The sequence below is a fragment of the Caretta caretta genome, chromosome 1 (genome assembly GCF_965140235.1).
Source record: "Caretta caretta isolate rCarCar2 chromosome 1, rCarCar1.hap1, whole genome shotgun sequence".
Lineage (NCBI taxonomy): Eukaryota > Metazoa > Chordata > Testudines > Cheloniidae > Caretta > Caretta caretta.
In genome coordinates this window covers 239558280-239782977 of record NC_134206.1, presented here as the reverse complement: position 1 = coordinate 239782977, position 224698 = coordinate 239558280, and the positions used below count along the sequence as shown (strand labels likewise).

General features: G+C 43.2%; 3 protein-coding genes and 1 long non-coding RNA gene across 6 annotated transcripts; 3 read left to right on the top strand and 1 right to left on the bottom strand.

Moving 5' to 3' along the window:
* The first annotated feature begins 7700 nt into the window (after positions 1–7700).
* LOC142070663 (uncharacterized) lies at positions 7701–13811 on the top strand. Its single transcript, XR_012666611.1, has 3 exons — positions 7701–7745; positions 8695–8782; positions 12972–13811. It is a non-coding gene; the product is annotated as an uncharacterized LOC142070663 (long non-coding RNA).
* A 27551-nt stretch (positions 13812–41362) lies between these two features.
* Positions 41363–57735, top strand: STRAP (serine/threonine kinase receptor associated protein). Its single transcript, XM_048827782.2, has 10 exons — positions 41363–41999; positions 44422–44557; positions 50165–50246; positions 50494–50566; positions 51545–51641; positions 53255–53392; positions 54565–54701; positions 55576–55725; positions 56341–56406; positions 56659–57735. The coding sequence occupies exons 1-10, from the start codon at positions 41888–41890 to the stop codon at positions 56718–56720; spliced, it is 1053 nt and encodes a 350-aa protein (XP_048683739.1). The 5' UTR covers positions 41363–41887; the 3' UTR covers positions 56721–57735.
* A 3230-nt stretch (positions 57736–60965) lies between these two features.
* Positions 60966–154529, top strand: DERA (deoxyribose-phosphate aldolase). Of its 3 annotated transcripts, XM_048827760.2 has the most exons (10): positions 60966–61068; positions 77581–77678; positions 82109–82285; positions 99782–99929; positions 101932–102027; positions 103283–103417; positions 112900–113028; positions 147475–147587; positions 153306–153455; positions 154361–154529. In XM_048827760.2, exons 3-10 carry the CDS (start codon positions 82235–82237, stop codon positions 154415–154417), a joined length of 879 nt encoding a protein of 292 aa, XP_048683717.1. In that variant the 5' UTR covers positions 60966–61068; positions 77581–77678; positions 82109–82234; the 3' UTR covers positions 154418–154529. The 3 variants fall into 3 exon arrangements, with proteins under 3 accessions (XP_048683717.1, XP_048683707.1, XP_048683696.1); XM_048827750.2 differs by lacking the exons at positions 60966–61068; positions 82109–82285 and adding an exon at positions 61395–61561; XM_048827739.2 differs by lacking the exons at positions 60966–61068; positions 82109–82285 and adding an exon at positions 69464–69524.
* Positions 96535–97898, bottom strand: LOC142070660 (uncharacterized). The gene is made up of 2 exons (XM_075124551.1): positions 97481–97898; positions 96535–97093 (listed from the first exon to the last, which is right to left on the bottom strand). The coding sequence occupies exons 1-2, from the start codon at positions 97881–97883 to the stop codon at positions 96552–96554; spliced, it is 945 nt and encodes a 314-aa protein (XP_074980652.1). The 5' UTR covers positions 97884–97898; the 3' UTR covers positions 96535–96551.
* Positions 154530–224698: the final 70169 nt, after the last annotated feature.

Here is a 224698-nt window from a genome sequence, read left to right as displayed (position 1 = left end):
TGTAAGTTCACTGGTGGAGAGGTAAACATTAAGCCCCACATCTATTGTTTTTCCTATGTATCTCATCTATTCATTGGAAAAAAAGAGGAGAGAAGCACTGAAGGGGATATATAACTGGGGGGAAATGTTTTTTGTTCATTAGACAGAACCCTGGAGTCCTGCTAGTCATGTGCTCTCACCACTGGTAAGACTGTTTCTAATATAAAACTGATAAAAATGTAAAATACAAATGTGCCAATTTATTAGTCTGTTCCCCAAAACCCCTGCCGCTGCTCCTCGCCCTGCCCTGCCTCTTCCCACCCCCACTCCACCTGTTCCCCTGATGACTGCAGCAGGGGTCGGGTCTGCACTCACCAAGCGGTGGTGGGTGGAGTGACCCAGCCCCAACGGCGCCGCTGGTGAGTGCTGGGAGGTGGTTCCCCCTGCCCCCCAAGCCCTAACTCTGGGAGCCAGGGGAGCAGAGCAGAGAGGGCTGGGGCCAGGTCACTCTACTTCCCGCTGCTTCCCAGGGTCAGGCCTGCCCTGCACTCACCAGGCGCCAGGAAGTGGAGCGACTCGGCCTCAACCTACTCCACTCTGTCGGCTCATGCTGGGGGGCCGGTTTATTCCCTCCCCCCCAACCCTGCTCCTGCCCCCCTGCGAAAGCCTGGGGCCAGCCCCTCCCACCGCGGCGGCCTGGGGCCACAGACACACCCCCTACCGGGGGGGGAGGGGCGGGAAGGTCTGTGTAGGGCACCTAAATAGCTAGGGACGGCCCTGACCAAAACACACTGTTTTAGATAAAATATAAAACCAATTTATTAACTACAGAAAGGTTGATTTTAAGTGATTATAAGTGGTAGGTGAAAAGGGTCAGAGATAGTTTCCAAAGAAAATAAAAGGTAAACACACAGTCTAAATCTGAAACCTTATTAGACGAGGCAGTATTTGGATCAAGCAGTTTTCTAACCCCACTAGATGTTACAGTTCTTAATACACAAGCTTCCCCTTTAAGTCTGGCACCAGTCTCCTCAGTTTAAGTCTTTGTCTTCCCAGCATTCTTGTTTCTTCCAGGGTAGGTGGGGGAAAAGAAAGGCCAAAACCCATGATGCCATTGTCCCGTCTTTTATATCCTCAGTCCGTGTGCCTGGAAAACACACAGCTTTGCTAAGTCACAGAGTTGAGCAATCCCGCATTGTGTAATGCTTGTGCAGCCCTCTTCCCTTGTTTACAACTCCCTTGCTGATTAATGGTCACTTAACACTCCCCTGGAAGTGGATCACCACCTAGCAGTAGGGACTCTCAAACTTACAACATATTTCAGTAATTTCCATACAGCAAAATCTCATAACTTGGAGGTACAGCGTGCCACAGGATGCTTTTGCATAAATAAATGAATAAGTAAATTGAAAAGAAGAAGAGACAGAACTAACATAAGATTGCCCATTATCATCCTGCTCCTTGTATGTTATTTCCCCATCCTGTGTCTCTTTTTTCCTTTGTGTGTCTTTTTAGATTGTAAACTCTTCAAGGCAGGGACTGTGTCTTCATATCGCACCTACCACAAGGGCCCAATCCTGACAAGGGATTTAGTGCTCCATCAAGATTGAAATATACAGTAATAATAAGCATCAGTCCATGCTTTTTACACTGCCATGCAATATAACAAGCAATTGTTCTCACTAAACAATAAATTCTTCATAGGAAGGGTTGTCAGCCTGTGGAATTCACTGCTGCACAAGGGCAGACGCCCCCAGACTGTTGTTGGATTTAGAAAAGGAGGCTGAATAGCCTTGATCAGGCACTGACTGAGGCTGGTGCAGGTGTATGGAGACAAAGGGAAAAATTGAGACCGATGGAAAGAAACCCTTATGAAATGGAAGATTACTTAGTACATGAACAGAACAACCTGAGAATTAGGTGCAAGCTCACAATATTAACATTTCTGGAATATAAGAAAAAGAGGAATTGGATCTAATCCCTAGAAAAAAGAGTTATTGGAAATAAAAACACTGAGGAGTCTGGTGGCACTTTAAAGACTAACAGGTGCTACAGGACTCCTTGTTGTTTTTGTGGATACAGACTAATGATGGTTACCCCTCTGATTACTGGAAATAATCAATTAAATTCTTCAGAAGACTCTCTATTGAGGTACAAAAGAGCTTTCACATTCACAACCACAGAAGAATGATAGATGTCAGAAGTTTACCAAACGGTTATTGCCTGACTAAAGGATGTAAAATAAATGAATCTCATGCAGTTTGAAGACTCACACCCTGAAAACTAATTTTGGGTTTACAGGGTTTGAAAAACCAGCCTGGCTTTACGAACACGTTTGTCTTCCAGTTGAAATCCATGTGTTTTTTAAAGGGAGAGGAAGGGAATTCTATCTAAAGTGAAACTTAAATGATGTATTAGGAACAACCGAATTCCTCTCCTATTCTTCCTTCCCCATCCCCCAAAATAAAAGCAAGCAGCCACAAGTGGGAAGGTCAACAGGACTTAAGAGCATAAGTGCCTAAATCACTTTGGAAAATGGGACTTAAATTCCTAAATTACTTGGATGCTTTTGAAAGTTTTACCCTAAATTCCTATTCTGTATTTTAATGCATGAGCCCTTGCTACTTTGTTTTTTGGGATGACAGCAGTATGAATTCTTTTGCTGGTAGAAGAGGAAGCATTGTGGAAGATGGATACTGGAAACATCCATATTGTATGCAAACAAACTGACTTGCAGGGGTTAACAGTGATTTTATTATAACACTCTCTAGCACTTGTCAATGCTGCTGTATCTGGACAAGTGAAAAATAAAACCTAAAGATAGATAAATAATTTTCCAATCAATAGCCTAGCTGAGATATGAGTAATCAAAAATCATTTTATTATTTCTACAGCAACCAAGTGTACAGTGTGCTTTACAGCACAGCTGGAAAGCATGTGGTCTCTGCTAAAAATAGCCTGCAATCCAAGGCTCTGATTTGGTACATGGATTCATGGGAGACACCTGTGTCACACACTCAGGTAGTGTAGTTTGTGTCCTAGCCACAAGTCCCAGGCTTGCATTTCTCAGTTACTAGTTGCTCACTGTACAGGCAGTACTCTGCTTCAGCTACCACAGAAACCTGTTCAGACTTTGCTGGCCAGACCTTTACACAGAGCTGTTTACTTAGGGTCCTTCCACCAACACCTTCACAGGTGTTATCTCCCAGGACCCAAGAGAAGACAAGGTCTTCCTTCCTGGTGATCTCACTGACTCAAGGCTCAGCTAGCCCTGCTCCTCTTCCTTGTACTGCCTTCCTGTGCCTTTTCATCCATCCTCAGCAGAGGGGCTAATTCATTCTTTAGTCCACCCTGCCTGCTATCCTAATTAGCTAATTACATTTCATTTCCCAATCAGGCCTGTGGGGAGGGAGCTAATTCATGTCAGAGTCCTGAGAATGCAGGCTGCAGACAGCCCCCTAACCTGAAGCAAATACTCACCAGCAACCACACACCACACAACAAAAACACTAACCCAGGAACCTATCCTTGCAACAAAGCTCGTTGCCAACTGTGTCCACATATCTATTCAGGGGACACCATCATAGAGCCTAATCACATCAGCCACACTATCAGAGGCTTGTTCACCTGCACATCTACCAATGTGATATATGCCATCATGTGCCAGCAATGCCCCTCTGCCATGTACATTGGCCAAACTGGACAGACTCTACATAAAAGAATAAATGGACACAAATCAGACGTCAGGAGTGATAACATTAAAAAAACAGTTGGAGAACACTTCAATCTCTCTGGTCACTCGATTACAGACCTAAAAGTCACAATTCTTCAACATAAAAACTTCAAAAACAGACTCCAATGAGAGACTGCTGAATTCGAATTAATTTGCAAACTGGACACCATTACATTAGGCTTGACTAAAGACTGGGAGGGGATGTATCATTACACAAAGTAAAACTATTTCCCTAAGTTTATCTCCCCCCTTCCCCCCCCCCCACAGTGTTCCTCACATGTTCTTGTCAACTGCTAGAAATGGCCCACCTTGATTATCACTACAAAAGGTTGTTTGTTTGTTTTTCTCTCCTGCCAGTAATAGCTCACCTTACCTGATCACTCTTGTTACAGTGTCTATGGTAACACCCATAGTTTCATGTTCTCTCTGTATATAAAATCTCTCCACTGTATTTTCTACTGCATGCATCCAATGAAGTGGGCTGTAGCTCACAAAAGCTTATGCTCAAATAAATTTGTTAGTCTCTAAGGTGCCACAAGTCCTCCTTTTCTTTTTTCCCTGCACTCGTCACACTCACAATCCAATCTCTTTCTGAAGAATGGGGATGATAATATTTAAGCAAGGGGGGCAATGTGAGGCCTCATTCATTAACAATAATAAAGTGCTTTGAGGTCTTCAAACTGGGAGTGCTATAAGGGCTCAATCCAAAACCCATTTTGGCTAATGGGAATCTTTCCATTGAATTCTGACAGGCTGGGTCAGACTCCTGAAGAGACAGAATTGCCATTATACTTAGCATGGGTTCTGATATTGCAGGATGAATGACTCCATTGTAACAGATAACACAAAATACACAAAGTGCTAGCAAGTCAAAATGAATTATTCCTAAATGCAATTTTGCTTTGTATTCTTCCAAGGAGGTATTTTTGCCAGCCTCATCTAAGTTGTAGACTTTCAAGTTATCAGCATGAAGACTGCAACAATTAAAAGCAAACCAGGAACAACAGATTGAGCTTTCCAGCCTGCGAGAACAGGCAAATGGCAAAGAACTTTCTAAATTCTAAGTGGAACATAACATACATAACACCTGACAGCAACTCCAATCAATCAAATCACTATAGCACAGAAAGACAATACTTCCCCAGCACCAGGCCTGTACACTCACAGCAGTTCTCCTAGTTGATGAGGTGAATGCTGTAACAGTTTGGAAGGAATGCAAAAGCTTAGTGATAAATGCAAATGTCTCCTGTGTATTTCATTCACCTGATTCTCTCTTTGGAAGGATGATGGGGAAGAAGGGACTTGACAGCTTATTTCTCTAAGTGTGGAAAGACTTCATATTACCTAATCTCTTAAGCATTCTCCATTCAATTACAAGTGAGCCAACTATAGATTAGATCATTATAATAAACACACAAGGGGTTTTCCCTGCCCCTTACTCTGATAAGCAATTTTTAGAGTGGTAGCCGTGTTAATCTGTATCAGCAAGTGCCCAAGAAAACTGAGGACACTCAGAGCATGTCTACACTACACCACCGGGAGTTACAGCGCTGCTCAGAGAGCCCTAAGGGAAACCGCTGCTGTGTGTTCACACTGCCAGCTGCCTGCACAATGGCATGTTCACACTTGCAGCAACTGCAGTAGTATTCAGAGCAGTGCACTCTGGGGAGCTATCCCCCAGAGCATCTCTTCCTCTTCTGCTGATAAGAGTTGTGGGAAGACGGAGAGGGGGCGTGGGGCATCCTGGGTCCTGTCCCAATGCCCCATTTTACATTGCTTCGCATCCCAGCAATTCCTGTGCTTCCGTCTGCCATCTTTCAACGGTTTGTGTACTGTGCACCCTGCCTCTTTGGGCTGCAGGAATGGATCCTGCACTGTTGACCAGTATACTGCTCGCTCTGACCAACACTTCATGAGTGGCAGTGGAGTTATTCCTTAAACTACAAAGGCAAGAGCAGTTCGACATTGATCTCACCACATGTAGTAGCTACGACACAAGATCGCTTGTGGCATTCACGGACGTGCTCACCACAGTGGAACGCCACTTTTGGGCTCGGGAAACAAGCACTGAGTGGTGGGATCACAACCTGATGCACGTCTGAGATGATGAGCAGTGGCTGCAGAACTTTCGGAAAGGAGGAAAGCCACAGTCATGGGACTGTGTGATGAGCTCGTCCCAGCCCTGTGGCACCAGGACACGAGAATGAGAGCTGCCCTGCCATTGGAGAAGCGCCTGGCAATGGCACTGTGGAAGCTGGCTACTCCAGACTGCTACCAGTCAGTCGCTAACCAGTTCGGAGTGGGAAAGTTGCTTATTGGACTCGTGTTGATGCAAGTGTGCAGAGCCATTAATCTCAACCTGCTCCGAAAGTCCATGACTCTGGGCAACGTGCATGGCATTGTGGATGGCTTTGTACAAATGGGTTTCCCTAACTGCGGAGGTGTGATAGATGGCACTAACATTCCAATTCTGGCACCAGACCACCTAGCCACCGAGTACATTGATCACGAGGAGTATTTCTCAATGGTTCTCCATGCATTTGTGGATCATTGTGGGTGTTTCACAGACATTAACGCAGGCTGGTCCAGAAAGGTGCATAACGCACACATCTTTTGGAATACTGGCCTGTTCAGGAAGCTGCAAGCAGGGACTTTTTTCCTGGACCAGAAGATCACTGTAGGGGAAGTTGAAATGCCCATTGTGGTCCTGGGAGACCCTGCCTACCCCTTAATGCTGTGGCTTATGAAGCCATACATGGGGCAACTTGACAACAGCAAGGAGCGGTTCAACAATAGGCTGAGCAAGTGCAGAATGACTGTTGAGTGTGCTTTTGGCCATTTAAAGGCCCACTGGTGCTGCCTCTATGGGAAGTTGGACCTGGCCATGACAATATTCCTATGCTTATAGCTGCATGCTCCATAATATTTGTGAAAGGAAGGGGGAAGGCTTCACTCAGAGGCTCAGCGCCTGGAGGCTGAGTCTGAACAGCCAGAGACCAGAGCTATTAGAGGGGTGCAGCACAGGGCCATAAGGATTGGTGATGCCTTGAGGCAGCAATTTGAAGCTAAAAGCCACTAATATTTGCTGCTATGCTCAGGAGTACAGTGCTTGTAATGCTAGAAGGTGATTGTGATTGGTGCAGACGATGCACTGTGAAGGTTTAACATAATTGTCTGTTGCTTTGCAGTGCTCTGTTGGCTTTCAGTTAATAGAATAAAGATTGCTTTCAAACCTACACAATTCTTTTATTAATAAACAACAACCGTTGGAGAGAGTCAAACAAAAAAAACACATCAGCAGTGAGGGGGATGCGGGAAGGGAAGGTCCCAGGAGGAGGTGGGATCCCAGGATGGCTAAAGATTTATGTATGTCCAAGGATCATATCCAACCTTCTCCTTTGGGGTACAATGCAGCAGGTACTGTACTTCAGCAGGGGCAAACCACAGAGCAATGGGTGTTTAGTGCAGTGGGTAGTGGGAGTCCACAGTGCTGGATTGTGCGGAGGGAGGAGTGGAATGCTGCAGGTATAGACAGGAGCCAGGAGGTTGATAAGAGTGTGTTGGCGGTGTCGGGGGGGAGCATGGGAAAGAGTTTTGCAACAGCGGTTGCAAGGGAGCGTGGGTGCGGAGCTGCTCGGTTTGCAGAGCTATTATTGCCTGGAGCATGTCTCCTTGGCACTCCATAACCTTTAAAAGCCACTCCATGGCTTCATTCTGGCATGCCATATTTTCCTTTTGGTCCCTCTTCTCACTGTCCTGCCACTCCTTCAATTCCTGTTTCTCGGTGGTGGAGTGCATCATAATATCACACAGTCCTCCTTACTTCTTCTTGGCCACTTTCTAATTCTGCGCAGCCATTCAGCCACCGATAACAAAGAGGGAGGCTGGGCTCCCAAGGTCATCTCTGTGAAGCCAAAATGAAACATTTTACAGAAGCAGTATTGTTTGCTTTAAAACACAGCCAGTACTCACACCCTGTCACTAACTGGCTGACCCCAGGCAAGCACACATGAGCCACAAGACCCACAAAATTGTAAGTAGCTGCAGGGGCAGGGAAAATCACTCTTCCTGGACCCTGCTGTACACTCGGCACATAGCTCTTGGGGAGAGCCAGCATATCCCCCAAGACTCAATGGGGGATGTCACACTGTACACAGGTTGTGTTTAATTCCAATTTCAAACAGGAATAAACTCATTTGATTCACACTGTGACATGCCTTTTACACTTGGGTTTGCCCTGGTGCAACAAAAGTGGTTGCTGAATCCTGAATATAGACAAGGTCTATGGGCCTGATTCTCATATATACAAATGCCCCTTTGCACCATTCTAGCATAGAGGTGTGTGTATGTATTTATTTACATTTATGTAGTCCCACTTGAAGGCCCTCTCACACTGCCAGAGTGGTGTAAAAAAGAATCAGACCCTTAGGCTCTAAAGCTACATAGCTTGTGTTCTGTTACCATCACCCTCTTCTCTCCTATTTTATGTTGCACTCACTTGGTGCAAACCTTGTGTTACAATTGATTGTTTGGGGCAGGGACTTTGTCTTCCCATTAATTTGTACAATGTGTAGCCACTTTGGGCCCTGATACTGAGTGGGGCCTTTTGCCACTACCACGGTAATCACAGAAGCTATAGTAATGTGTACAAGAATTAGGAGGGAGTCTGGAAGAACTAAGTGGTACAACCCCTTTATAAACTAGAACTTTATTAATAATGAATTGTTACTGTTTGTATTTACTGTTAGCGTTATGAATAGGATAAACATTTATGTAGCCACCATCATGATAGTGTCTGGGTGTCTGGCACCACCAACAAGCAGCACCAGTGCAGATAAAATAAGGCCAGGGAGATGTTAGGAATGGGACATATGGAACATTGTGAATTCAAAGTTCTGAGCCACAGCTGATTCCCCAGTGTCTCACCCACACATACTAATGAGGCATAAAAGTCTGGTAATCTCAGTTTATTTTCCATACAGGTGTAAAGCAAAGGGTAAGTGAAGCTCTGGTGTAATTACTACCTACCAAGACAAAAATTACAGGCACCCAGTCATCTTTTGTCCAAAGGTAAGTAGACTATAACAGTTCCCCAACGATGGGGGGCAGTGTCCAAAATATGTCATGTGGCTCAAGGTACCAGAGCTTCCCTAACACCAACCCATGCCTTCTTTGTTATCCCCTTGCAGGTTGACAAACTGTTCATAGCAAAACACAGAGACATCAGTACAGTTATCACAGGATTTTGATGGAGATGATGGAGGCTGGTGAGGATGTGGGAAGAAAAGGCAGGGGCCCTTTTCCCCCCTTTGTTTCCATCACACTATCCCTTTCAAAATGAAAAACTAGAACACATTACAGAAAAGGAGAAGAGTTTTCTTCCAATGCCAGCCTTTTTGCTCTCCCATTGTCTTTTCCCTTCCATGCAATTTCATTCACCCAACCCACCAGTTCACCAGCACTTACCCTCATTCCCAAAGTCACTCATTTTCCCCATTCACAACTCCATTCACTCCCCTGATTCACCCATTCCCTGTGTTCAACCACACTCTCATCCATATTTCCTGACACCTAACCCTACCTATGTCCCTCGTCTCAAAACCTGCTACATCTCCAGGACTCCCTCAAACCTAACACCATGGCTCTGAGAACCCCAATTGCCACCTGACTACTCCCAGCACCTTAGAACCTCTCTTCATAGCCCCATATGCTGCCAGTCAGAACCACTCCTCAATTCCCTAGCTCTAAATCTCACTCTGACCCCAGCTCAAACACTTCCTGCCCTTGAAGCTCAGAAATAAACCTGAGCAGAAAATCCCCCTCCCTTTTCTACACACAGCATTGAAGTCTGCTGGCTCTGAAACCCCCTCACCCGAAATCCCCATTCAGTCTCACAAGTTTGGGCTGAAAATAAAGGATATCCACTGTAATGCAGGACAGTGGAAAGGTTTGGTCCTTTTCTTCCCTTTTTTGGAGAATCAAGGAAATAATGGCTGGACTAGAGACACGGACCTTGTTTTCTGAGCAGAAATAAAATACTTCTGCTGGAAACTGGAGCCAACTGTTGTTCAAAGTATTTCATTCAATCCTAATGAAAATCCATCCATTTTTCCCACCAACATGACACCTAGACTAGCATCAATCTCCTCTTTAATAATATATTTGTTTCTAATCAGAAAGACTTTCCCATATCAACACCTTCTCATAAAAGCCTCTTTCTTTGTGCAAGGAAGATTCAGTTTTCATTGTTGAACAAGACAAGTCATATGGGTCAAGGATTAGGGTAAAACTGCAAAGGGCTTGAGGTTATTAACTGTGGATCTAACATTACTGTGGAAATAAGTTGTTTACGTTCACCCATCATGATCTCTAAGGAGAGTGATTTAATGGCTTCTTCATCTCCATGTACATAAGGGTTGGAATTTAACAATGTTATGTTGACCTTATCTTTGCTCTGTTCATCGATTTCCTTCCTTAAGATATTTAAGGATACTAAGTTGGGGGAGTTTGCTTCAAACCTGTCTCTTCTCACAGGATTTAAATTCAGCTAATAAAAATATTAATTCTGTTAACATTCTGTAACACAAGATTATCTCACTCTTAGGCGGGGCCAGTTCTGACTATAACCCCAACCCCCAAAAGAAGGAACACATTCCTTATTGTGGCCCAGTTGATAGCAATAGACTTCTCATAAAGAATCACACTTCATTACCTAACATGATTTATTTTAAATTAAGTTTGACAGCTTCTTAAATTATAGGGACAAGGCCAAATAATTCACAATGCGGTTACCATTGTGTTGTTTAAATGATAGTATATAGTGTTTCACCTCTGCAAAGCTTGCATTTGTTTTTTGTTTTGTTTCAAATCAGTATGCTTTTCTAAAACCCACTTATACCTGGAAATACAGAAAGCTGCATGTGAGCTATGCTTGTTGTAGTTCAGAGTCTGTGTGTGTGTGTGTGTGTGTGTGTGTGTGTGTGTGTGTGTGTAGGGGGGTGGATGACAAAGATAGCTTTAAGACACTCTTACACTCCACCAGTCCTGGGGACAGCCAACTGCTGAAGTAGAGCACTCTGTTTATGTTAGCTGCTAATACCTCATTCCTCCAAGGGCTATTCTGGCAGCCAGTGATTTCCAGGGTATAGTGACATCCCAGCCATGCACACTTTACCCCAGCAACATCCCCTGCACTGGGGGAATCCTCCACTATGAGTTTGTAAGTTACAGGTTTTTCTTTGTTTGTTTGTTTGTTTGTAAGCAGAATTTGGCCTATAGAATCATTATTACTGGTAATAATGCATGAGCCAGAAACAACCATACATAGTTCTCAGAGCCAAGGTTCAGTTTGCATGGCTGGAAGTTAAGGGTGGAAAAACTTATTAAAAAGGTGGTGGTTGTTGTTTAAATCTGAGTAAGTGTGATCCAGAATCACTGAGGGAAAGTAAATATAGAACTCCACTATGCCATTTCTACGGAGTCACTTTTCAGAGTCGAGATGCACTAAGTATTCAGGGTGAGACTTTCGGGTGCACTTCCCATAGTACAGCACCCATAAGTGCAGCCCAGAGCAAAGGTGACACTTACAGAAGGATTACAACAAGGATTGCTCCAAGTTACAGCACACCTTTGGGCTGCCTACAGGCCGCTCTGTAACCCCGAGCTGCTCAGAATCGCCAAAGCAGCACACACTACAGACATACTTCTCTTGCCCTCCCCGCCCCCCGCACCTCCCCTCCCACCACAGGCCAGCAGTCAGCACCCCCTTATATTAGGGTTTGTGAGGGTCCCTAATGAGGCTGTCTAAACGGGCTCCACACAATGCCTGCACTGGGGAAGTTCTCCCTGGTCCCTTGCAGCACTTTTAGGGCTCTTCTTCACTAACATAGCCGTGTCCAGGGGCCAGAGTGGAAGAGAGAGTCCCTCCTCCAGATATGCAATGGGCATGCAGCTTCAGCAGCAGAGAGTGCTACCCAGGGTGCTAACACGGTAACCAAACTGGAAGAGAGAAACGATAGAGGTGTGTTGTGTACCTGTAGGAGCCTGTAGTGGGATCAGCCACTTCCTTGCACCCACTCCTGGCCAGGGATGCCTATGCAATGCCCCACTAACAATTTCTCCCTCAAAGGGATTCTTAAACAGACACCACACCGGCATTTATTGTCCATTCTCCACCTTGTCTCAAGGGCCCACATTTAGTCCTGTAAATGAAGCTCCAAAATAAAACAAAATCCCAAGACACAGTCCATCAATTTTACCTTCCTGTTGGATCATTCCCACTTGTAATCTCAGTAGGCAGGCCATTTGTCCAGTTTAGAACCAGACAGTCCTCTTCTGGGTGTTTTTGTCCGGTATCGGATGGGGTATGCTATTTTTAAGAGTGACTCGGCGACCTCCAGCATAACTTCAAACACACCATGCATGCAAAGCCACAGGGCAGCACACTCTTAAAGATGTTGCCTCCCCCACCACCATGTGGCATGACCTCACATGCAGCCTGCATATGAGATCACCCCAGCAGGGGCAGGGCAGCACATGCCTCAAAATGGCCTCCACCATACAGCATGCCCTCATATGCACTATGAATGACAGGTCACAACAGTGGGGGTGAGTCACAACCGCAGGGTCAGGGTCACTTCATTCCAGAATGTCCAGTATTCAGGAAATGCATAAGTGGCCACCCTAAGTCTCAAGAGAAAAGCCTACACCCCAGGTCTTTCTCCTGCAGCATCGTCATGCTCAGCAGTCTCCAATTCACCCTGTTGCCAGGCCTTTCCTATTTTGGCAGGCCATTCCCACACCTACCTGGCTGGAACCTCAGGTTCTGGCTCTAGCTTCCAAATCCCTTGGTCTCCACATCTTCTCCATAGAAGCCTCACTTACCTCTTGCAGTTTTCTGTGTTTTCCCCCTTCAGTGCAGCCATCTACTGTCCTTTATAAGGAATTGCCTGCTCCAACCCAAATGTGCCTTTGTAGTAATCAGGGTTGGATAGCCCAGCCAGGCCACTCTGTTACAGAGCCAGTGTTGTGCATTCACTAGCCAGTATATATTTTCCCATTTTAAAGAAACTCGTGACTTTGGGATGTTCAACCTGAGGGGTCCCAGTTTTCCGAAAGCGCTGAGTAACTGCTTTTAAAAATGGAGCCTTTTTAAGGTGTCTTAAGTGGGGCATCTAACACCACTAATTCATTTTGTATTCAACATTAGAGTTGTGCCCTGTGGTACAAAAAGCTACTATATTTATTTTTATTACTTCAGATCCCTAGAGTTCCAGCACAAGGGGAATTACAACTCGCGCCATTCTCCATCTTCTGCTGAGCTCTGGAAAAATGTGATCCTGGGAGGTTTAAAAACCTCACACTTCCCACCCACCTTCCTGGACAGGGTAATTCTGGGCTCCACATTGGTTCTTTCTTAACCTTGGCTTCAGCTTGCTCCACTACAGAATCCTGAATTGATTTGACACCTCCACCCACTGGACAGAACCTCACTCCTCCTCATAACAGTGCTTCACAGTGAGTCAAAATTTCTAGTAAATGGCCAGTCTCTAGGTGACAGCCACATGGATATTACAGAGTCCTAAGGGTTAAAGAAAGAAAAAATAAGTGTTAGACAAGACATGCATGTTTTGATATCAGAGAGGAACCTGTTTATTTTTAATACACCAGAGAAATTACTGAAGCACAAAATAGCCATGTGAAAATATGAACTTAGCTTTGCTGCCAAGGTCTGCTGAGCGAGCCTCCAATGCTTTGGAGACATTTTCATTTCTGCATCCAATTTTTGCAAGATTGAAAACAAAAATAAAACATGGTTATAGCAGATGAGACCACTTTTTCTTCATTTACAATAATTTTGCACATGTCCCTTTTGAATTTAAAGTACATGCATGTCTCCCACCAGTTTTATGAGGTGCAGACCACATTTTACAAGAGAACCTCCTGTTCACCCCCGTGAACTGGAATTCTGAACCATAAGGAAATGACCAAGAACTGTCCCCCAAATGAAATCAGGAATCCACTCTGGAGATACTGTATATCCTCCATATTTTCTCAGTATAATTCTTCCAAGTCTGGAAAGCATTTTAGGAAAAGGAAGATTCTGTCAAGCGAAAAAGAACCTGAGCTAGATACATTTACAACCCAAAGTAAAAGAAGTATCCCATACAATTATACTAGAGCAGCTCTCTTTTGGCTGGACAAAATCAAATCAATTTGCAAGCAAGTTGAAATTAAAAATAAATAAATAAATAAATAACCAAACTAATTTTTTGCACTTACATACTGCCTATAAGAACTTCAAAGCACTTTATAAATATAGATGAATTAAACCTCCATCACAACCCCAGGAAGGAGATAACCATTATTTGTCCCATTTTAGAGATGGGGAAAATGAAATACAGAGGGATTAAGTGAATTGCCTAATGTCACATAAGAGTCCCATTATAAATAATAAGGTAAAGAGCATATGCAAAATCATATCTGGATCTGGGTTTTGGATTCCAAACACCTCCAAAGATGAGTGTTTGATTTGAGTTCATATCTAATAATTATTAATTAGTAGGACCCTTTGCCAAGATATTGTGGATTTCAGTATATAGTTCACCAGCTTTTCTTTAACATTCTCCCTTCCAAATAGTGATAAGGGAGAAGATAATTTTAATCTCTTTAATTTAATCTCATAAAATACAACCCAAATCGACATAAGGTAATATGATGATTTATTTTTGGCTATTTGAGGCATTTGGGAATGTATCCTGAAGAGACAATATTGAAATAAATCATTTTATACATTGGTAAATATCTTCTTTTGGAGAAAATGTTGGTTAATCAAAAATTTAAAGGGAGCTATTTTGTGTGAAAGTCTGCACAAAAAACAAATGATGAAGAAGCGCTCTTGGTGGAGAAAACAGTTTCTAACATATCTTTTTCTATAGCATTATAGTCAGGACTGTTGTAGCCTGCAGCATGCTAAATCTAAAGTTTAGGTTGATAGTCTAAAATGATAGCTTAGAAAAAATGCAAGTTGCTACGTATATTGTTTCTTAAGTTAATTTTGCCTTGTTTTTTAAAATGTACTTTTGTGGAAATTTAGCTGAGGGCAATGGATGAGGGCAAGCGGGCAATGGATTCACTGGTATCTGATAGTGAGTTTCAGCTGCCCTGACCAGTTCTGTGTACCCCAATTCATTAATGTCATAAACTGTATCCGATATGTCTCATGTAAGGAATCATAGATAAACTAATTTTTTAATCATTAATGTTCTTGCATCGTGTATATACAAAATAACCCCCAGGGACCATACAAATATGAAGGAAATAAACACATTTTAGTTGTACATCTGCCAAGTCTGGGTAGTGGGTAAACAGGTTTCTCTCAAACAAAAGATACAGCAACACCTCCAGCAAAGTGTCGTCAGAGTCCATTAGTGATCACATGTCAAATGGCCATTCATTTGCATCACAGGGGGCAGGAAGAGATCTATTTGCATTTTAGCAAACACCAGCAGGGAATGAAATCAGCATGGAACTTCCTTTACTGTGAGACTCCAGGTCTCCTTTCTCACACTCTGAATGAACTTTATTTTGGGGTGTAATTTACAGAATAATCCATTTCAAAGGTTCACTGGACCATAAAAGGGAGGAGCAAAGACCCCCAAGTTATCTCTCACTTAGGAAGAAAAGGGGAATTAGCACCCTGTACTTCTTTGGAAGGACTTGACTAAAAGACAGTCAACTATGCCGGACAAAGAGTGATTAGTGAGAGAAACCATTTTAAACAAAGGCTGTTCCTTGATAGATTAAATTTTAGACATCTAGATGCATGTTTTTCACATTTATTGCTTGTAACCATTTTTTAAATTTATTTTACTGGCATCACTTAACCTATGTCCTGATGTTAATAAAGTTGTTTATTTTAATCTAAATCAATCTAGGGAGGTATTTGAATTGAAGTGATTGTTAACTCCAGTTAATGTGGCAAGCTGCTGGGTATTGACTCTTTAAAGTAGCAAACAAACCTTATCATTCACCTGAGTAGTCCAGTGTAGCGGGGCAGTCATCCCACTCCAGCACTGAAAGGGTTAAAAGCCAGCCCTTGGAGAGAACTGGGGCTGAGAGCCAATAAGAAGAGGCTGGGAGGCAGCCAATGAGGGCCAAGCCAGGCCCTGTAAAAGAGCTGCCGGGCCAGAAGGCAAAACAGTCTCTCTCTAGCTTTTGAGAGAGTCTCACTCCAGCTTTGGAGTGGAAAGGACCTAGCTGTCTGGGAGCACAGGGTACTGGAAGCAAAGCAGTGCTGGGGAAGGGCAAGAGAAGCTGGGGAGCTCCAGCCTGGCAACTCCCCAGGTTGAGGCCTTGTTAAAGGCCTAAGGAGGTACTGGGGCTGCAGAGGTGCATCCTAGGGATAGGCAGAGGCAGCTGATCCACCCCTCTTGCCAGTGTCGAGTGGCCATTACAGACTGCAGTGTGCCCCAGAGAAAGGGGGCTAGATGACAACTGGCAGTAGCCACTGAGGCAAGGTGGATGTAAAGGGTTGGGGGTTCCCCTGGGAGGGGAGACCCAGAGTGTGGGGGTACTGAGGTGAGCAGAACCCCATGGTAAAGGGCACTGGGGTCTGGGAGGGACATGGGGCCTGAGTCAGGAGAGACACCGTCCAGCAGGAGATGGTCTGAGGCTGGAAAGAGCTAATTCCCAGATGACAGGCAGGAGAGGCTGCAGCGGTGAGTGCTCAGTATGCTACATCCAGGAAAGGGCTGGACATAGCAAAGCACATGGTTTGGAGAAAATTCAGGACTTGGAGTCACTTGGTTGTAGTTATCAAGGCTGGTAGAGACCAAGGCTTGGGGTGTAACAAGCAGGCTGCTGGAATCAGAGTGCTGATCCAGAGCAGCTTAACACACAGACGCTCTCCATGCTTATCTGCTGGCTGTTGGTGTCCAAGCTGTGAGCCTCAGCAGAGCACGGAAGGCACCTAGGGTCACAGGATTACCAATGACACAACCCCTCACTGGTCTGGATTGAACCCCACAATATGACGGTAGGAGCTGACATTCTGAGAGATAGAAGTCATTAATGTATCCACAGACCAGGTACAGGATGGGTACAGCCAGTGTGAACTTCTCTACATTGCCTCAACCCTGAAGTGAAGAAGCTAGAGTTCATTTTCTGTGTCTGGGAGAAAAGTTCAGTTTCACAAGTCAGTAGTTGAGACTACCAACAAGTGTGGTAATGGTCTGTGTGTTGTGAACACCTCTCCACTAGTAACTAGAGTGAGACTACCAAAAGTCATCAGTCCACCTCAATTTTTGTTAGTTAACGTTTTATTCATTAATTTACAGTGGCACCTAGAGACCTGACTCAGAATCAGGGCCCCATTGTGGAGGTACTTGATATAAACCATTAGTCACAATGATTAGTACCATAGTCTGCAAGGAGGCAGATTGAATGAATAAGGATGATGGAAGCTGGCCTAAAGTCTCTGCCCTGAAGATCTTATGATCAGAATAGGCAATGAGTCCCATTTTACAGAGGGGGAACTGAAACACAGAGAGATTTTTGCCCAAAGTTACAAAGGAAGCCTGAAGCAACAATAGGAATTAAACCCAGCTTTTCTGTGTACCAGTCCAGTGCTTTAACTGCAAGACCATCCATCCTCTCTCAGCTGATGGTAAATGTAGGTTGTATAAGACTCTACAGTGCTTTCATAATTCCCTGAGCCACCCAGTCCCCTCAAGCTGGCAATTCAAATACTTCAAATGGGACCACAAAGATGTTACTCTTCCGGTATTTATGATTTATAGTGACAACAATCCCAAGACACTGAGTTCATGGGAAAGAAACAAATTTGTTTATTAAACAGATTATATGATGGCATGAACTTAAAATGGATTGTCTCTTTTTAAACTTTATAGATTGGCCCAGAAATTAGACGTCAATATGATTGCCAATCCCAGATATTCCAAAATCCTGAATCAAGCTCACAAAAATCCTGAGATTGGCTTAAAAATAATGACATTTTAAAAAAAAAGTTTAGGGTTTTTATTGGCCTTTTGGTTTTTGAGCTTTTAGGGTGCACTTGAATCACATTTTCATTTTTTTTCTCATCAACCATGAGATGACAATAATAATAATTAAAACAAATTTCTCATCTAATCACTTATCTCTGAAAACTGGAGCATTAAGTAAAACTTCAACTAGTGCAAGACCTGCAATAAAGTTGCAACAATTGGCAACACTGCCTTAGTACCTTAAATTTGGTTCAGATTCACATTCAAATGTGGGTAACAAAGTACCAACCCTCTAATTTCATTTGGGAAAAAATGTGTTCTTTCACCTTCTCTCCTAAACCTTTGTGTAGTTTTAACAAAGTAGCAGAGATCTTCTATTGGCCCACTGTAAGCCAGAGGGCTAATTTACCAGCTCATACACCGAAGAACACTCTCCAGCCACAGGATTTCAGGGCTGTGGTTTTATTTCTTCAAAACAGGGCTATTTCAGGGCTTTACTTCAGGGCTTTGGTTTTATTTCTTCAGAACAGAACTGGTTAGACGCAAGTTCAGCATCTCAAACACATCCTTTCCACTGACTCAAAGATCCCAGAGAAGATCATTAGACAGCTTAATGCCTTTAGCCAAAAATATTTCTTTTCAACTCTCATGCTGTCTTTTACAGAAGACCACAGCTGTTTTACTGAGTCGTGGATGGAACTGCCTTGCTGATGTAACTAGATGTAAACGGGTCAGCCAGCACCATGTTGTTGACTGTGTTGAATGCTGTACAGAGGCTACAGTATGAAATTATTTCAAAATTATTCTATTCGAATTTTTGGAAGCTATTTTATACATTTGGTCTTCTGTGTCCCCACTAAGGTATGTGAATTCGTTGGAGTGCGTCCACAGTACCAAGGCTAGCATTGAATGTCGGAGCAGTGCACTGTGGGTAACTATCCCACAGTTCCCGCAGTCCCCGCCACCCATTGGAATTCTGGGTTAAGCTCCCAGTTCATGATGGGGCAAAAACATTCTCGTGGGTGTTTCTGGGTGTGTGTTGTCAGTCGCTCCTCCCTTCGTGAAAGCTACGGCAGACAATCGTTTCATGCCTTTTTGGAGTGCCGACGCCATACTGCTTTCAGCAGACGGTACACCGCTGCTCTCCTGCTACTATGAATCCACCTCTCATTTCCTCTCATCTTCCCATGTAATCTCTACTATCTACTCTTTCTCTTCCTCATCGAACACTTCTGCTGCCAACTCTGCTCTGCCATTGTGAACCAAGCAGAACAGCTTCCGCCGCGAACTCTGCTCCCCCGCTATTGCTGCGCTTCCGAGCTTCTCCATGTTGTCTGTCCTGGGCTCCCACCACCGTGAAAGCTATAGAAAACAACCATTTACCGCCTTTTTTCGGCTACTGTGAACCAAACAGCACCTCTTCCGCTGCCACTCTGCTCTCCTATGTTTCGAACCCTTTTTTCAGGATTACCCATGCAGGCTCCATAGCCATGGAGCCTGATCAGATCTCCACTGCAGTTTTGACCATTGTAAATACCTCGCGCATTATCCAGCAGTATGTGCAGTACCTGCAAAACCGGGCAAGGAAGCGACGACAGCGCGATTACGATCGTGATGAGGACAAGGACACAGACGTTCCTAGAAGCACGGCATGTGGTGATTGGGAAATCATGGTGGTGTTGGGCCAGGTTCATGCTGTGGAACACCAATTCTGGGCCTGGCAAACAAGCACAGACTGGTGGGACCGCATAGTGTTGCAGGTATGGGATGATTCCCAGTGGCTGAGAAACTTTCGTATGCGTAGGGCCACTTTCATGGAACTTTGTGACTTGCTGTCCCCTGCCCTGAAGTGCAAAGACACCAAAATGAGAGCAGCCCTCACAGTTGAGACGCGAGCGGCCATAGCCCTGTGGAAGCTTGCAACGCCCGACAGCTACCAGTCAGTCGGGAATCAGTTTGGAGTGGGAAAATCTACTGTGGGGGCTGCTGTGCTGCAAGTAGCCAACAAAATCATTGACAGCTGCTATCAAGGGTAGTGACTGTGGGAAATGTGCAGACCATTGTGGATGGCTTTAATGTGCTGGGGTTCCCTAACTGTGGCGAGGCGATAGACGGAACGCATATCCCTATCTTGGCCCAGGAACACCAGGCCGGCCAGTACATAAACTGCAAGGGGTACTTTTCCATGGTGCTGCAAGCACTGGTGGATCACAAGTGGGATGGCTAGGAAAAGGTGCATGATGCTCACATCTTCAGGAATTCTGGTCTGTTTGAACAGCTGCAGGAAGGAACTTACTTCCCAGACCAGAAAATTACTGTTGGGGATGTTGAAATGCCTAGAGTTATCCTTAGGGACCCAGCCTACCCCATAATGCCATGGCTCATGAAGCCGTACACAGGCACCCTGGACAGTAGTAAGGAGCAGTTCAACTATAGGCTGAGCAAGTGCAGAATTGTGGTAGAATGTGCATTTGGACGTTTGAAAACTCGGTTAGATCTCAGCACAACCAGTATTCCAATTGTAATTGCTGCTTGTTGTGTGCTTCATAATATCTGTGAGAGTAAGGGGGAGATGTTTATGGCGGGGTGGGAGGCTGAGGCAACTCGCCTGGCGGCCAGTTTCGCACAGCCAGACAACAGGGCGATTAGAAGAGTGCAGCAGGGCGAGCTGCGCATCAGAGAAGCTTTGAAAGCCAGTTTCATGATTGGCCATGATACGGTGTGACAGTTGTGTTTGTTTCTCTTAAAGTTACTCGCCCCCTATATATATGAAAGGAAATAAAGTCACAATTGTTTAAAAACAGTTCTTTGTTATTTGTTGCACAAAACATTGAGAGAAATCAGAAGCTAGATGGGGGAGGAGGGGTATTGGGTTAGGGGGGTGGAGGAGGAGGAGGAGGGAAGGACAAGTCCAGAAACCAAATCAAACCAGACCGCCCTCCTCCTTTCTGCTGCTTGTGCAATCCTCTGGGGTTGACTGCGTGGGTTCCCGTAGCCTACCCCCCCCCCCCGTGTTCTTGGGCGTCTGGGTGAGGAGGCTATGGAACTTGGGGAGGAGGGAGGGCAGTTATACAGGGGCTGCAGCAGCAGTCTGTGGTCTTGTTGCCTTTCCTGCATTAGATCCACCATACAGCGGAGCATGTCAGTTTGCTCCCCCATGAGCTTGACCATAGCACCTGCCTGCTCTTATCGTGCGTGTCCCTCCTCTCTTCGTATTCATGTAACGCTTTACGCGACTCCACAATTGTTTGCCTCCACGCATTCAGCTGGGCCCTATCAGCGTGGGAGGACTGCATGAGCTCGGCAAACATGTCGTCCCGAGTTCATTTTTTCCACCTTCTAATCTGGACCAGCCTCTGGGATGGAGTAGATAGGGGCCGCATTGAAACATTGCACCTGCTGTGGGAGGAGAAAAAGGGAGGGTAGTATTTTAAAAGATACATTTTAGAGAACAAAGGAGACACTCTTTCTCAGTGAAACAGGCGATTCATAGTACACAGCACATGTTCTTTCTGTACAAGGTCACATTTTGCCTCTTACACTGAAGTGACTGCCACTTTGGTGTGAGTAAGCCATGACACGCTGCCGGGCAACAGAATTCAGCTTGCAGGCAGCCATGGTAAGCCCTAGGGGCACGTGGGGTTCTGCTTCTTCCGCATTCATTTCAATGCTTTCAAACTGCCAGGCCCCCTTTCCCATAGCAAGTAGTGCCTGATGGGTTTGCCATATAAAAGGACGGCCTGCGGGCTCTCTGGGATGATCGCTTCACACAACACCCTTCTGCTCCCCACACCGCGTGGCTCCAGTGAGGCTCTGAACAGAGATGAGCCCTTTAAACTAAATACGAACAGCCCAGCGCAGCTGGGTTTCTCCCCACTGCGCGGCTCCGATCAAGCTCTCACTCACCAGAAGTGACTTCTCCAGGGTCATGGTCTGGGAGCATGCTTTGGGTGTAGGGGCAGGCTATTGGCTCCAGCGTTAAGAATAGTTCCTGGCTAGGGGGGAAAACAGATTCCCCACTTGCTGTCTGTGCACTGTCCTCCTCCTCCTCCTCTTTGTCCTCCGAAAACTCATCCTCCTCGCTCCGTGCTACTCCCCCCTTGCAGGTGTCCACAGACAGTGGTGGGGTAGTGCAAAGACACCAAAATGGCGTCACCCCCCATAATTGCATACAGCTCACGGTAGAAGCGGCATGTATGGGGCTGTGACCCAGAACGCCCGTTCGCCTCCCTGGCTTTTTGGTACGCTTGCCTGAGCTCCTTGATTTTTGTACGACAGCATTCTGTGTCCCTGGAGTAGCCTCTTTCTGTCATGGCCCTGGAGACTTTAGCGTACGTATTTGCATTTCTTTTTTTTGGAATGTAGTTCTGCCATAACAGATTTGTCTCCCCAACATGCGATGAGATCCAGTACCTCCTGTTCGGACCATGCTGGAGCTCACCTGCGAATCCGGGACTGTGTGGTCACCTGTGATGGTGGACTGTGCTGATGGTCACCTGTGCTGATGGTGACCAAACAGGAAATTCAAAAGTTCCCTGGGCTTTTACTTCCTACCTGACTAGTGCATCAGAGTTCAGAGTGTTGTCCAGAGCGGTCACAAGGGAGCATTCTGGGATAGCTCCTGGAGGCCAATATCGTCAAATTGCGTCCACAGTACCTGTAACCCAGAACTGCAATCTCAATTTTTAGCACTACTCTACTTGCCAAGGTGGAGTACAGAAATCGGATTAAAGAGCCCTTTAAATAAAAAAACTGGTTTGGTCGTGTGGGCAGAATCAGTTTTATTTCGAAGTAACTTGACTAATTCTGAAATAACCGCATACGGCAGACCAGGCCTTTGTATGAGCATTCAGGTGTAGCTTTCATACATTACCATGAGAAAGTCAACTCTAGTGTCACTAGAATTATCTCTGGGTACATCCAGCTGGAAGCATGCTTCTCAGTGTGTGTAAACAGACCTGCACTAGCTATGCTCAAGCTAGTGCACTAAAAATAGTAGTGTAGCCAGGGGTACATACATAGGGGGCAGGCAGGTTGCACTCAGCGAGCCTAAGATGCCACGCACGCTATCCCTACCTACAATGCTATTTTTAGTGCACTAGCTTGAGCAGAGCTAGTGGGTGTCTGTCAACCCACGCTGGGAAGCACACTCCCAATTACAGTGTAGATGTTTCCCCAGACTGGCACCCAGGATGCTTGCAGATGTCACATGTTGTTGTACTTTTTCAATGATTTTGCTTAGGAATGGGAGGATGGACACAGTCTGATAGTTGGAGAGGCTTTCTGCATCAGTTGTTGTTATACTAAGAACTGGGATGACTGTTGCATTCTTCAGGGAAGCAGGAGAGTTTACTACTATGCAGGAGGTGTTGATCATTTCCATTAGAAACAAACATAGGTTTTTTGGTTGACTTTCACTAGCCAGCAGCTCACAGGTCCATTTTGAAGGTGGTGGCTCAAAATATTTCCAGGAGCTTCTACTTCATTGTATGCAATAGGCCAAATTTTGTCAGGGGCTATGGGGTGGTTAACACCAACTTGTTCATTAGAGTGTCCCCGCCATCATGAGTTTCTCTTGTATTGGGGTGATATTTTATGCAAAGCAGGATGAAAGTTCTTCCCAGCAATCAGTGCCTGGGGTAGATGCTTGGAGTGAGCAGCTCACGTGTAGAACTTTAAGAGAAAAACCCATTAATCCATTTAGAATGGAAGGTGAAACTGGGTAATTTCCAGAGTGTGTAGCTGACCTAATTTCCTAGAAAATGTAATAAACTAGATAGTTTCACCTCTTCTATCCCTTCCACCAGAGAGAACCCGAATTGGACATAAATTGGATGTACTCTGAGACCACGGAAATCCACAATACTGTTTTCATTTGTGTTATACTCATTGCTTTCATTATAGATTTAACTATCATATATCCTTTCCCGAGCATGCTGCTACACAGTTTTGCTTTTTAATTACAACGATAGCTAAATCTATAATGGAATCACACAAATGAAAACAGCAGTGTGGATTTCTGTGACCTCAGAGAACATCCAATTTATGTCCAGTTCTGGTGTGTATGTATATTTTCACAAGATGAGTCTCTCAGCTCGAGTACCAGAAAACACAGTCCTCTCTATTCCCTGCTAATTCCTGCAAAAAGTGTGTTTTATGCCATATATTGTATATGTAGTCGTGGATTTTTTAATCACACAGAATTCCAGATGTATTCAGGCAGCTAGTCATCACTTATATACATGAGCTGAGCTGATAAATTAATATATTGATCTTCCACTTTTCAATACACCATTTTTTCCATATTTCTAAGTGTTAAATCACAGGAGAACCCTAATGGAAATCGTGGAATAAGAATTAAAGGTCTAATCCTGCTTCTACTGAAGTCAATTACTTAAGTGGGAACAAACTTGGGCCCTTATTTTTTAGTGATTACTGATAATAATCAGAACATTTTTGTGTCATAGGGCTTAAATTCAAGATAAATGTTTTGTGCATAAATCAATGCTCATGGGACTATATTTTGAGTTGTTTTCTTTCTTTTCACATTAGGTAGTTGTTGAGAAATTCAGTATGTCATCAATTTTCCACTGTTCAGATTATTTTTAACTCATGGGTCCAGCAACCACTCCCAAGTACTGGGAACAGCTGCAGGCTGTCTGGGAAGTAGCCAACACATTGGAGTTTCCTTGGAAAAGATAAGACAGAGAATCCTCATTCAATTTTGAGTTAGATATTAGGAGGACGGGCTTCTCATCTGTCTTTTATTTTTGTAAATGAATTATAGATCTGGTGAGCCTGTTTGCTTGACAGCCATGAAGAGTAAAGACCTCTGTTTATACACAACAGGTACCAGTACTGCACATTCAGTGGAAGTTCAGTCTTTCTCTGCACTAGCCTGTCAATGGCTTCAGCCCTGTTCAATTGATTTTAGAGGCAAGGCAGTAGTTCCTTCCTTGGCCTCTCTGTTGAGACTGCCAACAAGGCAGCTAATTAGGATTCTGTTTTTTATTAAGTGGACACGTCTTCTTTAAGAACTAGACTGAAACCATCAACTCATTTAATAACAGGTTTCAGAGTAGCAGCCGTGTTAGTCTGTATTCGCAAAAAGAAAAGGAGGACTTGTGGCACCTTAGAGACTAGCCAATTTATTTGAGCATAAGTTTTTGTGAGCTACAGCTCACTTCATCGGATGCATTCAGTGGAAAATACAGTGGGGATATTTATATACATAGAGAACATGAAACAATGGGTGTTACCATACACACTGTAACCAGAGTGATCACTTAAGGTGAGCTATTATCAGCGCGGGCGGGGGGGAGGGACACCTTTTGTAGTGATAATCAAGGTGGGCCATTTCCAGCAGTTGACAAGAACGTCTGAGGAACAGTGGGGGGTGGGGGGGATAAACATGGGGAAATAGTTTTACTTTGTGTAATGACCCATCCACTCCCAGTCTCTATTCAAGCCTAAGTTAATTGTATCCAGTTTGCAAATTAATTCCAATTCATTTAATAACAGTCACCCAATGAGACATCAAGTATTAACAATGTTTGGTGACTAACAACTGGAGATGGATTTGTATCCCTTCATTCCCAATTCCCCTCTGTCACCATGTAACTTAGGCTCATGATAAATGATTAACTTAACAAAAATGGTTGTTGTAATTGACACAGATTGGGCATGGACTGTACACACTTCTAACTAGTCTCTGGAGAATGCTTTAAAAGCCTGGGTTTATAGATGTCTGGGTACTTTCATTATTTTTACCCCAGGATGCAAGATTCTTTAGCAGACAACTAAAAAGATAAGGGCCCAAATCCAAAAAGATATCTGGGTGCTTCCCTGCACTCCAGGTTTATGCACCAATCTCTGTGAGGAGGGTGGGGTTTACTACACATTCTTGTCATCAGCATTTCCTATTGGCTAGCTTAGGGGGCATCATGGCTAGCATTCTGGCTTTTGGGGATCACATTCTTTGGTGCCTGTCTCTCTCCATTCTTTGTACCGGAAGCCTAGGCACCTCACTCAGCTTTTTGGATTGCAGTGTTCTTCTTGTGATTTCCTAGGCGCCTAAATGTTAGGCGCAGTGATGCTTGGTGTTGCAATGCTTAAGTTCCTTTGTGGGTCCCATCCAAGATCCCTCCCACAAAAAAAGCTGACTATCAACCTCTCTTCCCTGACATTTGTTGCTTTCACTTGTGTTATGTCTAAAATTAGATAAAGGACAATGTTTCCAACAATTTGTAAGACTATGTTTTAGTCACGGGTATTTTTTGTAAAAGTCATGGTCAGGTCACGGGAAGTAAACAATAATTCACAGCCCGTGACCTGTCCATGACTTGTACTATATACCCCTGACTAAATATTGGGGGGGAGGGGGAAGGGGTGCCACAGGTGCTCATGGGGGGGCAGTCTGGGGGACCCTGCGGATGCTTCGGGGGAGCCATGCCAGGCCCCTCTTGGTGCTGGGGAGGTGGGGTAGGCAGTAGCACACGGCCCGGGGCCTCCCACTGGTGCTGGGTGGGGGGTTGGTGGGGCTGGCAGGCTCCCTGCCTGGCTCCTTGTGGCTCCCTGGAAGCGGTGACATGTCCCTTCCCTCAGCTCCTAGCTCTGTGCACTGCTCCGGCCCCAAAGTGCCAGCTCCGCAGCTCCCATTGGCCGGGAACCGCTGCCAATCAGAGCTGTAGGGATGGTGCCTGCAGGCAGAGGCAGCATGCAGAGCTAGGAGCTGAGGAAGGGACATGTAGCCACTTCTGGAGAGCCTCCCAAGGTAAGTGTGGCCCAGAGCCCTCACCCACTTCTGTACCCCACCCCGCAGCTCTGAGCCCCCTCCCACACCCAAATTCCTCCTGCTGCTGGGGGGGGGGATGGCCCAAGACTGTCCCAGCAGCGGCTGGTGTGCCTGGCCGAGAGGCTGCCCGAGCGGCTCAGGTGGACCCTGGACCAGCTGCACCGGCTGCTACAGAAGTCACGTGACTTCCGTGACCTCTGTGACAAATTCGCAGCCTTAACAATAAGATTTTGTGGCTACTCAGTTTAGGCATGTGCATGTCTTGATGGCTCAATTAAAAGTACTTGGTATCTCTTTTTTTAAATAATAAAACATTCACAAAATTAATTAAAATAACAAAAATAGTAGGTGATAATTAATCGACACTTCTTGGGAAGACATTGAATGGGCAATGTAGAAAAGGCACAGAAAGGCAGACACACAGGCCATTAATATTAAACACTTGGCACTTCTGGAGCACTTTCCATATGAAGAGTTCAACCACTTTATAAATATGATTGAATTGAGCCACACATCACCACACATACGGGGTGTTGTTACTGAATGTGACTTTCTCAAGTGGGCAAACTGAGCCACAGGGAGAAATTAAGGACCCAATTTTCAGAGGAGTTGAGCACCAACAACTATCATTGACTTCAGTAAGAGTTTTGGGTGCTCAGCATCATTGAAAAATTACTGGAAATGAGGAGCCTATATACTTTGAGGATCTGGGCCTAAGACACTTGTCACATGGTGAACCTATGGCAAAGCCAGGAATGAAACTTATATCCTATGCCTCCAGTCTTGTGCCTTAAGCACAAGGCCATTCTTCCACTAATCCATTAAACTTTCTGTAGCCATAAGGCTGAACATCTGCAAAACACTGGTTTTTGAAACTGACTTTCCTTGATTTACTCCATCACATGGTTAATAAAGACGTCCTCATTTCATACACACACACATGTATCCTGCTGCTTATTAATTACTCAGATCAGTTTTGCTGATTATAATTCCCCAATTCCCTTTTCTGTACTTCACACCCCATACATCTGCTCGAGCTTCAGTGGATGATTGGTATTCCATCCAGACATCCCAGTATTTATTCTAACTGACAAGGCTGCTATTATGTATGTTTCCTTCTTAGCTTTCCTGAAATAAGTAAATCAGTCACAATACATCATAATGTGTTGGTGTGAATGGAAATTTGTTTTATTATCCCCCTAAAGTCAGCAGCTGATTGCTATGGAAACAAAATGTGTGTGTGTTAAATACAGTACTGTAAATTTATATTAGTGAAAGGGCACCCAAGCCTTCTCAAAATTATTGAATCTAACTGAGAAATACTAGGATTTCTATCACTCCCCACCACTGTTCCTCATACTGGAAAACAAGCCTCTGTTGTCCTGCAGCTCTGTTGCTACAAAGAAATCATCTTGGTCCATGGCTCTCTGATGCTGCAAATCTTTGACGCCTGTGTTATCATTTTGTCCTGGGAGAAGCATAAAAGACCCTTGTGGAAAGAACATCAAGTTGATAGTGCTTGGGTTATCTTCATAATAGAAGCTGAAGTGAGTCTAGAAAACATGTTGAGCTCTGCCAAAATCAGCTGCTTTGGTTCACAGGAGTTTGTTTGAACGTTTTTTTTTATGGATTTTTATGGCACACATACACATTTGTTAAGAGTTTGGGCAGGGTGGAGGTTTGAACAAACCCAAAATCTCGAAGCAAAATTCATTTGAAAGTATAGTTTCGCCTAGTTTCCTGTTGACGATGAGCCCCTCAATTGGCTAGCTATGCCAGCATAACAGTGTGGACAGCTTACACTGACAGAAGGGGTTTTTCCATTGGTGTAGTAAAACTGCCTTCCCAAATGAAGTTAGCTACATTGATGGAAACATTCTTCCATCAACACAGCTGCATCTACATAGAGGATGCATAGCTATGGTGGTCAGGATCATTTTGTCACACCCTGGACTGACATAGCTATGTTGACCTAACTATTAAATATAAATCAAGCTTATGGATGGTAGTTTGGATCCAGGCTTTTGGTTGAGGTCATTATTTAGCCATGAGCCAGTCACAAAGTTCAGATCCAGAACTGAATGGCCTCAAATTTAGGGGGTGTTTGGAGATGGGATTTGGCCCCAACTCAAGTTGAAACGATGTAGGCATGCAAGTATATAATTGTTTCAGCACAAACAAACATTAATCCAAAGTCTCTCAAAAAGGATTTAGTTGATATTGTTTCTTTCTGATGCTTGAATGCTACTCACCATCAATTTTTGAAGGCAACCAATAGACTATATATAAATATGCTATTTGAAGGCAACCAATAGACTATATATAAAAGGTTTTTTTCTTTTGTTCATATGGCAGCTTTGAATTCAGGTATTGTAGCTGAATCTCCTCTCATGTTTGCATACCTTAATGCTATAAATGTTCCACTTCAAGGTGCCTTTCTCAAAGCAGAATAGGGTCAGAAGTGGGCATTCAAGAGAACAGAGAAAGTCTAACATGCAGTGAACGGAGGGCTCTCATGTGAAATCACAAAAGCAAAAATCGTTACCTGGAATCTTTTGCATTGCTCTTAACTGCTGTGGTAAAGAGTGGATGAGGAAGAGAATGAGAGGGTAAGTGAAGTTTGCAAGCCCCTTTATGAACCAATAGAGCGATATGATGCCAAGCAAATTAATTGCAGCTTTTAATAGGGGAGGTGAGGAAAGGACAAACAGAAAAGTAAAAGGAAGGTGGCAGGCCCTGCTTAGAAGCTACAGTGCATGTGGATGAAAGAAGGCAGGTGGATGAAGAAAACTTGTGAAGGGGACTGGCTGATTCAGGTGATTATGGGAAACAGAGCCTGTCAGCAATTCATATCCAGCCAAGATCAGCAATAACTGGAGACAAATGCATCACGGTATCACTTCCTTACCAATGTATTTCAACTCTGACCTGGAAATGAGAACTAGTTCAGTGTACAGACTCATTCAGTCCTCAGCCTCTTTACTGATACTACCAAGAAGGGAGTCAATTGTGATCATGTTGGTTTTTAAAAAAAGATATGACTGAACTGACTAATAGAAATTATCAATATGGTTACAATTCTTGGTTTTTTGAGTTGGCACAGATTTGATTCATGGTCTACAAATAAGAGGCTATGTAGCTGTTACCAATTCCACATGACATTTTCCCTGACTCTATGCCTCTACTAGACATGGAAACAGATGTTTGGAATGACCACCACTATGGAACAAGGTAAATTAGCATAACAATGGCACTCCTGTAGGTGACCTGTTACCAGATTCCAACTTTAGCTCACCTTACTTACTCACTTCACAGATGTGCTGATGACTAATTGTGTACAACACTTTTAAAATCTGAAGTGATAGATATGCACTAAGTATCAGTTATTATTTTATTATTACTCACACAAAGAGGCTCAAAGAGGCAAATAGACCTACTTGAGTGATTTGGTTTTATATCTGTAGTCATTCATAGACAATTACAAGGAAAAAGCAAAGAAAACAAGAAAGATTGTATGATCACACTGCTTGAATTCAAGCCTTAAATTTTTGTGATACAATCAAATCACATACAATATCATTCCTAGAGATTACACAGAAATGCAGCTGGCAAGAGTTCCCACTGCACAAGTAAAGTTCAAAGTCTATGGATCAGTCTCATGAATAAAGTTCAAGTCAAGCGTCATCATTCCATTCAATTCACTATCTTTTAACCTACCCTAGCGGTTATGTACTTTCCCTTATCTGGAACTGTTTTGCAAGTGCCTGGTCTCAGGGCATGCAGCTCTTCTCTTCATGGGCAAGCTTCACTTTTATGGGAATAGAATAGAAACCTGAGCAGCCCAACCACTGTGATGGGGTCCAGACCAGTGAGGGATTTTGTCACTGCCTGCCCTGTAACCCTGGGTGCCTCACAAGGTTTTGCTGTTGTAGCTTCCAAACTGGGATGCTCTCAACCACCCTACAAGCATGCAGCTCACACCATGAGTGTCTGTGTGCTTAGACAGCCCAGGTTCAGAAGTTCTGACCCCAGCAGCCTGTCTACAGCTACAATTTGGCTTCCATCAGCCTTGGTTACTACTTGCAGGGTAACCCCAATACATTCCCAGTCCCAGATATTCCCCAAATGTTGTGATCTGTAAAGTCTATGCCTCTCCTCAACAGTTCAGAGAAATAATAAGGTTTGTTTGTTCCTCTAAAGACACAAAACCTACCAGCTTGCCATAGTAACTGGAGTTAACATTCACTTTAATTCAAACATCAATTCTAAACTGTTGGTTTAGATTAGTAGTAAAACAAGATTATTACCAGAAGAAAATAGAATTTAAAGTGAGTTCAAGTATAAGAGATACAGTTAGAAATGGTTAGAAGTAAATACTTGTGAAAACATGCATCCTAAAGTCTAAAACTTAATGTAGCGCAATACAATCTTTGCCCAAGCAGGCTTCTCACCTGTATTCCGTTTCCAGTGACTTCAGTCCCCCCTGTTTGAAGGAACCATTGTTCTCAGATTGCAAGAGTTCTATTCCCTTGTGTCTGTCTAGTTATGGAGCCAAAGATGGCTTTTGTCTTTGCTTATGTCTTCCAAAGTTCAATGACTTTGTTTCAAGAAATAGTGTGACCTCATGCTGTTCTTCTATTCCTATGGCTTCTCATCTCCCTGTATGTAAATGGGGCTTCCATTGTTTTGATTCTACCATGCTTAATTTACATAGGAGACAGGTAAACAGCTGCCTTCTCTCCTGTCTGGGAGGGAACCTGTTTCTCCCTGTTTGGCCACAGACTTTAAAACATAGTATCATTAAATATCCATATTTCCTCATAAAGTGTTAATACATATATTTCACAATGACATTAATCACCAGGGTATTGTTAGCTTTCAGAATAGTCCTGATTCTGTGCACTTTTATAACACAGTAATATTGTATACAATCACTTTATTCAATTCCTTATTGCTTGAGGTCAAGCCCCATCCAGTTAATCTTTATAAATTAGTAAACCTTTGAAATGGATTCTTCTAAGGGTTACCCCTGTGAAAGTAGAATGAATTATATTGAAATTATAATTCATTAAAGAAATGCTACTTGAAAGGTTTGTTGAAATATAGTTGTCAGGAAGAGAAATATTAAGGAGTGTGAGACAATGGGTCCTCAAACTAATTAACTTAGAGCTCCTACTGAGCTAGGAGATTGGTAAACATTAGTATGCAAATAAGATATGTATGTATATTTGTCAGTTTCTGCTTTCTTTTGTCTCTTATGTTAAATTGGCTTTGGCTTAGCTGTATAAATGGGCTATACAGAGAGCCTCAGAGAGGGGCCTCACATCTTGGGCCTCAGAGAGGGGCTCACATCTGGGTGCATTAGCAAGGTGCTTTGCTAATAAACAGAGTGGTCTGACAAATTATGTGAGTCCTGAATCTGACTTTGACACCCCTCAAAGTAAAGTTTATTCAAGCTGTGAAGAAGGCAACATGGAGTCTGGTGGTGAAGGAAGCTCCATGCTCTTTCTTCATCCACATGTATTTGCTGTAATGCAAATTGTTCTGTTTCCTGCCATCTCCTCCCCCCTGTTGTGTTCATGGTGCTGTTTACTGCTCCTATGTAAATTGAAGTAAACACACATTCCTTTGTTTAGGACAGACCTATTTCACAGCTACCCCTGACATAGTTGGTTTACACACATTTCACTCATAATTCTAGCATATATCCGTAACTCTTAATACCCACCATGTACATACCAGTACATCATGCAAAAATATTAATGATCAGTGGATTATTAGTTCTCAAATGATACTTGAAAAGGCATATTTTGTAATTATTAGAATAGTGTGTAGGGTGTGAATACAGGGGTGCCTAATATCATACCCACCACTATGGGCTCATACACATACAATCAGTTGAACTTCATCAATGCATTCTATCAGGTTTGAGACTGGCAAAAACCCAAACCAAACCAAACCCCTCAAAATTTGTACACAATGAGCCAAACTCAGCCCTAGTCTAACTCTGTTGACATTCGTGGATTCACACCAGAGATGACTATTGCCTATTTTGCTTTTAAATTGAACACATTTTCAATTACAGAACAGAAGTAAAATTGAAAAATTACAGCTATTACCAGCAGGACAGTGGGGTGGGAGGAGGTATTGTTTCATATTCTCTGTATATATATAAAGTCTGCTGCAGTTTCCACGGTATGCATCTGATGAAGTGAGCTGTAGCTCACGAAAGCTCATGCTCAAATAAATTGGTTAGTCTCTAAGGTGCCACAAGTACTCCTTTTCTTTTTGCGAATACAGACTAACACGGCTGTTCCTCTGAAACCTGTCAGAACAGAAATAATAAATGTTCATTTAGAAGGCCGTTTATGTCCTAAGGGTTGAAATAATAGTATGAATTAGTTGTATGTACAATAGAGATTATATCACGAGTATTTCTTTGAATATCACAAGTATTCTAAGCCTGTATTACCTGTTTTCTGTATACACTCTATTTTTATAGAGGTCTCAAGTTCACCTAGGGTGACCAGACAGCAAATGTGAAAAATCGGGACAGGGGGTAGGGGGTAATAGGAGCCTATATGAGAAAAAGACAAAATTCCAGATCCTAGCACATACACAAGATGGGATGGGAGAATGTGAGACTGACAGGCACACCTACTCCCCAGGCCATGTGCCCCCACATCCTCCATCTGTGCCCACATCCCCTGAATCCCCCAACCCTTCTCCTACCACCTATTAACCACTTATCCCCCCAGCCTGAATCCCTCTCTCCCTACTCCTCAACATCCTAATCCCCCATTCCTGCTCTCTCACAGCCCATACATCCCTACCACTGCTCCCATACACACCTACATTCCCCCTCACTGCTCTAACCCCAATATTCCCAGCAGTGCACCAAAAATGTTATAAAAATCTAAAAACGTTATGAGCCGCTCATGTTAGGGGACTGGGTGTCAGGGACCCCTTGTCTTTAAGCACACTCAATTCCATTGTTCAGGAAAGATTACTACATTATTCTGTTTTTCAGCCTCCCACTAGTTAATCAGTGGTGGTGCTCTGCTATAATAATCCCCCAGCTGGAAAAAGTAGCAACATGGCCAGCAATCGCTCTCACTTGTCTGTGTAAAGTATGTAATTTATTATCCTTCAGAAAAGTTAGAATCCCTTGTAAATTAGCTGTACAAATTAGCAGCACATATTTCCCCAATAGTAAAAAAAGCAAAACAAAAAACAGAAGCAGTTAGAAGCAACATGCCTACAGATCATTCTCAGATTGCTACCAAGGGTAGGGTTTGAATTTACAGTGCATGAATGTAACTTAGTTCAATGACCACAGCATGTTCTCTTGGGACACCAAATTGCTATAGCAACGCACTGCCTGCAAACCCTCTTACCTAGTCTTGCTGCATATGAATATTTCAATCTTTTTTGCACGCGTGTTTAGCACATACCATTATAGAGAAGTAAACTCTTACGTTTTGACCTTTCTATTATATGTTCTGTTATCTGTTTTTCAATACTACTTCCTCAAAGGGCAGTGGGTGCCAGGCACCAGTTGAAATAAATGTCAAGCATCTGAAATCAGTTGGGGGACATTCAGAATGATAGTATTGATAGTATGATAGCAAATCTGCAGGTATCTGCTTTATATCTGTGGATATCCGGATCCATGGATGCGAATATCTGTGGACCATTTTTGTGGATAGCATGGATGTGGATAAAAATTTTGTATCTGTGCAGGGCTCTGATAAGAGCCAGGCAAGCAGCTGTGAGGAACCGTGGCACCACCCCTCCATCTGCCCTGGGGGCAGGGACACTGGGTGGGGCACCTGGGGGGCAAGGATACTGGGTCGGGAACTGCTCAGGCGCCCCTCCCAGGGCAGGTGAAGGGTCTGCCACGGCTTCCTGCAGCTGCCCACCTTGCTCTTACCGTGGCTGGGCTGTGGCTCCGAGAGCCGCCCCGCCCAGCTGGAGCCGGGTGGGGGAGAGCCACGCTGGCAACTGTGGGGAGTCTGGGTTCAGGCTCCCTGCCCCGGGCAGGTGGAAGAACAGCCCCCAGGTAGCTCCACAGGTTGCCCCCTCTCCCTGGCTAGTGTGGAGCCCAGCCAGGGAGCCATAGGGAGCTGTGGTGGACTCTCCACCTGCCTGCAGTGTGTGTGTGTGTGTGGGGGGGGGGGTGTCAGAGCAGCCGTGGCCGTGTCCCCACCCCCAGGCTCCCTATCTGGCTGAGGGCAGGTGGAGGGTCCATGACTCCATGCGGGCTCCCCAGAGCTGCCCGTGCAGCTCTCCCTGACCAGGCTCCGGCAGGGAAGGAGGTGCCTCGCAGCCCCACCCTGGCAGCGGTGTAGAGCCCTGAAAATCTGTGGAATTTTTGCAGATCGCAGATCAGATGCAGATACACATTTTTGTATCCGCGCAGGGCTCTAAGTATGAGCCACAGGTGTGTGCAAATCCTGTTATAAGAACCTATCGATTTTGTAAAATGCTGGGGGGGGGGGGGTTGGGAGAGGTCTATAGCCTAGGAACCCCTTTCTCAAATGACCCCAGATCTGGACCTGTAACACTATTCAGCATCCTCATGATGGTGTCAATGGGTCGGCTTTGGCTTCCTTGACCATGGGATGCTGTGTGTTCCATGAAGGAGGACAGGGAAGGCATGGGGTCCACCCAATTAAGAAATTACCTGGATTTTTGCACTTGCTTGAATTTTTTGGACCCCATCTCTCGCTTGCAGACTCCCCACTGGTCTCTTCAGTATGGCTGTGCACAGGGAAACTGTTGGTTGGTGGGGGGAGGCCTGCCAAGGTGGCAGACTATTGCAGTGACAGGCCACAGGGAAAGGGAAGCCTCATGAGCATTGGCCCCCTGCTGGCTCCTGGCCTTCAGCATGGCCCTGGGCCATAGAGCCTCATTCACTTCCTCTGTCCCCCTCTCCACCACTGGGCAAACCCTTCTCCCAATGCTCGCTCCCCCCATGAGTACCGGACACCTGCCTATCAGGCACCACTTCTCCTCCCAATTGACACCACAAGTGCTAAGCACCCCGCTTGCCCCGGCTCTCCCGTGAGTAGCTGGGCCCAGGGATGTGTCACTGCTCAGACATGAGCCACAGAGGAAAGAGCACTGTCTCCTTTACCCCCCAAGACAGCACCACCTCTTGCTGCCAGGCCAGGAACAATAAGTCACTTCAATCCTCCTGCACGCCCCAGGGACATGGAGTTGAGGAGCAAATGGCGTGGGGAGGAGACTACTGGCAGCCTGCCAGCTGCTGGCAGGTCTGTGTCTCAGTGACTGGCTCCTGGCTCCTGGCTCCCGGCCCCTGTGTCCTAACTAGGGATGTAAATATCCATTTAAAAAGTTAACCGTTTAAACAATTCAAACCCATTAAAGTTTAAATGATTGTCGTTTAAACAGTTAACCAAATAAAGGGAGAGGGGCTGGAGCCGCTGTGGCTGTGGTTGGTTGGCCAGCACAGGCCTGGGTTCGGCCGGCCAGCATGGCTGGCAGGGGGCAGTGGTCAGCAGCCTGAGGTCAGCACAGGGCTGGGGCTGCTCCGGCTGGCCCTGGGGCTAGGGGTTAATGGTTAGGGTCGGTTAACTGGTATGACCAATACCTTACCAGTTAACTGGTTAGTATTTTACATCCCTAGTCCTAACCTCTGTGACACGGAAGATGATGATATTGGGATGGGGGCTCTGTTCAAGTACTGTTTTTTGTCTATTCTCTCTGGTGTCCTTCAGGTGATAGTAACCCACTTTGGCTGCTAGAGGAGGAAGCCTTTTCTTTGTCACAGAAATACTGGAATACTTCAGTTTTGTGCAGCAAAGACATCATTTCATGCTAAATGGGTTGAAAACAAAAAACTGCATCTGACTATATTTCAGAACATAAGGAGAATTTTGACACTTAAAAAACAACCAGAAGACAGTGAGCTGTGGAATTCATACAGAAGCCCCTTATAACAACCATAACTGTGTAAGTCACCAACAGTAAACAGCTTTTGTTTTTAAAAGAAATTTATTTTTGTAATGGGTTTTCATAAACAAACTTTTACTTTTCTCTATTTGTTGTTTTTTTCTGTCCTATCCCTCATAAACTATGATATTCATAAGAAAAACTGAAGTTATTTTTTTGCACCAACTTTCACCCGTTTTTATTTATTGAAATAAACATTGATAAATTCCCAGGAAATTAAACCAAAACTCAGAAATGAAGGGCCTTACCCATAATATAATCTAATAGCAGTGGATATGGAAAGGGCTCCACCTAGTGACAAAAGGAGTAAAGTGCATGGTAAGTATTGAAAATTTCAGAGTAACAGCCGTGTTAGTCTGTATTTGCAAAAAGAAAAGGAGTACTTGTGGCACCTTAGAGACTAACCAATTTATTTGAGCATAAGCTTTCGTGAGCTACAGCTCACTTCATCGGATGCATACTGTGGAAAGTGTAGAAGATCTTTTTATACACACAAAGCATGAAAAAATACCTCCTCCCACCCCACTCTCCTGCTTGTAATAGCTTATCTAAAGTGATCACTCTCCTTACAATGTGTATGATAATCAAGTTGGGCCATAGATAAGCTATTACCAGCAGGAGAGTGGGGTGAGGGGAGGTATTTTTTCATGCTTTGTGTGTATAAAAAGATCTTCTACACTTTCCACAGTATGCATCCGATGAAGTGAGCTGTAGCTCACGAAAGCTTATGCTCAAATAAATTGGTTAGTCTCTAAGGTGCCACAAGTACTCCTTTTCTTTTATTGAAAATTGTACCTGAGACAACATATGAAAGGGACCTTCAGGGACTGAACACTTATATATTACACTGCCCTATGCCTAAATTGAGTCATTGTTTAATTTTTATCAAAACTTCAGGATTCCAATTTTTTTAAATTAAAAATAACATAACTTCCACCCTTCATTTTGATAACACTGATCACTTTTCAGCTATTTTTAAGAAAATTTAATCACTGACTGTATAAAGATACCATTTAATAAAGGAGGCAGATCTGAATTTTCAGTCTCCCACAAGAGCCCTACCATGTACTTTGTAAACTGTGATATGCATCCTGGTGGTCATATGGGTCCAGATACTACAAGATGATGAAAGTTTCCTGACATGAGTGGTTGGTGAAGGGCTGCCTGTATCAGTCAAAACAAGAAATTACTTTGATAATAACTGGAAAAATAATGAACAGTTAACTATGAATTATAAGGCTATGCTACCACTGAGTTTCTGATTTATTCAATCATCAGCATTTGAGATGAGAGCCCCTAATTTTTTTAATTATCCAGTTTTATCTGATATGCTATGCTTAGATTCACAGTCTGCATAAGTAACCTTACTTACCCTACTTTTTCTAATCTTCCCCATGCTGCCTCCATTTTTTCTGTGACTAGCTTAAGTTAGGCCAGGCAGTATTTTGATGGGAGTCCTTCAAGTCCCAGGGAAACCCAGGAAGTGGTTTTAGTCATTAAGGTGCCAATTCAGGAAATCAGTTATCACATGGTTAAATCCCATTTGTCTCAGTATTATTTAGGCATGTGCTCAAAGTACATGTTTTGAATGTTTTCCTGAAGATGTTAGAGGTGCTTTCCTGAATCAGAGCCTAAACAGATAGGACACTTCTCTTTACATCAGTACTAAATCAATGCTACATGAAAAGGCACTGTACTGCTGCGGCTGCCATAGATCAGGTGAGATATAAGGTCTGATCTACACCTAAAATTTAGGTCAAGCTAGCTATGTTGCTCAGGGAAGTGAAAAATTCAAGCACCCCTGAAATGCAGTTAAGCCAACCTAAGGCCCAGAGTAGATACTGTCAGGTCAAAGGAAAAATTCATCCATCAACCTAGCTATTGCCTGTTGAGAGGGTTGATTTACTATAGCAATGGAAAAATACCTTTCATTGCTGTAGTACTTGTAGTAGACATACCCTCAAACTGAGGGCCTGGCTAGCTGCGTGGGCATTAAAGATCTTGTGGTGATTTCTGTAAGAATTCTTTCAGTGTTAAATGTGGTGTCCCAACCTAGGATAATTTTATGTCTGCCTAAAATCCCCCTGTATTTTAATACAGTATTGCTCACTTGCTGTTCTAAGCAGCCAGCAGTGTAGCTACGCTGTTAAACAGCTGCTGCATTTCACCCTGATGGAGCTGGTTTCAGGGGTGTATAAAGTTCTTTTCATGTATGGTTTGTATATTACTATCTATTTCTCAGTCATATGAAACACTTTGAAATCTGCTTGGGTGAACGGTATTATATCAACATAAGCTGTACTACCACTGTAGAAGTTTCAGTGGCCATAAATATAAACAACTTCGTGGGATAGACAAAAGTCAGCCAGTTTTTGGAAGCTAGTTTTCCATATCTTAACTATTCTATCTAGGCCTCATTAAAGTAATCCTCGCAGTAATTTAGGAACCATGTAGCTTGAATCCATATATGTAGTTGTTTGTAACTATTTGGTTTATCTGAAGCCCTTGGTATAAGTGCTTGGAGAGCAGGCTCTTAGCAACAGCCATCATGTTCTTTAATATTTTCATGTTTCTGCAGCATATGGAAACCCCTGACTTACAGAATTAATGATAGGATCTATATAAAATTATGCACCATCAGCTGTGGGTTTTTTTTTTATGACCCTATTTTCTTTTTTTGAGACAAGCAGCTACAGGATTTTGTCTGGCCTGGTGAGATTTTAATATAGTCTGAATGTAATAGGCTTGACATCTCAATAGTTTTCATTTGCATTTAATCATGTTTGAGATATTTATGCCTTTCTCTGTCTTAACAGTTTTATATCTCCGCAACTAGAGATCATATTGCTGCTTTGTGCAGAGGGTAAAATGCATTCCAAGATTAAAGAAAATTAATCAAAGCTGTAGGACCATTAAAGCCGTACTTTCCTGAGCACAGCTTGTCTGTAACGTCATTGGTGCTTGAGCTTTAAGTGTTCCAAGTTTCTTTAAAGTTTCAGCTTTGCTGACCTTGGATTTTCCCCCTCAGTTCATATCAATCTTTTGTGACAGTTACAAAAGTGCTTTTAAAACTAAATTAAAACCTGGCTGTTAATTTAACTTATTTTGTCAAGTCTGGGAACTGTCTATCTTAACAAGTAATGATTAAGCTGCTAAAGAGGCCTGAGTGATGTGTAAGCATTTTTATACCTAAACAAAATAACTGAATATATTTAAATTAAATTGGGATAGTCAAAGTGTAGCCCACAGACCTTAGGCAGCCCACAACATGTAGAACATGGAAGCCTTAATTTTTAATACTGAATTTAAGCCCATGAAGAGCACAGGTGCCAGCACATTTCACTCATCAGAGCAAAAGATGTTTTGTCCTGTTTTAAATATAATCAGTTAGATATGACTTCCTCTTTCTAATTAGTTTCCATCTTAAGTCCCTCTCACATTCCCATGAATGTACATTTCAGGGGGGAAGTGCTGTTCTGAGATCCAACACAGTATATTAGCCTACCTTAATTTTTAAGGGGTGTGTGGGAGAGAGAAAAGGAGGGGGCAAATGATAGTGCTGGATAGGAGAAGGTTTAGAGTCCCATTAAGACAGAAAGCAAGCAATAAATATTCCCCAATTCCCAAAACTCTTCCCAAGAAAAGCACCAAACATATAGCCCTTCCTTTCAACACCTTTCCTGTACTCCCTGTGACAGGATTACAGAAAGTGTTTGGGATATTGGATTTTAAAAATCTTGTCACTTTATTTAATAAAATTGTATAAACGGAGTGTTATGCCAGTGAAATATCTCACTTCCCTCTCACTAGATCAGTGGTTCTCAACCTATTTACCTTAGTGGACTCCAGATCCAGCTCTCTATGTGCAACGGGGGACACAGCCACTCACTCTGTTACATGTTTCAGAGGAACAGCCGTGTTAGTCTGTATTCGCAAAAAGAAAAGGAGTACTTGTGGCACCTTAGAGACTAACCAATTTATTTGAGCATGAGCTTTCGTGAGCTACAGCTCACTTCATCAGAAGTGATGAAGAGCTGTAGCTCATGAAAGCTCATGCTCAAATAAATTGGTTAGTCTCTAAGGTGCCACAAGTACTCCTTTTCTTTCTGTTACATGTATGGCTCTGAGGACATCACATGGACTACTGCCATGTGCTGACTAGGACACAAGCAGCCCCTGGATTGAGAATCACTGCTCAGGAGCCTAACAATGGGATAGGAGGACACTGCAATCTTCCTCAGAGAGTCACAGTCAGACTCAAGACCCACTTAGGTGGGGGATTCATTTCCGCCCTGCCTCAGCTTTTATTGAGACATTTGCAATCTCAGTGAAAACAGTCCCGGGTGTAAGGTGCCACAAGTCCTCCTTTTCTTTTTGCCAACACAGACTAACACGGCTGCTACTCCGAAACCTATATTAAACTAGAGGCCTGGGTCAAAGAGCGAGGGGACAGAAGAGGCTGCGTCTACACTGCAGTTGGGAGCGAGCCTCCCCCTACCGGGGTAGCCGGACCCGCGCTCAGGGGGCGCGAGAGCGAGCGCGCTATACCAGGGGCGCCCTTGCCGCGCCTCCAGCCAGCTGAGCGCGGACCCCCCCCCCCCCCGCCCCAGCGCTGGATTTACAACCCCGCGCCCCCACACAGCTCAGCGAGCGCTGAACGCCCCCAGGCCGCGGGGTGGGGGGTGCCCAGGGCAGCAGGCCCAGCTCAATGCCGCGGGGCAACCCGCTCTGGACAAACCCGTTTGTCCTCTACTCCGTGTATTACGGTAACCCCGAGAAGCCTCCACCCCTGAACTCAGCGAAACGTCCCAGCGCCTCCGTGCGCCTGCGCCGGGAAGGGGCAACGACGGTTCAGAACCGCCAGGGAGCCGGCGGCGCGCGCAGAGGATGAATCTGCAGCTGCGGCCAGGGACCCCCCTCCCCCTGTGGGAGCGGGACAGAGGCCGGGATCCCCGCTCGTCGTCCCCGCCCCCAGCCGCGTGACCTCACAGCCCCGCCCCCGCGAGACAATGGCCCCTGACGCCTACGGCTCCTCGGACCCCGCCCCGCGGTTGGCAGGGAGGAACTGACGGAACTGACGGAACTGCCGCTTCACAAGAGCGAGGACGCGCGTAACTTCCGCACGGAGGCAAACAAACACTGAGCTCCATTCTCTCCCGCCGCCTCCTCTGTCAACGTAACTTCCGGCGGCCCCGACGGCCCCGGCTCGTCGTCACTTCCTGGGCTGCCGCTTCCGGTTCCTGCCCAGCCCAGCGCGGCCTAGCTCGTGTTCCCGTCCTGTGCTGTCCCGTGTGTGTGCGCTCGTCGCGCGCGCCTCCCTCTCCCCTTCCCCGCCTGTCGCCACGCGCGCCGCGTTTTTCTCCCGCCCTCCGCCTCCCCGGAGCCGCCACCATCGCCATGGCGATGAGACAGACCCCGCTGACGTGCTCCGGGCACACGCGGCCCGTGGTGGACTTGGCCTTCAGCGACATCACCCCCTACGGCTACTTTCTCATCAGCGCCTGCAAGGGTGAGCTCGGGGCGAGGGGGGGTCCTAGCGCTCTCCTGCCGTGGATGAGGTGGGGGCGGGGGGATCCCTCTCCTGGCGTGGCTCGGCAGCGCTCCGCTCCCAAACCTACCAGCGCTGGGAGAGTCGCGAGGAGGAGATGCCGGTTTTCTCTGCTCTACTCCCAGGTCGGTGCGCGGCCGCCCTCGCGGTGCCCGAGCCCCGAAGCTGGAGGATGAGACTCGTCTCCCCCTCGTGGCTCTAGTTGCGCTGTGGACACGGGCAGGCGGTTACCCAAACACACCTTACGTCCTAACCTTAGCGTGGGAGACGCAAGCCTGCTGATGCCTTGCCCTGTACCCAGGCTGAGTTCCCCACCTGGGGGATAGAGGCAGCCCCAGGGGTCGGTCTGGGGGGAAGGTAATGGGTGGGATTGTGTCACATTCCGCCCTCAATAAGCATGATCTCAGTCTGACATCTCAGATTGCACCGCTGTTCCTTATGTAGCTGTAACCCTTATTGCTTGCATGCTTTGGTCACCAGTGAAATACCTGACAGCGCTGATATTTGTGGAAACACCCTTAGGGTGTTAACAAACTGAAAAGAATAGTAAGTTCACACTTATTTCAGACTGTCTGCATGCTCGTTACTCCATTACCTAGCTGAGTTATGTTCAGCTCGCATCTGAACAGTTCTCATCATACTCTTAAAGGGGTAGAGAATTAAAAATTTTGCTAGTGCATTTTTTTAAATTCTGAAATTAGGCATCACCACCAGGTGAAAATGGCAGTTCTACAAGTTGCTGTGAGCCTAGCCCCCTTCAACCTCTGCACTTTCTAGGTCAGAGGTGGGCAAACTATGACCTGTGGGACTGTCCTGCCTGGCCCCGAGCTCTTGGCTGGGGAGGCTAGCCCCGGCCCCTCCCCTGCTGTCCCACCTACTTGCACCGCCACAGGCAGTGGCTTGCACCTGCCCACCTCCCAGGCTTTCCATTAAGCCTGTCCTGCTGCTCTGAGTGGCAAGGTAAGGGAGAAGGGGGTTGGATAAGGGGCAGGAGATCCCGGGGGGTGGACAGGATGTGGTTGAATGGGGTGGAGGAGGGCAGGCAGGAGACAGGGAGCAGGGGGGGTTGGATAGGAGGTGGGGCCCTGGGGTGGGGACGACGACAGGGAGCAGGGGGGTTGGATAGGGGGTGGGGTCCTGGGGTGGGGGGGATGACAGGGAGCGGGGGGGGGTTGGATAGGAGGTCGGGTCCTGGGGTGGGGGGGACAACAGGGAGCAGGTGGGGTTGGATAGGGGGTGGGGTCCGGGGGGGCAGTTAGGGATGGGGGTCTCAGGAGGGGGCCGTCGGGACAAGAAGTGGTGGTGGTGGGGTGGATGGGTTGGGGGAGCTTGTCAGGGGCAGGGTGTGGAGAGGGGTCGGGGCAGTCGGGACAGGGAGTGGGGGTGGGGTCCTGGGGGGACTGTTAGGAGTGGGGGGGTCCCAGGAGGGGGCGGTCAGGGGACAATGAGCAGGGGGGGTTGGATGGGTCAGGGGTTCTGAGGTGGGTGGGTAGGGGGTGGGGACCAGGCTGTTTGCGGAGGCATGGCCTTCTCTACCCAGCCCTCCATACCGTTTCGCAACCCCGATGTGGCCCTCGGGCGAAAACATTTGCCCACCCCTGTTCTAGGTGGTAGCTCATCATACAGTGAGATGTTTTTCAAATAAATTAACTGGCTCATAATTGCACTAGTATTATAGTACATTAGCAGCACTGAATTGACTTTTCTTCATGCTCATATGCCTTTCTAGCAGGGCTTTCTTCCAAACCTCAAGAAGATGCCACCCTCCCACCAAATACATACACACACATTTTATTCCTCTACATATCCCCTTCTTTGAAAGGCCCTCTTGGACCTTTTACTGAGTCTGGGTTGTATTTGTCTGTCTACAATGCCACTTCTTAATTCTGTTTTATTTTTACAACTGCTCTATGTATCTGAAAAGTAATCTATATATCAGACAATTTTAAAATGAAACTTTTTGTAAGCAGTGTTGGCATCAAAAGCAGGTGCTAATATGTTAAAACTAAAACTAGTACAGCACTGTTAACACGGTGACAAAAAATACTAATTAGTAAAAGAACCAGAACATAGAACAAACATATTATTTGTATTGCAGTAGTGTCTAAAGGCCGCAGCCAAAATTGTGGCACCATTTTGTTAGATACACATAGCAAGAGTTAGTCCCTATATGTACAGATACAAAATTAAAGATCCAACTCTAATTAAATTGATAACAAAATATATCGTTTCAAAGGTATGTCACATTCCATTGCCAAAGAGCTCTGGTGTTTTCTTTTTTGTTCCACAGTAGTGTAAATTGAACTGTTTCATTAGAACTATGATTACTGTTAAGTAAAATAAAACTGTTTTGCTTGAAAATTAATCTTTGTTTTTTGCCTAGATGGTAAACCTATGCTACGCCAAGGTGACACGGGGGACTGGATTGGAACATTTCTAGGTCATAAAGGTGCCGTCTGGGGTGCCACTCTGAATAGGGATGCCACTAAAGCAGCGACAGCAGCTGCAGATTTTACAGCGTAAGTACTGGTTAATACTGAAATTTCACTGTGTTGTGATTTCATCTTGTGATACTATATTTTTCTTAATTGTGGTGTTAAAGGAATTACTGTTTTATGTGTTTGCCCTTTAATAAACCATTAGTTACAGCTGGTTACCTTAAAAGTTTAGAAACTTAGGTTTTTGGTATTTTATGGAAGAACAGTAATGGCAGTTAATCGTCGTCATCAGCTGTCCCTTGATATGAGGATGATGTCTTCTGGAGGGGAAGGAGGAGGAGTCATTGATGAGACTTAAGATGGCTGAGGAGTCCAATCCATGCTCAACAGGTTTTTCCACATATATGACAGGTGGTTGCTTGGAGAGAGCACAGCTGCTGGCTGGGGTGCTGTACACGCTTTCCTTCCTCCTCTGCTGTTCCTCAGCCTCTTGAAGAGAATTGCCTTGCTCAGAACAGGCTGAGGCTTGATGTATAATGCAACACCATTGCGGTCTATTGCCAGCCATCTCTACCCAATTCATGGGCTCAATGACTGAAGATATGCTTTCAGGGTGTCATTGTGGCATTTCCTCTGTCTCGCTGCAAGTTCTGTTACCATGACTAAGTTGAGAAAAGAAGACTTGCTTCAGAAGACAAGTATCAGCCATCCGCACACAATGGCCAGCCCAGTGAAGTTGATTTTTCATAATCTTCGACTCAGCACTGGTGGTGTTAGCTGCAGAGAGAACGCTGGCATTTGGTACAATGATCTTCCCATCTGATATGGAGAATCTTCCTAACTCAGTGCTGGTGGTATCATTCCAAGTGGCTTTGGTATGTCATCCATGTCTCTCACACACAAACAAGAGTGGGGATGACTACTGCCTTGTAGACCAGGATCTTAGTTTTCATCTGCAGATCTCTGCCAATAAAGACACAATGAAGCAACTTTCCAAAGGATGCCATGGCACAACAGATCCTCTGTTCAAACTCCACATTGAGATTAGCTGTCTGGGAGAGGTGGCTACCAAGGTAAGGGAAATAGTCACCATGTTCCAGGAGTTCACCACCAATGACAATTTGTGGGAGAAGGGGGCAACTTGTGCTGGGGCAGGTTGGTGGAGCTACCTTAGTTTTCTTAATATGGAGGAAAAGTCACAGGTGCCCAAGAAAAAGTTTAGAGTGGATTACAAGTTAGCCTTGGTGTGCATGAGGATAGCATTGTCATCAGCATACTGAAGATCAGTAGTAATGGTCCTGCTGACCTTAGTTTTAGAATGAAGATGCCGCAAGTTGAAGAGCTGGCCGTCTATGCAATGCAATAATTCCAGTTCCAGAAAAAGGCAGTCATAAAGAAGAATAAAGATCATGGCAAGATAGATGAAAAAAGGGTTTGGGGCAGTAACAAAGCCCTTCTTAACACCAGTATAGATTATGAATGGGTCTGTCTCCAGCCCAATAGAGAGGACGGTGGCGGTCATACCATTATGAAGTAGCCTGAGAATGTGAATGAACTTCAATGGACAACTGAACCTAGATAGCACCTTCCATAATGCTCCAAGATTGATGGAATCAGAGGCCTTAGTTAGGTCAGTAAATGCCATAAACGATGGCTGGTGGCTTTCTCTACGCTTTTTTTGGAACTGTTGTGCTACAAAAATCATGTTGGTGGTGCCCTGAGACAGTCTGAAACTACATTGGGATTCCAAAAGGACGTCTTTGGTAAGAGGGAGGAAATGATTCAAAAGGATGCAAGCAAGGGTCTTCCCGGCAATGGAGAAGAGGTCAGTGCCTCGGTAATTCCTTCACATTTCTTAAAAATGGTCACAATAGTAGCATTCTTTAGGTGGGGTGGAATTTTCCTCATTAACTCAAATTCTAACACGAAGTAGATGAAGTTTTCACTTGAGTGCTATTCCATCAATTTTGAAGACTTTCACAGGGACGCTGTCTGGGCCTGGCACCTTGTTCTGTCTAGTCCGAGTAACGGCATGCCAGACTTCCTCAGAAGATGGGGAGGGGGTGTCTGCAAGCATTTCTGTTACTGAATACTGAGAAATGGACTTGATGGTGGCAGCTGAGACTTCAGATTTACAGTTCAATAGAGTTTCGAAATGCTCCTTCCAACATTGTCCTTAAGGAGGGTGGAGCTGTTCTGAGATTTGCTTGAAAAAAGTTGCTCATATCATGTTGATCAGCAAAACTCTGGATCTCCCTGGCATTTGCCTGTTTTCACTGATTCTTGATGTGTCGCAGCCTCCTTTGAACTGCAGTTTTAAGCCTATATTAAGTTTCTCATTTTTGCAGGTTCTTTTTGCCAAGTGCAAAATGGTGGTCTCTACACTTTTCTTCTGATAAATAAGTGCTAAGATTTCCTTGTTCTTATTAAACTAATTCTGATGGCGGTGAGTGGCATATGCAATCTGTTCAGCACGTTGTGAATAATGGTCTTGAACTCCTCCCAGTGTGTTTGGGTATCATTGATGTCAGGTAGGTTAGAGAGTTTCTCATGAGGCATTGCTGACGAGTCTTACAACTAGTGTGATTTTGATGCTAAATCTCTTCTGCATTCCTTTTGGTTGTTTTCAGCATTGTGGTGTAAGCCGCATGTTCATAATTGATCTGTCCAGCAGTCATCCATACCTCACGGCTCGTGTAATATAGACATCAGTATGATCACAGGACCTGATGATGACATAGTAAAAAAGATGCCAGTGCCTGAAATGTGGGTGTTTACAAGTGGTCTTATATTTGTGCCTCTGTCTAAAGATGGTATTTGTGATAAGCAAATCATGCTTCACATATTTGCTGAGGAGGAGAATGCCATTAGAGTAGATTTTCCCCACCCCCTTCTTTCCCAGTGGTGATTCTCCAGAGTTCGGAATGTCACCCAACTCTTGCATTGAAGTCATCCCTGAGGATGAGCTTGTCTTCCTTGGCTGTGTCAGTCAGGACTGCATCAAGAGCACAGTAAAACTTCTACTTGTTGACTTCATCAAGTGTGGGAGCATATGCACTGATGACCATGGCATACTAGTTGTTACTAAGCTTAAAATGAAGAGTCTTCAGACATTCGTTAATACTCATAGAGGTTTAAAAAAAAAAATGACTAGCAATCTTGTTTTTGGTGGTAAAACTAACCCCATGAATACGCACCTCTTCAGCTGAGTTTCCTTTCCAAAAAAAGGTATAGCCAACTCCATCTTCTTTCAGTTGGCCTTCATTGGCCAGACAGCTCTCATTTAGGGCAGTAATTTCAATGTCATATTTTGCAAATTCTCTAGCTGTTATGGCACTTCTTTCAGGACAGTCACTGTTCGGGGAATCCATGAGAGGGTGCAAACATTCCAAGGGCGAACTTCGTTACTTTGCATCATATGTTCTGACTGTAGGTAGAGTGATCCAGCCGGGGGAAGGGGTTGGGAGAGCCTATGTTTAGGGCACCTTTCCTAGTCCATTCCCCATTTGTGGTGAGCAGAAGGAATCCTGAAAAGGACTGCTCAGTAGTGGCCGCAGCTGTCTAATTGTGCTTCTGTCTCACAAGTCCAAGCGCAAGACGACCAACACACGGCTGCCGCTTGCATGCAGATTTGTGACTAGGAACTCCCAGAGATCACTGCTCGTCTCCACCACGACTCATCCATTTAGCGTTGTAGGACTTTGTTAGTGGGAGATGTTAACAACCTGGGCAGGGCAGAGGTGTGTGAAATCTTTTAACGTGGGTGAGCCAGTGCACAGGTGGCATAGAATCATAGAATCTAAGGGTTGGAAGGGACCCCAGAAGGTCATCTAGTCCAACCCCCTGCTTGAAGCAGGACCAATTCCCAGTTAAATCATCCCAGCCAGGGCTTTGTCAAGCCTGACCTTAAAAACCTCTAAGGAAGGAGATTCTACCACCTCCCTAGGTAACGCATTCCAGTGTTTCACCACCCTCTTAGTGAAAAAGTTTTTCCTAATATCCAATCTAAACCTCCCCCACTGCAGCTTGAGACCATTACTCCTCGTTCCGTCATCTGATACCATTGAGAACAGTCTAGAGCCATCCTCTTTGGAACCCCCTTTCAGGTAGTTGAAAGCAGCTATCAAATCCCCCCTCATTCTTCTCTTCTGCAGGCTAAACAATCCCAGCTCCCTCAGCCTCTCCTCATAACTCATGTGTTCCAGACCCCTAATCATTTTTGTTGCCCTTCGCTGGACTCTCTCCAATTTATCCACATCCTTCTTGAAGTGTGGGGCCCAAAACTGGACACAGTACTCCAGATGAGGCCTCACTAATGTCGAATAGAGGGGAACGATCACGTCCCTCGATCTGCTCGCTATGCCCCTACTTATACATCCCAAAATGCCATTGGCCTTCTTGGCAACAAGGGCACACTGCTGACTCATATCCAGCTTCTCGTCCACTGTCACCCCTAGGTCCTTTTCCGCAGAACTGCTGCCTAGCCATTCGGTCCCTAGTCTGTAGCTGTGCATTGGGTTCTTCCGTCCTAAGTGCAGGACCCTGCACTTATCCTTATTGAACCTCACAAAACTTTACAGGAAGGAGCCCTGGAGCCAGGGGCAGGGAAGTTCAAGACAACCAAAGGTCTCGGTCCTGCTGCAGCCCTCACCCACCTTCACAGCTGCAGAGAACTGACAGGTCCTTGAAATACAGCTGTTCTGCATGCTTTGTCTGGAACCTCCCCTCAGAACTGTTCGCCAAGGGTGGCCCTACCGGGAGTACACAACTTCGGATGACATAGTTCTGAGGGTCATTGGGACACACAAGCCTCTCCACCACAACAGGGTAACGATCCAAGGAGCGGAATGGCAGTTAATACTGTCAAGTTGGATAACCCCTATTTTATGGATGAACAGACTGATAAATAGCATAGTGGCCTACACAGACAATTCAGATATCCTTCATAATCCTTAGTTATGTTGCAATTATGTGGGATACCAGAGTTAATGATTTTGTTCCACCACTGCTAATTCCCTACTTTTTAACACTCCGTTTTTCCATTGCTCATGGGTCAGGTAGTAATCCATACAACTTTCCCACCAAGATTCTGTATAGAAGCACGTAACTCAAAGTACCTCCTGTTAAGTGAAATTGATGAATATTAGATACTATTGAGCCTCAGTCTTACAAAGGCTTAAGCACAAGCACTGTGAGCGATCACCTTGATGTCACTGGGGATACTCGCAGTGTGGAAAGTTAAGTATGTACGCAAGTCTTTGTGAAAATCTGAATTCCACACATGAGCTCTTAGTCTATGTAGATCTAAGTAGGAATACTGTACCAAGGTGCCTCTAAAGCTACAAGTGCTGTTAATCCTGAACTGTTCGAGAGAGAAGAGAGGTAGGAGCAATGGGCTGGTAGTACAAAAAAGAATTAAGGAAATGGCTTTTAGGGGGGAAAAAAAGTATTCTCACAAACTAATCATTTCCAGTTTTGGGTTTTAACTGTTTGAGAGACTCACCTTTATCCAGAATGGTGATCCCTATTGTGCAGTAATTATCAGAACATAGTAATTAAAAGGATCTGTTGTGTTAGAAATAATGCTAGTTATCAGGGAAATGTCCCTGTAACCGGAACAGCCAAATTAGCTTGTAATAAAGTCAGTAGTGGCTAATGAAACCACACTTGTACTTTCTTGTCTTTCAGCAAAGTATGGGATGCTGTTTCAGGGGATGAACTGATCACACTGGCCCATAAGCATATTGTCAAAAGTGTGGATTTTACTGAGGTATGAAAAATCTTTGTCTTATTTGTCAGGGAGTCAAACAATTGGATGTAACTGCTGCCCTTGTTTTCATGTGCTTTATGCTTTGTTAGGGAGATGTTCAGGTCAACTTTTCATTTCTAAGGGATGAATGTAAATGTAATAGGTCTTTTAGCGGGTTACTAGAAAAGTGCTATTGTAATATTCATTATAAAAGTAATATTTTAGTTTTAATAAAAGAGTGACTCGCCATGATTTCTAACTATTTCAGGACAGCAATTACCTGTTGACAGGTGGACAAGATAAATTGTTGCGTATTTATGACTTGAGCAAGCCAGAAGCAGGTTAGTTTGCTTTTCTTATCCTACTTACGCATTCATTTTGTAGAGTTGCACACAATTCAGTTGACTGTTCCTTTGAAAATATTCAAATCTGTTCTGTTTCATGAATTATACTTAGAGTTCTTAATGGTTGGTGTTGATAGGATTTGAGATATAAATTACTGTTGTACGATGTGCTGAAAATCACAAAAAGCATCTTTCAGGTTGCATTACATCTTATTTATTTTACTGTCAACACTAGCTTGATTTGAAGTTTTCTGTTTTTAAAGTGAGCTAAAGCATTTAAAAATGTGCAATAATTTAAACTGTTTGATATATCTCATCAGTATGAAGCATGGGTTCATGCACACAAGGTACTTGCCTCTGTGTGTTTGCTGGGCTCTGTGTGCTTGCATCTTGCATTTACCTGCAGGGACATGTAAACTTGTTTAACACCAGCTACTTTTGTAATGTTCACAGTATTTCTAGATTGGGGGCTTGTCTAAACAATAAAGTTGCACTGGTTTAATTTAAATGGATTTTTAAACAGGATTAGTTTGAACCTGTACAAAATCCTGTGTGGACTCTCATTTTGGTTTGAGTGGCTCATTTCAGTTTAGCTTATACCTATTCCTTATTTACTTGGTCTCAACTGAGACTCAACTGAAGTAAGAGAGTTTGCATTAATTTAACAAAGTAGGTTTAAATTCATACATGAAGTTAAATTGGTGCAACTTTTTCGTGTAGACAAGCACTAAGAAGCAGGTATCAATTTGGCCTGTGTCATTCACTTCTGGAATTACTTCAGGTAAAAAATTAAAATACAACTCAAGCAACTTGACAGCATTGTCATCCTGATGCCATTTACTGATTTATGGCAACTGGTGATTATTTATAGTGACTTATAAACCAGGTGAAATGGTTTGTTGTTTGATTTAAGTGGTAAGATTTTTTTAATCTCCCTGTTATTTCATCTTCTAAGATGTTTGCTTTAATCTTAAGAACCTCAGGTGGTCAGTGGACATACTTCAGGTATTAAAAAGGCTTTATGGAGCAGTGATGACAAACAGATCCTTTCAGCTGATGATAAAACTGTCCGGTAAGAAACACTAACTTAACTTTTTTTTTTTTTTTTAAAAAAAAGGACTCTCTCCATATAATTGTATTTGGGTACAGTTGGCTTTTGGGTTTATAATATCAAAAACATAGTTATATTTAGAACTCGGATTCATTTATTTCTGTAATTTAAGTATATACACTTCAATAGTCAGTGTCTGATTTGTGGTATGTGAGATTCCTAATTATTATATACCAGGTCAATATAAGACCACCCCATCTTTCTTAATGTAATTTCTAAGGGTATATATCTGAGATAAGAATTGTTAATCATGTGATCTTATCAAATATACTTTCTGTCACTAAACCCCAATATACCAGCTGATTGATTTCATATTGCTAAGTCACTGCCATCTGTTTTTTTCATGACAAAAACCCCAGAGAGGATGAATTCATAACTGGGATGAGTCCTGTCACTGAGGCATTGGGAGGGAACTCTTATTGCCTGTGAAGAGATAGTGGCAAACAAATGTAACATGTCCATCATAGTCAAGCTTGAAAAATGTACGAGGCATTCACTAGTCAGAGGCTGATATAAAAGATGGGGAAGAGTTCTGCTGTCTGGAGGCAGTGCTCTGGTGACAAGCTCAGTCCTCTTCCCCACTCTGCCACACTACTGAGAAAGGGGAGGGCGCTGGGATTCTACTCCAATCACTGCATCTTTGGCTCAAGTCTGACTGGTAGGTGTCTGATAAACTTGAAGTCCCCACAGCCCCTCTGACTGGAAGGAAGAGCATTCTTTTTGTTTTTTTTCCCCATAGCCTAGAACCTCCTGAGCAAGCGTGGAGGAATCTATACTATGTCTGCTGGTGTGACCAGGGTGTTATCTCCTCTCCCCATTCCCTAGACTTCTGTCTGATGTCATGTTGAGTGCAGATTAGTAGAGAGGTCTGTGGCATGGGGTGGGGTCAACTCTGCCATTCAGTCCCTTCTCCTCAGTCTCCATTTTAGCTCCATCAGCACCTGATGGGTTCACAGTTGTTCACAGGGCTTGAAATAATAGTAATTAAAACTGGAAATATCCTGATTAGTTTTCACTCTGCCAAAGCTTAGCTGAGGCCCTAGAGCTGACCGTTTGCAGTCATAGGAAGACAGAATTGCATATGGTGTTTTATATTTAGACTGTTAGTACAGCTACATTTTGCTGTAAGTGGAACCTGAGATACTGTATATGTATTAGCATTGGTCCCCCCTGCACCCTCACCAGAAAAAGCTTCCTGCTTACCAGTGGGGTTTTGACGTCTTGATCATAAGTGTTGTCACTAGGAAGCTGGATTGCTCAGGGCACTGGTGGTTGTGTACAGAGCTCATCATCCCTGGGTGACTGACTGAAACACCAGACCAGTTTAACAGTGTAAGTATCACTTAGTGTTGCTGTGGCAGAACCATTGCTGCATTCTGCTCCAGAGGTAGCTGTACTTTAAGAGCATGTTGTGGCCAGTGATTAAGACAAGCATACCATTAACAATCTAGAATGACTAGAACCAACTTTGGAGTTTTTGTTTAGGTAGCATTTGTAAACCAAAGCCTAGCATTGATGTGAATGAAAGTAATTTGGTTTACTCAAGTAATTTTAAGTGTCTCTTTTTTCAACAGCCTCTGGGACCGGAATACCATGACTGAAGTAAAAGCAATAAATGTTGCAATGTCTGTGAGCAGCATGGAGTATGTTCCTGAGGGGGAGATACTGGTGATAACCTATGGGAGGACTATTGCTTTTCATAGTGCAGAGACGTAAGTTTCAAACTTGAAATCTTCAGAAGTATAAAGAGGACTAGAGGGCATATGGGAGAGGTGACAGGTGACACTGAGCCAGTATGGTTGTGGGAAAAGGATCTTGATCTGCCACGCTAATGAAACCAACATTTTCCCTTCTATTCCTTTCTTCTGCCCTTGTTTTCCCCAAAATAAAGGAGCATAGACCCTCATCTTTAGTTTAACTTCAAAAAATCTAGCTGAAATAGTACTTGAAAATCATTAGCAGCTAACAGTTGTTTGCAGGTCTCTATCCAGTTCTTATTGCACAAAGGACGTATCACTAAACCACCTCAGTTTGTAGTGATTAGCATCTTTGTTCGGAATGGTGGAGAGGCAAAGGTCTGACTGAGGTTGGGGACTGAACTACTCAATCAGCCCTAGAATCATACTTACTAGCACACACATCTAAACTAATAGACATATAAATTTGCCATAGCTATACATGGGTATAGTACTTATATTATATGTTCTTGTTGAGAATTAGTATTTGTATTGGCGTCTCTATATAATACTTCAATCAGGATCAGGGCCCAGTTGTGGACAAACTCCCTGCAGAGCTTACAGTTTAAAAAGCCTTTTTGTTAAAGGACAACTTTCCAACAAATTACTCATTAGCTCACTGTTAAGACTCTCTTGTACTAGTGAATAGGTAACAAGGTACCTGAGTCCAAGAGTTTACAGTATAAAATTAGACACAACAATTTGAAGACAAGGAAAAAGAAGAGATTAAGGAAAGAACAAGGGCAGACAAGAATATGACGACTGTTTGGCTATGCCTGTATCATCAGGCAGCAAATATTTTTCCACGTCTAATTTATACAATAAATCTAATTTTGGTTTAATATGTCCACTACAGCCTCAGATTTTTACTTTTAAGTACAACACAAGAAGCACATGCAAGAGAATTGTTACAATGCATAAAATAAGCGAGGCATTGGTCACAAAATATTAAGGTGTAATAGCTTGTCTTTAGCTTAGTGAAATGTAAATTTACCATTTTAAGATTTATACTGGAAACAGCATTTTTAAGAAAGCTGTGATTTGTAGGAACAGCATCACATTTTCCTAGAATGACAGGCTTAAAGTGCTGTTTTTAAAGTGTGTTTTTTTAAAAAACATATATAGTATTAACAAAACTTTTTCCCTAGTCTGGAGCAGATTAAATCGTTTGACGCTCCTGCTACAGTCAACTCTGCATCCCTTCACCCTGAGAAAGAATTTCTTGTTGCAGGTGGTGAAGACTTTAAACTTTATAAATATGACTATAATACAGGAGAAGAGCTAGGTAAGTTTTCCAGTTTTCAGGTGGTAAAGATTATAATTATATTTCACAGTATCTTGTGATAACTTGTACTCAGATTAAATTTGAAAGTTTATTTATCATGCTTATGATTTCAGAACACATTTGTTACATATTTAAAGGCATGCTGTTAACTTTAACTTGTCTAAAAAATATAGCCTGCAGCCTCCTGCACCAACAAACCTAACACAACACTTTCAGAGCAGCTTGGATTAAGCAGGCATCCACTCCAATAGAAATCCCTGAGACACATTCAGTGTTGATGTATTGTAAATGGTAGTGTAAATTGCATATGGGGTGTAAAGTAGTATGGCATTCACTGGTTGCACAAAAAATAAGTAACTTAAACATTTCATTTGTTTGTATGGACAATGCACATATTTGTTTCTCCCCATTCTTTGTCTGTTTTTTTTCCAGCCAAATGAATTTAGCAAAATTCTTGTTTTAGAAGCACACAAGAGAATCTTACCAATTCAAGTCCCATAGTAGTTTAGAATAATGGATATAGTCAGGAGGATGGATGTAAGAGCCTGATGTGCACTTGTGATACCAGTGTCATCTTTGTTGGCATGCTTGCTTTATACAAGAAGGGGAAATGGTTATTTCCCTGGAACAGGCTAGCAATTGGTTATTAACTTGTCAGTTTTTAATAGGCACCAAATTTCAGGTTCACCGGGTAGCTTGTACTCCTTGGTCTGAGAAGATACACGTGCAACCTTTTGAGAAACTGCTGTATTTAAAAAAACAAAACAAAAACTTCCCTCTTCCTTCCCCTCCCCTCTTCACCAGTAATTTATTAGTTCTATTTATTTGTTGGCTAACGTGAAATTTAACACTGTGCCGAAACTATTTCTTATAGAATCTTACAAAGGACACTTTGGTCCCATTCACTGTGTGAGATTTAGCCCTGATGGAGAGTTGTATGCTAGTGGCTCTGAGGATGGAACGTTAAGACTGTGGCAGACGACAGTAGGGAAAACATATGGTCTTTGGAAATGTGTAGTTCCGGGTAAGAATTTTGTGTGTGTGTTTGGTAAAACTCAGTTGCATCGTAACTTGTCAAAATCTTATACAACTAGTTGCCGGTTAAAACTCAGACTGCCAGAGTAACTTCTTTCCTTTAACAATCTCTATATTAGATCCATTCAGTTTAATTACATAAATACTCGCTGTTTCTTTTTGCAGCTACAAAATTAACCTTTTAACACTTTCTCAGGGAATATTCTAAGCAAAATAGTCTCATGTAGAGTTTTTCCTTTTGTGTTATAGAAACGTAAAATAAGACTCAAACAACACATGTGAAACACTGTATTTTTTTCAGTAATTTAAGCAAGGGCAAGACAGTAGAAACAAGTGTGCAAGTAGAGAAGCAAAGAGAGGTATTATAAAATTGAGGGCATTTTAAAAATAAATTTGATTAAAACCAACAATAAAATGCCTAGCCACATGCAGAACACCTCTCCAGTAATGGGAACTGTTTGCCAACCCTCCCGCCCCCGTCACCACTAGACAAAGTTTTAAAAGAAACTATTTTTTGTCACTTAAAAATAACAATGGGGATTTTCTGTCGGGGTCTGAGGTGAATAGGGTTTAGAATTAGAAGAAATGTTTTTGTTTTTCACAGAAGAGGAAGGTGGAGAGCTGGCAAAAGCAAGGGTCAGCCTTCCAGGAACTGCAGAAGAGGAGCTAGGTAATGTATTGATAACTATATACTTCAGATACACCTAACAGTGTCAGAACTAATCCAAAGGGTTTAATCTGCATAAAATATAGACCAGCGAGTAGAACTGTGTGTAATCTTGCAAACTGTTTTAAAGGGATATGGTGAAACATTTGTGAAAAGTTTAATTTAAAGATGGATTCAGGTCCTGCTATGGTGGTGGTTTTTTATTTTCTGTATCTAAGGTGAAGTTTGAAAATAATTTTGCTATTTTAACCACAGAAGACCTTACTTCTGAAAATTCAGATTCCATCTACAGCTCAACTCCTGAAGTTAAGGCTTGACCATCACAGCTCTTATGCAACAAATGGACATAGAGACTAAATCAAGCAAACGGTGATCAACAGCAGCCTTCCAGAGTACGCTCTCTACATAAGGCAAAGATGGGCAGTAATTGATGAGAATGCGTTGGAACTGGCTAGGTGGTATCCATAAGAGAACTGAGTATCGAAAAAGACAAGTAGCAGAGTTTTGCTATATTTTAGTGCACCTGCCTACTGTCTTTTTAAATGAAGTGTGCAAGCCAAGATCCAGTCTCTCCAATTTCAATTAAACTTATTGTAGTGTGTTTTCTTTATTGTGGAGAAAAAATGTAATGGCTTTTACCAGTGTTTTTTCTGAAAGTTGGAAGATGTGGCTTTAGTTGTAAAGACGGGATTATGTGCTCAAGTATTTGGTTCGGTTTTTCTGTTTCATTGTACACCGCTTCTGAACATCTAACCATTTTCAGTTGTGTAAATAAAATGCCTTGACAATAGACTCATATTTTATTGTTAACATTGGGTTCATGGAATAGAAAAGCAATTGTTATTGCTCAGTTCTTACTAGTATTCATTTTTTAGTATTCTGCAAAGAGGAAAAGGAACAAGAGCATTTTTTCATATTAAAGTCTCTGGAATAGTGGGTGACAGGTACCCTGCTTCACAAGTCTTGTATCTTTTATTCTTTAAACTTCGTTAAAATCGCTAAAAGATCAATTTTTGAAACACCTGAAGTATATACAGCAAAAATATTTTGGTTGTACATCAGAATTGTTTCAGAAGCTGACCATATTCCTCTACAGTGGATTTGTACAGAACATGCTTTTAGTCATCCAAGCTGGCTTACAAAATAGGTTTCTCTTTTCCTTCAGTATAAACCATATTTTTCTTCATTAAAGCCATGTTATTGCCATACTTAAATTTGTAATGTCACTTAATATTGTATAACTTTTCATTTGTGTAGTGCATGTTGCAGCAGCCTGATAGCCATAACTTTCTTCCTTTCTGAGAGGTAATAAAGGCATCATTTATCAAATAATGTGGCTTCAGGAGAAATAGCTTTTGACAAAATACTATCTTCTTGCTGTTATAGTCTGCCAAATAAATTCTAAGTGAACCAAAATGTGAATTTCATGGCATGGGAATGAGGATTTTAAAATGTTTTCTGTACTTCTGGTATTCAGACCTTGCAGTCCTTAAAATACCAGAATGGCTCTTTCCAAAGAAATATTGATATTGTAGCTTTATCATACTTGTTAAAATTTAAAGGAAATTTAAAAAGCGAACTCTGTGAGTGCAGTTAAGAGTTCAAGTGGATTTATAAACTTTAAAATAAGTCAAACATAGTATGACTCCTTGTTTTGTCTTTCCATATTTTAAAGTAGTAGTAACTGTCAAATATAATTTATAGTAAAACTATCTGACCCTACTTTAACATAGGCGTTACAAAAGTAAGTAATACTTCATTCCAGTGGAGGGCTGGAAATAGACAATGCCAAGATCTTAAATGAGTAGTCCAAAATTAGACTCCTAAATCCATATTTAAGCATCTGCCTAATTTTCAGAACAGTTGAGCATCCGGTAGTTCATTGGAAGCTACTTAAGTGTTCACCTTTTTTCAAAAATCAGGCAACGGCCTGGTGGCTTCCTCTAGCTTTAGTTGGAGCTATTGTGTTCTCAACATTTCTGAAAAAATCAGATACATGTCTTAGTTGGAATTTAGCTTTTCAAACTATCACATCTTGAAGTTGGTGTTGAAAAGTACAGAGTTGCTTTTTAATCCAGTTTTTAAATTGGTCTTTTCCTAATAGTATTTTAAGCTATCTGAAGTCTATATGCTGTATCAAAATCTTGTAGCCCTGACCCCTGCTCTCTTGCAGTGGCCTACTGAAGTAAGATTTTGCAGTGTCTGGTGCTGGAATGAAGGATAGGGGCCAAAACAGCTGACTTAAATAAAAAGGTTGTGGATGTAGGACCCCATTCTTACAAACTTTGAAAAATGTGGGCATAGGGAAGTTAAATAAGATTTAACAAATTTTAACTGTGACATTCCCCTCTGGTGTTACCTGGACCAGTGATTTGCTAGGTCACTCCAATCCTTGACTCTAGGAGCCAGCCTACTCTGCTGTGAGAACCCCCACTCCTGGGCTGTTCATGCACAGCCTCTGGCATGTAAGCTGCTCCTTGGATTGTGCAACCGAATGACACTAGCCAATATCTCCAGTCCTAGACACAACCCTAGGAACCTTCATCTTGCAGTATCCAGTTATGCCTGCTGGATGCTGCAAGCTTATGTGAGTTCATCAATTTAACAAAGAAATTGATATGTACCAAGCTTGTTATCCCAAGAGAGGTCTGTGACGCACTTTAAACCAAACACACTGCTTTAGGTAGAATAAACAGACTTAAAAGCTATCTTTCATAGTTAATAAGTGATTGTAAGTCAAATGAAATAAAAGCAAAATGCATTCTAAGCTGCTCTTAACATTTTCAATGCCCGTACAAACTTCGATGCTTCTCACCACGGGCAGGCTAGCTGGCTCCCCTTTGATCAGTGCTTCAGTCACTTAGTGTGGTGGCTGTAGATGTAGGTGGAAGAGAGAGAGAGCCTGGCAAACTTACCTTCCTTTTATCATGTTCTTTCTTCCCTCTTGGCATTGCCCCCCCCCCCCCCCCAGGTCAGGTGAGCATTACCTCATCAAAGTCCCAAACTGGCCAAAGAAAGGGGGGGGGTGACTCACTAGAGTCTAACACATCCTTGTGTTGCTGCTTAGGCCAGCGTCCTTTGTTCCTGTGAGGCGGGGCTGGGTTTGTCCCATATCTGCTCTGATGAGGAGTGAACTACCTCTCTGCTCTTGGAGAGTTTTTGCTTTGGCTTATTTTAAGCCATGAGGATACACAGTCATTTTACAAGGCTGAATATGGGGGTTCAAGGTGTTCCCCTGAGGTACAGAACATCACATACACAAACTGGAAATAGATTATATCAGGAAGGGAAACACAATTAGCTATGATTTATTATGAGGAAGAGAAAGTATCATGTTGCTGAAGCTAGATTTTTTTTTGCAGGCTCTTTATACTGAAGACTAGAGTCTGGAGAATTCCAGGAGCTGGGATAGCTGTGAGTGATGGCTTATTTCAGGCTGTAAATAAAAAACACCTTTCATCAGCCGTGAAAAGAAAGGCCACACATAGGGCCAGCTTCAGGCATCAGCGAAGGAAGCAGGTGCGGCCAACAGAAAGGGGTGCCATTCTGTCCATGATTGGGACGGCACATCCACATCTTTGGCGGCAATTCGGCAGCGGGCCCCTCTCTCCCTCTTCGGTGGCAGGTCCTGCTTTTTTTTCTTCGTCTTTGCTACGGGGGGGAGGGGGCAAAAAAGCTGGAGCCGGCCCTGGCCACACTACTATTTTTATGTGAAAAAATTTCATGTTATAGCTCTAGTGCAGTGGTTTCCAAACTGGGGTTTGTGAACCCTTGAGGGTTCACAAAATGTTACAGGGGGTTCTCAGGGAAAAAAATCCCTGATGGTGGACAGAGTTGTCCCTAGGGTCCCCGTGCAGCACAGGGCCAGCAGCCCAGAGCCCCTGGACTTCCGAGAGCTAAGCAGATCAAAGCAAGCATATCTGTCGCACTGAGATTTAAACTTCGACTCATTTTAAGAAATGGCAAGGGAGGTGGATATATTCTGCAGTTTTTAAAATTAAATAGGCAGCTAATATTGTTTTTAAAATTATTATGAAGAACAAGTTTAAGCTTTGTTGTAACATGCGTTGTTTGCCGGGACTGCTCAAGACCTGAATGCTTGTATAGGAGGAACTCTCTGAGTTGGCTTCTTAAATACCTTCATGCTGTTTCACATCTGTTACTCCTTGATGAAACATAGGAGCCTTGTCTTCTAACAGGCTTATTCAAAGTGATACAAGCTACAAAAGTGAGATCTTGGAAGAGTGTTGCCGTTTTCATCATGTAATAAAAATACTATAATGATAAATAATAATAAATAGTGTGTAATAAGCATGTCATAAAAACATATTTTATATTTCCAAGATCACTGCTTTTGTAATTTATACTCAGGTAAAGGAGAAAATCCCTGGAAATAGTCATTTTTAGGAGGGGGTTCGCGTGCCTTGACATTTTAGTGAAAGGGGTTCACAGGTTAAAGTTTGGGAACCACTGCTCTAGTGGTTTAACTAAAACTACCCACGCCCTATACAATGCCTTTCCCCAAAAGAAGCATAAGATGGTGTTGCCTTTACCAGAGCACTTATGCTATTTAAACAGGCACCAGCATTCCCTACCAGCAGACAGCAATTCACGGTTTCACCCGCTGAGGGAGCCGGTCAGCATCCCCCGGATGGAGAGTGCAAGGTATGAGTGCATAATCATGCCGGGGCAGTGGCTTGTGTCCCCTGAGGCATGTACAGCAATGGATGCTTGTGCATGTGGGGAAGATACCGTGGGTGTCTCTAGTGGCGACAGCAACGCATGAGTGCGTAATGGACATGGGGAAGGGGCTAACGGGGGCTGTCCCTGCCTGCAGACAGCAATGGAAGGGTGGATTATTACTGGGGGGCGCGAGTTCCCCAGACTCTCCTTCCGAGCAGAAAGGGTCTGATCTGAGCTTGGTGGGAAGGCGCAGCTGGCCCCTCCCAGCCTGGGTGGGGGAAGGAATGACCAGCCTGGCCCTGGAGCCCTGTTTCCTGCCCGCCGTGTGAGGGGAGGAAGCGCAGGGCGCAGCAGGGGCGTACCCAGGAAGTCCCGCGCTCAAGCCTGCTGCTTTGGCCCGCGGGCAGCGAGGGGTCGGAGCGGGGCCCGCTGCTGCTGCTGCTGATGTCGGCTAGAAACCCGGGCACAGAGCTGGGTAAGGGACAGCAGCTGATCTGCCCCACTGAGTAGCCTGCACGTGCAGTGGAGGGCGGGGTGGGGGCCTGCAGCAGACACACGGGAGACATTGCCCGGCGTTCAGGTGCCAAGGGGACAGCCCGCCCCCCCAGTGGAGGTGAAACTGTCAGCAGCGCTTACTGGGGCGCTAGGGATCGTACCCACCTCAAACCCTGCCTGAGCCCAGAGCAAGCAGCAGAGGCGAGCTATATGGGCTCCTGGCTCCAGCAATATTGAGGGCTCGTGGGCCCGGCTCCACCAATGTTCAGGGCCAGGTCTCCCCCGCTGGTCCCACCTGCTCCCCCCCCCCCTTGCTGCCCCTTGCACGCGCCTCCCCGGGGGTCCTGGGGCAGAGCCTCCCTGTGTCTCCCCTGCAGCTCCATGCTGCCTCCCTGCATCAACTGCTGCTGCAGGGTCCTAGCGCCCCCCATTCACTAGAGCCAGGGCAGGCTGCCCTTACCTTGCCCTTCCCCCTCAGACCCTTTCATTTTCCGGCGGGACCCTCCACCAGAACAGCTGCCCCCCCTGCCTGCAGTCACTGCTCCTGCCCTATGCTGGGCAAGGGGCAGCCCCCTCCCCCCAGTGAGGCTACAGTGAGAGGCAGCAGCAGGGGACAAGGTGCACATGTGATGGCAAAACACCCCCCCCCCCCCAAGGCACCCACCACAGGGGAGGCAAGGGAGATTCCTGGACCTGAGAGGGGCCTTAGGAGCACATGCAGTGACAGTGGTGGGGGTGAGTGTGCTGCCAGGGGGGGGAGGGGGGCCCCTATCCCAGAGCTCGCTGTTGCTGGTGGGGAGAGGGCTGGGAGGAGTCCTCCTCTCTGGCTCCAGTCCTGGGGCAGCCTGCCTGCACCCAAAACTCATCCCCAGCCCTGCCCCACCCCACCCCAGAGCCCATACCCCCAGCCAGAGCCCTCATCCCCCCAAACCCCAACCCTCTGCTCTAGCCCTGAGCCTCTCCAACACCTCAAACCCCTCATCTCCAGCCCCAGCCAGAGCCCTTATCTTCCCCACACCCTAAGCCTCTGCCTGAGCCCCCTTCCACACCCCAAACCCCTCATCCCCAGCCACACCCATCCCCAGCCTCACCCACAGCTCTCACCTCTGCACCCCATCCCATCCCCAAACTCCCTCCCAGAGCCTCTACCCCAATCCCCTGCCCCAGCCCAGGGCCTGCACCCCAGACCTCTTCCCCCACCCAAACTCCCTCCCAAAGCCTTGGGCAGGTGGGGGGTTGAGTTTGGGGGGGGAGGCAGAGTTTGGGCAGGGGCAGATTCTGGGCACCACCAAAATTTCTACAAACCTGCCACCCCCGCCGACAAGAGCCGGTGTGCCATACTGGGGCAGACCAGTTTCCTCAGGTGGCAATTTAAAGGTCTTGGGACTCCCAGCAGTGGCTGGAGCCCCGGGCCCTTTAAATCGCTGCTGGAGCCCTGGGGTAGTGGCAGTGGGGCTCGGGTGGTGATTTAAAGGACCCAAGGCTCCTGCTGCCGCTACCGCCCCAGGCCCTGTAAATCGCTGCTGTAGCCCGGCTGCTGCTACCCCAGGGCTCCGGGGATGATTTAAAGGGCCTGGGGCGGTAGAGGCAGTGGGAGCTCCAGGTCCTTTAAATAGCCACCAGAGCCTGCCGGAGTCCTGGGGTAGTGGCAGTGGGACTCTGGCGGCTATTTAAAGGGTCCGGGGCTCCTGCTGCCTCTACCACTTGGGCCTTTTAAATAGCCGCTGGAGCCCCACCACCGCTACCCCAGGGCTGTGGCAGCAGGGCTCCGGGGACAATTTAAAGGGCCCTGGAGGGTAGCAGCAGCCGGAGCCCCGGGCCCTGCTGCTTGGCCCCTGGGGCTCTGGCGGCTATTTAAAGGGCCTGGGGCTCCACTGCGGCAGCTAGAGCCCCGGGCCCTTTAAATCGCCCCCTTTAAATTGCCCCCGAGCCCCAGGGCTCCCAGCCACCTCTGCAACTAGGAGCTCAGGGGGTGATTTAAAGGGTCCGGGGCTCCCAGCTGCTGCTACCACAGCCCTAGCACCGGGTCTTTAAATCCCAATTTAAAGGGCCCCAGAATTTAAAGGCCCTGCCTCTTCTGGTAGAGGCCACGCTTCTTCCAGTTGAGGCCCGGTCCGATCCTCAGGACTCCAGAGTACCGGCAAGTCCTTTAAGTTACTTTCATCCCTGCCTGAACCTTCAGGGAAGGGATGTGTGTGCAGAAGTAATAAAGGGACTCCAAGTTTTGTTGTTGCTGGTAGACCTATGCCTCATGGGCTGCAGCTGCAGAGAGGTTAGTGGGCCAGCTGTGACCCAACAACATGACATGTGGATCCCTCCAGAATAATTAGTATCAAGGTGGGAACATGCCAATTTCCACAAAACTTTCATCAGGAAGGGCAGAGAAAGAGAGGCTCTCTCTAGCTGGGTGGTTAGGGTACTGGCCTGGGGTATATCTTACACACTCCCAATTTCAATTCCCTGAAACCGTTTGAAAGTTTTTCTTTTTGCTCCAAAGCTCCAAAGTTGTCGAGCTATGGAATTGTCATCTTGGGGTCGGCTCTATCTGTTTGAACTATGACTTGCTAACAGTTTATATGATGAATTCTCCTGCTGGTGAATTCTGAGAAGAGATCACAGTTTTAAAGGAATTTTTGTATTATGAAAATTGTTGAGTAGCTTTTATGAGCATATTTCAACCTTCAAGGTTTTGATGATTAAATATTTGGAGTTTGCTCTTTGGACTTAGTGATTAGTCTGTGCCACGTAGTATTTTTCTTTTTTCGCAAGGGTTGACCTTACTTTTATGAACTGCTTTCTTCTGAAACAGATTATTTTCTTGATTAAACAAATATGGGGTCTGGGCCCAAAATTCGCTGTCCATAAACATTTGTGAGAACAACAGTGCAAGGGTGTAACTGCTCACAACTAGAGATTAGTAAAGCAGTATGAAGGGGCTGATTCCAAACCTGGTTTATAATCCAGGGATGTGTTTATAAATCAGATTTTCACACTATTTCAGTAGTGACAACCACAAAATTTCAAATATCCTGAGTCAAGGCCCCCAACATCATGAGATTGGCTTAAAAAATCATAAGCCATAAAAATTTCGGTTATTCTTATTTTCCTTGTTCTTTAGCCTTTATGCTAATCAAGGGTCACATTGTCAAGCTTTTCTGCATAACCATGAGGGCTAGAAATATATTTTGTTGTTGTTAAAGGAATGCTGAGATTCACTTGTAATCACCTGTCTCCAGAACCCGAAGCTCTAAGTAATACCTCAATAGGGCAAGATTTATAAAAACATTTCAGGAGTTGTCACCACTGCTATTCCAAACAGCTTTAGGTACACGCCACGAGTTCCACAAAAACATGGCAGGACTCCCTGCCCTGATTGTTTTGTGACTCTAGGGTTCTGACCGAATCAATGTTTTCTCTGTTCCTTGCACCATCCTTACTGGGTAGTGAGAGAATGGGATGTTTTTCTACTCATTGCATTCTCATTGAATCAAGGGATTCACCTTGCTCTGTACATTCCTTTTTCTTTCCTGGAGTAAAAGCAATTATTTCCCTCCATCCCCCCCGCCGGAGGGACTGATTTTGAGTTTCCCCACAAGATTACTGGGTTTTTTCGGGGGTTTTTTTTGCCCTCCATTACATTATCTTTAACGAACAGGACATCTTTTATTTCCATCTCTTTGAAATGTTGCATGTCCTACAAGTACGCTGCTGAGTTACCTTGATATAGTACAGCGGCTCTCAACCTTTCCAGACTACTATACCCCTTTCAGGAGTCTGATTTGGCTTGTATACCCCCAAGTTGCACCTCACTTAAAAACTACTTGCTTAAAATCAGACATAAAAATACAAAAGTGTCACAGCACACTATTACTGAAAAATTGCTTACTGTCTCCTTTTTACCACATAATTATAAATCAGTTGGAATATAAATATTGTACTTATGTTTCAGTGTATAGTATATAGAGCAGTATAAACAAGTCATTGTCTGTATGAAATTTTAGTTTGTACTGAATTTGCTAGTGCATTTTATGTAGCCTGTTGCAAAACTAGGCAAATATCTAGATGAGTGGATGTACCCCCGGGAAGATCTCTGTGTACTCAGAGGGGTACACACGTGTACCCCTAGTTGAGAACCACTGATCTAATGTATGATCTGTGGTAACTTGAAGTTACAGGAGAATTACTCTTAAGTATCCCTATCTGAAAGACATCTTTTTGCTGGAATATGTATGATAATGTTCAGTGTTTGACTCATACCATCGTACTGGAGGGTATGTGCAAACCTTGTATTCATGCAGATTGCATGTGTTTTTTTTAAACACTTACTTTAATGTACACATCTTATATAGTGATCACCTATGTGGTTCACTGTGAAGTGTTTATGTAGAATCCTATAATATTATCAGGCAAAGCAGGTTGTATCCCTCTCAGTAAATTGTCCTCAAATAGATCCACATGTCTAAGTGAATATAATGGAGGTAGTATTGTGTGGTGGATAGGTTATGGGACTAACTCAGGGGCACCAGGTTTTTATTTCTGGCTGAGTTCATGACTTGCTGCATAACCTTGGTCAAGACGTTCTATACATTGGTCTCTAGCTTCTACAACAAAACTCAAAAATAATGATTTGTAAAGTACTTTGAAATCTACAGCAGAAAAGTACTATATACATTTATTATTACCACTCATTCTCTGTAATTCACATTCAAGTGTGTTCAAAACATTTCTATAGCAAGTATTCCCTTCTGAAATTAATTGTTTTCCCTCTCCCAAACAGCTCTCCTCCTGGACTTATTTTGAGTGCAAGATTATAGTATGGAAAGCACTGTGGGATCCATCAGGATCAAAGGTGCCATTTAAAATGTAAAATAATGTTAGAGGTATTCCTGCCTGCATATTGGAAGAATGTTTTAAATCCATTTCTTAAAGAATAGTAATATTTCCGGACTGTTTTTTTTAGGTAGGTAAAACCTTCCTTGTGCAGCGACAGATACTGTGTCCCAAATGTTAAGGTGTTTGGGAACCAAATCTGAGACACCTAGGGTCAGATTTTCTGAGCACCTGCAGCTCCCATTAACTTCTGTTGGACTTATGGGTGCTCAGCATTTCTAAAAAAAAACATGCCCAAGGTTTTCCAAATTGGGCACAAATAAAATATATTTTTTTAAAAATCAAATGCTCTTTTTGAAAACTTTGGAGTGCTGCTGTTTTAAATATTTTTGGATTGCTTAGGTCCTATATGTATTAATTCTTTAGATGTACAATAAACTTCAAGCAGAAAGAGTCATTTAAAATAAAGACAGGTTTCAGAGTAACAGCCGTGTTAGTCTGTATTCGCAAAAAGAAAAGGAGTACTTGTGGCACCTTAGAGACTAACCAATTTATTTGAGCATAAGCTTTCGTGAGCTACAGCTCACTTCATATGCATCCGATGAAGTGAGCTGTAGCTCACGAAAGCTTATGCTCAAATAAATTGGTTAGTCTCTAAGGTGCCACAAGTCCTCCTTTTCTTTTTATTTAAAATAAAGGGCATTGTTTGGACAGAGCATGCAAACAAGCATCTGAGGACACCAGTGGATTCTCAAGAGGCAGTGATTTAACTGTCAATGGCATATTTATGCTGGGGAATGCAGAGAGAGATTTGGGTCGGATGACCTGAAAGTTTTTCATATCAAAGTCAAAGCATAAAAAAAAGACACTTTGAACGTTCACATTTCTGCCAGTTTCATGGCTTTGCTCTGATGGCAGCTGCCCGTGTTACAAACCTTTTCTCCTAGACCCATGCAAAATGGGAGGGCTCAGCAGGTATTCTAAGGGCTTAGCTAGTTTGTGCTAATGTCCTTTCAATGGCAGTGCAAAGCAGTTTCCTAATGCCTACCCGGCAATGCTTACTGCACACAATTTGGATGGTGATTCAAGTTTTCTACTAGACACAAATCAGATGTCAAGAATTATAACATTCATAAACCAGTTGGAGAACACTTCAGTCTCTCTGGTCATGCGATTACAGACATGAAAGTTGCGATATTACAACAGAAAAACTTCAAATCCAGACTCCAGCAAGAGACTGCTGAATTGGAATTCATTTGCAAATTGGATACACTTAACTTAGGCTTGAATAGAGACTGGGAGTGGCTAAGTCATTATGCAAGGTAACCTATTTCCCCTTGTTTTTTCCTACCCCCCCCCCAACGTTCTTTTTAAATCCTGGATTTGTGCTGGAAATGGCCCACCTTGATTATCATACACATTATAAGGAGAGTGATCACTTTACATAAGCTATTATCAGCAGGAGAGTGGGGTGGGGGGAGAAAAAACCTTTTGTTGTGATAATCACCCATTTTTTCATGGTTTGTGTGTATAAAGACGTCTTCTGTATTTTCCACAGTATGCATCCGATGAAGTGCGCTGTAGCTCACGAAAGCATATGCTCAAATAAATTGGTCTAAGGTGCCACAAGTACTCCTTTTCTTTTTGCAAATACAGACTAACACGGCTGTTACTCTGGAACTAGTAGACACCTAGTGGTCAAATATATTTACAAATAATTTTAAAAGATTATTCCATCTGATTTCTTCTTTTCTCTTCTCTTCTGTGCTAAAACGTGCCACTTGTACATCTAAAATGTCTTATAAAATGCCAGGAGTATAGCACTCCTATCTTTTCCATAAATGAAAGTGACACTGTTGTCCTCAACTCATGCCATATTATATAATCACCCTTTGTTTATTGCAATTTTCCATTCCTATTTTCTGTAAAGTATAAAAAAAATCATTAATTCCATCTTCTCGCTCCCTCCCCCACTGTCCCATAATATTAGAAGAAGGTAGTTACTTGATTAAAACAAAGGGCAGGTGCAGTTAGAACAGATAAAAGGAAATGCCACTTCATACAGAATACAGTCAGCCTGTGAAATTTGCTTGCCACAAGAGAGTCACGTACTGAAGGCAGATTTTGAAAAGGGCTAGAAAATTTTACAGTCTACACCATTTGTAGCTATACATGCTGAGATTGGGGAATAAATCTCCTGTATTTATATATAAACTGGTTGTCACAGGCATCAGGGAAGAAGGAATCTGTCCTCTCCCACACTGCTTCCAAAGATGCCCTGACCAGGTGCTTAGTCTGCATGTTTTACCACTTTCCTCTGAAGCACCAGGTATAGACTACTCCTGGAAACAGGATAGTGGATTTGATAGACCATTGGTCTGATTTGGTGTGGCACGGGCTACGACTGTATCAGATGAATAAAATAGACTTTTTCTGGAAAGCATTCTCCCTAGAGGAGTTACTTTTGTAATGCATGCCTTTAGCATTCCCCTCTTGCCTCATTTGGTTTCACTGTGGGTTTAGCAAACTGATATACAGACTTTCTACCAGGAAGTTTATCATAATCCTCTCGGAGAGATTTTCATACGAGGTAGCCACATCAGAGAAAGAAGGGACACCCTGTAACACACGTTACAGACAGAAAATAAAAAAGACGCTTAAAACCAGAGATGCAGCTAGTCTGTGTAGAGCCTGACTTGCGTCTAGAAATAAACCTTCCCTCGTGAGCATAAGTATGTGGGAGCTAGGGCTCAACACCTTTTAAAAATATGCCACTTATTTAGGTGCCGTACTTTTAGGCCACGTTTTCAAACTTAGGTGCCTAATGATTAGCCCCAGGCAGATGTGGGGGTGAGAGATCCTGCAGCAAATCAGTGGGAAAGTTATGACTAGAACCCAGGAAACCTGGCTACCAATCCTGTACTCTCATCATTATTACATCATTATCTGCCTTTGCAAAACAGTGTCCTCAGAATTACAATGATTAAAGTGCATTCTTGGATGTTAAACAAACAAACAAAACCCTGCCCATTTTCCTCAGCCCAGAAATCTGAGAGTAGAACGATGGATGGATGGATTTTTCCACCGGGAATATAATCTAGTTTATTTGAAAGGTATGTATTTTTATAGTTGGCATTTCTGAGCCATTTACATGTGAAATCTAGCCTGTTGGAAAGTGGCATTTATATAATGCAGCGTGGCATCCTTGTTCAAGAGAGCATAAACCTGGTTTTAATATTATTATTAATACCTAGCTTTGATATAGTGATTTTCATTAGTGGATGTGAAAGTGCTTTACAAAGGATGTAAATATCATTATATTGGCTTAATTATTAAACTGAAATTTTTTTGTGATTGGCCATTTGATTTAAATATTAAATATTAATGTTTTCTTGTGATTATTAAACTAATGTTACAGCAGAGTAGAAACTGGCTTACAGTTTCTCATTCAGGACTTATTTGTTTTTCTTTGAAGCATTAAACATTAACCATTCCTAAAGACTGGATGTTATACTTTAAGATGGGCTGGGAGCACTGCCTATGAAGGTTGCCTGAGGGGGCTGAACTGTGTGAGGTGGGAGCTGCTGAACTGATGGGGGAGGTTGCCGGGAGCGGGGCTGAACTGTGGGTGTTGAGGTCCGATGGAGTAGGGAGGCTAAACTGAAAGGAAGCAGGACTGGCCTTACCATGAGGCGAACTGAGGCGGCCGCCTCAAGTGCCAGACTGTGCGGGGGTGCCACTAGGACCCAGAGTGTATAAAATTCTGTCTGCTGCTGGTGCATATGGATTCTCCGTGCTCTAGATGCACAGAGATGATGGAATGCAGTGCTGGAGGAAGGAGGGCACAAGAGACATAACAGGCAGGCAGGAGAAAAGGTGAGAGGGAATAGCAGAAAGCAGCAGGAGCTGCAGGGAGAGAGAGGAGGAGGAGGAGCCTCTTCTGTACCTCTCTAGCACCCCCAGGAGCCTGGACTGATTCACACCAGCTTCTCAGGGAGCTTCCTGTTTCCTGCTGCTTCCCTGAACCCACTTGAGGAGAACAGGCAGTCAACTGAAGCAGTAGGAGCTAGTTAGGCCCTTAAGAGGCTGATATCTTCCCTCACTCAGGCCCTGCTACCAGCCTGCTTATTTGTCCCCTTCAACGGAGTGTTGAGAGCCACTATAGCTGGTACAGAACAGCAGTCATGAGAGAAAGAAGAAAACACCCTTCTGGGGCAGCATTCAGAAAAAGAAAGAAAAGCTTCCTTTTCTTTCTATCTAAGCAGGAAGGAGCTCTCCTGAGATACAAATGTTTACGGTGAGCCTTCCCAGTGAGGATGTGAGTAGTGAGGAGATGCCTGATCTTCCAGTTAGTCAGAGTGCCCGTGACCTGGCAGCTACTGCAGCGTCCATATCTCCATCTCAAATGGATGTAACTATGCACATTCCTGAAGAAAAGTGTAGATCAGAGAAGAGTGTGGTGGAGGCGCAAGAAACAGCTGCTGCTGAGTTTAGTTCCTTAAGTCTAGATGATCCAGGACTGTGGACCCATTTGAGCAGGAGCTTCCTTGTACTGCATGGGCCACAGCAAGTGAAAAACTTCATGTTCCCTAAAGACAATGAAAATAGAAGTTTCCATCCAACACATTACTGGCATGAAATCCCCAATGGTGACAAAGTGGCTAGGCCATGGCTTATGTACTCAGAACCCCAGAATGCTGCATACTGTTTTTGTTGCAAACTCTTCCAGTCTAATGCTCCAGCTACATTGGGTTCTACAGGAACAAAGGACTGGAAAAATCTGGTTAGAAATCTGTCATGCCATGAGAAGGCAGCAAATCACCAGAGAGCATTCCATAGGTGGAAAGAGCTTGAGATGAGAGTAAGTTTAAAGGCCACCATAGAGGATCAGCATCAAGAGAAGATTACATCAGAGTCTCTTTACTGGCAAAAAGTTCTGAAAAGGCTCATTGCCATTGTGAGAATGCTTGCTACCCAAAACATAGCACTGTGTGGCACTTCAGATCAGCTGTATGTGCCAAACAATGGAAACTTCCTTAAAATTGTGGAGCTGATGGCTAAGTTTGATGCTGTACTGCAGAAGCATCTAAGAATAGTCACCACCCAAGAAATGTACACCCACCAGTACCTTAGAAAAACAATTCAAAATGAGATCTTACAGTTACTGGCAACAAAAGTCAAACAGAAGATTGTGGCAGATCTGAAGTCAGCAAGATATTACTCTCTTATTCTGGACTGCACACCTGACAGCCATACGGAACAAATGACTTTAATGGTGCATTTTTAACAGCAACAGAATCACCAAGTTCAATGAATGAGAACTGCATGGGACAAAAAACGTTTGAGAGTTTAACTCTCGGATCCGTGTCTGTACTCCTCTGATCTTTCCTCTCATGTTGGCACCATTATCGTAGCCCTGACCTCTCATGTCAGCTATTGCAATTCCTGTATCTTCCAGCTTTTTAAGAAGCACATTTGTCATACCAGCTCTTGTAGTATCGTCAATGTCAATAAATTCTAGAAAATGCTCTCTGACAGTCACCATTGCAGGGACATTTTCACTAGGTTCTGTTGCTGTTCAAAGTAACGCTGGTGTCAGAAATTTGAACAACCACTGCACAGCACATAGGCCCCCAGAGTTACAATGCATGTAGTGACAGAACCCCTTACGGTTTAGGTGATACCCAAAATATCACATATGATCATAGTTTCTAACTCAAAAAATCAAACCTCAAATGGTAACCAATTTAACACATTCCGTTATGAGATTTGATCCTTGAGCTGTTACTTACATTTGTAGTTCTATTGAACTCATTAGGCCTATGTAAATGAGTGTGGGAGGCTGGATTTGGACTATGCTTAGTTGAATTTCTCACTTTACCACTAAAATATGCAAACACTATCTTTTAAAAAAATATTTTAATTTTTAAGCATTCAATTTAGCTGTTCAAAGGGATTAAATAAAAGTCCAACTTCTGGTCAGGAGCAAATCTGTATTTAAAAAAAGAGTGGGTTATGTAGCTTGGGTATTTATAAAGTTATGTATTGAAGCAGATTTTTAATTTATTTGTTACTGATGGAATAGCTTAGTATTATTGGATTTGTGTTGCCAATTCAAAAGGGAATGGTTTTCCTGTTAAAGTTTTAACTACGGTTTTGAAGGTTTTCAGATGTCTTCAGAGGAAAAAGTAAACTTTAAGAGAGTGATTACAGAATATTGGCTAATTAGCTGTAATGTAGCTGCTTTAATTGCTTTTATCCCTGAAGCCACATGACTATGCAGATGACTAGCAGATGACTTATTTGAAAAAAAAAAAAAGAGTGTTCACACTGCAAGGTTAATGAGCCTAATTAAATATAGTTTTCCCTAGCCAGACTCGCTCAATCATAAAGTGGGGGGGAAAATCCAAGGCAAACAGTTCTGTTTTAAAATAATGGTTATGTTCTGAATTTTAATAGACAAAAGTTAGGATTGACACTTATTTTTTTTCTGACTAAAGACATTTATGTTTAAAGGTCTGGTAAGATCCCACATGGCAAACTTTGAAAATCTATTTAGAGATGATTATGCTGATACATATTTATTTGTTTTTTCTTCTCCAACCCCTTCTTAATTAATAGAGATGTGTGCTTGAAGAAAGGATCTGTGCTGCATTGGAGTCTCCATCTGCTCCTGCTTATTACCATAACCTTTGTCCTTCCACACCACATCCCTTACAATTTTTTGTTACCCTCTCATGTCTAATATTAGATTGTAAATTCTTCTTGGCAGGGATTTTGGTCCAGATTTTTAAAAGTATTTAGGCATCGCTTCGCTCAGGATTGTAATCTGTAAAAATCTAGGCTCTTGTTTTATTTGTTCTGGTAAGCACCCAGCATGCTTTTTTGGTGCTGTAGTAATAATGATAATGAGCAGATGACTTTTTAAAGGGGTATTGAATGGGAAAGCTGAAAACATGAGTTAACAGAAGACTCCCTTAATGGGATTGTTGGTTTTCCCCAGTTGTCCAGCCATCTCTTGAATGGCACAGACTCAGTTGTGTCTTTTGTTTAAACCAAATATATCTGTTAACATGCTCGTTACTTCCTCAAATATATGTCTGTGATTCTCCCTCCCAGAGAAAGTTACCCAGAGTTCCTCAGTAGCTTTGACCCATGGGTTAACTATGACCATATGAACTGCCATAACCAGAATAGATCATCTAGTACAGTATCATGTCCCTAAGAATGCCCAGTATCAGATGCATCGGAGGAAGTTGCTAAAGACTCCAAAGTGGATAATAATGGAATAACTTGCCCGTGGGGGAAGTTTCTTCTTACCCCCTGAGGGTTTGTCTACACAGCAAAAAGCTGTGTGCAGGCCAGCTGACACACATGCTTGAATCCAGTTAGTGTAGATAACAATAGTAGTGAAGACCATGCAGTGCGGGTAACATAAGCCTTGCATGGTCCCTGGGTATGTACTCGGCTCATTAGCCCACTCTGAGGTCATTGCAGCGCTGTCTTCACTGCTATTGTGTCACTTAGGTAGGCTAACCTGTGGACAGCTTTGGCTGTGTAGACTCATGCTCAGTCAGATTTAGGTTTATGGCATAAGATAGCACAAAAGGAAAGAATTATTGATTTGTAACAAATTGGATTTAACATTCAAATTCTTCCTCTTCTGCATGCTTTGCATATTCTATACAAGCAGTTGTGTTACGACAGAGGTTTTAGCTCCATGAAGAAGTGATACAAAGTTAATTTTCTGACAGATCAACTCAGTTGTCTTTCGTAGCCTTGAACACAGTGAGTGAGTCTGGAAAGAATCAAGATATCATGAACAAAGGGGACTCTTCACTGTTTGCCGTCCAGCGCCAGAGTAACTGTGGACAGTAGGTCTTATTAGAGAAGAGGTGAAACATTTCAGACAAAGTACTGAGCTTCTAAAAGACTTGATCAAGTCTTCCAAAGGGATTGAAAGGTCGTGCTGCCCCCAGTACGTAGTAAAGTTATCAGGAGTCTTGATAAATTGCAGCAAGGTCTAATGATTCTGCCTGTACACTAGGCACGTAGGAGGAGAATCACAACTCTGACACAGATCCATGTTTTAATTCCTATCAGTAGACTAAGTCAAACGTTGTATATAATGGTTTCTGGGAAGCCAGGAACACCGATCACTTCAGGGTCTCAACATCAGATTAGCTCCAGAGGATGCAGAGGTCTTTGTAAGGGATAGTCTACGCTAAAATTGCTACAGCTGCACCGATGTAGCTGAGCCCTTGAAGCGCTGCTAGTGCAGAGAGCTCTCCTGTCCATAGGCACTGAGTTTTTCTTTTCCCTGGTGGGTGCTCCACCCCTACTTTGCCCCAAGGGCCCCCCGCCCCTTCCGTTGCCTTCCCCAAGGCCTTGCTCTCACTCTGCCTCTTCCTGCCCCCTCCCTGTGGCCCCTATGTGCTCACTGCTCTCTGCCCTCCTCCAGCTGCCAATCAGCTAATTGGGGGCGCTGCCAAGCAGCTGATTGGGGGTGCAGCCAAACAGCTGTGGCTGGTGAGTGCAGCATACCCACTATTTTTTTTTTTCCCCCATGGGTGCTCCAGTCGGTGGGAGAGCTTCTCCTGTTGACATAGCGCTGTCCACACCGGCACTTAGGTAAGTGTAACATATATTGCTCAGGAGGGTGGCTTTTCCACACCCCTGAGAGACTTAAAGTTATACCGAAGTAAGTGCTAGTGTGTACAAGCCCTAAGGGATCAGCTACCTTATAGTTAAACTGTTTATATGTGCATTTTCAAAGGTCTTCTGGTTGCATTTCATTTGTCAAAAATTCTTAAAGGGATGAAAATTCCACCACCAACCCCAGGTTATAGGAACATATAGCTATAGCCCTTTCCAATATTTTCAGAGATGTGGGGCGAGACCAGAGTGCTGTTCCTTTGAAACAGAATGTGCAGGTTTTTGACTTAGCCCATGCAGAATCATTGAGGTTCTTCTGTTATAAAATGTGTTTGCAATTACATAAATTCCTTCCACTCTGATTTTAAAGCATAAGTGGATGTGTATGGTGAATGCTGCTATAATCTTGATGGAAACTTTACAAATTTGTAAATGATCATTTGTTCTCTAGAATTACATCTAACACACTTGGTTCATTTTGATTTCTCTGCTTGCAGCCAGTATTTTCTCTCTGTCTTTGTTGCTTGTTTAATTATCTGTAAATAAATACATGGTAGTAAGAAAATGTTGGCATGGTGGGATGTTAAAATTTTGCATGTTGTTAGCTCTGTACAGATGTCTCTAGTTACTCTGCTGATAAACGCAGTTAAAACACTACATGGGCAGTTTCTAGATTGATGGAAGAATTCTTTCACTGACCTAGTGCTGTCTATACTGGGGATTAGGTTTCCTTAGCTACATCACTCAGGAGTATGGATTTTTCACACCCCTGAGCAACATAACTGAGTCAACCTAACTTTTTAGCATAGACCAGGCCTTAGTTTTTTGCGTTTATTCTGCGTTCCCACCACATCTGTCCTTAACTTTCCAGTCACACTTGTTTCCTCCTTAAGCTTCCAGCAAGTCCCAGGTCATATCTAAATTAGGAAAACAGGTTGTGCTTAAAAATGCATTGTCTCATATATTTGAACTAACATGATTTTAAACACAAACATCGATAAGGTTTAACAACTTTAAAAATGGGTTAGCTAGTCATAGTCAACCCTAGAGTCCCATGAGGAAAAAGACTTGGGCCAAGGTTTCTAAAGGTGCTTTGTGATTTTTGGTTGCCTCAGCTGTTAGGTGTCCAACCTAAGACTCTTCAAAGGGACCTGATTTTTCAGAAAGTGCAGAGTACCCACCTGCTGAAAAATTAAGCCCCTTCAAGGTACCTCTATTTGGGCTTTAAAAAATGGAGGCAGTCGGAATCACTAGTCACTTTTGGAAATGTTACCCTTGAATCGTTGCACTGTCCATAGGTAAGTTATCTTCAGGCACAGGGTTTAATTCCCTGGTCAAGAGATATTTAGGAAGAACTAGTTGCAGTTTAGCTGACCATAGATTTATAGATTATTTTTCTTTGCTTATATCTGTCTGCCTTTAGTTTCATCATTGACTCATTACTTGATCAAGAGGATATGTACACAAGTGAACATTAATTCAAACATTTGCATTGTCATGCCCTTGGAAGTTTAAAAGTTGAAGATGTAGAAGGCTCAATCCTGGAATGTGCTGAGTGCCCTCAGCTCTCATTTGCTAGTTAGCCTGTTTTCAAAAGTGGATGTTCATTGTGGGTGCCTCCAATTTTTGGTGCTCAGCTTGGAACAGTTTAGGCCTGACTATCAGAGGTGGGGAGAAGCCACAGCTCCTGTTGACTTCACTTGCAGTTTGTGGATGCACAACATCCAACTCAGTACCCACTTTTGAATGTTCTGCCTTCAATTTCCTTAAGGGCTGAGAGTGCTTAGCACCTCTTAGGGAGTATGTAGCATCTTACAGGTTTTGAGAGAGTCAGTTTGTGTGTGTGTGTGTGTGTGTGTGTGTGTTAAAAAATGGATGATTTAGAAACTGATAAATACAGGGCCTGATCTGTAGGCTCCTAGTTTAAATTCGCCTAGGACAATAGTGACCCAAACTCCTTACCATCACAGGCGTTGTGTGGTAGCTTTGGTGAAAGGTGATGGCATGAGTATAGAACCCAGGAGACAAGTGTCCACATCACAATTGGTTATAACTGGCAGCCTGAGCAGAGAGCAGCCAAAGATTGAACGGGCATGCTCTTGCCCCTCAAGGGACAAGTGAGGGGTTAGTGAAGCACACTGGTGGGCAGTGTGAGGAAGCTGAACCGCCATTTCTGTGCTGTACTTCTTATAGGCATAGAAGATTTCAGAGTCCAGGACTAGCAATCTGCCATCCTTCAACACCATTAAATTAACTCAGAAGTTTTAAAGGGAAACAAAAAGTCAGTATATACATCTGATTCACAGACCCTTCACTTGAATAAGTGTTGACAAGGTGTCACGTTAAAGGGGTTTTTAATATTTTGGATTGGTGAAAGGCCTTTAAGCCCTTAAAGGGACACATGAGTCCAAAGCTGCCTTCAAAGGACTTGAATTATAAGGAGGACCTCTCCTTTTTAAATACCACTAAAATATATTAAAAATACACTAAAACTAATGGGAGTTTTCTTCGTAGACCTTGGCTCGATCTCAAGAGTGCAAGTGAATCAACCTGCAGTTATAAGGCATGCAGAACAAATTCAGTCACGAAGAACTGTGAAAAAGGATTGGCAAGTAAGTGCTCTTTTTAAGCATTCTGTTCCTGTATATTTAAAGCAGTCATTTTCGCTCTCTAGACTGTAGTATTGAATTTCATTCAAGATGCATGTAAACCTAAAAGATTGTGGTTGTCCATGTCTTATTTTAATAATTTGTATTTGATGATGAGTTGGAATAAGATAATGCATTTATCCAAAAAAGTTAAAAACCTGATAACTCATGAGTGGCCAAACTACAAATGAATTGCAGGCATCTTTATTCATGAGTGGATTAAATTGTATATTACTATCCTAGCATATTTATTCTGTTTCCCAGACACATCTCTCTACAAAGTCTTATTTTTTAATTTTAAAGCTGTATGATATAATTGTGGTCCCTGTCAAGTTTGACCTACCTAACTGGTTTTTTTTCCTTAACTATCCCGAATGGGTGATTTTTGCTTAACTAGTTACGTACAATTCAAAATACTCAATTTACTGTGGGACTCATGGTAAAGAAATTAGTACATCATGCATGTTAAGGGGGCTGATTCTGCAACCCTTGTGCATGTTGAGCAGTATTTTGCCAGGAGTCCCACTGGCTTCAGAGGGGCTACTTGTTACATTACATTATAATTGGCATTTCTGAGCTTATGGCTGGTGGCAGCCCTCTTGACAAAACTTGTGATGCTAGAGGCCAAATTCAGCCCTGGTGTAAGTGAGCACAGTTCCCATGGATCACAGTGAAAGTTCTCTGTTTACATCAGGATGCATTTGGTGTTATCAATGTGAAAACCCAGTGGAAGAATCTGTAAGACCGCTTTCTACCCTGGTATAAGAACTGTTTAACAATCATAACGTTAATAGTTCAAAAACACACTTTTAAACCATCATTTTTTCTCCAGTCTGTTACAGCAAGTTTAAGGCAGGTTGGAAGCGTCCCCCCAGCATTAGGCTGAGAAACACCAGTAGTGATTAAAAAAAAATCTTGGAGTGCTTCTTAACCTAGAGAACATTTAGATGCTTGGAGCCTGATTCTCTACTCCCTTTCATTTGTACCTGTGTGAAGTGGGTATAAAACAAGAGCCAGCAAACAGAGCTGTAAACAGGGGGAGTTTGAGTGGGAGGTCTGTTGCAGGAGAAGGGAGGATTGGGCAAGCCCCTGTACCTTAAAGGCAGTGAGTGAGTTTTGTGTGTGTTGTGTGTTTTTTTCTGTTTTGTGGGGTGGGGTTGGTTTTTGTTTTGTTCTGTTCAGTTTGCAGAGGCTGGTAGGAGGCAGTGTGCTGTGTGGGAAGCAGAACCCTGATTAGGGGGCGGGGCTTTCCTGATTAGGAGTCCTATAAAGGCAGGCAAGCAGTCAGCCAGCAGCACAGGAGCCAGCAAACTGGGTTTGTTGGGTTTTTGTTTTGGGGTTTTGTTTTTGTTTTTTCTTTTTCACTGAAAGGTGCTTAGGAGGGTAGGGTATGACAGCTACAGAGGCAGCAGTGGTAGTGATCCAAGGAATGGAAGAGACAAATGAGGATGACCAGATATGGAAACTGTGGCATGTACATTTTCCTGAGCAGGTACCTGAAAAGAGCTTGCTTTTTATGAAGTGCCGCCTGACAGAGCTGGTGGAAGAGAAGATATGAGGCTTGGAAATGCAGGTGAAAACTATGGTTGAGTTTTGAAGGGTTCCAAGCAGGTGATGGACGGAAGGCAAGAGCAGGTTGAAGGGAAAAGCCAAGACTCACAGATGCAAGCTGGACTGAAGAACTTGGAGTGGAGACTGCTGGGTGAGGAAAGTGGCCAATGGAAGCGTGTGACTATGAGAATCAGGCAGAGGAAAGGACTGGCTAGTTAAGGGGAAATAGAGCTCAGGACCGGTTTGCTGAGTTGAAAAAGGAAGAAGGGGCTGTAACTGAAGGAGGGAGGACAAGGAAGACGAGAACAGCGGCTAGTCATAAGAAGAGGGGAAGAGCCAGTGGAGATACCCAGAGTTCAGAGCCCCAGGAGGATACAGGAAGACTCACAGAAGATTGCAAGGGAGAATAAAAGACAAGAGGACTTGAAATCAGAAAGAACAGGAGGAAGTCTGGAGAATCACACCATCACCAAGAAAAAGCAAGTCTATGTGATTGGTGACTCCTTGCTAAGACGAACAGACAGGTCTGTCACCAGAGCTGATCCGGAGAACAGAAGGGTGTGTGCTGTCTGCCAGGAGCTAAGATATGGGATGTGAGCCTGATCCTGAAGAGGATCCTAATGGGAGCAGGAAAGAATCTACTGATTGACTTTATGTGGGAACAAATGAGACAGCTAGATTCTCGCTGGAACTCATCAAGGAAAACTATGCCAGGCTGGGGAAGACACTTAAGGAAACGGAGGCTCAGGTGATCTTCAGTGGAATTCTGCCTGTCCCTAGAGGAGGAAAATGAAAGCAAGACAAGATTATGATGCTCAACAGATGGCTCAGTGGTGCTATTAGGAATGCTTTGGGATGTCTGACCACTGGGAGGCATTCATGGACAGAGGACGGTTCTCATGGAATGGACTCCACTTGAGTAGGGAGGGAAATAGACATCTGGGATGGAGGCTGGAACCATTGATAGAAAGAGCATTAAACTAGGAACTTTGGGGAGATGCTCATGTAATCTCCACACCTGATTCTAATATTGAGCAGGAGGAAAATCAGGTAAGAAAAGATACAGCAATGAGAAAGTAACGGCAGTGGGTAGGAAAATGAACATTAAGAGGAGAGAGAGTGCTGATACCAAAGAAGCTAACAGTCAGGTAGGCAATACTGGCAGCAGAATGACTGTACTCAGTCAGGTGAGGAAGCAGAAACAACTAAGATGTTTCTACAGCAATGCAAGGAGCCTGGGTAACACAACGAAGGAACTAGAGCTACTGGTGCAGAAAGTGAAACCAGATATTATGGGAATAACAGAAACATGGTGGAGTAGTAGTCATGATTGTAGTACAGGTATTGACGGGTATGTGGTGTTCAGAAAAGACAGAAATAAAGGTAAAGGTGGTAGAGTAGCATTGTATGTAATGATGAGGTAGACTGGAAAGAAGTTAGAAGTAACGGAATGGATAAGACAGACTCTGTTTGGGCTAAAATCACTTTGGGGAAGAAAGCTACTAGTGGGTCTCCTGGGATAGCGCTTGATCAACAGATGGGGTGTGCTACAGACCACCAGGATCCGATTTGGATATGGAGAGAGACCTCTAATGTTTTTAATGAAATAAGTATTACTGGGAATTGAGTGATTATGGGAGACTTTAAGTTCCCAGATATAGATTGGAGGACAAGTGCTACTAAGAATAGTAGAGTCCAGATTTTCCTGGATGTGATAGCTGGCAGATTTCTTTACCAAACAGTTGCTGATCACCAAGAGGTGAAGCCATTTTAGATTTGGTTCTGGTGAGTAGTGAGGACCTCCTAGAAGAGCTGGTGTTAGGGAGTATGAGCTAATTCAGTTTAAACTAAATGGAAGGATAAACAAAAAATAAATAGATCTGCAACTAGGGTCCTTGATTTCAAAAGGACAAACTTAAAAACATTAAGGGAATTAGTTAGGGAAGTGGTCTGGACTGAAGAACTCAAGGATCTAAATGCAGAGGAGGCTTGGAATTACTTTAGGTCAAAGTTGCAGAAATGATCTGAAGCCTGAATCCCAAGCAAGGGGAAAAACCTTGTAGGGAAGTGTTTGAGACCAAGCTGGATGAGCAAGCATCTCAAACAGGTGATTAAGAGAAAGCAGAAAGTCTACAAGGAATGGAAGATGGGGTGGATCAGCAACAAACTAACCTCAGAGACAAACTGTCTAAGCAGATTTCAGAGTAGCAGCCGTGTTAGTCTGTATTCGCAAAAAGAAAAGGATGCATCCGATGAAGTGAGCTGTAGCTCACGAAAGCTTATGCTCAAATAAATTGGTTAGTCGCTAAGGTGCCACAAGTACTCCTTTTCTTTTGTCTAAGCAGAAAGCATAGTATAAAAATACTTGTAAACGTTCATTTGTAATGAAAATTATGGTGCTTATGATAAACTGTGTGATCAAAAACAAGGTTTATCATTAGCACCATAACTAGTCACTAGGTTTTCCTTTATCTTAGTATTTCCCTTGGCATATGCCTTTAATTCAATCATATCTTGAGGGCTGTGGTATTTGAGTGTTCGGTGAGGTAAGGATGTAGGGGAATCTTGTATACTAGCAGACCTTCTGTGGAGCTGTCTCCCAACATCATGGTTGTGCACATGTAAAAAGCCTATTTACCTTTTTGGGATTAATTTGTGGCCCTCACCTTCAGGACCCAGCCCTTCTCCACTTCCTGTAGGGTTGTAATCTGAGCCTTCTTGTGTAAACAACTCTGCTGCTGACCAGGAATGTCTGTTTCTAGCAGCATCCTCTCAGCAGCTTTCTTTGGGTAAGTGGCAAAGCTCCCTTCCCCCTCCCAGCCTGTTAATTTGCATGTTCACAGATACTGCTGGCTGCTTCGTTTTGAATCTACTTTGAATCTTCAGAGACTGGCCTCTCTCTGAGAATTTCCACCTGCATGTCCGAATCAGTGTCCTGATGACTTTCAACTATTAAATTGTGCTTCCACATGGAATCAGATGTGCCTGAGCTCACTAGGACATATTCAAAGGGTCTAGAGGTGAGAGTCTGTCTACCACCACCCTTTGTGTTCCCGACGACTGTTCGTCTGCCTGGCTGCTCTGCTCTGAAAAGTCAGTTACCCACCCTACCCTCTGGATCTGAGACACAAGCCGGATGGACAGGTGCTGCATCAGCCTCCCTGTCCTGGGCATTTTCCATTAAAGAGTCAGCATAGGAATACCCATGTGCCAACAACTGTACTACTCCAGAATGCTGGTTGGGCAAAGCCAACTGGTTACAGGGCGTTTTTATAGGCCCCAAAAATTCTTTTTCCATTTTCCCCTTCTGAAACCTTCGCTAAGCCACCTTTCCTGGTGCTCTGTAGAGTTAAGTCAGTGGAGCTGTGCTCAGCTGAAAAACTCTGGCAGTTAGTAATGGGGACAGTCTTTTCAGTGGGTACACTGCTACTCTCAACAGACAATGATTCTTGAGCTAATTGGAGCAATTCTCTCCTGCACAGCTATCCATTCATTCACAAGTTCACTAGGAAGCCTCTCTTTCCCTGAAGGAGCCTTCCTAAACAAAAATCCATTTTTCATAAAAAATCTTCTCCTTCCTTCTTCAGCTGGGGCACTACTCTGAGCAGCAACAAATTCTTCCTGTGTTTAATTTAAGTCCAGAATCACCTCAGAATCATATCAGACAAGTTCTCAACTGTCATAAACTGGGAGACACTCTTTGCCTGCTCACAGTTTTCCTCACTGACACCAGCTGCATCAAAGCCATACCTTCCCTGTGACCTGGTTATGATATTAGCTTGATTAAATATAGTTACGATGTTGTTAACAATCAAGATATCAGCAGGTAGCAAATCGCGAATACCAACCACAATATCACCTTTAAAAATTTCCCCCTCCAGGTGGATTTTGGCCAAAAGTACTTTCACAGAGAACTCAGAGAGCCAAAATATTTACACTTTTATTTGGCAACAAATGTCCTGCTCTGACAAGACTTCTCTTAACTAAAGTAATGTCAGATGCTTAACCGTGCCGTCCTACACATCTAACGTTATTAACTTTTGCGCTGTTAATAAAATTATTTGCCACCATCCAAAGACTCTGCATTAATATAATTCGTGGGGTCATTCCCTTCCTTTTCCATCTCCTTTCAGACTAAGAGACAGCATTTGCACGCCAGGTGGCAGTGTTAGTGCTTACATGGTTAGCCTCTGTATGTAACATCATTGTTCTGTATGTAACATCATTAGCACTCAAGGCGGGTTTCGTGGGTGCAGACTGTTGGGTGTTTTTAAGGTTTGGGCAATTGGGTTTTATATGGCATGGGTCCCACAGTGATTACAGATCACCTGTTTCCTGTTAGAGAGAGATTTTATGTTTTGGACTTTTATGAGGTTATTTAACAAAATTGGGGTTAGGTTTATTCTCAAACCTTTCAGCCCTTTTAAATTGGGGTGCAGAGGGATTACTTTTCCCCTGGGGCTTACACTCACGAGTCCTATTTTCTATGTATTTGTCATCGATTTCTGCTGCTTTTTAAAACTGAGTCAGCCTATCACAAACTGTAGCCTTAACATCTTCTGGTGTCAGCCTAAACAACTGCTCTAGAGTAATTAAATTCAACAGTTTACCAAAGTCATCATATGCTCCCGCTCCCATGACCCACTTCTTAACATAACCAAGCAGTTTGTGTGTGCATTCCACATAAGTAACATTATCAGACATCTTAAGATTACTAAATTTCAACCTATAGGACTCAGGAGTAATTTTAACCTTTGCAATATAGTTGCTTTAATCTTTTTATAATTCAAAGCTTCCTCCAGCCCATTTCATTAGACACTTGCCTCGCTTTGCCAGTCAATTTGGTCAAGAGAATTGGCATCCAGTTTTCTTCTGGAATTTTATGAACACCACAGAATGTAGATAAAAATTCAAGATACTTAGATTCTTTATAAATTTGGCAGGTTTTATCCCAGTCTCTGTTGAGAGGAGAAGTATCCACAGGCTGTTCTCTTTGCCTGTTCAGGACTTGGCATTGCAGTGTGTGAGCCTCTACCTTTTTTTGATGTGCTTCTCTCTCGGCTTGTATCTCTTCCATGTGCATTTTATGAGCCTCCTTTTCAGTTTCAACCTCTGCTAGGTGTCTCTGGTATGCCCTTTCCTCTGCATCCTCAGCCTCCTTCTCCTTCATTTGAAGTGCTGCCATTTTTTCCTTCATGCTCAAACTGTTGCTTGTTTGCCAGGGTCTGCATCTGGATTGCCTCTGCTGCTACTTTTTGGTCTCATTCCATGAGCAAATCTTTCCTCCCCTGACCAGAGATGTCCCCTGTAAGACCTATTCTTCTATCTTTACATACCTTTTTAAGTTCATAACCTCATAGGATTGTGACTCCCCCCAACCCTTAATTCTTCGTGCCACCAGTGATGGTGCTGGAACTTCTAGCATTGTTTTGTTCTCAGTTCTTGAGACCTTTGAAAACCTGTAATATAGTTGTATATAGTTAGTAGTTCTTAGTTGCCCCAGTCCCCAGGCTTTAAGCCCTGTGATTGATGCAAACGGCCTATGCCCGTCAGTGATCCACATACCAGCAGCCTAAGATGCTTGGGCGAAGGGCACATAAGTGACAAGTGCAGTACCTGCAAGTTCTTCAAACCTAGGATGAAGAAGGAGCGCGATATCCATCTGAAAGCAGTCCTGATGGAGTTGGCACTCACTCTGGCACCGGAGTAGCGGTCCAACTCCGCACCAAGCATCGCGGCCTCCGTGTGCAGTGCTCCACTGGCGCCATCCATGAGCCAGCACCAGTCCCCCTCCACAGCTCCGGTCAAGAAGCCAAAAAAGACTGTGCGGGGAAGATCTCCTACCTCCTGGAAGGGAAAGGAGAGGGCGGGGGGCGAGCCATGACCCATGCCAGGCTGCTCAATGCCCCCATTGGGAACTTGGGCCCCAGCCTAGGTCGAGCAGTGCAGCCCATCCCATACTTTGCCTGGGACCCCAGATAGCATTGCGGGCCCAGACCAGCTTCAGGTGCTGTCGACGCCTGAAGCCCTTCAAGCGGCTCAGGAGATCCTGACCCTCTCGGTGCCACCCACACTGGCTCCAGTGGTATCCTGGTCTCAAGGAAAGCCCGCGTTGGGACCTATACGTCTGTCCCTGCCTCAGCAGCACCATTTCCCATCAAGAGGGATGTCCTGCCGTCGCTCGCCCGCCTGAAGCTGTCATGCCTTAGGACTAGAGAGACAGGCTCAGCTGAGCCCTCTTCGGTCCTTGCACCAGGGTTAGCGATCAAGGGACTCAAGGCACACCTTGCTGGTGGATTGGTGCAGACCTTCTGTGGCATGTGCCACCTGGCAGAAACTCTGGGACCAGACCCGACAGTTTCCAAGGGTCCGGTACCGATCAGACACCAGAGACCGCCGATCGCCAGGCCGTCATTGCCCATCTCCAAGAAGGAGATTGCACTACTCAGGGCGATCTTCCCAGCAACCAGCCCGTAGTAGCTTCCAGTCCCGTTTGACGTCCCGGTACTGGTCGAGTAGCGTGAGGCGTGGATCGCCGGTATCTGGCGCAGATCCACTGAACGCCATTGGTCCCTGAGAGCCCAACCAAGACAATCTTGCTCGGACTGGTCAGCTTTGCATGTAGTGACCGGCACTGGTTGGACAAGAGCCACCGCTCAGCCCGATCCTCATCGCCCAGTACCAACCGTTCCGCTGGTAGCTCCGGCTCAGAGCAAGGTTCCCTGACTGCGGGACAAGCCCGGGTACCAGTGGTGCCGACGACATTATCAGCACCAAAACCTGTCCCATGGCCCCAAGTGCAGTGGCTGGCACCATGGTACCCATGGAACCCCTGGGAGTTCACCCAACCTTCTCAGGCTGCCTGATTGGTGCTGGAGCCTCAGTATCCTGTCCCACTCCGGTGCTCGAGGCTTCAGGCGGTAAGACCCTGCAGGTGCAGGAGGACCCAGTGGAGCAAGCTGCTGGACCACCAATGGATGTGGAGGTGGCACTGGTATCGTCATTGCCAAACAAGGCTATCACGGGGCCCCCTCATCCAGTTCCTCAGGATGACACCAAGGTGCACCAGGAACTTTTGAAGAGGGTCGCTTCTAAACTGGGGCATCAGGCAGAAGAATTGGAAGAGCCTTTGGACTCTGTTTGACGTCCTCTGGTCCTTGGCCTTACCCCTTCATGAAGGGGTCTCCAAGATCACTAATACCCTGTGGCAGACCTCGTCTTCCCTGGTGCCTATCTCTAAAAGAGCTGAGAGGTACTTCGTGCCAACCAAAGGGCGTGAGTACTTATACTCCCACCCAGCCCCCAGTGCCCTTGTGATTGAGGCAGTTAACCATAAGGAGAGGCAGGGACAACCCAGGGCCACCGCCAAAAATAAAGACTTGAGGAGGCTGGATCTTTTCAGATGTAAAGTTTATTCGTCTTCCAACCTTCAGCTGAGGGTAGCCAACCACCCTCCTTGGCCGATATGACTTCAGTATGTGGCAAGCCAAGTTTGAAGGGTGGCTCCCCGATGCTTTCAAGGAGGATTTCCGAACCATCCTTGATGAGGGCACGACTGCGGCCAAGGCAGCCCTCCAGGAGGCATCAGATGGCTTCAGCTATTTCCATGTGGTGAGTCACATAACCAGGTGTTCCTCTCTGGGTTGTCCACCAGGGCCCAGCAGTCATTGCAGGACCTGCCCTTCAACGGCAGGGCCCTATTTGCAGAGCAAACAGACAGCAAGTTGCATGGCCTCAAGGTCCCCCGCACCACCCTGAAAACCCTGGGTCTCTACGTCCCAGCCCTGGCATATAAGCGGTTCAAACTACAGCAGCCTCAGGGCCAGGGGAGCCAGCTTCGGCAGGACCAGCCCTATAAACGAGCCAAAGGTTACAAGCACCGCCTGAGCCACCCGCCTCCACCCTCTGCCCAGTGGGGCTCAACCCGTAATAAGCAGGGGGCCAAACAGTTGTTTTGAGGGTGTGCCCAAGGGCGACCTACCAGACTCTTTCCCGGATCCATCTTTCCCTGTGTTATCTGACTACCTTTCCCCTTTCCTCCAGGCTTGGACCACTATAACTTCGGACCACTGGGTCCTCAGCACAGTGGAATGCGGTTATACCCTCCAGTTCCTTTCTATTACCCCTTCCCACCCGCCTTCCCCGTCCCTTTTCAGGGACCCCTCTCATGAGGGTCTCTTTGTGCAGGAGGTAAAGAGGTTACTACAGCTAAGTGTGGTGGAAAAAGTTCCTCTACAGTACAGGAACATGGGGGTTTATTCCCGGTACTTTTTAATCCCAAAGGCCAAGAGCGGTCTACAGCCCGTCCTGGACCTGAGAGACCTCAACAAGTACCTACAGAAGCTAAAGTTCCAAATGGTGTCTATGGCCTCTATCATCCCCTCCCTTGATCCGGGAGACTGGTATGCCGCCCTCGCCTCGAAGGATGCATACTTCCACATAGTGATCTTTCAAGGACACAGATGCTTCCTCCGGTTTACGGTGGGGCCCCACCACTACCAGTTTTCGATTCTCCCATTTGGCCTGGCGACAGCGCCGAGGGTGTTTACCAACTGCATGTTGGTGGCAGTGACTTACCTCAGGTGCTGGGGTATCCAAAGTTACCCGTACCTCGAGACCTGGAGCCACCTTTGACAAGCCAGTCGTCAAGTCTGAAGGGACATCGTGGTGCTTCAAGCCACTTGCTGCTCTCTGGGCCTACTGGTGAACGACAAAAAGTCGACGTTAGTGCCAGTGCGGAGGATAGAGTTCATCGGCACGGTCCTCGACTTCACCTGCGCCAGAGCATTTCTGCCACAGGCAAGGTTCCAAATGATGGCGAACTTCATCATGGAAGTCTCCGCATTCCCTCTGACTACAGCCAGGGGTTGTCTGTGCCTGCTGGGCCAGATGGCAGCTTGCACTTATGTGGTCCGCCGTGCCAGGCTCCAGATGCGGCCCCTGCAACAATGGCTGGTGACAGTCTATTCACAGACCCAAAACCCCCTAGAGAAGATGGTTACCATTCTCCAGGCGATAGTCACCTCGCTGAGATGGTGGACTGACTGCGGGACAGTCCTAGAAGGGGTTCCGAAACAACCCTCCTCACTCCATCGAGTTGGTGTTGGACGCCTTGGACCTCAGCTAGGGGGAACATCTCGGCAACCCCCAGACACAGGGGATGTGGTCCCTGGAGGAGGCGCGATTACATATAAATGTCAAAGAGCTACGAGCAGTTCCGCTGGCGTGCGGAGTCTTCCTGCCCCACCTGTCGGGCAAGGTGGCACGAGTCCTGACTGACAACACAGCCTCGATGTTCTACATCAACAGGCAAGGGGCAGCGCGCTCCTCAACTCTCTGTCAGGAAGCGCTCTGTCTGTGGGACTTCTGCATCAGCCACGAAATCCACCTGGAAGCTTGTCACCTTCCCAGAGTCAGAAATACACTGGCAGACCAGCTCACCAGGGACTTCTCCTCTCATCTTGAGTGGTCGCTCCATAAAGAGGTAGCCTGTATGATCTTCCAAAGGTGGTGAATTCCCCAAGTGGACCTGTTCACTACCAGACAGAACAGGAAATGCCACCAGTTTTGTTCTCAACAGGGTCTAAGCAAGGAATCCCTCTCCAATGCCTTCCTCCTGTCATGGTCAGGGAGCCTGATGTACACGTCCCATCTGATTCCACTCATCAGCTGGGCCCTGGCAAAGATCAAGAGAAACCAGGCACAGATTAGCAGTATCCCTAGGGGACCATGATAAGGGGAAAACATCTTGCACCAGTGTACATGCCAAGCACACACACCTAATATGGAATGGACATGAGCAATACATCTCAAAGAACACCAATTACAGAAAAATTAACTGTCTTATTGGAGTCCTCAGTCCCTTGTTAAAAGTTCCCTTTGTTAGAAATCACAGTCCAGAAATGGGGAGCAGAAAAATGGCCAGTGGATGATCTGACAGTCTCCATTTATATTCTCAGCCTATGTGCATGGAAAGTTACTGTCTGAAACATGGACTCAGGGATCACATGTTTTAAGAGCCCTGCTGAGTCACTGGGCCTCCATTGTCCATAGGCTCTTTGAAGCATCTTTGGGAGGGGCCCACTGGAAGAGTTGGTTCTCCTTAATGGCCCATCAACATATGGCTGGCTGGTCTTAATATAAATCTGTCTTGTGGGTGTTACCCAGAAACACAACATGTTTGAGCTACAAATATATTCATAACTTCCTATACAATGATGATACACGGATTGCACCAAAACAGCGTTGTTCAACAGATCACAACTTTTCCAATGATATCTTACACGACATACTTCGTATAAGATTTATTACAACTGTGCAACACTGGCGATAGATCAGTGGTGATACTTTAGCGTAAACATGGTCATCTTTCTTTTTATACAGCATCACACTAGGTATGGCCCAACATCTAAACAACTACTTTGTCACTGATTTTAGTAAGGCTAATGAATATCTTAGGGATAGTGGTAGGTTGGCTAATGGGAGTGAGGATCTGGAAGTAGAAATTACCACAACTGAGGTGGAAGTCAAACTCAAACAGTTTAATAGAACTAAATCGGGGGCCCCAGATAATCTTCATCCAAGAATATTAAAGGAACTGGCACATGAAATTGCAAGCCCAATAACAAGGATTTTTAATGAATCTGTAAACTCGGGGGTTGACTCAGTTAACTGGAGAATTGCTATTTTTAATGGGGAAAAAAATGATCTAGGAAACTACAGGCCTGTTAGTTTGACCTCAATTGTATGCCAGGTCTTGGAACACATTTTGAAAGAGGAAGTAGTTAAGGACTTAGAGTTAAGTGGTAATTGGGATAAAATACAACATGGTTTTACACAAGTTAGATCATGCCAGACCAACCTGATCTCCTTTGAGAAGATAACTGATTTTTTCAGACAAAGGAAATGCAGTAGATCCAGTTTACCTGGATTTCAGTAAGGCATTTGATACAGTTCCATATGGGAAATTAGTTAAATTGGAGAAGATGGGGATGAATATGAAAATCGAAAGATGGATAAGGAACTTGTTAAAGGGGAGACTGCAACAGGTCATATTGAACTGTGATCAGTCAGGCTGGAGGGAGGTTATTAGTGGAGTTCCTCAGATATCAGTATTGGGACCAATCTTATTTAACATTTTTACTAATGATCTTGGCACAAAAAGGGGGAGTGCGCTAATAAAATTTGCAGAGGACACAAAGTTGGGAGGTACTGCCAATCTGGAGGAGGACTGGAATATCATATAAGAAGATCTGGATGACTTTGAAAACTGGAGTAACAGATGTGATGGGTTCCCTCCAGGGTGCCACCTGGAAGTGGGATACCACTTCGCCCTCTGACTCACCAGCCTGGGCTCCCTCTTACACTGTGCTGCTGTGACAAGCTGCAGACCGCTCCTGGTCCTACACTTCCACCAGCATTCACACAGGCAGGGACACACCCAGCTGCAGTTACATGCAGGCTCTCTGTCCAGCCACTGCATGAATCAACAATAGAGATACTACAGCCAAGATAACCTCCAGCTCCGCAGGCACACATCCCCGCACTGGAGTATAAACCCAAAATTATGCCATCTTGCAGTGCACAGGGAACTGTACAGTGTAAGGTCATAGAGTTTGCCTCTCCCTCAATGTAGAGAGGAAATGCAACAGCTCCTGCCCCTTGAGCTAAGATTCCCAAGCACTTCACACCAAACTTACTGGTTTAGATTAAAACAAACTTATTTTATGTTAACTACAAAAAGATAGATTTTAATTAATTATAAGGGATGGCAAACAGATCAAAGCAGATTACCTAGCAAATAAACAAAACCGCAAACTAAGCTTAACATACTAGACCAATTAGATGTGAATTAGCAGTTTCTAACCCTGGCTGATGATACAAGCAAGCTTGCAGATTCTTAAGGGACAAGCTGCATTTGTTTTGCAGCTTGGGATCCCTACCTCCGTTCCAAGTCCTTTTCCTTAGGAGCTTCTCTTAGATGTTCAGTTGTGTGGGAGTGAAGAACAACAAATGATGTCACTCACTGACTTATATAGCTTTAGCATATGGCGGGAACCCTTTGTACCAAACTCTCAGTTTGTGGAAAAACACTGGTATCCAAGATGGAGTTCTGTGTCATGTGGCCTGGTCACATGCCCTTGCATACCTTGCTGAGTCATAGCAGCCATTACTTACAAGCTGTCTGGAGCATTCTCAGGAAGGCTCACCAAGTGGGGGATAAGCATCCCCTAAGGCCTGTTGTTTTTCCTAATGCCCATTACCTTGACTAGGCCCTTCACAGTCGGCTATCTAGACTTGGAAGCATTTTGCCTAGTGGGGGTCACCTAGATGTGACTACATGTGAAATTCAGATACATAGTGTGACAAAGCTCTGTCCTTGCCTCCGTGGGTCCCACGTTTCTTGGCAGATTTCGCTAGCCTCAAAGGCTCACTGTGACCCTCCACATAACTCTTCTCTCTCTAGAGACAAGGGTCACAGTCTACTGAGCCATTTTCATCATAAGCCAGCGGGGGAGGTGAGGAGAAGTTATCCTTCCTTGCACAGTCTCTGTTGTCTCCCAGTCTCAGTGATTAATCGGGGTCAAAGGTGGGGGGGAAGCCCAGGCCCACCCTCTACTCCAGGCTCCAGTCCAGTCCAGGGACCCTAATAGTATCAACTATGGTAGCTGACCTTTTAGAAACATGACATGTACAATTCCCTGGGCTACTACCCCCACAGCAGCCCTCACTTCCTCAAGCTCCACTTCACCCTTACCTCAGGGCCTCCTTCCTTGTGCCTGATATGGTGTGTATTACTCAGTCTCTCCAACAGCACAACTTCCTCCCACAGCTCCTGACATGCACACTCACCTGACTGACTGAGAGGCTTTTAACTAGTTTCAGCCAGCCCCTGATTGGCTTCAGGTGTCCCAATCAACCTAGCATTCTCCCTGCCTTCCGGAAAGTTCTTAATTGGCCCCAGGTGTCTTAATTGACCTGGAGCAGCTGCCATTTCACTTATCCTGGTACCAGGGATTTGTTTAGCCTGGAGCTAATATATCTATCTCCCACTACTTTTCTATAGCCATCTGGCCTTGCCCCGTCACAATAGTTAATATTCATAACTTCAGATACAAAAATGATACATACATACATACAAATAAGATAATCATTCAGAAAATCATAACTTTTCCAGTCACACCTTACATGACCCATCTTGTCCAAGATGCATCATAATTATACAACTGTGAAGAATATGGGGTACAATGTCACAATAGAAATGGGATGAAATTTTAATAGAACAACTTGCCAGGTCATGCACTTAAGGATTGAGTAACAAGAATTTTTGCTATGAAATGGGGTCACGTCAGTTGGAAGAGACCGAGGAGGAGAAAGATCTGGGTGTATTGGTTGACCACAGGATGACTATGAGCCGCCAATGTGATGCAGCTGTGAAAAAAAAAGCTAATGCAGACTTAGGATGCATCAGGAGAAATATTTCCAGTAGAGATAGAGAACTGTTAGTACCATTATACAAAGCATTAGTGAGACCTCATCTGAATACTCTTTGCAATTCCAGTCTCCCGTCTTTCAGAAAGATGAATTCAGACTGCAACAGGTGCAGAGAAGGGTTACTAGGATGATCCGAGAATGGAAAACCTACCTTATGAGAGGAGGCTTAAAGAGCGTGGCTTATTTAGCCTAACCAAAAGAAGGCTGAGGGGAAATATGATTGCTCTCTATAAACACATGAGAGGGATAAATACCAGGGAGGGAGAGGAGTTATTTAATTAAGCACCAAAGTTGTCAGAAGAATAAATGGATATAAGCTGGCCATCAGCAAGTTTAGGCTTGAAATTAGAGTAAGGTTTCTAACTATCAGAGGAGTGAAGTTCTGGAACAGCCTTCCAAGGGGAGCAGTGGAGACAAAAAAATACCCAGCTGGGTTCAAGACTGAGCTTGATAAATTTATGGAGGGGATGGTACGAGGAGACTGCCTACAATAGCATGTAGCTGATCTGCAACTATCTCCGACGGCTGGTGATGGGACACTAGATGGGGAGGATTTTGAGTTACTACAGAGAATTCTTTCCTAGGTGTCTGGCTGGTGCGTCTTGACCACATGCTCAGGATCTAACTGTTCGCCATATTTGGGGTCAGAAAGGAATTTTCCCCCAGGTCAGATTGGCAGAGACCATGGGATTTTTTGTTGTCTTCTGCAGCATGAGGCATGGGTCACTTGCATGTTTGAACTAGTGTAAATGGTGAATTCTCTGTAACATGAACTCTTTAAATCATGATTTGAGGACTTCAGTAACTCAGCCAGAGGTTACGGATCTATTACGGGAGTGAGATTCTGTGGCCTGCAATGTGCAGGTGCTCAGACTAGATGATCATGATGGTCCCTTCTGGCCTTAAAGTCTATGAGGACCATTCTGATTTGCTGTAAATTACCACATATTCACATAAGGTGCAACAGAGTGAAGAATCCACCCCTTGGATTGCATAGATATAATCACTTAGGGTATGTCTACACTACGGAATAAGGTCGAATTTATAGAAGTCGGTTTTTTAGAAATCGGTTTTATAAATTCGAGTGTGTGTGTCCCCACAGAAAATGCTCTAAGTGCATTAAGTGCATTAACTCGGCGGAGCGCTTCCACAGTACCGAGGCAAGCGTCGACTTCCGGAGCGTTGCACTGTGGGTAGCTATCCCACAGTTCCCGCAGTCTCCGCTGCCCATTGGAATTCTGGGTTGAGATCCCAATGCCTGATGGGGCTAAAACATTGTCGCGGGTGGTTCTGGGTACATATCGTCAGCCCCCCGTTCCCTCCCTCCCCCCGTGAAAGCAAGGGCAGTCAATCGTTTCGCGCCTTTTTTCCTGAGTTACCTGTGCAGACGCCATACCACGGCAAGCATGGAGCCCGCTCAGGTAACCGTCACCCTATGTCTCCTGGGTGCTGGCAGACGCGGTACGGCTTTGCTGCACAGTAGCAGCAACCCCTTGCCTTGTGGCAGCAGACGGTGCAATACGATTGGTAGTCGTCCTCATCGTGTCCGAGGTGCTCCTGGCCACGTCGGCTGGGAGCGCCTGGGCAGACATGGGCGCAGGGACTAAATTTGGAGTGACTTGACCAGGTCATTCTCTTTAGTCCTGCAGTCAGTCCTATTGAACCGTCTTATGGTGAGCGGGCAGGCGATACGGACTGCTAGCAGTCGTACTGTACCATCTTCTGCCAGGCAGGCAAGAGATGGGGATGGCTAGCAGTCGTACTGTACCATCTTCTGCCGAGCAGCCATGAGATGTGGATGGCATGCAGTCCTTCTGCACCATCTGCTGCCAGCCAAAGATGTAAAAGATAGATGGAGTGGGTCAAAACAAGAAATAGACCAGATTTGTTTTGTACTCATTTGCCTCCTCCCCTGTCTAGGGGACTCATTCCTCTAGGTCACACTGCAGTCACTCACAGAGAAGGTGCAGCGAGGTAAATCTAGCCATGTATCAATCAGAGGCCAGGCTAACCTCCTTGTTCCAATAACAACGATAACTTAGGTGCACCATTTCTTATTGGAACCCTCCGTGCAGTCCTGCCTGAAATACTCCTTGATGTACAGGCACCCCCTTTGTTGATTTTAGCTCCCTGAAGCCAACCCTGTAAGCCGTGTCGTCAGTCGCCCCTCCCTCCGTCAGAGCAACGGCAGACAATCGTTCCGCGCCTTTTTTCTGTGCGGACGCCATACCACGGCAAGCATGGAGCCCGCTCAGCTCACTTTGGCAATTAGGAGCACATTAACCACCACACGCATTATTCAGCAGTATATGCAGCACCAGAACATGGCAACGCGATACCGGGCGAGGAGGCGACGTCAGCGCGGTCCCGTGAGTGATCAGGACATGGACACAGATTTCTCTGAAAGCATGGGCCCTGACAATGCATGCATCATGGTGCTAATGGGGCAGGTTCATGCTGTGGAACGCCGATTCTGGGCTCGGGAAACAAGCACAGACTGGTGGGACCGCATAGTGTTGCAGGTCTGGGACGATTCCCAGTGGCTACGAAACTTTCGCATGCGTAAGGGCACTTTCATGGAACTTTGTGACTTGCTTTCCCCTGCCCTGAAGCGCATGAATACCAAGATGAGAGCAGCCCTCACAGTTGAGAAGCGAGTGGCGATAGCCCTGTGGAAGCTTGCAACGCCAGACAGCTACCGGTCAGTTGGGAATCAATTTGGAGTGGGCAAATCTACTGTGGGGGCTGCTGTGATGCAAGTAGCCCACGCAATCAAAGATCTGCTGATATCAAGGGTAGTGACCCTGGGAAATGTGCAGGTCATAGTGGATGGCTTTGCTGCAATGGGATTCCCTAACTGTGGTGGGGCTATAGATGGAACCCATATCCCTATCTTGGCACCGGAGCACCAAGCCGCCGAGTACATAAACCGCAAGGGGTACTTTTCGATAGTGCTGCAAGCTCTGGTGGATCACAAGGGACGTTTCACCAACATCAACGTGGGATGGCCGGGAAAGGTGCATGATGCTCGCATCTTCAGGAACTCTGGTCTGTTTCAAAAGCTGCAGGAAGGGACTTTATTCCCAGACCAGAAAATAACTGTTGGGGATGTTGAAATGCCTATATGTATCCTTGGGGACCCAGCCTACCCCTTAATGCCATGGCTCATGAAGCCATACACAGGCAGCCTGGACAGTGGTCAGGAGCTGTTCAACTACAGGCTGAGCAAGTGCAGAATGGTGGTAGAATGTGCATTTGGACGTTTAAAGGCGCGCTGGCGCAGTTTACTGACTCGCTTAGACCTCAGCGAAACCAATATTCCCACTGTTATTACTGCTTGCTGTGTGCTCCACAATATCTGTGAGAGTAAGGGGGAGACGTTTATGGCGGGGTGGGAGGTTGAGGCAAATCGCCTGGCTGCTGGTTACGCGCAGCCAGACACCAGGGCGGTTAGAAGAGCACAGGAGGGCGCGGGACGCATCAGAGAAGCTTTGAAAAACAGTTTCATGACTGGCCAGGCTACGGTGTGAAAGTTCTGTTTGTTTCTCCTTGATGAACCCCCCCACCCCTTGGTTCACTCTACTTCCCTGTAAGCTAACCACCCTCCCCTCCTCCCTTTAATCATTGCTTGCAGAGCCAATAAAGTCATTGCTGCTTCACAGTCATGCATTCGTTATTCATTCATCACACAAATAGGGGGATGACTACCAAGGTATCCCAGGAGGGGTGGTGGAGGAGGGAAGGAAAATGCCACACAGCACTTTAAGCACAGCACTTTAAAAGTTTACAACTTTAAAATTTATTGAATGACAGCCTTCTTTTTTTTGGGCAATCCTCTGTGGTGGAGTGGCTGGTTGGCCGGAGGCCCCCCCACCGCGTTCTTGGGCGTCTGGGTGTGGAGGCTATGGAACTTGGGGAGGAGGGCGGTTGGTTACAGAGGGGCTGCAGTGGCAGTCTGTGCTCCAGCTGCCTTTGCTGCAGCTCAACCATACACTGAAGCATACTGGTTTGGTCCTGCAGCAGCCTCAGCATTGAATCCTGCCTCCTCTCATCACGCTGCCGCCACCTTTGAGCTTCAGCCCTGTCTTCAGCCCGCCACTTACTCTCTTCAGCCCGCCACTTACTCTCTTCAGCCCTCCACCTCTCCTCCCGGTCATTTTGTGCTTTCCTGCACTCTGACATTATTTGCCTCCACGCATTCGTCTGTGCTCTGTCAGTGTGGGAGGACAGCATGAGCTCGGAGAACATTTCATCACGAGTGCGTTTTTTTTTCTTTCTAAGCTTCACTAGCCTCTGGGAAGGAGAAAATCCTGTGATCATTGAAACACATGCAGCTGGTGGAGAAAAAAAAAGGGACAGCGGTATTTAAAAAGACACATTTTATAAAACAGTCGCTACACTCTTTCAGGGTAAACCTTGCTGTTAACATTACATACATAGCACATGTGCTTTCGTTACAAGGTCGCATTTTGCCTCCTCCCACCGCGTGAACGGATTTTGGTTGAATGCCAGCAAACATACACTGCAATGCTTTGTTCTACAGTGATTCCCCAGTACGTGTTGCTGGCCTGGAGTGGTAAAGTGTCCTACCATGAAGGACGAAATAAGGCTGCCCTCCCCAGAAACCTTTTGCAAAGGCAGAACCGCAAATGCCAGGGCAAAGTAATCCTTTCACATGCTTGCTTTTAAACCATGTATAGCATTTTAAAAGGTACACTCACCAGAGGTCCCTTCTCCGCCTGCTGAGTCCAGGAGGCAGCCTTGGGTGGGTTCGGGGGGTACTGGCTCCAGGTCTAGGGTGAGAAACAGTTCCTGGCTGTCGGGAAAACCGGTTTCTCCGCTTGCTTGCTGTGAGCTATCTACAACCTCCTCATCATCATCTTCTTCGTCCCCAAAACCTACTTCTGTATTGCCTCCATCTCCATTGAAGGAGTCAAACAACACGGCTGGGGTAGTGGTGGCTGAACCCCCTAAAATGGCATGCAGCTCATCATAGAAGCGGCATGTTTGGGGCTCTGACCCGGAGCGGCTGTTCGCCTCTCTGGTTTTCTGGTAGGCTTGCCTCAGCTCCTTCAGTTTCACGCGGCACTGCTTCGGGTCCCTGTTATGGCCTCTGTCCTTCATGCCCTGGGAGATTTTCAGAAAGGTTTTGGCATTTCGAAAACTGGAACGGAGTTCTGATAGCACGGATTCCTCTCCCCAAACAGCGATCAGATCCCGTACCTCCCGTTCAGTCCATGCTGGAGCTCTTTTGCGATTCTGGGACTCCATCATGGTCACCTCTGCTGATGAGCTCTGCATGGTCACCTGCAGCTTGCCACGCTGGCCAAACAGGAAATGAGATTCAAAAGTTCGCGGTTCTTTTCCTGTCTACCTGGCCAGTGCATCTGAGTTGAGAGCGCTGTCCAGAGCGGTCAGAATGGAGCACTCTGGGATAGCTCCTGGAGGCCAATACCATCGAATTGTGTCCACAGTACCCCAAATTCGAGCCGGCAACGTCGATTTAAGCGCTAATCCACTTGTCAGGGGTGGAGTAAGGAAATCGATTTTAAGAGCCCTTTAAGTCGAAATAAAGGGCTTCATTGTGTGGACGGGTGCAGGTTTAAATCGATTTAACGCTGCTAAATTCGACCTAAAGTCCTAGTGTAGACCAGGGCTTTGGGTGGTGATTTACTCTGGTATTGATGTCCCCATTAATGTGGCTGCAGGGCAGATGCATTGTTGCCCCCCAGTACCCTTCAGCTCTTTATTTGTGTAGTGACACTACTGTTGAACTAAATAATTCAGTTTTTCTTTAAAGAACACCAAGGGGTTGTTTTCATCTACCCAAGTACAGATGTAGCAGAAAATCCATGTGCTGTTTAACAGAGATGGGCCTGAATGTGATCCTTAGCTCTTAACACCTTGAACTTTGGGAAAGTTTGGATGTGCATAATATTCCACATCCAAACTTTGTTGCTCAAGTCCATATCCAAGTGTGTGTGTGTGTATATATATATAAGCCAGAATCCTATTTTAAAACAAATAAGGTTCACACCATTTCTTGGAAGCAGTTTACTACATCTGTCTTCACAACTTCACAACTCATTTCCTAAGGGATGAGACTAGAATCCCTTTCTTAGCAGCTGGTTAGTTATTCTCTTCTTTTTGGACAACAGTTTTTGTTTTAATTTAAACCAGTTATAAAAAAACCTCATTGATGTAAAAAGCTAACTTTCTGAAGTAAAAAAACAACCCCAATTACAGTTAAAAATAACAGTTTTTAAAGTTATGTAGCATCTTTTGTCCAAGGATACTGAAATGCTTTAGCAATGTTAGTCAATTTCTCAACTTTTTTTGCAGGAAGATATGTAAATATTATTGCTCCCATTTTAGAGACAGGAAAACCGAGACACCTAGAGTTTAGGACCCAAATATTAAAACATGTGCAAGACACCTAGGGGGAAATCCTTGTTCCATTGAAGTAACTGGCAAAATGTCCATTAACTTCAGTGGGACCAGGATTTCACCCTGATGCATATGCACAGATTAGGGTTGTAATATGTAATGGTGGCATGCATATTCCTGACTTGTGTGCATTCAGGTGACTTGCACTTATAATTCATGTGCCCGCTGAAGAATGTGTATGCTTTCTATGCAGACTAGCTCTGCATGAGGCAGACTTAGCATGTTATGGGCACGTAGACAACTCTGTTGGATAGAGGTTGTTGCATCCTTACTCCAGGGGGTTGCCCAGATAAAGCGTCATTGGTTTAGGATCCTGGTGTATAATAATCTGCTAGGATTCCTGCTCATTATTCAGTCTTTGATCCAGTGCCATAAATTGGAACTTGGTCCTTTGATTGTACAGTAGCTGATTTTTAGACATTGGGTAAAATTTTCAAAAGCACCATTGATTGTCAATGAAACTTGGGTACCTAAGTGACTCACTTTTGAGATGGGCTTAGTCTCCTAAATCACCTGGGCCACATTAAAAAATTTAATCCATTTTTTTTTGTATATTACTTTTTTCCCTAATAAAGGCTGCTTGGCTACTGAGAGCTGTCACCTGCATAGATCTCACCACTCTTTCAGGCGATGACACCCCTTCAAACATTCACAGGCTTTGTTACAAAGCCAAGCATCCAATCAGAGAGGATCTTTTGAGAGCCATGAACATGCATGATAAAGGTATGATGGTTTTGGTTACATTACTTGCAAGCTTTGGTTTTATAAAACTGGTTATGGACAGAACATTAACTCAACAACATCTTCTTTTTCGATTTCTACTGCCTGAACATTACTGATGTTAGAGCTAGTATTGCACAGCCAAACAGCCCTGGCAGACTGAACTGCCTAGACAGTCTCATTCAAAGAAATGGTAATATAAGGTCTGATTGCAAAATCTTTATCCCTAGTTATGATGTAAGATGTGTGGGGGGGAAAACCTCACCTTGATTTACAGATCCCAGATTGAGATTGTAATATGGGCAGTTATAGAATATACTACAGTATTTGACATGGAAACCATAAAGAAATACAAAAAACCCACATCTCTCTTTTAATAACTGGATGGTAAGGTGGCACTAAATTTATTTGCATTAAAATGCACATGATATCCCCAATAAACGTTTGGGCTTTTTTTTTAGTGTTTGTAAATATTTTGGGTCATAACCCTGGTTGAGGTTATTTTGTGTAGCTCCAGGATCTGGCTCTTTGCCTTTGTGCAGACAATTAGATACAGACACGTGCTGTGTGTTGAAATATTTGGCTTTTTTATCTCGCCTCAGAATTGTCTCTGCCACCCAGTTATGTCAGTAACTAAGCAAGGGATCAAAATAGCAGTTAGTTCTATCTACTACTGGGGACTTCACTAGGGGTCAGGAGTTGACCATAAGGGTGTGTCCACTACAGCTGGAAGACATGATTCCCAGTGTGGGCAGACAGATTTGCTCTAGCTCGAGTAGAGCTAGTGCACTAAAAATAGTAGTGTGGACATTACTGCACGGGCAGCAGCTCAGGCAAGCTGCCCAAGTCCAAGTCCACCTGACCCCTGGGGTCCAAGCTTAGGCAGCTAGCTGAGCCACCACCCTTGCAGCAATTTCCATGCTACTATTTTTAGCACGGTAGCTAGAGCAGAGCTAGCACAAGTCTATCTACCCACACTGGGAATCACACCTCCCTGCTGTGGCATAGGCATTCCCAAAGTATTTTGCAGAACTGGGCCCTCAATACAAGTCTAAATGTTACACCCAATGCCGACAGGAATGGAATTGTCAAGGCGTTAATGTGGCCACACAGAGTTAGTATTAAATGATAGCCATAAAATGGCATCTTTTCATACAATAGTCAGCATTGCACAACGTAACTTCTCAGAAGTATTAATATCACTGATGTGTCAGATACAGGAGGCTGTTTTAAAATGCCACATGATTTTGGTGCTTTGTTTGAGCCCCATTCAAACAAAAATCAAATCCATCAATACTGTATAAACATTTGGAGCCTGATTGACGAATCGCAATGGTAAGTTTTTACACAGGCATAACCCCATTGTTTTCAACAGAGGTGTGTGGTGTAAGACTAGAACAACATAGTGATGAATCAGGCCTTGGATTCTTAGCCATACTCATGAAATAGGAAAGACCCAATCCTTTTTTAAACTCTGATTTATGAATTCTTTCTGATCCTTGATACATTTTAAAAAACTATTAAATATCGGGCCAAGTTGCTTAGAATGTGAGAATAAAATTTGAAATAGAAACACAGCAAAACTGTGCTAACACAAAGGGTATTCCATGCTAATCAAACTGTGCTATAGGCCTCTAGGTACAATACTCTGATAACATTGTTTCTGACATCATAAATCCCTGAGCAAACTGGTCTGAAACTGGCGTTTAAAGAACTCCAGCCTTAAACTGTGTCTGCAATTGAGCTACTACTGATGCAGCCTCAGTGTTCTCAGGGCAGGGCTAATGGACATGGTGGTAGCTCTGCCAGTGGCCACCTGAGCCCCGCTGTCAGTAAAGCTCTCATGGTTGCTACAGCTATTGGAGAGCAGCCGGTGGTTGTGCAAGAGTACGGGATTTAAAAAAAAAAAAAAATCTAGTGCACACAAGGCCATAGTGTGGACTAGAAGACAATGCACATTACATGGAAATATACAGGTGAAACAGTGGATTGTAACTTTTTGCAGGTATTACTACAGCAGCTGTCTGTGTGTATCCAGCTAGGGTAGCTGATGCTGTTAAAGCACTCAAGGCTGCTGGTTGTAACATACCAGTAGCTTCAGGTAAGTTTCTCTTCTTTACAAATATTATTTAAAAGATTCTTTTCCCAGTGGGCTTGTGCCCTTTTTGCTTTTATAAGATGGGTAAAGAATACTTGAAAGGGTGGTTGTTTTTTGTTGGTTGGTTGGTTTTTTTGCTGGAGGGTGGGGTGGGGAGGATCCTCCTCCTTTTTCACTAAAATGTATCTGGAATATCAAGTTTTTAGTTGTCAAGTCTAAGTTTTGCTGGAGGAGGATCTCCTGTGAGGGTCTTGGAGGTGTGTATGTTGATCTCATACCTGAACTGAAGGGATAGGAATAATGAATCTTTACACAGACATTTTTTCTCCCAAGTGGAATTAGTCATTAAAGCTGAATAGATGTTAACATCAACAAATGAAAACCATTCCTTGCTTAATAGCTCAACTTTTAGGTTGCATGCAGGTGGATCCCTCCACCCATTGAAGTCAGCAAGGCTCTGTGCAGATGCAAGGGTCCATCCCTGTAAAAATACCTTTGTCTCGATTCTTTGTGATGTCATCATTTCACTAGTTCTTCGGGCACCACAGAAGGGAGACAATGTGGAATTTTGGATTGAAAAAAACACCACAGAAACATGTTTGTGTTTGCAAGGGGGAAAGAGAACTTTTCCAGATTCTCTTTATACATCAGAAGGGTGCGGTGGAGGGGTGGGAGTGAAACAAGGCTAATTTTTTTCCTTTCTAAGTTACCTTTATATTGTTTAAGTACAAAAATTCAAATGACTGCTGAATAGGGTATGATTGCATTCAACTTTACCTATATTGTGACTATTACTTACCCATATTAGTTGCATGTATTTTCAAATACCTTTTATAAGAATTTTGGAGAACTGAAGCACGTATACATCAAAGATCATTTCACACATTAGGCAAAATTCAGAGCTTGTGTATACAGGCAGAACTTTGTTGAAGGCAATGGACTTATATGTATTAGCCAGGCTGAACTGGAAATAGTTGTAAGGAAAGTGGGAGAAATCCATTTGCAGGAGACATTTAAAACTGAGCAAAGCACTGATTAAGGATCTCAAGGGAAGAACAAATGTTCTTGTAAATGAGGTGGGGGATGAATTAGGTGCTTTCCAAGTCTTTGAGTCTTTACTGGAGCTGTAGAGTAACTTCCTTTCAGGGAAAAAAGAAAAAAAAACCTTGACTTTTTATACCCTCAATCTGCCTTAATAATTATATTTATATAAAAGTCTTTGCTTACTTCACAACTTTATTTTTCCCATTCTTCATAGTGGCAACTGGGTTTCCAGCTGCACAAACTCCACTGAAAACCAAATTAGAAGAGATTAGGATAGCAGTGGAAGATGGTGCCAGAGAGATCGACATTGTAATTAACAGAACCCTTGTGCTGACTGGCCAGTGGGAAGGTAAGTACTTACTAAAGCTAAGGAGCCAAGTTTTATCCTCTGCTCATGTCGGTGATAGCAGAATTTGACTTTTGGTTGCCCACTTTGGGCCAAGATTTTCAGAAATGACTAGTGATTTGGGTGTCTCTGTTTTTTGGGTGCTGAACTTCAAATACCCTGAAAGAGCCTGATTTTCAGATGGTGAGCGTGCTTACCACTTTCTGAAAATTCAGACTACTTTAAGAGGTGTCATGTTAGACAGCAAGAATCACTTGTTCACTTTGGAAAATCCTGACTTTTAGATTTAGTCTTTGAAAGGGTTTATATAAAGAGATATTTGAAAAATAATTTCCCAACTTCTGCATAGTTCAAATGAAACAGCAGAAAAGTGAATGCTGATGGTCTAATTACTCTGGGCTAATTACCCACAAACAGAATGGTTAAAAAATATCCAAACGGGTTGTCAGTGTAGATGATATGTCGTTAAAATGTGTGTTTTGGTTCTTGACAAAAATGGATGTGTCTTGTAATTGCTTTTCTCCGAAGTTCAAGGTACAAATTTACAGTTCATATTATTACTGGTGTTCATTCTCTCTCTCTCTCATTAGTACGTGTAATAATACTGGAGATGGTTTTACTCTAATTGGTTCTCCCTTAATGTACCATGAATGGTTTACCTTAAGTGCTGACAATGGTCCTATAACTATTCTCCATGTAAAGGTAAACAAGCACTAGTAGCCTTCACTGAGAACACTTCAGAAAGGAACATATGATAACGGAGTTTAGTTAAGGAAATGTAATCATCATGGTGACATACCATATTTTCTGATCTCTGTCTTCCTTCAATTAACAAGTAGAATTGGACTAAAATGTCATCAATTGCAACATGCCAATATTTGTATCTTTCAGTGTTATCCTAGTGCTAACTTATTCATGTATCTTGATCTTCTTCACAATATTCTTCACTTACACCAGTTTGTAGTCAAATATATGCAGTAACCCAGGTCGCTGGCATCAGCTTGTCTATCTTTCAAAATGGCTATTTTGATTTCAGATGCAGTAAATATGTTGGTGATCTCAGTCCAGATCAGTGTGGACTGACATCTATATCACAAAAGCCATCATAGTTCAACTTTTGTTGGCAAATCTTACTTAGATTGTTAGCTCTTTGGGGCACAGACAGTCCTTTTGTTCTGTGTTTGTAGACTGCCTAGGACAATGGATTCCTGGTCCATGATTGGGGCTTTCAGATGCTACCACAATACAAATGATAAACACAACAGGACTGAAATTGCCATAGTAACTAGATGATCCTCTTTTCCTCCACTAGAGGTCATACCTCCAGTAAAAGATTAAAGGATATTAACTGGGAAGTAAGCAGAAAGCTCAAACAGCTTCTGTCCACAATATATTTGTTCTAAGGACCTAAGTGGAGATATAAATAATCATTATCGTTCAAATGCCATCTTAAAGCTAATTTGTTGTGTTGATTTTTGTGTTGCAAAAATTAGTCTAATTCAGTGACATGGGAGATACTTATGCCATGTCCATGCTGGTCTTGAAAAGAGTTTGTTACAATTTGAACAGTGGTAAGTGAAACCATTTTAGAAGCCAGTTTAGGCCTTTTCTGCACTGTAGAAATGTATCACATTAGAAAATGCACTAGCACCATTTTAACTTAGTTAAACACGACTTATCTTCTAGAATAGACTAGTACCATTGTGTGGGTTTTTAAAAATATATTAGTTGTTTGTGGTTAATCATATGTCCCCCTCCCAAGATCAGCTAACACATTTTTTCAAACACAAAAGCGCACGTTTACAGTAGGCTCCAAATTGTGTTTAGCATCATGCTAGTTAAAATGTGTGTTAACACATTTTCTAAAACAAAGTATTTTATGAGCGTAGACATATCCTTTGAGTGACCACACTACAAAGATTAGATGTGCTAGACTTCTAGTTGGAACAGTGTGCTCACTGCATGGTTCAGAAACTGCTTAGTGTAGACACAAACTAAGCTATATGAAGTAGTAATATAGACAGCGGTGGAGGCACACAGTCTTCTAGCCCTTTTTATAGGGTGTATACAAATGGAACTATTCATAAATAATCTTCTCATAAACATATTTAACATTTTAATGGGTCACATTATGCAGAATATCAATAGCATTAATTCGCTCTTTTTTTTTTTTTTTACTATCTAACTAAATTCTGAATAATAGTTTTTTTTGTGTAGGATCCTAATATGGATCCAAATAATTAGATAAGGCAACTAATATAGTTCTACTATTAAACATTCTTGAGAGCTGCAAAAATCAAAATGTTTAAAATTTAAAAAAAGCAGCTAATTAGTTATCAGCTATGACCAAATTAATTTTTAAAAATGCAGATTGTGTCCTTCTGTGGAGAAACCCACTGAATGGGATCAGTGGGGGGGATATTCAAAAAGTTCGCTCACGGTGTTTCCGATAGAAAGTTCTGTTATCAAGGCAGGGTTTGTCCTGTCCACCTAAGGAGCAAAGAAAGGGTTCAGCTCAGATTTCCCCATCCTCTAAATGCTACTGGAGGCCAGAGCCATCTGTACAACAGGCCCCTTTGTCTCCACACTTGCTCTGAGTTTATTTGCTTTCCTCAACTCCATTCAGCCACAGCCAGAGGCTCCCTGACCCACCAACAATCCTCCTAAGGGAGTTCCACATTGCAGAGGGAGCTATACAAACTCAGACTGTATTAAGATCATCCGGATGCCAAAGAGAAAAAAAAAAGGCACAGTGCCTTCCACCTCTCCCACACAGGGATCTCTAAGCCTATGAAAAGCTGGACAGAGAGCATTGCCAACCCTGACTATGGAAAATCATGAGATTTAAAACAAAACAACCTCCTCCCCCACAAATAAAAAATTTAGGTTCTTTTGATTTGCCTTCTTGCTTTAGAGTTTTTAGGATTCACTTGGATCACAAACGTTTTTCCACAACCATGAAAGCTATAAACTTTGTAAGTGAAAACTAAAGTTCTTGTATAATCGTTTGTCTCTGGGAGCTGGGGCTTTAAGGAAAAATCAAATATTGCAAGACTTGAGATAAAATTGAGAGAAATTGCAATATTCCCCCACCCCCTTTATTTGTAGGGGCAAGGAGAGAACCACATATGAAATGGGTGCCTCTATGTGACTATCTCCACATTATTGCTTGAGCAGAGTTTGCACCCCTACAGCGGACTTGAAGTGGCCACTGCTGCTCAGTGGTGGCCATGTTATAAACAAATGCAATATTTGTATTTGTTTCTTCTTTAGTGTTCAGACAGACATCTGACAATTACACTGTTCCCATACAGTTCAGATATTCCATCCATCCCGATCACTTTCTCATGCCTGTACTTTTGTGCACAGTCAGAGTTACAAAGCATATGATCACTGCATAGCCAGGAATGGGAGCGAGGACTAGTCTTGAGCACAGATCCAGCTAACCCAGCTGATTCAAGAGAGCCCTATCCACAAGAGAGCACCAGTCTGGCCTAGAGTAGCGACAGTTGGTGCCTGAAAAAGTTGTCAAGAACTGTTCTGCTTAATGTGCAGAACAGTGCTTGATAGCTGTTTCTGAACATGCCTGCAGTTACCATGCTTCAGAGGTCAAAGCATGGGCAGGCTCTAGACACAGACTACTTAGAACAAGGGTCACTGAGTTACCCCATGCAATCAACAGAAAATAGAACTTAAAGTATATTGTACATGATTATGAAAAGGGATGTCATAGAAGAAATAATAGAGGGACAGATCCTGAACACCTGACACTCAGTCACAAGTTACTGGGCATGGCGCAGAAATTACTGCCTGAAATTGTGACCTGTGTTATGCAGGAGGTCAGACTAGGTGATCGCTATGGTCCCTCCTGGCCCTAAAATGAATGAACTCCTATTGAAGTTAAATGGAAGTTGCAGGTCTCAGGATTTGCCATATAAAACAGGATGAACTGGCACCACTGCAACTGTGGTGTGGATGTTTTAACTTGAACTGTATCAGCTTTTTCTGCATGGGGTTACAGACAGTTACGTATAAACGGAAGTAACTGGGAAGGAGCACTCAGATGTGACAGGGTGGGTGGAGTAGATTAAAAATAAATCAGATTTTGACTTTTCTTCATTTCATTCACTTCTTTTATCCACAGCAAGTGTTGTGGCAAGCTTGAAGAAAGCAGTTTTTTTTTTTTTAATAAATAGTTTTGATTTATTTCCACAAGGGGGTCACTGAGTTTATCACTGATAGATTTCTGAGAATTTATGTAGGAATGTACATCCTTGTGTACTGTAGCCTCTCATATTTGTCATGAAAAGAGAACTATCCAAGGAACAAAATTTACTCACCAACCTTTACAACATTGAGGATGATGTTAATGGGGGGTGGGGGGACCCCTGATATTTAAGTCGCCCATCAAGGAAAGCAACTCCAGTGGATGAGGGGAAATTTTGTTGCAAGGCTGATGTTCAGTATATAGGATTAACATTCTACAGACATATATATGATTTATAATATAGCCTAAACTCTGGCTATATCTAATGTCTAGAAACGATAAATCTTTTTGCATTCTACAGTTTATTTGAGGAAGGCAGAGAAAGGGCTAAGGAAGTCTTTCCAAGCAGGACCCATGTGTTATATAAAATTGAAAAGTGGTGGTGAGGGCAGTAAATACATCTTTGTTCCAGTGACTTCATAAACCACAACTGCTTTGCTCATATGCTTTATAATAATGACAGAACCTTTGCATATACTTGTAGCCCCAGTGTATTTTTATGGTTGTTTTCTCATGCTGTGATTCTTCAAAACTTCAGATGTTATTGACAAAAATGTGTGGTTTATACTGTATTTTATTTTGCAAACTAGATCTTTCTGTATGTATTTTTTCAGCTTTCCCCCCCTAGACACTGGGATAATTGGAGTCACCTTGATAGATGAAAACTGCATTTTCTAAGAGTTTTTTGTGACTTTGTTTAAAAAGTTGCTGGGCAATGTTATATTAAGTATTTTAGTGAACATACAATTGTACTGAGAGTTATTTTAAAGCTATTCTTACATATTGTTGAATATATTTATTGCACTTGAAATATAATTGTCTAAATCTGCTTTTTAACAATTTTTTAACATGTTTTCTAATGGTGCACGTTAAAACATTGTTAAAGAGCAGATTTAGTACAGTAGTACTTTTCAGAAAGTATTGTGTTCTTAACTATCTGATTTTTCCACTGGCATATCATGAATGAAAGGCAAGTGACATTTTTGTTTGGGAGAGCAATAGGCTGCAGAAATGGCCTATACTGTTGTATAGTGTTCCATGTCCATGCGTCAAAAATTATGGGCTTGATCCATGGCCCATTGAAGTTAATGGGAATTTCTCTATTGACATCAGAAGGTGTGTGGGATTGGGCACTATGGTCCCAAACCTGCTGAGATGCCACGATCATGCTGCTCAATCTCCACCAATCCCTTCTAGGTAGTTATGAGCATCATTTGCTCTATTATAATTGAAGCATCAATGTCTTTCTGTAGACCGAACCCTATAGAGGTACTGTATACCAAATCCCTCCCCAGTATCGGTTCCAGCAAGGCTTCCCCCTTGGATGCCACTAAGGAATTGAAGGATCTGTCACCTTTTCAGAAGGCCACTTCAAATTTGCCTCCATCTCCATTGGCCCACTGGACTTTGGTAACTGGAAGCTGCATTGTTAACGGGGCTATTGACAGACCTGTATTTGGAGAGTGACATCCACAAAATGACTTCACTATGTGCTCAGTTTCCAAAACTTGCTTGGATTTGGTGGAGCACCCTGTTTCCGATTCTCATTTTAAGAGGTTGGATGAGGGATGGAAACAGAGGGGAGAGAACTATGAGGAGAGAAAGGAAAGGAAGATTAAAAAAACTAACAAACCAACGAAAGAGCAAGTGAAGGTCAAACCAGAAAAGGAGAGATTCCTTAAAACAGGGTTGGGCAACTTTAAGATAATAGAGGGCCACAAATCCACTAAAATTCTTTGGCAGGCCATAGAGAATTTTAAGATTGAGTTGGGTCACTGAGGGGTTCAGTCTTTTAACAAAGCTGTTGTTGCCTCATGCCACTCTGCATCCAGATCAGCACAGACTGTACCTCAGTCAGCTCCTCAGCTGGTGTAAACTGACACAGTTCTGTTGACTTTAGTGCTACCAATTAACAGTGAATGGGGCTATGCTGCTTTACACATCAGCTGAGGATCTGGCCCAGATCTAAAGGCTAAAAGACAGGCTATGATTCTCTTTCTCCCCTTTGATTGTTTATACTTTGAGTCTTTGCTGCGTTGAAAGTGACAACTTTTAATAGAGATATTGCTCTGTGTATCAAGATGTTACTATTAACAATCTTCCCTGGATTGACGAGGGCTGGTTGGTTGTTTTTGTTTTTTGTTTTTTTGTTTTTTGTTTAAACAGCAGCCAGAAGTTGGCGCTCTCATAGCCTTTCCAATGACTGTGGAGTAGTGTAATGGTCTAAGTTTCACGTCTGAAACAAGAAGGCTGTTTCTACACTAGACATTTTTGACAAAAAAGAACTTTTCCACCATTACTACTAACTGGTTCAGTGCCACCAGTTGTAGCAAAAGGAGCACTAGTGTAGACACGGTATGAGGCAGTAACTGGCATTTTAACCACTTTGTCACTTATCCCCCTTCAGGAAATCCGAACAACATAGTGGTTAAAATACCAGTGGCTGCTAGCATCCTGTGTGCACTTTCCCAGTGATGGGACTGGTGGAGCTGAACTATAGACAGACATTTTTGGTAGCAAACCCTACCACGTACAAAGCCCAGACTCCAGGAAACCATGGGTTTAGGTCTGGGTATGAGCTACACAACCCTGTTTCTTTAAGAAGCATGTAACTTGAGTATCACAAAGCTTGTGCAAGTCATTTGGATGCAACTGTAAAATGATCTCCTGTCTGCTCTGTGTAAATATTGAAGCCTTTTTTATAGGGTTCGGGGTTTGTCCCAACATCTGTGATCAAAACTTCCTTTCTCTTTACTATATAGCAATATGACTTGTGCCAGTTGGGTACCTTCCTCTCCTCTCCTCTCCGCGCCCCCCCCCCCCCCCCCCCCCCGTGCTGTAAAGCTGCAAAGTGTGTTGGGATATTTTAGGATCAAAGGCACCACATAAAAACGAGATACTATCTGTAACAATTGTTCTCTGAATATATGGTAATTATTACAGACAAGTTCTTGTATCCCCACCGCTAGAGTTAGGAAAAAAAAGTACGTATGCATTTTCTCCATTACCTTGAAGAACGTGGCAGAAAAGATATTCATAGCTGAGGAGCTTCAGTTATTCCTCTTCATTGGGTGCCACACATGCCATTGGCTATTGAGGCCGTTAACTCATTCCAGCACTAATTTCATAGAGAAACACATATCAAAAGTGTGGGGATAATACTATAACTACAGCACTACCTTCAGAGAACAAGATAATTTTCTTTTATGGCATCCACCCTAAATTTACATTCTGTTAATTTGTTTTGAAATTTTTGGCAGCATGTCTTAGAACTAGAGAAAACTTGAATCTTTTCTTATTGCTACTGAAACTAGTAGAACATGAAAGCTGCTTTCCTTGGTTTTCTAAAGGCTTCATGAAATAGTCACACCACAAAAAGAGACTGTATTATGATCTAACATGAGCATCAGCCAGTCATATTCCTCTCAAATCCTCTACTCAAGCAAATAACACAGGTTCTTTGTGTTTCCTTTCTGAGTGTTGATTTGATCTAGGAGGCTTCTGGAGTATCGTCAATTATCAATAATACATGTTCGACTGTATGGTAGCACTGATTAATTCACACTTTGGGTACCTAGTGAGATGTGAGATAAGCCAGGTGTCTATAAAGGGACTCACTAAGTGCATTAGCCAGTTGTCTGCGAATATGCATAATATGTCGCAGCGGAACACTGCAGTACTATCAAACATAGCGGCTACATCCTGACATCAGTGGAATGCATCAGCACAGCAGGTGGAGTGGAGGACCAGCAGTGAAGCAGTTTGATAAGTCCACCGAATGGTTTGGAGACTCTCTTGGGGGTGGAGAGAGCATTGATAGTTTATCACTAAACATGCCTTTGCTCTGCAGTGTCCACAATTATCATGGTCATTGCACAGCAAAGATGTATTTAAATATATTTTAACTTTATTTTATCATTATTAATATACATTGATTTCCATATATGTATTAACAAATCTTACTCATAATCTGAATTTGTTACCTTTAAAGGACCCAGTTTGGTCGGTCATCCTTTTGTCTGTATCTTTATTTTGTTAAAATTCCAAAAATGGGAACACTATATTATAGAATCTACTTGATTCTGATATAAAGCTGTCTGTCATTGTTTCCTCTGAAGGGGCTTTCCATACTTGATTTCACCAGGTCGCTAATGTTGGGGTATCTGCCCTTTTTCAAAACGTCTGCAGTTATATTTTACTAGAAAAGCATGACTGTGTATTAATATTCATGTTTAGATTTATCTAGCGGCTATTTCCCATTCTTTGTTGTTTTAGAATACTTCAGTCTCCACCAAAATATGGTGGATTTCTCAGTGCTCCCACACTCAACCCTCATTATCTGATCAGGTCAAAGGGGTTTAATCATTTTTAAAAAAAAATATCAATTAGAAATCCCTTAATGTTTTCAAATTTATTCTTACTGAAATAGGAATCTGTCAAGTTACGAGGAGTGTGCACTGGGGTGTGTGGCATTCCTGTGGCTATGACAATCTTTTCACATTCAAAAGGAGAGTTTTTGGTTTGTTTGTTTAATAGCTACAGGTTCACACAAGAGCTCCTTCCTGAATTCTAACCAGTTCATCTTATCAACTATGGATAAGGGTAAGGGCCAAATTCTGCCCTTGGATGCACGTATGCAACTCCAGTGAGAACTGTATCTCATCTAAGGGCAGAATTAGAAATGTGGGGGTAGAAGAGAAGTGGAAGACGAGACAGAGTGGGACAGGCTGAAAAAAAAAAAAAAAAACATTCCAGAAAGTAGAAGACATTCCAGAAAGTTGATGGCAAGGCCAAGAGCATCAGAAGGCTGGAGTGAGAAGGAGAAAAATGACATGATGAATATACAGGAAAGCTATTAACAAGCATACAGGAAAGACTTTAGAAAGTATTGATAGTGTTTTATTGGTATATTTAGGGCTAATCAGTGAAATTTTTAAGTCTTTGTCCTGTTTATACTGCTGACTTGTTCTCATATGCCAAACATATTTGAATATATTCTTGGTTTTGAATGAAATGAAGTTAACAGCTATTAAAATGAATTTGAAACTGTATAGCAGTGCTAACTGTCTACACAGCCATGTGATTCAATGAACCTTTAACACTTTGCTTTATAACTAGTTCTTAGACCTGTCTGCATTCACCCCGAAGTGGAAATTAACACCATACTTGAGAATGTTTCTTGACCAGCTTTTATAGTTTTAAAATGACTTTCCTGTAGGCCTCTATGAAGAGATCCATCAGTTTCGTCAGGCCTGTGGAGATGCTCATATGAAAACAATCTTGGGAACAGGAGAGCTGGGATCACTTACCAATGTCTACAAAGCCAGCATGGTAGCGATGATGGCAGGTAAATATATGCATTTTTAACCATTTTGTAGGTAATGCAGCCACAGAAATCTTTAGTTTTAAATTAGGGGCTTGACAATTGGATGTTAAATACTCAGAATAGGCAAAACTGTGATCCAACAACCCTGCCAGTAACTATTAATATTGCAGGTAATAAGATATGTCACTTTTTTTGTATAAAACTATGATATTTACTGGAGCTGGTCATAAAATGGGAAGAATAATTTTCAAAAGTTTAGTAATTTTTTTCCTATATTTTTATTTATTTGTATGTATAGCAGCTCCTAGAGGCCCTCACTGAGATTGGGCCTCATTCTACTACTAACAGTACAAACCCATAGTAAGAGACACTTCTTCCTCTGAAGAACTTATAATAAAGTAGTAAGTTTCATCTAAATTCAGAATGTCAACAAAGCTTTTCATCAAAATTTCAGAATTCAAAACATTTGGACCAGTTGAAATGGACGAAAAATCTGATTTGTAAACATTATTAATTTGCTAAATAGTATATATGGGAGAACTGTTTACGTTTACCTCGGGCTATATTGTGCAACCCTTACTCATACCAATGACCACTTACACGAGTAAGTCCAATATAATAATTCTACCACCTTATATATTCTTAAATAGCACTTATCATTAGATCTCAAAGTACTTTGCAAAGGCGGTCCGGATTAGTGTCTCCAGTTTCCAGATGGGGAAACTGAGGCAAAGAGGTAAGTTTCCCTCTCACAAGTTTACCCAGTAGGTCAGTGAAAGAGATGGAAATAGAACCAGAGACTCTTGAATCCCAGTCCTGTGTTCTATCCAATAGGCCACATTGCTCTGATATCATTGGGACTGCTCCTGTAAGCTCATGTTGATGAACCCTGTCTATCCCTATATACGTGCAAATTTAGAAATGAGTATTGAGGCTGAAATTAACCCTTGAGCCCCTGAATTCTGGTGTTCTCAGGGTTTAAGTGGTGTATATGCCTTGGGCTGGGCCTCTGCACAGGTATGAATATCACCCAATATTAGGGCTTGTCTACTCAGGATGTTAGTGCGTGGCAAGCCATTGTGCGAATCTATAGTGCACCAGCTTGCCATGCAGTAACGTCCTGTGTGGGTACTGCTACGGTGAACTACAAGTTCCATAGTGCACTCTGACAATGGAACTTTTAGCGTAATGTAGCAGTGTGCATATGGGATGTTACTATGTGGCAAGCTGTATATTCACACCCTGGCTTGTTGTGCGCTAACATCTTGACTGGACCAAGTCCTTGTAAGAATGTATAATAGAAATTTGCAGTGAAAAAGTACTGCTTAGTACTAGAATACAGTCAGATCAATGAAAACTGAAAACCTATCCAGTAAGTGCTTAATGGATTTTATTCATTTGATCATTCTTTTAGAGATATACACTGATAGTAAAGAATTGCTTTGATTTGTTTTATAAATAAGACTATTCTACTGTGGCTATTATAGGAATTACAGATAACATTCATTAGTACTTCTGTGCAGATAGCCTCAAAATGACAAGGCCCTCTGCATTTTCAGGGAGCAAATGGTGTCAGCTAAAGCATCCCATCCTCAGTGCATCTGAACAGGGATGCATACAATTTTGTGGGGAGGGAGGGCGGATCCTTGTCCAAGCAATTCCAAAACGCACAAAGATAAATATCCAATGTGGATTCTGTCACCTTAATATTTTAAATTCAGTGAAAACTGCCTAGAAAGATTGCTTTGGGCAACCCCCATTGCCATCTTCCTCCATTGTCGTGTAGAGAATAACAGCTCCATGAAATGGTTAACTTCCGAAATAACATATGTTGATACTCTACATGTAAAAATCTCAAACTTGTAAGATTAGCACACATTAACTAGGTATTTTAGTGGTAAAATGGTTAGTCAGGTTATAATTGGGACAGAGAAGCAGCAGTGTTCTCTATCTGCAGCTAAGAGACACTCCAAAATTGCAAAATCTTTCCTCCTTGTTGAAAACATCAAAGAAAATTACTTTTAATCTGATCCTTAGGACTTAGCTAAAAGCTGCAAAGTAAGTGGGAGACAAACACCTCAGCATAAACAGGAAGTGATTTTTTTTTTGTAAGTGATTTAGGGCTTCCTCCTACTGTTTGTTTTTTGCACTGGTATAGCTGCGACCGTGCAACCTGCTTAGGTGCATGACAACAGTTCAAGCACTGTTTTGTACCAGTGCTATGTATCTACATTAGCCAGGTGCAAATTTCTTTAGTCTACACAAGCTTTTAGGGACATAAGGTGGTTTCATAATTAAGACTCAGAACTAGCAGTTAGCTGACAAGGGTTCTATTCTCAAAATCCCTTCTTTAAACCCGCTTATTTCACAGTGCTCATTAAGAAGAGACTTTAATAATTGAATTAGATGGAGGGAAGTTTAAATTAGAATCACCTAAGTTATCCTCACCTTTGGAGTGTCCTGTTTTGTTTGTGCCCATCTTTATTATGGTAAGCTCTCTGAGATAGAGAATATCTTTATTTTTGTGTAGGAGAAATCGCCAAGCACATTATTGACATTGAACGAATACTACTCTAATAATTTTCTGGCTCTGCCACAGCTTTCTTCTGTGACCTTGTACAAGTTAACCTCTCTCTCTGTGCCTCAGTTTCTCCCTCTGTAATATAGAGATGATACTTTTCTACCTAAAGAGTGTTGAGAGGGTCAATTCATTAGTGTTTCTGAGATGTTCAGATAGTACAGTGATGAGGACTATGCCTGTAAATATGGTTTTTATCCATACATCAAAATCATCGTGACAAGTGATGAGCCTTATAACAATTACATTATCGTTTAATTTGATCTGCTGATCGTTTTGACCTCTTTTGTAATACATAATAGTTGAAAACTAGCAAATTATTTTGGTTTATTCTATACATTATCCCTCCTCTCCCCCCCCCCCTTTTTTTTTTTTACTGGTGTAGTGTTCTTGCAGTACAGCAGGTGGCTGTATTGTTAATGATTTTCTTTGCATCGTGATTCATTTTGTAAGTGCTTATCCTTGTGAATATGTATGGTAGCTTCTTTATTTTGATCTCTTGCTTTCTGTTTGGGGGCGAGTGTGGGAATCTGAACTGAGCGCTGTACCCAAGTGGTCTGGGTCAAATTTGGAAACACGGGAGCCTGACTTTCACATAGACAGAGAACCCAAAACTCCGGTGGAAGTCAGTGAGTGCTGCAGGTGCTCAGCATCTCTGAAAAATAAGGTGCTGTTGCCCAGACCTTCACAGGTGTTTAGACGCCTGTCTCCCATGGAAATCAATAGCCATTAAGCATCTAAATACCTTGGAGAATCTGAGCCTGTGCACCTAAAGTTAGGTTCCTAAATCTCTATTTTCAGGCACCTAACTTCTTTGCAACCAATATGATTATTTCTTTTTTAAAAGGTGTGCCTAATTTTCAGCTCCTAAATCTTTATTTCAGATCCTGAATACGTGGTCTGATTTTCATATGTGCTGATCATCAAGCAGACCTACAGAGCTAGGTAGTTGCCTGAAGGATGAATTTGACACTACATCTTGGACCGTGCTAGAAACTATAATTGTACATGCATGGATGCCAAAAAAAAAAAAAAGGTTACCATTGCATGATCCTGTAAAAATTGGGCTTGACCAGCATACTTCTTGCTATCATGTCTAACAGAGATGAGGACTTTTTTTTTTTAAAGTAAACATTTGTACTGTTGTGATCTGATTATTTTGTGGTTAAATATCTGTTACTGCCTGAAGCTGACAGTATCACACCAAGCCAAAATTGTGAACTTGGGCTCAGGTTTTCAAAACTGAGTGCCTCGTTAGGCTCCTAAGTCAAGATTTAGGCACACTAAGAAGTCACCTGATTTGCAGAACAGCTGCAGATCCAGCCGTTCCCACTGATTTCCGTGTGCTTAATTCTTGTGACCATAATAAGTTTTTCACCACAGACTAATCAGATAATTTAAAAAGTAATACAGCTGTGGGCTTTGCTTTTGTTTTTTTAAATCTTCACCCTCATTAAATGACTCATGGAAATTGAGCTACAATTATACTAGCAAGAAGCATGTTGTCAATGCTGTTAACTTTAAAAAAGTTACACTGATGCTGAATCTGGTTCCTAGATTGGGAAGGGCCCAAAGAGTGTAAAGAATAAGGACACCAGAAATTCAAATGGACAGATATGGCTTTCTGTGATTTAACTATTAGTACAGTAACTCCTCACTTCACGTTGTAGTTATGTTCCTGGAAAATGCAACTTAAAGTGAAACAATGTTAAACTAATTCAATTTTCCCATAAGATTTAATGTAAATGCGGAGGGTTAGGTTCCAAGGAAAGTTTTCTGGGGCAGATAAAAGGCATTATATACTGTACAGTACTGTACTGTGGTTGGGAAGTGCCCCGGCTTACCCCACACAGGCACAGCCCGTTGCAGGCAAGGATGCTAAGAAGCACCTTCACAGCAGCAGTGGCAGCTTATCTGGAGAAGAATAGGCGCAGACTTTGCCGGGGGATGCTCCAGGCCCGCCTCTTCCCATCCCCGCTCCACTCCGGGCTCACCTCTTCCCACTCCAACTCCTCTCCGGAGCATGCCACATCCTCGCTCCTTCTCCCCCCCTCCCAAAAAGTCCTAAGCGCTGCCAAACAGCTGTTTGGCAGTGGGGGAAGCACTGGGAGGGAGGGGGAGGAGGCAGAGAAGAGGAACTTGTACAATGCTCCCTTGTAAAGTCGCTGCTCTTCCACAAAATCTTACAAGCAGTGGACAGAGCAGGCAGCCAAATGACGTTATAAGGGAGCATTGTACAACTTTAAACTAGCATGTTCCCTAATGGTACTTTGGACCTCCTGTGGTCCCTTCCAACCCGGATAGTCTATGAGTCTATGATAATGGAGCAGCGATGTAACTTTGAAACAACGTTAAGCGGGAGGACGTTAAGTGGGGAGTTACTGTATTAGTAGTAGTATTTGAATAGTGCCTACCAGCCCCAGTCATGGACCAGAACTGCATTGTGCTAGGTACTTTACAAACAGAACAAAAGACCATCCCTGCCCCAAAGTGGTTGCAATCTAAGTAATCCAGTTGCCAAGGCACGTAGGGAGTTGTCTGGGACAAGTTGGTGGGATCTTAGCCAGAAGTTTCTGTAGAATAAGCTTTAATCTAAAATAAATTTCTCACCCTTGTCTGGTGCAGGAACCCTTCTGAACACATGCTGATTCAGTGCTGCCATCTTGAATTTGCAGACAGCTAATCTGAAACAGACAGGCCCCTGAGATCCAAATCTGAGACGAGCAAACAGCCTGAGCCGTCAGTTTGTGCACTGACAACTTCCTCCAGGGCCGGAGGGGGAGGAATCGTTCTGCCTTTGGCAATCACTAGCAGCAGAGAAGTTCTGTTGCCCTTACAGCTCATGGCTGGAGAAGCCTCTGTACCACTTGCTCTGCATAGCCACTCCAAGTGCTGCTACATGCCATTTGCCTACTAGAACTTGTTCTGCTACAGGAGTCCAGCCATAGCCATTGGGGAGTGGGTGGGACTGGTGAAATTGCCTCCTTCCAGCTCAATGGGGTGCTAACTATGCAACTCCTGTCTGTGTCTTAATATCACTCCTGAAAAATGCTATGTCGAATGTATAGGATCTTTGATCTTCTGTCATCTGTCGCTCCAAACCTTGTGTGCACCTTGAACACTGGTGGCAAGTAAGAGAAGTCTTCTGGCTGACTCCCTGGATAATTTGTCAAGGGTTTATTTTGTCTAAGCATTTCTGTACAGATACTGCCTGATTTTCAGAGGTGTTGTACACTCATGGCAGTTTGACTTTAGTAGGAGCTGTGGGTGCCCAGCACCTCCAAAAACCAGGAAATAATGGGTTACGTTAGATTTTACGTTGCCAGTGATATCTAAAAATAACTGGAGAAACAACTGGCTGCTGCAGTGCTAATATTAATTCAGTAAGTCTTGCAAATTTCAAAAGGCCTATAGGCACTACAGCAATCCCAAATTAATCCCAGAATTGAATCAAAAGTACTTTTTCTGGGTCATCATTTTAAATCCAGGTCAGCAAACTAACCCTCTTCCCCACAGTAACAAACTCTTTGCCCCGTAAACAGGAATTTTAAGCTTTGCCTTGCTGTGGAGCAGGCCAGGGATGTACTTTGGTAAATATTCAGAGGGTGAGAGTTCCTGTGACAGAGAAGGCCCTATCGCCTTTCTGTCCTCTCAAGATTATAACGAAGGATGGTCAACATCCCAGTTGATCTTAATTGCAGTGGTGAGGTACCCTATGTCCCCAGCTAGACAGGTCCTATGTTATTTCACATCCCAATTCTGTTTCCTTACGGCAGAGGACAAACATCCATCTTCGGCCTAGGATTCCTACCTGTTCTTTAGACTTTGCTAGGCAACATGTCATCTTTAGTTAGCAAGCGCTCTTCACCTAATCCAGTACCCTTGAAATCAATGGAAAGACTCCCATTGGCCTAACGGTTTTAGGATTAGGTCTACAGAAGGTTGGGGAGCGAGTGCTTGGAGCTCATCTGCCCAACAAACCCAAAAAAGAAGTTAGTAGATCAGCCCATGTGACTTGATTGCATGCAGTCATGTTGTTGAATTATATTAGTATTTAGAGAACATGAGGCACATGTCAACACTAGTCACAGGTTTTTTGTTAAAGGAGGTGCTCCTTCGTATTCAATTTCTTAACATCACCATTTCATTATCCTCAACCCACCCACATTCTGAATGTTCAGCATTGCACTGTGCATTGTAGCCACATTATTCAAGCATTTCATTGTCCTCTGAAACATAAGGTGTTGACAGCAGCCAGAAGCAGGATACTAGACTACATGTACCATTCATCTGATCTGGCAAAATGTGTGCCTAAATGAAGGCTGTGATTTTCAAAGGAGTGGAAAATATGTGCTTAAATTCCATTGAAATTCAATGGGAGTTGGACACCTGCCTCCTTTAAGCTCTTTTGGAAAACCCAGATGAAGTCTTTGAGATTTGACTGACAGTATTAATTCTTCTGGAATATTTAACATTGTACATCTCTCTTTATTTAACCCTGTGCTAAACAGCTACAAAGATCTTGATATCCCTTAAAGGATAATCAGTTAGCTGAGAGGTGCAATTCTTGCAGTGTTAGGGAAAAGAAAGTGGCACCTGGGAGTGAGTGCACATCAGTGGCTGAGGAAGTATATTATTTTCAAGGAAGCAGACTGCATTTCAATATGAATCAGGAATCTTGCATCACTGGCTGTTTATCTGCCGCACTGTTGGATCTTGAGCTCTTTGAAGTCTTAGGTTATGTGTATGGTGCCTGGCCCATGCCAGTTGGTTCAGGCTCAGGCTAAGGGGCTGTGTCATTGTGGTGTAGCTGTTCAGACTGGGGCTATATATAGCCTAAGCTCTGGGACCTACCCACCTTGCAGGATCCTAACGCCTGGGCTCCAGCCTGAGCTCAAACTTCTACACCATAATTAAACAGCCCCTAAGTGCGAGCCCAAGTCAGCTAACAGAGGCCAGCCACAGGGTTTTAATGGCAGTGTAGACATACTCTTAGGCCTTGTCTACACTGGCACTTTACAGCTCTACAACTTTCTCTCTCAGGGGAGTGAAAAAACACCGCCCTGAGCGCTGTAAAGTGGCAGTGTAGACAGTGCACCAGCGGTGGGAGCTACTCCCCTCATGGGGGTGGTTTTGTTACAGCGACTACACAAGCCACATTAAAGCTTTAACGTTGCAAGTGAAGACAGGCCCTTAGAGGTGGGCTAAGGAAGATCAGCTTAAGGGACACTGATTACACCTGTAATTCTATCAGCTGGTTGCCAAACACTGAGGAGATTGAACCAATCAGTGGAGTTCCTTCGCTGGCGGCTGCACTCGCTGTGCAAGTCGTGCCCATTCCTAGAGCAGATACTCAATCCATTTAACCTATTGGTAGTACCAAGACTAGAGGGGCCAAATACGAGCACATTTTCTCCACACCAGTAGATGCTGTGCTAAGTTTTTCTCCACTTGGAAATCGTTTTTATATGTATCGTTGCTTCTGTCTTAGCCTGTATACACTGCTTTGCTTATGACAAGAAGGTCTGTGTGTTTTTGACAAAGACATCAAAAAATTGGCAAGCCAGCTGTACAAGGAATGGGGAAGGCAGCAGTAGCTTTAGAAAACACGAGGAAAACCTTTTCTGTATGAATTAAGTAAGGGCACATGCCATGCTGAAAGCTTGTTTGGTTTCGGAAAATGGGTTTTAGCCGTATTGTCCAATTTTCGAAAATATCCCATTAGTACCCAAAGACTTGTATGGAGCGAGAAAGGGATGCAGGTGGGGGATTAAAATGGGGGGACTGATAGATAAATGTACCCATTTTAGGAACTAATTTTGTGTGTGTGTGTGTGTGTGTGTGTCATTTTTCCCCCACATGAAAGCTGGTCTAATATCACTCAGACCTTCCTCTGTCTCACCCCGGGATGTGTGGGGGAAGAGACTATGAGGATGTTATAGATGTTTGGGTTTATTAGAATATTAGAGGTGTTTACACAAGTATGCAACTACCCCCAGAAAGGTCATGAAGGTGTAACCCATACTCTTTAACAAAGATGCTCTTTGAAATGACTGAATATGCATAAGGAAGTTAAATGATTGCATATCAAAGCATAATGGATTTAGTCAAATACATTTGGAAATACAATCCTAGAATAATTGAGTTTAAAAAGAGGATGAGGCAAATGTCTGAACAAGCTAACACCTGTGATCTCTCTGTATTGCAACAACTGCAAAAAATATAAAGGAGGGAGGAAAACTACTGTGTGAAAGTGCTACACTGGCAGGCCAGACAAAAGAAAAAAGGCAGATGAAATTTGCAAACAGAAAACATTCCCTGACCAAGACTCTATTTCAGTCTGCTCAAAACAGGAAAAGAAAAAAAATTCCCAGTTTCCTAGGCACCCTTCCGAAGTATCTGCCACAGCTCATTACAAAAAACAATTAAATTTTTACAACCAAACCGAAATTGAAGCAAATGGTTTCTCTTACCCACAACTTTGAGGAAAGCCAACTAGCCCAGTCTGGCTCCTTGGCCAGCATGGCACTGTTTATATACCCCTCCCAATTTCCCAGCAGGCCTTGCCAGAACCTAGGACTGTTAGGAAAGACATTTCCCAGGAAACTTGCTGTTCTGGATCTCAGACAGTGATTGGCTTTCTTACAATAAGCCAGCCTTGTCCTTGACGACTGAGGGAAGCGGGGAGTTCTAGCCTGCCGTGTGCATGGATCCCCAGCCTAGGGCCCTGAAGCCGCAGGCAATAGGTGGGGCTTCTTCACAAACCCTAGATGAGTGCCTCTCCCAAAATGGTACTGTTTTCTGTGCAAGTACATGGTAGCACTGGCCTGATCCTTAAAGTGCCAGTACATTACCTTGCACAGGCACCCACTGTTGGATGAAGAGGGGATGTGCCAGGCTAATAGCTTAAAAGAAGAGAAAGGACAATCCAAGGTGTTTAGGGAATGGGCACTAGAAAACAGAGTCTTGGCTCACTTTCTCTGCCACAAGGTTTCCTCTGTTCCTAATGCTGGTGCAGCTCTGCTTCTGCTATGAATATTGGGAACATGGTCAGAAAGGAGCTGTCAGTTACTGGCATTTTAAGCACCATGTCCTGTTCTATGAAGGGCAGTAAACATACTGGTAGCTGTCTGGGTGCTGGGAACATATTCCTGCTGTGACATGTGGACTGTCCTGCCCCAAAGGAGAAAAATTCTTCCAAGCAAATGTTTTATGAGAAATGAACAAGGGAGGCGAGCAAGCTAGCAAAATCTGAGTGAAAAACTAGGCATACTGTCTGCACTGTAGGAAACAAGACTGCTGAATAAATAAGACGTAGCACTTATGATAACTATGTACATCTTCAAAGCACGCAACACACATTAGCAGAGAAACCTTTACTACACCCCACTGAGGTGTAAAAGGATTCTCTTTTTGATTTTTTACATAAGAAGAACGCAACTGGCCCAGCAAGTCAGGAACTGGGATTAGAACTCAGGAGTTCTTGTGCTCAGTCCAGAAGTTGAGATGTCACTCAGAGTTCAAAGCATATTGTGTTTAAGGAGAACTGTGATTTGTAACTAAAACTGCAGAGATCTAGTTCATTATGAAACTGAAAGCAAGAAGCAAACCAAAGCAGGAGAAGGTTTAGCAAGAGTTGAAGGTGTAACAATGTTGAGCCCTATTCTTCACTTTTTATTACAGAGTTGCAATATCATTGAGTTCACTAATTTACTTCTGCTTTACACAATGGGAAGGGCAGCTTATGTCCTTACCATAACTCCTGAATAAGGGGCAGTGCATAATTGCTCCAAGAGCACACAGGTCCAGACTGTTAGCCTGAGGCACAATCTGGTGCCTAGTTCCTTTCATCCTTCCAGAAGGAAGTAATCTGTGTGAGTCCCATAGCAGGCATGAATTGCTTCCCCTCCACAGTGGTTCTGATGCACTGGCTGGCAGTGTTGGGACAGGGGACAAATGGAGTTAATGTTTGACCCAGTCCCTGCTCCTTCCGGCACACTGTTGTTGAAGAGAGCGTAGCAGTCTCTCAGGCTGCTCCGTCACTCATGCTGTGACACATGATACTGATAGTCCATGCAAGGGAGCAAGGAAACACTTTACACCTCCTTCCTTCCCTGCATAGGCCATTTGCCTCATCCTCTTTTTAAACTCAATTATTCTAGGATTGTATTTCTAAATGTATTTGACTAAATCCATTATGCTTTGATATGCAATCATTTCATTTCCTTATGCATATTTACACTTTACACCTCCTTCCTTCCCTGCATGTGTACAGCAGGTCACAATCTGGTCCTTCATGAGAGGAGAATCAGGCCCATAATCAACAGAAAGAAAGCACATTATCTTTGTATAACTCTCTCCATTCTGCACAGCAGATGTCTTGCATCCTGCATAGTCTGCATGTGTACTGCACATTCAGAACTTCAGCTGACATCATCAGAAGTTCAGTGTAAAGAATGAGAACAGATTCTGTGCACTGAAGATCTGCTCTATGGAAGAGTGCATCACAGTGCAGGACAAAGAGGAGGATTTTGAATAAACGCTTAGATTAGATTATGGAATAAAAATGTTTTTGGATGACAAGGTAGAGCAGGAAATGTTTGTGCAGAAATAAGACTGACTCTCTCCCTCTGAAAAGGGCTGGTATAGCAATAAAAGGGACTTCAGTTATTCTGATTCTGAGTGAAAAAGCAGTAATAGAAAAATGAAGGAAGATGCATGTTCAATAAGGCAGTACAGGACTGCTCCCTGAAATGGTGTAATTGCCAACAAGCTTAGAGTTATTCTACAACTAATCATTGGAAATAATGTGGGCATGATAGATAAGTTTGAAGTTGAAAAGCTCTAAAGATCCAATCACATCATCCTCAGATTTGAATTGCTGATGACAGCCCATAAAAAGGGTGGTGACACAAAAAATATTGGACGTGGGTAAAGCAGACCTTGAAGGAATGCAAAATGAGATTTTAAAAATCTGGCTGGAATTCAATAATTTATGTATGGGGAATCAAAAGTGAAGGAGTGGAAAGTAGTTAAGAAACAGTAGGGGATCTTATAAAAATTCTTCCAGTATTGTCAAAAGAGGAACAGAAGAGAGTGTGGTTAATTAGAGAGCTAAAGTCATACCAGAAACAAACAGAGGCATTGGAAAAAAATAGAAAGCACCTGCAAGGGAGAGTCTGAGTGTTACAGAAATAAAGTGAGAAGACTAGAATTTCATTAGTTTACACTTCAATAAGCTGCAAACCCAAATACTTTACAGCACCACACTTCTATTGCATATATTAGGTCTTCTACTTACCAAAAAGTGTACTAGCTGGCTTCTATAGCAGTATTGCAAGGAAGATCAGGGTGTGTACTGGGGCACATCCTACTTCTCAAATGATGACACTTGCTGGTTCATAATGTTTGCATATGTAGAAAGTGGAAATTAGAAAACAAAACTGACAAGAAATTGCAAGCAGTCATAATTAGCAGTGAGGCTTATCTGTCTATGTGCATTTACATTTTGTTCATATACAAACACGCTGGTTCAAATGCCCCGCTCCCCTAAATCAAAGCAACCATACCAACTTAAACCAGATAATCTGGCCTACTATTTATGAATTATTACAGTTTGATTTGGTAAAGGCCATGATATGCAAGGTTCTTTCCAGCCCTACAAGCAAGAGTGTGCTTTCCCCAAGGAGCTCTCAGTGGAGAGATGGACAGACAGACAAATGGGTGTCAGGGAGGGAGGAACAACTAAAGGAGGTAGTATACTCTGAGACAGTGCAGAAGACTGGGGATTCGGACTCCTGACTGCCAGCCTGCCATTGACGTTAGACAAATCACTCAACCCCCTTGGGCTTCTGCTTAGCCATCTGTAATATGGATGTAATACCTTTTACCAGACCTTTTGTCAAAGTAATGAATGAATTAATGTTTATAAAGTTTGTAGAACATGAAAAGTACCAAATGGGGAGGGGGAGAGAATTTTCTCAATGACAAAAATATTACTCCTCTTAAAGGCACACGATCAACTGGGCATTTTGCCTGAGTAAGGACTGAAGGCCAAATGCTCCTCAGAGAAGATCTGTTTGTGGAGCAGAGACGCATTTCTCTCCACATAGTCTTCTGTCGTAAAAGGCAGTTCTTTGAGTGCTTCCTCATATCCATTCCATATTAGGTGTGTGTGCTCACCGCATGCACTGTTGGCAGAAGTTTTTCCCTTAGCAGTGTCTGTAGGGGACCGGCTCTGGCACCCTCTGGAGTGGCGCCTGCATGGCATGGTGTAAGGGGCGCTGCTGGCTCCCCGCATCCTCAGTTCCTTCTTGCCGCCAATGATGGTGCTGGAACTTCTGCTGCTTCGGCTAGCTTTTGCTTAGTTCAATGTGTCTCATGAATATTTCTTTGTAAAATAGTTGTATATGGTTTAGTATTTACCCTTAGTATTAGTTCTAGTTAGTTGGTCCTGGACGGGACTCAGCCTAAGGACTGATCCTCAGGCTTTAAACGATGCCCCGATACCCAGGCTTTAAACAATGCGATTTTTGTAAGTGGCCCATGCCCATCAGTGACCTGCATGTTAGCTGTTTAAGTCGCATCTGTAAGTCATTCAAACTGAGAACAAAAAAGCAGAGAGACATCCGTTTCAGGGCACTCCTGATGGAGTCAGCACTGTCCCCAGCACCGGAGCAGCCCAAGGGTAAACCCACCGTGGGACCGTTCTCAGTGTCCCCGACTCAGCAGCGCCGCTCCCCATTGCAGAGGACATCCCGCCAGCCCTCGCCTGCATGGAGCTATCATGTGTTGGGCTTTGGGAGGCAGGCTCAGAGAAGCCCTCTTCGGGGTCCAGACCCTGCAGGATTTGAGGCAGGATTTGAGGCGCGTCTCGCCGGTAACCTGGCACAGACCTGCGGAAGCATGCGCTCCCCGGCTTGAGCATCGAGACTGACCCATCAGGTTTACGACCCATCGGCACCGGTCCTGCAACCGATCGGTGGAATGGGGTTACCAGTCACCCGCCCAACAGCACCCGTTGCTGAGACGCGAATCCCCTCGATCGGGTAGATTCTAAGTCGCATCTGTAAGTCATTCAAACTGAGAACAAAAAAGCAGAGAGACATCCGTTTCAGGGCACTCCTGATGGAGTCAGCACTGTCCCCAGCACCGGAGCAGCCCAAGGGTAAACCCACCGTGGGACCGTTCTCAGTGTCCCCGACTCAGCAGCGCCGCTCCCCATTGCAGAGGACATCCCGCCAGCCCTCGCCTGCATGGAGCTATCATGTGTTGGGCTTTGGGAGGCAGGCTCAGAGAAGCCCTCTTCGGGGTCCAGACCCTGCAGGATTTGAGGCAGGATTTGAGGCGCGTCTCGCCGGTAACCTGGCACAGACCTGCGGAAGCATGCGCTCCCCGGCTTGAGCATCGAGACTGACCCATCAGGTTTACGACCCATCGGCACCGGTCCTGCAACCGATCGGTGGAATGGGGTTACCAGTCACCCGCCCAACAGCACCCGTTGCTGAGACGCGAATCCCCTCGATCGGGTAGATTCTATCAATGGCCAGCCCGCTCTAGGTCCTGGTACAGGTCAAACAGCATGAGGCATAGATCACCAGTCTAGCAATGCAGATCCATCAAAGATCTCCGGGGTCCCACGAGAGGAACTCGTCCTGATCGGACAAGTCGGCATTGAGGCAGAGGTCACTCTGCAACATCTGTTCTGCTTATGACTCCAGTGCTGATCAGGAGTCCCTGGTAGCAAGACAGGCCCCAGAACCAGAGGTATCATTGACGTCATTGGCACTGCAACCGACCCCAGGGCCTCCGGCCAATGGCCAGCAGTGTGGTACCCATGGAATCCATGGGGGTTCACCCAGCCTTCCCAGGCTGCCCGATCAGTGGGGCGGCCTCAGATAGGCCATCAGCCGCAGCATCCCGCCCTCCTCTGGAGGTGGAGGCCCCAAAGGGAAAGACCCCCCCGCCCAGGCACATGAGGACCTAGGGGGAGCAGCCAGATGGACTACCAGGGGATGTGGTGGATCCCTCGGTGCTGGCTTCATCCTCATCATCACTGGATCAAGCAATTACAGGTCCCCCTCACCCAGTTCCACAATATGACGCCAAGGCTCATCAGGAGCTTTTGAAGAGGGTCGCCTCCAACATGGGACTTTAGGCAGGAGCTAGAGGAGCCATCGGACTCCTGGTTCAATGTCCTTTGGTCCACAGCACCCGCTGGAGTGGCTTAACACCCTACATGAGGGGGTATCGAAAATAACTAATGCCCTATGGCAAACCCCCTCCTCCCTGCCACCCATCTCAAAAAGGGCTGAGTGCAAATATTTTGTGACAGGTAAAGGCCTTGAGTATCTCTATACTCACCCAGCCCCAAACTCTCTCATAGTTGAGGCCATTAACCAGAGGGAGAAGCAGGGTCAATACATGGTTACACCCAAGAATAAAGACTCGAAGAAACTGGATCTGTTTGGGCAAAAGATTTATTAGTCTTCCAGCCTTCAGTTGAGAGTGCCAACCACCAAACCCTCCTTGGCTGCTATGACCTCAGTATGTGGCAAGCCATGTCCAAGTTTGAGGTCTCGCTGCCCGAAGGGTCCAAGAAGGAATTCTGGGCAATCCTCGAAGAGGGCACGGCTGCAGCAAGAGCAGCCCTCCAGGCAGCCTCAGACACAGCAGACTCCGTGGCTCGCACCATGGCCTCGGCCATCTCCATGTGAAGGGCGTCCCGGCTGCTCCTCTCGGGTCTGTCAACAGAGGCTCAGAAATCGATGCATGATCTCCCCTTCAATGGCCAGGCCCTGTTTGAAGAACAGATGGACGGTAAACTGCATGGCCTTAAGGACTCTCCCACTACCCTGAAAACTCTGGGGCTGTACATTCCAGGTCCAGCCCGTAAGCAGTTCAAACTGCAGCAATCTCAAGGCCAAGGGAGTCAAACCCACCAGGAGCCCACCCCATAAGAAGAATAGGGGCTAAAAGCGCCGCCTGAGTCACCCAGCTCCTCCCTCTGTCCAGTCAGGCTCGACCCAGAATAAGCAGAGGGGTAAGCGAGCATTTTGAGGGTGCACTTGAGGGCAACCTAACAGGCTTTACCCCAGATACTGCTGTTCTCCAACTGCCTTTCTTTTTTTCTCCCCCCATGGACAGCTATAACTTCAGACCGCTGGGTCCTCAATACTGTGGCAGAGGTTAATACTCTATAGTTTACTTTCCCCCATTCCGATCTCTCTTTCCCATCCCTCTTCAGGGACCCTTCTCACGAGAGTCTCCTCGCGCAGGAGGTAAAGAGTTGCTACAGTTGGGTGCGGTGGAAGAAGTTCCTCTTTAGTACAGGAACAAGGGGTTCTGTTTCTGGTACTACTTAATCCCAAAGGCCAAGGGCGGTCTGTGGCCCATCCTGGACCTGAGGAACCTCAACAAGTATATAAAAAAGCTTCCTCCAGTTTACAGTGGGGCCCCACCACTACCCGTTTGCAGTCCTCCCGTTCGACCTGGTGACAGCACCCAGAGTCCTTACCAAGTGCATGTTGGTGGTGGCTACTTACCTCAGGTGTCAGGGTATCCAGATCTACCCATACCTTGACGACTGGCTAGTCAAGAGCAACTCCAGGTCTCAGGTCCAAGAGAATGCCAGGGTGCTGCAAGCCACATGCTGCTCCCTGAGCCTATTGGTGAATGACAAAAAGTCTACGTTAGTTCTGGTGTAAAGGATAGAGTTCATCAGAGCGGTGCTCGACTCGACCAGAGTGTTCCAGCCACTAGAAATGTTCCAGATGTTGATGGACCTCGTCGCGGAGGTCTTTGCGTTCCCCCGACTATAGGCAGGCTTTGCCTGCACTTGCTGGGTCACATGGCAGTTTGCACATACATTGTCTGCCATGCCAGGCTCCGGATGCGGCCCCTGCAGCAATGGATGGTGATGGTCTATTCCCTGTCCACAGATCACCTGGACAAGGTCGTTATCATTCCCTCAATGGTACTCGCCTCACTGCGATAGTGGACCGATCTTATGACCGTCCTAGAGGGGGTTCCATTCGACACTCCCCATCACTCCATCGGGTTGATGTCAAACGCCTCGGACTTCGGCTGGGGCTTGCCCCTCGGCGGCCTCCAGACCCAGGGTATGTGGTCCAGCAGGAGATGACATTATACATAAATGTCAAAACGCTCCGAGCAGTCTGCTTGGCATGCGGAGTTTTCCTACCTCACCTGTTGGGCAAGGTGATGAGAGTTCTGACAGACAACACATCCTCGATGTTCTACATCAACAGGCAAGGGCGGAGCACGTTCATTGACTCTCTGCCAAGAGGGACTCCATCTTTGGGACTTCTGCATCAGCTACAAAATCCATCTGGAGGCTTGTCACCTCCCTGGTGTCAAGAACACGCTAGTGGATCACCTCAGCAGGGCCTTCTCCTCTCACCACAAGTGGTCGCTCCACCCAGAGGTAGCCTGTATGATCTTCCAGAGGTAGGGAACTCTCCAAGTGGACCTGTTTGCCACCAGGCTAAACAGGAAACGCCACCAGTTTTGTTCTTGGCAATGCCTGAGCAAGGGCTCCCTCTCCAATGCCTTCCTTCTGTCATGGTCAGGGAACCTGATGTACGCATTCACTCTGATTCTTTTCATGAGCGGGGTCCTTGCAAGAGAGACACGGCTTAGGTTATCATGATCACCCCAGCGTGGCCTTGCCAGCACTGGTTCAGCACATTCATGAACCTGACAGTGGCCCCTCCCTGGCCCCTGCCCAACCAACCAGACCTGCGGTTACAGGACCATGGTCAGCTCCTGCACTCCAACCTCATGTCCCTCCACCTCTTGGCGTGGATGCTGCATGGCTAAACTCAGAGGAGCAGACCTTCTCAGATGAGGTCCAACAGGTCCTCCTGAGAAGCAGGAAGCCCTCAACCAGACTGACTTACCTGGCCAAGTGAACAAGGTTTCCACGCTGGGTGTCCGAGCGTGGCATCTCTCCCTCGCACTCTTCCGTACAGTCTATCTTAGACTTCCAGCTTCATCTGATGAACCAGGGCCTGGCGCACTCTTCTATTAGGGTGCATCTCTTGGCCATCTCCACTTTTCACCCACCGAACCAGGACCAGATGGTGTTCTCCCATGACATAATGGTCAGATTCTTGAGAGGCCTCGAGAGACTCTTCCCGCAGTTATGGACCCCGTCCCGCAGTGGAATCTTAACTTGGTCCTCTCTAGGCTCACCAGCCTGCCCTTTGAGTTGCTGGGTTCCTGCATTCCCACCTGTCATGGAAGGTCACATTCCTGGTGGCGGTGACATCAGCGAGACAAGTCTCTAAAATTAAAGACTTGACCTCAGTACATCCGTACATGGTCTATTAAAAAGATAAGGTTCAGCTGCGGCCCCACCCTGCCTTCCTGCCAAAGGTGGTCTCCACCCTTCCATATGAACCAGGACATCTTCCTCCCAGTGTTCTGTCCCAAACCACACAAGACCAGTGAGGAGAGGCGTCTTCACTCCCTGGACGTCCAGAGGGCCTTGGCTTTTTACTTAGAATGAACCAAGTCTTTCCAAAAATTGACTCAACTCTTTATTGCTACAGCCAATAGGATGAAGGGTCACCTGATGTCCTTGCAGAGGATTTCCAATTGGAACACCTTGTGCATAAGGACCTGTTACGACCTGGCAGGTGTTCCGCTGCCACTGATTGTGAGAACCCACTCGTAGACGTCTTCGGTGGCCTTCCTGACACACATCCCTATCCAGGATATCTGTAGAGCCTCAATGTGGTAGTCTGTCCACGCGTTTACCGCTCATTATGCCTTCACTCAGCAGGCCAGGGACAACGCTGGGTTCGGCAGAGTGGTGTTGCAATCTACACGTCCGTGAACTCCTACCCACTGTGATGGGTTAGATCACAGAAACCCCCTTGGGAACTGCCAACTGATGTGCCAAGACTACTTCTGCCCCTGCTTTCTCTGCCAGTTTGGGACTCCAGCACCCTGTCTTGTTGAGCCAGACATGCAGGTCTGCTCCAACATAGACCCAAGGTCTGAACCACGTGCCCCAAACCTGCAAACTTAGCTGAAAGCAACTTAAGAAATATTCCTGCCTTTAACACTCAGATACCCAACTCCCAATGGGGTCCAAACCCCAGATAAATCCGTTTTACCCTGTATGAAGCTTATACAGGGTAAACTCATAAATTGTTCGCCCTCTATAACACTGATAGAGAGATATGCACAGCTGTTTGCCCCTCCAGATATTAGTACATACTCTGGGTTAATTAATAAGTAAAAAATGATTTTATTAAATACAGAAAGTAGGATTTAAGTGGTTCCAGGTAGTAACAGACAGAACAAAGTGAATTACCAAGTCAAATAAAATAGAACATGCAAATCTGTGTCTAATACAGTAAGAACTCTGAATACAGATAAAAACCTCACCCTTAGAGGAATTCCAGTAAAATTCCAGGAATTTTACAGACTAGACTCCTTCTAGGCTGGGTCCAGCAATCACGCACAACCCCTGTAGTTACTGTCCTTTGTTCCAGTTTCTTTCAGGTATCCTTGGGGGTGGAGAGGCTATTTCCTTAGCCAGCTGAAGACCAAATGGAGGGGTCTCCCAGGGGTTTAAATAGACTTTCTCCTGTGGGTGGACACCCAGCCCCCCATCCCCCTGTGTAGAATCCAGCTGCAAAATGGAGTTTTGGAGTCACATGGGCAAGTCACATGTCCATGTATGACTGAGTTTCTTACAAGCCAAGACACATTCCTGAGAAAGCTCAGATGTGGATTGGCGTCTTCAAGATCCATTGTCCGTTAAGTGCTTCTTGATTGGGCATTTAACTTGCACATTCCTTTCTCAAGAAGCTGGCCAAATGCTTACAAAGGCTACTTAAAAATCAAGCCAGTACACACCCAATATTCATAACTTCAAACACAAATATGATACATGCATACAAATAGGATTAATAGATTCAGTAGATCATAACCTTTACAGAGATATGTTACATGGCATATGTAGCATAAAACATATTCTAGTTATGTCACATATACATTCATAAGCATATTTCCATAAAGCCTTATGGGGGGCACTGTCACACCCATCTCCAGAGGTACTGCTTTGGAATGGACATGAAGAAGAAAAGACCGTTACCTTTTCCGTAACTGGTGTTCTTCGAGATGTGTTGCTCATGTCCATTCCACAACCCACCCTCCTTCCCCACTGTCGGAGTTTCTGGCAAGAAGGAACTGAGGGTGGGGGGAACCGGTGGCACCCCTTGTGCTGCACCATGTGGGCGCCATTCCAGAGGGCACCAGAGCTGGTCCCCTTCGGATACTGCTAAGGGAGAAACTTCTGGCACTGGTGCATGTGGTAAGCACATACACCTAATGAGGAGCTCAGTGTAAGGAGGAATGCAGCATTCTAGCTGAGGATGCCTAGCAGCGGTACCACGTTTCTTCCTTGTGGCCATTCCCCCAGTGCTCCCTCTGCCTTGAGCAACATGGAGTCAGAGCAGAGAGACCTGCATGCAGGATGAAGTAGCAGCACTTCCCTGACAGCACAGGACACCCCAGGGTTTGGTGCAATCTCCATTCTGTTGAAGTGATACTGTCTAGTATAGGTATGGATGAGTGGCCAAAACCCATTGAAGGCAATAGTAGCATTTCCAGTGATTTCACTAGGCTTGGATCTGACCCAGAGGGAGACCTTTTATAAGTCTTCAGTAGTCGAGTCCTAAAGCATGAGCAGTCAATGAGATCACTTTATTTATATCTTGCCTATCATTCTCTAATTTGCTAAATGTAGCTTAGAGACTTGTCTTTGTGATAATGAAACCACCACAGTTACACAATAAAACTGTGCTTTGTTTTACAGTAGCCAAAGGGTTGACAGCCTTTGTAAATTTCCATCAGTGTAATGACCCTCCCATATGGCTTATCAGCAAGGTTTGAACCCAGGACCTTTAGCCCAGATTGCTGCCACCTGAGGAAAAAGCAAATGGCTCACTGAATCACCCACTGGAGCAGAATGCATAAGATACACTGAACAGTGGGTTACACGGAGTAGCGTTATGATAAAGTGCATTGCTACTGTTGTGAAGGGTAAACATTCTATTTATATTTTAGTGCTAATACTTGCATAGCATTTTTCATTTGATGATCTTAAAGCTCTTTGCAGCAAACATTAAGTAAATGATATATTTTCAATTTATAACCACCAATGCATAGAGGTGAGAATGCACCCCTATTGTGTTAATTGTCCTCATGAATGAAAGCTTGCTTCCCTATTAAATAATTTGTTAGAGTTTGTGCTAAAACTTCTGAAGTTTCATACCGCATCAAACTCAGAAATTATTGCAGAGTGGATAGTTCTAGTCAGACATGCCAACAAAATAATATGGCTTCATAGCATAAAACTTAGCATCTGTGAAGACTCTCTATTGAGGGTAATGGGTTGCAATAATTTTAAAACATGTAGATATTATGAAAATCAATATAGGTACAGGGTACAGTATCTTTCTATATTATTTCAGGTTGTTTTTTATTACTTGAGCAGCAGTTGTTAAATTTAACAAACAAGCGATAAATGGAAATAAATATTTAACTTACTGTATCTAGAAATTATAGAAATACAAAATTGACTTATGAAATATTAAAGTAATTTTAAGAGATTGCTGGGAGGAACAATAGCTGGAAAACTCACCACCATTAAAATAAATTTAATATAGTTTTGGAAATAAAAGAGGCATGACTTTGGGGTTGTTTTTTTTTGTTGTTTTTCTTTAAATAGGCTCGGCTTAGAGATCATGTTTATCTGATTTTAGATTTTCTTGAAGGTGTGTATCTAAGGTAGCAGAATATGAAATTGACTTAAAAGAAAAACATGTTGAATGAGAAAATTGATTAGGAATTTGTTGTCTAGAAAAACAAATTCTGTCTTCGGTAGAAAAGCATGAAACATTGTCTGCATTCATTCAAATAAAACTGGTTTGTGATAAATAGCAGAAGAAACCTCAGTGATTTATAAAACATACAAATACAAAACAGAAAGTATACAAAAGGATAAACAAATGATAAAATAAGATGAAAAAAGGGATAGAAAGCTACTGCAAGTGAAAATATTCCAGTATAAAGAACCAAGTTAGTCATAAGGAGATTTTGTTATTCAATAAGGGTTTGATCTAAAACCTGTTGAATGACTCCCATTGACTTTCATGGACCCTTTCATCAGACCCTAAGGATATGTCTACACTGCAATTAAATATCCAGGGCTGGCCCATCAGCTGATTAGGGCTCGCAGGGCTTGGACTGTGGGGCTGTTTAATAGCAGGGTAGACATTTGGGCTCGGGCACCCTCTCCCTCATCGGCTCCCAGAGTCCAGACTCCAGCCTGAGCCCAAACGTCTATGCTGCATTTAAATAACACTGGAGCCCAAGTCCTGTGAGCCCAACCCACTGACAGGGGCCAGACATGGGTGTTTAATTGCAGTGTAGACAAACCTCATGAGATTTGAATTGCACAGCTCGATTGTGAGCCATGTCCAGAAATATGTGCTGAATGCCCTCACTAACCAGGGCCCTGATCCAGCAAACACCTATGCACATGCTGCGCTTTAAACATGGGAGTAGTCCCAGTGAACTCAATGAGACTATTCAAATGCATACATTTAAGAATGTGTGTAAACAGATGGGTGCTGGATTTCTCACCAGGATGTTATATTTGGACCCAGCAGAGAAGGAGATAGATGTAGACACAGAGGGAGCTGATAGAAACATGGCTATTTTCAGTGGTAGCTTCTATTGTTCCTGCAGCAAAACTGAAATTAACACCAAAGTGAGGCTTTGCATTGGTAAGGGGAGAGTGCTCAAACATTAAAAGGGACAGGTCATTGCACAGGACACTACCTCTGGTCCCCATTAAGGGGTGTGGGGGGAGAGCTTTTATACGGACCTCTAGCTAGCAAGAGTCCTTTTCTGTGTGGCCAGTGCCTGATCAGTGTTGTTAAAATTGAAAAGGTAAAGAAGGTTACTGACATGCTTTGCAAACAGTTTTATGAGCTTGTTAAGCATTGAAGAAACTGCTAACATTTTGAAATGGAAAAAGAAAATGTGTGTGAGACACACCAAAGAAGAGAGTAATAAGTTCTTCTTTGAGTGCTTGCTCATGTTCATTCCATGCTAGGTGTGTGCATGTCGCGTGAAACAGTTGCTGGAGATTTTTTCCTTAGTGGTATCTGTAGGACCGGCTCTAGTGCTCCCTAGAGCTGCGCGCAGATGCCTTGGTATAAGGGGTGCCATCAGCTCCATACCCTCTCAGTTCCTTCTTGCCGCCAGTGACGGTTGCTTGGAACAATCCCTCTTGCTCTTCCAAGGCTTCTTTCCCACTGGTTTGGACTTCGCAGTACATTGTATAATGTTTGTAGCAGTCACGGACAGGATGAGAAGGCTGCTGGTGTCATCCCAAAGACTTTCTTCCTGGATAGCCACCTGTGTCCAGGCTTGCTACAAGCAGGTGAAGGTTCTGCCTCCAGCCATCATGATGGCTCATTCCACGAGAGCTCAGGCTTTGCCAGCAGAGTTCCTCATGCAGATACCAACCCAGGACATCTGCAGGGCCACAATATGGTCGTCAGTTCATACCTTCATGTCCCACTATATGCCATCACTCAGCAGGCCTGTGAAAATGCCAATTTTGGAAGAGAGGTGTTGCAGTCAGCATGTCTGTGAACTCTGAGCCCACCTCCAGGGGTACTGCTTGTGAGTCACTAACACGGAATGGACATGAGCAAGCACTCAAAGAAGAAAAACGGTTACTAACCTTCGTAACTGTTGTTCTTCGAGATGTGTTGCTCATGACCATTCCACGGACCCACCCTCCTGCCTCTCTGTCAGAGTTATCGGCAAGAAGGAACTGAGAGGGTGCTGAGCCAGCAGGACCCCTTATGCTGGCACATACATAAACAGCTCCAGAGGGCGCTGGAGCCAGTCCTTCGGCTACCACTAAGGGAAAAATCTCCGGCAACTGGGCACCTAGTCTGGAATGGACGTGAGCAACACATGTCAAAGAACAACAGGTACGAAAGGTTAGTAACTGTTTTGTGGGGTTATTTTGTGTGAACCGTTCAGCCAAAACGTTAGAGAAACAGAGACAAAAGAGGGTGACTTAAAGGCGAGCACCTGCTCTGTATGGTTTTAAGAGGTGCCCTGGTCTTGAGAGTTGCTTCCAAAGCAGGCAAATAGGATGCAATAAGCTTTGAGATCTACATAGGAAAACGCTCTGGATAGGCACAAAGTATTACTACTTTGTGTCAATATTCTATCACAACACGTAGTTATTCAGAAAGCACTGGAGAGCTGAGGCTAAATGTCTAATTCCTGGAGTTGTGGAACATGGATGCAAGGAGGGATTGAGATTATTTGACTGGGACTGGTGTGATGCAAAGGGGAGCTGAGAACAGAGTCATTTCAAACTGGAAAAAGTAACTAGCAGGGCACTAGAGGCGTTAGTGATGTATTTTCCATTCTTTATTGTTTATGGATGTGATTTTGATATGGCATATAGGTTTTCTGTGTTTTCATTTGCTAAATTGGGTTGGACAACATATAAAGAGCAGAGTAGTCAGTGAAATGTAGAAAGACTTAGATCAGTGGGATCCTACAAAGCTTGTAGATGCCTTTCTGCAGAGCGCTAGCTGCTACCACACTGATTTTATGTTAACTTTCTAGTGAATAATTTAAAAAGACCTGTTTATTTTTTAATAAAAAGGAAAGATATAAATTGTCTGAGTGTTCATAATGTTACTTACAGATGCTATTGAGCAGATGTTGGGCCTTCTTAATGGCATTTTAGATCAAAATAAGTTATAGGAAAAAACAACAAACTTCCTTTTACTACCATTCTTTTCAGTCTACTCCTCTGCCAAAATTTACAAGAAATTTCTTTTTTTAAACCACCTTATAAATATTTACCTTTCATGTGCCACTTTTTTCAGCATTTGCATTTTAGTGATTATGAATTATTTTAATAAAGTTGTTAAATAAGTTTCATTTATTTATTTTTTAGGGCCAAATCCAGTTCCCATTGAAATCATTGGGATTTCCTCCCTGGATTTCATTGGTAGCCGACTGCTTGCCCTTTAGTTACTGCAAATGAATCGGATAGTTATATTTAAACACTGTTATAAACACACACCTGGTGCAGTTGACAGTATGCAATTTCAACTTGCATGTTTTAACTCTGCATGGTATGATCTTAGCAGGTTGATTAAATATTGCCTCCCATCACTAGCTGCCATTCTGTTTCATGTAGGTATTTTAGTTGCAGTAAATTAAAAATATAGCCAGCCTAATGGATGCAAACGTATTAATATTTTGCACTTAGAGCCTTATTCAAGCCCCTGTTAGCTACCTAATTTAGATAGGAGATACTGAGCACACATAGCCCCTATTGACTTCAGTAGGCACTGCAAGTGCTCAGCGCCTCTGAAAATCAGACTGCTTACTTGGGCGCATACATGTATATTTAAGGGCTTAACTTCAAGTACTTACATTTGAAAATTTTAGCCAAAGTGGTTTGTTTAAGATGACATAGCAAGTCAGTGGCTGATCTAGGAATGAAACCCAGGAATCCTGATCTTTAGTTCTAACCAGTGAAGAAAGTTAACTTAATTAAAAGCAACTGTTATTCAAACATGTACAGATCATGTTTATACTCCTCTTTTATTGTTCATTTTTGTATAACTATTCATATGTTAGGTTATACATGAAGAAGACATAAAACATAGTAGTGGGTTTTTTGATCCTATTTCAACACTAGATAACATAGATCACTAAAGACAATAATAAATATGAAATCTAAGGAATAAAAAATTGTTCTTGTGTCTGGTACAATACATCAGCTTAAATATTAGCAGATGGCGACAGAGGTAAAGAATACACTCAGCTGAAAGGATCAGAGCCTGATTTTTCAAGCCTCTATTTCTCCGGGCTACTGTGTTGACTGGCTGTGTTTTTTATATAGTGTCTGCTAATATACACACTACACAGAGCATATATAGTACTGTATAGATACAGACGTTAGTGCTAATTTTTGCAGCATCAATGTGTACCTTGGAATCTCATGAGTATCCTACAGTCAAAATAGCCACATCAGGAAGCCGATCATGCTCTTCTGCACAAGGTCTCCTGTGTTGTTATAACTGCAGAAGATCTACCTACTGACAAGTCTGTATGTTGGGGAAGCTTGGAGTGGAGACCAATATTTTACTTGGTCACTTTTCCTGTGTATGCAAATTTGGAAGAGGTGACCTGAAAGTGGTCCATATTGTCAAAGGCTGGACTTTAATTTTTTTTTTTTCCCACACAAGACTGCCATCTTTAGTTGACATTTTTTTTTAAATAAGACATTACACATACAGGCTCTTTGAAGGTTGACATTTAATAACTCCTCACCAAATACCTGGCAGGATTTATACATCGAACACAAAGAAGGTTTCATGTTCAGTTCCTCCTATCTGCTGTATTTCAATGGGAGGAATTAAATGCCAAAACTCAAAATGATTTTATAAATATATATATATTTTAAAAAGTAAGATCTACATTTAAAAATAAAAATGTAGGTTTATAAAGTAGGGTAATATGCAAATATGCAAAGCAAGTGTGAATATTTATTCTTTTTAGAAAGTCTTTTACAAAAAAAAAAAGGCTGTTTAATCAGACTACTAATTTTGTAACGGGAGGTGTTGGTTTGGAAGCCAGAAGATGGTTTGTAGCCTATTACCAGATCAGGAATGGACACTACTGACTAGTGGACCCAGAGACTCAAACATTCAGCATAGTGTTTAGTCATTCCCTGGATTATAGCCACTTCTGACAGATACTTGCAAGAGTATGGGGTTTTTTGTTGTTTTGGTTTTTTTTAGCAGTGTGGTTAAATTCAGTGAGACTACAAATATTACCAAACTGGGTGCTGATAAAGCATCCATGTGAAATACAAATACACAATTTGACAGTAGCTAAGGCCATATGTAGCTGACTTTTAAAATGCATAGAGATCCAAATCACTCCTGTAGGGAAGTTAATTTATGGAGAATTTTATTCATTGAGTTGCCAATCCCACAAACCTTACTAACGGGAGTAGTGCCTACTCAGTCATAAGGAAGAGTTGCAGATCGGGCCCCAGCATTCCAGGGTAAATTTATGTCTGCTAACATGCAGCAAGAGGGGGCATACATTCATTTAAAAAAAATTGACCCAAATGTTTTCCTCATCTCCATTGCCAGACCTTTAAGATTTGTAAAGGAGCTCCCTTCTATGCTCCATCATCCCTTTTATAATCCCCCATCTAAGAATCCTGTCATAAGGCCGAGAAGATATCTTAGCTTCAAACTGGGGATGGCTGTGGCCAGAGTTACATGGTGTTGGAAGTCCAGCTGCAGTGGATGACAGCTAGGGCCCAGGAGAAAGGCAGCCAAATTAGTTGGGCTTTATGATTGGCACCATAACCTTCATGATGCTACCTCCATATTCTCCTTCGCTGAGCAGAAGCTGACTACAGGAGAGACTCTAACCATCGCACATGGAAATTCCCTTCCCCTCACCCTCACTCCTCCCCCAAATCAATTCTTTCTCTTTCTCTCTGAATTAGAGAGCAGGGACAGCATCTTAAAGTACTTTTATAATAAAATATTGAAAAAATATTCAAGATGACATTGAAGTATCATGATTTTAGTTATGTTATATATGGCTTTTAAAAGTTATGTTTAAAATTCATAGCACTTTCTAATCCTGAAGTAGACTAATTTTCTAGCTTGCTTTGTTCAGTACAATGTATTTCTAAATCCATTTTAAGCAGCTATTTCTTCAATTTGAGTAATTTTCTCACAAGTTAATAGACAATGCTCAAGCATACCTGACTTTTAGTGTTAGCAAGTTTGGAACATATATATTATCGGCATTAGAAAGCACAAAATTAAACCCAGTTGCTCAAATCATATGTAGCATATTATGCTATATACTGCTATTCTTCTAAACTATTTGTACATAGCTATTACTTTCTCCCAAATCATAGTGTTACTTGTGGCAGAGCATATGTTGCTATAGTTACAAATTTTAGCGCTTAAAACGGGTGTAATGGAGGTTGTGCTGGACAATATCTTGTGCTACTAAACAATATTGATCTAAAACTTGGACAGTCAGTAAATAGTTAATAATATTTAGAGTAGATATTATTATACATATTGTACAATAGTTTTATTGTCTAGGATATTTAGTTTAGATTACCCTACTATGAGCTAGTGAGGGACACAGTGCAATTCAGTTCAAGTAAAGGTAGATTTTCAAACCAGTGCACCTAATTATATGTTTAAAATGGGAAATCGCGTGTACTCAAATACTTAGAATTGGACACACCATGGTATTTTCAAACGTGATGAAAATTGGAACATACCTCCATGTCTCCATTATTTATGCTGCCCTGCTCAAAAACAGAGCAGAGTATGAATAGTAATCACACAATTATTAGGTAAAGAAACATAGTATAAGCAAGCTTCCATTCTTGTTGGATAAGCTGAGGGAGTGTTTTCCAGTGGTTGCAGTAGGAGTGAGTGTGTGTATTTAGACTCATGGGTTCTCTTCCTGCTCTCTACCTCTGTCTTACTATGTGGCCTTACACAAGTCACTTTACTCCTCTCAGTTTTTCCATCTGCAAAATGGGGATAATACCATACAGGGGTGTTCTGAATTTTTCTATAGATAAAGTGCTCTGAAATCCTTGAATGAAATACATTATGTACATTGTTTTACATTAGAAAAATAAAACCTCAGCTAGGAAAAAATGAAATTTTCATTATATATGACATTATTTATAAAATATGTATTTTACCTGCAACTATGCCTGGTGAAGTTTGGATTGGAAGAACCCCTCCCAAAAATATTCAAGAGATGATAACACGCACGGAAAACTGGCGAATAAGAAAAGCTGATGTAGCTCTTCCTTTTGGATTGCCAAGAAGAACATGTATAAAATGAACATGCAAGAAACACAATACTAATGAAGTGGTCCTATCCTATGGAGAACTGCAGTAGACACTATAGTAGTGCAATAGCTAACCATGAGTGATTCTAATGCCATAATTCTCACAGACATCATCTACGGGTGCAGCATCCTGCTCTGACCTGGGGTTATTGTCTTGAGAGACTTGTCATGAGGAAGGATTTCATGATTTGTGTAAGGCCCACAAGTGTCCCTAAGGGCATCATTTTGCCTGCAGAATCTTAGTTACTGGTAATGATAAGCAAGAAGGGAAGAACCCATTTTGACTCTTGAAGCCCAAGTGGAGATGGCAGGACTAGCAATTAGAAAGGTCAGCCTTTTATTTATTATCAGAGCAAATATGATATGGACTTACCGAGAGACAGGGAGGGTGGAGCCCTCTGATGTACTTTTTACAGCCACTTTTCAGAGCAGAAATGTACTATACAGTATTTGAAAATGTAAATGACTTTACTGTAAACTGATAGAGCAAGATTTTCAAAAATAGTAGCTTAGAAGTAGGCACACAAATACTTAACTAGTCTGATTTTCTAATAGATGAGCACCTAGCAGCTCCCACAGTCAAGCCACTTATTTAGATGCTTAAGTATGGACTTAGGAGCTTAACTTTAGGCACATTTTTAAACAATCTTGGCCATAAAACATGTATCCATTGTTGATAATATATATCAATCCACTCCTACTACTTCATCATGTGGCACGATCAGTGTGTGCCTGTGTTAAGTCAGCTTGTGACCTAGAGATCTTGTAAGGACATACATTTACCCCATATTGCCACTGGGGTACAACAATAAAGAAATCTTCACGAGTGCTTTACTAGTAGTTATAGAGAATTGCAGTAAAATTGCTATTATTTTAAACTGCCTGCCACATCTTTGTTCTTTATTAAGACTAAGACAACTACAAGCAGTATGCAGTTATCAGGAGATAATCATGCCCCCAAGGCATCTGAGGTGCTTTGCAACCCAAAGGTTGTGATTACGCCGTGATTGCTACACTGCTTATTATTTCTTATTGCGTAATTATAGAAACATAATATTGTTCCTGACTACTGTAATCTAAACAACATTCAACAGTGTTAAGCAGCTGCTTAATTACATTTACATGATATGAGGGATCTTTGCCATGTGAAATGAATTGGGAAAGTACGAAAGGATCGTCCAGTGGTTAGGCCTAGTACCTGGGAGTCTTGGTGTTCAATTCCCTGCTCTGCCATAGATTGGCCTTGGGCAAGTGAGTTAGACTCTCTGTTCAGTTCCCATCTCTACAATGGGGATAATAGCACTGCCCGACCTCAGGGGAGTATTGTGAGGATAAATACATTAAAGCTTGTGATGCTCTCAGTTACTACAGTAATGGGGCCATACAAGTACCTAAGATAGACAGTGTAGATGTAGAGCTCATCCTTATGCCTGGATGCTGCTAAACCATCCTTACTAGGTATTGCATTTATTTCTGGCTCACAAAGCTTTTCTTTTGAAAAGTACACTTTTTTGCTTTTGAAACTGTACTAAATAGCAGTATCTCCACTCACTGCTGGTGGCACCTCCTGCTGGTCATTTTAGAGATTTGCTTGAGCCAAGTATTGTGCCTTCCTCTGGTGGTGTCTTTCTCACCGTCCTCTCCTCCTGTGACCCCTCTCGCTCCAGAAACGGCAGCCTCCTTTTCATGACTCAGCCCTCTGGCTCAGTACTATCTCTGTATTTCCCCCTTCAGGGGTCCCAAAGTCTTCCTTCAGTCTTTCTTTGTCTGTTGACAGCTTCCTGGCTTTATGGACCCTGTCTGTTCCTGCCCAGCTGTGCCTGTTTTCAATTTCCTGCTCCTTGGCTCCCCTTCCAGATGCAGCCTGTGGAGTTAGTTGTCCTGCCTGGCCTTCTTAACCCCTTCCAGTCTTGTGTGGGGTAGACATTCCATCACACTCCCGTTACACCACCAAAATAAATAATTAAATCCTTCAGAACGAGATACTTAGAAGGCTCTCTCTCTCTCTTGTAACCACAGTGTTGCAAATTATTCTGCTCTAATAACAGATGTTTGAACCCTTTTGTCAAGGTTTTTTTTTTTAAAGATATAGGTTCCTAAGTCCACACTGAGGCACCTAAATATGTGGCCTGATCTAGCAGCTCCCAGTGTAGCTAATGGGATTTTCAAAAGTGCAGGTAATCAGTGTTTTGTAAGTTAGAACACATAGTTAGCACCATAGTCCCTGGTTCTGTATAATTAGGGCCCTACCAAATTCCCGGTCATGAAAAATGGGTCACAGACCATGAAATCTGGTCTTTTGTGTACTTTACCCTATACTATACAGATTTCATGGGAGAGACCAGCGTTTCTCAAATTGGGGGTCCTGACCCAAATAGGGTTGCAGGGGGTGGGGTGGGGGGTTTGCAAGGTTAATGTAGGTATTGCCACCCTTACTTCTGTGCTGCCTTCAGAGCTTGGTGGCCAGAGAGCAGTGGCTGTTGGCCAGGCACCCAGCTCTGAAGGCAGCGCCCCGCCAGCAGCAAAGCAGAAGTAAGGGTGGCAACACCATACCAGGCCATCCTTACTTCTGTGCTGCTGCTGGCAGTGGCCCTGCCTTCAGAGCTGGGCTCTTGGCCACCCAGCTCCGAAGGCAGCGCTGCCGTCAGCAGCAGCTCAGAAGTAAGAGTGACGATACTGTGACCCCTCCACAATAACCTTGCGATCTCCCCACGGCCCCCTTTTGGATCAGGACCCCTGCAGTTACAATGCCATGAAATTTCAGATTTAAATAGCTGAAATCATGACATTTACAATTTTTAAAATCCTATGACTGTGAAATTGACCAAAATGGACCATGAATTTGGTATGGCCCTATGTATAATATAGCATGCAGGCATACTACTGAGCATGCACAAAACTCCACAGAAGTCAATGGCTGGGATTTTCAAAGCTAGCTAAGGATTTTGGGCACCCAAATCCCATTAAAATGCAATGGGAATTGGGTGTCTAACTCCCTTCAAGCTCCATAGAAATACCTAAACAAAATGGTTCTGCATTGGCACAGCCTTCCACCTGTGCTCTGCATGTTCTGGAATCAGGGCCTATAGAGGGACCTAAGGCCCAGATCCTCAAAGATATTTAGGTGCCAAACGACTTAGGCACCTACATATGTTTGAGGATCTGGACCTAGAAGCCTAATTTTAGGCACCCTTTTTTGAAGATCTTAGCCTTAGTATTTCATTGAGTCACTTTCTAATTCACAAGCTATTTAGAAATGTATTTGAAAACTTGCCTTTGTGTATGTGCATTCATAAAAGGGTGGCTGGATGATGGTTATAGGTTCAAAATTATCTGAATCACCAGATAAAACTCTTGCTGAACTTTTGTCAATAGCTTGTTTTTTGTTTTGTTTTGTTTTGGTGTTTGAATAATGTCACCAGAAACTCCAATTACAAGGTTGGCATGAATTCCACTTAATGCCATGCTCCTTAAAGCAGTGGTCGATTTTTAAATCCCTTTTTTTCATAAGTGAAATATAAAATGTTAGTAATGCCTTACACTGTAGTGCTTTCTGATAGCATACATCTTCTGGGTTCCGCAAGATTCTTTATGGAATCCTGCTAGAAGCTCTTGTATCATAAATAGAATTTGTTCATGAAAAAACAATGTATTGTTTTCGTTGTTAGGAGATGATGCTAAATTGGCTGTATGTTTGTCTAATAATCACATCCAAAAGCTGATTATTCTGATAATAGCCTTAAGATATTATTTAAAAATAAATAAATAAATGCATTACTTTTGTACTAATAATAGTTTTTAATCTCTTCTTGTTTCTATGAAGTCAATGAAATTTTCAAAATTGAATAATAATTTGATCCGTTAATCTTTTGAAGCTAGTAATTTTATTTTCCCCTATTTGCAGTCTCTGAGGCTCGCAAATGAATAGAGCTTCATTACTGGCGTCTGCATTTAATAACCATTATCCATTATCTTGTAATTAAGACTCCCTGTAACGAATCTTGAGGACAATGCAAAAATACATAGTACATTTCTTTAATGAACTGGAAAATGTTCATCTTGTTCTATTTAGTAATGAGTTGCTGAATAGTCGTTAAATCCACTGGAGAATGGAGCTAGATGGATTTTGAAGACGGTCTTGAGTTTGTGGTTAATCTATTAGAATTAAAATTTCATCTTCTATTTTTATCAACAGCTGATTAGAAGTCATTCTGTTTGACCAAATTGATTAGAAGACCATATACAAGGGCAGCTGTTGTTTAATGAAAGTTTTTAATGAAACTGTACCATAGAGACTTGTAATTATAAGACTTATAAAAGCTTTGATTTACCTTGTAATGGGCGGGGGGGGGGGGGGAGTATTGTATTGAAGGACTTAAATTCTGCACTTAAAAGAAAAACTGAAAAAACTAAAATTTGATAATGTTAAAGTTTGATTTCTATTTAAAAAAAAAGATGTGACCATCAAGTGTATACAGTGGGCTCAATCCTGCTCCCTTTTAAATCAGAAGGAAAAACTCTGACTTCAGTGGGAGTGGCCCCAAAGTATATAAGGTGGGTGACCTTAATTCTTTGTTTGCAGTGTTGTTGTAGTGATGTTGTTTCCAGGATACTAGAGAGACAAGAGGGATTAGCTAAAAATCTTTTATTGGACCAACTTCTGTTGTTGGAAAAAACAAACAGAAGTTGGTCCAATAAAAGAGATGACTGAACTTTGCGAAAAATTAAGGTGGATAAAGTAAATTGTTATTTGCCCTTTACTTTAAATTGCATCCCCATGGTGTTAAGAAGAGTTTCTATGTTGCCCCATCTGATCAAAATGTGATCTTCATCAGATTACACAGTTTACACAGCAATTGGTCTGTTCAGTACTTGAATGGGAAACTTACAAGGAAACCCATGGTGTTGTGGGATGTGGTGTTAATGATTCAAGAGATGGCCTCCTTTGCTTTGCTCTCCTAGTGAAACTGCTCCAGATTACTGCTAGAAGGCATTGTGCTGTTGGAGATGCCACCGTTCGGATGAGAGATAAACCAGACCCTGAGCTAAATTTGATGTTGAGGTGTAAGCAGATGTAATTTGATTTAAATGGGAGCTGCAGTCTTACCCTATGGTTGAATTGGTCTCCCGGACTACTTTTGCTAGTTAAAGAGCCTGCAGTTCCCAGGGCTCCAGCCTGCTGCACTGAAGTCAGTGGGAGTGATGTCATTGAACTGTATGGGAGCAGCATCAGACACCTGGCTGTACCTACACTCTTCCCCCCTCAAAAAAAAAAAAAAAAGTAATATTTTGCAAACTGAGTACTGTGTTGCAGAATTCACTTAAGACAACACTGAAATGCAGCTGGGTACAACCAACACTTCACAAGAGCTCAGGCAACAAAGTGAAGAATAACATTGTATTCAAATGAAAATGCAGAGTGAAATAAGCCAGGGACCAAGGCTAACTGTCCGCTTCTTTGGAATGTTTTCTTAATGCCTACATACGTTACTGACCATGCATTTAAATGTTGTATATCATAACATTAGCTGATTGACACATGAGCAAAGACAGATTTTGTTCTGATGGCTAGAGACAGGAACTAGGAGTAGAAATGCCTAGGTTCTGTCCCCTGGTGGTTGTTCTGAGTTGCTCTAAAACTTTGAACAGGACTCTTAACCTTACTGTGGTTGAGGTTCCCTAGCTGTACAATAGGGATAATGCCTACCTTACAGGGATGATGTACGGCTTAATAATGATTGTAAAACATAATGAGATCCTTGGATGAGAAGATATATATATATATATATATATATATATATATATATATATATATATATATTCAAAGAATTACTGTTTTTATAAAACTACCATGGAGTGTTCTGGTTTTTTTAAGGTGCTGATTTCATTAAGACCTCTACAGGAAAAGAAGCAGTTAATGCCACCCTTCCAGTAGGCATAGTCATGGTGCGAGCCGTTAGAGATTTCTACTGGAAAACTGGCAACAAGGTAATTCTTACTATCGGAATCTTTTGTGTAAATAAAAACTGTGTCATTGAGAAGTTGAGGTAAAACCTGAATATTTTCAAAATACAGAACATATGATTGATTGATTAACATATATCTTAGCTTTCATATAGGACAAGGTGCAACTCAACTTTCCTTATAGCTGCCTCTTTCTACTTCCTTATAAAAATGTTCCTCTTTAGCTGAAACTTCCCATGTTAAGTCTCAGTTAAGAGGAATTTTTCCCCCTGGGAAAATTTGTGCAGCATCCATTCAGTCCCCATTGCATATGTATAGTGTTTTGGTGTACTAGTTAGGCTGTATAAATGTGAATTTTAATAAACAATGGGAGAGATCCTCAGCTGATGGAAATTGGCCTAGATCCATTGAAGTTTATGGAACAGCACAGATTTACATCAGTTGAGAATTGACCCAACACATACAATACTTGTCAGAAGCTACAACATTTTACTTACTTGATTATTTTATATTCTCACCCCAAGTACAAATTCTACTGCTTTCTTCTTGGCCATGTAGGGTTTCCCACCAGCCGTGAAAGGCAGAGTGTAAGTTCTGCAGCAGAACTGGTATGAGTGGGGAACAGGCTGCTGAGAGCTCACACAGGATGTTTACTACTGCTGTCCTTCCGTATCACTGTGGAGCAGAGACTTGGGGCAGATCCAATTTTCCATTCATCTGTTCCTGTACTTGCAACAGTAATGGAAGAGGAAGGTGGCCAAAGGAAGCTCTAAGCCACCTTTCCTTTTCCTGTGTTCTGGGGCAGTTGGGGGCCTGTGCAAACCCCAAGTTAAGTTGAAACAACCTCAGAACTGCTCTTACGTGTGCTTCGTCTCCTCCCATGGTCCCCGGAAAGCAGAAAATAGCTATAGTACAGTACTCCCATTACATCCCCTCTCCATCGCTGGCTCACCCCTCCCTCTGCCCTTATGTCAGCTGGGAAGGCCCCTGGCACAGGCAGTAGTCTCAAGAGACCATTTCCACTCCCTTTAAGGTCCATTTAGGCTGCCAGAATAGCCTACGTGGGCATTAGTGTAACAGAAAATCTGGTCCAATTATCCACAGCTCTGGCCTTGGCTAGACTAGGATTTTAAAGATGTGGTGTTAGAACATGGTATATTCTAACAACACACCTTTTATCCTAGTCTAGATGAAGCCTATGTGACTCCATTGACTATTTCCCCGCACGTGTGTGTGTGTATGTAACGGCTATGGGGGCTTCTGCAGCCATGTGGCTAGAGTAACATCTTCTCTGTAACCTTCTCTGTGATGGAGGGGATTCCTCCCACCTTCAGCCCCTGTGGCTGTCCTCAGTACAGATCCCAGTTCCATGAGCTGTGTGCCAGAAGTCAGGATTTGCCCTTTCACACTGCATTACTATAAGATTTTTACATTTAATTAATATAATCATTTAATTTACCTTTCATTTTAACATAATTCATTCTCAGTTTAAAATGTGCTATTAAGAGACAGTGTGTGTGTGTGAGAGAGAGAGAGAGAGAGAATTAGATGTAAACCGACTTTACATCCTTCTATTAACTGAAGACAATTTTATCAGTGACAAGAGATTTCTAAATGGTTTCTTTAACAAACTAATTCTGCTGCTGTACAGAAGCTTTCTAGCAAGGCGTGAGCTGGCAAAAACAGGTTAATACAGAAATTAAACTTTTTCAAGGAAAGGAACAGGTTGCAGAGTAACATTTATTGAATGATAAGCTGTGGTAGTGATATGAAAAGTGTGCAATACAATGGGAAATAATCTTTTCCTGTCATTATTTGAAGGACACACACAAATTAGTTTTTCTGTTGGGAAACCCCCAATCCATAAAAACATATTACTTTTAATAATATAAGGTGAAAAGAAAATTCTCAAGGAGATGAACTTATTAAACAAAATAATGAAATGCTGTGAAACAGCAGGGAAAAGGCAGCTAGACTTTATGCAGCTCTTGAATTAAATATCTTTTTGCATTTTTATGGCAGTCAGATGTGCTCTTTGGAAAGCTGGGAAATGGAGGCGAGAATAGGCCAGTCTTTGCCAGCTTTTTGCAAAAATAAAAACTTTTTTAGAATATTAATGCTGAACAGGAAAAACTGTGCAAGTGTTATTTTTAATTATTCTCTCCCACTCCCCCCCCCCTTTTTTTTTTTAAAAACCTGAAGTTTACTTGTTTTAGCCACAGATTATCTCAAAGGGCTTTGACACTGGTAGGAAGAATCTAATGAGATTTTCATTAGTTTTTCCCTTTGTGAAGGAAAAACAGACACCATATACACTTTGCTTTAATTCTTTGCATTGCAGATGTTTTTCCAGTTGCTGTGGTTTGAATTATTTTTGGAAAACTAGAGCTATTACACTCACTCTTTCTTTCTGTCTCTCTCTGCATTTCAGATTCAGCAGCTTTTCCTGTTTTTATCTTTTAGAAATTGTGTTATTAGAATGCTTCAGTGTGAGAGAAACATACTTCTTCTACAAGTTTGTTTTGTTAAATTACTATAATCTTTACCAAATACGTAGCTCAATGATTTTTTTTTTTTTAAATTCCAGTACATTTTCTTACTGATCTCACTGTATCCTATAGAAAATGGGATTCATGCTTTCCAGGATATAACTTCTCCAAATACTTAGCAGAACGATAATCCTCTCAGGGGGTGAGGGTGTAAGGAGAAAGCAGATTAAGAGGAAAAAAAGGAACAGGAAGATCTCAGGGCTCTCTGAGGAGAATCTTCCTGGGGTGGAGCGAATTGTGAAAGCACCACTATAGAATCATAGAATATCAGGGTTGGAAGGGACCTCAGGAGGTCATCTAGGCCAACCCCCTGGTCAAAGCAGGACCAATCCCAAACTAAATCATCCCAGCCAGGGCTTTGTCAAGCCTGACCTTAAAAACTTCAAAGGAAGGAGATTCCACCACCTCCCTAGGTAACGCATTCCAGTGCTTCACCACCCTCCTAGTGAAAAAGTTTTTCCTAATATCCAATCTAAACCTCCCCCACTGCAACTTGAGACCATTACTCCTCATTCTGTCATCTGCTACCACTGAGAACAGTCTAGATCCATCCTCTTTGGAACCCCCTTTCAGGTAGTTGAAAGCAGCTATCAAATCCCCCCTCATTCTTCTCTTCCGCAGACTAAACAATCCCAGTTCCCTCAGCCTCTCCTCATAAGTCATGTGTTCCAGTCCCCTGATCATTTTTGTTGCCCTCCACTGGACGTTTTCCAATTTTTTCACATCCTTCTTGTAGTGTGGGGCCCAAAACTGGACACAGTACTCCAGATGAGGCCTCACCAATGTCGAATAGAGGGGAACAATCACATCCCTCGATCTGCTGGCAATGACCTACTTATACATCCCAAAATGCCATTGGCCTTCTTGGCAACAAGGGCACACTGTTGACTCACATCCAGCTTCTCATCCACTATAACCCCTAGGTCCTTTTCTGCAGAGCTGCTGCCTAGCCATTCGGTCCCTAGTCTGTAGCAGTGCATGGGATTCTTCCATCCTAAGTGCAGGACTCTGCACTTGTCCTTGTTGAACCTTGTCAGATTTCTTTTGGCCCAATCCTCTAATTTGTCTAGGTCCCTCTGTATCCTATCCCTACCCTCCAGCGTATCTACCTCTCCTCCCCGTTTAGTGTCATCTGCAAACTTGCTGAGGGTGCAATGCATGCCATCCTCCAGATCATTAATGAAGATATTGAACAAAACTGGCCCCAGGACCAACCCTTGGGGCACTCCACTTGACACCAGCTGCCAACTAGACATGGAGCCATTGATCACTACACGTTGAGCCCGACAATCTAGCCAGCTTTCTATCCACCTTATAGTCCATTCATCCAGCCCATACTTCTTTAACTTGCTGGCAAAAATACTGTGGGAGACTGTGTCAAAAGCTTTGCTAAAGTCAAGGAACAACACGTCCACTGCTTTCCCCTCATCCAGAGCCAGTTATCTCATCATAGAAGGCAATTAGATTAGTCAGGCATGACTTGCCCTTGGTGAATCCATGGTGACTGTTCCTGATCACTTTCCTTTCCTCTAACGCTTCAGAATTGATTCCTTGAGGACCTGCTCCATGATTTTTCCGGGGACTGAGGTGAGGCTGACTGGCCTGTAGTTCCCTGGATCCTCCTTCTTCCCTTTTTTAAAGATGGGCATTACATTAGCCTTTTTCCAGTCGTCCGGGACCTCCCCTGATCGCCATGAGTTTTCAAAGATAATGGCCAATGGCTCTGCAATCACATCCGCCAACTCCTTTAGCACTCTCGGATGCAACGCATCCGGGCCCATGGACTTGTGCTCGTCCAGCTTTTCTAAATAGTCCCGAACCGCTTCTTTCTCCACAGAGGGCTGGTCACCTCCTTCCCATGCTGTGCTGCCCAGTGCAGTAGTCTGGGAGCTGACCTTGTTCGTGAAAACAGAGGCAAAAAAAGCATTGAGTACATTAGCTTTTTCCACATCCTCTGTCACTAGGTTGCCTCCCTCATTCAGTAAGGGGCCCACACTTTCCTTGACTTTCTTCTTGTTGCTAACATACCTGAAGAAACCCTTCTTGTTACTCTTATATACTATATACTACACTGCAGACTATCCAGATTGTTCCTGCATTACATCAAATACCAGCAAGCCTGCTTCTGATTCTCTTTGCTTTTCAAGCTTCAAGGCACATGTGTAGACCACTGCTGAAGGCAAGATAATAGACTTGATGGATAAATGGTCCATTCTGGTGTAGGAACTCCTAGGCTCTTAAGGACTGTGATGTGGACGGATTCTGCAATTCTAAAAGTGTATGGATATGCAGCCGACATAAGACCCAGAATGCGTTCTCTTAACACAGTATGCATTGTTTAAATTCAGATCTACATTGTTTCATATATTGCAGACCTCACATTTCAGTTCTGATAAAAAAACACATTCTGTGGATGTTCTCTGGAATGACAGTATTTGCCAAATTAACAAACAAAACTTCATATGTCTAGCAGGGATGGACCCAACTTGGTTCATCACTGTAGAAATATTTATTATATCTAGGCAATTAACTGTATATTAATTTTAGTGTACTAAATATAGCTTAAAAGTACAGACTGGTAGCGTATAATTATCATGCATACGCTTTCAGTAAAATATAGAAGCCTCTCAGTTGTTGACAGATAACTAACTCCCATTGCAAACAGAACTCTTCACTTCCACATCTTTGAGGAGATGTTTGTGTGTGTGTTTATTATTAGACATTTAGAACTAGACGGTGACTATGTGCCTATGCAAAGGAATAAGAATCATCCTTTATACCCCTACGTCAGCTACCCAGAACTTGGGAACAGGCCTGTAAGAGTCAGAGACATTACATACCGTCTCTCTCTTTCCTCAGAGCATGTGAGTGGGGGGTGGGTGGACTGGGAACGGACAGTCTTGCCTCTACCCCACTATCTCATTGGGGGTCCGGAAGCAGGGAGGGAATTGTACCTTTCATAGGGGTGTCTGAGGCACAAAGCCCTCCAGGACTACTCCTGAGTCGGTGCCCCGCTTACACACTATTGCTTGCTCAAGGCTTTGCCTAAAGTTAGAACCTAACCCGTAACAGAGTTTTGGCTGCACACTGGGGACATTTCCCAGCTGTAGATATGCAGATTTTCATTTCTCCTAAAATGAAGACAAATCACTGAAAATAAATAGCATTTTTTATGTATTACATTTTTCTTAAGGTTGGATTTAAACCTGCTGGAGGCATTCGTAGTGCAAAGGATGCTCTTACCTGGCTCATATTGATGAAGGAGGAGTTAGGAGATGAGTGGCTGAAACCAGACCTCTTTCGCCTAGGTGCCAGTACGTTGCTGGCCGATATCGAGAGACAGGTTAGTTCTGTGATAGCAGGGGACTGGATTTGAGGTCCCAGGAGGTTCCTTCCAATCTTGGTTGAGAGAAAACATTTTTCTGGAAAAAGTTTGCTTATTGCTTTCATGAAATATGTATTCTACACCATTTCAAGGATAATGGAGCACACTTCTAATTACTTAAGAACTACAATTTTGCTTCCCTGCTGGATGTCTTTAAATCTAGCTTGTTGCTACAGGGAGTCATTAGGGGGCTTCCATGATCCAATCAGTCTGCATTGCCTCCCTAGGCAGCTACGTGGGCCAGGCTCACAGTGCTGAGCAGAGGGAATCTGCTCTGCTGGCTTTCCACCACTCAGAGTCACTCCACTGCTGCTGAGCTCCAAAGCCTGCAGCTATGCCATGTTTGTTTCTCACCCTGCAGGAAGTGAGAATGTGTTAGCAAAGGAGGGATGTGGCCAGATATTGGTACCTGCCTGCTATGCCTAGGAACTGCTTGCCTGCCATGCCAATGATGTAAGATTCAGCCCTCTGCAGTAGAAGCAGCATACAGAAGGAGATTTTGCCTCTTGCTACTGAACAGCCATAGGGGAGAGAGCTGTGTTACACCCATTCTAGAGTATTCATCTGCTCCTAGTGCCCCATAGAGTTTACACTCTCTAAAGCTACCAGGAGCATATGATAGGTGGGGAAGAGGGATATAAATAAAAAGTACATTTTATATTCAACATGGGTCTGATCTGAAGCCCATTATAGTCAATAGAACTCTTCCTATATATACACACACACACACACACTCTCTCTCTCATTTTAAAATATATTTACACCCAACTGCCCCTCAACATGTCATGAATTTGTTGGCTAATGATACCTTTTTAATTTTTAGTTGTGTATGATACCATTAGAAATTCTCCTTTTCCTTGCAGATTTACCATCATGTGACTGGCAGATATGCAGCTTACCATGACCTGCCAATGGCTTAGTCCCATGAGTAATTCAGGATGACTTTTATAAAGAGAATTTTAAGAAAAAAATGTCCTAAAGTCTTTTTTGTAACCTAGTCCAAAAGTGCATATAAAAGGATAAAAGAACCAATTCTCTGGCTTCATATTTTTGTTGTATTTAAAAATATGTTCAAGTCTAGTCAGTGGTGCTTGAGCCAAAATGGGGGGATTTGGAGAGGTGGAAAGTAAATCTGAAATAGTCAAGATTTGCAGTGTTAATAACATAAAGTCTTCCTCAGATCAGCTTGAAAAGCATATCAGTGGCAACGATAACATGATAATACTATAATAAAGTTTTAAGTTGCCTGGTAAAACTTTCCAGGAGCCGAATGTGAAGTATCTGTGGAATGCTACAGATTTCTAATTACTTTCAAGAGCTACAGATTTTGCAGTTTTTTTCCATGTCAGTTAGTGTGCAGCTTTTGCCATAGACACATTGCTCTATTAATTGTTACTTTAATTACATTTCAGACACTGTAATCGGAGACAATGAAAGTTGGCTATTTTTTTTTTTAATAAAATGTCTTTGTAGCTAAAGCCAAATTTTTCAAACTTGAGTCGTTATAGTTAGGCATCTACATCCCTGATTTCCAAAACAGCTGAGCATCCACGGTTGCTACTGATGTTAATGAGATCAGAACCACTGAAAATCAGGGAATCTGTATCTTGATGCTTAAATATACATTCAGGTGCCTATCTTCAGACACTCAAGTTTGAAAATTTCAGCCTAACTTGCTTGGCAAAAACCAAATTTTTAAACATGTTAATGCAGAACTTTTCATTTTAATGTGCAGGTTCAGCGTGTCAGTTTCTGAATGTTGCTGCTGTACAAGAACTTACAGGCTGAGTTTCCAACTCTGTCTAAAAAAACTTACTTTTGACATTTTAAAAACCTATATGTAAAAAGATAAGTTATTTGAGAGATATCCTACACAGGTCTGCTCTCTGTCTTTTACACATTGGATAAAGTAGTGTTTACACTTACAGCACTGTAGCAATAGTACCCAACTCATTACCCATCTGCCCATCAGTGAGTTGAACGCACTATGTCATCACTGTATTCTACCTGGTAACTAGAAAGATGGTAAATCTTGATTATCTCATTACTGTAACCAGTCCCATTGACTTCAATGGGACTAGTCATGTGATTAAGGTGGGAGGGATTTAGCCACATATCAAACTGCCAGGTAAATTCATTATAGTTTCAAGGAGATTCTTGTAATGCAAAAATCAAGATTTGGTTTATTTAGTCTTGAAGTTCTACCAGAGTTCCAGTGCTTTAAAGTAGCGTAGTATACTATTAGACAAATGGATAAACCGAACAGTAGAAAAAATGGAGTACAGCATTTGCAGAGAATGTAATCCTATATGCAATGCTTGGTATTAGAAAATATGTTTTCAGCTGATTTCCTAGCATGCAGTAGAGTCAGAGGGCCTCGGACCTTTTCTGGTTTACTCCTGCAGCACACAAGAATCAGCCTCTTAGACTGAGCTGTGTAGCCATGTTTGCATATATTCTTTTTCAAAATGAAGGTGGTGCTTTTTATCACAGAGCTTCTCTCTGACTTTGTGGCAAGTCTCTATGAAGGAAAATTCCAGTTCTTGGTTAGAATAACTTTGTGGCAAAATTCTGCTCCTGTGACTGAGCGCCCATGCCATGGAGGGAGGCAAAGGTATGACCCAATGCAGCCACTTCACATGGAATAGGTGGCAGGCCAGTATCACTTGCTATTGTTGAGGGCTTGTCTACATTACCTGCTGGATCGACGGGCAGCGGGGGTGAATTTATCGCGTCTAGTCTAGACGCAATAAATCGACCCCCGAGTGCTCTCCCATCGACTCCGGTACTCCACCAGCGCGAGAGGTGCAGGCGGAGTCAACGGGGGAGCATCCGCCGTCAACTTACTGCAATGAAGACACCGCGGTAAGTAGATCTAAATACGTCGACTTCAGCTACGCTATTCACGTAGCTGCGTAACTTAGATCGATCCCCGCCCTAGTGTAGACCAGGCCTAAGTCACCGTCATAGAAGAGCAACCTTAACATGTGTGCAGCATATTTTTGTATTTTTATACCAAACCAAATGGATGTGGATCATTTCAGAGGAGGAAAAATGTAGCTAAAACCTTCCAATCCCAATCTTTTGGCCCAAAGCTATTTTTTTAATTGCTGAATTTCAGACTTTTTGTAAGAATTTATGTACAACATAGGGACTAATAGCATTCTGAGATCCATAGATGAAGAGTGCTGTATAGATACTGATATGGTTAAAGGACCAGTTGCTGCCACCTTAACTACTCAACATGAGTACCTTGCTTTGCAAATAATCTCATTGATTTCAGTGGGGCTACTCCTATAATTATGTACTACTTAATCTGAGTAAATGTGGCAGAATATCCCGCATAGCATAGTTAGGTGCCAAGCAAAATTGTACACATTTCTGCCAGTGCACTCCCAATTCTTGACACGCAACACCTGCTGTTCCAGGTTTGTTTTGTTTTGTTCTTTTCTTCTTGAGACTCCCATTATACAGCCAGTGAGGTAAACCTAGATTTAAACACAGCCTTTTGCAACTCCTCTGAGCCACACACTGCTCCTCATGTCTTTTCTTCAAGGTGTTAAAAAAAAAAATGACCCAACTAAAATATTGTGCAACTCCTGGACAATCAATGCTTTGAAAAAGCTGAACTTCTAGAAAGCATCATCTGCTTGTATTTTAAATGCTTCTGTCTTGGAATTTGGGATACACTGAGAAAGGAGGAAAAAATAATAAAAATGAAAGTGATTACATTAAAACTGTTTTGTGCTTTGTTTTTTAATAATAAACAGTCTGCTCAGTGTTATGTGACTGGCCCTAGGTTTGTACTGCCTCCTCCAGCCTATGACCATTTCCCATTTTCTGACAACTGCTTGAAGGATATTAAGGTCATATTGTAAAATAAATCCCTGAGGAAGATGAGCCCCTGCCTAGGTTATTGTGATGGTATCAGCTGCTGCCCAAGAAACAAGGACAGACTGAGTGCCTGAAGTCAGTTACTAACTGGAGATAGGCCTGAATGGAAAGTTTGGCACCATATCGGAAGAACTCCAAACTTTGGGAAAGTTCAGGTCCAAGGTTATGTTCTGCCCATTAGAGACACAGCAGCCAACTGTGCGGTTCAGCTTTAAATACAAAGTTCCACAGAGTTCATGGGATATTATAATGCAAAGTTTGTTTCAGATCATGCTGTAGTTCTAATGTGTAAAACCATTATTTTTAAATGAGGACATTTTCAGTGCCCCATTATTGATTTGGGATCTTCGTGTACTTTTTAAAAAAGCATTTCAGGTTCTTTATTAAGAAAAAAATTCTTGCAATAGAGAATCAAGTGAAAGACTGTACAAACCAAGTTCTGAACATTTCTAAGATGCTGCATGTGCCTACATGCATGGCAAAAAAAATGGAGATTGTTATAAAATATAACATTGAAAACGAAGAAGGAATTTCAATAGGGATTATATCCCAGCTGTAAATTTCAGATTGTGTAAATTGTATTTTGATAGCTGCAATGCCCTTATAGCAGAAGTCCACCACCCATCCCCAAAACAACCAACCCTGTACTTTGTAAAACATAACATCAGGACAACCTGGTCTACTTTTAATTTTGTTTTGCTCAGTTAGAACTTTGGCTTCTTGCCTCCCCAAAGAAAATCCCCAAGTTTTATCCAAGACCTGATGATCCTTTGCTGAAATAACCACAGGTAACCTCTAGATGATATATCAAATGTGTATGAGGGTAGCAGGACGGGGGAGGGAGGGAATAATTTTCAATTAGATACAATTTACCCAGGAGGGAAAGACAGAAGAAGCTCCAGTTGGTCAATTCTTAATAGGGCAGATGAGGATGAGACTATTCTTGGTACAGAGATATCATATATAAAATGCTAACTGACCATTTGAATTGAAATCCTAGCTAGTCTAAACTGTGTTACGAGTGATAAAGAAACAAAGAGTGACAAAGAGTTGGAGAGAGCACAGCTTTCAAGCTGTGGCAAGAATGTGATGGGTAGCCTAGAAATACCTTAGATCAGGCAATCAAGAACTTTTACATAGTAGAGACCACATCTTAATGGACAGATTGTTCAGACACCTCCCATCCCATTGGGAACCTCAGCAATGGCTTATATGGAAAATAAACATTTTCAAATAATTTATTCCAGTTTGAGCTTCTTTTATTGACATTTAGCAGCTGAAACAAGGAGAGCCAGTCCTCGTCAGGTTATTCCAGTGTCTAGTGATTTTAACTGCCTCAATTTTGGGTGCCTAACTTGAGATAGCCTAGGGGTGCCAATTCTTAGAAATTGCTGAACAGTCATCCTCTGAAAGTCAGGCCTCTTCAAGGTGTCTCAAGTATGGCACCCAAAATCACTAGTCACTTTTCAGAATGTTGACTTGTCTGCTCAAAGGAACATTGTAGAATTACTGCCTTAGATGGACTAAAAAGCAAAGCATTTCACTACCAAATAGAAATACTAGAAAACCAAACTCATGCAAACACAGTTATGAGGGTTTATTAGAATTGGTTTTGGAATTGACATGCCAGTCAACTTCTCTGTTCTAAATTTTTCAAAAGTAATATTGGCAAATAGTATAATTTGGATTCCCTCCTTACCAACCATGACAAACAAGCACCTAAGTCCCAGCGGCTCTATAGATCATGCCAAAAGTGATGGAGTACAGAGGGTATCCCAGCTTTATCACATGTTCATGCTAAACAATGGCTGACTAATAACAGCTTATGCAACTAGCACGTGTATTAGAGGAAAATTAAAGAAAGGGGATGTCTGCTATTAGCCATGATGGGCAGGGATGGTGTCCCTAGCCTCTGTTTGCCAGAAGCTGGGAATGGGCGACGGGATGGATCACTTGATGATTATCTGTTCTGTTCATTCCCTCTGGGGCACCTGGCATTGGACACTGTTAGAAGACAGGACACTGGCTAGATGGACCTTTGGTCTGACACAGTACGGCCATTCTTATCTCCCAGATCATCTTTCATTTGACCTTACAGAGATATTATCATGAAATCAAACTGATTTCTCATCATCTCCCATCAGTTCCATTGACTCGGACTCAGCATGCATTCATCACATTGTTTATGGACGGATCATCTGATAGTCAACTATTTTATTTATTTGGAGATCGCAGCTACTGCATTCTCTGGCCTGCATTACAGTTTTTCCTTTATCTCTATTCAAAGCAAAATGACTATTCAGCAGATCAGAATATTGCTCCATTGTGTACACTGTGCTGCCCTTGGCATTGGTAGCTATACCAGATGCTTCAAAAGAAATCATTTGTACTGCTCTATTTTCAGGATTTAGGTGCACGAAAGCCCAATTCTCTTTCCTTATTTAAGGATCATGGAAAAGGGAGTTTGCAGGCACAGTAAGCAATGTTTAATGTAGTTGTAAAAATTGGAGGCACAAGGCATGATGTTTTTTCTGCAAGACCAATAGAAATACAACCTCTCCATTTCGCCAGTGGTGTGAAATTTGTTTGCAGAGTTTTACAATCCACAGTGGGTTTGCGTCATGTGTTTGAGCTTGAACAGCTCTCACATGCTGATAAGGGTACCTTGGTTTAAAAAAAAAAAAAAAAAAAAGGGAGGGCAAGAGCTCCCCTTCACCAGTCAGTGTGGAGAGGAACGACGTATAATAAATATGAAATCGAGCAGGACCTACCCTCATGAAGTGCCAGCTGCTCCTACACCCAATGATGTCTGAGGTTGACTCTCATTTCAGGGAGGATGTAGCCAGATTGCAGGGGTGGAAGAGCCACAAAGTAGTTAGTTTGCATTGGATGTTCTTCTAGAAGAAATACAGATTTCTCTTTGAAAATTAATGCTGCTTCTGGCAGAAGCAACATTAGACCCACCAGTTTTTCTTCTCAGGAGTGGTAGAAGCCCACAGCTGACGACCAGGTAGCCAACAGTAGCATAATCACAAAGTAGGTTGTGTTCTACCACAGGAAAGGGAGTCTATAGCACTGCATGGATGGACTGACACTCCACATGGATACCTGGAGATCTGTGATGTTGGGACTTGGATTCCTTGCATACTCTCAAGAGCAGTACTTTTAACTGGCTACATTCCTTCTCCCTCCATAGGGCTACTGACCTGCTACTTGTGAGGTAAGAATACAGCTGGCCTGATCCAGTGTAGGACTTGCCAGATTGGATCAAACATGTGGTCTTTCTAGTCCAGTAAGTTGTTTCTGGCAGCAATCATCACCAGATGCTTCAGTGGAAGGTGCTAAAACCTTATGCTGAAGTTACCTGCCGATAGAGGACGTTTCTGCCTTACCACCATGAGTTAGTTGTTGACTTATGACTAGAAGCATGAGGATTTACATTTTTTAAATAATATTTTTAAATCATACGTAATGTAACTGTGGAAGGTCTCTTCAGCTCCAGAAGAAAATTCATCCAGCAGCACTGTAGTGGGGCACTGGCTGGATACTAACAGCATCACCAACTAAAATCAGCATTACCACTTTCTGTGGCTGAGTCTTGGTCTTCCTGTCTAACCCAAAGCACTCTTTCATGCTCAGACTTATTTCAGGATTTGAATCCAATCAAGGCACAGCATAGCAATCCAGCCTCTGAGCAAGTAGCACTTAGTTGTCTGGTTAGCGGAAACCTAATCCAATTCCAAAAATATTGGTGAAATCACCTCATCTGATCACAATTTCAACCAGGCACCTGGCTGGATGATGATAGGAAAGGGAATAAAGAAAGGTGGGCAGTAAGGTAAAGAAGACCACCACCACCAATTGCTCATAGAAATAAAACCTTTTGTGATCTCTTTGGAACAGAAGGTAAATAATAAAACAAAAGGAAGGGAGAAATTTAAATAAATGCAGTGTGCGTGCATGTTAAAATAGGTGTCAGATTAAAAATAACTAAAAAAGAAATTCTACTGTAGGGAAAAATAGCTACGTTTTCTCCAACATTTCATAGTCCACCTTTATTAGGCAGCGGATAAGAGAGCTATGTAGGAAAAAGAGAACTTGTGTTGTTTCCCTCTGAACTTGAAGAGAAGCGTAATGTGAGCACAAGGGGGACAGTTCTGTGGAATGCTGTTTAAGAATAATTCTCAGAGTGAATTCCAGGACCTGCAGGATGTTAAACAGATGCACTGCGAGAGTGCCACAGTTGAGGAATTGAAGCTTTAAAGCCCAGTACACTATATCCAGGAGGTTTTCTCCCTGCACCCTTTAATCCTGAATTACAGGTTTTGATGAGTTCTCTAACGTTTAAAACAAAATCCTGCAAAGGGGTAGGATCACACTGAATCTAGGACCGAGCTGTGACATTTAAAGCTAAAGACCTACACCTTAAAGAGACTCTGGGAACCACTGAAATTCCCAGAGCATTAGTGTGTGCTCTACATCTGTCCCACTTAGATGGCACACTTTCAGGGGATGAAACAGATGCAATTTTTTTTGCCTGATATCCCCCTTCAATCCTGGACAATTTATTACACCGGTCCAGCACAGAGATGACAAAAGCACAAATCACTGTGACTAGGGCTTCATCCTAAAGGAAAGAGCATAATCTCCTGACTAGGTAAAAATGACAGAAGCTGTCTGCCTAGTGTTGTAACGTGTTCAGAAGACCTGATAAATCCAGCAGCACCCAGGTACTGCATACTTTCTTCTCCAGTGTGGGTACAGATCCTCCCCCCACTCTCCACGAGAGGGGATGTGGACTCACTTCTGCAAACTTCTCTGGGCATTTTATTTTTTATTCCAGCAACACATTTAGGAGAGGATGGAGTATCTCGAGACCGTTTTCTTTCCACACAAGATGGAATTTGCTTCAGACAGTGGGATAGCTGGGAGAAAACAGTGATGGTGATGGAAGTGAAAGGAAAACAGAGTTGGTGTCATTGGCAGAGTGAGGGCAGCTGGGACCATATTGTCACAAAAGTCACCCCTTGTGTTCTCACATATATCATTGAATAGTGACAGGCTTGAGACCTACAGGAAGGAGAAGCAGTTGCCCATCATGACCCTTTGGTATTTGCCAGAGAAGAATGATCGGAATTAGCTTAATGCAACTCCATCTATCCATGCAAGGTCTCATGGGTGAGTCAACAGCATCTTAGGCACAGAAGTGTCAAAGGTCACTGTGAGATCAAGTCTCACCTCTATCCGTAATTATCAGAAGGTTGTCTCTCCACGACACCAGGAAGAAACACTGATGTGGACTGCCCCCCTGCAGAACTCACTTCCCATCAATACAAATGGAGCTTCCATTGTGATGCTAACATCTCCAGTATGGCTTGTCTGCATTCTTCCCATTAATCTGTCCGCACCAGAACTACATGGTTTTCAATAGTAAAAAACTCTAGACTTCCTGCTCAACAAATAAAGACCCCTTTCCCTTGAGCTAAAGAAAAAAAATCTCTGTTCACTGTTAATAGGACATGTGCTCTTTGGGTCAGCCCCTAAAGGGCAACATCATCATCATTTGTTAACAAACAACATGTGTAGACAGCAGAGGTCCATAGCTCCAAATGTTGGCCACGATGCATGGCTTTATTCTTGATGTCTAAAAGCTCCACAGGGTTATTACTGATCTGGTCCAACTAGGTTAGCTGTGAATGACCACATAGCCACCTCCAGTCAGTGGCCAGGCAATGTCTCTTCCTGATCTCAAGTCAGATTGTCAGAGCTCGATGTGCAGGGACTTTATCTCCAATGTGGCTGTATGACCAAGATGTGACAGTTGACTTCAATCTTCTCCAGGCTAGTCCTCAATAATACATCCCTATTACTGATAAAATCAAACCATATTACGCCCAGTAGTCACTGCTGGCAATGCATATCAATGCCTCCAGCCACCTGCTGTCTTGTTTAAGCAACTTCCATGTTTCAGATCCATATAAGAGGACTGGAAGTATGCAGGTTTGATAAATCTGTACTTTTGTATATAATTTCACCTTCTTTTGGCTCCAGATACTATGCAGGCCTTTCACGGATGGAACTGCTAAACTGATTCTCCTTTGGATGTCTCATGGGCTGTGCCCATTTAATGACAATTTACTGCTCAGAAAGATGAATTCATCCAATACTTCCAGAGTTTGTCCAGCGGCACAGATGTCTTGTATCACAACTTTTATGCTGACACTCTGGATTTTGTTTTTCCCCCAAGAAATCTTAGCCCAAAGGCAACTACCACATGCTGAAGTTCTCTAGTGCATATTTATTAGGGCTCTCAATTAATCGCAGGTAACTCATGTGATTAGCTCAAAAAATTATTGTGATAAAAAAATGAATTGCGAATAATCACAGTTTTCATCGCACTGTTAAACAATAGAATGTTGATTGAAATTTATTAAATATTTTTGGATGTTTTTCTACATTTTCAAATCTATTGATTTCAACTACAACACAGAATACAAAGTGTACACTGCTCACTTTATATTATTTTTATTACAAATATTTGCACTGTAAAAATGATATAGTATTTTTCAATTCACATCATACAAGTACTGTAGTGCAATCTCTTTATCATGAAAGTGCAGCTTACAAATGTAGCTTTTTTTTGGTTACATAACTGTACTCAAAAACAAAACAATGCAAAACTTTAGCGCCTAGAAGTCCACTCAATCCTATTTCTTGTTCAGCCAATAGCTAAAACAAACAAATTTGTTTACATTTACGTGAACTAATTCTGCCCACTTCTTATTTATAATGTTCCTAGAAAGTGAGAACAGGCATTCACATGGGCCTTTTGTAGCCAGCGTTGGAAGGTATTTACTTGCCATATATGCTAAACATTTGTATGTCGCTTCATGCTTCAGCCACTATTCCACAGAACATGCTTCCATGCTGATGAAACTCGTTAAAAAATTAATGTGTTAATTAAATTTGTGACTGAACTCCCTGGGGGGAGAACTGCATGTCTCTGGCTCTATTTTACCCCCATTCTACCATATATTTCATGTTACAGCAGTCTCAGATGATGACTCAGCACATGTTCATTTTAAGAACACTTTCACAGCAGATTTGACAAAACGCAAAGAAGGTACCACTGTGAGATTTCTAAAGCTACCTACAGCACTCGACCCAAGGTTTAAGAATCAGAAGTGCCTTCCAAAATCTGAGAGGGACGAGGTGTGGAGCATGTTTTCAGAAGTCTTAAAAGAGCAACACTCTGATGCGGAAACTACAGAACCTGAACCACCAAAAAAGAAAATCAACCTTCTGCTGGTGGCATCTGACACAAATGATGAAAATGAACATGAGTTGGTCTACACTGCTTTGGATCATTATCGAGCAGAACCCATCATCAGCATGGACGCATGCCTTCTGGAATGGTGGTTGAAGCATGAAGGGACATGTGACTCTTTAGCGCATCTGGCATGTAAATATCTTGCAATGCCGGCTGCAACAGTGCCATGTGAATCCTTGTTCTCACTTTCAGGTGACATTGTGAACAAGAAGCAGGCAGCATTATCTCCTGCAAATGTAAACAAACTTGTTTGTCTGAGCGATTGGCTGAACAAGAAGTAGGACTGAGTGGACGTGTAGGATCTAAAGTTTTACATTGTTTCATTTTTGAATGTAGTTATTTTTTGTACATAATTCTACATTTGTAAGTTCAACTTTCATGATAAAGAAATTTCACTACAGTACTTGTATTAGGTGAATTGAAAAATACTATTTCTTTTATTTTTACAGTGCAAATATTTGTAAAAAAATAAAGTGAGCACTGTACGCTTTGTATTCTGCGTTATAACTGAAATCAATATATTTGAAAATGTAGAAAACATCCAAAAATATTTAACTAGATCGTATTCTATTATTGTTTAACAGTATGATTAATCACGATTAATTTTTTAAATCGCGATTAGTTTTTTAATCGCTTGACAGCCCTAAACTTTATTTAAGGTTGTTTGCATCCTGGCCAAAGAGGACTACATGGATGATGTCATCAGGTCAGTAAAAGAAGCTGAACTGACAACTGTAGTATTATTTGTGGACATCTGTTTAAGGAGCCTGTTATAAAGGGAAGGGTAACCACCTTTTTGTATACAGTGCTATAAAATCCCTCCTGGCCAGAGGCAACATCCTGTTACCTGTAAAGGGTTAAGAAGCTCAGCTAACCTGGCTGCCACCTGACCCAAAGGACCAATAAGGGAACAATATACTTTCAAATCTTGTGGAGGGCGGAAGGCTTTTGTTTGTGCTCTTTATTTACGTGTTTGTTCTCTCTTGGGACTGAGAGAGGCCAGACAGAAATCCATCTTCTCCAACCCATCCTAATCCAAGTCTCCAATATTGCAACCAGTATAGGTAAGCCAGGCAAGACAAATTAGCTTATCTTTTGTTTTATGTGAATTTTCCCTGTGTTAAGAGGGAGGTTTATTCCTGTTTTCTGTAACTTTAAGGTTTTGCCCAGAGGGGGATCCTCTGTGTTTTGAATCTGAATACCTGTAAAGTATTTTCCATCCTGATTTTACAGAGATGATTCTTTCACCTTTTCTTTAATTAAAATTCTTCTTTTAAGAACCTGATTGTTTTTTCATTGTTCTTAAGATCCAAGGGTTTGGGTCTGTGATCACCTGTACAAATTGGTGAGGATTATTATCAAGCCTTCTCCAGGAAAGGGGGTGTAGGGCTTGGGGAGATATTTTGGGGAAAGACATCTCCAAGTGGTCTCTTTCCCTGTTCTTTGTTTAACATACTTGGTGGTGGCAGCATACTGTTCAAGGACAAGGCAAAGTTTGTACCCTGGGAAAGTTTTTAACCTAAGCTGGTAAAAATAAGTTTAGGGGATCTTTCATGCAGGTCCCCACATCTGTACCCTAAAGTTCAAAGTGGGAAAGAAACCTTAACAGAGCCAATCCACTCTGTAGAAGAACAGGGCTGGGGCTAGGATACATCCCTCATTCACCCCAGATCTCATGTAATCTTATCAGGCCTATGGGTCCTCCATCACACTGGTACCCGAGTCATTGTGTAGATTTTGAGTTAACTTCAGGAGGACGTTGAAAATTCCAGTGCCTCATAGGGTCTTCCACAGGGCAGTTCTGTTGACATAATCAAATCCTGCCCTTAGATCTATATAAGCTGTTATCAAAAGGATCTCCGATAAAAGATGAAGAGTAAGAAGTAGAGTTTCCGTTGAAGATCACCCAGCATTGAAGTCCCGAGTAACAGCATTTCACAAGGAGAGTCTGGAGTTGGACATTTGTAAAAACTTTTCTGGGAGCAGAAAGCAGAGTTATTGGCCTGTAGCTACTGCAAGTGTGGAACTGTCCCCTTATAAAGCAGATACCTTTATACGTCTGCTTTATAACTCTGCTGGTTCCTTTCCAGAAGTCCAAGCCTGGACAAAAAGATGGCATAATGCTACACTTATGGGTCGTGTGGTGCATCTGAGAAGTTTGGGTGTTATGCCCTTAGGTACAGCATGCACACTTGCTTATTTGTTGAGCAGTGACTTAATTTAATTTTCTTGAAGAAGTCTGACATTTTCTCCACGAAAGGGCAGTGGTCTAGATATTGTTAACAGTACCTACTCCTGAGGGCATTCTGCACCAAAAAAAAAAAATAAAAATTCTGCACATATTTTAAAATTCTGCAATTTTTATTTGTCAAATAAACGTGGAGGCTCCAGCATGGCATTGGTGAGCACAGGCCACTGGCTGCACAGAGGTGGGAGATCACTGTGTAGCTCCTCCCAAGACACAGACTCAGCAGTGAGGCTGCACCCAACCCTGACACAGTGCAAGGACTGGGCCTGCCCCAGAAACACCCCAGGGCCCTGCACCTCTGTGCCAGGTGCATCAGGTGTAGGTAAGGAGGCTCAGCAAGGCAGGATCCAAGTGTGGAGGGGCTTAGTGTGGAGGGATCCAGGTGTGGGTTGAGAGGGTTTGTGTGGGTCAGTCTGGGTGTGGGTGGCTCAGTGGGGGGATCTGGGGGCAGGGGGAGATCTGGATGTACAGGGGCTTGTTGGAGAGTTCTGGGTGCTATGGTAATGGGACTCTGCAGGAGGGTCCAGGTGAAGGTGGTTGGGGCTCAGTAGGGGGCAGTCTGGGTGTGGGGGGATAGAGATCAGAAGGGTGGCCTGGGTGTGTGTGTAGGAATCAATGAGGGGGGTCCAGATGCTGAGGGAGTGAAACTCAGTGGGTTGGGGATCCAGGCACAGCTAGTTGGGGCTTGGTAGGGGGGATCTGGATGTGGGTGGCTTGTTGGGGTGGTCCAGGTGCAGGGGGTGTGGGATTCATTGTGGGGGGGTGGGTTCTCAGTGGGGGGGGGGTGAGGCTTGGTGCGAGGGTTTGGTTATGAGGGGGTTTGGATGCACAGGTGTTGGGTGGATAGGGGAGTAGCTCCCTGTACATTGATTCCCCCTCTCCCCCGCCTCTGAGGAGTGATGGGTGCAGGAAGCGTGGGGGGGGGGGGAGATTGCAGAGCTTCATACACCCAGGGGAGAAATTTGGGGGTGGGTTTAACATGGCCCTGGATGCTGTGCAGGAGACAAGGAAGTCCCACCCACCTCAGATCAGCTGGGGATAGCAGCTGAACCTGGCACAGGGTAGGAGCCACCAGCCTGGTTTTCCCCAGTCCTGACCCCTGCTCCACAGTGATTTACCTCTCTGCCAGTTGCCCTGGGCACCCAAAACATACTGCTGGGGAAGGTGGCATGACCACTCTCGTGGATTCCCTTTGCTTCCCCATCAGAAAGTCATTTTTCTGTGGGGAAGCAAAGAAATCTGTGGGGGGCATAAATCCTGCACATGCGCAGTGGCAAAGACATCCCCCAGGAGTAATACCCTGGCACTCACTCAGGAGTTTCACACTGTTGACATGTGTCATAAATATAAAGGGAAGGGTAACCACCTTTCTGTATACAATGCTATAAAATCCCTCCTGACCAGAGGCAAAACACTTTCACCTGTAAAGGGTTAAGAAGCTAAAGTAACCTAGCTGGCACCTGACCCAAAATGACCAATGAGAGGACAAGATTCTTTCAAATCTGGAGGGAGGGGGAACAAAGGGTTGGTCTGTCTGTGTGATGCTTTTGCCAGGAACAGATCAGGAATGCAGCCTTACAACTCCTGTTAAGTTAGTAAGTAATCTAGCTAGAAATGTGTTAGATTTCCTTTTTTTAATGGCTGGTAAAATAAGCTGTGCTGGATGGAATGTATATTCCTGTTTTTGTGTCTTTTTGTAAGTTAAGGTTTTGCTTAGAAGGAGTCTCTCTGTTTTAAATCCGATTACCCTGTAAGGTATTTACCATCCTGATTTTACAGAGGTGATTCTTTTACCTTTTCTTTAATTAAAATTCTTCTTTTAAGAACCTGATTGATTTTTCATTGTTCTTAAGATCCAAGGGTTTGGGTCTGTGTTCACCTGTACAAATTGGTGAGGATTCTTATCAAGCCTTCCCCAGGAAAGGGGGTGGAGGGCTTGGGAGGATATTTTGGGGGAAGACATCTCCAAGTGGTCTCTTTTCCTGTTCTTTGTTTAAAATATTCGGTGGTGGCAGCATACGGTTCAAGGACAAGGACAAGTTTGTACCTTGGGGAAGTTTTTAACTTAAGCTGGTAAGAATCAGCTTAGGGGGTCTTTCATGCAGGTCCCCACATCTGTACCCTAGAGTTCAGAGTGGGGAAGGAACCTTGACAACATGCAACAGGTATAACTTACTTTTGGCCACATTCCCCACTCTGTTACTCCAGTTTTAAGCCAATGTAGCCCATTGAAGTCAAATTAGTGCAGCAGCATAAAACAGCGCAATACAGTGAAGAATCAAGCACTTTGGCCCAGATCCTCAAAAGTATTTAGGTGCCTAACTTCTATTGATTTAATGTTAAACACTGGAATAGAACGAGGAGTAGAAGATTAAACTAACAAAGGTTAAATTTAGGATGAATATAAAAAACCTTTTTGAAAGTAAGATGTTAGGCTGCTCAATAGTCTCCCAGAGGAAATAGCAAAAGTCCCATCACTTGGGACTAGATTGAATAAAACAGTAGACAGACATGTACTGTAAGGGCACAATTTTGCACTGGGAGTAGGATAGAAGAGACCATTAGATCATCCAATCCCTCTTTAACTTCTAGGATTCTATACAGTTTTCCCCAAAAGCCAGCAGAAATAAGGAAGTTGTCAGAAGAGATGATATATGTTCATACACATTTCTGGAGCTGAGAACTATGAAAAGAAATCAAATAGTTCTCTTCCATGAACTAAAATTGAAAGCAAACTCTATTCCAAAAGGAGACTGGCTTGCAGAGGAGCATATAAAAATCTTATAAAGCTCTGCAATGCTCTATAAATAATTTTCAGGCAAGAAGCTTTCTGTTTCAATGACACAATGTTACAAAGGAAGAATGGTGAATATTAGTTAGGGAAGAGTGGAACAAGCCAGTTTAACCATCCATACTGGTGGCAACTTTATTTAGTACAAGAATAGCAAAAAATCCCCTTCCCCCACACACAATTATTGGTCATTTCTTAAAAACGTAGGTTATTGCTGCCGAGATTTAGATTAATGCACATGGGAATCTGGTTTCTTGCCAACAGTGCCCATGTGATGCAAAAAGCATTGAATAAACATTTTAACAAGTCAGTGTGTGATAAATCCTACAAATGAAAGAAATTAAAAAGCCAGGAGCAATTCTGAAAATGATTTATGATTGGAGGTGCACTTAGCAGTGCTTTTATTGTCCCAAGAGCATCTCCTCTCATTTTCTAAAGGTGACAGAAAAACTCTACTTTGCTTAGAGTTTCTTGTCATGCCCTAAGACTACATGAGACTAGGCAAGAGCAGCAGAAATGTGCCAATTGATTTGTTTATATGTGCACTTTAGGAGCACTCTTAAGGTTCTAAGAGTTTCTTTTGCACAGCCTGAGGGTGAGGGAACCACAAATCATTTCTGACATCTTAAGTATGTGCAAAGAGACTATTTTTAAAAAAACAAACAAACATAGCATAACTATGTTCCTTAGTGCACACATAAACATTTTATAATGTGTATTTAGAATAATTCTTTAAAAATACCCTTAAGCCTGGTTCTTAAGCATAAGGTACTCGTATCAAAATAGCAGTCCTACAACAGTCAGATATCTGCTCTGCACACATAAAACACAACAGTCTGACTGCATATCTTCATTGTTAGTATAAATATTTCTCATATTTTTTAAAAAAACAAAACAGAATGTGATGAAAGGTGACAGACTGACAGCTCTGGAAACTGAAGTCCTCTGTCTATCCACAGAAAACCAAAGGCAGTGGCAGTTCAAGTCAATATGCCTCATCATGGATCGGGACAGACTGGGTGAGATTTTCAGTCTGCTCTGGCTCCTTTATGCCACATGTCCCAGCTATGGGGCTAACCGCTTCTCTGGCTGGTTTCTGGTCTGGTCTGCGAGTGCACCCCCTGAGGTGCCCTTTCTCTCTTCTGGGATGGAATCACACAATTCTACGGCTCCTAGACTAGGCCCTCAGCAGGTCCAACTGAGTTTGGCACCCTCAGTTCTTCCCTTTGAAAGTCTGTTACCAGTGGTGAATAGAATGATACTCCACCACCAAGGTTGCCAGTTAGTGGCTATTATGATAATGATTTTCATGCCCCCCCCAATCAGTTTCTCATTTTGTAAAAGGGGGATATTACTTTCCTCCTCTGTAAAGTGTTTTGCGGTCGCTGGAGGTTGTATTAAATAATATTTTCAAAGAGGCCAGATGCAAAAGACTTTGCTTTAAGCTTTACAGATATATTTAAAAATAATATAAGGGAAATCTCTTTAGGGGTGTTTTATAATGCAACGAAGGCAATACAAGTCCTTTACCTAACTGTTCAGGGAACATCTGAAGTGGGTGGCCAAACAAGATTTTCGATGAATGGGGTTGTGCCCCCTGCTTTCGGCTAGATAACCCTGCTTTGGTCAACCTGAGGCTTAACTACAGGGTGAGGGGTGAATGGCATTTTAACGGTATTTCAGTCAGCGGACCGGCTCCTCCGCCCATTGAGGTGTACGGCAAAACTGCTGCTGGCTCCAGGTCAAAACCAGTTTTCACAGGAGCTAGTCATCACTGTCTCAGTTTGGAGGGGGAGAAACTTTGCCTCATGGCTCCTTTTTCCTCTCCCTGTTACTCACCCCATCCGCACAATCATGAAAAAGGGAGGCCACCAGGTGCACTTATTAATACATAATAGAAATGCCAAGTGTGATTGGCTGTGACTGTTCCAGTACTTTATGTAATGCAGATTTAGAGATTTCATTGTAAAGTCATTTTTAAACTCTGAACTAATGGGTAATTTGGCAACAGCTTCTAAGTATGAAATCATTATTAATTTCTTTAGTACTGTAATAACATTGATTTAGATGAACTCTTATAACATAGAAATTGTATAGTATTTAGCAGTAATTAACGTCCCCTAATTAGGAAGTGTTGCCAAGTAGTTTTCTCTGCTGGCTCTGTTGTAGTTAAGTGCAGCTGGATGAAAATTAACCACAAAGGGAACAGCTTGTGTTTTATGTGAAGTTTGCCTTTGATTGATTAAAAAAAATATTCCTTGGTACTATATTTTATTATCAAAAAGGGTACACTGAAATACCAAAGTTACAGAGAGGAAATAGTCCACATGCCATAAACCATATATAGATAAACCCAATGAGCTAGATACACACTTGGAAAATTCACAAATTTACCTTGCAGCAATGCCACTGCTTACCACACTGAAATAATCTGATTTTAAATGTGGCCATCATTATCATCAAAGTCTGTAGGAATTACAGTGGAAATTAATATTACTTAATGTCCACTTAGAGGGAAACATCATCCATTGCTAACTGGAGAGGCATTTATTGGTATGAAAACCCTGATACTTTTTGAATTTCAAATTATAAATTAAGTGCTCCTGTCAGTTTATTGTGGAACTTTGTAGCATATGGTACTTCTGCTGGTGGGTGTTATTTCAAAGTTTGCAAATCACACTAGGAGAGTGTCCCTCTGGTGAGCTCTTGCAACGCTTAGCAACTGTGAATCAAAAGTGACAGTACAGAGGAAGAAAGACTAAAAAAAATTCTGTCTCTGAGTTGGTAGTACAAAGTGCATGATAAGTTAATACATTTGTACAGGGGATAAAAAAAAGAGGCCAACCCACTAAAGTTAAGGACATCCAGTTCCTTCATTCTTGCAGAATAAGCCACACTCCTAAATTGTTAAAATACAAATATGGTTCCTTTCTCCCACTCTCTTTGACTTCATGGGATGACAAGAGAATTCAAACAACTGGCAGATAAAATGAAGAGCAGCTAAGAATCATTTTAAAGCTCTGGTAAGGTTGCTTCCAGAAATAATGAAATTTGCTGAGATAAAGTCTTGTAAATGTATATGCTTTATTACTCAAAATAGAATTTAAAATTAAATAAGTTACAGAAAGCAAAATAAAGATGGTGACATGATAGTGCTTTAGTGAATGAATTTAGCATATAGTGTTACATTTATCGAGAAGTAGTATATCAAATCACAATGAATGAGGATTTTATCTGATGCTAGTAGCTGGATTTCTATTTTAGAGGTATCATCATGAAACTATGGATCTTCAATACAAGCCTCATCAATTTGCCACTCAAGCTTTCTAAGAACGAAAAGTGATGGGACTGTCAGTGGCAGTTCAACCAAAAGTAATTCTAAAATAAGCAATTTGAAAATTCAAGCAGTTACAATGACCAAGAGTTATAAACTTGGCCCTTAATTACCAGCTTGCCAATTTAACTCAAAATTGCCTTTCCAGATAATGATAATGCACAGAGAAATCTTTCTCTTTTACACCCACCCATAGAATTAATTAAATCAAGCTTTTTTCTTTTGTCTGAGAAGATGCCAACTTCACGTGACATCACATATTAGCTGAAAAATCTCTAGGCTGTCTGTCTTGCTGTAGGTATGCATGCTTTCTTCTCAGCTGTATTTTCACTGTATGGAAGCACAGTTTGTTAATAGAAGTGATACTGTGCTGAACTAATGTAGTGAGTTTTTCAGTCCTCAGCACTCAACCACATAGTAACTCAAAATCAGTTCCAGGCATCTACGGTGAGACCTGTTAGTGAAATACAAGGACACAATATGGGTCAGGAAGAACCCTGAGGGTTTCCATTGCCCACCCCTGGCACTTTCTTCAGCTGCTGTGGTTGCGTCTCCTATGGAGACAGAGAGAGACCACTGGACTCATGTCTTGAGTGTGTCCCTCTGCATCTGGCGTAAGAGGCAAGTGGGACTGGAAAAGACCTAACTTTCCCTATAATGTGAATGAATATTCATATGCAATACCTGTGTTTAAACATATATCTAGCAATCTAATATTTCTAACTGTGAATTATATAGAATTGTGTTGCAATTTTTCATGCCTATCAGTTGCAGAATTTTGGGTTTTGTTTAACAAAATAGACTAAAGAAATAGAACTATCTCCATATTCAGAATCCATACACCAATTATCCCTAGTTCATATAACACATAATAATATCCCTTCCAGCAGAGCAATGTCAATAATCCATAATTGTGGCTACAAAATAGCCACATTTCACACACCTATTGCAACCTCAGCACTAGTCATTATGGGACCGATTCTGCCATTCCTTCTCATGAATAAGTAGCACCTCAATGAGACTCAATGGAGCTATTTGTAGGGCAAGGTGCTAGACAATGTAAGGGTAACAGAATCTGGCCCTCTGAGAAAAATGTATCATAGACACAGCGCCCTAGCACTTACTAACTAAAAATTGAATACGTAACAGCAGGCATCCAAATTCACACTGGTTCAAATAGCTCTCATGTTGTCAAAACTGGCTCACCCTGTCAATGTGCTGTGTCCCCTAAGGGGTAGTTATGCCCGACACAGCACTGCAACCAAGATCTGCATTTTCATGCATAGAAAGGGAAAAGAGCCTTTTCTTACTGCCTTGGTAAGTTTGAAATTGCTTTGTCTTTACTCCTTGCTTCCAGTGGGGATAAGGAAGGGTTTTGGCTTTAATTGACCATGCATCTTACCACCTCAGGACTTGCACTGTATGCTCTCCACCTCCCCATGTTTATGATGGCTGGAATAAGGGTCACAACCCTTTTGTTGCCTCTTGCACTTTTCCTTACCGATTTGGATGTAACTTGCTCGCTTTCTTTTTAATGCACATGATGGAATGGCAGGGACCTTAGGCACTTAAAAATAAACAACCCTCGATAAATCCCCTTACGGGCCCATTTTAATTCTGCTTATGGTCTTGATGTGCATTTTCTTATCCTGCTCTCCCCCCTGGAAGCAGTTTATTTCTGTCTGTCAGCACTGCCAAAGTGACAAAATCCCCTTTCCCACCCATCAGGTAATTGCTCTGTTGCTGCCCTTCCCACACATGCCTTTAGAAAGAAAGCTCTTGCTTTATTTGTACTGCTGAAATGAATAAAATCTCCTCCCTCCTGCCCTCACTCTATGTGGCTTTCAAGTAGTCATATTGTCCTTAGTTATTTCTGTTCTAGTGGAGCTCCCCGTCTGAGGGTTGAGTATATTTGATATAAATAGATTAAGGTCCTGAGCCTACATTCCTTACACACTCCAATCTCCCATTGGATTCAGTGGGAGTTTTGGGAGTACCAGGAATGAAGCTGTCAAGGTTCCTCCCCCACTCTGAACTCTAGGGTACAGATGTGGGGACCTGCATGAAAAACCTCCTAAGCTTATCTTTACCAGCTTAGGTCAAAACTTCCCCAAGGTACAAAATATTCCACCCGTCGTCCTTGGACTGGCCGCTACCACCACCAAATTAATACTGGTTACTGGGGAAGAGCTGTTTGGACGCGTCTTTCCCCCCAAAATACTTCCCAAAACCTTGCACCCCACTTCCTGGACAAGGTTTGGTAAAAAGCCTCACCAATTTGCCTAGGTGACTACAGACCCAGACCCTTGGATCTTAAGAACAATGAACAATCCTCCCAACACTTGCACCCCCCCTTTCCTGGGAAATGTTGGATAAAAAGCCTCACCAATTTGCATAGGTGACCACAGACCCAAACCCTTGGATCTGAGAACAATGAAAAAGCATTCAGTTTCTTACAAGAAGACTTTTAATAAAAATAGAAGTAAATAGAAATAAAGAAATCCCCCCTGTAAAATCAGGATGGTAGATATCTTACAGGGTAATTAGATTAAAAAAACATAGAGAACCCCTCTAGGCAAAACCTTAAGTTACAAAAAAGATACACAGACAGAAATAGTTATTCTATTCAGCACAATTCTTTTCTCAGCCATTTAAAGAAATCATAATCTAACACATACCTAGCTAGATTACTTACTAAAAGTTCTAAGACTCCATTCCTGGTCTATCCCCGACAAAGACAGACTATAGACAGACACACAGACCCTTTGTTTCTCTCCCTCCTCCCGGCTTTTGAAAGTATCTTGTCTCCTCATTGGTCATTTTGGTCAGGTGCCAGCGAGGTTACCTTTAGCTTCTTAACCCTTTACAGGTGAGAGGAGCTTTCCCCTGGCCAGGAGGGATTTCAAAGGGGTTTACCCTTCCCTTTATATTTATGACAGAAGCATCAGGCCTTATGGAGGTAGATAAATTGGAGGGAATTCAGAGAAGTGCAATAATGATTAAGCCAGAAGAACTGGCTGCTGGAAAGAATGTATGAATACTTAGACTGTAAGCTCTTCAGGGAAGCACCTAGCACAATGGGGTCCTCCTTCAGGACTGGGGCTCCTAGGCGCTATCACAGAACAAACAATAAATGATAATAATACACAATTATTTCTCCATATGTTGTGATCTTGAACATTTCCTTCTAAATTCTTTCTGCTAAGAAACAAATTATACAAATTAGTGGGATACACTTTCCTTAAAACAAACAAACAAACTGGATTTATTTCTTCCAGTTAAAGAATCACTTCAAAGACATGTGTCCACACCTCTTTCCAGATGCAAAGTGTGATTGCAAGAACATGGAAGAGATCCATCTCTCAGCAATGAAATGGACAGAAAGCATTTGGTTCACCTTCCAGTGTACATTGAATCTCCTGTTAAAGTTTCAGGATTCCATTGCAACATGGACATATGAGCATAGGAAGAACAATTTCCCAGATACTACCTAAGGCACATCATAACTTCATTGTTTTGTAAATTATATATGTGCAATTTCTTATTCCTTTCTGAAGCTTTTAATAGATGACATGGCCTCAGATATTCCAGCACAGGCTAAATGCAGAATGCTTGCATTAGGAGCCACTAATTTAGCACAGTGAACAATGACATAAACCTCCCCATGACTGTCTTCAGTTGGTTGCTAGCAAGTGTACAGGAGTAATTCCCTAACACATGTACACACTAGTTGGCTACACACCCTTTGAGGCCAGGAGCAATACCAGACTCATGATCTGGCCAAAACATTAAGAGCCAAAGGTAATGCGTTGAATGCTCACATATAGAAACCAACAAATGTACTGGGACACCGCAAGTAACAACTCCAGTGCACTAGGTGGGACTTCAAACTTCCTCAACATCCTCCCACCCTGCCTGAAATATAACAACTTAATATCAAAACAAGACTACAATTTCACACTAAGATCAAAATACAGCAGTATCTGTTGGTGTGATTGCTATCTACACTGATCATTGCAGTATCCCTGCTGCTTCCTGAGCATGTACACTGGGAAAAATGAGTGGCTTCCAGCATCTTCTGCCATAGTTATTGCCCCCTCATAGGGCAAACCATAAATTGCTCCCAAATATAGCTAGCTTGGATAACAGGTGGCTAAGGGGAAATGTGATCACCTTTAACAAGTATTCAAAGGGTGTCATTACTAGAGCTGGCCCCACAGTATGCCAACATTTTTATGGCTGACTTAGAACAACGGTTCCTCAGCTCTCATCCCCTAATGCCGCTACTCTACTTGTGCTACATTGATAACATCTTCATCATCTGGACCCATGGAAAAGAAGCCCTTGAGGAATTCCACCATGATTTCAACAATTTCCATCCCACCATCAACCTCAGTCTGGACCAGTCCACACAAGAGATCCACTTCCTGGACACTACGGTGCTAATAAGTGATGGTCACATAAACACCACCCTATACCGGAAACCTACTGACCACTATACTTACCTGCATGCCTCCAGCTTTCATCCAGATCACACTACATGATCCACTGTCTACAGCCAAGCTCTATGATACAACTGCATTTGCTCCAACCCCTCAGACAGAGACAAACACCTACAAGATCTCTATCAAGCGTTCTTACAACTACTATACCCACCTGCTGAAATGAAGAAACAGATTGACAGAGCCAGAAGAGTACTCAGAAGTTACCTACTACAGGACAGACCCAACAAAGAAAATAACAGAACGCCACTAGCCATCACCTTTAGCCCCCAACTAAAACCTCTCCAGCGCATCATCACGGATCTGCAACCTATCCTGAAAGACGACCCATCACTCTCACAGATCTTGGGAGACAGGCCAGTCCTTGCTTACAGACAGCCCCCCAACCTGAAGCAAATACTCACCAGCAACCACACACCACACAACAAAAACACTAACCCAGGAACCTATCCTTGCAACAAAGCCCGTTGCCAACTATGTCCACATATCTATTCAGGGGACACCATCATAGGGCCTAATCACATCAGCCACACTATCAGAGGCTCATTCACCTGCACATCTACCAATGTGATCTATGCCATCATGTGCCAGCAATGCCTCTCTGCCATATACATTGGCCAGACCGGACAGTCTCTACGTAAAAGAATAAATAGACACAAATCAGATGTCAAGAATTATAACATTCAAAAACCAGTCGGAAAACACTTCAATCTCTCTGGTCACTCGATTGCAGATCTAAAAGTGGCAATTCTTCAACAAAAAAACTTCAAAAACAGACTCCAATGAGAGACTGCTGAATTGGAATTAATTTGCAAACTGGACATCATTACATTAGGCTTGAATAAAGACTGGGAGTGGATGTGTCATTACACGAAGTAAAACTGTTTTTCCATGTTTATTCCCCCCCAACTGTTCCTCACACTTTCTTGTCAACTGCTGGAAATGGCTCACCTTGATTATCACTACAAAAGGTTTTTTTTCTCTCCTGCTGGTAATAGCTCACTTTACCTGATCACTCTTGTTACAGTGTGTATGGTAACACCCATTGTTTCATGTTCTCTGTGTATATAAAATCTCCCCACTGTATTTTCCACTGCATGCATCTGATGAAGTGAGCTGTAGCTCATGAAAGCTTATGCTCAAATAAATTTGTTAGTCTCTAAGGTGCCACAAGTACTCCTTTTCTTTTTGCAGATACAGACTAACACGGCTGCTACTCTGAAATCTGTCATTACTAGAGCTGGTCAGGAAATGGGGTTGTTTCCCCAGTGGAACATTTCAATGAAATCAATTTTTGTTTTTTCATTTTCATTGTAATTTTCAGCAGAAAATTTTGACTTTTTTCATTACAGAAAGTGAACATTTTAAATTTTCAGCCAAAATTTTCCAACCTTCAGTTGTCTGATTAAAAACCTAAAACTTGAGAAAAAGCAGATGCTTTGGATGAAAACATTTGTTTGTCCAATACAGTTTTCTATTAAAAAAAAGTCTCAGTAGAAAAATTTTGACCAGGCTTAGTGATCACCCAAGAAGGAAGAGGAATCATTTTGGATGGTGTATCTTCCCCTTCCCCCCAAGTGTGTTAGGTGACACACACATTTTAAAAGACACACGTAGGCAGGTAAAGTTGTATTTTAAACACATTAGCTGATCATCTTAAGGGAAATGCTGGGGTACTTTTTCTCCTAGTCTAGACATTCTCTGAGCGAGGCTAACAGGGGTATAATCAGAAGCAATGTGATGACGTTAAGAAAAGATACAAAAAAAGAGGGGCACACAAATGGCTGAAGAAAAAATCATTAAAGTTTCTCACACAATATTCATGGGAAATGTTTTTCATTATTTGCTTGGGTATAGTATTTCCCCAGCATTCCATTTGAGGCACAAAAATAGTCAGTGACTGCCAAGGTTTCCAAGACTAGCCAGGATTTGTATATGTGACCAGCAATTTTGGGTGTTGCAGATTTTTGGGTCCAACTTAAGTCACTGTAAAAAGTTCCTCACTAACACAGTGGGTGCACTCAAAATCATTAGTAATTTTTTCAGATCTTGGTCCATATCAGTGGCTAGGCTGGTTTGAAAACAAGGCTCCTCCAGACTCCTTTGTCTGCACTCTGATTATTAGCGGATAAATATGTATAGTAGTGTATGGTGCAGTTCAACAGTTCAAAGTACAGACTGGGAAGCAGGTGGGAAAGAACTTACACAATGTATTTTAGCAACAGCATAATAAGCAAGGTTCTTAAGTAGCCATCTCTGAACGTCTGTGCTTTCCTTTGTGCTACTGCTTCTCTCTTGGGACCTCACCTCCCATTAGTCCACACCTCCTTCACGCATCCATCCACTCTATGCTTTACAGGCTGCTGGGCAGTTTTTAAGTTATACCTTTGATTAAGAAATTGAATTAAAACTAAGAGTTAACTTTTAAGTAGCCCAGCTTTCTCTATGAAGAAATCACTATATCAGAATCACAGTCCTTCCTTTTCTTGGCTAACCTAAGTGATTTTGTGACTTGAGAGACCTTTGTCACTCCTCCCCTCGTCATCTTCTGCCTATTTTGTTTGGTCAATCAACATATTGCTCAACACAGGTTCTTGTGTTGATTGGACGTGTGTGTGTGTGTGTGTGTGTGTGTGTGTGATCCTCTAGTGCTGATCTTTATATCCTGGCAATTGGCTAAGTATTTCTAAACTTTGTTTCTTTGCTTTTTCATACATGAGAGGATTTTAACTCTTATTGAACGGTTACCAAGTTTTCATAACTGTGTCTCAATTCAGAATTTTACGCTCAGCTCTAGTATTTTCCAATTTAAACAAAAACACTTCCTCGTAACCTTAACCAGAAGGCATAATACACGTGTGTCAGGTACACATATTAGAACTGTACCTTGCTGGTAATATTTACACTTTGTTCCTGAAAACAGAATTTAGCACTGCATACTGAGCGGACAGCTCAGTGCTCAAGTGGTAGAACTTTGAAAGAGGGGTGGGTGAGTGAAGACTTTTAATAGAGTGGGGACCCTGGGTATGCTTCTAAAGGTATTTTTTTATCTGCCATTTAGTACAACCTGACTATTTTAAAGTAGAAAAAAAGGGCTCATCATAAGTTTTTTGTTTTTGTTTTTTGTGTGGCTCAGGGGTGACAACTGTAGTAGGGATGATTTAGCACTTTCCAGATAAACTGAATTCTATCAGGAGGGAAATTGCCCCAGCTCTGCCTTTAGTTTGGTGAAGGAATTTTAGTCATGGAGCCTGAGGAATCCACTCTGGCACTTCAACGATACAGGCCCTGATCCAAAGACCATTGAGTCGGTAGAAAGAATCCCACTAACTTCAGTGGACTCTAAAATCATTCTTCTTAGCAGGCTCCAATTTCCCAACACAAAACCCATGCTGGCTTGTCCTTATCATATTTATAACTCTGAAGTCATTTTCTCAACTATTTTCCTTAATTGTAAAAGTCAGGCTTGTGACAAAAGTCACATTGTAGCACTCAGGATCAATACTCAAGATTCAAAAACGTAGCATCTTTAAAAAAATATTAGAATGAGATTAGCCACCTTCCAAAACTCCAGGATAGTACCTATGGTTCATTATGTACTTTATTAAGAAACCATGTTGCTTATAATTTACAGCCCTGGAGTGCAGCCAGAGGGGTAGCTCAGTGGTTTGAGCATTGGCCTGCTAAACCCAGGGTTGTGAGTTCAATCCTTGAGGGGGCCATTTAGGGATCTGGGCCAAAAATTGGGGATTGGTCCTGCTTTGAGCAGGGGGTTGGACTAGATGACCTCCTGAGGTCTCTTCCAACCCTGATATTCTATGAAAAAACAAGAACAGCATGGGCAACAACAGTACAATGGGTGAGAAGGAAGTTTAATCTCCATGGCTAAATTTTCCAAGAATAGGTGACTAAAGTTACACCCCAAAATCCATGTTTAGATGCTTAAATAAATTGCCTGATTTTCAGAAGTGCTGATCACACCGCAACTCCCATTGACTCAGCAATTTTGAAAATCAGGCAACTTATTCAGGTGCCTAAATATGACCTTAAGACAAAGATTTTCAGTGGCATAAATGGCAGTTAGGTGCATTGCAGCCATTTTGCCTTGAAAAATCTCCCCCAGGACTCTAGTTTAAGGCACTCACTTTTAAATATTCTGGCTCATGTCTATTCAGTCCTTGCTTGCCTGTTAATACTGCCAACAAAGGTGTTAATTAATACCAATGATTTTTGTGATGTGAGCCAAAGACTACTTGAAAGTAGACTGAGACCAGTAAATAGTCTTCAGATGATAACTATAAATAACTGTTGGCTTGGGATAATTTTGATGCATCAACCTACAGTAGAGATGAAAGCCTCTGCATCCTAGTACCCTTCCCTGAAACTAACGAATATGTTACTTATTATTGTTAATAGGTGCTTTGTGGTTTAGCTCCTTCTGGTCATTTGGATTGTGGTACCTGATCCTGGTAATCTACATTAATTTAACTTCTCAAGATGTAAAATTATATCTTTTTGATAGCTACATTTGACAATGGCTAGCTCTCAGTACTAATAGTAACACCAACGTAGATAATTCCCCATTTTCCTTCTGTACACCAATAAAAGAAATCATCTAATGGTTCTACAATCTTCTTATCTTTGATTGCTCAATAGTAGACTCACTGAGTCTCCTGTGGGCTTCATATTTCTGATGTACTTAAGACATTTCTAATTACATGTTTTGATATTATGGCTATTAAATTCTTCTAATTTCTTCTTTGCCCTCAAACTTCCATTTCAATTCTCCAATACATCTTCTTAATCTGAAGCCCTGCTCAGCACCATGACCAAACCAAAGATTAAATTAAATGTAGGGGAAACCATTTTAGAAAAGCAATAAATATTACAATAAACATAATGAATATATTAAAGTGCAATTCTGCTCTGAAAAGTGACCTTTGAAGCAGCATTGTAGGGTTTCACATTTATTGTATCAACAATCTCCAGATCAAGTGTGCTCAGTTTACAAGCACAGAGATAGGGGATTTTTCCCCAGTCCTGTAAACTCAGCCTAGGATCTGAGAGTTAAGGTGGACTCTTTCTTTCATGGACACTATCATGAGGAATAAGAGTTCTTCAGGCCAAACATGGCCCACAGCAACAGCTGTGCAACCCAACTTCCTGTATCGGGTTTGCACAAATGGAATGGATTAGAATTTGGTAAACAAGTCTGGTGATGATGCAGAAGGAGGAATGGAATGAAGCTCACTCTTTTACTTGTGTTGGCTCTGTAGTACTAACTGGAGTAAAAAGAGAAATAATTATTTTTTATCATTAAACTCAGCAGTCCCTAATGCACATAGGGAGCAAATCTGTTTAGTAAGAATGTCACGTTTAGAATCTAACTACAATTAAGTCTTGATCTAACTACCAAAGTCTATGGACCATATTCTGCTCTCATGTGCACTAAGTTTACACCACTGTAATGCCACTGACTTTGAAATTCTCCTCATTTACAGAAGAAAATCATACCCAATATTTCTTAGTTGACTGAAGGCACTTAACTGTTAGCTTTGTGACTCAGAATCAGAGATGGGGCCAAATAAAACCCCAAGATATAAACACCTACAAGCTTCATATCTGTATCTGGAGCTCATTCTAACTCTCCTTATGCTGACCCAAACCAAAAGCCAGTATCTTAGCGCTGCTGAATTTTGGATCTAGATCCAGATCCATAGCTGGACTTCAAGGTTCTGGTCCATTTTTACCCACAACACAACTTTCAGTGTCTGCAATTTTACCAGTGTATTATTACTAACTGAAACAGGGTATGATTTGTTTTACCGAACAAGATTATTAATTATTATTTGCATTGCTATAGTGCCTAGGAGCCCCAGTCATGGAGCAGAACCCCATTGTATTAGGTGCTGTATAAACACAGAACAAAAGACATTCCTTACCCCAAATACTGCAACAGCCTTGACAAATGCAATCTTGCCCCATTTATGTCCATTCAGAATATTGCTTCAATCATCAATTTCCTAGCCCATCATTTTGTGCCCCTTCACTGACTTCCTATTCTCTAACTCATCAGAACACACTTGTCTTCCCAGTACTGAATGGTTGACGCCCACCTTTAATCAGTTCATGATGCCAGCCTCCATTGCCCACTTGTCAAAAAAAGCACTTTCATATTTTGTCCCATGCTTGGGAAGAACACCTGATAAACATCCAGAAACCAACACTCTACTCTTGTTTATATTAGTGCAAGTCAGAAGTCACTCCTGAGATGATAAAGGAATTATTTCTGCCTCACACGAATGAAAATACCAGCAGACCCTGACTCTGTGTGGTCGTGTAACAGTTCAGTACTCACGCTTACCAGTGTCTTCAATGGGAATATACAGGGTAAAATTTGGCCCATAATATGTAATATTAAAATAGGAGAAAAGAGATGTAATGTGGCCTCATTCATGCAATATTTCAAGCAAGTCAGGAAATTGTGGTTAGAATTGAAATACAGAAGCATTTTGGGTTGGTAACCAAGGCAACACTTCTTACTTCAGGACAGACTTTTCTGTTGATAATCTATTGTAATGCCAGTAATTGCAGCTGACAAGGCTCTGTTTGTTGTGAGAGATAATTAGCACTTGAAATAAAGTAACAGATTTAAATAAATTGGGGAGAACTGAACAGTATGACCTGTCTCTTAGAGACAAACAAGAGCTTTGGGAGACTACTGACTGTGATGTTAGTGGTGGCCTCCAGAGTGAGTGAACAGCATTGTTGACTATTAGACTACACACTTCACTGGGAATTACAGGAGCTTTCATGATGAAAACATTTTTTTCTCTCTCACACACCCAGATTCCATTTACATTTTTCTTATTGTTTTTACACAAAACTGATATTTACTCATGTAACTTCATTCATCCCAGCTATATTTGATTTGGTTAAAAGAAAACATTTTTTTAAAGAATAATTGCTGTTATTACACCCTGAATCCTAGCCTTTGTTGCACACAGGTAACGACAGAGTGTCAGTCTTACACCACAAGCCAAATATCTCCCTCGGGCACAATGGTACACTAGAATGAAAGCCAGAAGATGAGCAAGGTGTTTAAGGTACAGTGACAATCTGGTTTCATGGTTTGGGATGTTAACCCAACACCTCAGTTGATTTTTGTCTTTGTATTACTTGGTGGCTTATCTGTTTGTTTTATATTGTGATATATAGGTGGTTGCATTCAATGGATGACAAGAATACTGTCTTACAGGAATACTGTACCTCTTATCCCAAAAGAAAGGAAAGTGCTTTAAATGTCATGGAATAACCGCTGAAATGCAGACGCTCCTGGAGTGGAATAACACAGCTGTTTAACGGCACACTGCCAAACTATCTAGGTACTTACATGACCCCCCAGTAGTGTCTGAGCACCTCAGAATCTTTCATGTATTTATCCTCACAACACTTGGGTGGGGTAAGAAAGTGCTATTATTCCCATTTTACAGATGGGCAACCAAGGCACAGAGAGGCTCAAATAAAAAGTTGGTGATAGAGCAAGGAATTGTACCCACACCTCCTATGTCCTAGGCTAGTGGCTTAACCACTAGACCATTCTTCCACCACTGAAATACAGGCACTTCTGTTGTGGATGACACAGCTGCTTAAATCGCATTGTCACACTGCAAAAGAGTTTAGGGCAAGAAGGGATACTATATCCACAGTGTCAATGAAGGGTGTTGTCCTCCAAATGTATTCAAATGACATTTCTTAAAAAAAAAGAATTTGACCTCAACTCATGGAGAGTGGCATGGGATCTTTAATTACTACAGATAGTTAGGAACCTATTTTATATTTCTTCTGAAAGACAGCAATTTTGTTATACCTTAAATAATACCAACATTGTTCAAACGGTGAATATTCTTACAACCATCCAGTCATGTCAGAACCATGCACCTATTATGGCTTCTTGTTTAACAGCAACATTTGACAACAATCCTTACAGTGCCCTTTTGAGGTCTAGGGCCAGATCTACACTGAGTTACACCTGCTTCCACATGTGATTTCAGCGGTTATGGGTAATAGAAAATTGGCCTAAACAACTTGCTAAGGTTAGAGACAACATGGGTGTCTCAGCCAGGACTGGAACTCAGGATTTCCCAAATTGCAGGTCTGTGCTTAGCCCCTATCATTTGCTTTCTCACACTCTTGGTCTTTTACGTGAGTATTCTGAGCTTTGTCAAAGATCCTCTGTTAAAACCACAGACTCAGAACATAAAACCCTTCTCCTTTTCTTTTTTAGTAACCAGGATATTAGCTCCACTAATCAAGGTTTTAGTTGTTTAAATGTTTTGAAACTTTTTTTAAAAAAACTGTTATATCTCTATATTATTTAAAAACAGCAACAATGACAACTGGTGTGTAGTGAGTTCCCCTGGAATTAAAAATTGCCTACAATTTATAGCATATGCAAGATCTTACTGCAAATCCCATCCCAGCCCCTGTTCTAACTAGCTCATAAAAACGGCCTGTTTATTTTCTAAAATGATCTGCATAAAAGGATTAAGCTTATTTATTGTAAAAATTAACATCTTTCTGAAACAGTAATGACTATATCATCGAGGAATGTTCTCTCCTCAAATGCCTCCCTCGGCAGTGCTGTGCAAGAAGACCTGCATTTACAGCCTCCCAGAATAGAGTTATTGCTCATAAGACTCCACTTTTGTACGCCTACAGCTAAATCATGGTACCTAGCAGATGGTGTATGTGTGTTTCCCAATGCAATGTCTTGTATGCGTGTAGTTGTCATAATTAAATAATAGCTCCCCACACCATCTCATGTAACAACAGAACCAAAGCCATATTTCTCAGAGGAGGGAAGCAGCCAAAGCCTTCTTGTGTGCCAGTTTCCTGTGGCACACTTAAACCACACACAAGAGGAAGTGCCTAGGAATAAAACACATGCATTTTTGTGTGCTTAGTTTTAAAAATAATCTGCATTAAACAAACATTAGAATCTACAGGCCTAATTCATCCATGCTGTAACTCATCTGACTCCTGAAGAGTTACACCAGAGATGAATTTGGCCTTATATGGTTAGGGTTTTCAATATTTTTCCAGGGTCATTTTGACAGAAGAAATATAGACACCTGTGGGAGATGTTCATGGGGGATAATAATTCATGCCTGTCAACTTCCTAGGCCAGAGAAAAACAGCTGCTTGTTGAAGTCCTTGATAGAGAAGGCAGAATGAGAGATGTAGTGATCAATGGCTCCATGTCTAGTTGGCAGCTGGTGTCAAGTGGAGTGCCCCAGGGGTCGGTCCTGGGGCCAGTTTTGTTCAATATCTTCATAAATGATCTGGAGGATGGTGTGGATTGCACTCTCAGCAAATTTGCGGATGATACTAAACTGGGAGGAGTGGTAGATACGCTGGAGGGCAGGGATAGGATACAGAGAAACCTAGACAAATTGGAGGATTGGGCCAAAAGAAATCTGATGAGGTTCAATAGGGATAAGTGCAGGGTCCTGCACTTAGGACGGAAGAACCCAATGCACAGCTACAGACTAGGGACCGAATGGCTAGGCAGCAGTTCTGCGGAAAAAGACCTGGGGTGACAGTGGACGAGAAGCTGGATATGAGTCAGCAGTGTGCCCTTGTTGCCAAGAAGGCCAATGGCATTTTGGGATGTATAAGTAGGGGCATAGCGAGCAGATCGAGGGACGTGATCGTCCCTCTCTATTCGACATTGGTGAGGCCTCATCTGGAGTACTGTGTCCAGTTTTGGGCCCCACACTACAAGAAGGATGTGGATAAATTGGAGAGAGTCCAGCGAAGGGCAACAAAAATGATTAGGGGTCTGGAACACATGATTTATGAGGAGAGGCTGAGGGAACTGGGATTGTTTAGTCTGCAGAAGAGAAGAATGATGTGGGATTTGATAGCTGCTTTCAACTACCTGAGAGGTGGTTCCAGAGAGAATGGTTCTAGACTATTCTCAGTGGTAGAAGAGGACAGAACAAGGAGTAATGGTCTCAAGTTGCAGTGGGGGAGGTTTAGGTTGGATATTAGGAAAAACTTTTTCACTAGGAGGGTGGTGAAACACTGGAATGCGTTACCTAGGGAGGTGGTAGAATCTCCTTCCTTAGAAGTTTTTAAAGTCAGGCTTGACAAAGCCCTGGCTGGGATGATTTAATTGGGGATTGGTCCTGCTTTGAGCAGGGGGTTGGACTAGATGACCTCCTGAGGTCCCTTCCAACCCTGATATTCTATGATTCTATGTCTGTGGAGGCTTGTTCCTTCCTTGGCAAAAGGAGGGAATTATGGTGTCGATTATGCCTAGCAGGGAGTATTTCTGGCTAAACTGAAGACAAAGTATAACTTCAATCAAGTGATGTAACAGTTTAAAGCAGTACATTTATAGGGTTTACTTGTCAACTACCAGAGGCGCCAACTTTCTGAGTTCCTGGGTGGTCCTCAACCCTGACTCCATCCCTGCCCCCACTCCACCTCTTCCCGTAAGCTCCCCCACTGCCCTGCCTCTCCCCCCCCCGCCACGCCTCCTGCACACTGCTGAACAGCTGATTGTGGTGGGCAGAAGGTGCTGGGAGGGAGCAGGAGGAGGTGATTGGTGGGGCCCGCCAGTGGGCCAGTGGGCTGGGGGGAAGGGGAAGGAGCTGATCCTCATGGCTGCTGAGCACCCACTAGTTTTTTTCCATGGGTGCTCTGGGGCTGGAGCACCCATGAGGTTGGTACCCATGAACTACCCCCTGCTTTAGAATACTTTGGTATTTTTTGTTTTGAAAGCCATAACTGCCTAGAATACATAAAAGACTGATTAGCTTCTTATTTTATACTAAAAATTGGACACTGATGGGAAATAAAACCCCCATGTCCAAACAGACTTGTAGTCATGGGATAAGAGGGAAGGTCCTCTAATGGATCAAAACTGGTTAAAAGACAGGAAACAAAGGCTAGGAATAAATGGTCAGTTTTCAGAATGGACAGAGGTTAATAGTGGTGTCCCCTAGGGATCTACTGGGACAAGTACTGTTCAACATATTCATAAATGATCTGGAAAAGGGGGTGAACAGTGAGGTGGCAAACGATACAAAATTACTCAAGATAGTTAAGTCCCAAGCAGACAGTGAAGTGTTACAAAGGAATCTCACAAAAAGTGGGTGACTGGCAGAGGTGAAAGTAAGCCAGTACGCCCCGGTATGGCGTACCAGCAAGAGCTGGTGCACCGTACTTGGGCAGCCCAGCTTCTCCAGGGGGCAATGTAAAGGGCCTGGGGCTCCCACCAGTGGCTGGAGCCCCAGGCCCTTTAAATTGCCTCCAGAGCCCCACTGCTGGAGCCTGGGGTAGCAGCTGCGGGGCTCTGGCAGCTATTTAAAGGGCTCCGGGCTCCCCTGTTCCTACCGCCCTGCCCTTTAAATAGCTGCTGGAGCCCCGCTGCCACTACTCCAGGACTCTGGGGACTGTTTCAAGGACTGGGGCAGTAGAAGCAGGGGAGCCGCAGGCCCTTTAAATAGCCCCCAGAACCCTGGGGTAGCGGGGGCTCCAGGGGCTATTTAAAGGGCTGGGGCTCCAGCTGCCTCTGCTGTCCCCATAACTTTAAATAGCTGCTGGAGCCCCGCCGCTTCCCCAAGGCTCCAGAGGCTAATTAAAGGACCAGGGCAGTAGAAGCAGGGGAGCCCCGGGCCCTTTAAATAGCTCCCAGAGCCCCAGACTGCTGCTGCTACTACCCCAGTGGAGGAGGGGAGAGGAAGAGGAGGAGGAGGAGAAAGGTGGGGCACTTACCTTACAGGGTGGGCTGGGGCTGGCTCTGACCCCCACAGTCCTGCCCCTTCCGCCCTAGGCCCTGCCCCTTCCGTGGGCCAGAGCTGGCCCCAGCGTACCGGTAAATCACTCGACTTACTTTCACCTCTGGTGACTGGACAACAAAATGGCAGATGAAATTCAGTGTTGATAAATGCACAGTAATGCACACTGGGAAACATAATTCCAACTATATGTACAGAATGATGGGATCTAAATTAGCTGTTACTGCTCAAGAAGGAGATCTTGGAGTCATTATGGATAGTTCTCTGAAAACATCCACTCAGTGTGCATCAGCAGGCTCAAAAGCGAACAGAATGTTAGGAACCATTAGTAATGGGAATGATAAAACAGTAAATATCATAATGCCACTATGTAAATCCATGGTATGCCCATACCTTGCATACTGAGTGCAGTTCCGGTCGCCCCATCTCAAAAAAAGATATTAGAATTGGAAAAGGTACAGAGAAGGCCAACAAAAATGATGAAGGGCATGGAACAGCTTTCATATGAGGAGACATTAAAAAGACTAGTACTTTTCTGCTTAGAAAAGAGATGACTAAGGGGTGAAATGATAGAGTTCTATAAAATCATGACTGGTGTGTAGAAAGTGAATAAGGAAATGTTATTCACTCCTTCACATTACACAAGAACCAGGGGTCACTCAATAAAATTAATGGGCAGCAGGTGTAGACTCAGACTTTAAGGTCAGAAGAGACCATTGTGATCATCTAGTCTGACCTCCTGCACATTGCAGACCACAGAAGCTCACCCACCCACCCCTGTAATAGACCCATAACTTGGCTGAGTTACTGAAGTCCTGAAATCATGGTTTAAAGACAAAGTTACAGATAATTCACCATTTATACTAGTTTAAATCTGCAAGTGACCTGTGCCCCATGCTGCAGAGGAAGGTGAGTCCCCCTCCCTCCTCCCAGCATCTCTGCCAATCTCATCCAGGGGAAAATTCCTTCCCGACCCCAAATATGGAGATCAGTTATACCGTGAGCACGTGGGCAAGACCCACCAGGCAGATACCTGGGAAAGAATTCTCTGTAGTAGTTCAAAGCCTTCCATTAGTGTCCCATCTTAGGCGGTTGAAAATTTTTGCTGCTGGCAGTTGCCGATGGGCCACATTCTTCTGTAGCCAGTCCCATCATCTCACCCCCTCCCTAATTTTATCAAGCTCACTCTTGAAGCCAGTTAGGTTTTTTACCCCCACTGCTCCCCTTGGAAGTCTGTTCCAGAACTTCACTCCTCTGACGGTTAGAAACCTTCATCTAATTTTGAGCTTAAACTTGTTGATGGCCAGTTTATATCCATTTGTTCTTGTGTCCACATTGCTGCTTAACTTAAATAACTCCTCTCTCTCCCTGGTATTTATCCCTCTGATGTATTTATAGAGAGCAATCATATCTCCCCATAGCCTTCTTTTGGTTAAGCTAAACATGCTAAGCTTGTTGAGTCTCCTCTTATAAGGTACGTTTTCCATTCCTCAGATCACCCTAATAGCCCATCTCTGCATCTGTTCTTTTGTTTAAAATAAACAAAAGGAAGTACTTCTTTACACAATGCATAGTCAACCTGTGGAATTTGTTGCCAGAGGATGTTGTGAAGGCCAAAACTATAACTGGATTAAAAAAAATTAGATAAATTCATGGAGGATAGGTCCATCAATTGCTATTAGCCAAGATGGTCAGGGATGGAATCCCATGCTCTGGGTATCCCTAAACCTATGTCTGCCAGAAGGTGGGAGTGGACAACAGGGTATGGGTCACTCAATTGCCTGTTCTGTTTATTCCCTCTGAAGCACCTAGCATAGGCCACTGTCAAAAAAAGGATATGGGGCTAGATGGACCATTGGTCTGACCAAGTATGGCCATTTTTATGTTCTAAGTTTGGCATTAGGGGTCAAAATAGGATGAAGCAGAGGGAGTGGAGTGTTGTTCCCCTCTCCTGTGCTAAAGGCAGAAGGAAGCTCCCTCTCCTCTCCCTGTCACAGTCAAGCAGTGCCTTTCCCTTCCCTGGAATGGCTCCCTCTCCCTTCCCTGGAATGGCCAAGTGGTGCCTCTCCTCCAGCTATCCCTTCTCAGCCTAGCCTAGCCTAGGTAGGCAGAGAAAGAATAAGGTGGTGGTGGTGGTGGGGGGAGGGGTAGGAGCAGTGCTGAAGAACTCTGTGATGCTCCAAAGCGTATCTCTTTCTCCAACAGAAGCTGGTCTAATACAAAATATTACCTCACCCATCCAGTCCAGTTAAACTCGGTAGCCCAGATCTGTAGTGGTTATTGATTTCCAGTTAATGCTGATTTAAAGAGCTGGGGATTGTGGGGTTCTACTCCCAGAATCAGGCACAACAGAATCAAGGTTATTAACATCAATATCTGGTTGAGTACCCAGGTGTGCAAAATGCAGATACTCACACTGGGGGCAAAGCAAAGCTTTAACAACTTTTATTAACACAATTAGTAAAGAGAAAAAAGCTCCAAACTACATAAAAAGAGCAAAAAATATATATATATGCAGAGTTAAGATGATGTTTTGTACCATTCCTTGCATATGTACTCATATACTCACATCCTTCCTTGTGGATCTGGTAGTAAGAGACAAAAAACCTACTCTGTCCCTGGAATCCAAAAAAGTCCTATGGTCCAAATCCAGACAGACAACAATAGCAACACACACAGTGGTTTGGCCTATTACAGGACCTAGGGTCTGTCATGATTATTGATTCAAATGCCCAGCCTCCTTTGTCCACATCTACCTCCCTCACCCTAATAATGTTGGGATATTCTTATCTGATAGGTCAGTGTATTAATAATTTCAACTAATTATCATAAACATCAATTCATTGCCAAGTCAAGTTTGCGGTTAAGCATTTGCCAACATTTTATCCTAAAGTATCCAAGCCTAGTAGCAGATCAGTGTTCTTGCAGTTAGCTGGTATTGTTATGCACAAACTCCCCCTTAAGCACACTATTCCTACTTCCCGAAAATTCAGGGTAACTACTGGGCCATTTTTCTATGTCAAATGTCATTGTAGGCCTTGAAGTCTTATGCTAACTTATGCCATATGCGAACTGCTTAAACTAATGTCTCACGGGATATGGCCTGTAGGCTCCTTGCATTACTCCTAAGTAAAATAAAATGCTAAAGCCAGCTCTATGGGCTACAGGACTAACCAGCACTTCCCCTCACTTCCCCACTCTTTCTAGGCTGTGGCAGAGGTGTTCCACATCCTTTTTCAATTGCCTTTAACCAAACTGCTGCTTTGGGGGTATGAACATTCAAACTAGGATCCATGTGTGAATTTTGCAAACGGTGCCATCTTTCTAATGAGCTAAGCACTCTCTATTCTCCAGATTCAAACACCCATTAATTTTGGAGTGTTAGAAATTCAGTTCTGGATGTGCCTTCCGATTTTCAAGCTTGGTGCTCTCTACTGAAAATCTGGCCAAGCCTCTTCCAGCAATGGCTTAGCAGGATAACCAACTTGCTAATTTTTTAGTTGTTTTGCCCCCTGAGGTTTATGTTACAATAAATATTCATGACACATTCCCCATCACATTGTTAACTTCTGGAGAAAACACTGTAATCTGTTTAAGAAGAACATGAATCAGGCTGATAAAAATAATTGGCTGGGTTTTTCTTTTAAATTTTTTTAATATATATCTATATCTATATAGATACATATTTTAAATAAATCTGTCAAAGGTTCCTATGGTAATGAGGAGCTTTGTTGTCACGACAACTGCTTATTCCTTTTCCTTTGAAGAAGCCTTTAATTTGATAAGCAAAACATCAGGAATAATTAAAACAAATGGTAAGTGAAAAAAAAACATCTGCTATGAAAAATCCCCACCAGAAAGCTTAACAATCTCACTTGTTAATTGACAAACTTCAGATGGGATGTAGACATGTCAACTAGCACAGACATACTCACCAGCTGCCAGGGGCTTGGATAATCACACATCAGGAATCCCAACTCTTTGTATGGAGCAAATATGTCTTATTCACACGATTATTTCTCATTATTTCTGATGCTTTCCCCTGTATATTATGCACATATGCTGCTGCAGCAGCTCAAAAGAGGGATTCTTTCCAGATGCAATTCTTTCTCTCCCCCAACTAAAAGAACCTTCACAATATTCAGAGTAACAGCCGTGTTAGTCTGTATTCGCAAAAAGAAAAGGAGTACTTGTGGCACCTTAGAGACTAACCAATTTATTTGAGCATGAGCTTTCGTGAGCTACAGCTCACTTCATCGGATGCATACCGTGGAAACTGCAGCAGACTTTATATACACACAGAGAATATGAAACAATACCTCCTCCCACCCCACTGTCCTGCTGGTAATAGCTTATCTAAAGTGATCATCAAGTTGGGCCATCTGATGAAGTGAGCTATAGCTCACGAAAGCTCATGCTCAAATAAATTGGTTAGTCTCTAAGGTGCCACAAGTACTCCTTTTCTCTTCACAATATTGCCTCTGGGCATGTGGTAAGTGGAGGTACTGTCCCCTTTTGACTCTAGTCGTGCCCAGGAGAAGGGAAGAGGCTTGACAAGTGGGGTGAGGGTTTTCTTTGGAAAGTTAAGGCAGACTATGGTGTTGAACGCTCTTCTGTGCTGGTTTCAGAGTAACAGCCGTGTTAGTCTGTATTCGCAAAAAGAAAAGGAGTACTTGTGGCACCTTAGAGACTAACCAATTTATTTGAGCATGAGCTTTCGTGAGCTACAGCTCACTTCATCGGATGCATACTGTGGAAACTGCAGCAGACTTTATATACACACAGAGAATATGAAACAATACCTCCTCCCACCCCACTGTCCTGCTGGTAATAGCTTATCTAAAGTGATCATCAAGTTGGGCCATTTCCAGCACAAATCCAGGTTTTCTCACCCTCCACCCCCCCACACACAAACTCACTCTCCTGCTGGTAATAGCCCATCCAAAGTGACAACTCTCTACACAATGTGCATGATAATCAAGGTGGGGTGCGGGGGTGAGAAAACCTGGATTTGTGCTGGAAATGGCCCACCTTGATTATCATGCACATTGTGTAGAGAGTTGTCACTTTGGATGGGCTATTACCATCAGGAGAGTGAGTTTGTGTGTGGGGGGGTGGAGGGTGAGAAAACCTGGATTTGTGCTGGAAATGGCCCAACTTGATGATCACTTTAGATAAGCTATTACCAGCAGGACAGTGGGGTGGGAGGAGGTATTGTTTCATATTCTCTGTGTGTATATAAAGTCTGCTGCAGTTTCCACGGTATGCATCCGATGAAGTGAGCTGTAGCTCACGAAAGCTTATGCTCAGATAAATTGGTTAGTCTCTAAGGTGCCACAAGTACTCCTTTTCTTCTGTGCTGGGGAACAACCCCTAGAAGATTGATTTGGGAAGTACTGGAAGCCATCCTGGTTTTAATGGAGCTGTGCTGCCAAGCCGCTGGAGAAAATCACAGGGGACACCAGAACTGGTGCAGAGGCACACAGGCTCTGTGTGCATGGCCTTGTACCCCCATGGATGAATCCTGGCCCACTTCTGCTGTCTGGGATTGGGGCAGGCATGAAGGGACATAAAATGAGCCACAATGACTGAAAGATTTGGAGACATCTTTGCAAAGAAGTTTCCCCCTTGTTGCTTCCCTATCCTGTGGGTTTTCCCAGGGGATGGCACAGTCTGGCACTCAGTTTTTACTTCATCATTTCTCAGGAAAGATTCCTGTTTGACTCAATAGGACTTTTTGTTCAGTAAAGAACTTCAGTATTTGACCTCATAATAATAATAATAAAAGAACTGATGGAAATGCATATTATCGACCATAATGCTGAAACACTTTGGTCTTGACAATAAACTAGGAAGACATAAACCATTCAGAATTTGGAAGCTAAAATTCTTGCTCTGTTGCTGACCTCAGTGGAAGCAGGAAGTACTGAAAATCTTGCAATAGAGCCTGTTGTACTATCTTCCATGGCACTCTGAGGTCTACTTTTGTAGTACAGACCATTTCCACAGCACACTCTGTGCCACCCTCTCCAAAAGGATCTGCTATTCTTAAGCAGCACATTTTCTAATGGTTGTATTTCCATAATGTCTATCTTTGATACCTATATTTTGCATGCAGTCTCTTCTGGATGCCTTGGTGCTCTTCACTCATCCATCCAGGATATTCCTATTAGAAGTGAGGTTTTCAGCCCCTTCTCCTACAGAGAGAAGTTGTTCCTTGCATCTTACCCATTTCCTCATGAAGAGACTGCATCAGATTTCTGGAAAGATTGCCTTGCTTAGAAGATGGGAGGGCTGGGCAATCAAAATAGAGAGAGGCAAGGTGGCTTTTGGGGCAGTAGCTTTCCAGCTGCACTAACAAATACTTGAGCAAACAGAAAAAAAAACAAACAACCCTGCCTTTGATTTTCACTGCTTCCTATCTTCATTACAGTCTTAAATTAATGATAAATCAGAATTACCAGTATGGACATTAGGCGGTGCTATGACAGTGGTTTCTGAGAAGTCTAGTAGGAAAATTCTGGGTAGAAGAGTGCAGTAAAGAAGATTGTAAATGGTTGCTTGGAAATAAAGGATTACTCTAATAGAGTTAATCTATTGCTATCCATTTCTATTCGGCTAACTTATATGATTGGACACTATGAGTTGTCATTGATGATGTCTGCTGCTGCCTTTTGCCATCCAGTCATTTCCCCCATTGCTCAAGAGGCTAGCCCCAGCAGCTCCACCTAAAAATGCAAAGAAAGGTGCTCAAGAAGTATCTTCTTGTGAATGATGCCGTTGTAAAGGAGATAGAGGTATAAGGACTGCAAGTATTAACTGGCCTAAACATGGAGATAGATCAACCACATACCATGTTTATAACACCTGTCACTGAATGCAATGCTAAAGTCAGCTGCCGGTTGGGAAGGATTACATTAGTTCACTGTAAATACTGATACTTGGTACTGACCGCTATATGTTGGTCTAATAGGTCTATATAGCTATATATCATATTGTTAGTATGTATGAAGCATATGATATCTATATCAGAGGTTTCCAAACTTGGTTCACAGCTTGTTCAGGATAAGCCCCTGGCGGGTCACGAGACGGTTTGTTTACCTGAGCGTCTGCTTGCAGCTCCCAGTGGCCACGGTTCACCGTTCCCAGCCAATGGGAGCTGCGGGAAGTGGTGGCCCGGCATTTAAAAAAAGCTTTGCCATTTCAAAAAAAATGGAAACTTGTCCGGGGGCTAAATACATTAATGGTCTGCCCTAGTCAAAGATGAGGAGGTGCCTTCACAGACCTGTACCTGGAATGCTAGTATTCAAAACAAAAATAAAAGAAGGTACAGAACAATTAGTTAAGAAACTGGTATGAACTGGTGGGTTGGATTTTGGTGGGTAAAGCGTTTTGTAACTTGTAAAATTATCTTATAAATACTACTAGCTGAAATGTGTAACTTTGAAGCACACCTTCTGTGGAAGGTCAATGTAACAATGCTGCACAAGATGGCTGCCCAGAGACTGGTATTGTATTGTACCTTTTCCCCTGTACTTTACGATTATTGACTTTTAACAATAAACCTGACTGATGTTGTTTATTCGGTCTCAAGTATATTTTGTAATGAACCAAAGTGTAGCCAAGCAATGGACTATACTGACCCATCCGCAATGGGTGTTTTTTTTTCTTTTTAAAATTCCCCAACCCAAACACCAGTGCTTGTAAAAGGGACTAGATAGGCCTGGACACTGAAATCCCCTATTCGGCCAGGTGTAGTACAGCACACAGGCGATAGCTTCTCTCACGCTGCTGAGGGAACTACCTAGATGAAACTACTTCTAGGGAGTGAGTGTAATTAAGTCTCCATTGCCTGCTTTCCTGTGAGACTAGTCTCAAGATGCCAGTTCATGGTAACTATGGTGGTGGGAGTGGTGAACTGTGTGGAATTGCCCTCTGGGAACTCAGTTGGGACCACCAGCTCATTTCACATAGGACACTGAACAGCCACCTGCTGGCAACAACTTTCAGATCACTAACAGACCCTATTTTAGAGGTGAAAGGCTCCATTTCCCATGATTAATATCCCCTGGGCCATCCAATCCTGCAGGAAAAAACATTTTTGATACTTATAGATGTGGGACATATCATGGTAGTCCTCCTGTAACTGCATTAAAGACACATTATTCTCCAAAGGTTAACATAGTTGCTGAACATCATAGGACTCTGACAGCATGTTAAGAGACCAGATGAAGCCATACATAGGCATGCTGCAGCTCTTTGTGCTCCTGCAGGTGTGAGTGAATATGGCGACAAGAGAGATGAATAATGCTTAGAGACCAATTAGTGGGAAAGTCTTCCTTTGTATAAGCTACATTTGATGCCCCAACTGAAGTGTTTCTCTTCACCTTGTAAGTGTTACACAAGACAGACCCTGAGCAAAATTCTGCCCTCAATTACATAGCACAAATCAGAGGACTTCACAGGGGTTGCACGGGTACAAAATTGGACATAATTTGCCCTCCATATGTAAGAAGAGACTGACCCGTGGAAAGCGTTACCTGTGGTCCAGTTTTAATCTGAGGAGTCTAAAGGACAAAGTCTGCACTGCATAACTGTGCTTGGGGGTAATAATTTGGCCTCTTCCCCCAACTAAATCAACTTACTCATGATCACTATGGCTAACAAAGTAAAAGGACTTGAGGCTTGCTCAATTGATGCTTCCCACTTCAGAGAGAGTTACAAGAGAATTAGATACAGTTTATAATACATTTGTAAATCTTAGTAAGAAAAAGCAAAGCAGAGTGATTAACAGTATACTGTAGGTAGTGGTGCATGTATATAGCAAATATAGACACAGTAAAATACATATATTTAATATTATAAGCACCCAGCTGAATAGTACACAGGTCTGCTCTCAGACAAAAGAAAGTCACATCAGTACAGGTAGTGCTTGTGACAAATTTCTGTTGCGTCTTGGGGCTCCTTGGTGCATATGTTACTATTTATAGCCTCATCCATTGCCTACCATTTATCACTTACCATGGCCAAGACAAAACAAAAAACAAAAAAAACCAATCAGACCCCACCATTGGACAGGCAGGAGCCAATATTCAGAAGTGGGAGTTGGAGTGTGTAGACAGAAATTAGGCTCACTCCCTCCCCCTCTGCCAATCTGCAATTAATGTGGCGGACAATGGATACAACTACATTTGCTAGGGTGACTCCATATGAGCTCCCTGTGCTACTGTGGTATAAAACTATATTAAATTTGTAAGCTATCAGTTTAAATGCTATGGGGTCTTTCCAGGTCCTGCCTGAAGGCTAGAGGGCTCTATAGAGAAGTGTGCAGTCTGCATCTAGCTTCAGTCAGTTCTGCAGGTGCGTTGAGTTATGCCTCTCTGCCTCAGGGAGCAGCCTGCTTTATTTCTCTCTGTTTTTGAGTTCTTGTGGGTTAGCTAGGATGACCAGACAGCAAGCGTGAAAAAATTGGGACACAGGGCGGAGGGTAATAGGCACCTATATAAGACAAAGCCCCACATATTGGGACTGTCCCTATAAAATCGAGACATCTGGTCACCCTAGTATTAGCTTTCTGAATTCTAAGCAATGAAGTAGTGTTATGTTGCAACCTTCCAGTGAGAGTATTTCATGTTTTGAATTAACTTCTCTGTGTGTCTGCTGTGAAACATAACAGCTATCGCCCTCCTCTAACCCACTCTCTACATGTAGTGATGCCTCATTGACCTGGAAATGGAAGCAGGATGGCTAAGCTGTGACAAGCTGAGAAGCTGTATCAGTGCTAATTGGGCAAATGAGCAGGAAAAAGTTTCCAATCTTCTTGGGGGCAATGGCCCTTAAATAGCCTTAGCAGAGCTAACAGTCATTTGCTGATGAGTAGCCTTACAACAACGGAAATAACTAAATATACAAATAGAGTTACAGTAAAGCAGCTACTCTGACATAAGCAACTAAAGATGTGGACACAGAATTTTCCTTAAGTAGGACGTTCCCAACAGTGGTTGTTTATTGCCACCCTGCTTGGCCATGCAGTGGGAGAGGTACTTCGCGCAGCTGTGCAAGGATCTTAGATGATAGCAACCTATGTGCTCTGGAAATTTAATTACCAAATTTAAATACCAAATGCTTCGCAACCTAAATGAGTGGCCTCAAATGGGCATGTTGTTGGAGCTCACCTTACAACATGCTATCCCTGCTTGTTGAATGAAGAAAGTGCAGAGATTTGTGTTGCTTGGCTTTTGTCTGCACAGCAACATTTGTGTATCTTGGCACAAATCTAAAAGGTAGATTTAATATTTACATATTTCTAGCTTGACAAAACATTTAAGGAGTGATAAAATTATACACCTTCAAATATCAGAGGGAGTAAATATCAAGGAGGTGGAATATTCTCACAAGAGAACCAAAGAAAGGTCCATGTGATTTTCTCTCTGCCAGCCACTGGCTCAAATGTGGCCAGCCTGGTAGTGACCAATTATCCTCTAATGGTCATCTGGAGGCTTATATGAAATGCATTAATGATCTGATCCGCTTCCTAGTGCACTGGCTTCTATATAATAAATGCTGTCAACGAGAACCTCATTTGTAATGGCAGTCTCAGATCAGAGCCCAAGGACTGCATGGCTACAAAGACTGAACTGCTTTCTGAACTACACTCAGGAGGTGAGGGCCAGGGGCTGGCCTGTTGGTGAAATAACAGAGAGGGGAGCTTTCACTGTTGTGGTCTGTCCTGTTCCTGGATTAGGGGATTTCTGACCCCAGGTCTGCCAAGCCAACATGTTTTACCAGCACTATGTCTATGAAAAAGGCATGCAGAGATGAAGAGAGATGCTAGAAATCCCAAATACAGCAAAGATGCCTTGGTAAGAGCTGAGATTCCAGTGCATATCAGGAAACTGTTCTGCAGAGTTTCCTGTTAAAGCAAAGAAGGGCCAACCAATGCACAGAGAAGGAAAATGGACCCTAACAGACCCTTGCCAGTCTGATTGCTACACCAGACAATGCAGATAATGCTCCTGATCTGCACTTCTCTTACTCAACCCAATACTAGGGCACAGGGAATGAATGACACTCAGACCTGTGAGCTTTGAGATCATTTTTGGCACTTGTTAAGTACTGTTTGGAGAGAGATCTACACATTGGATCATAGAAGATATTAGTACAACTCTTGGGTTATTGCTGCTAGGGGAAATGTAATGGGTGCTCACTCTTTGGTGCCTCCTAGTGGCCCATCTGGGGATTAGCTCACCACATGGTAAGATGCCCCTTCCTGCGGTTACTCAGACGGTCATCCCACTCACTCTCTCCATGGCTTCTCTCACACTCCCAGAGCTGCAGCACTTTCCTCCTCATGGCTCAGCTCTCTGGCCAAGTCACACTGAAGTCCCCTCCCCCCACCTCCTTCCAGAATATTATCAAAGTCTCCTTCCAACTGTCCCTGTCAGTCCCTAACTAGGCTGCCCCGTGTGTGCCACACCCACAGTAGCTTGAAGGGGAACCTGAGCCTGCCCTCTACACCAGGTTCTAATCCAGGGACCCTTGATCCAGCAGCTCGGATCTTTCTTCTCCCAGATCTTACGGCTCTTTTCCCTGGACTGTTTCCTACGCTGCCTATAATAGGTGCCTACTCTTCCCCCACTCCCATATCAGGGAGAATGACCACAGGCCACCCCTCTGTTGCCAGCTCCCTGGCTTTATAGAAGCCCCACCTGTTTCTGCCCAGATGAGCTTCATCTCTTGTTAAGCTTCATTGCATCTAGTGCCTCTCCAGGTGCAGCCCACGGCTACTTACCCTCTCTTGCCTATATTAGCGCCTCCAGGGCTAGAGTGGGTGAATGGCCCATCACAGGAAACTTTAGGGGATAGGAATCTGGGTCCCTAGAGGATGGGCCTTTGTGGTGACAAAGAGAATATTGTCTCATTGGCAAGATGCATTGGTGGAGATATTGAGAGGAGTGTTCCTTTTGCAGTTCAGTGTATGTAACAGAGGGTGGACACGGTGCTCAGTACCTGTTTGTTTCCAAGTACTTGGTTGTCTAATAACTATCATCCCAATTTTTTCTTACTGTATTAGTGATTTTTGTGACTAATTATACTTTGTTACTGTCAACATCTGTATCAAAAGGGATATCCTGCCACAGCTGACAGGTTGCGATGTTCACCCACATGTGCAGGTGTAGAATGAGGTGAAGATCTTGGTTTTACATTTTAAGGCCTTTAATGGACTGGGTCTCAGATGCTTCCCCCTCCCCCCAATTTTTTATATACCATTATGTCCTGAGATCCAAGTGGGGGTCTTGCTGGAGTTGGACCTTGCAGGGGCACAAAGGTTATGTCCCCATCTTCACATCTACAGCCTTCCATTCCAAACAGAGCAATCATAGAAACAGCTGCTTTAAAAATCTTTTCATTTCACAAAGCTCGGGCCTGGCACATTAATTGGAATGACGACTGTCTAGATTTACTTGAATTTGAAAGGTCTTGGGTGCATTTCAAGATAGGTACTATCAAACAAAATAAAGTCTTCCTCAAAAGAAGAGTGACTACCCTGCTCAGGAGTGTTCATTTTTATGACAGCTGAATACAGCTGGAAAAGCAGGTTTGTTAACAGTTTGTTCTTGTGAAATAAAAGTCATATGGAGTTTGTCTTTCCATGAGGCCGATTTCCTTTAGCAGCCTGAATAACCAACTGGCTACTGGCCAAGTGTGGTGGATTTGTCCCATGTTTGCAAGATCCGTGAGCAAAGCTGTTTTCTGTTAATAAATATTTAATTTACAAGGTATTGTAAGTAATAAAAAGGGAAGGGAGTTTAGCTGCTGGGAGATTTAACACTTTAGTAGCAATAATTAACAACCAGGTTTGGTTGGTTTTTTCTTCACATGGCCAGTGGACAACTGACTTCATCAGTCTTATTGCATTATACCCTGTAGTGAGAACAGCAAACTTGCTGAGCAAAACAGAAGTGGACTGGGACATGCACTGTACCTTGACTGATACACAGCTGAGGGCAACATTCTTAGAGTCTCCTCTCTTCTTCTTTCTGAGTAACCTGTGATAAATATTGCATTTCTCAGTTACACTGGGAAAAATCAAAAATGTTTGATCCTTCCTGTGATACAGGTAGCTCTATATGAGGGTGAGGGCTGGGGAAGGAATGCAATCTAGCACATACAGAATAGCCAGCAATACTTTATCAAAAGGAGGAACAGGACCTCAGATGAGATCAATCAGCTAACTAAGATGTCTCCAGTATTTCAGAATGGAGCTTGTAAGATTAAGCTGGAAAATTAAGTTATTCAAAAATAAGCATGATAAAGGAAAACAGAGTGTTCAACAAAAGCCTGGGCAAAAGAAATATGAATTGAAGGCAGTGTATATCTAATTTTTAATGTATTTCTGAAGCCACTGTACTTTTAGAGAGGGAAAATTGGTCCTGTGGTTAAGACACAGGAGTAGATGTCAGGAGACCTGTGGTATGATGCTACAAGTTGCTAGATGCATCCTGTGATGCAATGAGCTCTCAACTCTCTGTGGAGACAAGGGCACACAACTGAATAAGAAGCAGACTCCTTGGTTCTATTCTTGAGTTTGCTAAAGACTGTGGGCATGTGACACAGAGGCCCATTTGTGGTTCCTTATTGTGGGTCAGCAACTCTTGTCAGGCATGACTATATCTCACACACCAGTGACATGATACTTATCTAAAAAAGTGTCATGTAACGTGTCAACAGAAAACTGATAACTCACTGACTAATATTCTTGTGTGATGTATGTACATGGTGCCTATTAAGAATTATGGATATATGCTATAATTATGACTCATGGGTGTTTAAACTAGGTATATCGGGGGAGTTGGTAAACAGGTCTGCCCTGGACAAAGGAATATGTTTGCTTCTCTAACTAGCAGCCTGGTCATTAGGCAGAGAGAATGAAGGTACAGGTACATTTACATATCAGGTGAACAATGATATCAAGCTAACAAGTGGGAGAGGAGACAGCATGATGTCTATGCCCCAGCAGGTAAGAAAAGCTGGTCTGGGTTTTACTTTTCAAAGAACACATTGCAAAGGTTTACTGGTCTAAAAAGACAGGGTGGCTGAATGTCAAGTGATAAGTAAGGCTATGTTTTAGTCAGAGGTATTTTTAGTAAAAGTCATGGACAGGTCATGAGCAATAAACAAAAATTCACAGCCCGTGACCTGTCCATGACTTATAATGTACCCCTGACTAAATCTTGGGAGTGCTGCGGGTGCTCATGGGGGGCCTGCGGGTGCTGGGGGGAGGATGCCTGGGGGGGCACTGCAGGTGTGCAGGGGGACCCTGCAGGCATTGGGGGGCAGTCTGAGGCATGTTGTGGGTGCTGTGGGGAGGGTGGTCCGGGGGTGCCATGGGTGTTTGGGTGGGAGCAGCCCAGAACCCCTGCTGGTGCTGGGGGAGGGGGGAGTTGGCAGGGCTGGCAGGCTCCCTACCCAGCTTCTCAGAAGCAGCGATTTATCCCGTCCTCCCCGAGCTCCTAGCTCCGCGTGCTGACAGCTCCGCAGCTCCCACTGGTCAGGAACCGCGGCCAACGGGAGCTGCAGGGGGTGGTGCCTGCGGGTGGAGGCAGCGTGCGGAGCTAGGAACTGAGGGAGGGAAGGACACGTTGCTGCTTCCGGGGAGCCCCCCACAAGGCAAGCGCCAACCAGAGCCCTCACCCCCTCCAGTGCCCCAACTCCCAGCCCTGAGCCCCCTTCCACACCCAAACGTCTCCTGCTGCTGCTGGAGTGGGGGAGGGGGCAGTGGCCCAAGACTGCCCCAGCAGCGGTCAGTGCAACTGGCCAAGGGGCTGCCTGAGCTGCTCGGGCAGCCCTGGAGCCAGCCGCACTATAAGTCAGGGAGGTCTCAGAAAGTCATGGAATCCGTGACCTCCATGACAAACTCACAGCCTTAGTGATAAGCAATTGAATCAACTGATTGCGTACTACACTGCTATATTATAAAAGTGTATAGAGTGATGTCTCTTCTGAAAACTAATGACACTGGTGATCAATATCATTCTGAAATGTATGTATTAACATTACATGAGGAAATATGGATATGTAAAGATATTATCCTTTAAACAGGTTCTCCCCCAAATGGGAGAGAAGGCAGTGTGTCTTCAATGAGATTAAGCAAGGTGTCATCAAACACAATGGAAGCTCCGTTTACACAGAAATCATCAAGAACATGGGAAGCCCACAAGAAGAGAAGAACAGCATGAGAGCATCCTGCCTCTTGAAACAAGGTCATTGAGCTTTGGAGGACATAAGCAAAGACAGAAGCCATCTTTGGCTCCATCACTAGATGCAAGGGAACAGAGCTCTTGCAAGCTGAGAAAGATGGGTCCTTCAACCAAGTGGGACCTGAAGTCTCTGGAAACTGAGTATAGATGAGAAACCTGCATAGGCAAAGATCTTTCACTTAGGAAGACAAGAGAAACAAGCCCCTGATGCTTTTTGTGAAAGGTCCTGATTAAGAGAAAGTCAGCCATGGCTGGGAAGAAGGAAGATGGTTGATTTTTGAGAGAAAAAAGATCTTGAACAAAGCCAGTACCTTGCTAGATCAAGTTTTAGACTTTTAGAAGTGTATTTTTGTTTTTTTTCTTTTAACTCTTATCTTCATTCCTTATATTTGAATACATTTAATCCTACGTATATTTTGTTAATAAATTTGTTTTATTTTTATTGTAAACTAACTCAGTGTTGTGTTTAAAGGGTAGGGTGTATTTACCCCAATTAATCAGCTGCAATGTACTTTTGTCTCTTTAAAGGAACAAACAAACCTTTCTTTGAACTGTCTAGGAAAGGGCTGGATATGGCAGAGCACATGGTACTGGAAAATTAGAAACTCAACCACAACAGGCTGCAGAGCACTCAGACCCTCAGGGCGTGAGCTGCATGCTTTTCTGCTGGTGTGCAGGTTATGAGACACAGCAGCAGGGCATTTCAGACACCTAGGTTTACAGGGTAAGAGATGACAAACCCTCATTGGTCTGGATTGTACCCCGGAATCCCATGACAGCGTGTCACTTAATCTCTTGGTGCCTCAGTATCCCCCAACTAGAAGATGGAGACAAGACTCACCTCCTGCACAGGAATGCTAGGATGTTTAATTGTTCAATGTTTGCAAAGTGGTTTGAGTTAAGGTACTATAGAAGTGTAAAGTATTATTACTGTTCGGTTGTTTATTGTACATTACACAGACTCCTACAGAGCAGAAACCTTTTTGCTAGGGATTCTGAACAGCAGTACAGAAACAACCACCAAAAATACCGTGCATGCATATTGTTTTTGATTTTCTAGTATATGGTTGCTGGTGGCTGCCCCCAGGAACCATAGGTGGGTAATATATATTGTTGTTCCTGCCAACATGGAATTAGTATATCCAAGTTTTGACGATTTAATTCACATTGCTTTAGATTTTATTTTAGAGCTGTCACCTATGCATTTGATCACTGAAATTGGTGGGCAGAGTCCCCCAAAAAATTGAAGGCCTGCCCCTTCAAGGGGGGGGGCAGAGAACCCAGAAGTCAATAGACGGCAGGGAACAAAACAAAAAACAACCCCAAACCCAACCCTCTTCCCCCATGGGGTCAGGGTGAAGAGTACAGCATCCAAACGATGGATTCTGAGGAGGGATGTGGCGTGGAAACCCAATTCTCAGCGTATCCACAAACCAGCAGCTCTGCAAGCACTCCTATACTACCCTCCAGTCCTGAGTTAAAAGGCTAGCCTCTAGTCGTTCACTCTCTAGGGCCACGCACTTCTGGGCCTCTCGGATGAAACCATCAACAAGCAGTGCTAATTACGACAGTGGCTTTTGTGCCATTGATCTATTAGGAATAATAAACTATTCTACAGGCAGTAAGCAGCATTGTCCAGTGTCTGAGTGCACTGGACTGGCAATGAGGATACCTGGGTTCTAGTCCAGGTTCTGCTACTGACTTGCCTTTGACACTGTCTAGTCACTCACCTCTCCATGCCTCAGTTTCCCCAGCTATAAATGGGGCTAAGGAAACTTATCTTTTGTAAAGCAATTTAAAATGTATGCATGAAGAGTGCTATATAAAAACTAGGTGTTGTTAGAAGTGAGCTGCTTCTACTACCTGATTTAACACAGGCTGCCAAATCACCATCAGGTAGTAATAAGCCAATGCTGGGTAAGATTCAAAGTAGCAATCTTAGGGTGATATGGCTCCTAACTTCAGGGTGATAAGGGCAACATTTATTCTGAGACATCGATACAGCTCAACAATATTATAGACAAACAGCAAGGTCACATGCTTTAGGGAAAAAAAGGGATTTTTCCTTCATTTTTGCTTGAGACTTTAATAACCATATTTGTTAAAATAAAATGTGATAGCTGGACAAAACACGTTTATTGTAATAACAGCAACATTATAAAACTGATAAACCCTGTTCTTGAAAAGCAGATTATGCCTCTGTTTGTTTTTCTACTGAGTAGGGAATTGTCCCAAAGGATCTCCCTCTGGGAACTCTTGTCTCAGCATGAGATGAGTAACACGATTTATGTAGACACTGTTAGCTCCTTTTGCTTCTCAGACAGAAAATGTCTTTATCTAGTCAGGTAATGTCACAATAAAATAGTACAGTAGAAATTTCATCACAGGATGGGCTAAGAGAGACAGATCACCCAATCTATATTTTCACAGTCTGTTTAAACAGGGTGTTGTGCTAGGAAGGAGATGAGCAGTAACACGAGGAAAAGAAAAATTGAGACCACAACACAGCTTTTAAGCAGAGAATTACTTTGTGGATTGATGATGGCATTACCAAAGTTGGATAACAGACAGGGAGGGGACCTGGTAATGCATTTATTGGATTTAATAGGCTGCTTTCCCACTAACATTTTCTAGAACTATTCTATAATTAGCATCTATTTATGTTTATATGCACACACTCCACCACCACCACCACATCCATACCAGCAGCCAGTTTCTTTAAAGAATAAACAATCAAAATTGCCTTTGGTAATCTTAACCCTTTGGAGACTAAGGGTTTGTCTTCAGCAAAGTTAACACAAGTTCTTTCTTGGGTGTTGCCCCTAACCTGATAGAGATTTTGATGTTTAAAAAGACTTAATATAGTCAGTACAGAAACACAGTAAAAACTGAAAACTGAACTACAAACTCAAAAATGATTGCCCATCCCCAGCAGTACAAGTTGCATTTCCAATAGCCAATGCAGAATAAATCGATCCAAATTGCTTATAAGAATATAATATCTAAACACCAAATGAAGGCATCAAGCCACTAAAAATCTAAAAAAACCCAAAGAACATTGGCAGTGCCAAATAATTTACTTTGTCTTCTTTTTAAAATGGACCTCTTTGCTTGATCCAAAATAAAGTTGCAAAGCATACCACAGATCTATTTGAGAACCTATATTTAACAGAAAAAAGTAAGAACAAGTAAAAAACAGTCTCCTCCATATCAAAAAAGGACATTACATGGACACCTCCAGAGTCACACGATGCACAAACGTATTTGTGGCAATAGCTCTGTGAAGAATTCGCTATTGGAGATCAACCATCTTTTTTGCAATTGGAGACTTGTATACTGTTCACCAGGCTAGCTGGCCAGAGTCCATTACAGAAGAGGTCTTCTCCGTATCGGATCGGGATAATCAACAAACGCTCGAAAAGGACAAATCTCTACCACTAGCATATTATTTTATATATGGCCTAAGCTATTAAAAGTGAATTCAGAAGACCCATTGAAGGCAAAGCTTCCAGGCTTGTCAACATCTCAATCCACAGCAGGAGCAACAGGCAAGAAAATAGAAACATTAGTACAATCAGGCATGGCTTGCTTAAGGAGGCAAATGTGCAGACTGGCAAAACTGCCTTTAAGAAGGGCTGATAAAAACTGAGAAACCCAGTGAATTGAATAAAAGCCAAGCTTGACAGCCAAGATACCTGCTGAGACCCACGTAAAATTAGTAAAATCAATTAAATGAACCAGTTTTGTTACACCTGCTGCAATAAGGGAAGAGAAGACTCCTAAAAACAAACCTAGGAATCCTCATGGCAAGTAGACCTGGGAACCCCAGTTGCCTATCGTGTGGCCTCAGCTTAAAAAATAAAAATCTCCAACTGTTAAAAAGGCTTTGATAAAAACTGGGTAGCACCTCAAAAATTGAGGAACCCAGGGTCCAACACAAAAATGTCCTGATCAAAACCCAAACCCTCTAACTGCCAAAGAAAAGCAAAGACCAGTTATTTCCAAGGAACAGGCTCATCTCCAAACAGCTGTTGTAGAGACTGTAACCAAAAAGTAGCAACTCTGCTCAAAAGATCAATGAGACCTGGACCCCCTTCCACAATGGGCAGCTACAAAATACTCTGCCTCAGCCAATGATGGCCGGTCCAGAAAAAGTCCAAAAGAACCCAATGTGCAAATCAAACATTTTTTAGGACAAAATTACATCCCATAATAGGACAAGTTTATCAAAAATGGACTTGCTGGGGATGCAATAGGTCTGATCAGTGTGCATGATCAAACCAATCACAGTTTCCAGTGTATTTACCAAGGCCTTTGAAAAAAGTTTATATATTGAGCAAAGCAGGAACACAAGTCTCCAATTCTTCACCTTCTTAAGGTCCCCATTCTTAGGCAACAGAGTAAGAATTGCTCAATGACAAGTGAGTGGCAATATCTTCTCTCTGATGTTCTCCTGAAAAAATCTGGAGCAAGTCAGGCCCAAAGGGCCTTATAAAACTCAACAGGCAAACCATCGATACCAGCTGCCTGCTCTGGAGCAAAGCCATTTAGGACAGAAGTTAATTCTGAGAGTGTCAGGTCCTGTTCAAGTCTGTCCATGTCCAATGCTGAGATCCTAGGAAGATCCTCAAGGAGTTGTCGAGTCTCAGATAGACACACACACTCTGCAGCATAGAGGTCTGAGAAAAAAAAAATAATCGCAGCAAAAAGTTTCTAATCCCCACAGGATCAAAAAGCACTTGGCCCAATAACATCTTGAAGTGGCCAATTATCTTCTGTTCCACATGTTTCTTTTCCAGGCTAAAGAAAAAAGGAGTAGGTGCATCCATTTGAGAGAGGCCCTGAAATCGGGCCCTAACTAGTGCTCCCTGAGCTTTGCTATCCAATAGGTATTGCACGAGATGTTTTTTTATATTTCAAGCTCTCAGGCAACCCAACATCATTAGTGCCATGAAAGGCTTTTTCAAGTTCCACAATCCCCAACTCATACTCCGGCGAAGGCTCAGGGTTGTCTGCTGCAAGTATTGGTGATAAAAACATTTAACTTTACTCACCTCCCACCATTGCCTCAGGGAGGGGAAAAACATCCTTTGAGGCAACCTAGGTACCCCAAAAATAATTGAGTGAACATCTTATAAAAAGTGAGTGTTAAAATGCGAATATGGACAACAGTCTTGAGTATGGACAACAGTCTTGAATAGAAGGAAGAGACAACACACATAAGACTAAACCATAATCTGAAATCCCAGTAGGGACAATACAGCTAGAAAGCAAACAAGACAAATGATGAGTAAAAACATAAAGATGGTCCAAATGGGCCATAGAGAAAGACCTGGCACTGCACACAACCAGGCATATTGCTGTGCATAAGGATGAAAATGTCATCACACATCAATATGTCAGAATCCTGTAAAAGAGTTGCAAGTCTCTGAGCAGACAGAGGATATGGTTCCAAATGATTCCTATCCAATTTCTCATTAAGAGTACGATTAAAATTGCCCCTCAAAATAAAATGTCATTTGTCAAACAATGTGCCAAAAGTGCACCCAACCTCTGGAAAAAAAACAAACAACCACCCTCCCCAGCAACACGCCCTGTCTTTCCCTATTGTAATCAAAAAAGAAGATATTGCTCAAAAGTAGCTCAACCCGTTAATGAATGTCCTGGAACAACTTCCTGAACAACCACTGAATCAGGCTTCATTCTGTCTGCAGAGAGAAGGACAACCCCTGTGCTTGCCATGGAACCATGACACTGAAAAAACTCCCCTCTCCAACTAGGGAGACCATCGGTTTGGTTGCCTGCATCTGTGTGAGTCTCTTGAAAAATTGGAATGTCCACCTTTCTCTGGGACACACGCTTCAAAAAGAGTCATATGTTTTCTGATGTCCCTGCATCCATTCAGAGAGCCACATACAAAGTTATCCATCAGACCAGCATTCACCAGAAAAAATAGGAAAAAGACAGACACAGAGTCCCCCTCCCCCAAACAAAAACATCATATTCTCCTAGATCCATTCATTCCCAACATTTTCACTGGTCAAAGAGACATGCACTTTGGTCATCAGTTTTTTCAATCTGTACTGCTTCTGTTTGTCAAACTCAGACACAGAGACACATCTCTTTGTATACTGAGCAGACAACAAAGTCAAATAAAAATCAAGTAACCAATCTGCCACCTCTACTCCACGTTTCCCTTTAGTTTCACCCAGAAATCTACCAATAGCATCTGGAGTATATCCCCCCTCAGGGAATTCAGGATGCAAAGAATCGATGGATTTGTCATCGCTCACACTCTCCGAGTCAGTCACTATTGAATTTAAGGGAGCAAAACTAATATCTGAGAATTCTCCATGCCCCCAACCAAAGAATCACCCTCAACAGCGTGCTTTCCAACGGCACTGATCAAACTAGCCTGCTTCGCAGCACCCTCAGAAACTGGAGCTGCCTCCACCTTCAATGGCCGTTTTTTGCTTTGGGGCTTTGCCAGCAAGCCACAATCCACAGCCAAGGCTGCGGAATCCATAGCACAGCCTCCATTTCACAGTGGGGCTCAGGCCAAGAGGCCATAGAGTCAGGAGCCAGTAATGCCATGTCCCCAAGGTTGTAAAGGTGGCATTCACCGCCCCCCATCCCCCGCATAGCTAGAACACACTTCTCACACAGGCAGATTAGAACCTGGAGGCAAAATCCGCAAGCCATGGCCATGGGTTATGTGATGCTGTAGGATTAAAAGGTAAGCATTTATAGAATTGGTATAACCACTGTTATACAATTACTATAAATCTTGTACAAAGTAGGTCATGTAAGGTGTCCATGGAAAAGTTATGATTTGCCAAGTAGGATTATACCGTTTATATGCATGTATCATCTTTGTAACTGAAGTTATGAATATTGGCTATGTGCTTGTATCTTAAACCTGTGTTGTATTCCTGGATAACACCCTCCAGATAAATTTACATCAAGGCTAGACAGCTATGTAGTGGTGGCCCATCAAGGACCCGCAGCATTCACAATGGGCCAGAGAAGAAACTCATCCTGCCCCAGCTAGACCTTCCTGAGGATGTCTCAGCCAGCCAGGGGCCAATGGCCACACCCTGTGATTCAACAGACCATGTGATATGCTCATGTAAGCCTGGACTCCATCTTGCGCCAGTAACTTTCCACAAACGGAGGTTGCGGGCTTTTCTTGGGACAGTAATTTTCCATGCACACAGCAGAGGATATAAAAAGACACCCTGAGACATCTCCATTTTGCCTCTTTCCTTGCCCTAATTCTCTGGACTGTAGATTTACAACTAAAAGGAGCATCTTGAACTATAGACTGAGGATCTTCCAATCTTTTGGAGGTTATCAGAGACTTTACAAGCCAGCAGCCTATTCCATCACTGCTACAAACCTGATATAAGGACTTTGCAATCATTTGTATGTATATAATCTATTAACCAAATTCTGACTCTCTTCTTTTCTTTTCTTAATACAGCTTTACTTAGTTTACTAAGGATTGGCTGATGGCATGATATTTGGGTAAGATATGAAATACAAATTGACCTGAGGGTATGTGTCTGATCCTCTGGGATTAGTAAGAACCTCACATATGGTGAATTAGGTTTTCAATAACCCCTCACCATACTAAAGCTGTTTATCTGGTTGGGAGCTAAGGGCAGGAATGCCTAAGGGGAACTGTGTTTGGCTTCTGGTTAACTAGTGGAGTACCTCAGAAGCTCTTTTGTTACTGGTTTGGTGAATCTAATTATAGAATAAACCACCAGCTTGGGGTTTCTCTGCCCTATTTCTTGCAGTCTGCCCTGAGTATGGCATTCTCAGCATGGCCCATTTCAGGCACCCAGTTACAAGTCAAACCCTCATGTAAGCAGTGTCAGGATGAGCTCCACCCTGACATCTGGTGGTGAGGTGTGGCAAGTTGTGGAAAAGAACTTCAGGGGCCGATCTCATTTGCATAGGCACACCCACCACGCCTAGAATGAGACCATAGCTGCCCAAATGGTCACTTTGGCTGCTGTGGGATCCTCAGTGTCTCTGTTATTGGGGCAGGAAGAATAAATTGTTATTACCCTGATTATGGGAACTGTGCTTGGAACTGTACGTGGCCTTTTGTTATGATGGAGGGATTCACCATCAACTATGTAGCACTCGCTAGGCAAGGGTCATGGGTTCCAAAACTGTGTGAAGGGAGAGAGGCTGGGGATAAGTATTAATACTTGGTGGCATGGGCCCCTTGGTGAGGGCCTTATATGCTAATTGCACTTCCTCCTCTCTCCACTGTGGAATATCAGAGCTAATTTTGATTTCATTAGAAGTCTAGTTATAGGCTGCTGAGCTTACTTTGGGCTGACAGTGCACCAGCACTGGGGCTCCCCTACTACAAGCTGAATTCACCTAAGAGCTGAAATCACTGAGTGTTGTGTTAAGTAGTGGGGGAGCCTGAAGATATATTGTGGAGCAGTTCGACGCGGAGCAGTGTGTGGATGGCAGGAGCTGCTTGTGGGCCGTGGAGCTGAGCGAAGGAGTTCGTGGGGCGGCTGGCGGAGTGGAGCGGAGCGAAGAAGTTTGTGGGGCGGCTGGCGGAGCGGAGTGCAGCTGAGCGAAGGAGTTTGTGGGGCGGCTGGCGGAGCGGAGCGCCGCTATGGAGCTATGGGGTGGTCAGCTTCAGATCACGTAAGGTGCCTCTTACCCCCATCCCATTTCCACCCAGGTTGGGAGGTAAAGCTCCGCAGATAAACTTTCGAACTCTGGGGCTGCCCTGACCAGGGACAGAGACTTTTGGGGCATTGGACTTTTGGGACTTTGGGTGATTTGGGGTTGCTGGACTCAAGAACCAAAGGGAAAAGGGCATGCCCCAATTTGCCTGGGGTGGGTTTTTTGTTGCTCATGGGTTGTGTTATGAATCCTGTTGGTGGTGTTTCCCCAACATAATGCCACATTGTTTCTCTCTGTTATTAAAAGGCTTTTGCTACACTTAGACTATGTGCTTGCGAGAGGGGAAGTATTGCCTCTTGGAGGCGCCCAGCAGGGGTGGTATATATTTGTCCCAGGTCACTGGGTGGGGGCTCGAGCCGGTTTGCATTGTGTTATTGGAATGGAACCCCTAGATATTGAACCCGGCCCTTGTTGCTGCCAACTCTGACGGGCAGAAGGGTTACACTCAGAATCCACAACAAACAGGTCTCTGTCTCCCTTGGCTGGCCATTCTGGCCCTGAAGACAGACAAAAGCCTGCTAAAACAAAAGAAATCCCACAACAACCACAAAACTAAACAAACAAAAAACCAAAACCCCATTCTCACAGCTGAAAGAAATACAGAGAGAACAGCAAAGTACACCCACTCTTAGCCTCATTCCCAAACACTCCCACAATTCAGAAAGAGAGAGAGAGAGAGACACTCACTCACACACACACACACCCCTCTTTCTTCCAAGTGTGGTGGTGCTTTCCTCCTGGGCTATTTGTGCCATTCTGGATGGTAGGCTAAAGCCTGAGTGCTGCTTACACTCAAGCTGCAACCAGGACCACTCTGCAGTGTGGACATACAGTCTTAGCCTAACTGCAGACCAATCTTAGCCTAATTGTAAGCACCAGACCAATTTTTGAGGAGGAACACCTTGGATCTTACATAGGGTAGCGGCTGAAAGAGTGAGCAGAAAAAGAGACCTTGCAAACACAAATAGCTCCAAAAATCTGAGAACTCAGCACAATACTTTAAAGAGTAAAAAGCATTCAAATATCCATTCAGTTGTTTTTATTATTACTCTCAGTCATGGATGTGAAGTAGTCTATTAAAGACCTGAGAGAAAGAAGATTGACTGAACCATCATGTCAAGTAATGAAGCAGATGGGTCCAAATCCTGTGAAATTCTGTGTTTCTTCCAATTCCCTTTGATTTCCATGAGAATTTAGGGTGCTCAGCATCTCCCAGGTTCAGGCTCATAGCTACTGAGAGCTTTTATCAGACACGAAGTAGAAAGACTTCCCATATAAACAGCTTTTCTATGTCAAATATTAACATACAGTATATGGCCCATATCACATTAACACATATACAATGCATAGCAAGATCCCTCCCTTGGACTTGGGAATCTACATCCAGGATTCATAAATTCTAGCACTAACAGAAAATTCTATACTGCTAAGAATGTAAAAAAAAAAAAAAGTCATAAGACCTTCAAAAAAACCTCACAAGAAACTTAACTTCAGAGTAGAAGGCCTTTCAGTGATCATTTGGTAATTGAATATCAAAATGTTGTTTGCTGGTAGTGATATTTTTCTTCAATAAGCAAAACAAACTCATTGAGATATTGGAATGATAAATTGAAAGGTGGAACCTTAAATTTCTCTCTCTAAAAGTTCAATGAAAAGCAAACATCTATCAAAAGGTCCTTCTTGAAAATCTCAGCCTTACAACATGTGGTTAACGGATAACAGAGGAGATAAGTATCTCCCCCCATATAAACATCATGCCTTTTACTGTCTTTGCCATTTTCTAATTTTGTCTCCTTCCTTTTTCCCTCTACCAGGAGAGCTCAACAAGAAGAAAGCAGCATTTAACAGGCTGAAATAGATTGTCAGGGGAACTTACGTAGGTATGGTCTCAGATGCCCTACTGCAGGGGTGGGCAAACTTTTTGGCCTGAGGGCCACATCGGGTTTCCAAAATTTTATGGAGGGCCAGTTAGGGGAGGCTGTCTCCCACAAAATGGCCAGATGTGGCCTGGCCCCCGCCTCCTATCCGACCCCCTCCCCTGCTTCTTGCCCCCTGATGACTACCCCGGGACTCCTGCCCCATTCAACCCCCCTGTCCCCGATGGCCCTCCCGGGACTCCTACCCCATCCACCTCCCTCTGCTCCCTGTCCCCTGATCACTCCTGGACTTCCCACCCCTGAATGACCCCTGCTGCCCCATCCAACCCCCCTCTCATTCCTGACTTGCCCCCTGGGACTCCTGCCCCATCCAACCACCCCTTCTCCCTGTCCCCTGACCATTCCCCCCACAACTCCCCTGCCCTCTATCCAACCTCCCCTGCTCCCTGCCCCCTTACTGCGCTGCCTGGAGCACCGAGTCAGGCCATGCCTCTGCAACTGCCCAGCCCGATTGCACAGAGGATTGCACCTGCGGTGCGGTGCGCTGAGGCTGCGGGGGAGGAGCCGGGGACTAGCCTCCTGGGCCAGGAGCTCAGGGGCTGGGCAGGAGGGTCCCCCGAGCCGTAGTTGGCCTACCTCTGCCCTACTGTCATGCTCCTTTTGTACTTCCTGGTTTCAGTCATTACTCAATTTGCAAGTCCTAAATACTTTACAGCAAAGAATATTTCAAAATACTTCCAATATGGCTGAAACTAGGAAGCATCTTATAAGCAAGCTTGAGCTCATGATATTTCCAGCCCATTTTCTAGAACATAGAAGTTCTGAAATAGTCTGATAAACATCTGGATTTTGCATCTAGTTCTGTGCCACACTCAGAACCTTGTTTTGAGGTTCACTCACCACTGTTTATGCTAATACTTAACGAAAATATCCAGGCAAAGGACAACAACAACATGTCAGAACGTTTCAGAGTAACAGCCGTGTTAGTCTGTATTCGCAAAAAGAAAAGGAGTACTTGTGGCACCTTACAGACTACCCAATTTATTTGAGCATAAGCTTTCGTGAGCTACAGCTCACTTCATCGGATGCATACTATGGAAAGTGTAGAAGATCTTTTTATATACACACAAAGCATGAAAAAATATCAGAACGTGTTTCCTGAATTGGATGTTATCAAAACTGCCACCAGCTCTACAAGAAGTGCTAAGACACAGTTCCATAGGTGAAAATAACTAAAAATAGACCAGAATGAGCAACTTGACCCAGCATTGCAAGGCAACAACAAAAAGGAACCAGAATTTAACACATTGTCCAAAGCAGTTAGAAACCAGGCCAACAACCATTATATATTAAATAGAAAACCCTGCTTTATTGCACTATATAGAAGCTGAATAGTTGAAGTCAAATACCAATTTTGCATTTTTTGGGCTGTTTCTTTAACAATCTTATATATTTTATAGTAGATATATTATAATCTAAAAAGTAATAGGTCAAGTTATTTGACCAGAAAACAGGAAGAGGAAGTACTAGATGGATGTGTAATGTGGCTGAGTTAACATCCCTTTCAGCCTTTTTGAGATTTTTTTTTAAACTATGGAACCCTAATGTTGCAATAAAGAATATACTTCTATTTCATTTCCTAGGGTTGTCTTTTTGATTGGCTGTTTATGACTAATTTAGCATACACACTTAGGCTTTGATGCCCACACCTCACTGAGGTAAATGGGTGTGGCCAGAATGCAGTCTCATGCAGGACCTTATTTCTGTAATCATTTATTGAAAACGTACATAATATGGTAGAATTTTGGATCCAAAATTTTCAGGAAACTTTAAATTATGGGATCTGCAATTTTATGAACACCTCAAACTCTCCTGACCTCAATATCAAAGCAATTTTGTATTGGCAGTTTTGCTCTGTGTTTCAACCATCGTCATGCAAGTTGTTCTGAACAGCATTCCCTGATCCTGCCTAACTACCTGGTCAAGTCAGTCAGTGATGCAAGACCTACAAGAAATCAGGACCTGATACAAAGTCCAATGAAATCAGTTGGAATCTCTCCATTGAGTTCAATGGACTGAGTTCAATAGTTGAGTCTATCCGACGATAGCTAGTTTGAGGGCCAAGCCAGATGAGCTGATATTGATAAAAAAATTATTTATTAACTTACTCAGAATCCAAACTGCTTGGAACCACCAAATTGTGCACAAAAAATTATAGATAATTGTGTGATTTTACTGTTACCCTGTTCACCAGCCCCCCCTTGAATCATCTCTCCTATTGTTATATCTTGTGTCAGGTTTCAAAATACATTATGAAGTCTTTGGGGGTAAGGACAATGTCTTCGTATGTGTTTGAACCTCAACCTAAACAGAGCCTTTTGGCACAACTGCAATTCAAATAATAATTAAAATTTTTTCTTCCCTCTACCTCCATTCTCTTCCTCCTTGAACTATAGTCATGTGAAGTTTCCCATTTTGACCCTATTCTAGTATGTGTGGCTAGGGGGTTTTTTGTTTTGTTTTTATAATGGAAGGATATTTTTTCCCCACACTCTCATGACTCAAAATTGTCTGAAGGAATTTTTTTTTAAATTACACCTTTAGTCAAGGACTAAACATAAAATATTTCAATCCAAAAAGTGACTTTCAGAAAGTTAAGAATATATGAAATCAGGGGGTTATTATGGAAGTTGTTTAGCAACCACCGTAACTGAGGTTGTTATTAGTAAGTGACAGTAAGCCAGAGTATCCAGAATAATGCAAATCACTATATATCACAGTAGTTACACCAGGAACGTATTTGGTCTAATCAACCTACATTTATATAGCATCTTTCATCCCAAAGGATTCCCAAAGCACTTCACAAACTACAGCCAAAGTTTTCTACTTAACTGGTGGCTTTGGGTGCCAAGTCTGAGACACCTTAAATAAACCTGATTTTCAGAAAGTGTTAACACCAACTCTCTGAAAGTCAGGCCTCTTTAAGGTGTCTCAAATTAGAGACTCAAAAATTAAATCATCCAGAATTACTAGTTACTTTAGAAAAATCAGGCCAGAAGGGCCTGATCCTGCAAGTGCACCACCCACAGAAATGCCATTAAAGTCAAAAGGATGTCTGTTCAGAGTGCCTGCCAGATCAACTTTTCATGGATGAATCACTATTTTGAAGGGGTTAAATATGGCAGCTACTTAGCAGTGCATAACAGCTCTATACCACACAAAGAAAAGAATCCATTATCCAATGAAGTAAGTAGAATGCAATTGCCAGCATCAGGGTTAATAGCTATACTCTGGTAAAAAGTGCAGAAAGAGCTTTCAGGAAGTGGTCAGGATCTTGGTTTTAGTCTCATCCACACTATGGCACCTTTTGAATCATTGGCGTCACTTCCTGGAACATCTCAGTTTTCCTTTGAGATCACCCATGAGAGAGAACGAATTATCTTGATCCTATTTATCACACAAGATCCCAGTCTCAGGTGATATAGCCAGGAACATGTCTTCACAAGATGCAAAATAAACAGACCGTCCCTCTCGTGTCTACAGAGAATGGGTTAAAGTTCTAATGTCAGTTCTTGGGGAGACATTTGAATTAATGCTTAATTTCAAGCTAAACTTTCAACGTTCCCACTTGATATGATTCCGTTAACAGTCAAATATTTTCATTCTAAGCCATTTACAATTAAAATTCAAATAGTTTCAGGTATCGTTAGATATTTATGAGAAAAGGAATCCAAAATTAAATATTTTTGTTTTGTCAACAACTCAACTTACAATGCGGCTCTCATTTCCTTTTAATTGTAAGTGAACAATAATATTAATAATACTCAAGACAGATAAAACAGCAATATCATCATTATTCATTTTAATGTTATTATTACACAAAAAGTAAAACAAAAAAAACAACCCCAAACTCTCAATCTCCACTGCCCTCCCCCCCAACTCCTCAAGATATTCTTTCTAATCCCATAAAAGCATCTGTCTTTGATTTCAAGTGGAGTACCTGCTGTGCGGGATGCAATGCAAATCCAATTTGTGTGTAACAAAACCAAATGGGTTGAAATGAACTCTGCATTTTAAAGATGTTTTTGTTTAATCATTGCCATCACTCCTCTTTAATGAATGCATAATCAAGTTAAACTTCAAGCAAAAAAATGGAAACGCTCAGCTCAAGAAAAGAAAAAAATCTTTACAATATCCACTACTGATGATAGTTGTTAGACTTCTCTGTTGGCAGGATTGGAATAGAAAGAACTTCAAATGCATATTATTGTAAGCTGTTTCAAAACACACAATATCAGAAGCAACTCCTATGGGGAAGGAGTGTGGCCTAGTTACTAGAACAGTGGAGCAGAAGCCAGGAGACATGGTTATACTCCTAATTGTGCCACTGAGTCACTTAGGCCCAAATTTTCAAAAGTGACCGCTAATTAGGGGTACCTCAGGGATTTGATTTGATTTTCTAAGGGGAAAATAGTGAGAGTGCTCATGGCTTCCTTGCAATCTACAGTATCTCTTTCCCTAGAGGTGTGCTCGTAACTCATTCATCCTTTGGAAACTGGCTAATTCTTAGGTGGATATCACTCAAACTATCCAATTTTCAGAGTTTTCCACAGGCCACTGAAGGGCAGGGAGATACACTAGAGAGGAGGGGAAGTTTCTGGTCATTGGGGGAATGGGGCTCTTAAAAAAAGAAAGATCCAACCTGCCTGACAGGTTATGCTCTCCCATTCCCTCAGACACCACAGTTCCTCCCATTGTTGGTCCTAGTTTGCCCAGCTTTGGCTCCCAACTCCTCCCTCAGTCTAGGAACCAGCAGTAACAAAGCAGGACATGTTTGAAGGTGGGACAGGGGCAGCAGCTGCGCAGTATGAGAAAGCAGCAGGAGAATCTCTGGCAGCTGTGGGGAGAGATGCTTCAGGGCTTGGAGAGTGACTAGACTAGGGCTTAGGAGCTGTGAGAGGAGAGGAAGAGGGAGGAAACGGGGGGAAATTGGGTGGGAGTGACCAGGACCAATTCTGGATTTTGTGGGGCTGTATCTGTAACACCTCTGAGGACTAGTCTTGTTCCCGCCTCACCTGTGACCATGCACTTCTACCCACTGCCTTCTGCAAAATCGATGCCAGCTATAGCTGCAGTCCCTGCACAGGCTGAGATGACCCTCTGTGCTAGAAGTTCTCCAACATCTGAAGACTCACAGCCCAAGAAGCCAAGACTGGAGCCAAAGATTATCCTTCCTCTGAAAAGGAAGCAGGAGAGTCCAATTTGGGAATTTGGTCTCTCCTGCTGACATTGGACTCAAAGGAGGAATTGCTCAGAGGACGACGGTGGAGGTAGTATGGAGCCCGACAATCAACTGACACAGTGTTACTGACAGGGTAAAAGTCAGAAGCCAATGGCACAGGGCTTTTTTGGCTTACATTCCCATGCTGTGGAACTCCCTAACAGGGTACAAGATTTGCTGAATCCTTGCCATGTTCGGTACACAATGCATTTTAGTCTTTTCACAGAAGGCCTCCCCCCATATAGTGGGGTATGCAAAGAGGTTAGCAGCAGCACTGATATAGAAGATGATAATTAAAACAAGGAAAGACTGGAGGACTTTGGTACTTCATTGGCCAGAACTCACAGCAACTCATCTTGTAACAGCCTCTCGATACCGTGGTGGTGGGTAGTTTTATATAAATGCCCTCTCTGCCTCATATGGAAGGCAGGAAGATCTCGTGGGCCTCTCCTATCGAAGCTGTCACAAACTCATGTCGATAAAATTTTTATACCCCACTGTCGTCTCTCTCCATCTCTCTTATTACATATATAGTATTTCAAAGAAATGATATTTCTTGTGAAAAATCTTTGTAATGTGATTTTCATGGTCCTCATTACCATAGTGTTGAGCACTTCACAATCTTTAATATAATTGTCCCCACAACAATCCTGAGAGGTGGGGAAGTGCTATTATCCCCTTTCTACTGAGGAAAAATGGGGAACCGAGGCAGAGAGAGACTCAGTGATTTGCCCAAGGTCATGGAGGAAGTCTGTGGCAGAGCCAGAACTTGAACGCTGGTCTCCTGACGCTGAGGCTAGTGCCCTAACCATGGGAATTCCCCTTCCTCTCTAGTCTGTCAGCTCAACCGCTCTGGAAATTGAAGCAGTTTAGACAAGAAACAAAAGCCATACAAGCTTCCCCCACATATTGCTCCAGCCGAGTGTCACCACCCTGACAAGGGAAAACCAGCTCTAAAGGTGAGAGGACAGATGTATTTTCGGCTTCAAGCCTGAAAAAAAAAAATCACAAGTCCAGTCCTAAAAATAATGAAAATGGCTTAAAAATCATGATATTAAAAGAATGGGCAGGGGTCTTTTTGTTTGTCTCCTTGTTTCTGAGCATTTAAGTTGCATTCCCTTTCTTGTTTTCAAGCTGTTGTCTGCAACCATAAGAGCTAAATATGTACTTTTTTCCTTGGAAAAAAAAAAAAGGAAAAAAAAAAAAGAAGAAGCTGAGATTCTCATTGCAAATCTTGTAGTTTTAGAGTGCATAAAAATGGTAAGAGTTGGCAATGCTGCGACAGGGCAATCATCAATTTTTTCTCTGCTGAGACTGCTAATGAGTGAGTCAATTAGTGCCAATTTTTATGGTCGCTTTTGTGAAGTATACATTAGACACTGACTCATTCCCCATGAGCCATCCAATAGCCAGCCAGAAGTAACATGCATACCAAATGCTCCTATATTTTACATTTAACAAAATAGCTATAGTTTTTCCCCACTCCCTCCCCAGAATGCACCTCATGGATTTAGACTGCAATTAAAAGATGTCCCCTTTTCTTCTGCAAATGACCCAGTTTATTGGTTTCAAACGCTGGTAGGTACGAAACAAAATAACTTACAACACTCACACACTTCCACAAAGAAAGAAATCAACCCCCAAAGCAATTTCTGTCAGCCAGTTTACAGCAGAATCATCTGTGGTGAAAACAAGTCAAATGCATTCTTAGGAAGATAAGAACACTTGGAAACCCTAAGCTTGCGAGGGATTCAGCTGCAATTAATTAATGCTCCAATATGTCTGTTAGTCTATAAGGTGCCACAGGACTCTGCCACTTTTACAGATCCAGACTAACATGGCCACCCCTCTGATAATTAACCCATGTGACCACTGGATGTCCCCACTGTTCCTCAAATGACAGGTTTCAGAGTAACAGCCGTGTTAGTCTGTATTCGCAAAAAGAAAAGGAGTACTTGTGGCACCTTAGAGACTAACCAATTTATTTGAGCATGAGCTTAAAGCTCATGCTCAAATAAATTGGTTAGTCTCTAAGGTGCCACAAGTACTCCTTTTCTTTTTGTTCCTCAAATGTAGCTGAGGCATCACTTAACTGGCAGTGACAGAAAGAAGCGGTAGGACAAAGAGTAGTGAGAGCATGCCACTGCATTGGGTTGTGTTGGAAACATTGCTTTGGTCACCTCCTCCAGATAGAAGAGACCTGAAAACTACAATCACTGAAAAGATGCTCTTCTATACCAAATCCTACAGATAATGCTTGCTTATTTTTCTAGTCCTTCTCCAGTGCTCAGAGTTTGTGAATTCCTGTAATATTACAGTGCAGAATAAGTCTGGGTAATAGAGTATGTGAAAGAGTTGGGAAAGCAAGTGCTCCCACGAATGTTTGGGTTGGAGAGAAGAACAGAGTGGGGGCAAAATGGGACATATTATAATGATGCATAGGGGAAGGGAAGATGGGAACACAGGGTATTCCGGTGATGTTGCAGGGGATCTCTGAGGTAAGGAATGCCAGGGGAGATCAGCACACAGGGAAACGATTGTATTGGTGCAGTTCTGACCTCAGGGACAAAATGATGGGGTGGGGGGCTGTGTGGTAAGGATAAAAATTATTATTACAACGCAAAGTTAATAGGAGTTTTCATATCATTTCTGGAAAAAAAGACTCACAGGACAGTGTTAAAATAAACCCTCACATTGTGGGGATGTAGGGATCTGAGGTTTTGATTTATGTTGCCATATGACAAAAAAAAAAAAAAGACCAAGGATTGTTTTGTCAAAAGTGAAGAAAGTTAGTACTTTATGGTTATAAGAAGAGCTGAGAGAACAACATGAGTGTGTTTGGAGGAGAGGGGGCAGAATTTCCCACTAATGGTCATTCAAAAACAAATTTCAATTCAATTATGTTCCCTTGTGTACATTGTCATGCTCTGTTAGCACCAGCATATCAGATTTTTTCAAAGTATGGACCATATCTTAATAACAGGATTGGCTACCTTCTCTCTCACTCAGTATCATGGAAACTACCTCCCAGCTGCTAGGGGTTGAATAATATCCTTGTGGCAACTGCAGCAATTGCTCACACAAAAAAGTATTCTTAATGTCCAAAGTAGCACTAAATGCTTAGTTACTTCTGTTGACTTTTGCTCTTCATTTGTCTACACTATTGCTTAAGTCAGAGGCAGGCAAACTTTTTGGCCTGAGGGCCACATCGGGTTTCCAAAATTGTATGGAGGGCCAGTTAGGGGAGGCTGTGTCTCCCCAAACAGCCAGGTGTGGCCTGGCCCCCACCTCCTATCTGACCAGCCCCTGCTTCTCGCCCCCTGATGGCTCCCCCGGGACTCCTGCCCCATCCAACCCCCCCGTCCCCTCCCGGGACTCCTTCCCCATCCACCACCCCCTGACTGCCCCCTGCTGCCCCATCCAACTCCCCTTCTCATTCCTGACTTGCCCCCCGGGACCCCTGACCCATCCAACCACCCCTTCTCCCTGTCCCCTGACCACCCCCAGAACCCCCCGCCGCCCCATCCAGCCCCCAACCAACCCCACTGTTCCCCGCCCTACCCCCTATCCACAACCCTGCCCCCTGACAACCCCCCCCCAACTCCCCTACCCTCTATCCAACCCCCCCTGCTCCCTGCCCCCTTACTGTGCTGCCTGGAGCACCGGTGGCTGGTGGTGGTACAGCCGCGCCGCCCAGAGCACCGGGTCAGGCCTCAGCTCTGCAACTGCGCTGCCCGGCCGCCCAGAGCATTGCCCCGGCGGCGTGGAGTGCTGAGGCTGTGGGGGAGGGCAGGCAGCGGGGAAGGGGTCTAGCATCCCAGGCCTGGAGCTCAGGGGCTGGGTAGGAGGGTCCAGTGGGCCGGATGTGGCCCACGGGCCGTAGTTTGCCCACCTCTGGCTTAAGTCGATGTAAGTTACATTGCTCAGGGGTATGAAAAGGCCACCCCCCCTGAGCAACGTAAGTTCCATCAACTTAAAGCGGTGTCTCCTGCCGACATAGCTTCTGCCTCCCATTGAGGTGGAATAATTATGCTGATAGGAGAGAGCTCTCTCCTGTCAGCATAACATGTGTTCACCAGAGGTGTTACAGCAGCCGATGTAGCACAGTAATGTAGACTTGCCCTTAGTCTCCTGCTTGTATCTGAAAACAAAG

What these genes read in the sequence shown, in the direction of transcription:
- DERA (XM_048827739.2), top strand. Translation starts at nt 69,479, where the DNA reads ATGGATGGATTTTTCCACCGGGAATATAATCTAGTTTATTTGAAAG. An exon ending in CATGAACATGCATGATAAAG is followed by an intron (nt 99,930 to 101,931) that starts GTATGATGGTTT and finishes AACTTTTTGCAG; the next exon opens with GTATTACTACAGCAGCTGTC. An exon ending in CATGGTAGCGATGATGGCAG is followed by an intron (nt 113,029 to 147,474) that starts GTAAATATATGC and finishes GGTTTTTTTAAG; the next exon opens with GTGCTGATTTCATTAAGACC.
- STRAP (XM_048827782.2), top strand. Translation starts at nt 41,888, where the DNA reads ATGGCGATGAGACAGACCCCGCTGACGTGCTCCGGGCACACGCGGCCC. An exon ending in TAATACAGGAGAAGAGCTAG is followed by an intron (nt 54,702 to 55,575) that starts GTAAGTTTTCCA and finishes TATTTCTTATAG; the next exon opens with AATCTTACAAAGGACACTTT. An exon ending in TTGGAAATGTGTAGTTCCGG is followed by an intron (nt 55,726 to 56,340) that starts GTAAGAATTTTG and finishes TGTTTTTCACAG; the next exon opens with AAGAGGAAGGTGGAGAGCTG.
- LOC142070660 (XM_075124551.1), bottom strand. Translation starts at nt 97,883, where the DNA reads ATGAAGGACAGAGGCCATAACAGGGACCCGAAGCAGTGCCGCGTGAAA. An exon ending in AGGCGGAGAAGGGACCTCTG is followed by an intron (nt 97,094 to 97,480) that starts GTGAGTGTACCT and finishes TTTCTCCACCAG; the next exon opens with CTGCATGTGTTTCAATGATC.